This window comes from Saimiri boliviensis, chromosome 10 (assembly GCF_048565385.1).
Source record: "Saimiri boliviensis isolate mSaiBol1 chromosome 10, mSaiBol1.pri, whole genome shotgun sequence".
Lineage (NCBI taxonomy): Eukaryota > Metazoa > Chordata > Mammalia > Primates > Cebidae > Saimiri > Saimiri boliviensis.
The window spans coordinates 16,932,539-17,176,426 of NC_133458.1; the positions used below are offsets into that span (position 1 = coordinate 16,932,539).

Here is a 243,888-nt window from a genome sequence, read left to right on the forward strand (position 1 = left end):
GAACCCGGGAGGCGGAGGTTGCGGTGAGCCGAGATCGCGCCATTGCACTCCAGCCTGGGTAACAAGAGTGAAACTCTGTCTCAAAAAAAAAAAAAATACAAAAATTAACCAGGTATAGTGGCAGGCACCTGTAGTCTCAACTACTTGAGAGACTGAGACAGGAGAATTGCTTGAACCCAGGAGGTGGAGGTTGCAATGAGCTGAGATTGTACTCCAGCGTGGGTGACAGAGTAAGACTCAGAAAAGAAAATAACTCCGTTAACTCCATTCTCATTCTTGACCAAGCCACTTTAATTTATAACTTTAATGTACAATATGAAGTCAATAATCCTTGAAATCTTCACCTGGATCCTGCAGGAAAACAAAAGTAGAAAGCTTTAAGTACTTTTATATTCACTAATTGATATCCATAATTATTCAAGTATTTCTTGAGCACTGATCATGTGATAGCCTTCCAGAGGAGAGAAGCATCACTGTTCCTCTCAAGGGTTTACAGTCCAGTCGTTAAAACAAATTTGCGGGCCGGGCCCAGTGGCTCATGCCTGTAATCCCAGCACTTTGGGAGGCCGAGGCGGGTGGATCACGAGGTCAAGAGATCGAAACCATCCTGGTCAACATGGTGAAAGCCCGTCTCTACTAAAAACACAAAAAATTAGCTGGGCATGGTGGCGCGTGCCTGTAATCCCGGCTACTCAGGAGGCTGAGGCAGGAGAATTGCCTGAACCCAGGAGGCGGAGGTTGCGGTGAGCCGAGATCGCGCCGTTGCACTCCAGCCTGGGTAACAAGAGCGAAACTCTGTCTCAAAAAAAAAAAAAAACAAATTTGCAGCTGGACCCGTGGTGGCTCAGGCCTGTAATCCCAGCACTTTGGGAAGCCAAGACGGGCAGATCATAAGGTCATGAGTTTAGGCCGGGCGCGGTGGCTCAAGCCTGTAATCCCAGCACTTTGGGAGGCCAAGGCGGGTGGGTCACGAGGTCAAGAGATCGTCCTGGTCAACATGGTGAAACCCTGTCTCTACTAAAAATACAAAAAATTAGCTGGGCGTGGTGGCGCGTGCCTGTAATCCCAGCTACTCAGGAGGCTGAGGCAGGAGAATTGCCTGAACCCAGGAGGCGGAGGTTGCGGTGAGCCGATATGGCGCCATTGCACTCCAGCCTGGGTAACAAGAGCGAAACTCTGTCTCAAAAAAAAAAAAAAATGTCATGAGTTTGAGACCATCCTGGCCAACACAGTGAAACCGTCTCTACTAAAAATACAAAAAATTAGCCAGGCATGGTAGCCAGCACCTGTAATCCCAGCTACCCAGGAGGCTGAGGCAGGAGAATCGCTTGAACCTAGGAGGCGGTGGTTGCAGTGAGCCGAGATCCAGCCATTGCACTCCAGCCTGGACTACAGTGCAAGACTCCAACTCAAAAAAAAAAAAAGAAAAAGAAAAAGATTTGTTTGCCAGGTGCAGTGTCTCACATCTGTAATCTCAACACTTTGGGAAGCCAAGGCACGTGGATCGCTTGAGTCCAGGGATCAGCCTGGGCAACATGGTGAAACCTCATCTCTACAAAATATAAAAAATTAGCCAGGCCTGGTCATCCCAACTGCTGGCAAGGCTGAGGTGAGAGAATCACTTGAGCCCAGGAGGTTGAAGTTACAGTGAACCACTCCTGCCTGGGCTACTGAATGGGACCCTGTCTCAAAATAGAATAAAATAATTAAATTAAATTAAAAGCATGTTAAATAAGGACATTTTAACCCCTAGGGATTTGAGGGGAAAGGGAACCTTCTTACTACCTCCCTTTTTAAAGAAGCAAAACTCTTCACTTCCTGACCTGGAAAATGAAAAAGCCGTAACCCTTTACTGTTTAAAGAGTTAATTTTCATACAGTTCTATATAGTAATGTTCCCACACGCTGGATATATTTAAATGCTGAGAGCAGGACCCTATTTATTGCAGCTACATACTGTAAGCTCCATCTGTCCTGTTAACCACTCTATGCCTGTGCTTGGCACAGAACTGGTCTTAATACATCTTTGATCAGTGAATTGATAAATTAAACCCTAAAACTGTAACCTAACTTAGGAAAAAATCCATTTTTTAAATATACAATGGGTCAGATTCGATAGCACATGCCTGTAATCCCAGAACTTTGAGAGGCCAAGGCGGGAGAATCATTTGAGCCCAGGAATTTGAGACCAGCCTGGGCAACATAGTGACACCCTGTCTCTACAAAATAAAAAATGTTTAAAAAAAAAAAATACAATGAAAAGAAGAAGACACCAAAGCCAATGTGAAAACTTAAAGACAGAATCAGATACATGGCCGGGCACAGTGGCTCACACCTGTAATCCCAGCACTTTGGGAGGCTGAGGCAGGCAGATCACTTGAGGTCAGGAGTTCGAGACCAGCCTGGCCAACATGGCGGAACTCTGTCTCTAATAAAAATACAAATATGGCCGGGCGCGGTGGCTCAAGTCTGTAATCCCAGTACTTTGGGAGGCCGAGGCGGGTAGATCACAAGGTCGAGAGTTCGAGACCATCCTGGTCGACATGGTGAAACCCCGTCTCCACTAAAAATACAAAAAATCAGCTGGGCATGGTGGCATGTGCCTGTAATCCCAGTTACTCAGGAGGCTGAGGCAGGAGAATTGCCTGAACCCAGGAGGCGGAGGTTGCGGTGAGCCGAGATCGCACCATTGCACTCCAGCCTGGGTAACAAGAGCGAAACTCTGTCTCAAAAAAAAAAAAAAAATACAAATATTAGCCAGACGTGGTGGCATGTGCCTGTAATCGCAGCTATTCAGAAGGCTGAGGCAGAAGAATCACTTGAACCTGGAAGGCAGAGGTTGCCCTGAGCCAAGACTGTGCCACTGTACCCAGGCCTGGGCGACAGAGTGAGACTCCATCTCGACATGGTTAACTCAGCTTCATGCTATTAGAATATGCAGTTTCTTCAAGTCCATCATAGGCACAAAGTAAAAATTAAGGTTTATGAAAAAAGGGAAATATGACTTAAAGGAGTCTGGGGAACCCACTTGTCAAGAGTGAGTCTCAGTCTACACCTTCAGTCTTCGTCGTCAGGAGGGATACCCAACTCTTCATCTGTCCACTGGGAAGGATCAGGATACGGAAAGTGACCCTGGGGACAACCATTTAAAAGAAAGGAAAGTCAAGAATTTACATTCCATGCAACTATTAAATTTTTAAATAAATCTTGGAAAGAAGAAAACACAATATGGCTAACTGCCATCTACAGAGCGCCTCCCACAGGAACACATCCTGGCAAAGCCTGGCAAAACATGTTTCAAACTCTCCTAACATTACTGCTACGGGATCGAGACGCCTCAGGTGGACTTCCTCATCTTCAGTCCTGACCTAAGGGCTTCTCTGGCTGCATCAGCATCATCTCAGGCCTAACAGCTGTGTATACTACGCGCACTCTGAACAGCTGACCTACAGTGAGGTAGAGGCATCTCAAATAGCAAAGGTGCTGCCGGTTTACAGACACTAAGCGGCTCCTTGCTGAAGGACAGTGGCACGGAGAAGTTCCAAGAGAAATGGGGTATGAGGCAACCCAATGCTTCGAACACCTGCATATTGCTTAAGATTTTCCTCCTATCCTGGAAACAGACCCAAATTTACTAAAATTCAAAGTATTCTAGACCAACAAGCACAGATTTCGATGTCTTAAAGGTGTAATTTTCTAGAGGACAGTCTGCAAATGTGATAAAACCTCAGTTGACACTAAGGATATGTTAGAAAATCACTAATTTCCCTTCTAAAGACAAATTAACTCACACCCATCCCACCCAAACCTGGCTGCCCTGGGCCTCTGGACAGACTTGAAAACATTTGTCATTTAAAGGAATTTCAGTGTGAAACTTAACCCACCAATGAACAGCTAGTTCAGAAGGTAAAAGAATTCGTTTCTAGAAAATAAATAAATAAATAAGGGGAAAAAAAAGATTTTGTTTCTGGCTAGGCATGGTAACTCATGCCTGTAAATCCCAGCATTTTGGGAGGCTGAGGTAGGCAGATCACTTGAGGTCTGGAGTTCGAGACCAACACGGCCAACATGATGAAACCCCATCTCTACTAATAATAAAATTAGCCGTGTGTGGTTGTGCACACCTGTGGTCCCAGCTACTGAAGGGGCTGAGGCACCATAGTCACTTGAACCCAAGAGGCAGAGGTTATAGCACGCCGAGATGGCACCACTGCACTCCAGCCTGGTGACAGAGTGAAACTGTGTCTCAAAAAAAAAAAAAAAAAATTTAGTTTCTAGCCTCCCTTTCTAAGATGGCAACCTAACAGAAACCATAAGAAACGGACCACCTAAATATACATCCTTGTATAAAAAAAGGTCAGAAGATAACATGTTTCATTAAATAACATGATTCTTGTACAGACATCTGGATAACATGGTGGCAAAGGGATATGTCCAGACAGAACAATGGTCTACAACAGAAAAATAAACCAGCTAAGCTATTACTACATCCTCTTCCCGCTACCCACACTTACCAGCACGGCTTCTGAGTCATGCCAAAAGCGCCACAGAATCCAGAACCACATGGTTGCACTTAAGGTCTCACCCCAGATCACCAGGGATCTGGGCGGCTCAGGGAACTCTCTGTATCGGGGCTCAGTGTGCATACCACCACCAGCACTGCAAGACAGAATGAAATGGCAGGCAGCATGCTACATTCTCAAAGTGTTACGTCATCCAAAACTTTGAGTTACATCCTAAAACCAAAGCTAACATTTCTCATCTTCTCCACTGAAATTCAGACAGAACAGAGGTTCACAATCCCTTGAAATACTCATTTTTCACTAAGCTTGCTTCATGTGTAGCAGCAAATACTGACGCGAACTGACAAGAGGCTAATTTCGGTTTTCAATTAGTGAATATTCATAATTTTGCACTAGAAATTCAAATGTGTTGATTATAGGGTGCTAGTCACAAAGGTTTTAACGGATTGTGAACTTGTTAGGAGGTCACTAACTTACTCAGAAGAATACTTATTTTGTTCTGTTCAGCTATCTATTTCAGAGGCAAATTACGTCCTCTGCCTACTATAATCTTGTTAAATGCAACCATATGGAAAACAGGACTCTCCTATTAAACACACTAATGGCTCTGAACAAAGAACTTTAAAACAGTAAGTTTGAATATGTTTTTCTTTCATGTAGACACTTGACAAGTTGTAGCACACAGCCTATAAGAGCTACAGTCGGGCCAGGCGCAGTGGCTCAAGCCTGTAATCCCAGCACTTTGGGAGGCCGAGGCGGGTGGATCACCAGGTCAAGAGATCAAGACCATCCTGGTCAACAGGGGGAAACCCCGTCTCTACTAAAAATACAAAAAATTAGCTGGGCATGGTGGCGCATGCCTGTAATCCCAGCTACTCAGGAGGCTGAGGCAGGAGAATTGCCTGAACCCAGGAGGCAGAGGTTGCAGTGAGCCGAGATGGCGCCATTGCACTCCAGCCTGGGTAACAAGAGCAAAACTCCATCTCAAAAAAAAAAAAGAGCTACAGTCAATATACTCAGTTGGGAGTATAATTATCACACATTGCATCTAACTTAACTTATTTGCACCTACTGGGGCAATGCCTAAAACCTATTCAGCAGCTATACATATACTAATACACAGAAGTGGATAAAAATATTTTAAGAAAATTCCTATGTATGTTTACGAATTTCATCTAGGTAACAATCGGCTTATAAAACATATTCTCTGTTGTGCAGCACAGAAATTAGTACCTGTATGAAAAGTGCATTAAAATTTCTTATCTTCATAATGTGCAGATTCAAGAACAGTACTATGGCAATGATTCTTGATACATGCTAGCTAGGATTGTTTGTTTTGTTTGAGAGTCTCACTCTGTCACCCAGGCTGGAGTGCAATGGTGCAATCTTGGCTCACTGCAACCTCCGCCTCCCAGGTTCATGCACCACCATGCCCAGCTAATTTTTGCATTTTTTTAGTAGAGACGGGGCTTCACCATGTTGGCAAGACTGGTCTCAAACTCCCAACCTCAGGTGATCCACCGACCTCGGCCTCCCAAAGTGCTGGGATTACAGGCATGAGCCACCATGCCCGGCCAATAAGAGCCTTCTTTGACAGCTTTTTGATACAATCTAAGTATAAGTGCCCAGAAGTAAAATTCATTAAAACAACATCTGAGTAATGCTGATGCCAGCATTATAGTTCAAACCCATCTTAGCAGCTCCCCACACTTCGTTTATTGCCAAAGTGACATGTTTTAATTATGACCTGAAGTAGGGACTGCAAGGTAGAAATCCTTTGGAACCAGGATATGAAACAGCAAAGGAACAGATGACGATTGCCATGATTAAGGACTGCAAAGACCTAATTCGCAATGTTATGTTCCAAACTAGGTTGTGAACTGCACTGTGGCAGACCAGATGCCCTGAACAAGTCTCCAAATTAAACAACTCTGATACCAGATGAGATTTTTAAGATTTTTACAAACATCACTGACCAGGCACAAAAGGAAGGAATCCACCAAGGGCAAAATCCAAGTGAAAACACGGCCTGGAAACTAAGCAATCACTAATGCTGCATTCATTCACCGGCAGTCCCTGACCCTCCACCGGGATAGCCACAGGAGGTGTGGGGACAAGAGACGAAGCCTGGGGCCCACCCAAGGTGGGAGGTCTAATTAAGAGATCTCTGATTACAGCTGCAGCCCCAGGGTAAAAGGGAGAAGAAATAAACCTGCCACGGAAAAGGGAACAAGTATTTGTTATCAGAACCCAGTCCTCAGGTAGGTTTGCACCCAAATCCACACTACCTGCGTTGGACTTGTGTGGACCAAAAACCCCAAGCCAAGAACTTAAAGTGAGCTTGAATTGGTGGTGCCCTCAAGAGACTAAGAGAAGGAAGATCTCAAAGAAGTTCTGGGGAAAACAAGCTCAAGATCAAAAAATGTAAGCAAACAAGACACTATGAGCAAGTCCTGTAAGAAAGAAAGAGAATGGGGAATAAACATCTGAGGAAATAATGGCTGTTCCAACTTAAAATGCTTGAGAGTCAAGTTTAAAAACAAAAATGCACCGTAACTCTGTTAAAATTACATTTTTATTTTTATTTTTTTGAGACAGAATCTCACTCTGTAGCCCAGGCTGGAGTGCAGTGGCAAGATCTCGGCTCACTATAACCTTGGCCTCCTGGGCTCAAACGATTCTTGTGCCTCGGCCTCCCCAGTAGCTGGGATTATAGGTGCACACCACCACGCCCAGCTAATTTTCTTTTTTTCTTTTTTTTTTTTTTTTTTGACGGAGTTTCGCTCTTGTTACCCAGGCTGGAGTGCAATGGCGCCATCTCGGCTCACCACAACCTCCGCCTCCTGGGTTCAAGCAATTCTCCTGCCTCAGCCTCCTGAGTAGCTGGCATTACAGGCACGTGCCACCATGCCCAGCTAATTTTTTGTATTTTTTAGTAGAGATGGTGTTTCACCATGTTGACTAGGATGGTCTCGATCTCTTGACCTCGTGATCCACCCGCCTCGACCTCCCAAAGTGCTGGGATTACAGGCTTGAGCCACCGTGCCTGGCTAATTTTCATATTTTCAGTAGAAACAGGGTTTCACTGTATTGGCCAGGCTGGTCTCGAACTCCTGACCTCAGGTGACCCGCCTGCCTCAGCCTCCAAAAGTGCTAGGATGACAGGTGTGAGCCACTGCACCTGGCCAAAGTTACATTTTTAAAACATAAATTGCTGGGCACGGTGGCTCACGCCTGTCATCCCAACACTTTGGGAGGCCAAGGTGGGCGGATCATGAGGTCAAGAGATAGAGACCATCCTGGCCCTGGTAAAACCCCATCTCTACTAAAAATACAAAAATTAGCTGGGCGTGGTGGCACACACCTGTGGTCCCAGCTACGCGGGAGGCTGAGGCAGAAGAATTGCTTGAACCCAGGAGGTGGAGGTTGCAGTGAGCCGAGACTGCACCACTGCACTCCAGCCTGGGCAAGAGAGCAAGACTCCATCTCAAAAAAAAAAAAAGAAAAAGAAAACATAAATCAGACCACATTACTTTCCTGCTTTAAAACTCCAATGGCTCCCCATGATTCTTAGAATAAAATCCAGAGTCCTCCAAAGTCCTCTCTAATCCAGCCTTGTCCCTGTGACCTGGACTCTCCCACTCTTCCCTTGGCTCCACTCCAGCCTGGCCTCCTGCCAACCCTGCCCTTTTATGTCCACCAGCCTCTTCCCTTGAGGTCTCTACACGTCTGACTTCTCATCCTCAGGTCCAGGTTCAAATTACACTCCCAGGCATTCCCCCACCATCCCCAAATACAATATCCTTTCTATTCCCACCCACGCACTCACCATATTAATCCTCGGCTATATTCTCTTCACAACTCTTAATAGTACCTTAAAAAGGTCTTTCCTTTCTACTTGTGTCTCTTCTCCCCAGAATGTACGCTTCATTCTCTCTCTTGTATTCTGCTATATCCTCAGCACCTTGAAAGGAGCAGGCATAGAGAAAATGCTCCATAAACACTTATGCACTTAATTATCACACACTCTGAAATAAGTGTGTTATGAACACGCCAATACCTCAGGGAAGAGCAGCATTCCCCCATCTCAGCCAGGATCAAGGGCTATCACTCGTGGCTCCCTCACTGTCTTTGCCCAAGTCACACAGGGCTTTGCCTTCTGCTCAACCCACACCTGCCCCAGCTCCAAATTCTTAGTCCACGTGGGACTTCAGGCAAGTCACTCCTTTCATTTCCTGAGCCTCAGTTCCTTAATAACAGTTAAATACTACTTGTATGGTCCTTAGCAGGCACCAGCAACCGTTTTAAACACCTTAGAGAGGCCAGGTGCAGTGGCTCACTCCTGTTCTCCCAACACTTGGGGAGGCCGAGGCTGGAGGATCACTTCAGCCCAGAAATGAGAGGCTGCAGTGAGCTAGGGATCGCACCACTGCACTCCAGCCGGAGCAACAGAGTTAGACTCCATCTCTTAAAACACACACACAAACACCACGCCTTCGAGAACAGTAACTCATTTAGTTCCTTGCAAATGGACGCTAAACGGGTGAGGAAACTGAGGCATGAAGAGAATAAGAAACTTTTCCAAGGACCCACAGCTGGAGTGTGGCAGAGGGGGGAACTGAACCCAGCCACACTGGGGCCAGAATCCCGCTTGAAATCACGACCCCATACTGCCTCTTGGTAAACTGTCGCTGATGATCTAAGGGACCTGGAACATCATCTGGAATCATCCACTACTCTTTTGCAGTCCAGCTCTTACCGAATCTGCACACCGCTAACGGCTTCGGCAGCTGCTCCCTGCCTTGGCGCCTCGGCGCCCGGCGCCCTCCGCCCTCCGATCTGCGTCTCCTGCCACCTCGCCGGCGGCTCTGCCTGTCACTCTCCTAAACCCCGCCGCTGCCCAAGAGTTGGCTTCCGGCTGTCTTCCCCTCCCACCCTCCGGCGTTCTCTGTGGGCGATCGCCTCCACTCCCTGCAGCCGAAGTGATTTTTCAGCATTAAAAAGTGGCCACGTGACGTCTCTAATTAAAGCCTGCCGAACTGACTCTACCCTAAATTTCGCAGCCAGGCACCGGGACCCTGGACCCTCCCTCGGCCTCACCGCCGCCGCTCCACTCCTCGCTCCAGTCGCGTCCACACCCGGCCGCAAGCTGCTTTCTCCGCCTGGATCGCCCGCACCGGCGCCGACCCACTCAAACGGCTCTGAATTCACGCGTGAGACTCCCGACGGCAGGCGGTCCCTACGACCAAGACGGCCCCGCACACGGTGTCCCAACTGCCCAACGAAGTCTCTTCCTCGCTCCCTCCGCCCCGCGGGGTCCCTCTCCTCTAGCCACAGCGTCGGGGGACGGGCGGACTACAGGTCCCAGCATGCCTCGGGGCGCGGCCTCTCCAGGCGCCCCAGTAAAGGTGAAGGCGTCCCGGAGACCCGCGCCGTCTGCTACAGGCCGGTGAGGCCCCCATCCCCAGCCTGACACTCACTGACGGACGCCACCGTCTCCAGCAGCCCGTGCGCGGCCACTTCTGAAAAGGCGGCCACCAACAGCAGCGAAAGACGCCAGCCGAGTTAGAGCCGACATGCCCGCCTGCGACCGCCCAGTCGTCCCCGGCCACACCGCCCTGCATACGTCACTTCCCCCGCGTCCCGCCCCGCGCCTCCCGTGACGTCGCGGAGTTGCCCGTCTCCCGGACTGGGGGAGCCGGCAGGCGCGCCCGACCTAAATTAGCCGTGGGTCCCTTCGCTGCAGGAAACCTCTTTCCCGAGAGCAAAGCCCACGCGTAGCTTATGGTTGCTGAGCTGCCCCGTGGCCTCTGAAACAGCTGTTTCAGATCCTGAAGGACTCTCCCCCTGTTCTCCAGCCCCTCCTAAAACTGAGGTGTATAATGTATTTATTTTAGGGTGTTTTTTTTTTGGTTTTTGTTTTTTGAGACAAGGTCTTGCTCTGTCGCCCAGGCTGGAGTGCAATGGCACGATTTCGGCTCATTGCAACCTCTGCCTCCCAGGCTTAAGCGATTCTCCTACCTCAGCTTCTCGAGTAGCTGAAACTACAGGCGTGCGCCACTGCGCCCAGCTAATTTTTGTATTTTTAGTAGAATCGAGAGTTTCACCATGTTGGCCAGGCTGGTCTCGAACTCATGAACTTAGCTGATCTGCCCGTCTCGGCCTCCCAAAGTGCTGGGATTACAGGCGTGAGCCACCATGCCCGGCATAAATGGTGTATAAATTAGGGGAGAGCATCCGCTATTTTCTGCCTGAAAGTTGACTTTCCAGTTGACATGCAATAGTGTGGCTCTAACACTGAAGCATATGTATTTGTTTTCCAGATACTCGCTAAGAACTCCAAGGACAAATACCCCTTACTGCGTTTTGCAGGCTGCCTCGTGGCCCTCTTTTGTTTATCAGATGAACACCCTATTTGAACGGACATATTTCAGATGAGGGAAGGGATGCCAAGCCCTAGCACTGAGCACTCAGCTTCTAAATGCAAATCAGATTCCCATTTAAATTTTAAGAAACTGTGAGGACAGACTCTAGGTGACCTAACATACAGCATCTAAGCCCAAATCAAAAAGCTACTCTAGGCTGGGCGCGGTGGCTCAAGCCTGTAATCCCAGCACTTTGGGAGGCCGAGGCGGGTGGATCACGAGGTCGAGAGATCGAGACCATCCTGGTCAACATGGTGAAACCCCGTCTCTACTAAAAATACAAAAAATTAGCTGGGCATGGTGGCGCGTGCCTGTAATCCCAGCTACTCAGGAGGCTGAGGCAGGAGAATTGCTTGAACCCAGGAGGTGGAGGTTGCGGTGAGCCGAGATCGCGCCATTGCACTCCAGCCTGGGTAACAAGAGTGAAACTCCGTCTCAAAAAAAAAAAAAAAAAAAAAAAAAGCTACTCTAGAGCTGGAAGTAGAAAACAGAGGTGAGGAAAAAAAAAAAAAAAAGTTCACAAAATTTTGTGTTGACTTAATTCCCTACTCTGAAAACCTCGATTTCCCCCACCCTATAAGTTTGTTTCGTTTCATTTTGTTTTGTTGAGACAGAGTCTCACTCACTCTCTTACCCAGGCTGGAGTGTAGTGGTGTGATCTGGGCTCGCTGTGATCTCCATCTCCCATGTTCAAGCGATTCTCCTGCCTCAGCCTCCTGAGTAGCTGGGATGACAGGCATGCACCACCACGCCCGGTTAATTTTTGTATTTTTAGTAGAGACAGGGTTTCGCCATGTTGGCCAGGCTGGTCTCAAACTCCTGACATCAAGTGATCTGCCTGCCTCTGCCTCCCAAAGTGCTGGAATGACAGGTGTGAGCCACGGTGCTGGCCCATGTGTCCCTTTTCTATTGCTGCTCCTAGGAACTGAGGCCCCGGGCCCAACACCCCCCAAGCTCACCTGGCATCAGATCCACCCCAGTGAAGCCTGGAGAGCCTGCAGCCTTAGGAAACGCCCTGAGCTGGACGAGCCAGCCTAGCTGCACCCAGATTTCTGATCCACAGAAATTGAGAGATGATAAATGCTACTGTTTTAGGCCACTCTGTTTTGGGATGGTCGTACCCAGCAACAGACAATACAGGCCACAAATGGCTTGATTCGATCCACTGGCTTTAAGGAAAGGCCCAGCTGTGTTGGCATAGGTTCAGGAGCGTGCCATCTTTTTGTCCCTCTCCTGCCTCCACACTGTACCTGAATGTGTGCTGGCACAAGTGGCTGTGTGACCAGCTGGGGTGCCTCCTCCCAGCCAACCGGAACCATCCCAACCCCTCTCTGCCTGCTCTGATGCCTCCTCAAGATGTGGGAAGGAAATAATAACAACACCTCCCTGGAAAAAACTGCACCAAAGGAATCCCTGTGCACCTAAACCACACTGCTCCCTAAGAGACAGGAATGAGCAACTTTATCCTGGAGAAGGGAAGAATGGAAGAAACTAGTCCTGTGGTCAGGGCAGGACTTTCAGAGAGCACAAGGACCTGACTCCATTCTCTGCCTAGTGATCTCTAAGACGAGCGACATAATCTATGAGGGTGTAGAGATAAAATGCGATTTTACCTAAAAAAAAAAAAAAAAAGAGAGAGAGAGAAATTAAGCTTTACAAATGTCCCCCTCCAGGCTGACCCCAGGACCCTCCTGGTCTGCAGCCCAGCCACATCAGCTCAGCTCTGAAAGAAAGCCTGGGGTTGGGCCTGGCAGAGAGGGGCGGGCGGTGGTCACTGCAAGTGTGTCACCAGGTGCTGCCGTGGAGAAGAGGACGTACTGGTTATATTAACTCTGTTCATATTCAAAATTAATGCTTGCACATGGACAGGCGCAGACACTGTGGCAGAGAAGCTGCAGTTCGAGATTAGCATGTGAGCCCAGGACAACATTAAGGAAGTGGCCAAGCCATTCTGCCCATGTCCCCACTGTGTCAGCCACGTTCATCAGTTTTGTTTTACCTTGTAGTAAGTTAGCAAGGAGTTGTCAAAAACTATTAAAAATTACCAAGAAGATAATTTGAAGTATAATGAAATTTGCCCTAAGTGTATATTGTGCTGGCAGGGAGCACTTGCATGAAGTTTATACATAAATTGTGTATGTGTGTGGGGAGGGGGAGGTTACCATGGTCAGTAGGACTTGATAGCATTTTCTAACCTGAATATCAAAGTCTGGGAACTACCAGCAGGACCCACCTGACCAGGGAGTATAGCAGGTCAAGAAAAAAGAAAAACAGGAAAACAAAATAAATTTATTCATCCTCCTCTGCAGAACATTTTCCCTGAACGACAGTGTCCCTAGTACCTGGCCCAGCTTCCAAAATGGAATGGATAGGCCCCTTCCCTTTTACTCCCTAATTGGCCCAAAGCTTTTGAACACACCCTCAAACCAAGCAGAGGAGAAACCACGGTGTGCCTTCCACTGCTGGAGGGCCACATTTGGAATTGGTGTCCCACTTTTAAAACATCCCAGCTGCCACAGGAGAGGCTCTTGGGAGCGGCCTCCAGCTCTTGACAAGGGCCCACAGAGGCCCACTGCCCCATCACAGGGGACACGCTGGGCCTGTGAGGAGGAAGGGCCTTGCTGCCTCCAGGATGTCCAGTTTGGGGTCCAGTGAGCGGCCAAGCCCCTCCAGCACCATGATGGCAAACACAATGGAGGCAAAGTTGCTCTCAAGCTTTACCTGGAACAGAAAACAGAACAGTTCATCTCAGAACCTGCCGATACAGGGACGTGTATCCTGGATAAGCACCATGCTGTCCACTCTCAGCCTCCCTCAGACCTGCCCATGGGATGTTTACCATCTACCTGACATTCTCTTCTCTGCCATATCATCTCCCCAACCATCGCTACTTGCCCAACCTCCCATCTGCGAGATACACTTAAGGAAAAATCTAGGGGTGCGGCACATACTTTTCTAGGTTTGTGTCCGTGTGTGTATGAACGAAGACCAAATACATCTTTCATACTCATCCCAGAAACCATACATTTAAATACAGGTTATTCTTCAAAATCTACAGTAACCTTTATGTATATACTTATATTTTAGAGACAAGGTCTAACTGTCACCTAGGCTGGAGTGCAATGGCAAGATCATAGCTCACTGCAGCCTGGAACTCCTGGGACTTATGGGATCCTTCTGCATCAGCCTCCTGAGACTTGGACTCTTTTTTTTGTAGACAGAGGGTCTTGCAATGCTGATGAGGCTAATCTCGAACTCCTGGGCCCAAGCAATCCTTCCACCTTTGCCCCACCAAGTGCTGGGATTACAGGCAGGAGCCATGTCAGCTGGCCTACAATAGCCTTTTTAAGAGACAACACACAACTGACTGCTCAAAAAGGGCACAGCTACCCCTTCAGAGCCAGATTAGTAGTAATAGCAATTGACATGGATTATTCAACTATTCTTCAAAAGTATCAGCATTATCCATGTTCTATAGAGAAGGAAGCTATGGCTCAGAGAGGTTCAATGACTTGCTTAAGGCCACTGGATGATGAGGAATAGAGGCAAATTTAAACCTAGAACAGGAATCTGCTCTTTAAGTGGACAGAAGGTCAAGAAATGGAAGGTTGACTGATGGGAAAATATTCTTTGTTAGAAATTAAAGAGTGTTTGTCTCCACTAAGGGCTGGAAGGTTGTCGGGGGTCAGGCTGATCTGGGAGAAAAGCAGCATGCTCCCATGAGCAGCTGTGGAGTTCCAGCCTGGCTCCTGGGCCACACAGGCTCTGGTCCAGGTGGGAACCCAGGGCTCCAGCACCTCTGGGAATGCTTTCATTCTGAAGCTGGGTGGTGAGTTCTTGGTGTGGATTATTAGATTCTTTTACCTCTATGTTACTGTCAAATACTTTATTTTAAAAAAATTAAGTGCTACCTGAATAGAGATTTCTTCTAAGGAAGACATACAAATGGCCAGCTAGCATATGAGAAGATGTTCAGCATCATGAACCAGTAGAGAAATGCAATGAAACCACAGTGAGACAGCGCCTCACACCCATTAGGATGGCTGCTACCAACAAAACAGAAAAGGACAAGTGTTGGTGAGGATGAGAGAAACAACCCCTTGTGTACTGTTGGTGGGCATGGAAAATGGTACAGCTCTTATGGGAAGTTCCTCAAAAACTAAAAACATCCCATATGATCCAGAAAACCCACTTCGGGGCATATGTTCAAAAACTGGAGGCCAGGCGGCCAGGCACAGTGCTCATGACTGTAATCCCAGCACTTTGGGAGGCCGAGATTGGTGGGTCACCTGAGGTTAGGAGTTCGAGACCAGCTTGACCAACATGGAGAAACCCCATCTCTACTAAAAATACAAAATATGCTGGATCTGGTGGTGCGTGCCTGTAATCCCAGCTACTAGGGAGGCTGAGGCAGGAGAATCGCTTGAACCCAGGAGGCGGAGGTTGCGGTGAGCCAAGATCGCACCACTGCACTCCAGCCTGGGCAACAAGAGCGAGACTCCGTCTCAAAAAAAAAAAAAAAAAAAAGAGTATGTTTTCAAACTTAAGTGCCTAGTGAAGTGCTCAGAATGCAGTAGCTGCCCTAGGGCCTCTGTCTGCTCTTCCATCCTGGGAACAGCAGCAACAGCAGCAAACACTCAAGGCCCCTCACTCGCCGTGCCTCAAACTGTGTGAGGAGATGTTGAGAGTGAGCCACTGAGGCAGGAGGAGCCAGCAGCAGGCAGGGGCTTGGGCCACGTGGGCACAGGCGAGCTGCTCAGCCTCTCGGCTTTGGTGCCTGCCTCTTGGAACACTGAGGGGATAAACCGGACACTGATCAATGTCACGTAGCTAAGTGAGGTGCCATAGGGCAGGCAGAGGGAGCGACAGCACAGCCCTGTAAGTGCAATCACCATGCCCTCTGTGGGCTGGGAGGCCCTTGAGGAGGCCCCGTGGACTGGGAACAGCTGGCACAGGTCAGCGCTGCTGGGCAAAGGGGCTGATGCGAGCCTCTGCCGCCTGCTCCGGGCCCTGTGCTCTCAGCGACCAAGAGTGCACGCGATCATTCCTGTTCCTCTCTGAGCTGCTCGCTAGCAATGGTGGGGGCTTTCCCCTAAGACAAAGGCAACACTTAAGCTGTTTATACAACAGAACTTTGTCAAAAGTTTTGGAAAGAACAAAAAAGTTTTTCACCAAAAACTAAAAACAAACAAAAAACCCCACCAAAAAAGCCAACCCAAGCTCTGGAGTGACAGAAACAGGGGTCTAGACCGTGGCTTCCCCATGCACAGGACATGGGTAGTTATTTAACCTCCATCCTCCATCTCCTGCTGGGGGCAAAACAGTGGGGCTCCTACCAGCCTGTGGCACTGTCCTGAGATTGAGCTGAGGTGTGTGTGTGGAAAGCACCTGGCCTCTCCCAGATGGTGAGCTTCACACACGCGCCTGTGGCAGCCCTAACTGCTCCCAACGCTCCTGGGGCCCTAACTGCTCCTTTCTGGCCCTTACTTCTATGTTATGATTCTTGCCAAATGCTGCCACTTCCATGAAACGTTTCTTTCTTAGACTGTAAAGCCTCAAGAGATACGATGGAAAAGGCCATCTTTGAAAGAAGTCCTCCTTTCTCCACCCTCAACACTGCTTGCCCTTGGCCAGCAGCCTTAGTTTAAAGAGTGCCCAAGACGAGGCTCCATGACAAGGCGACAGAGCTGGGGCACAGGCTAACATGAACCATGAGGTCGGCTCCCTCTAACGGATGGCAGCAGCCAGGCAGGGGAAACAGTCCCACCAGGGCCTCTGAAAGCACCAGGACACAAGGCATGACCCTCTCAAGTGGCCCCTGGACCCCAGGACTTCATTCTACCAGGAAAGAGCTAAGCATGACTTACATTAACACAAGCATCATGAATGTGAACCAAGGAGGGAAGGACATGGAAAGCCAGAGGTAAGATATTTCTACTTTTTTAAATACGCTTTTCTACATTTAGATGTCACAGATACTTAGACTGCACTGACTTGACAGATACACAGACTAACTGTGCCACAAAGCACTTGTTGCAAATGACTTGTTACTAAAAATGCTTTCAAAACATATAGTAGGCCAGGCGCAGTGGCTCACATCTGTAATCCCAGCACTTTGGGAGGCCGAGGAGGGTGGATCACCTGAGGTCAGGAGTTCGAGACCAGTCTGGCCAATATGGTGAAACCCCATCTCTATTAGAAATACAAAAATTAGCTGGGTGTGGTGGCATCTGCCTGCAATCCCAGTTATTCAGGAGGCTGAGGCAGGAGAATCACTGGAACCCGGGAGGCAGAGGCTGCAGTGAGCCGAGGTTGTGCCACTGCACTCCAGCCTGGGGGACAGGGCAAGACTCTGTCTCAAAAAAATATATGTATGTATATAATAGAAGCACCTCCCACTGCCCCATGTCCACCCATCCCATCCTGCCCTGTCCCAGCTTCCCCAGAGACCCCTCCCTCTGACTGGCCCTCACCTTGTGAGTCATCAGCAACTTAAAGACACTGGAGAGAAGGCTGGACACATGAAGCTGGAAAAACAAAATAAAGGTTAATGCAGACCACAGAGCCTTCCAAAACTGCTGCTTTCCTGCCACTCACACACTCTCATCCCCGGCATCCCACCCTACTCTCCCGCCAGGGCAGACATACATCAGTGAACGCAAAAGGGACCATCTGAGAAACTAGGAAAGGACTACTCCAGCACAAGCCCAACTCTCACCTTAGGACTCAATCACAGAGGCCTTCAGAGGACAAAGCTTTGAGCCCTGTCCACCCCAACCAGCAGCAACCACAAAAAATCACACCTGCCTTTAATCCTGGCACTTTGGGAGGTAGAGGCAGGCGGACTACCTGAGGTCAGGAGTTTGGCCAGCCTGGCCAACATGGTGAAACCCCGTCTCTACTGAAACTACAAAAATTTGCCAGGCTGGTGGCAGGCACCTGTAATCCCAGCTACTCAGGAGACTGAGGCAGGAGAATCACTTAAACCCAGGAGGTGAAGGTTGCAGTGAGCCAAGATCTCACCACTACACTCCAATCTGGGTGACAGAGCAAGACTCCATCTCAAAAATATTTTTAAAAAGGGCAGGCGCGGTGGCTCACGCCTGTAATCCCAGCACTTTGAGAGGCCGAAGCGGGCAGATCATGGAGTCAAGAGATTAAGACCACCCTGGCCAACATGGTGAAACCCCATCTCTACTAAAAAATACAAAAATTAGCTGGGTGTGGTGGTGCACGCCTGTAGTCCCAGCTACTGAAGAGGCTGAGATAGGAGAATCACTTGAACCCAGGAAGCGGAGGTTGCAGTAAGCCAATATCGCACCGCTGCACTCCAGCCTGGGGACAGAGCAAGATTCCATCAAACTAATTAATTTTAAAAATAAATTAAAAAGGCCGGGCGCGGTGGCTCAAGCCTGTAATCCCAGCACTTTGGGAGGCCGAGGCGGGTGGATCACGAGGTCGAGAGATCGAGACCATCCTGGTCAACATGGTGAAACCCCGTCTCTACTAAAAATACAAAAAATTAGCTGGGCATGGTGGCACGTGCCTGTAATCCCAGCTACTCAGGAGGCTGAGGCAGGAGAATTGCCTGAACCCAGGAGGCGGAGGTTGCGGTGAGCCGAGATCACGCCATTGCACTCCAGCCTGGGTAACAAGAGCGGAACTCCATCTCAAAAAAAAAAATAAAATAAATAAATAAATAAATTAAAAAAAAAACCACACCTGGATAGACTAGATCAGCAGGGCCAGTGTACCAGTGGCCATTCTTTGTCTGACTCATTCCTGCTACTGTGGCCACGAACTTGAGGAGAAAACAGTCACGTTTGCTAGAACTGTGTGTAAAATACAAAGCAGGCTCTGGCTTGGGTTTAAATAAGGGACATGCACATTGGGCACATCATTTGGCTGCTTGAAGACCACAGTCCTCACTCTCTGTGTGCTTGGCTGTCCCCAAATGAACAGCTACCTCTGGATGAGGAAGGAGTTACAGCCCCATAAACGTCACTGGACAAGGAGGCACCCTTGAGCGCCAGGAACTTCACTGTGCCTCCTCATGCCTGGAAGATGTGAGGTGTTCTTTTTCTGCTTTAAAACTCACACCCTGCATAAAGAGGTCTCCCTTAGACCCAGGATTTGCTCTGCCCCAGGGCCAGGCATGGACACCCCAGCCCCTGTCCACAAGTGATCTGCCCACCTTTTCCAGGGTGATGGTGTTCTTCCTGGCCTGGGTCACCAGCTTGGCCATCTCGGTTTTGAACCCCTCCACATCCCTGCACTCACTTGCCCGGGCATGATGCAGGATGAGCTCAGCCACTCTCTGGCCCTGGAAGATGCAACGAAAACGGTCTTGGAGTGAAGCAAGCATAAACCTAAATGCACTGCCCAAGTGTCTTCTCATCTCAGCACACTTTACCCTGACTTTTCTGCCATCTTGCTTTCGGCTCTTCCTCCTCAGACTATGACTTTTTCCTTTTGCCCAAACCTATACAGAGGAATGCCCCCACCCCCACCGCACTGCTCCTCAGTGTTTAACCTTGGCCTAGGGGACATTTTCAAACCAGCTTAAGGCCCCAGCTTTGCATTTGCCTTCTTGGAGGTAGAGACTGCCCTGCATTTTGCTATTTTATTTTATTTCTGAGACAGAGTTTCACTCTGTCTCCCAGGCTGGAGTGCAGTGGTGTGATCTCTGTCTCCGGGGTTCAAACAATTCTCTGCCTCAGCCTCCTGAGTAGCTGGGATTACAGGTGCCCGCTACCACACCTGGCTAATTTTTACAATTTTAGTAGAGATGAGGTTTCACCATGTTGGCCAGGCTGGTCTTGAACTCCTGACCTCAAGTGATCTGCCTGCCTCAGCCTCCCAAAGTGCTGGGATTACAGGTGTGAGCCACCGCATCTGGCTGCATTTTGCCGTTAAAAAAAAAAAAAAAAAAAGGGCAAGGAAACACGCTCTTTCTCCCAGGTTGGAGTGAAGTGCAACCTCCAGCCCCGTGGGATTCGAGCGATTCTCCTGCCTCAGCCTCCCAAGTAGCTGGGATTACAGGCACATGCCACCATGCCCAGCTAATTTTTGTTTTGTTTTGTTTGAGACAGTTTCACTCTCATTACCTAGGCTGGAGTGCAATGGCTCGATCTCAGCTCACCACAACCTCCACCTCCTGGGTTCAAGCAATTCTCCTGCCTCAGCCTCCCAAGTAGTTGGGACCACAGGCGTGCACCACCATGCCCAGCTAATTTTTGTATTTTTAGTAGAGACAGGGTTTCACCATGTTGACCAGGATGGTCTCGATCCCTTGACCTCAAGTGATCCACCCATCTCGGCCTCCCAAAGTGCTGGTTACAGATGTGAGCCACTGCACCCAGCCTATTTTCTTATTTTTTTATAAAGACAGGGTCTCCCTATGTTGCTCAAGCTGGCCTTGAACTCCTGGGCTCAAGCAATCCTCCTGCCTCAGGCTTCCAACGTGCTGAGATTACAGGTGTGAACCACCATGCCTGGCCCTTTTTTTTTTTTTTTTTTTTTAAATAAGAGACGAGGTCTCACTATGTTGCCCAGGCTGGAGTGCAGTGGCTATTCACAGGTGCAATCCCACTACTGATCAGCATGGGAGTTTTGACCTGCTTTGTTTCCCACCTGGGCAAGTTTACCCCTTCTTAGGCAACCTGGTGGTCCCCTGTTCCCAGGAGGTCATCTTAGTGCGGACACCCAATCGGCATAGCGCACTACAGCCCAGAACTCCTGGGCTCAAGTGATCCTCCCACCTCAGCCTCCTGAGTAGCTGGGACTACAGGTACGTGCCATGTGCCCAGCCCATTTTTTTAATTAAAGGAAAATTCATGCCAACTTCTGTGGTCCCAGTGAGTCTCACCTGCCCCATCACCACAGCCATGAAAACTGCCCGGAAATTCCTCAGGTCAGGGGCCTGCAGCTCTGCCACAATGCCAGCATCCAGCAGCACCAGTCGCAGTGGGCACAGGGCAGATGGCATGGCCACCACCAGACTGTCACAGACGTCTGCCTGCTGCAGCTGCGCTTCTTGACTCAAGAACAGGCCGTCAGCACCCTGGACCAGGATGTTTCCAGGGTGAAGGTCTGCGTGCACAAAGTTATCCACAAATATCTGGAAGGAGATCACACTGCTCATGACTGAGTCACTCCCACAGTACCACCAAGCCACACAGAAAGAAAGTTGCCAGGGTGACAATAATCTCCCAGTAATCTATCACAGCTGCAAAGAGGTACATGACCTATAGACCCTCTTGTTTAGATGTCAGCTCAGAATTTGTACAAAGACAAACTAAGTTAAAAGTTTTCAAAAGAAAAATTATTTCAAAGTAAAAAGCATTTTTAAAATTTTGAGATGGAATTTCACTCTTGTTGCCCAGGCTAGAGTGCAATGGTGTGACCTCAGCTCACTGCAACCTCCACCTTTCAGGTTCAAGTGATTCTCCTGCCTTACCCTCCCAAGTAGCTGGGACTACAGGTGTGCGCCACCACACCTGGCTTATTTTTTGTATTTTTAGTAGAGATGGGGTTTCACCATGTTGATCAGGCTGGTCTCGAACTCCTGACCTCAGGTGATCCGCCGCCTTGGCCTCCCAAAGTGCTGGGATTACAGGCGTGAGCCACCATGCCTTGCCTGGTATACTTTTAAAAATTCACTGAGCATAATTTAAGATCTATGCACTTTATTGAATGTTGTTATAATTCAATTTTTTAAGTTAAAGTTCTGAATCTTCTGGAACCTTGCCCTCAGTCCTACCTAGGGTCTCATGCCGGGATCCTGACCCCCGAGCTGGAGGCCCCTCACCCTCTCTCCACTCCTGGTGCTGCTTCATGCTGCTTCTCCCCTGGCTACTTCCCCCTTGTCCCCCTTGGAGCCCTGTTCCTTCGGACAAAGTCCTTTCCCACTGAGTTCTCACTGCAGTTACTTAAATGAAACCTGGATGTGCCCCAACAATCCCACTTCTCCAGGAGCCAGCAGGGTGGGAGCTGCTGACTCCCCATCCCACAGGCCCTGGGGTTGGAGTAGAGTTACCTGAGTCCACCCCCAGCACAGCTCTCAGCCTTGGGTGCATGTGCCTGCCTACTGTCAGCCTGCAGGATGCCACCTGCTCTGAGCACCCTTGCTGTGGGGACTCCAGACGTGCCTCCACCCACAGCTCTATCTCTGAGTCCTGATTCTTTCTCCAGCTCTCACCACATACCTGGGTCCTCCCTACCTCAATTCCTTGCCTCTGAGATCTGGTTATTCTTCCTCCCTATCTGCCTCAGCTCTCTTACCCATTCCTGTTATCTGTGCCTTCAACCACTGTCCTCTGTCCCAACCACCAGGAAGACCAGACCCCCAACAATCTAAGATCTTCCTTTGCTCCTACCTGGGAGCTGCTAACAATGCTGGGTCACGATTACTACCAACCATGGCCACCACAACCAGTGTGGCTTAGGGCTCGATTGTGGCTTCTTAGGAATTTCCACTCATTTACCATCAGGGTGACCCTATGAGGAAGTCACTTCTTATCCTCTTTTGAAAGATAAGAAGCCTGAGGACAAAGGTTAAGTAGCTTACCCCAGACACTGCTCTCTGCCCTCAACTAGTAAACTGGAAGCTGAGATTTGAACCCAGACAAATCCTGCTCTGGGCTCCTAACCCCCAGGCTACACTGCAGATAGGCAAAATACCCCTCTGAGTCTCCAACACCAAGATGGCTTGATGCCTCCTGACAACCATTCACATTTCCAGAGTAGCTCTTTTTTTGTTGTTGTTTAAATAGAGACAGAGGTTTCTCCATGCTGGGCAGGTTGGTCTCGAACTCCCAACTTCAGGTTATCCACCTGCCTCGGCCTCCCAAAGTGCTGGGATTACAGGCATGATCCACCACGCCCGGCCCCGAGTAGCTCTTTCTAGTACCAAGGCAGCAATTTCAAACCTCTCTGTTCTCTTTAAACCTCATGTCCTGGCCGGGCGTAGTGGCTCACACCTGTAATCCAAGCACTCTGGAGGCCAAGGCGGGCGGATCACCTGAGGTCAGGAGTTCAAGACCAGCCTGACCAACATGGTGAAACCCCAACTTTTTTTAATTAAAAAATAATAATAATAATTAAAACAAGGCCGGGCGCGGTGGCTCAAGCCTGTAATCCCAGCACTTTGGGAGGCCGAGGCGGGTGGATCACAAGGTCAAGAGATCGAGACCATCCTGGTCAACATGGTGAAACCCCGTCTCTACTAAAAATACAAAAAATTAGCTGGGCATGGTGGCGCGTGCCTGTAATCCCAGCTACTCAGGAGGCTGAGGCAGGAGAATTGCCTGAACCCAGGAGGCAGAGGTTGCGGTGAGCCGAGATCGCGCCATTGCACTCCAGCCTGGGTAACAAGAGCGAAACTCCGTCTCAAAAAAAAAAAAATAAATAAAAATAAAAAAAAAAATAATAATTAAAACAACAACAACAACAACAGCAACAAAAAACTCATGTCCCACGACCCTCTGCATCCTACTCCCAGCAGAAAACAATGGCCCCTCTTAGTTCACAAGGAAATAGAAGGTTTCCCACGGAAGCACCACCAAATCCTGTCCCTGTATCTGTAAGTTTCTCTATCCCTCCAGCCCACGGTTTCTCAGTCTATTGCTGGGTGTGAGAATGGCCGTCTCTGCACTCTGGGGTGGTAAGCTCCTGGCCTCTTCCCAACAGGTGACAGTAGCACCCCCGACCCCCAACTATAACAACCAAAAATGTCTCCAGACATTGGCTAGGTATGGTGGCTCATGCCTGTAATCCAAGCACTTTGGAGGAAAAAGCGGGTGGATCACCTGAGGTCAGGAGCTCAAAATGGTGAAACCCCATCTTGAAAAAAAAAGAAAAAAAGAATGTCTCCAGACATCACCAGGTGTTCCCAGTAGACAAAACCTCCCTGTGGTAAACCACAGCTCTGGCCTTTGTGAAGAAAGAATTCCCTCCAGATGTGGCCAGGCTCCTCTTCAGCTAGGGAGGCCTGCAGAATCCTCACTGGTAGATACAGGAAAGACAAAACCTACTAAGAGTTCTTAGGAGGTGGGGACACTTGAACAGGTTTAAATGTCCAAGAATCAGATCTACCTTTTGGCTCCCCTGCCTCTCTTCTCACCCTCCCCCTCCAACTCCACAGCGGACAGGAGGTTGTGACAGCCCTCCTAATTAGGGGATTCATCAGCCTAAAACTCTCCTATGTCCTTTTTTTTGTTTTTTGTTTTTTTGTTTTTTGTGTTTTTGAGACAAGGTCTCACTGTGTCTCTGAGGCTGGAGTGCACTGGCATGATTCTGGCTCACTGCAACCTCCACCTCCTGGGCTCAGGTGATCCCACTTCAGCCTCCCAGGTAGCTGGGACAAAAGGCATGCTGCCACCACACCCTAATTTTTGTTTTTTTTTTTTTTTTGTAGTGACAGGGTTTCGCCATGTTGCCCAGGCTGGTCTCAAACCCCTGGGCTCAAGCTATATCCCCACCTCAGCCTCCTGAAGTGCTGGGATTATAGGCACGAGCCACTGTGCCCGGCCAAAACTCTCCTATGTCTTAATCTGGGCACTGGGATGCTTTTTAAAAATTCACTAAGCATCATTTAAGATCTGAACATTTTATATTTAAATATTATTGGATTTCAAAAGTTAAGGCAAAAAGCTTCAAAATAAACTTATCTGCCCTTGGGTTAAAGTCTAAACTCTTTCACAGACTGATAGATCCTTCATGATCAGGCCCCTCTCACCTCCTCAGCCTCAGCAATCATTGCCCCTTCTTTCAAACTCTCTTCCAGACCATACTAAGTGCTTTCGTCTCTCCAAGGGCACCATGCAGTAGCTCACCCCAGGCCTCAGCACAGGCTGTTCTCTCTGGACAACTCCCTGCCGCCTCTCCTTATGCAGTGACACCTAGACCTTCATACTGCCCTGAGTGAATCCTGGGTTGGCACAGACCCCTCCTAAATGACCCTTTGGCACCCTGGACTTACTCCCATAAATCATATACTTTGTTGTCACCTGTCTTCCCAATGAACAGTATGTCATGAGCATTGTAATTGTGTCTGTTTTGCTCACTACTGTAACCCCAGACCTTAATTTAGTGCCAGGCACCTGGTAGGTGCTCAATAAACATTTGCTGAGCAAATGAGCAAAGCAGCATTTAAAATATGATATTGTCTCAGCTGTTTGCTAAACAGAACTGGGTCATGGTTACCCTTCTTCCCACAGCACACAGAGCCTGAGCCACTGACAAAGTACTTAAGAGGCTGGGAGCAATGGCTCATGCCCATAATCCCAACACTTTGGGAGGCCAAGGTGGGAGGATCGCTTAAGCCCAGGAGTTCGAGACTGCCCTGGACAACATACTGAGACCCTGTCCCTACAAAACAATTTTTAAAATTAGCCAGGCTTGGTGGCTCATGTCTATAGTCCCAGCTACCCAGGAAGCTGAGGAGTGAGGCAGGAGAATCACCTGAGCCCAAGAGGTTGAGGCTGTAGTGAGCTGAGAGTTTGCCACTGCATTGCAGCCTGGGCAACAGAGTGAGACTCTATCTCAAAAAAAGAAAAAAACAGTACTTAACAGATACTGTGGACATATGGACATTTATGGAAGGCTCCACTCTTTCTAGAACAGACTTTCTCAACCTGGCAGCTTGCTGCTTGGCTCTCCTTCCCACCCAGATAGCCAGAGTCCCAGACCACTCCCCATCTGCAAGCTGCCCACGTGCTGGGCCTAAGCCTGCTCCGGCCACAAGCTCACCATCTTCAGGAGCATGTTGATCCCCAGCCGCGCAATCTTCCTCTTCAAGTCCACAGGAATTCCTGCCTGCTGGTAACTGGACACAGGCACACTCTCCTTCAGAAAGACCAGGGAGAGAACGGCTTAATCCTAGCCAGCCTGTGATGCTGGCTCCTCTTCCCACGTGGCACCACAGCACTGCCTTCCCCCTGACTGAGAAGTAACCTGAAGAGTTTCTCCTTTCCTAGAACCCCTTATAAATCTGTGATTCAGCCATGTGCAGTGGCTCACACCTATAATCCTAGCATCTTGGGAAGCCAAGGCAAGCGGATCACATGAGCCCAGGAGTTCAAGACCAGCCTGGACAACATGGTAAAACAAAAATTAGCCATGTGTGGTGGTGTACAACTGTGGTCCCAGCTACTCAAGAGGCTGAGGTGGAAGAACCACCTGAGCTCGGGAATTCAAGGCTTCAGTGAGCTGAGAGTGTGCCACTGCACTCTAGCCTGAGTAACAGAGACTCTGTCTCAAAACAAAACAAAAATCTGTCATCCATGCATTGATTTGAACTTATTTACATTCCCTTCTATAACAGCTATCAGAAGGATGACAAGTCACATAGGTTTATTGGAAAGGAAACCTATCAACTCTGCTACTGATACTGAGATGTGATGTCCTAAAAAGATAGGGATGGGCACCAGAGAGCCAGTTTCTGGGCAAGAATCAGCCAATAGGAGTCTGGGCAATGTAAGGAGACCCCCATCTCTAAAAAAAAAAAAAAAAAAAAAAATTAGCCAGGTGTTGTGGCTCACACCTATAATCCTAGCACCTTCGGAGACCAAGACAGGAGGATCCATTGAGCTCAGGAATTTGAGAGCAGCCTGGGCAATAGGCAAAACTTAGGCTTTACAAAATAATACAAAAATTAGTTGGACATGGTGGCTCATGCCTATGGTACCAGTTACTCAGGAGGCTGAGGTAGAAGGATCACTTGAGCCCAGGAGGTGAAGGCTGCAGTGAGCTGGGATCATGCCACTGAACCCCAGCCTGGGCAATAGAGCAAGACCCTGTCTCAAAAAAAAAAAAAAAAAAAAAAAAAAAATTGTCAAAGAAACCCATGGAGATAGACCTTATTATCCCTAATTAACAAATAAAAGAACCAAAGCCCAGAGAGGTTAAGTAACTTGCTCAAGGCCGGGCACGGTGGCTCAAGCCTGTAATCCCAGCACTTTGGGAGGCCGAGGTGGGTGGAACACGAGGTCAAGAGATCAAGACCATCCTGGTCAACATGGTGAAACCCCGCCTCTACTAAAAATACAAAAAATTAGCTGGGCATGGTAGCATGTTCCTGTAATCCCAGCTACTCAGGAGGCTGAGGCAGGAGAATTGCCTGAACCCAGGAGGCGGAGGTTGCGGTGAGCCGAGATCGTGCCATTGCACTCCAGCCTGGGCAACAAAGCGAGACTCTGCCTCAAAAAAAAAAAAAAAAAAAAAGTAACTTGCTCAAGGTTAAGTTTGCTAAAGAGGTTAAGTAACACAGCTAGGAACACCAGGCAGTTCATGTCACTTCCCTGAATCTCATATCACCAACTGCAAAGAGGAGGCTGGGTTGGGTGCAGTGGCTCATGACTGTAATCCCAGTACATTGGGAGGTCAAGGCGGGCAGATCACTTGAGCTCAGGAGATCCAGACCAGCCTGGCCAACATGCCAAAACCCCATCTCTACTAAAAATACAAAAATTAGCCATCTGGTGTGGTGAGACGCACCTGTAATCCCAGCTACTTGGTAGGCTGAGGCATGATTGCAGTGAGCTGAGATGGTGCCACTACACTCCAGCCTGGGCAACAGAGTGAGACTCAGTCTCAAAAAAAAAAAAAAAAAGGAAGGCCAAATGCTGAACTAGAGTAGAGAGGATAGCTAGGGCAAGAGACATAACACAAGGTTGTTGAGCGCTTTCTCTGTGCCCAACTCCTCCTTTTGCATTCAATGTGTCATTTCCTCCTGAGACAATCCTCTAAGGCAGGAACTACTGCCTGTTTTCTAGGTCACCAGCTAATAAAATGGCAGAGCAGATTTTCAAATCTAGGGGGTCGGGCCACACCCTGTGCTCTCAGCCACTTCACTACAACAGTACCTCCCCCGAGGTCCCAGCTCCTCACAGCTTTATAGACATAAATCCCATCCTCTCTCCAGACTGAAGCCTTTCTGTGGGCTGGAGATAGGCCCACTGCGATGACAAGTGAAAGGCATGGCCAGGCAAAGCCACCACTCTTACTTCGTATGTTTCTACCAAGACTTCCCTGGTGACAAAGGGGCGCAGAGGGGTGGGGAACTTGACGGCTTTCACATTCCGGAAGTTGACCTGGAAGTGTTCTAGATTCTCAGCTTCATAACGCAGGTCGATCTAGAGAAATGGACAGAAAGGATGAGGGCTAGTCTGGGCACGGGCACAGTGACATCTGAAATGCCAAGGAGCTGGCAAGTCATGAGATCCACCCCACCTTCCCCACCAGCTTGCCCCGCAGGACACGCCCAGAAACTCAGGAGGCAACATCCGTGGGCTACACCCTGCCCCAGCAATCCCAGATCTGTGTGAACTCCTAGAGGGTGCAGATAGCAGGTGTCCTGGTGGGCTTTGGGCTGCACTGCTTCTTTGCTACTCTCTCCCTTGCTGCTCACCTGCCTCACAACAGCCCATTGGTCCCTTCCCCATCTCTCTGGGGTCTGGCTTCTCCAGGCCCAGCCCCCAGCCCTCTCCTTCCATTGGGGCCAGCGCACTGTGGTCACTTCCACACAGGACTGCCCTTCCATGTCACGGCCAGCTCTGCACCTACCGCATTGACACTGCCACCACTACCCTCTCCAACCACCATTCGCCAGACACAAAGGACCAATTCCAGGTTTACCATCAACCTCTGTGGGCATCCAGGGCTGGTGCCACTGCTGACTCGGTTCTTTGTGATGGCTCTTCCCCTGGCACCTGCCCTTCAGTCTCCTGGAGCCCCTGCTGCCTCTCAGTGTCCTGTCTTGGATAGGTCTCCTGTGCTCCCAGGAGCTGATGCCCTTGCTCCTGACCACAGCCAGCACGTGTGCCCCCTTGACATCCACTAAGCCCTTAGCCAGTGCCTACTCTCACAGCAATTTGATCCCCATGCCAGACCTCCATGCCAGCCTCCAGAGTGACATATCCAACAACAACTGGATGTGGCCCAGTGGGAGCCCAGAGACCCTGAAGCTCTATGTCTAAATGGAATTTCCCTTCACCATCCCCACACACTCAGTCACCTTTGAGTCCTCAGATCACGCCTTCTCTTTTCCCCTCCGCACACAGCAACGGCCCAGTGCCGTCAGCTCTGCAGCCGTCATCGCCCTCAGATCAGTCCCTCTCCCCCAGTGCCACTCCCAAGGCACTTACCCTCATGTCCAGTCAGCTGAGCACAAACAGAGGTGCCCAGGCTGTGCTCCTTACTTGACCCATCCTCCCTCTCCTATCCCTCAGCTGCATGGTAAAGTCTGCACTCCTTAGAATGGCATCCAGGTGAGTTATGCTTTGGCCCCTACTTCTCTGTCCAGGTCCATCTCTCATGGCACCTTCCCCTTCCTCTACCATCTAAGATCTGGCCTCACCCAACTCCATATAGTGCTCAACATTCCAGACTGGCTAACACTCCCCTGGGTTCAAGCGATTCTCCTGCCTCAGCCTCTCGAGTAGCTAGGATTACAAGTGTGCACCATACCTGATTAATTTTTATATTTTTAGTAGACACAGGGTTTCGCCATGTTGACTAGGCTGGTCTCGAACTCCTGACCTCAAGTGATCCACCTGCCTCTGCCTCCCAAAGTGCTTGAATTACAGGTGTGAGCCACTCACCCAGTCCTGACTGTCTTTCTTTCTTGTTTTCTTTGTTTACCAGCTTCTCACAGAGGTTTTTTTCTTGAGATGGGGTCTCACTCTGTCACCGATGCTGGAGTATGGTGGCATGATCATGGTTCACCGCAAACTCTGCCTCCTGGGTTCAAGCGATTCTCCCACCTCAGCCTCCTGAGTAGCTAGGACTACAGGCCAGCATCACCATGGCTGGCTAATGTTTTATGTTTTTGGTATAGAGATAAGGTTTCACCATGTTGCCCAAACTGGTCTCAAACTCCTAACCTCAAGCAATCCAACCCACCTCAACCTCCCAAAGTGTTGGGATTATAGGCATGAACCACCATTCCCAGCCCTAACAGCCAGCCTGCCTGCCTTTCTTTCTTCGTTCCTTCTTTATTTTTTGAGACATAGTTTTTCCTCCTGTTGCCCAGGCTGGAGTGCAATGGTGCAATCTCGGCTCAACGCAACCTCTACCTCCCCAGTTCAAGCGAGGGCTGTTTTAGTCACTGTTACATAAATTTATAAATGAACAGAGAGACACTCATATACTACACCCAGACCCACAGCTTTAAGGTTTCCAGCCTAGGAACTTGATAGGACTACTGAGAGAGGAAGAGAGGCTTAGTAGGAAGAGCTGATTTTTAAGGCAAATGGGGTGTGATTCAGAGATGTCAGTTTGAATGATGGAACCACACCATGTCTGCCAGACTTCTGCAAGGAGAACTGAAACTCAGATGAGTGGCAGGACTGAGAGGAATAAATGCAGAGATGGTTGTTGGAATTGATGCTATTTTTTCTGTTTTAATTTGCTTTTATTATCAAATTGCACTGCTCTGTAGCTATGGTCTGAATGTTTGAGACCAGCTAAGGTCTGAATTTTTGAGACCATATGTCCCCCCAAATTTTTTGAGACCATTATGTCCCCCCAAAATTCCTGTGTTGAAATGCTAAGCCCTGGCTGGGCGTGATGGCTCACACTTGTAAACCCAGCGCTTTGGGAGGCCAAGGCGGGTGGATCATGAGGTCAGGAGTTGGAGACCAGCCTGGCCAACAGGGTGAAACCCAGTCTCAACTAATAATACAAAAGATTAGCCAGGCGTGGTGGCAGGTGCCTGTGATCCCAGCTACTCGGGAGGCTAAGGCAGGAGAATTGCTTGAACCTGGGAGGCAGAGGTTGCAGTGAGCCGAGACCACACCACAGCACTCCAGCCTGGGCAACAGACAGAGACTATGTCTCAGAAAAGAAAAAAAAGAAAGAAATGCTAAGCCCTAAGGTGACGGTATTAGGAGACAGGGTCTTTAGCAGCTGATGAGGTCTTGAGAGCAGAGCCTACATGGATGGATTAGCGGCTTTAAAAACATGGGACCCAAGACAGAGCCCTTGCCCTTTCCACCACGTGATGACACAGAAGGCGCCAATTCTGAACTGGAAAGTGGGGCCTCACCAGACACAGAATCTGCCGATGCCTTGATCTGGAATTTTCAGCCTCCAGAACCTCAAGAAATACATTTCTGTTGTTTGTAAGCTACTTAGTTTATGGGATTCTGTTTGAACAGACTAAGAGACTTTCTAAACATTAGAATGAATCCCTAGGACTTAAAATCTTAAATCAGAGGCTCTAAACAAAGACTTAGTAGGTTGCTTCTGAAAACAACCCACCAAGGAGCCAACAGGTACCGACATGGAGCCCCGACTCCCCCAGTGCGTTTGCTAAGTCTGGCCCCTTATACAAATGTCCCCAGGGCCCTGAGCATGAAGGAGGTCCTTGTTGACTCAATTTGCCCTGGAATCTAAGCAAAACAAAGGCACAGTGTATGACTTTGCTAATTATTTTCTCACTCTGGAGTCACTGATTATGGCAGAAATAATGCTAGACATTCTCCACCAGAATCATTTCCTTTTCCTCCCCAGCACAAAGGAAGATGGTGTTTCCCAAGTTCCCCATTACACTGGGCCCATGTGGTTAAAGCTCTGATCAGTGGGCAGGGAAGAAGTGATGTTTGCCACTTCCAGACCTAGCCACAAAATCTCTTAAGTGACCCTCCCTGGCCTCTCCGTCCAATCCACCTTGACCTCAGATAACACGTATTGAAGAAGGCAATGCCAAACTTGGGAAGAAATTGAGTTCCCTGAAACTAGGGAGTAGAGCTCCCTCTCTTGACCACGTGCAGTGGCCTAGGTCTGTCATCCCAGCACTTGGGAAGGCTGAGGAGGGAGAATAACTTAAGCCCAGGAGTTCAAGGCCAACCTGGACAACATGGCGAGACTCTGTCTCTATTTTTAAAATAATAAAACAAAGAGCTCCCTTTCTCTGCCTCAGTTCACCTACATAGAACTTTGTTTTTCGTTTCTGTTTTGCTTTTGAGATGGAGTCCTGCTCTGTCGCCCAGGCTGGAGTGCAGTGGCATAATCTCAGCTCACTGCAACCTCCACCTCCCAGGTTCAAGCAATTCTCAGTCTCCTAAGTAGCTGGGATTACAGGCATGCACTACAATGCTGGGCCAATTTTTGTATTTTTAGTAGAGACAGGGTTCCACCATGTTGGCCAGGCTAATCTAGAACTTCTGGCCTCAAGTGTTCCACCCACCTCAGCCTCCCAAAGTGCTAGGATTACACGCATGAGCCACCGTGCCCGCCAGAACTTTGATCTAAGCAAGAAATGACCTCATTCCATGAAGCCACTGAGGTTTCAGTGTTGTTTTACCAGCTAGTGTTACCTACTCTAACATACTACGCGACCTATGACATACCGCAAAATTATTCAACATTTACTAAGCAGCAGCTAATGGCAAGAATGATGTTAGGTGCTATTTACAGCTGAAGGAAGGAGAACTCACCTGTTGGACCATCAGCTTCTCAAATTCTTCCACAATCTCAGGCAAGCTAAGCCACTTGATGCCTGGCAAAAGTGCGAGGACTCGGCTGCCAGTCTTCATCAGCAGCAGGTCCATATGCACCTGAGAGAGCAGGCCAGGGTGCAACACCTGTCGGAAAGAGGAACCGTGCGACAGGAAGAATCCACTGGACACATTTTACCCAGCCGGGGCTGGGTCCCACCATCCAAGGAAGAGCCAGGTGACTTCTCATTAAAGGAAGATGTGGTCCCGACACCCAAGCAGTTAGTTCACTCCAGACCCTCTTCATTTTCCTCTATCAGACTATTCACACCTCCACTTCAAGCCAAGAAATGAAACAGCTTGCTTGAAATAAGCACTCAGAGCTGGGCATGGTGGCTCACACCTGTAATCCCAGCACTTTGGGAGGCTGAGGTGGGTGAATCAGCTGAGGTCAGGAGTTCGAGCCCAGCCTGGCCAACATAATGAAACCTCATCTCTACTAGAAGTACAAAAAATTAGCTGGGTTTGGTGACAGGTGCCCGTAATCCCAGCTACTAGTGAGGCTGAGGCAGGAGAATCCCTTGAACTGGGAGGGGGAGGTTGCAGTGAGCTGAGATCGCGCTATTGCACTCCACCCTGGGAAACAAGAGTAAAACTCCATCTCAAAAAGAAAGAAAAGAAAAGAAAGAAAGAAACAAGCACTCAGATATTGGTCAGGCAAATAGAAATAAACATAGGGGCGATTTGCATGGCCTGTGCTTCTGATCTGGGAAAGCTCAGTGGATAGGTGAGCTGCTAGCTCCCAGAGCACTTACTTTCACTGCCACGGGGATGAGGTGACCTGGCTCTGGGTGGTAGCCAGGGACGGGAGCCTGAGACGCCCCTGCATTTGATCCAACCAGGTCAGCATTAGGGAGGAGCAGCCTTTCTAGAAACGACTGGTCTGCGAGATTTCCTGGAGGTTTCCGGCCATTTCCAAGGTATCCGAAGAGCTCTCTCAGCCCCTCGACTGCCCCAGCTTCCGAGGAGGGCTGCAGACAGGAGGCCCTGCCAAGTCTCTGGACGCTGTCAATCTCCAGGAACGCAGGGTTGGCGTACGCTTTGTACACCTGGGCCACACAGCCTGAGCCAACAGGTTCCCGGTTCTCAAAAGAGAGGATGTCCCCCCATTCCTCCCCGAAAGCCTCCCGAAGGAAGCGCTCAGTGTGAGTCCACGGGTGGGGGGTGACTCGGACATGCAGCTTGGAAAACTGGGCACAGAAAGCCTCGGAAAACAGATCGCGCCGGGTGCTGGCCCACTGGCCCAGTTTGATGTAGGTTGGGCCTGAGGTCTCGGTGGCTTTCAGAAGCAGGTGGAGCCAGAGCGTGGAGACGCTGGGAGCCAGGTAGGTGAGGGGGTAGAGGAGAAGGAGCGGGAAGAATTTCACCAGCAGAGCGCCTGCACGAAGCCAGAGGCGGAGATGCAGGAAGACGCCGCCCAGCGGTCCCGCTCGCGGGAGGCTCTCCGCGGGCCCCGCGCCGGCCGCGCCGCTCCGGCGGACCCTTTGCCGACCCAGGACGTCAGGGGCCCCCTCACCCACGTCCCCGCAGGTGGAGACGAGCTTGGGCAAAGTGCCCAGCAGAAGCCAGCAGAGCCTGGCATCGCGAGCGCACTCGGAGGGCCTCAGGAGGCCGAGTCCCTGTCTGAGCTCGAAACACCTCAGGTGCGACAGGAAAACCCTGACGGAGACGCGCCAGGGCGCCACCATCCTCCAGAGGCCCGTGGCCCAGGAGGCCCGCCCTCCGCTTCAGGAGCGCCCGCTCAGGCTAGGCTGGCGCGAGGCCGAAGCCCGGCCCTGCCCCCGCGGACCGAGCTACCCATCCGCGCCGGCTCCGGCCCCGATGGCGCCCACACCTCGCCGGGCCTCAGGCCGGAAGCGCCCGCCCGACACCCGCCGCGCTGCGCCTAAGGGGCTGTCAGGCGGCACCGACTGCGGAACGGGAGGAGCCAGGACCCACGCGAAGCCAGGCCCCGGGCGCGCGCGACGACCGAGGGGACCGCGCGGGAGGAGGCAGAGGCCGGGCAGTCGCAGGGTCACCGCGCGCCCAGGGGCCAGTGCAAGATCCCGGGGTGGCAGGCAGGCGGGGACCGGGGGGGGGGCGGAGCGTTGGGGCGGGGCGTTGGGGCGGGGCGTTGGGGGCGGGGCGGGGGCGGGGCGTAGGGGCGAGCGATGGGGTGCAGGTGCAGGGAACCCAGGCACCGAGGGCTGTGGTGGAGGGGAGGAGCACGGGAGATGGGTGGGACGGGGTCAGCCACCGGGTTGAAATCGCCATGGCAAAATTATAACGGAGACAGTGAAAGAGATCTGACCTAACCAACTCCATCTTGCTTCTAGCCTCCAAGCTGTCCTTGTTTATTCCTGGGCGTAATCTGAACTAACTTTGGGAGGAACTTAGTTTATACTTTATACTTTAAAACAAAGACAATATCAATGATAACGGCCCTTTTTTTGTTGTTATTTTTTTGAGACGGAGTCTTACTCTGTCGCCCAGGGTGGAGTGCAGCGGCGCGATCTCGCTTCTCTGTAAACTCTGCCGCCTGGGTTCAAGGGATTCTCCTGCCTCAGGCTCCCCAGTACCTGGGATTAAGGCGCTTGCCACCGCGTCCGGCCACTTTTTGTAGTTTTTAGTAGAGACCGGGTTTCACCATCTTGGCCAGGCTGGTCTTGTACTCATGACCTCTGATCCACCTGCCCCAGCCTCCCAAAGTGCTGGGAATACAGGTGTGAGCCACCGTGCGCAGCCCATAACAGTCCTTTCCTAAACCTCCTTCTTGCTCAGGGGAATCGATTGCCTTTGCAGGACTAACAAAGCCACAAGATTAGAAAGTATGATTTAGGAGTCAGGCGGCTGGAGGCTACAGGATTCTGACCCTCCCTAAACTATTCCTAAGATCAGTGCTCAAGATATTTTGCAGACCCTGTATTTGATGGATCAGCTGGCACCAACCAGATGGATAAACTGGCTCAATCTGATCTTGTGGCCCTCCACTCGGGAACTAACTCAGTGCAAGAAGACAGCTTCAATTTCCTAGGATTTTATCTCTGACACAACCAATCAGCACTCTCCACTCACTGGCCTTCCCCCACCCACCAAGTCGTCCTTAAAAACTCTGCTCCCCACAGAGGTGCAGGCGCAGTGGCTCACACCCGGCTGTAATCCCAGCACTTGGGAGGCCCAGGTGGGCAGATCATGAGGTCAGGAGTTTGAGACCAGCCAGACCAACACGGTGAAACTCTGTCTCTACTAAAAATATTACGAAAAAATACGAAAAAAATATTAGCCAGGTGTAGTGGCACAGGCCTGTAATTTCAGCTACTCAGGAGGCTGAGGCAGGAGAATCGCTTGAACTCAGGAGGCGGAGGTTGCAGTGAGCTGAGTGAGCTGAGGCCACTGCAATCCAGCCTGGGCGACAGAGCGAAGACTCCATCTCAACAACAACAACAAAAAACTTTGCTCCTCAAATGCTTGGGGAGACCGACTTGAGTAATAATAAAACTCCGGTCTCCCGCACAGCCGTGTCTGTGTGAATTACTCCTCTATTGCAATTCTCCTGTCTTGATAAATTGGCTCTGTCTAAGCAGAGGGCAAGGTGAACCCGCTGGGTTGTTTCAGGGTGGCCGGTGGAGGCAGAGGGCTGGGCACTGAGTGGTGAGGCTCCCAGGGAGCAGAGGGTCAGTGGCAGAGGCCTGGGCAGCGAGGATCTTCGGGGAGCGCCCCGGACCTGTCCCTTAAAGAGGACAGCGACCCCAGGCCAAGACGGCCCTGCTCTTGAGTCCTGGGTCCTGGGTAACAAAATGCAAAGGCACCCTCCATATCCCCCTCTCCACGTCTATATCCCCACTGACTTCTTCATATCTTTCATTATTCCAGATAGCATGGATGAAAAGTGTGTGAGCTGAAGGCAAGTTCTGAACACAGGTCCACTTTTCAGCAAGGGTAAGGATGGCGGGTGGAAGGAGGGGCCTGGGCTGGGGGTAGGAGTTGGCGGATGCTATGTCCTCAGCTGCAATAATTCAGCGATTGTGTTGGGCCTTGGGGAGAGGCTCCGGAAAGGCCACGTTTATTCAATAATACTTATTGAGCCCAATAAATACGAGTCCAATCTCATATTTATTGAGCCTCAATAATATCTACTGATCAAGCTAGGTCATGTGCTGGACCCTGGGGAAGTAGACACAAACATCTTACCCTTACTGGTTGAATACTAATAAAGGGGACCTAACTAGGAACATATAAATCCTGAATGTCAACCTTTTTAAAAACACCCTTGATAAGAAATCAAAATGTGCAGTTTTAAAGTGTGGCAAAGCCATGAAAGAAATGACAGGGTGGGGTGGCTCACACCTGTCTCGAACGCCTGACCTCAGGTGATCCCCTGCCTCTCGAAGTGCTGGGATTACAGGTGTGAGCCACCTCGCCCAGCCTAGACAGGCTTTATCTCCATGTGAGTGAGAGGCTTCCACAGAAATCTGCCCAAGGGGCCAGGCACGGTGGCTCACGCCTATAATCCCAGCACTTTGGGAGGCTAAGGCAGGCGGATCACAAGGTCAGGAGATCGAGACCATCTCTGCCAACATGGTGAAACCCTGTCTCTACTAAAAATACAAAAATTAAGCCAGGCGTGGTGGCGCTTGCCTGCAATCCAAGCTACTCGGGAGGCTGAGGCAGGAGAATGGCTTGAACCAGGGAGTCAGCGGTTGCAGTGAGCCAAGATCATGCTATTGTACTCTAGCCTGGCAACAAGAGTAAAACTCTAAAAAAAAAAAAAACTACAAGTTCTCTAGATGTGCATTTATGATTTGGGGAATACATTTAACAGTAGTTAAGAACGCAAATTATGGTACTAAATAGGTGTGGCCTCAAATCCTAGTTACTTAACCTCTCTGAGCCTCATTTCCCATCTGTAACCACTGGAGGTGTGGTAAGGAGTAAGCAGGTGTCTGTGATGTGCTTAGCCCCATGATTCGATAAATGGTAGCAAATGTTGTCATTTATATTACCTAGACAAAGGTTGTTCTGTTTCTCTCATTACTTCATAAGACAGGCAAATCCCAAATTTGGAGGATATATTGTGGAAGGTCTGACTTAAAATAAGGCCCTTGTGAGGCCAGGCGTGGTGGCTCACACCTGTAATCCCAACACTTTGGGAGGCCGAGGCAGGCGGATTACAAGGTCATGAGATCGAGATCATCCTGGCTAACACGCTGAAACGCCAACTCTACTAAAAATACAAAAACATAGCTGGGAATGGTGGCATGCAGTTACTTGGGAGGTTGAGGCAGAAGAATTGCTTGAATCCAGGAGGTGGAAGTTGGAGTGAGCCAACATCATGCCACTGTACTCCAGTCTTGGTGACAGAGCAAGACTCTGTCTCAAAAAAAAAGAAAAGAAAAAGAAAAAAGGCCCTTGTGGGACCTTATTTATCTAAGAATTTTATCCTAGACATTTTATCCTAGAAATGGTGGTTCTCAAACTTTAGCATCCATTAGAATTACCTGGAGGGCTGGCCCCACCCCATTGCTGATTTTTGTTGGTCTAGGGTGGTGCCCATAATTTGCATTTCTGACAGTTACTATGTGAGGCCGCTGCTGCTGGTCTGGGGAAAACATTTTGAGAACCATTGACCTTGTAAACAGTGGTAGTGGTAAATATGGTGGTGGTGGTGGAGATGGTGACAGTGGGGGTCATGATGAAGACGGTGTTGGTGGTGGTGAAGGTAACGGTGGTGGGTAGTAACAGTGGTGGTGGTGGTGGTGATGGTGGTGACAGTGGCAATGGTAATGGCATTGATATTGGTAATGGCAGTTGTGGTGTTGGTGGTGGTGATGGTGACAGTGCTGATGGCGATCATGATGATAGCGGTGGTGGAAATGGTGACAGTGGCAGTGATGACCCACAATCTCTGCAGCAACAGGCCCACCATGACCATCACCAACATCATTACCATCACTGTTACCACCCACCACCGTTAACTTCACCACCATCACCACCACCAAATGACTAGTGATAGTGGTGGTGTCGGTGAAGGTATAGCATTGTAAAGAGCTAGAGTCAGCTCCCACGCAGGTGAAGTTGAGGGATTGTTACTGAGGCCCGTGTCAATTAGGAGAATTATATCATACATATGAAGGCACCCTGGGCAGTAAAAAACAGTTCTATCACATATGAGCCCTAAATCAAAGTCTATAAGGGCAGCCACAGAAAATCACAGATGCTGGTTTGGAGTCAATCTGCTGCTTAGATGGGTAACTTTATGCAGTCCGCTTCAGGATTAGTAACAGGAGGGATAGATATATTTAGAATGTTTAATGAATTAAGAGACCGAATATGCAAATGAACAATGGCCATATATAACACTCTACATTTCTAGGTCTAGTGTCATATATGGTCACTGTCCCTTTGCATATTCAGAGGCTGTGATCCACAACCTCTGCAGCAATAGGGCCAGGAAGCCAAGCCACAGCTTCTATGGCAAGAGGCCCAGAACGTCAGGATCTGCTCAATGCCTGCCTGCTGCCCTAATTTTCACCTACACTTCCAACTCAGAACCAAGCCAAGAAAGCCAAACATCCTCTCCAAACCCATCACACGAGATGCTGCTGCCTGCACCTTCCCCCTACCATCTTCCAATTACAGCCCACCTAAAATCTTTTCTTTTTTCCTATAGAAACCTTTCTCTCTAGGATTTGAGTCTCCAGTTATATCTGACTCTCTGCCAAATGCAAGTGATGATGGCTGACTGTCTGGCTATAGAAAGCGCTAAATAGCCTCTGCTTTCCTCATTTGGGTGGTCTTCGTTGATTCCCATAGAATCTTATCAACAGCGGAAAGCCAGCTAATGTTTTAAGTTTCCAGGTGTATGCAATGCTCCTGCTGGTGTTGTTAGCTCTATTCCCACTAGGTGGCACCATTCACTCGGGAAGTGCAACACACGCTTCCCGGCGGCGTGGTTCCCAGACTCAGCCGGGAGACAAGGGAAGAAGGGCAGCTCTGCAAAGGCCCATCTGGCTGTGCTTCTCTTTCCACGTGAACCACATGACTGGTTTCAGCAGCTCGCATGTAACATTGCTACCCACCAGATGTGATGCGGGGCAAGTACTAGCGCAAGAGGAAGCGGGTGGCGGTGGGAAACGGGCTGGCTCTGGGCTTCCTGGCCTCTGCATCTTCGGCATTCCGGAGAGGATTCTTCGTTGTGTGTGGAGGGGGAGGCTGTCCTGTGCATTGTAGGATGTTTGGCAGCATGTGCGACCTCTACCCACTTAATGCCAGAAACATTCCCTGTCTTAGTTCGTTGGAGCTGCTATATAACAAAATACCGGCCAGGTGCAGTGGCTCATGCCTCTAATCCCAGCACTGTGGGAGGCTGAGGCGGGTGGATCACAAGGTCAGGAGTTTGAGACCAGCCTGGCCAAGATGGTGAAACCCCATCTCTACTAAAAATACAAAATTAACCAGCCGGGTGCCTATGGGCACCTGGTTACAATCAGGAGGCTGAGGCAGGAGAATCACTTGAACCTGGGAAGCAGAGGTTACAGTGAGCTGAGATCGCACCACTGAACTCTAGCCTGGGAGACAGAACAAGACTCCACCTCAAAAAAAAAAAAAAAAAAAAAATCACCATGAACAGTGTGGCTTAGAAACAGCAAATCTTTATTTCTCACAGTGCTGGAGGCTGGGAAATCAGGATCCAGGCGCAGCATGGATGGGTTCCGGCGAAGGCCTGCTTCTGGGCTGCAGACTGCCACCTTCTCACCGTGTCCGTTCTGGAAAGAGGGTGAGAGCTTTCTCTGGGGCATCTTTGATGAGGACACTAAACCCATTCATGAAGGCTCCACTCACCTCCCATCATTTTGGGGGTTAGAATTTCAACATAGGAATTTCGGAGGGGGGCACGTTCAGCCCATAGCACTCCCCTTTCCCAATTATGATGACAAAACGTCTTCAAACATTGCCAAATGTCAGCTAGGCAGGGTGGCTCATGCCTGTATTCTCAGCACATCGGGAGACCAAAGTGAGAGGATTGTTTGAGCACAGGACTTTCAGACCAGCCTAGGTAATATAGCAAGACTCTGTCTCTACAAAAAAAAAAAAAAAAAAAAAAAAAAAAAATTACTGGGCTGGGCATGGCAATGAAGCACACCCATCATCCTAGCTACTCAGGAGGCTGAGGTCGGGGGATGGCTTGAGACCAGATATTTGAGGCTGCAGTGAGCTATGATTATGCCACTGCACTCCAGCCTGGGGGACACAGTAAGACCTGTCTCTTTAAAAAAAAAAGAAAAGAAAGAAAAATAAAAGAAAAATTGCCAAATATCCCCTGGAAAAGCAAAGAGGCAAAGTCGTCCCTGCTTGAGAATCACTGGTCTGAGGTCCTTGTGGAGGACAGTTCTCTCCTGAGACCCTTTCAGCACCTCCTGGCCTCCTTACCCCTCTTCCAACCCTCCACTCCCCACTTTCTTAGCACAGAATATAATAGAAGGGAACTTCCTACACTTACCTGCTGCAGCTTCAACTTCTGTGTCTCCCCTTGAGCAGGCTCTAAACCAGTGTGTCTCTGGTGGGGACTTGAGCCACCTCCACCCAAAACACCTGGGTGGCTGGGCACAGCGGCTCACACATCTGTAATCCTAGAACCTTGGGAGGCCAGAGCAGGAGGATCTCTCAAAACTAGGAGTTCGAGATCAGCCTGGGCAACAGAGTAAGACTCCGTCTCTATAAGCACACACACACGTGGGATGCTTGTAAAACTGCACGTTCCCGGGGCCCATCCCAGACCCCTTGAATCAGGATCAGTCCAGGAAGGCCAGGATCTGTCCTTTCCTTTTCTTCCCCCCCTCCCCACCCCCCGTAGCTCCAATGGGATTATCAGGCAGCTAAGAAGTGTGAGAAAGGCCGAAGGTGGTGACTCACACCTGTAATCCCAGCACTTCGGAAGGGTGAGGCAGGTGGATCACCTGAGGTCAGGAGTTAGAACCAGCCTGGCCAACATAGTGAAATTCTGTCTCTGCTAAAAATATAAAAAATTAGCCAGGGGTGGTGGTGGGAGCCTGTAATCCCAGCTACTCGTGAGGCTGAGGCAAGAGAATCACTTGAACCCGGGGGTGGCGGGGGGGTGGAGGTTGCAGTGAGCCGAGATCATGCCTTTGCTCTCCAGCTGGGGCAACAAGAGCGAAACTCTTGTCTCAAAAAAAAAAAGAAAAGAAAAGAAAAGGGGTCCTCGGTGGCGTTCGAGGCCAGCCTGGGCAACATAAAAGCCTCTCATTCATTAAAAAAAAAAAAAAAAAAAAAAAGTATGAGAAGGCCTGGCCCTGCCCCTCCCCCCAGGTCCTGCTTGGTATCTCTGGCCTGCAATTCCTTCCCAAGAGAATCTGGTGCCAGCGTGTAGATTTTGGCCCAGGGCCACCCATATCTACTCACCAAGCTGGCAGAGGAGAAAACATCAGAAATAATACTGAAAGAAGCAGGGAAGGAAGGAGGCTGTTGCGTGCCTGTGCCTGCGGCAATGAGCCACCCCTTTCCCAGGAGACCAGACCAGGGCCTTCTCCCCGTCTCTTTTTCACTCTTCAGTTGAATTGTCTCCATCACTCCTCATCCAAAGAATTTCTCCTCCTCTAGTTCCTGCCTTCTGGTTTTCTAGGTGGCTTGCTCCAGACGCCCTTCTCCCGGTGCCACGGAACTGGCACTGCTCACATGCAGCACCTGTGCGGACCCTGTGTGGCCCAAGCAAGTCCCCTCCCCTCCTCCTGCCTGGAGGCCTGGCTTGCTGCCCTCTGAGGCCATTCCCCACTCTGACACGGTATGCCCCTAGGCCCTATTCACTTTTTTTTTTTTTTTTTGAGATGGAGTCTTGCTCTATCACACAGGCTGGAGTGCAGTGGCATGGTCTCACTGCAACCTTCACCTTCTGATTCAAGCGATTCTCCTGTCACAGCCTCCTGAGTAGCTGGGATTACAGGCATGTACCACCACGTTCAGCTTAGTTTTGGTAGAGATGGGGTTTCGCTATGTTGGCCAAGCTGGTCTCAAACTCCTGTCCCCAGGTGATCCACCCCCTTCGGTCTCCCAAAATGCTGGGATTACAGACCTGAGCCACCGTGCCCCGCTGAGCCCTGTTAACTTCTCTGTTCTAAAGCCTGTCCTGGCCACAAAGCTGGTGCCCTGGGGTCAGTCTTCCTGGGCCCGTCTCAACCCTGGTACTCCCTTGCAGTGGCCTTGGGCAAGACAGCCGACCGCTCTTTGGTTGCTTCTTCATCTCTAGAGGAGGCTAATATGAGAACCTTCCTACTAGGTAATCTCTGTGATGTATTAACACTGCCCAGGGTGGGGAGGTGGGAAGAGATAGCATGGGGAGAAATGACAGATACAGGTGAGGGGACGGAAGGCAGCAAACCACACTGCCATGTGTGTACCTATGCAACAATCTTGCATGTTCATCACATGTACCCCAAAACCTAAAATGCAATAAAAAAAAAAAAAAACACTGCCCAGCACATATTCAGGAAAGTGAGAACAGACCACTGTTCTTGTGCTCTTTTGCCTATGTGAGAAGACTGGTGCTGGGAGGGACCTGACAGTCCCTATGCACCTATGATCTCATCTCCGCAGGAATCTGACACCCAGAGAGGGAAGTTGACTCACCCAAAGTCACACTGCCAGCAAGAGCAGTAGTATATATCACCTGGCTTGCCTTTGGCCGATTTTTTTTTTTTTTTTTTTTTTTTTTTTTTGAGACAGAGTCTCACTCTGTTGCCCAGGCTGGAATGCAGTGGCAGGATCTCAGCTCATTGCAACCTCTGTCCCCAGGTTCAAGCGATTCCCCTGCCTCAGCCTCCTAAATAGCTGGGACTACAGGCATGTGGACCAAGCCTGGCTAATTTTTTGTATTTTAGTAGACACAGGGTTTCACCATGTTAGCCAGGCTGGTCTCAATCTCCTGACTTCATGATCCCCCTGCCCTGGCCTCCCAAAGTGCTGGGATTACAGGCATGAGCCACGGTACCCAGCCTGGCCAATATTTTTTATTTTGATTTGATTTAATCTGAGAGATGTAGGAAGTGGATAGATATTAGAGCTTACAAAAGTATGTTCCCTCAAGCAAGGTGTGGCCTCTGAGAGGCAGTACTGTGCTGTTCCGCCATTTGGAAGTCTGAAGGCTGACCTTGGGCCTGGGTAGATTTTGAGAGAGAGAGGGTGATCTGGCAATGAGGATGCAACTGTAATCTCTACCTCATAACCTGGTGTGATTAAAATATTTTCTTTTTTTTTTTTTGAGACGGAGTTTCGCTCTTGTTACCCAGGCTGGAGTGCAATGGCACGATCTCGGCTCACCGCAACCTCCGCCTCCAGGGTTCAGGCAATTCTCCTGCCTCAGCCTCCTGAGTAGCTGGGATTACAGGCACGTGCCACCATGCCCAGCTAATTTTTTGTATTTTTTTAGTAGAGACGGGGTTTCACCATGTTGACCAGGTTGGTCTCGATCTCTCGACCTTGTGATCCACCCGCCTCGGCCTCCCAAAGTGCTGGGATTACAGGCTTGAGCCACCGCGCCCGGCCAAAATATTTTCTTCTTTTGGCTGGGCACAGTGGCTCACGCCTGCAATCCCAGCATTTTGGGAGGCCGAGCTGAGCAGATCACCTGAGGTCAAGAGTTTGAGACCAGCCTGGCCAACATGGTGAAATCCCATCTCTACCAAACCCCATCTCTACTAAAAATGCAAAGATTCTCCAGGCTTGGTGGCCAGCACCTGTAATCCAGCTACTAGGGAGGCTGAGGAAGGAGAATTGCCTGAACCTGAACTCGGAGGTTGCAGTGAACCAAGATCGCGCCATTGTACTCCAAACTGGGTGACAGAGTGAGGCTCTGTCTAAAATAAAATATTTTCTTTTTTCTCGTTGTAGTTTTTGTTTGTTTTTTGAGAGAGGTGAGACAGGGTCCTGTTACATTGCCTAGGCTGGAGTGCAGTGCTGAGATCACGGCTCACTGTGGCCTTGACCTCCCTAGTGTGTGCCACCACACCCAGTTAATTTTTTATTTTTTGTAGAGATGGGGGGGGTGTCTCACTGTGTTGCCCTTTCTGGTCTTGAACTTCTGGCACACACTTGTGATCAAGCACAGACACGTGATCAAGTGATCATGCTGCCTCAGCCTCCCAAAGTGCTGGGATTGCAGGTATGAGCCACTGATTAAAATTGGCCTAAAATCTTTTTTATTTTTTTGAGACAGAGTCTTGCTTTGTTACCCAGGCGGGAGTACAGTGGCACGATCTTGGCTCACTGCAACCTCCACCTCCCAGGTTCAAGCAATTCTTCTGCCTCAGCCTCCTGAGTAGCTGGGATTACAGGCACGTGCCACCATGCCCAGCTAAGTTTTGTTTTAGTAGAGACGGGGTTTCACCATGTTGGTCAGGCTGGTCTCGATCTCCTGACCTCGTGATCTGCCCACCTCGGCCTCCCAAAGTGCTGGGATTACAGGCATGAGCCACCGCACTGAGCCTGAAATCTTTAATGAAGAGTATTACCTCACCCCTCCCGAGTCTGAAGATACTGCCTCATCGGACCAGAAAATAGGCAAGGAAGGCTCTCAAAAGCAGGAGGTACGTGCCTTGCATCCTGTGCACAGAAGTCTACGCAGAGGAGCTGGACGCACTGGCCTGACTGTCCTCCTGTGTTCTGAAATCACAGTGACCACAAAGAGTCACAACAGCTTAAACACAGAAAGCCATGCCTCTAAGAAGTATCCAAATCACCACATTCTTGTTCCTTTTTTTTTTTTTTTTTTTTTTTTTTTTACTATTCAACTACATCATCCAAAAGGAACAGAAAGAATATAAGTATAGCAGGTACTTGGCATGGCAGGCCTCATCTTTGAGACTTTGCCTAATGGTGAATGACCTGGAAAGTTCACACCTTTGTTCTTTGCTTTTTATCGTAAACTCTCCAGTCTTTATAAAAGTTACAAACACTTTAATTCTTTGTGTGGAAAAAAAAGACACTCCAAAATAAATTAGGGTTATGAAATGAAACACAAGTTATTCTTACCACAAAAATGATATGTTGAGGTGCTATCTGCCAAAGCAGAGATTCTCCAGGATTCCTTGCGGTAAGCCAGCAAATGTCAGCCGTCCGTGGTAATAAACGAAGACCATTTGCCCCACAGCACCCCCTAGCCGGCTTCAACAGCTGCCCATCTTATAGTCCCAGTGAAAGTGGCAGAAGGCTTGAGAGTGTCCCGGGAGGACAGAGGGCACAGAGGCATCTCTGCCAGAGACCAGCCCTTCGCAGCCAGGGAAGATGAAAGAGCCCTGGGTTTTCAGTCTGGGCTCTGCACACTCCTGGGTGGCCTCCGCTCCTCCACCCCTCCCACTCCCATCCCACACCTGGATTGCATCTGATTGGGATGAAGAACAAACCGAGCCTGGTTTTGAGGTTTGGGTGGGATGCTTGGCTTGGTTTTGTTTCCTCAGAGAGAGGCAGCCAGGTGGGACTGGAAAGAACTGGCACCCAGCTGTGTCTAGATGGGAGAATGGGCTGAGGATGGGGTTAGAGGCAGAATGAGAGAGGCAGGAGGGAGGTGGCCTTCCGTGGAGGGAAGGCATCCATGTGACATCCTCTGACTTAGAAGGCATCCTCTGACTTACAGCCTCTCTCAGCTGGCTTAGTGGGCCCTGAGCCTGCACAGCCTTGGTCTCTGGATGGGAGGGATGTGGGGGAGTCTTGGCCAAGTCTGTGTCAGAGTGAGGCTGTAGACTTTTCCCTGCCCTTAAGTTCTCTCCTTGCTCTACCTCACCTAAACTTGTCTAAGCACAGACATGTGATTCTTCTCCCCACACCAGCTCTTCAGACGATCAATCAATCAATGAACTTCTTGTCCATCATCTACTGTGTATATAGATTCTTTTCTTTCTTTTTATTTTTTTTTAAGAGACAGGCTTTCACCACGTTGGCCGGGCTGGTCTCGAACTCCTGATCTCAGGTGATCCGCCTGCCTTGGCCTCCCAAAGTGCTGGGATTACAGGCGTGAGGCACCACGCCCGGCCTCTTTCTTTTTAAATATAATTTAATTATTTCCTTTTTTTTTTTTTTTTTTTTTGAGACAAGGTCTCACTCTTGCCCAGGCTGGAGTGCAGTGGCACTATCTCAGCTGGCTGCAACCTCTGTCTCCCAGGTTCAAGCAATTCGAGAGCCTCCGCCTCCTGAGTAGCTGAGATTATAGGTGTGCACTACCACCTCTGGCTAATTTTTTGTATTTTTAGTAGAGACAGGATTTCACCATGTTGCCAGGCTGGTCTCAAACTTCTGGGCTCAAGTGATTCACCTGCCTCAGCCTCCCAAAGTGCTGAAATTACAGGCATGAGCCATCGCATCCAGGCTGGTTTATTTATTTTTATCTTTATTGGAGGGCAGTCAGAGCCTGGAAGAGAGGGTCTGTTCCATCCAAACACTGTCAGAGCAAGAGCAGGCCCACTGAATGCACCACTACCTTGGCTAACAGCTGAGATAAAGCCAGCTCCAAGATGGTCCTGGGCCTGTAAGTGGTGGGGAGAGAGAGGGAGTTGAGCACTGACGGGGAAGAAGAAAAATTGCCTCCTCCTGTTCTTCAACCTTGACGCTCTGTGTTGCTGGGGAGAAAAAAGAAAAAGGAGATTAGGAAAAGAATAACTAACAGGAGGCACCCATGAGTCCTCCTCATAGGCCAGGCACCCTCACAACAGCCCTCTTAGGAAGTCAGAGCCATTGCCGTTTCCACCCTACAGGTGAAGGGTTTACAAACTGGGATTGAGAGGCTGAGCAACTTGCTGCAGCGCGGAATGTGCTCCTCCAATCAAAGCCTGCACTCCTCAGCAGGATGCTGGAGGAAGACAAGGGAGAGGAAGGAAGAAATGTTCTGCAGGGGCCGGGTGCAGTGGCTCACGCCTGTAATCCCAGCACTTTGGGAGGCCGAGGCAGGTGGATCACGAGGTCAAGAGATTGAGACCATCCTGGTCAATATGGTGAAACCCCGTCTCTACCAAAAATACAAAAAATTAGCTGGGCATGGTGGCGCGTGCCTGTAATCCCAGCTACTCAGGAGGCTGAGACAGGAGAATTGCCTGAACCCAGGAGGCGGAGGTTGTGGTGAGCCGAGATCGCGCCATTGCACTCCAGCCTGGGTAACAAGAGCAAAACTCCGTCTCAAAAAACAAAACAAAACAAAACAAAAAAACCGAAATGTTCTGCAGGGGCCCAAGGCTGCTCTGTGTGGAATAAACAGGATTACTACTTGGGAGGCTGAGGTGGGGAGTTGGAGGCCAGCCTGGGCAACATAGCAAGACACTATCTCAAAATAAATAAACTTAAGATTCATTGTTTTGTGGCTCACGCCCGTAATCCCAACACTTTAGGAGGCTGAGGCAGGCGGATCACCTGAGGTTAGGAGTTCGAGACCAGCCTGCCCAATATGGTGAAACCCTGTCTTTAAAAAAAAATTAAAATAGGCTTGCGCTGGAACGTGGTTTTGCTTGTAAGGGTCATAAGATGGAAACGCTCATGGAACGTAGAACTATCCCGCCGTGGGTGAAATTTCCTGAAGACCTGAAAGATCCAGAAGTGTTCCAGGTCCAGATGTAGCTGCTGGAAGCCATGTTCGGCCGGGATGGATGTCGAATCCCTTACATCGAGCAGGTGAGCAAGGCCATGCTCGAGCTGAAGGCTCTGGAGTCTACAGACTTCACCGAGATCATGGTCTACAGCTCCTATATATACAAGCTCCGGGCCAAATGGATGCTCCAGTCTATGGCTGAGTGACACCGCCAGCGCCAGGAGCAAGGGATGCTCAAACTTGAGGAAGTCATGAGTGCCCTCGAACTAAGCTCTTAGATGAAGTGAACCAGCTTCCAAACAGGATGAAGACCAGGATGTAGAGATTAGTTTGTCGTCAGCATTGGAGTGATGTCTCCAGCTTGGTTTAAAATCTGTTCCAGCCTGAGGAGTTGAGGGAAAATCATCTATTTAGGCGTCTCTACCTTGGGTCTGAGTCTTTTTGTGAATATCTTTGATGGTTGCCAATACAAGTTTTTCTTCCCCATTTTAAAAATGAACAATAAAGTTTTAAATCAGTAAAAATAACTAAATAAAAAATTAAAATTAATTTTTTTTTTTTTTTGAGATGGAGTCTCATTCTGTTGTCCAGGCTGGAGTGCAGTGTTGCAATCTTAGCTCACTGCAACCTCTGCCTCCTGGGTTCAAGCGATTCTCATGCCTCAGCCTCCTGAGTAGCTGGGACTACAGGCACATGCCACCATGCCTGGCTAGTTTTTTGTATTTTTAGTAGAGACAGGGTTTCACCATGTTAGCCAGGATGGTCTCTATCTGCTGACCTCATGATCCACCTATCTCAGCCTCCCAAAGTGCTGGGATTACAGGCATGAGCCACCTCACCCAGCCTAAAATAAATTTTAAAATAAAATTTAAAAGGCTGGGCACAATGGCTCATGCTTATAATCCCAGCACTTTGGGAGGCCGAGGTGGGTGGATCATCTGAGGTCAGGAGTTGAGACCAGCCTGACCAACATGATAAAACCCCATCTCTATGAAAAATACAAAAATTAGCCAGGTATAGTGGTGCACACCTGTAATCCCAACTACTCAGGAGGCCGAGTCATGAGAATGCTTGAACCCAGGAGGTGGAGGTTGCAGTGAGCCGAGATTGTGCCACTGCACTCCACCCTGGGTGACAGAGCAAGACTCTGTCTTAAATAAATAGGCTGGGTGCGGTGGCTCATGCCTGTAATTCCAGCACTTTTGGAAGCCGAGATGGGTAGATCACCTGAGGTCAGGAGTTCAAGACCAGCCTGGCCAACATGGTGAAACCATGTCTCTACTAAAAATACAAAACTTAGCTGGGCTCAGTGGTGGACTGCTGTAATCTCAGCTACATGGGAGGCTGAGGTAGGAGAAATCACTTGAACTTGGGAGGCAGAGGCTTCAGGGAGCTGAGACCACTCCACTGTATTCCAGCCTAGGTGACAGAGCAAGAATCTGTCTCAAAAAAAAAAAAGAATAAAAAAGATGAGGGAGTGGAAGAAAGAGTGGCAGCCTGTGGTTCAGGAGTTGTCACTAATGGGCTCCCCAGCTTCCTTTCTATCATGTCCACCTAAGATGCGACTAGAAATTTCAAAGCCACAAAATCCAAAGCTACTGAGCCATTTCTGCCTGGGGTTGGGGAAGGCAGCCAGCTGGGCTCTCTGCTCAACTGTTCTCCCTTGCATTTTGCCAGTTTGTTTTTTCTCTCTCTCTTTCTCTTTTTTTTTTCTTTTTTTGAGATGGAGTTTTGCTCTTGTTGCCCAGGCTGGAGTGCAAATGGCAAAATCTCAGCTCACTGCAACCTCCACCTCCTAGGTTTAAGTGATTCTCCTGCCTTAGCCTGGCAAGTAGCTGACATTACAGGCACGCACCACCATGCCTGGCTAATTTTTTATGTTTTTAGTAGAGACAGGGTTTCTTCATGTTGGTCAGGGTGGTTTTGAAATCCCAACCTCAGGTGACCCGCCTGCCTTGGCCTTCCAAAGTGGTGGGATTACAGGCATGAGCCACCATGCCCAGCAGTTTGCTTTCTTATATGTTGTAGCCCTGGAAATAATTAACCCTCAAGAAGTTAAGTCTTGGCCAGGCATGGTGGCTCACACCTATAATCCCAACACTTTGGGAGGCTAAGTCAGGAGGATCACTTGAGGCCAGAAGTTCAAGACTAGCCTGGGCAACATAGCAAGACCTACAAAATATAAAAAAGTTAGCTGACCATGATGGCACACAACTATAGTCCTCCCTACTTAGAAGGCTGAGGTGGGAGATTGCTTGAGCCCAGAAGTTGGAGGCTGCAGTGAGCTATGATTGCACCACTGCACTCCATTGTGGTGACGGACTGAGACTCTGCCTCAAAAAAAAAAGCAGGAGCCAAGCCTCTGATCTTTATTTAGAAAGGGAAAATTTCACTGGCAATAAAAAAAAGAGAAAGAAAGTGAAAACTTATTGAATAATGTTTCAGCAAACAAAATAATTTAAATGCTTACACTTAAAAAAAAAAAGCTTGCACTTTGCAAATGTGTGTTCTAAAAGTTGACTAGGCTTAGTTAAAATGGGTATGTCGTGAGGAGTTTAAAGAACAAGCCCTAGAAGAACCTCAAAGAGCTCCCAGAATGCGTAAACCTCAGCTGAGGAGAAAACAGCTTTTTTTCCTGTGACTTTGAACCCGTCCCTCAAATTTCAGGTGCCCAGTCTACAGGCATTGCCTGGGCAGTATTACGTCATTATACCCAATCTTGGATTTGTCACTGTCTCCCTCCTGCCTTTCCCTCTCTTGCCCTCTCCTGTGGATTTGTAAGGCTAAGCTTCTCCTCTCTTTCTCTCCCCTTTGCCTGAACTTTAGGCCTCTTTGCCGTTCCGCAGACCGTGGCTCCCAGCCCTTCTGGAAGTCCCTGAGCTAAAGACGAGGATGGCCTTCCTCTGGTGTAGAGACGGACCTGAAGCTTGCTCCCAAGCCAGCAGATCACCCCGCCAGGCCGCCCTCCAGTCATCAGGGCACTGCTCTGCTCAAAAACTTAACGTCTCCCCCTTGAAATCCGGCCAAGCCTACCCATCAGAACTGATTCACCACTTGGTCCTCACTCAGCTGTTTCTGAAATGCATGGCCTCTGCTGGTGCCTTTCCCTCCACTCAGAACCCTTTCTTTTCCCCCACTTTCCCCCACCTATGTAGATCTGTTCAGCGTTCCTGGCCCGGTCAAAGTTCCAGGGAGCTTCGTCGAATGCCCCAGGCCGTATTCCAGAGCGCCTTCCCCGCAGGACTTCCGCTGGGCACCCCGCATCGTGCAGTCTGCGTTCCTTGACAGTGTCCTGCGTGAGTGGGGACAGCGGGTCTATGGAGTCACTTCTCTTGGAAGCTTTTCCTGACCACCTCCCTCCCCACCCGGTCTGGGAGCCCTTCTGCAGGACGCTGGGCCCTGGGCCCTCCCCGACCCCCATCACCCTCACCGCCCGTCTCAGGACTGTCATTACCCCGGCCCGACGGCAAGCTGCCTGGGGCAACGGCGGCGCCCGCCTCGCTGTCCGGCGTGCCCCGGCCCGGGCCCAGGGCCGAGAGGGTGTTCACCGCCTGGAGTGAGCGGGGCCGGGCGTGTGGCAGCCACTACCAGTCCAGGTCTCAACCCCGGGCCGGGCGCACCTCGCGAATCCGCCGGGCCTGGGTGGAAAGGAGCCGGCGCGCGGCGGGCGTCCTCCCTGGAAGGGTTAAGCCACCTCTCCCCAACCCGGGGAGGCGAGGGGGCGAGTCCGGCAGAAGGTCCTGTTTACCGCGGCTCCGCGCGGGGCAGGGCCCTGGGAGAGGGGTTGCCGTGGCAACCGGCCGGGCGCCCGCCAGCTGCGGATTAGCTCACTGGGCCGGGCGGGATGGGTCGGGAGGAGGGGGCGTGCGTCGCGCAGATCGTCGCGGAGCCGCGGCAGGAGGAGGAGGCAGGGGCCGCGGGCTAGCCTGCGCTGGGCCGGGCGAGAGAAGCGCGCCGCCGGGGCTGGGGGCGGCGGGGACCCCACGGGAGCGCGCGCGCGCGCGGCGGGGACCCCAGGGGCTTGCGGGCGGCAGGGGGAGGCTCGGCGGACAAAGGGGCGGAGGGCGGAGGGCGATGGCGTCCCCGGCCCCCGCCGCCGCCCGCCCCCGCGCCGCGCCGCCCGCCGTCCCGGCCCGCCCCAGCGTCCCCGAGATGCGCCCCGGAGCCCGCGGAACCGCCGCTCGTGGGGAGGTAGGGCCGGCTGGGCCGGGCAGGGGGGTGCGGGGTCGAGCTGGGGAGGGAAAGGGGACGAAGGAGGGAACGCGCGCGGAGGGAGGAAACGGCTGGAGCGGTCCGAGCCCTGACTGGGGAAGCGGCTCTGCGAACGGGAGCCCGAGTTCCCGCGTGCGGCCGGGGAGCCGGGGGCCGTCCCGCCTGGTCTCCGGACTTGTGCAAAGCGCGGTCCAGACGTCCCTCCCGGGCTCGGTCTGACTCCCGGGGCTGAGCCCGGACGCCGCCTTCCCGCGTCTCCGGGACCTGCAGAAACTTGGCAGACCCCCGCCCTGCGCTGTGCTGGGTCCCCCGGGGCGCGAGTGTGAGTGTGTGCGTGTGCGCGCGCGTGTGTGCCTGCGTGTCTGTGTGTGTGTGTGCGCTCACGCGTGTATCTGCGAGTGCCTGTGTGGGTGTGGGTGTGTGAGTGTGTGCGCGCGTGCAAGCGAGGGGAATCGGCGGCTGAGCACCCGATCCCCCCTCTCGGCCCTCAGCATTTGCAGTCTTGAGAAAGCAAGAAGGTGAAGATGACTGACTGAATGGTCTTCTTCCACTTTGTCCCCAAGGGTGGAGTTGGGAGAAGATGGAGCCCAGGGGAAGTCCCTTATCAACACAGGACACAATCGTATTAGGAGAGTCACAGAGAGCTGGGTGAGACCACGCAGTAGAGCCAGACCTCAGCCGTGGAATCTTGTCCTGGGGGGCCTGGGACAGGAAGCAGGAGGGCTCTCCAGGGGCGTAGATTGGGCAAGGGAAGTGCAGTGACCCTGGCTTAACCAGCTGGTGCTGACTTGCAGCTGTTGTTCAGATGCGATTCAGGGATGTGACTTCCTCAAGGTTCCAAATGACATGGGGGGTAACAGTGTTATAATAGGCGTGCTACAATAATCTTGTTAGTAAATTCTTACATCCTCTGTGGTTACCTCATAAAAGAAGAGAAAGAAATTCCTTCTCTTTACATCATCAAATACCAGATACCAAAAGAGCGGAGTAGACAGTCTTTGGGTGGGCAGCGTGGGATGGAGCAGAGCTCCAAGAGGAAGTGTGTGAGTGTGCAAATGTCTGTGTGTGAGTGTGTGGGTCAGAGACCATTTGTGAGGCCCGGTTATGAAAATGCTGGCGGGAGGCTGGCTTCCAGTCCTTTTTTGGTTTTTTTATTTTTATTTTTTGAGACGGAGTCTTGCTCTGTCACCCAAGCTGGAGTGTGGTGGCTCAATCTCGGCTCCCTGCAACCTCCACCCCCGGGGTTCAAACGATTCTCCTGCCTCAGCCTCCCGAGTAGCTGGGATTACAGGCATCCGCCACCATGCCCAGCTAATTTTTGTATTTTTGGTAGAGACAGGGTTTCACCATATTGACCAGGCTGGTCTCAAACTACTGACCTCAGGTGATCTGCCCCTTGGCCTCCCAAAGTGCTGGGATTACAAGCGTGAGCCACTGTGCCTGGCCTCCCTTTATTCTGGAAGATTAATAAAATCCTGTGTCATATATTCTATTCGCCTTAAACAGCTCTGTGTGCTAGGCGTGTGTGCTAGACATCAGTGGCACAGAGAGGAAGGAGACGTCCTCTATCCTTCCAGGAACACCATCCTAGCTGAGTAGTCAGACAAAAAAGTAAAACCAGTCCTGGCCCGGCCTGGCTGTGAGGGCCACATAGCATAGAGCTAGGGCAGCCCAGAGAGGAGCTGGTGTAGGGAAGCCCCACAGAGTAGGCGATGCTTGAGCTAAGCCCTGAAAACTGCCTCACCAAAGAAACAGCAGGAAAGGTTCTTTCAGGCTGAAAGAACAGCACATGCAAAGTCACCAAGAGGGTCTAGCGGAGGCCAGCGAGTGAGTGGCTGCAGGTTGCCGGATGCTAGTGCATCCTGGGTAGAAGTGAGGCGGGGGCTGTCAGGGCAGAGGCATAGGGAAGGAAGGACTCCTTCTGCTTGTGGGGTGGGGAGGCCTGGAGGAGGAGGAGGAGACCAAGGCTTTTTGCAACACCCAGGCCAAATTACTGAGGAGCAGGAGAGGCTGAAAGGATGCCAGAGATCAAGAGGCAGGACCTGGTGACTAGTTTGGGCACAGAGTGTGATAACTTAGACTAAAACCAAGTCAGAAATGCTCAGGAGAAAACAAAGCGGAGTGAAAGGAATGCGGACCTTTTGAGCAGCCTGCGTGTAGCAGATTACAACACTTGGACAACGCATTTGGCTGTAAGTTTTCTGGCAGCTTAGGGACAAACAAAAATACACTGGGTTGCATGGTTTGGGATTTTGGAAAACAGAAAGCATAGAAATTAATTCTCAGAACAAAATTGTTCCTGGAATTGAACTCATCTGGGAATTTATCATGTGGAACTTTATGTAAAGACTTAAGAGTGACAGAGAAAAAAAAATCCTCATTGCTGGTGTTGCAAAAGATGGGAAGATAAAACTCCCCTCACTGTCTTCCTCTACCATCTGTGATGTCTGGGGGACTGAACTGCACTTCCATGAGGGCTGAGTGTTATCTTAGGGTATGGGGTCAGGGGAATTCTATACAGAGGAAACAGTGGTCCCTCGAGTGCAGGAAGAGCTGACACCCATCTCCATGAATGTAGAGAGCAAGGCATCCGGGGTGCTCAGCCATGGAGAAGAAGGCTCATCATAGTATAGCCCAGAGAGGGGTGGGCTGAGACTCTGGTCTGGAGAAGGGGACAGGTAGGGAATAACACGTTTGGAAGGGCCAACATCCAGGAATCCTGACCCCCAGGGAAACAGGCAGGGAGAATGGGCACAGCATTGTAGGAGTCCATTCATATGGGCAAGTCCACTCTCCAGGGTGGTCCTGGTCTTTCTGCCTCCAGATTTGATGTAGCGCCTCCATCTAAAGGCGTAGGTAAAGGATGGGACTCAGGAGACCAGAGATCCTCTTCAGGAGACCAGTTTGCTGCAACATGAGGAATTTGCAGAGGAACCAGGTGTGGGAGCTGAGAACTCGGGGGTCCTGCAGACTTAGGCGCAGATCTCTTGGCCAGGCCCTTCCCTTTGGTTTCTGCAGAAGGCAGAGAACCTAAAGAATCTATGTCCATACACTGCTAATGTGTTTTAACTCTCAACTTTAAACTACTTCTTGCCAATTATAGCTGTCTTAAATTAACATTCAGTAGGTGTGAGATTCTACCCCTCCAATCACATTTCTTAACGTTTTTATCTTGGGGTGCACATTAAAATATACATTTAAATGCTGGGGAGAAGAGTTTGAGGCCAGCCTGGGCAACATAGCGAGACACCAAGACACCATCTCTACAAAAAAATAAAAGAGATTGGCCAAGCACAGTGGCTCATGCCTATAATCTCAACACTTTGGGAGGCCGAGGCGGGCAGATCACTTGAGGTCACGAGTTTGAGACCAGCCTGGCCAACCCATCTCTACTAAAAATACAAAAATTAGCCAGGCATGGTGGTGCGTGCCTACAATCCCAGCTACTTGGGAGGCTGAGGCAGGAGAATTGCTTGAACCTACGAGGCAGAGGTTGCAGTGAGCCAAGATTGCATCACTTCATTCCAGCCTGGGTGACAGAGCAAGATTCCATCTCAAAAAATAAATGAATAAAAGAAATTAACCGCACAGTGGCACATGCCTGTAGTCCCAGCTACTCGGGAGACTGAGGCGGGAGGATCACTTGAGCACAAGGAGGTTGAGGCTGCAGTGAGCTATGATTGTGCCACTGCACTCCAGCTTGGGCGACAGTGAGACCCTATGTCAAACAAACAAAAACGCCGGGTGCGGTGGCTCAAGCCTGTAATCCCAGCACTTTGGGAGGCCGAGGCGGGTGGATCACGAGGTCAAGAGATCGAGACCATCCTGGTCAACATGGTGAAACCCCGTCTCTACTAAAAATACAAAAAATTAGCTGGGCATGGTGGCACGTGCCTGTAATCCCAGCTCCTCAGGAGGCTGAGGCAGGAGAATTGCCTGAACCCAGGAGGCGGAGGTTGCAGTGAGCCGAGATCGCGCCATTGCACTCCAGCCTGGGTAACAAGAGTGAAACTCCGTCTCAAAACAAACAAACAAACAAACAAACAAAAACAAAAAACAAACAAACTAAAAATGCTGGGGAGGAAGATTTAAAAACAACTGATGCCCTAGGTCAATTAAATCAAAATCTCTAAGAGTGGGCCCTGGCATCAATATTCTTTTAAGGTCCCCAGATTGATTTTAAGGTACAGCTGAGGTTGAGATTGGCTGCTCTAACAGTCACCTATAAAGAACCCATCACAGTGGCGGGGACAGAAACCCAGATTCCAAAAGCTCCCGGATGGGGCACATGGGATGCCTCACAGGTCCTCAGAAATGGACAAGGCTGGCCTGCTTGTGCCTGGTGTTCCACACAGTCTATTGGGCTCCTAGTCTGGCTGCTTATCCCCTGAGGTCTTTGCCGGCCCTCCTCTGTTCCTTCTGGCAGTCACCTTGCTGAAGACTGGGGGTTAGGAGTTGCTTCCCTGGAGCTGCCCTGGATTGCTCTTTCTTGGAGAGATTCTAGTGAAACTGCTTTTCCATGGGTTCGTTGTTCAGCCCCTTTCAGGCCGTGACCTCTCACTGTCCTCACCACTGCCTCTCTGCCCACACACATTGTTGCTCTGTGACCCCAGGAGCCTGGCCCTGGGCGCTGAGGCCCTTCTGCCACCTGAACCAGACCGCCTCTACTTGTATCCCCGGCTCTCTTGAAATTCCCTTTGCTGGTTACTCAGGGAGAAGAATGCCAGGCCCCACTGCCCCCTTTAATGATAGGAGGCAAGCACTGCCTGGAAGTAGGGCAAGCCGTGAGCGAAGTTCTCTACTTTCGATGTGCAAAAGACAGCAACGTGCTGGGAAGGCAGCGTCAGACTCTCCTGTACCCTCACCTTAAAATCAGTGTCTGATGTGGGCAAAAGTTCACTCCATCAGCCCTCATTTTGCCGGAAGTTAAGCTCTTTGCCAGCTAGGCACATAATTGCTACTCTGTCTTCAGCTTCTCTTTGGCACGTTTGTCACTAGCTTGCAGTTCAGAGGGGCTAAAAGACAGATAAGCCCAAGACCCACTTTTCCAACTGGCTGTACTATGGGAAACCAAGTGATTGGTTTTTTTCCCTGGCCTTGAGGGAAGGAAGGGGTGGTCACCCTTGTAGCAAGCTTAGGGAAGAGGTTAGCTTCCCTCAGTGGCAGGGAACCAGGAGGTTATAGGCACTCCTTCAGAAGGAAATGAAAGCAGGGATCATTAGCTGGAGAGTGGGACCAGGACAGTGAGCCGTGACCTTGGCTGTGACCCCTCCTCCCGGGATCCCCAGGCCTTCCATACACTGCACATCTTATCTGAAGGACTTGTCAGACCCCTTCAAGTGGAGTGCCAAAAGCGTTTCTTTTTGTGGTTTTGTCTTCTAAAAAAGTACACTTAAAAATTGTAGGTGTACTTATAAACTTTATATGTAATCTATGAAAGTTATATTTGTCATTAAACATTTATTTATTTATTTAGACAGGGTCTTGCTCTGTTGCCCAGGCTGGAGTTCGTGGTATAATCATGGCTTACTGCAGCTTCCACCTCCTGGGCTCAAGTGATCCTCGTGCCTCAGCCTCTTGAGTAGCTGGGACTATAGGCATGCACCACCGTACCCAGCTAATTTTTGTATTTTTAGGAGAGACAGATTTTCCCCATGTTGTCCAGGCTGGTCTCAAACTCCTGGGCTTAAGCAGTTCACCTGGCTTGGCCTTCTAAAGTGCTGGGACTACAGGCATGAGCCACTGCACCTGGCCAAAAAAAAAAATTTATTTTTTTGAGGTGGAGTCTTGCTCTGTCACCCAGGCTGGAGTGTAGTGGTGTGATCTTGACTCACTACAACTCCTGCCTCCTGGGTTCAAGCAATTCTTCTGCCTCACCCTTTCAAGTAGCTGGGACTATAGGTGCCCACCACCTTGCCTGGCTAGTTTTTGTATTTTTTAGTAGAGATGGAGTTTCACCACATTGGCCAGGTTGGTTTGGAACTGCTGACGTTAAATGATCTGCCCGCCTCGGCCTCTCACAGTGCTGGGATTACAGGTGTGAGCCACCATGCGTGGCCAAAACTTTTAAATTTCTAATTTTAATATGTTTTCTTCTAAAAGTTAACAAAACTTAAAATATAATACATTGCCTCTGTGCATGTGCCACAGTATGAATTTTAATGGTCATATTAACTTAAATAGAAATTCATAAACTATTCAGGGCAAAACCAGTATGGATACAATTGGGTTAAGGAACAGAGAGGTACTGTATCTTTTTTTTTTTTTTTTTTTTTGAAACGGAGTTTCGCTCTTGTTACCCAGGCTGGAGTGCAATGGCATGATCTCGGCTCACCGCAACCTCCGCCTCCTGGGTTCAGGCAATTCTCCTGCCTCAGCCTCCTGAGTAGCTGGGATTACAGGCACACACCACCATGCCCAGCTAATTTTTTGTATTTTTAGTAGAGACGGGGTTTCACCATGTTGACCAGGATGGTCTTGATCTCTTGACCTTGTGATCCACCCGCCTTGGCCTCCCAAAGTGCTGGGATTACAGGCTTGAGCCACCGTGCCTGGCGGTACTGTATCTTATTATTGTTTTAAGAGTGAGTATTAGAATCTCATTTTCAAAATAACCATCACTTGGCACAAATAGATTCAATAAGCATGTGGCTTTGAAATCTATTTTAATCTAGCAATTCCACTTTTTGGAATTTATCTTAAAAAAATATTGGAACAAGTGCTAGAGAGTATTTGTGGCAGTATTGTTGGTAGTAGCAGAGGTTGGAGGCTGAAGTGGGAGGATCACTTGAGCCTGGGGGCAGAGATTGCAGTGAGCCAAGATCACGCCACTGCACTCCAGTCTGGGCCACAGAGGCTCCATGTTGTCCCAATTTTGTCTCTTGCTGTTGGTTTCATGTTTCCATAACCTTGGTCACACATCACCGTGATTCCACATGTTGTGTAGAAAAGAGCCAACCCAGCAAAGCAATCTCAGGGCTTCTCTTTCTCTCCCTTAAACTTCCCCACTTCTCAGAAGAGAAGATGCAGTAATAGTCAAACTTGATTTGATTTGATTTTTTGCAAGTTTATGGTAGGTAATAGATAGGGTAACCATATACATACAGTGGGACAGTAGCGAAAGTAAGAAGGGAGCACTAGGCCTGACACAGTGGCTCACGACTGTAATCCCAGCGCTTTGGGAGGCCGAGGCGGGCAGATCACCTGAGGTCAGAAGTTCGAGACCAGCCTGGCCAATGAAACACCATCTCTACTAAAAATACAAAAATTAGCTGAGTGTGGAGACGGGCACCTGTAGTCCCAGCTACTCGGGAGGCTAAGGCAGGAGAATCGCTCGAATCCAGGAGGTGGAGATTGCAGTGAGCCGAGATCGCGCCACTGCACTCCATCCTGGGCGACAAGAGCAGTGAAACATCTCCTCAAAAAAAGAGAGAGCACTAAAAGTAAGTTTTAGTTGATGTACAATAGGCCTGACCTGGACTGTCCCTCCGAACTGCACCTTGTGGCCACGCTGGTAAAGGCTGAGAGTTGGATATGCTCATTCATTCTCTTTGCTGGGACAGGTGTGTTGACCAAGCCAGAGGTGATTGGGGACCCTCCCTCTGTCTATCCCACGCCACCTTTCTTATCCACATCTAGAGTTGAGGCTTGAGTTTAGGGAAAGGAAGGGGGCCGGGTTGGTAACCTAAGGTTGCATGTGAACTTCCTTCTTGATCCCATTCATTGAATCAGAGGAGACAGATAATACTTTCACTACCTCTCCTAGCTTACCATGGAAATTTAATAACTGCCTGTCTTCTTCCAGCAAACTTTAAAGCGTTAAAACAGGAGGCTTCTATAATTTTATTTGGGCATTTCATGAGCGTGGGAAATACAGACTAAACCTCCCCAGACGACCAGGCAGCAGCATTTGTAAGGGATCACACAGCAAATTACTGTGCATGGTCCAGAGTGAAGTTGGTTGGGGGAGAAGCCACATGCTCTGGTTTGGTTACTAGATAGAAATGATGGAACACCCTAAGACATAGAACTGGTGTCCCCTGAGTTTGGAGTGAGACTAGTCTCTCATCCGCAGACTTGTTGGTGACTGTGAAGATGGAAAGGAACTTCCCGAAGCAGCTTGCCTCGTGCTCTGGAATCTTCAGCCAGGGCAATGTCTCCAACACCCTGGAGACTCAGAGGGATTCTCTACTTAATATTCTGAGCTGCAGATGAGATTTGCTGAGATTTGTCAGGAAGTGTGTGGTCATCCAACCCCAAATGTAACTCCCTGGCATCTTGTGGTGACTGTCATCTGTCATCTGGTCCATTTCATCATCTGTATTTGTGACAATCAACAAACATACACAACCTTCCAGGATATCAGAAGGCGACCAGTGCCCTCTGTTTACCCTCCAGCTGACTGATGCGTCTAACGGGGTGGAAAAACGTCAGAGAAGAGAGAGCTTCTTAATGCCTCTCCAAACAATCAGACTGGAAGATTCCAGCACTGCAGAGAGCCAAGAGAGCTTCTTATGCCAGGCTCGTCTTTAACTGGAACATAGGACAGGCAAGATTCCTGGTCTGGGATGGAGCTGAGAGAGATGGGGATAGGGGCTAAGAGGCTGGTTCTAGGTACACACACAACCCCAAGGTTCAGTCTGCCAATTTATCAGAGAAATCGAGAAAGAGAATGCTCCTTTTGGGACGAAGAGAGAAGCAGAACAGATGCAAGAGTCCCATGAGGCAGATCCACGTGTTCCTTCCCCACACCCCTGAAATCTGGCTTCTATTCCTAACCATCTGCTGAAACCATGTCTCAGGTTACTAATGGTTCGTCCATGGCCAATTCCCTGTTCTTACGCTTCTTCATCTCACTAATGCACGTGACACACCCCTGATCCTTCCTTCTTGAAACCCAAGTCAAGGTGGATGTAAAATGGGTGCAGCGATATATCTGCACCACTTGTCAAAATATGGAAATGCATCTATTCTGGTGGGTGAATAGGGTGCCCCACACTCCCAGGACCACCAACTCTCCCCCCGCCAAGATCTGGCCATTAAAGGGTTAACAATAAGGCCATTCTGATTGTTGGGCTCCTGCACGCCTTTGTCATAATTCTCTTTTTGTTTTTTGTTTTATGTTTTTTTTTTTTTTTTTTTTTTTTAAGACGGAATCTCACTCGGTCACCCAGGCTGGAGTGCAGTGGCGCCATCTTGGCTCGCTGCAACCTCTGCGTCCTGGGTTCAAGTGATTCTCCTGCCTTAGCCTCCCGAGTAGCTGAGATTACAGGTGTGCATCACCACGCCTGGCTATTTTTTTTTTTTTTTTTTTTTTTTTTTTTTTTTTTTTAGTAGAGGCAGGGTTTCACCATGTTGGTCAGGCTGGTCTCAAACTCCTGACCTCATGATCCGCCTGCCTCAGCCTCCCAGACTCCTGGGATTATAGGCATGAGCCACTGCGCCCAGCCCCCTCTCCTTCTTCACTATCTCCCTCAGCTCATCATGCTCAAGTTTCATCACTCCTTCCCAAACTGGACCTCTGAGTTGTTCTTTGTACAGACCGTTAGCTCATTACCTCTCACTGCCTCTCGAATGTACCACTCTCACCTTAGTGTGTCCAAAAGAGAACGTATTTTCCTTACATTCCATGGCCTCCTTATTTCCCTGGGTTAGCAAACCTTCAGTCCTCCTTCTTATTTCAGAACATCCCAACATCTAGCCTGCTGCTGGGTCCGCTTCCCACTGGCTCCAACGTGAGTCCCGGGGCTCCCATTCTACCAGGCTGTCTTCATGCTGCTCAGGGCTTTGCCTTCTTCTTTACTCCATGTGTTGGCTTCCTCGGGAGCATTTTCCCTTTCCCAACTCTTGGAATCCAGTGGAGTCTTTCTTAGCCACCAGACTCTACCACTTTGAAGCAGTCCCTGGCTCCCCTTTCATTGCCCTCCTCTAAATTTCTCCAGTTTATATTCGTTTCATAATGTTTGCTGCCGTAGTTCAAATGTATTCCTCCCCTCCAATCTCTGTTGTTGCTGCTACATACCTCTGTGGTTAATTTTGAATACTGCCTTTCACCCTAGACACGATTCTGTTTTGATTGTCCTGATTGTCTTTTGAGAAATAGATTTTCACAGATTCCCCTTTGGAGTTTTCTGTGAGTTTTATTAAGGATGTGTCAGGCATTCCCTGGACCAACCTTGTCTTTCTATTTTGAGCAACTGCAATCTTTTATTGCCATTTGGTTGATAGGGTTTATATCTTTTATCTCTAGCTTTTTTATACTTGTGTATTATCAACAGCACCTCACAGAGGTCTGTCTTTAGCTTGCTGATTAATTGTATTGATTAATTGTAAATGGATCAATGCTGGCTAAGATTAACTAAGTGAAATTACAGACCACGTGCGATGGCTCACACCTGTAAGCCCGGTACTTTGGGAGGCCGAGGTGGGCAGATCATTTGAGGTCAGCAGTTCGAGACCAGCCTGACCAACATGGTAAAATCCCGTCTCTACTAGAAATACAAAAAAAAATTAGCTGGGCATGGTGGCACGTGCCTGTAGTTCCACCTACTCAGGAGGCTGAGGCAGGAGACTTGCTTGAACCTGGGAGGCAGAGGTTGCAGTGAGCTGAGATCGCACCATTGCACTCCAGCTTGGGTGGCAGAGAGAGACTCTGCCTCAACAACATTAAAAAAAAAAATCCAGCTGGGCGCGGTGGCTCACGCCTATAATCCCAGCACTTTGGGAGGCCGAGGTGGGTGGATCACAAGGTCAAAAGATCGAGACCATCCTGGTCAACATGGTGAAACCCCCTCTCTACTAAAAATACAAAAATTAGCTGGGCATGGTGGCGTGCACCTGTAGTCCCAGCTACTTGGGAGGCTGAGGCAGGAGAATTGCTTGAACCCAGTAGGCAGAGGTTGCGGTGAGTGGAGATCACGCCATTGCACTCCAGCCTGGGTAACAAGAGTGGAACTCCATCTCAAAAAAAAAAAAAAGAAAAAAAAAAACCCTTATAGGCAAAAGGGGATTTCCCATATCTTGAAAGTTAGCTAAATAAAAGTGAACACATTTCCAGGCATTGCACAACTTCTGAGTACAAAACACCAGGCACAGATGGGAAGCAAGCAGAAGTAGGGTCTCAGGTCAGGCAGAGCAGGCTGCACTGGTCTGAGGGTGACCTCCGCCTTACTTTCACAGTCGGCACCATAGCCAGTGCAACCGAGGACTGACAGGTCACTGTGCACCCTGGATTCTGCTGCAAAGGGATGAGGATCAGGTCATCTTCTAGTTCCAAAACCAGCTTTTACAGATTATAACAGCACTTATATGTTGGAGAGTAGTTTAGAGCTTATCCACAGTTGTAAACAAGCTAGGCTGCGTAAGCAGCCCGGCAGGTGAGTTGAGGGCATGGTATTGTTACTAATTCATTAAGAATTAATGTATGCTGGCTGGGTGCAGCGGCTCACACCTGCAATCCTAGCACTTTGGGAGGCCGAAACTGGCAGATCACTTGAGGTCAGGAGTTTGAGACAAGCCAGGCCAACTTCGTGAAACCCCATCTCTGCTAAAAATATAAAAATTAGTTGGGCCTGGTGGTGCACTCCTGTAGTCCCAGCTACTTGTTTGGAGGTTGAGGCAGGAGAATCGCTTGAACCCAGGAGACAGAGGTTGCTGTGAGCTGAGATCATGCCATTGCACTCCAGCCTGGGGGATAAGAGCAAAAGTCTGTCTTTAAAAAAAAAAAAAGGGCCGGGCGCGGTGGCTCACACCTATAATCCCAACACTTTGGGAGGCCGAGGTGGGTGGATCACGAGGTCAAGAGATCGAGACCATCCTGGTCAACATGGTGAAACCCCGTCTCTACTAAAAATAAAAAAAAATTAGCTGGGCATGGTGGTACGTGCCTGTAATCCCAGCTACTCAGGAGGCTGAGGCAGGAGAATTGCTTGAACCCAGGAGGTGGAGGTTGCAGTGAGCCGAGATCACATCATTGCACTCCAGCCTGGGTAACAAGAGCAAAACTCCGTCTCAAAAAAAAAAAAAAAAATTAATGTATGCTGGGCATGGTGGTTCACACCAGTAGTCCCAGCAATTTGGGAGGCTGAGGTGGGACGACTGTATGAGCCCAGGAGTTTGAGTCCAGCCTGGCCAACAAATCAAGACCCTGTTTCTATGTCTCTACAAAAAAAAAAAAAAAAAGCCAGTTGTGGCGGTGCACGCCTGTGGTCCCAGCTAATTGGGAGGCTGAGGCGGGAGGACTGCTTGAGCCCGGGAGTTTGAGGCTGCAGTGAACTGTGATTGCGCCACTGCACTCATCCTGGGTGACAGAGTAAGACCCCATCTCAAAAAAGAAAAAAAATAATTAAAAATAAAAATAGGGTCATGCAAATTCATGAAGCGTTCCATATTAAAAATAATAATAAAAAATAAATAAAAATAGGCCAGGTGCAGTGGCTCACACCTGGAATCCCAGCACTTTCGGAGGCCAAGGCAGGCAGATCACTTGAGGCCAGGAGTTCAAGACCAGCCTGGCCAACATGGTGAAACTCCATCTCTACCAAAAATACAAAAAATAATAATAATAATTAGCCAGGCGTGGTGGTGCAGGCCTGTAGTCCCAGCTACTCGGGAGGCTGAGGCACAAGAATTGCTTGAACCCTGGAGGCGGAGGTTGCAGTGAGCTGGGATTGCACCACTGCACTCCAAGCTGGGTGACAGAGCAAGACTCCATCTCAAAAAACTAAACTAAAAATAAATATATATAAATTTAAAATAATAGAGCATTATTACTTATTAGTATTATTTGGCAGGGTTAAGTTCAGAATAATGGGAAACATTTGCTGAGCACTCTTTCTGGGCTGTGCACCATGCCAAATGCTTTATAGGTGCAATCTCATCTAATCCTTACCAGTCTTTGAAAGTAGGTGCTACCATTATCACCATTTTACAGAGGCGAGAACTAAGGCTTAGAAAAGTAACTTGATCAAGGTCCTGAAGCTCTCCAAGTTCACTGGAATTTAAACCTGGGTCTGTCTGATTCCAAACCCTAATGATATACCCTTTCTCAAGCTTTTTCTCAGAACCCAGGAGCAGCTGCAGGAGTGGCCTCAGCTCCATTCTCTTGTGCTGGCCCCAAGCAAGGGGATGGGAGATGACGTCTCCCTCTAAGATTGCTGCCTTTTGTCCAAATGTGCTGGCAGGGAGCCAGGCCTGGAAACTCTGCTCATGGAAAGAAAGAACAGAAGCCAGCAAAAGAGGGTGGGAAGAGGCTGAGGGGAGGAACGGAAGAGGAGGACAGGAAGGCAACGGAGAAAGGAGGTGGGAAGGGGAGGGCTCTGCGGGCAGCACAGCTGGAGAGGGAGCTGCTGTGCCAGGAAGCAAGCGAACGTGACCTCCGCATGCATTCCATCCAAGTGGGCTGTTCGGTGGTGCGGCACGAGCCTCCGGCCCTGGGAGGCTCAGGCCCTGGGCTTGTCCAGGTGCTCAGAGACCAGGACAGATCACACCGGCTGGTCCTTCCTCCCGTTCTCAGGATTACTGTCCAGTGAGGTCAGATCAAAACCACCAGCAGGAAAGCCTTCAGAGGGAAAAACACCACACAATGGCAGCCTCAGGGCTGCCTCTGGAGGTGGGGGAGCTGGCCCGGCAGGGCCCAGGTGTCACAGCGTGTAGAGTGTGCAGGGGAGGGAGGGGGGGAAGGGAGGAGACGGGGTGCTAGGTACTGTGAGTCAGATCAAATCTTAACAATTTCTCGAGTTCCTACTCTGGAGTGAGGCGTGGAACGCCTGCACCCTGCCCCCAAGGTTCACACGTAGGCGTTAGGCACCTGGATGCTGGAGTCAGACAACTGGGAGTCACTCAGCATCCAAGCAGCCCTGGGAAAAGCTAATCCCTCCCGGCCTAAACTGCCACAGCTGAGAAGGGGAGACAGTAGGAAGCTTCCTGTGAGCATAAAGCTAAATGACTTGTGTAGAATCTTGCTTAGGGAGTAGTAACTGCGCAGTCGGTATCAGCTGTTCAATCGTCATTGCAGCTTAATCTGAGGTGTCAAAACATAAATATGTGAAACCTTCAATAAAAAATGTATGAATAGCCGGGCGCGGTGGCTCAAGCCTGTAATCCCAGCACTTTGGGAGGCCGAGGCGGGTGGATCACGAGGTCAAGAGATCGAGACCATCCCGGTCAACATAGTGAAACCCCGTCTCTACTAAAAATACAAAAAATTAGCTGGGCATGGTGGCACGTGCCTGTAATCCCAGCTACTCAGGAGGCTGAGGCAGGAGAATTGCCTGAACCCAGGAGGCGGAGGTTGCGATGAGCCGAGATCGCGCCATTGCACTCCAGCCTGGGTAACAAGAGCAAAACTCTGTCTCAAAAAAAAAAAAAAAAAAAAAAATGTATGAATAACACGGGAAGCCAACCATAGAAGACATAACACAAGGTTATAGACATTCAGTTAGAAAAAACTTTTTCTTCTTACAACTTTTTCTTTTCTTTTCTTTTCGTAAGAAGAAAAAGCATTCAGTAGGAGCCCATTGCTAATATTTTTTGTTTTTGTTTTTGTTGAGGTAGAGTCTCACTCTGTTGCCCGGTCCCCTGAGTCCCCTGGAGTACAGTAGCGCAGTCTTGGCTCACTGCTACCTCTGCCTCCCGGGTTCAAGTGATTCTCCTGCTTCAGTGTCCAGAATAGCTGGGATTACAGGTGCATGCCACCACGCCCATCTGTTTTTTAAATTTTTTTCTCTTTTTTTTTTTTCTTTTTAGTTGGCAAACAGGATGGAAAGTCAACAGATTTTTGTGTGTGTGTATTTTTAATAGAGACAGGGTTTCACTATATTGGTGAGGCTGGTCTCGAACTCCTGATCTCAGGTGATCCGCCTGCCTCAGCCTCTCAAAATGTGGCTCAATCTCAACTCACTGCAACCTCTGCATCCCGGGCTCAAGGCATTCTCCTGCCTGAACCTGCTGAGTAGCTTGGATTACAGGCACATCCTGCCACACCAAGCTGATTTTTGTATTTTTAGTAGAGACGGGGTTTCACCATGTTAGCCAGGCTGGTCTCCAACTCCTGACTTCAGGTGATCCACTTGGCTCAGCCTCTGAAAGTGCTGGGATTACAGGTATGAGCCACTGTGCCCAGCCTCATGGCTAATGTTATCTGGTAGCTATATGGCAAATGTGTTTTGTTTGGTTGGGTTTTTTTGAAAATCCCCAGGCTGGGCGTGGTGGTACACACCTGTTATTCCAGCTACTTGGGAGGCAGAAGCAGGAAGGTCGAAGCGGTATTCACACCACCACACTCCAGCCTCGGCAACAGAGACGCTGTCTCAAAAAGCAAAAAAAAAAAAAGAAAAAAAAATTAAAATCTCAGCATCCTAATAATAACAAAGAACATTTCTCCCTTCTAAACACACACACACACACACACACACACACACACACACACCCCTCTCTGGGTTTCTGAAGAAGCGAGCTCTTCAACTAACAAAAAAAGAAAGAAACGCTTTCAAGAACATGTAACTGGCAGATCCAGGTTCTCCTGTGACAGCTTCTCAGTGGAAACCTGAGTCCCCCGAGGCAATGGAAAGGAGGGTGAGGAGGAGAATGAGCCCTAGGCAGGGTAACAGGAGCCCTGGGTTCTGCTTCTGCCTCTGTCACCACGTGGCCAGGTGACGGGCTAGGTGACCCACAAAACCCCTGGGCCACAATGTTGTCACGTGCAGCCCTGGTGTCCTCCCTGTCCCCTCCCTGTGTCGGTGTTCAGGAGCATCTCCATGCCAGGGGCTTTTCCAGCATCATTACGTACCATTTTTTTTTCCTTTCTTCCTTGAATTTCCTCACTAGACTGGGACCTCTGGAGAGCACTGTCATTTACAGGCTGGGTTCCCAGTGACACACACTGGGTCACAAGGGGAGAGCTGCTGAGGCCAGGAGGAGGATGTGGAAGGCTGGGTCAGCCAGTGCAGGCGTCACTCCCAACAGGGTCCTGGGAGAAGGGACTCAGCATTTCCTGAAGGCAGATGACTCCATAAATAGACCAGACGATGGGAAAAGGATTTGATCCTCCCTTTCCTCCTGTCAGATCCGGACTCCGCAGCCCCTCGTAAACGTTTTTGACTCACATAGGCCCTGCCAGGGCGTTAGGGGTGGAAGTGGGGACATGAGATGGACTTTCTCCTGTCTTGTAGATCCAAACAAGAACTGAAGAAGGTGTACATGCCTTTTCTTTATTCGTTTACCCACAGAAACGTCTTTGTCCATCTCGGTATAAGGCCAGAGGTTTTTCAGTGGGGTTTTATTGGAAGGAAGCAAGTAAGGAAGAAAATTGTACGCTTTCTGATGCGGTTGCCTGTTTAACTTCAAAGGTTCAGGCAGATCTTCCTATTGTAACGCTTTCTGTATGCTCTTCAGGTCCTCAGAAAGGTTAGGTCTCCTGACATCAGCCTTACTAAGACTTCAGGTGTTCCTACACTTTCAGTGTCGTGAGAGTCTCCTCTGGGAGGGAAAGGGACTTTTTTTTTTGAGACAGTCTTTGTCACCCAAGCTGGAGTGCAGTGGCACGATCTTGGCTCACTGCAATCTTGGCCTCCCAGGATTAAGCAGTTCTGCATCAACCTCCCAAGTAGCTGGGATTATAGGCACCCACCACCACACCCGGCTAATTTTTGTATTTTTAGTAGAAGACAGGGTTTTGCCATCTTGGCCAGGCTGGTCTAGAACTCCTAAGCTTAGATAATCTGCCTGCTTTGGCCTCCCAAAGTGCTGGGATTACAGGCATGAGCCTCCACACCCGGCCAGAAAGGGACTTCTCGAGGGCTGCTCTTATGGCCTCCATAATGCAGAGAGTGATCAGTTCACTCCCAACTTCCTGGGCCAGGCTGGAGGCAAACCTAACAGGGGCTTTCGTTTCCTTAGCAGCCAGAGTTTACTCAGCTCCAGCCATATGGTTACAGATCCATGTTTAAAACAATTATAGGGGCCTGGGGCAGTGGCTCACACCTGTAGTCCCAGCACTTTGGAAGGCCATGGTGGGCGGGTGCCTTGAGCCCAAAAGTTCTTTTTTTTTTTTTTTTTTTTTTTTTTTTAACTGAGATGGGGTTTCACCATGTTGGCAAGGATGGTCTTGATCTCCTGACCTCACCTTGGCTTCCCAAAGTGCTGGGATTACAGGCGTGAGCCACTGGGTCCAGCAGAGCCCAGAAGTTCTAAACTAACCTGGGCAACATGGTGAAACCCCATCTCCACAAATAAGAAGAAGAAAAAAGTATTCAGTGACCTCCTGAAGGGCTGGTGGAGGGTTGGTGGATGGTTGGGGCTGGGATGGGGTTGAATTGTCTCTCGGACCTGGGCATGCTTACTTCACTACACTGGTTTCCTAAAATTCTGTGTTCTTTTATATTCATGAGCACTAAAGGCTCCTAATGGCTGGATAGCTCTCATTTACACTGAGCCTCCAAAAGAGCATTTTAACAGTCTGAGGGGGAGGGGATGTGAAAACTTGGTGAATTTGGATAAAGAGTATATAAATTTTCTGTAAACTTGAAATTATTGCAAAATTACTATTTTTTTTAGATGGAGTCTTGCTCTGTCACCCAGGCTGGAGTGCAGTGGTGTGATCTTGGCACACTGCGCCCTTTGCTCCCCAGGTTCAAGAGATTCTCCTGCCTCGGCCTCCCAAGTAGCTGGGATTACAGTTGCCTGCTACCATGCCTGGCTAATTTTTGTATTTTTAGTAGAGATGGGGTTTCACCATCTTGGCCAGGTTGGTGGTCTTGAACTCCTGACTTCGAAGTGAGCCACCTGCCTTGGCCTCCCAAAGTGCTGGGATTACAGGCGTGAGCCACCGTACCCAGCTTATATTAAGTATTATAAGTAATCTAGAAATTATTCAAAGTACGTAGAAGGGCCAGGCCTGGTGGCGGCTCACATCTGTAATCCTAGCACTTTGGAAGGCTGAGGTGGGAGGATTGCTTGAGGCCAGGAGTTCAAGACCAGTCTGGGCAACATAGCAAGACCCTGTTTTTTCAAAATTTTTTTAAAAATTAGCTGAGCCTAGTGGCTCACACCTGTAGTCCCAGCTACTGAGGAGGCTGAGGTGGGAGGATCACTTGAGCCTAGGAGGTTGAGGCTGCAGTGAGCTGCGACGGCATCACTGTACTCCAGCCTGGTGACAGAGGGAGACCTTGTCTCTTAAAAAAAATTTTTTTTAAATTAAATATATGGGAGGATGTGCATAGATTATATCCAAATACTATGCCATTTTTATGAGACTTGAGCATCCATGAATGTTGGTATCTGGGTAGCATCCTGGAACCAATCCCCGAGGATACCAAGGGATGACTTTATTTCCCGCTAACCGTTGGTTTCCATATAATCACTCTTTGGACCCATTGAAACATTGGTACGGGGATGTGGTTACTATAGACCAGGATCTAAATCTTGGTGGTCTCTAAGGGAAAGGAACAATGAGAATAAAGTATCACTTAGCCTCCCTTCAGGAGATGTGATGGCAAAGCAAAACAGGTGCAGAGTGATGAACTCAGCTGGGCCGGATGCCCTGCAGCTGTAGGCTTGCTGGGCACCTCGGGGCAGACCCAGACACCAACAGACCACAGCAGAGGGGGTTTATATTCCCCCTCTCCCCCACTGTATTTGTTTTTTGTTTGTTTGTTTTGTTTTTTTTTGAGACGGAGTTTCGCTCTTGTTACCCAGGCTGGAGTGCAATGGCGCGATCTCGGCTCACCGCAACCTCCGCCTCCTGGGTTCAAGCAATTCTCCTGCCTCAGCCTCCTGAGTAGCTGGGATTACAGGCACGTGCCACCATGCCCAGCTAATTTTTTTGTATCTTTAGTAGAGACGGGGTTTCACCATGTTGACCAGGATGGTCTCGATCTCTTGACCTCGTGATCCACCCGCCTCAGCCTCCCAAAGTGCTGGGATTACAGGCTTGAGCCACCGCGCCCGGCTTGTATTTGTAATAGCAATATTAATACATGCTTATTATAGAAAATTTGGAAATCTGGGTGGGAGTTTTGTTGTTAAAAATATAGATGTTAGAGAATGGAAAAAAAAAAAAATCAAAGCTTCTTACCCAATGGCAACTACTGTTACTCCTTCATTACATTTACTTCCAGTCATTTTCTTCTGTGTACAGTTTTGAATAGTAATAAATTCCTCCTCCCCCGCCCCTTTTAAACATTGTTTCATTCATTTTGGACACAAGCTTTTGGATTCTATTTCTTTTGGCTAACATTACAACATGAACATTTTTTCCATTTAATAATAGTCTTCTTTTTTCTTTTTAGCTTGAGTTTAAGATTTTTTTTTTTTTTTTTTTTTTTTTTTTGAGACAGAGTCTTGTTCTGTTGCTCAGGCTGGAGTGCAGTGGCGCAATCTTGGCTCAATGTGACCTCCACCTCCTGGGTTCAAGCAATTCTCCTGCCTCAGCCTCCTGAGTAACTGGGACTACGGACTCCTGCCACCACGCCCACCTAATTTTTTTGGTATTTTTAGTAGAGACAGCGTTCACTGTGTTGGCAAGCTGGTTTTGAACTCCTACCTCAGGTGATCCACCTGCCTTGGCCCTGCTGGGATTATCAGTGTAATCCTGCTGGGATTACCAGTGTGAGTCTCTGCACCCAGCCTAAAATTTTCTTTTTAAATAATAGCTTGATTGAGATACTTGATTGAGATGTAATTCACATGCCATATAATTCACTCATTTAAAGTGTATAGTTTAATGTGTACACATTTAAAATGTACCATTTTGGCCAGAGGCAGTGGCTCACACCAGTAATCCTAGCACTTTGGGAGGCCGGGGCAGGCGGATCACTTGAGGTCAGAAGTTCAAGACCAGCATGGCCAAGATGGCGAAACCCCATCTCTACTAAAAATACAAAAATTAGCCTGGTGTGGTGGTGCACATTAGCAATCCCAGCTAGTCAGGCGGTTGAGGCGGGAAAATCGCTCGAACCCAGGAGGCGGAGGTGGCTGGCAGTGAGCCAAGACTGCGCCACTGCACTCCAGCCTGAGTAACAGAGTCAGTGAGACTCCATCTTTAAAAAAAAAAAAAAAAAGTGCATAGTTTTTAGTGTATTCATGGAGTTATGCAACCCATCACCATCAGTTTTAGAAGACTTTCATCACACCAGAAAGAAATGCAAACCTGTTAGGAGTCACTCCTATTCCTCCCACCCACCCACTCCTAACCCCAGCAACCGCCAGTCTACTTTCTGCGTCTCTATAGAATCATAGTCTTCTTAAACATAGTTTAATTTACTTTGTAATATTCCATTGAATAGCTGTATTCCACTAAATAGCTAAATTATGTTTACATTACCATCATATTGCTTAATTTTTGAGCTTTTAATTTTTCAGTATAAGTAAAAGCTCTGAATACTTATGCAAACACATTTTACACCTGTGGGATTGTGTTAGGATATATTCCCAAAGTATAGAAATATATAATCATATAACTGTAAAAAGACAGATCCAAACACACCAAAAAAGTTCCTCCCGTCCCACTTGATTAACAGATGTTTCCGAAGTGTGGCATGGTGTAGAAATACAAAACAGTTGCTGATCTTGAGGAGCTGAGCAAGACAGACATTTGTGATAATGAGCTAGAGTCTAGTTCTAGTCTAGATGAGATAATGTGAGACCACGAAGGTAATTGTCAAAGGAGCACTAGACTTGGATTCCAAACATAGATCCGTTACTTTTGAGTTACTGTATGAACTTAAACATGTGACCTAACCCCCGAGATTCAGTTTCCTCATCAGAAAAAAATGGTAGGAACATTAACATTGATTTCTGTAGAGATCAGAAACAAAAAGGTTTCTCAGCTGGGGTTTCCGGCCTACCTGAGAATAGAGAGAAGGAAGAGCACATTTAAATATTTGGAAGTTGAGGTAAGTTGGAACCTGACTCCTAGTTTGCTGATCTGTAATACACAAAAGAAACAAAAGGAAGTGTACTTTTTAATTCAAAAAATACATTTATCTGAATTCAGACTGTTAAAACATATTTTAGCTGTATTAGCATATTTCATAACTTTGTAACTCATGCTTTAATGATGTGTAGCAAACTCATGCTAGCCTTTATCAGAGAGGTGACCCTGGCAGTTCTCAAGCATTAACTCTGGAGGACTGACACCACTAAAACTTTCTACACACTGTAATTTAGTGTTCCTATGCAAGATGGCCACGAAATTGCACTTCCTCTGTTTCTACCCTCTAGAGAATGGTAAAAAGGCATGATCGCAAATACCATCAAGTCCAAAGTGTGTTTCTATCCTACTAAGGTAGCCAAATGCATCTCCGTATGCTAGAATGTTCTGAAGATGTGCAAAAGCCCTTCCTGGGTTTATGAAAGTGAGAATGATATGCCTCTTTTGCTGCCTCTGGCATCCGGCACATCACAGAGTGTGGTCAGACCAGTCTGCAGTCTGACTGCCTGAGCCACAGATTCCCAGTGGCTTCATTGGTCAAACAAACTGACAGGTGTCAGGAAAATACTGATCAAGTTGTTAAAGTATTATTGTCAATCACTGAGTATTTATAATGACAGAAATTCCTGAAATTACTCCGGTGATGCTCCTGGTCCTGAGGCCTCTAGAGTACAGGGGAGCTTTGATATTGAAGGCAGTGGAGGGAAGAATCAGCAGGGCAGAATCTCCAAGCATCAGCATCTGGGTTTAAGGAAAAGGTGCATGCATTTTGTGCTGGTAACACCTGCGTCAGATTCCCAAGATGCTCTGAAATATACTGGAGTAAAATACTGCCTTACAGGCCAGGCATAGTGGCTCACACTTGTAATCCCAGCATTTCAGGAGGCCAAGGCAGGCAGATCTCCTGAGGTTGGGAGTTCGAGACCAGCCTGGCCAACATGGTGAAACCGCATCTCAACTAAAACTAAAACTACAAAAATTAGTCAGGCATGGTAGCACGCACCAGGAGTCCCAGCTACTTGGGAGGCTGAAGCACGAGAATCGCTTGAACCAGATGGCAGAGGTTTCAGTGAGCTGATATGGTACCACCACACTCCAGCCTGGGTGACAGAGTGAGACTCTGTCTCAAAAAAATTAATTAATTAATTAATTTTTTTTTTTTTTTTTTGAGACGGAGTTTCACTCTTGTTACCCAGGCTGGAGTGCAATGGCGCGATCTCGGCTCACCGCAACCTCCGCCTCCTGGGTTCAAGCAATTCTCCTGCCTCAGCCCCCTGAGTAGCTGGGATTACAGGCACGTGCCCCCATGCCCAGCTAATTTTTTGTATTTTTAGTAGAGACGGGGTTTCACCATGTTGACCAGGATGGTCTCGATCTCTCGACCTCGTGATCCACCCGCCTCGGCCTCCCAAAGTGCTGGGATTACAGGCTTGAGCCACCGCGCCCGGCCTAATTTTTTTTTTTTTTTAAAGACAGGGTTTCACCATGTTGGTCAGGCTTGTCTTGAACTCCCGACCTCAGGTGATCTGCCCACCTTGGCCTCCAAAGTGCTTAGATTACAGGCGTGAGCCACCGCGCCCGACCAAATTAATTAATTTAACGAAAATACTACTTTACAAAGGAGAAGGCAAAATAGTATTTCTGATGCTGACTGACAATGCAAGTGACATGAAAATAAACCCCATGATTCAACTCTAGACCAGCAACTCTGTTGCAATGCTCGTGAACTCCCTGGGAAACTTAGAAATGCAAATTCCTACATCCTACTCTGGCAGTCTGCTTCGGTTTGGTCTAGGGTGGATCCAGGACTCCTCACTTTTGGTAATTGTCCCTGCTGATTCTTCTTTTTTTTTTTAAATAATGGCTTTATTGGGATATAATTCACATACTATGAAATTCCCTCTCTTAAACCATACAATTTAGTGGTTTCTAGTATACTTACTGTGTTGTACAACAATCACCACTCTCTAATTTTAGAACATTTCCATCATCCTGCCCCCCAAAATCCATACCTATTAGCAATCACTTCTCACTTCCCCCTCACTCAGACTCTGGCAACCACTAATCTTTTTGTCTCTGTGGATTGGCCTGTTCTTTTAGTGTGTGTGTGTGAGATGGAGTCTTGCTCTGTCGCTCAGGCTAGAGTGCAATGGTGCAATCTCGGCTCACTGCAACCTCGGCCTCCCAGGTTCAAGTGATTCTCTCCTGCCTCAACCTCCCAAATAGCTGGGGTTACAGGCATGTGCCACAACACCCAGCTAATTTTTTGTATTTTTAGTAGAGACAGGGTTTCACCATGTTGGTCAGGCTTGTCTTGACCTCCTGACCTCAGGTAATCTACCCGCCTCTGCCTCCCAAAGTGCTGGGATTACAGGTGTGAGCCACTGTGCCCAGCCAACATTCACCATCTTACACTGTACAGTTCAATGGCTTGTGGTGTATTCACCTTATTGGGCCACTATCTCCACTATGAAATTTTAGGACATTTTCTATCATTCCAAAAGAAGCTCTCACCTATTCATAGCAGTGAGGCACAATTTCTCCCTCCTCTCCACCCTTGGCAACCACTAATCTACTGTCCATCTCTGTGAATTTGCCTGTTCTAAACATTTTATATAAATGGAAGCATATAATATGTGGCCTTTTGTGTCTGGCTTCTTTCACGTAGCAGGTTTCTCTGGTTCACCAATGTTGTAGCATGTAATAGTGTGCTTCATTCCTTAATATGGCTGAATTCCATTGTACAGATAGACCACTTTTTAAAATCCATTCATCAATTGACCAACACTTCCACATTTCATTTTATATTTATGTATGTATTTATTTTGAGTCAGGGTCTTGCTCTGTTGTGTAGGCTGGAGTGCAGTGGTACAATCAAGGCTCACTGCAGCTTCAACCTCCTGGGCTCAAATGGTCCTCCCCCTCAGCCTCCTTCCTAGCTGGGACTACAGACGTGCACCACCACACCTGGCTAATTTTTTTATTTTTTATTTTTTGTAGAGGTGGGTTATTGCTATGTTGTCTAGGCTGGTCTTGAACTCCTGGGCTCAAGTCATCCTCCTGCTTCAGCCTCCCAAAGTGCTGAGGTTACAGGTGTGGGCCACTGTAACCAGCCCATTTTATATTTAAATCACTTCTTGCTTTAAGATTTAAGGAGAAACCGGGCGCGGTGGCTCACACCTGTAATCCCAGCAATTTGGAGGCCTACGGGGGTGGCGGATCACCTGAGTTCAGGAGTTCGAGACCAGCCTGACCAACGTGGAAAAACCCCATCTCTACTAAATATACAAAATTAGCCGGGCATCATGGCACATGCCTGTAATCCCAGCTACTTAGGAGGCTGAAGCAGAGGAATCGATTGAACCCGGGAGGTAGAGGTTGCAGTGAGTCCAGATTGCACCATTGAACTTCAGCCTGGGCAACAAGAGTGAAACTCTGTCTCAAAAAAAATTTAAGGAGAATCAGGTTGTTAAATTTTTTCCCCCTGGGGCTTAAGCCTGTCTAGATTTCTTTTTTCCAGCAGTCTCTAAAGCAGTAATATCCAAACTTCTTTTTTTGGGTGACTTTAACAGCAAAGTTTTTGTGGACTATGTATCATCTCCCATGTTGCCACCATAAAAACCCCACCAGGCCAGGCACAATGGTTCACACCTGTAATCCTAGCACTTTGGGAGGCTGGCGGGGGGAGGATCACTTGAGCCCAAGAGTGCAAGACTAGCCTGGGAACATGGTGAGACCCTCATCTCTACAAAAACTAAAAAAGCAGTTAGCTGGGCATGGCAGTGCGCTCTTGTAGTCCCAGCTACTTGGGAGGCGGAGGTGGGAGAATTACTTGAGCCCAGGAATTAGAAGCTGCAGTGAGCCATGATCACAACATGGCACTCCAGCCTGGGTGACTCCGCAATATGCTATCTAAAAACAACAACAACAACAACAACAACAAAAACCTATCAGAGTTAATAGAAAAAATGTTACTACTACTGTTGATGAGATCTCAATGGCACTTTTTAAATTGTCTAATATCATAAACACGTAATTAATGTTCAGAATAAGATATGAACAGTGCGGCCAGGCGCAGTAGCTCACACCTGTAATCCCAGCACTTTGGGATGCCGAGGCAGGCAAGTCACCTGAGATTGGGAGTTTGAGACTAGCTGGACCAACATGGAGAAACCCCATCTCTACTAAAAATACAAAATTAGCCCAGCATAGTGGCACATGCCTGTAATCCCAGCTACTCAGGAGGCTGAGGCAGGAGAATCGCTTGAACCCGGGAGGCGGAGGTTGCGGTGAGCCGAGATCGCACCACACTACACTCCAGCCGCCTGGCCAACAAGAGCGAAACTCCAGCTCAAAAAATAAAAATAAAAATATATGAACAGTGCTTTGTTATCAAAAGCAGCGGTCTGAGAGGCCAGGCCTCAGACCACTAGGCATTGTCTTGCTTTTAAGGTCTAGCCCTTAAGGTTGAGCTGGCTTCACCAGGCTGGTGTTTCCGGATTGCCTTTGCGGGATTCCCAAAAATGGCAGCAGAAGAAAGAGAGCAGTGGGCAGGCAGGCTGAGCAGGATTCTAAAGGAGCTGCCAGGTCCCCTGAGGGCTCCTCTCCCCTCAGGCACAGCCCGCTTCTCCTGGTCCTTCTCCAAATGCCACAGGTCCGCAGCTGCTCCTGTGAGAATTGCCCTTGGGACCTGATCTTGCTTACATCCTCTTCCTGCTTGTGGGAAAACACTTTATATCTGTTTTAAATTCTTGACCCTTTTTCTGAGAGCTATTTGTTGTGTAATTAATGATTTGACATTTTAGAATTCTAAGCCCCTTTAAAAAACAAAAAATAGTGTGTTCAGAGATAAGGCTGGAAGGAACTGTAATATTCTGTATGCATAACATCTAGCAGTGTTAGTCTGGAGCAACTAAGTTTTCTGTGGGCTTTTGAGACTGATCAGATGGATCTCACTATGAGATCTCTTGATCGATCTCTCAAAATTAAAGGTAATTCAGAGATGTGATTGGGAGTAAGAATATCTCTCAGCAACGGATGGCCAAGAGAGTAAACCACAGTTCCTAACAGGATTAAAAACTCAGGGAGCCCAGCATGGTGGCTCCCACCTGTAATCCCAGAAATTTGGGAGGCTGAGGCAGGCGGATCACGAGGTCAGGAGTTAGAGATCAGCCTGGCCAATATGGTGAAACCCCGTCTCTACTAAAAATACAGAAAAAAAATTAGCCAGGTGTGATCTGTAATCCCAGCTACTGTAATCGCAGCTACTCAGGAGGCTGAGGCAGGAGAATTGCTTGAACCTGGTGGGTAGAGTTTGCAGTGAGCTGAGATCACGCCACTGCACTCCAGCCTGGGCAACGGAGCAAGACTCTGTCTCAAAAAAAAAAAAAAAAAAAAAAACTGAGGGAGACTCTCCCACCTGGCTTTTTTTCTTAAGATAAGTTAAGCAAGGCTGAGCACAATTGCTCATGCCTGTAATCCTAACACTTTGGGAGGCCAAGGTAGGAGGATTGCTTGAGCTCAGGAGTTCAAGACTAGCCTAGGTAACATAGTGAAACCCCATCTCTACTAAAAGAAATTTTTTTAAATTAGCCACTCATGGTGGTGCATGCCTGGTGTCCCAGCTACTCAGGAGGCTGAAGCGGGAGGATTGCATAAGCCCAGCAGATTGAAGCTGCAGTGAGCCATCATCGTGCCACTGCACTCCAGCCTGGGTGACAGGGCGAGACCCTATCTCAAAAAAAAAAAAAAAGTAATTGAAAAAGCCCCACAAAGACACTAGTCAAATGCAGTAGTGAGAAGCCGGGCCCGGAAGAGTAGAATAAGGAGTCGGATACATAACTGACTGTGAACAATCAATTGAGTTAATGAACAGCCTTCAGACCAGTCCCACCCAGTTTCTTAACTTCTGAACCCTCAGGCAACATCAGCATGATGTCAGTGCCCAAACAAAATTCTTGAGCCAAGAAAAGATTTTGCAGCATTCACTTTAGCAAGAACAACAGGGTTAGATTATGAACTGGGTTGATAAGCATAAATCTGCTAGAGATGTTAGAATTTTAAAAATTTTTTTCTTCAGTTTGTAGGACTTAGTTTCTAAAACTTGTGTTCAAGCCTACAAAAAAAAAAAAAACTATATGAACTCTTGTGTACTCATCAGCTAGCTTCAAAATTTGTATGATGTTTTTAGTCTAATTAATTTTAAAAAGAGTCAGCTCTGTTGCCCAGGCTGGAGTGCCGTGGGGCGATCTCAGCTCACTGCAACCTCCATTTTCTGTATTCAAGCGATTCTCCTGCCTCAACTGGGTTTACAAATGCCTGACACCACACCCACGTAATTTTTGTATTTTTACTAGAGACAGGGTTTCAGTTACACCATGTTGGCCAGGCTGTTCTCAAACTCCAGACCTCAAGTGACCCTCCCTCCTTGGCCTCTCAAAGTGCTGGGATTACAGGCAGGAGCCACCACACCCATACAGGCTAATTAAAATTTTTAGTAATAAGCCCATCTGTTTAATGGGAAGTTCTGTTTTTATAGAAAGCAGTTGAGTGGGAAAATGTGTTATTACATCAACGATTCCATTATCTCTCTTGGAATATAGTCTACTTGAATCACAAGACCAAATTGCCTAAAAAGAAATAAGGAACCTTGGGTTGTATAAAAACTCAAGCTGTCTTAAAGCCCAGTCCTTGGGTTTCTTGGGAGGGAGAGCTGCTCAGGCCAGGACATTGGCATCTAAGGCCTTTGATTTACCATATTTAAATGCAGATTCCGGAGCAGGCCTCAGACACTTGGTTTTGGTACCTCTCGGTACTCGGAGAGGCGCCCAGGAATCTGCATGTCTGATAGGCTCCCCAAGTTGACTGGAACAGATCCCCTGTTGACCACACTTTGGAAAATAGTTCTATCTCACAATCCCAGACCTGTAAAGTGATAATGAAGTTAATCATGGTAATTTAAGTTACAGAGCACTCCCAACTAGCAAATTCAGCTGAGTTCGTTACTTAATGATTTTTTTTTTTTTTTTTTTTGAGACAGGAATCTCACTCTGTCACCTGGGCTGGAGTGCAGTGGTACAATCTTGGCTCGCTGCAACCTCCATCTGCCGGGCTCAAGCGATCCTCCCACCTCAGCCTCACAAGTAGCTGGGACTGCAGGTGTGCACCACCACACCCGGCTAAATCTTGTATTTTTTGTAGAGACAGTGTTTTGCCATGTTGCCCAGGCTGGTTTTGATTCCCTGAGCTCATGTGATCAGCCTACCCTGGCCTCCGAAAGTGCTGGAATTACAGGCATGAGCTGCCATGCCTGGCCAGTTAACAATTGCTAATCACCAGAGACAAAAAGGGAAAAGTCAATTTTTTTTTTTTTTTTTTTTTTTTTTTTGAGACAGAGTTTCACTCCTGTTGCCCAGGCTGGAGTACAATGGCACGATCTTGGCTCACCACAACCTCCGCCTCCCGGGTTCAAGCGATTCTCCTGCCTCAGCCTCCTGAGTAGCTGGGATTATAGGCATGTGCCACCATGCCTGGCTAATTTTGTATTTTTAGTAGAGACGAGGTTTCTCCATGTTGGTCAGGCTGGTCTTGAACTCCTGACCTCAGGTGATCCACCCGCCTTGGCCTCGCAAAGAGCTGGGATTACAGACCTGAGTCACCACACCTGGCTGCTGAGTGCCTTTTATGCAAGGAATTGTGTTTCTTTGGGTCTTAATATCTTATTTCTAAAACAGGCCTAATTTTTGTATTTTTAGTAAACACAGGGTTTCACCATGTTAGTCAGGCTGGTCTCGATCTCCTGCCCTCAGGTGATCCACCCGTCTCGGCCTCCCAAGGTGCTGGGATGACAGGCATGAGCCACAATGCCTGGCCTTGTAGCAGCATTTTTAATATCTTTGTGTATTCAGAAATGCTGGTGGGCTGATTGCTGAGTGTGCAGGGGTATTCTGTGCCCCCCTCAATGCCAGCCTCTGAAGCCCTGGCACTTGCTTCTCAGTATATGGCATCAGCCGTTCCTCTAGAGATGGTGGTTTTCGTGCTGGAAGTTATTACTTCTGATGGGAAGTGAGTTCACTTAAGTACTGTGTTGTTTAAGTGCTTCTTGTGATCTTTGACCTCCAAGTTCATACATGCATCTCTGTGCATTAGACGCAGTGGGGTTTTTCCCCTTTGGAAAAGCTGTCCTTCCTGAGAGCTAGAGGGAAACTGTTTTCTTGAGGGCATGGGGGGAGGTACAGGGTGGATTGTGACCCAGGTACAGTCCTGGTGATCTCGATGATGGCAGAGACTGTGTCTTACACACCTTTGAGTCCCCCAGTGCATCCTGCACATGGTCTGGCACCTTGTCGTAGTGCCAGTGAAGAGATGCCAGCATGGAAGAGAGCTGCTAGCTCATATGGAACAAGGTTGGATTCTTGTGGGTTTGGTCTGCGTGGAGGGTGGTGGTGGGGGTGGGGAGGGGCTGTTCTCCCTGACGTCCACTGAGGCCCTCTGCCAGATGCTGGACAGAAAGTAGTGTCTGTGGGCCTAGCCAAGTGGAGGGATTCCAGGAGCTTTCAGCTCTGCGGAACTTTCTGAGAGGGACAATGAGTTCCTTCCTGTCTCTGAAAGGCCTTTCAGGGCTACCCTGCAAAATAGGATGGGCAAGCCCTGGGGCCTGGCTTCTTTAAAGAGGCAGGCTTGATTACAACACAGATCTAGCCCCACAATGTGTGCTTCTGAGTTTCTGGGTAGGGGAGCAGCTGAGCTCCGTGGACAGGCCGGAGCTCCATGCCCCTGTCCACCCACACACACACAGTTGGCAGACCTGTCTGTCCCCTTCCTTGTTCCTTCTGCTCATGGCTCCCCAGCCCCGCTCTTGTTCATTTGTTGCCCATGTGCACTTTCCTCTTCTTTTTCTCCTTCTCTCTGGCATTCCTCCCTTCTCTGCTTGTTCCTAAGAGCTATCTTCATGTCTTGAAGTTCTGCCCTTTGATTTCTTGGTAGGGAGAGGATGCCCAGGCCAGGACATCAGGCAGCCATCCTGGGAAATAGGGTAGGAATCTTGGAAACTGGAGAAGGAGTTGGGAGAGGGCTTCCCTGGAAAAGTAACATAAATACCCAGTGTCTTGATATGCCTTGAGCTCTAGTCAAGGAGGTGACTCCTTTCCACTAAGGAGGACCGGCCATCTGGTGTTTGTGCCTTGCAGAAGAACCGCGTGGCGCATCGTGTCGGCCTTCTCCGATGGGCCTCATCTTGCCGGCACCTCCGCCTGAGCAATGTCCGTTTGTGCTCGTGTGGAGAGACACTTCTTCCCACAGAGTTCTGAAGGACTTGCTATGAAGTAATAAAGTTTAATCAGTTACTTCAGTTCATGTCGGGGCCAGTCACCAGTCTTTAACTGCTATTTCCAAGCTGAGATTGTGGCCTTGGTATCCACACAGGCCTTGCTATTGGGGAGGGTTCAAGGAACTCAGTGGGATTCCTAGGTTTGCCAAGACCATCTCCTGGTGTTCTTAGACCAGACAGATGACCTTGTGACTGGGTGTTTCTTCCTCCTGGTTTGGAGCAGCTGGGAGAGGCTCCCATGGGGGGCTCTGCGGACAAGGGTTTACACCCAGCATCAGGGCTTGCAGAAGGGTAGAGTATCCCTGTGAAGACAACTCCACTCTGGTGTGTGGTTTATGACTTGTGTCAAATAAAGGGGCAACTACTTTATTCTTTGGGGACTCCTAGCTCATCGCAGTGGTTCTCAGAGAACCTCAAAAAGCACTGGGTCTCATTGTTATTTATGTTTTGCTTTCTAAGTTTGTATGCTTTCTTAAAATTGTTGGTGACCTTAGCTAAAAGATATAAACAGTCTAGGACATCCTTGAAAGAAAAATAAAAAATAAAGAGGACCAGGCACAGTGTCTCATGCCTGTAATCCCAGCATTTTGGGAGGCTGAGGCGGTCAGATTACTTGAGACCAGGAGTTCGAGACCAGCCTGGCCAACAGGTGAAAACCCATTTTTACTAAAAATGCAAAAATTAGCCAGGTGTGGTGGTGCATCCCTGTAAACTCAGCTGCTGGAGAAGCTGAGACACAAGAATTACTTGAGTCCAGGAGGCGGAGGTTGCGGTGAGCCAAGATCACACCCCACTGCATTCCAGTCTGGGAGACAGAGCCAGACCCTGTCTCAAAAAAACAAACAAACGAACAGAAAATATATATACAAAGAGGTTGGCATGAGTTTTAAATCCGGGTGGACCTCAGGATTGCACCCTTGCCCCACCTGCTGGGCCGGGGATTCTGAATAGTATGTTCTTTCTACCCCCTGCCCCCCACCCCACTCCTGGGTTGAATCTATCAGGAATTAATAGCTTGGGGTGTGAGCCCTAGATTTGCTCCCCTTCAAGGGAGGCCCAGCTGTCATGGCTCACTGGGTGTGCATCTTTGTCCCCGCAGGTGACCTGGAGCTCCCCTCGGTGCTGACATGATGACAGTGTGCAGGCCGGCCAAGGGCAGCCGCAGCCAGACTGAAAACCTGAGCTACACATTGGCTGACAAGTAAGAATGCTTCTCCCGTAAGAGTGTAGACACTGGCCCAGCTTCTTACTCTCCTACGCCTTTCCTTCTTCACTGATCCTACTTCCTTGAGCTAAGGAGCCCTTTTTCAGGTCATTCTAATGAGCTTCCTGCAGACCACCTCCATGCATGGCACTCATGTAAGGCTACAGGCTAAAGGGGTCAAGAGAGACTCTGATTAGTTCCCGGTGTATGGAAAGGATGATCCCCTGGCGACTTTAGCCCTATCCTCATGACGCATTCCAATCCCGGGTTTATTCTTCTAACTACTAGGATGTTCAGGTATTTTACTTATGTTTGAGCCCCAAGTCTTTTCAGCTGTACCTGTCCACAGTCAGTTTTCCCATCTAATGTCAGTGTGGTTGTTTCCTTCTCCCGAGATGGAGCCCCATCTCTGATCCTCTCACATTTCACAAAGCAGTTGGCAGACACTGAGGGGTTCTCAGCTCTGCACCCCAGAACCTTATGGGGCGAGAGAATCCTTATGGCCTTCATGGGGCAGGAGAATCCTGGAAATAGGAACTCTAGAAACTAGCAACCACGTGGAGCAGGAACTCTGTCCTTGGGGACTCGTAGAATGGTGGCGGCATCCTTGCCTCTGTTGCTTGAGTTTTGTAAATCCAGTGTGAGCTTTCAGCAAGCCATCCTTTGTTCCATCCGAGTTTTCAGACAGAGCTTCCACAATTGCAAAGTCACTCCATGTGTTTAGGCTCTTAGACAACAACTGAGATACTTAGAATAACAATGGTTACCATTTATTGATACCAAGATTTATAATGTATGCTGTACTTTGGGCATATTACATATGTTAACTCATGAATTCATTCATTCATTGAATATTCGTTGACTAGCTGCTATGCACCAGGCATAGCGAACAACATAAATGTGGCCTCTGACTCATGAAGTTTCAGTCTACAGAAGACAGATGAAAAACTCAGGATTCAAGTCTCAAGTCCCTCAGTTCCAAATCCCATGTGTTTAGCCACTAGGCAATAGTGCTTTACAGCACACATTACATTAATAACCATGTTGTAGATCATCAGTCATCCCCATGCAGGCACTAACCTGGATTGTTGTGTTTTTATTATTTATTTATTTACATACATTTTTTGAGACGGAGTCGCACTCTGTCACCAGGCTGGAGTGTGTGATCTTAGCTCACTGCAACCTCTACCTCCTGGGTTCAAGCAATTCTGCCTCAGTCTCCCAAGCAACTGGGACTACAGACGAGTGCCACCACGCCCAGCTAATTTTTTGTATTTTTAGTAGAGATGAGGTTTCACCATATTGGCCAGGCTGGTCTTGAACTCCTGACCTCGTGATCCACCTGCCTTGGCCTCCCAAAGTGCTGGAGTTACAGATGTGAGCCACCACACCCAGCCTTGTTATGTTTTTAATGTGTGTGTCTGTCCTCTCTCTTCATCTTGCCTCTAGTACTGTGAGAGCAAGGACTGTCACTTCCGCCTTTTGAACCCTCAATGAAATAACAAACTGATTCTGATTCTGACTAAAATCCGAATTCATGCTAATGTCCCCAGTGGTGACGGAACAATTTAAAAATATTTTCTCTTTTGTAAACACACTGTTATGAATCCTAATTGCTTATTTAAATAAGTAATTCTGCCTTGATAGCCATCTTTAAAATAGGAAAATGTGTTTGCCAAAAAACTGTGTTTGCATTTTCTCAAATTTCTAATTTATGCTGTACAACTAACAACAGTGGAATAATTTATGTGCTAATGTCTCCATTGAGGAAGAAGTCTTTACACAAACAACCTTTGGAATAGAAAGCTAACTAGTAATAGGATGCATGAAATTGCTAATTATTCATCCCTCATGGTGAACCTTAACTGGAGTTTCAGAATTTCCATGCAGTCAGATCTATACATTCAGAAAATGGACACCGTGAGGTATCAGCTAATGTTCGCACATCTGAAGTCACTGTGCTCAGTCATAACCTTTGCTGGTGGAAGAATGTTCGCATTTGAAAATGCAGATACTCTCATTCATGTTAGACTAATTTTAAAATGTTTTTCTTTCAAAATACATATATATTTTTTATTTTTATTTTTTATTTTATTTATTTATTTATTTTTTTTTTTTTGAGACGGAGTTTCGCTCTTGTTACCCAGGCTGGAGTGCAATGGCGCGATCTCGGCTCACCGCAACCTCCGCCTCCTGGGTTCAGGCAATTCTCCTGCCTCAGCCTCCTGAGTAGCTGGGATTACAGGCACACACCACCATGTCCAGCTATTTTTTTTGTATTTTTAGTAGAGACGGGGTTTCACCATGTTGACCAGGATGGTCTCGATCTCTTGACCTTGTGATCCACCCGCCTCGGCCTCCCAAAGTGCTGGGATTACAGGCTTGAGCCACCGCGCCCGGCCTATTTTTATTTTTATTTTTGAGACGCAGTCTAACTCTGTCGCCAGGTTGGAGTGCAGTGGCGCGATCTCGGCTCACTGCAACCTCTGCCTCCTGGGTTCAAGTGATTCTCCTGCCTCAGCCTCCTGAGTAGCTGGGACTACAGGCACTCACCACTACACCCAGCTAATTTTTGTATTTTTAGTAGAGACGGGGTTTCACCATGTTGGCTAAGATGGTCTCAATCTTTTGACCTCATGATTCACCCACCTCAGCCTCCCAAAGTGCTGGGATTACAGGTGTAAGCCACCATTCCTGGCCTCAAAATAATTTTTAATATCTTCATGGCACTACCTAATCTCCTCAGATTACATTTGGAAGCATGTATCATTACATATATATTCTAGGCCAGAACTTTCCTCAGTGATAACAATATTATTCTCCATCCAGTATAGTCGCCATTAGCCACATAGCGCTTCTGAATCCTTGACCGGTGACAGGTCCACCTGAGGAACTGAAACTTGAATTTCACTGGATTTAAGGTTAAATAGTAACGTGTGACTGGTGGCTACTCTATTAGTGCATTTCTAGGCCAAGTGTGAAACCTGAATCTGACTCTTTATTCACACATTCATTCATGTAGCAGATATTTATTGACTACCAACTCTCTCAGGCATTGTTCTGGGTGCTAGGGGTACAGCCTTGGCCACAACAGGCCAAAATAACAGAACAATCCCTGTGCTGGTGACAAGGCTCATAGAGAGCTCACTGTAGTGAGGCTCCATTCCAGAGGAGGTTCTGTTCAGATGCACCACTGCGGCTTTGCCCACTCGAATCAGACAATTTGTCAAGTTCAGACGTGGCACAAACCTCATGACTTGTGATGTTGTTTTAGGTTTTAATTAGTCATTGCAAAGAACTTCCTGCAGATAAGAAAAGCAGGAAAGGCTGGGGGCGGTGGCTCACACCTGTAATCCCAGCACTTTGGGAGGCCAAGGTGGGCAGATCACCTGAGATCAGGAGTTCGAGACCCGCCCAGCCAACATGAAGAAACCCTGTCTCTTCTAAAAACACAAAAACACTTAGCCAGGCGTTGTGGTGGCCACCTGCAATCCCAGCTACTCGGGAGGCTAAGGCAAAAGAATTGCTTAAACCCAGCAGTTGGAGGTTGCAGTGAGCCAAGATTATGCCATTACATTTCAGCCTAGGCCAGAGAGTGGGACTTCGTCTCAAGAAAAAAAAAAAAAAAGGGCCGGGCATGGTGGCTCAAGCCTGTAATCCCAGAACTTTGGGAGGCTGAGGCGGGCGGATCACGAGGTCAAGAGATCGAGACCATCTTGGTCAACAAGGTGAAACCCCGTCTCTACTAAAAATACAAAAAATTAGCTGGGCATGGTGGCGCGTGCCTGTAATCCCAGCTACTCACGAGGCTGAGGCAGGAGAATTGCCTGAACCCAGGAGGTGGAGGTTGCGGTGAGCCGAGATCGTGTCATTGCACTCCAGCCTGGGTAACAAGAGTGAAACTCCGTCTCAAAAAAAAAAAAAAAAAAAAGGGAAGAAAAACAACCTATGTAATTTTTACTTCATGAAATTACTTCTATTTTCTTTTTTTCTTTTCTTTTTTGAGACAGTCTCCCTGTGTCGCCTAGGCTGGAGTGCAGTGGCTCAATCTCAGCTCACTGCAATAGTAGAGATGGGTTTCACCATGTTAGCCAGGGTGGTCTCAAATTCCTGACCTCAAGCAATTTGCCCACCTTGGCCTCCCAAAGTGCTGGGATTTCAGGCATGAGCCACCGCATCTGCCTCCTATTTCATCAAAGAAAAAAAATTTATAACAATGATAGCCACCATTTATTGTATACTCATAAGATACTGAATATTTTATGTGGGCTGGCTCCTTAAATATTTATAGTCACCCTATTAGATGCTTATTATTATTATTATTACTAGAGATGGAGTCTTGCTCTGTTGCCCAGGTTGGAGTGCAGTGGCATGATCTCTGTTCACTGCAAACTCCGCCTCCCAGGTTCAAGCAATTCTCCTGCCAAAGCCTCCTGAGTAGCTGGGACTACAGGTTTGCGCCACCACGCCAAGCTAATTTTTGGGTTTTTGTTTTTGGTTTTTTTTTAGTAGAGACAGGGTTTCAGGCCAGTCGCAGTGGCTCACGCCTGTAATCCCAGCGCTTTGGGAGGGTGAGGCAGGCAGATCACCTGAGATTGGGAGTTCAAGACAAATAGAGATGGGATTTCACTGTACTGACCAGGCTGGACTCAAACTAAACTTGTGATCTGTGGGGAACGTTCCCTTGTGAGACTCCCAAAAGGCGTGGGTCTCACTATATGGTGAGCTTGATCCCAAACACAGTTTCCTGTTGGAGGCAGTCGAGCTATTGGAAAGAAGGAACTGAAAGATGACTGATCAGTTTCTAATATCAACCACGATATTGTTTGGGCCTAAACTATGCAGTGCTGCTAGACTGAGTGACTCCATACCAACAACTAGTTTCTGCTTTTAACTTTTATGACTCTTTCTTTAAGAATAGCTTTAACCTTTTCTTTACTTGCATGACTGCCTTGTACCCTAGATAATGGTTTAACGACTTAGCTTGTGACTTTCTGATACTGTTATCTGAACAGAGACCCCTTCTGGAGAAATAGATAAAGTACACCACCTGATCACTTTTATGAGCTGTGATCACAAACCCCCTGCACAACAAAATGTACTTGTGACTTTCTGATTTTGTAACTTTCTGTTCCCTTTTATTGTTCTTCGCATACTGTGGGGATGACGTCATTTACTTTGATCTTAAAATATATAATGAGACCCTGGACAAGAATAAACTCGCTGTTTAGGCACTGCCTTCTCGGCCCTCCAGACCCCTGCTTCCTGTCTCCCTTTATTTCTGTAAGCGCACGCTCTCTTCCAGGTTTTGGGACCCTCTTGCAAGTCGAGAGATCCCTGGCAGACGTGCCGTCCCGACCGTCCCCGACAGTGATCCACCCACCTTGGCTTCCCAAAGTGCTAGGATTACAGGCATGAGCCACCATGTCTGGCCCATATTATTGTCTCCATTTTACAGAGATGGAAACTGAGGTTTAGAGGATTTAATTTGGCTAAGGTCATGTGGCAGAATTGGGATTTAAACCCAAGCCTATCAGATTCCAAAACTCAATTGCTCCTTTCATTTCACCATCCTGTCTCTCCAAGAAAAATACAAAATGGATTTGTAATTTTTTTTGTAGAGATGGGGTCTTGTTATGTTGCCCAGGCTGGTTTTGAACTCCTGGCCTAAAGTGATCCTCCCACCTCAACCTCCCAAAGTGCTGAGATTACAGGCATGAGCCACCATACCCTGTTCACAAAGTGATTTTTTTAAAAATAGGGGTTTCAGTGTTTGTGGTTTGTAAGATTTGCATGTAACATTTATATCTAAATTCTGGCAAATCTCTATGACCAGCCAAGAACAATAAGAATCACTCACCTGCTGTTTGTCCTTCTTGTGCAGGGTCAAGGTGGAAGGTCTAAGGACTAAGAAAGACCCTCGAAGGCATCCACTTCAGTTCTCCATTCCTTTCCTAGAGACTGATCAGGAGTCAAGCTTCAGAAAGCGCCCCCTGGAAGGTCTTCACAGCCTCCCGCTAGAGTCGAGAATGGACATGTTCAGCTTGGATATGATCATCAGTGACCCAGCTGCAGAAGCCAGCAGGGCTGGGAAGAAGCAGCTCAGAGGCGTTCAGAACCCCTGCCCATCTGCCAGAGCCGGACCCCGGCACAAGCCCCTCAACATAAAGGACAAGATATCAGAATGGGAGGGGAAGAAAGAGGTGCCCACTCCTGCACCCAGCAGGAGAGCAGACGGACAGGAGGATTATCTGCCGTCCTGTATGGTGGAGAGGAGGAGAAGTAGTGATGGGGTGAGAACTCAGGTCACAGAGACTAAGAATGGAATGAAGCCAGAAACAGAGAGCACAGAGAAGGAGAGGAATAAAGGAGCAGTGAAAGTCAGGGGACAGGACCCAGAGCCCGGGCAAGACCTGCGCCAGCCAGACCGGGATGTGGATTCTAGCTGGGGCCGAGGCCGAGAGCCAAGACTTGGCAAGCTTCGCTTTCAGAATGATCACCTCTCAGTGCTGAAGCAGGTCAAGAAACTCGAGCAGGCTTTGAAGGATGGGTCGGCAGGGCTGGATCCCCAGCTGCCAGGGACCTGTTATTCCCCACACTGCCCACCTGACAAGGCAGAGGCGGGGCCCAGCCTTCCTGAGAACCTGGTAGGCGGGAATGGCTCAGAAGTCAGCCGGAGGGTCCACTCCTCGGACCTGGAAGGCAGGGAGCCTGCCTCCGAGGCTGTGGAGGACAGGAGAGGTTCATGCAGAAAGCCCTGGGACCGGAGCCTTGAGAATGTGTACAGGGGCTGGGAGGGCTCCCTCACAAAGCCCTTCATCAGCCCCCCGCCCAAACCCCGGAGAACGTTCAAACATGCTGGAGAAGGGGACAAAGAGGGGAAGCCTGGCATCGGCTTCAGGAAAGAGAAAAGAAACCTGCCTCCTCTGCCCTCTCTACCTCCCCCGCCTCTGCCCTCCTCTCCCCCGCCTTCCTCTGTGAACAGAAGACTGTGGACCGGGAGACAGAAATCCAGTGCAGACCACAGGTAGGTGCTGGTGTGGCCGGGCAGAGCATCACCACCTGACACTCTTAGTGCTTTATGTCCCATCATAACTGTCTGTTCTCAGCTGAATTATTTGTTTCATTAAACTGATGGATCCTGTAGTCCAGAGGGTTCATAGCTTAGGTACTTTGTTAATTAACCTGGAAACTTGGTAACTGTTGCATGTATTTTGTGTTTGTTCTCAGTCCTCAAAAAAGACTATTTGCTTTTAAAAAAATTAGCCTTTAAAGGCTGGGTGCAGTGGCTCACACCTGTAATCCCAGCACTTTGGGAGGCCGAGTTGGGCAGATGACAAGGTCAAGAGATAAGATCATCCTGGCCAACATGGTGAAACCCTGTCTCTACTAAACATACAAAAATTAGCTGGACGTGGTGGTGTGCACCTGTAGGCCCACCTACTCGGGAGCGTGAGGCAGGAACCTGGGAGGCAGAGGTTGCCGTGAGCCGAGATCACGCCACTGCTTTCCAGCCTGGTGACTGAGCGAGATTGTCAAAAAAAAAAAACAAACAAAAAAAAACCCTTTAGATGTAATAAGGACTTAGAATTGGGGACAGTAACCAAGAGTTAAATGAAGGACTCATGTTAACCCTGGCAGTCTACAACCTGCTAGTCCCTGCTAACTACCAGTGCTTGAATTTTTCTTGGTATGGGCTTTAGAAACACATTGCCTGGTGTCTACTCTGGCCCTGTCATTGTCTATCTATGTAACCTTTTTTTTTTTTTTTTTTTTTTTTGAGACGGAGTTTCACTCTTGTTACCCAGGCTGGAGTGCAATGGCACAATCTCGGCTCACCGCAACCTCTGCCTCCTGGGTTCAGGCAATTCTCCTGCCTCAGCCTCCTGAGTAGCTGGGATTACAGGCACACGCCACCATGCCCAGCTAATTTTTTTATTTTTAGTAGAGACGGGGTTTCACCATGTTGACCAGGACGGTCTCGATCTCTTGACCTCGTGATCCACCCGCCTCGGCCTCCCAAAGTGCTGGGATTACAGGCTTGAGCCACCGTGCCCGGCTATCTTAAACAAGTTATTGAACCTCTTAAAGCCTCAGCTTTCTTCTTTATACATGTGGATGCATGCACTGTGAATATTTTATAACATTAAAATAACACATTAAGTAATAAAGCATGTTAATGCTTAAAAATAAAATCAGAGCTAGGGGTGGTGGCTCATGCCTGTAATCCCAGCACTTTGGGAGGCCAAGGCAGGCGAATCACAAGTCAGGAGTTTGAGACCAGCCTGACCAACAAGGTGAAATCCCGTCTCTACTAAAAATACAAAAAAATTAGCTGGGCATGGTGGTGCACGCCTGTAATGCCAGCTACTCAGGAAGCTGAGGCAGGAGAATCGCTTGAACCCAGAGGTGGAGGTTGCAGTGAGCTGAGATCGCACCACTGCACTCCATCCTGGGTGACAGAGCGAGACCCCACCTCAAAAAAATATAAATAAATAAATAAATAATAAAGCAAAATAAAATCTGGGCTTTGAAAACAATTTTTCTATTTTGCAACTTAATCTCTAGTCCATTTCTGTAACATGCTAGTTGGTTCGATACCCACTAATCTAAGAAACCAGCTTTAGAACAAAACTCCTCACAACAGTTGTACTTTCTTTCATCACTTCACCTCCTATTTTCTCTTGACCCACCCCATTAAGCTTTGGGAACCTCCTCCTAAAACTACCCTGGCCCAAGGCCACCAGGAACCTCCATCTGCCAAATTCAGTTGCCAGTTCTCCATTCTTTTCTTAATTGGCCTCTCTCAGTATTTGAGGAACACGTGTTGACTCGCTTCATCTTGAAATACTTTCTTCATTTGGCTTCTGGGTCACCCATATCCCTGGAAGTCCTGCTTCCCTGGGTCCTCTGAGTTCCATCCTTTTCTCCTTCCATCTGTCAGAGCACACCCCGAACCCATCCTCACCTCAGCCCAGGGCCAGACCTGAGACTTTTCTTCTCCATCTATACTCACTCCCTAAATGATCTCATCCAGCCCCATGGCCTTAAATGTTAAGGTCATGCTTATAACTCCCAAATTTAGGCGTCCAGCCCCAACTCCCTCCCCCAGTTTAAGATTTGTGTGGTTGGCCGGGCGCGGTGGCTCACGCCTGTAATCCCAGCACTTTGGGAGGCCGAGGCAGGTGGATCACGAGGTCAAGAGATCGAGACCATCCTGGCCAACATGGTGAAACCCCGTCTCTAAAAAAAAAAAAAAAAAAAAAAAAAAAAACTAAAAGTGGGTTGTGGGTTTTCATTTTAGGCCGGTCGCAGCTGTAATCCCAGCACTCTGGGAGGCTGAGGTGGGCGGATCACCTGAGGTCAGGAGTTTGAGACCAGCCTGACCAATATGGTGAAACCCTATCTTAAAAAAAAAAAAAAAAAAAAAGATTTGTGTGGTCATCTCCTGCTTGGATCTCCATTTGGTTGTCTGACCGTTTGTACCTAACATGTCCAAACCTAAATTCTCCTTCCAGGCCACCAGTAACCACCACCTCCACCTAAAATAATTGTCATCCTACTAAACAGCATCCCCCTTTGTTTAGTTGCTTTAGGCCACAAACCTAAAAAGTCATCTCCGATTCCTCTCGTTTTGCCATACCCCTTCCTAACTCAACACCAAGTCCTCTGGTTCTAGTTTCAGAACTTTATCCCAAATCTGCCCACATCTCCTCCACTGCTACCATCTTAATCATCTTGGATTCACCTCCCACCCCCAGAACATTCCTCCCTCAGCAGCCAGAGGAGTCTTCTAAAAATAGAAATTAAATTATAAATTCAGTCTTGTCACTCCGCACTCAACATGGTTTGTCATGTAGGATGATTCTTTTGGCTGTAAATTGCATAATTTCTTTTTTTTCCACTTCCCCCTGCCCACAAATAGCATGATTTCTTATGTTCTCTTCAAGGGGAAAAAAAGTTTGCATATTCTAGAATTTATTTTTGTATATATGTATATATATGTACATATATATAAGTTTTTCCCAGTTTACAAATCATGCATATGATAAAGAGCATATAGCACTACTAGTCTTGCTGCTTACTAGCTGTATGACATTGGACAAGCCACTGAATTTACGTTGGCCTCATTTTACTTATCGGTAAAATGTTGATAATTATAGTAACCACTTCACAGAGTTGTTGTAAGATTAAATGAGTTAGTATGTGTAAACATAAACTTAGTACAGAGCCTGTACTATGTTATATGTGTTAGGTGTTTTTTTCCTCTGGCTCCATTCTGTTTAATTAATTAGGCGATTTCTTTTTCAGTATCAAACTTTATTTTAACTTCATAATGTATTATTATGATTATTATTTTGAGACAGAGTCTCTCTGTGTCGCCCAGGCTGGAGTGTGGTGGCACGATCACGGCTCACTGCATCCTCCACCTCCCATCTCAGCCTCCCAAGTACCTGAGATTACAGGTGTGCACCACTGCCCGGCTACTTTTTTGTATTTTTAGTAGGGACAGGTTTCACCATGTTGTCCAGGCTGGTCTTGAACCCTTGACCGAAAGTAATCCACCCACCTCGGCCTCCCAAAGTGCTGGGATGATAGGTGTGAGCCCTAATCCCAGCCCATAGTATTTTAATGTCTAGTAGGGCTTCTAGAAATTTCTTAATGTTACTAATAGTCAGTTGATCCTCTTGGACTTCCTGTATATACGATCATGTCGTATGCAAAAAAACAAACAAAAAAAACTTTGTCTCTCTCCTTTTTAGTAATTGTAAACCTCTTATTTGTTTATTTACTTATTATTTATCCTTTCCAAAAATGTCTTGAGTGTTTCTGCCTGTTTTTCTTAACGTTCTATGTATTACTGTCAAATTTCAGATACACAACATATGTGGGGGTTTTTGCAATTAATATGGAATTATTTGGCATGCTACGTATTTGCTGTGTTTATTTCTAAGTCTTTTCTCTTTTTGATGCAATTGTTAATGTAGTCTTTTTCTCATATGGTCTTTATATTTAAGAAAACTACTTTGTGTGTGTGTGTGTGTGTGTGTGTGTGTGTGTATTTTAAGACATCCTAAAGAATTTCTTACTATTTCTAATAGTCTGTCAGTTGATTCTCTTGGGCTTTCTATGAATATAACCATATTGTCTGCAAAAAATCCTCATTTTACCTTTTTCTTTTTAATTTTTACCTAATTCTTTTACCACATTGCACTGGCCGAGACTCCAGAACAGTGTTAAATCATAGTGCTGAAAGCAGTATGCAGCCTACCTCAACCCTAACTTTAATGGTAATGCATCTAGGGTTTCACTCGAAGGCACTCTTATTTGAGATGTGTTTTTATGCTATCAAGTCATGTCCATTTATATTTTTTTTCACTTAAAGATTTGATTTTTGCCGGGCACGGTGGCTCACACCTGTAATCCCAGCACTTTGGGAGGCTGAGGTGGGTGGATCACGAGGTCAAGAGATCGAGACCATCCTGGTCAACATGGTGAAACCCCGTCTCTACTAAAAATACAAAAAATTAGCTGGGCGTGGTGGCGCGTGCCTGTAATCCCAGCTACTCAGGAGGCTGAGGCAGGAGAATTGCCTGAACCCAGGAAGCGGAGGTTGCGGTGAGCCGAGATCGCGCCATTGCACTCCAGCCTGGGTAACAAGAGCGAAACTCTGTCTCAAAAAAAAAAAAAAAAGCCGGGCGCGGTGGCTCAAGCCTGTAATCCCAGCACTTTGGGAGGCGGAGGCGGGTGGATCACGAGGTCAAGAGATCGAGACCATCCTGGTCAACATGGTGAAACCCCGTCTCTACTAAAAATACAAAAAAATTAGCTGGGCATGGTGGCACATGCCTGTAATCCCAGCTACTCAGGAGGCTGAGGCAGGAGAATTGCCTGAACCCAGGAGGCGGAGGTTGCGGTGAGCCGAGATCGCGCCATTGCACTCCAGCCTGGGTAACAAGAGCAAAACTCTGTCTCAAAAAAAAAAAAACAAAAACAAAAACAAAAACAAAAAAAAAAAGATTTGATTTTTGTTAAAGTACTTTTCAGAAACTCCAGATGATCATGATTCTTCTCCTTTAGTCCATTCATAGTGAAGTTATATCTTAATATTAACCCATCCTTAAATTTGGGGTATGAACTCCCATTTGGGCCTGGTTTATTATTCTGTTAATGTATTACTGAATTTTATTTGCTAATATTTTAAGATTTTGTGTCAGTAAATAAATGAGACTGGTCTATACTTGGCTTTTATTGCACTATTTTTTTTTTTTTTTTTTACAGAATGCATACAGGATGATTGCACTATCTTTACCAAGTCTGGTTATCAGTGTTATGTGAGGTCTGTAGAAGAGCTTAGATGCTTCTTTCTTTATGTTCTGAGAAAGTCTGAATCCATCCAATAGTAAACCCTTTCTCCAATTAGTGCCAGAGCCCGGGTCCCAAGTACTCCCAGACTTCCCTGCTCCTGCCCAGAGCATCCCACAGCAGCCTTTCCACACCCCTTCTGGCCGTTCCTCCAAGGAGGCCCACACCCCCAGGGGCAGGTTGGTTCTGGGAAACTGGAATCCTTCATCTGTGTCATCACTGGGCAGGCCAGTCAACCTGGGGAACAGTTATTCCCATTATCTTTTCTCTCTTAACTACCATCTGCGCTTTTCAGTCTTTCAGCGTTTTCTTTATAACCAGCTAAAGTTACTTATTTCAGTCCAAAGATGAAATTTTTCTTGGCCAGTTTGAACATGGTTGCATCAGCTGTGTTTTAACAATTTTGGCTTTGGGTTTTTCATTTTGTTTAAAGTAGTACAATGGAGGTGATTAGGGCAAGATGTTCACTTTCTACTCTTAAAAAAATAAAGTCTGCTCTTTATTGTGGTCCTATCTCTTAAAAATAAAATAAAAAGTACTCTCCCATGAATTTGGCAGACTCACCACCCTCTCTGAGGCAGGAAAGCCAAACCAAGGTTGAAGAAAGAAATGATTAAGGATTTGGAGGTTATGAGGGTCTAGAATTTCATGGCCAGGCTGTGTGTGCCTTAGAGAATGTATTCAGCTTGTTTTCATAGGCCAATTAGTTCACCTCCTTAAGAGCCAAACCAGTGGACTCAGATCCTCGGTTTAAAAAGGCTACTTTTCTTTTTCTCTTCCTATTTCTCTCTCTTCTATTTTTCTTTTCTCCTCTTCTCTTTCCTTCTTTTTCTCTCTCCTTTTCTATTTGCTGTCTTCTCTCTTCTTTCTTCATTTCTTTAAAGCCTCAGGAAATTAAATGCAAGGACTTCTGCCTTCAATCCTAAAATGGAAAATTAGAAACCCTCAAATGTCAGGAAATTCCAAAGATAAGGTTCCTACAGCAACATTCACTTGGTTCTATGTGTTTTATGGCATATATCAAATAGCTTTGGCAGGAATGTAACAAGAAAAGTTTATTACTTTTAAGTGTGAGCAACATCCTGAAACCACATGTATCTACATACTCAAAATGTCTTAACTGGAATTCAGATTTTAAAAATTTAATTTGGTCATGTGACAGCTTGTAGATCTTTATGAAACCAAATAACTGCATTGACCAAAATTTCAACTTTTCAGCTGATTGTTTTGGCATCATATACATTTGGCCTTTCGTTGGGGTGTTCATATGAGACTTTCAGAACTTCTTGAGGACGTGAAACCTTAGTCATTATATAGCTACCAGATCACACTGTGGTATTACTGATTCCATAATTTCCATCTTCTGTGGGACTGATACAGATCCCCACAGCTCTGGCTGGGCAGCAACCCTCAGCTCTCATAGGTTTAACAGTTCAAGTTAACTTACCAGCCAAGCTGTGGTCTGTCTCACTCAGCAAGACATCCCTGAGACAACTCGGAATTACCACGTCTAAAAATGGAATGTTTCAAATCTTCAAAGGAGCACATTGTTTGATTAAGTTGATGTTTACAGCAAAAGCTACTCTGGAAGCTTCTGAGAAACTTGATGTAGTAAAGCCTTTTATTTCAGTATTAGTTGCATTGGAAAACAGAGAGACGGTGTTTGCTCTTCTAAAGTTACTGTTGTCCATTACAAGAGTGATTTTCATGTCAATTCTCATTGAAAGGTGGAAATGGTTGGATATTAGTGACAATGAGGGACAGAAATAGTTTTTCCTTCTTACATTTCCGGTTTGGATCCAGGATAGAGAAAAGCAGAAACCCTATGAGTGGCCCTAGTATACAGTGGAGGAGCTGCCTGATAACAGAATGCAAGCTGAGAGCTCATGGAAGCCTCCTCCTGCCTAGCCGCCTGCCCTCAGCACGTGGTGGTAGAAATGCCCTTCCTGGGGTGTGGTGGGCCATGGGGAAGATCTGTCCGTGGCCACTCAGGATGGACAGCCAGAAAGACTCTGGCAGCTGGAGGATGATGGATGTCAGCGTGTGTCATCCTTGACCCAGCTGGATGATGTTTTTGTTTTGTTTTTTGTTTTTTGTTTTTTGTTTTTTTGAGATGGAGTCTTGTTCTGTTGCTAGGCTGGAGTGCAGTGGCGTGATCTTGGCTTACTACAACCTCTGACTCCTTGGTTGAAGCAATTCTCCTACCTCAGCCTCCCGAGTAGCTGGGAGCACCACCACGCCCAGCTAATTTTTGTATTTTTAGTAGAGATGGGGTTTCACCATGTTGGCCAGGATGGTCTCAATCTCCTGACCTCATGATCCGCCTACCTAGGCCTCCCAGAGTGCTGGGATTACAGGCATGAGCCACCGCGCCCGGCCCTGGATAATGTTTTAAATGGTTGCTAGGTGCCAGGCTAGCCAAGGGTTTTTTTGTTTTGTTTTGTTTTGATTTTAAAGACAGGGTCTTGCTCTGTCGTCCAGGCTGGAGTGCAGACTTGCAATCTTGACTCACTGCAACCTCTGCCTCCTGGGCTAAGCGATTCTCCTGCCTCTTCCTCCCAAGTAGTTGCAACCACAGGCACATGCCACGACACCCAGCTAATTTTTGTATTTTTGTAGAGGCAGGGTTTTGCTATGTTGCCCAGGCTGGTCTTGAACTCCTGGATTCAAGCCATCTGCCTGCCTCAGCCTTCGAAAGTGCTGAAATTACACGTGTGAGCCACGCCGCCTGGCCTGTAGCCAAACTTTTTAAATCTATAGATGAAAATGATCCTTTGAGTTTTCTTTGCATGTATCATTTTTGTTTTATATTTTGGGAGGGGAAACATTTTCCATTAAGGAAAGTTGTTGCCAGTGGATTTGACTCCAAGGGACTGGAGTGTCATGGTGAGGGTGGAGGGGATGCAGGGTGATCATTGGCTACGGAGCCTCCACAAAGAGCACGTGGCGCCTCTGCCTGTGGAAGGATATTTTGCTCTCTTGTTAGTTTTGCAGGCAACCCTGGATTCGCTGTTGAGTTGCTGTTAAGAAATGGAGACCAGTGTTGTTTCTGCCTCTTGTTGGTTAGGTTTTCTGAGTTTTATAGTCTCTTATTAGATCTTACTAGATCACATCTCTTTACCCAGAACAAATGCTTCACTATCTTCTGACTGGCAGTACTCCTGTGGCTCTGTGCCTTGCCTCATTTTATTTTCTTCAGCCTTGAAGGCCCCTTCCCACATGCGCTGACATCCACTTGTATACCCGGCCCCTGAAGCCTCCCAGCACCTGTTCTGTTGCATCCCCAAGGCATGGGACTTTGATCTCTTCTGCTGCCCTTGCTAGGTTCTCCCTGGTGGGTTAGAGCTTGTATCAGTCTCTCTGCCCCTCACAATTGTAATTGTGGATTCTTACCTACTCTAATTCAATGATGCTAATGAGAATTAGACATTATTCCCCTTACATATATAGGGACCATATAGTCTTTATCTTTTTGTTGTGTCTATATATGGTATCTAGCAAATGGATCTGTGATTACCAGCCTGACACCAACAAATCCCCTCAGTTAGGACGTGTAGATTAAACAAAGCTTTGAAAAGCTCATATGCTATGACCACAAGGTTGTTAACCTGATCATCTCGTGGTAATTAGAAACTCTGGTTGGCAGCTTTATATTTCTTGATTAAAAACCTAAATAAATTGATTAGGTTTCAGGTATTCTTTCAAAGATGTTCTTGATTAAAAGATTGAGAACAGGGCCGGGCGCGGTGGCTCAAGCCTGTAATCCCAGCACTTTGGGAGGCCGAGGCGGGTGGATCACGAGGTCAAGAGATCGAGACCAGCCTGGTCAACATGGTGAAACCCCGTCTCTACTAAAAATTAGCTGGGCATGGTGGCACGTGCCTGTAATCCCAGCTACTCAGGAGGCTGAGGCAGGAGAATTGCCTGAACCCAGGAGGCGGAGGTTGCGGTGAGCCAAGATTGCGCCATTGCACTCCAGCCTGGGTAACGAGCAAAAACTCCGTCTCAAAGAAAAAAAAAAAAAAAGATTGAGAACTATCCTGTTTTGTGCTTAGTGGAAAGATTTTGAATTGCTGTATGTAACCGTTATTGCCATTTCTTTATTAAATTCAGAAGCTTTTTTGCCAAATAATTTTTCAAAAAAAAATGATCCTTGGGGAAATGGATTCAAAACAATTTACTAAAAATTAACTCAAGAATAAAGCTGCTTTTTAAAATCCTGAAGTAGGGATAAATTATAAACAGTAAATGTGGCACTTAAAACCAGCTTTTTAAAATATTCATTCACTGGGCCGGGCTCAGTGGCTCACGCCTGTAATCCCAGCACTTTGGGAGGCTGAGGCAGGCAGATTGCTTGAGGTCAGGAGTTCGAGACCATCCTGTCCAACATGGGGGAACCCCGTCTCTACTAAAACAAAAATTAGCTGGGCATGGTGGCACACGCCTGTAATCCCAGCTACTCAGGAGGCTGAGGCAGGAGAATCGCAGAAACCTGGAAAGTAGAAGTTGCAGTAAGCCAAGATCGCACCACTGCACTCCAGCCTGGGCGCAGAGCGAGACTCCATCTCAAAAAAAATAAAATAAAATATTCACTCACTTATTCAACCAATAAATATTTGCTGTGCACCTATTGAGTGTTAGACATAGGAATGTAGTGATGAGCAAGATAAACGGAGACTCTTCTTACGGAATTTGCAGAATAGTAATAGTTAGAAGGACACAGCTGGTTAAGTGATCATAACTGCTGTCAGCGCTGTGAGGAATCCTGGTGCCCTGGGAACATTCAACAGGGGTGTGTAGCCTATCATGGAAGCCAGGCGGGATCAAGAGGAAGTGATGCTCAGGCTAATGGGAGGGTGGGGACTGGGTATTCAGTTTTGGTTTTTGTGTTTTTTTGAGACAGTCTTGCCCTGTCACCCAGGCTGGAGTGCAATGTCGAGATCTTGGCTCACTGCAACCTCTGCCTCCTGGGTTCAAGTGATCCTCCTGCCTCCACCTCCTGAGTAGTTGGCATTACAGGCATGTACCACCACACCCATCTAATTTTTTGTATCTTTAATAGAGATGGAGCTTCACCGAGTTGGCCAGGCTGGTCTCGAACTCCTGACCTTGTGATCCGCCTGCCTCGGCCTCCCAAAGTGTGGGTCTTACAGGCATGAGCCTGGCCATGGGTGTTCAGTTTGAGGGAACAAATAGGTGAAAGCCCTGTGGCAGGAAAGACTGCATCCTGTCAGAGGAACTGCAAGGCAGGAGTGTGGCCCGAGGGGCCAGGAAGGGTCTGGGGTGAGACCCAAAGGTCTTTTGGACCTGTACATAAGGTATGGATTTGGGTTTATTACCTAAGGGAAATGGAAAACAGGAACGTTTTTAAGAAGGGGAGAGAGATTATCAGATTTGCATGTTTAAGGCTCACGCCTATAATCCCAGCACTTTGGGAGGTTGGGGGGGGTGGATCACCTGAGGTCAAAAGTTCGAGACCAGCCTGGCCTACATGGTGAAACCCGGTCTCTAGTAAATATACAAAAAATTAACCAAGCATGGTGGCGTGCGCCTGTAATCCCAGCTACTTGGGAGGCTGAGGCAGGAGAATCGCTTGAACCCAGGAGACAGAGGTTGCAGTGAGCCAAGACCTCCAGCCTAGGCAACAAGAGCAAAACTCTGTCCCAGGGAAAGAAAAAAAAGATTTTCATGTTAAAGAGACCATCCTCGCAGCAGCCTGGAGACTGGGTAGGCACCAGTGGGCAGGTGGGGAGAGGCGACAGGGAGGAACAGCAAGGTCTTGTGGTTACCCTGTGGTGTAGCTGCCGTGGGGACTGAGAGAAGTGGGTGGGTTCAAGGGATGCTTTGGAGGTAAAACTTCGGTTAAGTGGTTGGAAGTAGGCGGTAAGAGGGAGGGAGGTCGGGAGCCTGCTGATTTCCAGGTTTAAGACCTAAACCTGGCTGGGTGCAGTGGCTCAAGCCTGTAATCCCAGCACTTTGGGAGGCTGAGGCGGGTGGATCACGAGGTCAAGAGATCGAGACCATCCTGGTCAACATGGTGAAACCCCGTCTCTACTAAAAATACAAAAAAATTAGCTGGGCATGGTGGCGCGTGCCTGTAATCCCAGCTACTCAGGAGGCTGAGGCAGGAGAATTGCCTGAACCCAGGAGGCGGAGGTTGCGGTGAGCCGAGATCGCGCCATTGCACTCCAACCTGGTAACAAGAGCAAAACTCCGTCTCAAAAAAGAAAAGAAAAGAAAAAAAAAAAAAAGACCTAAACCTTTGGATGGCAGCACTGGGCAAGGAGCTGGTTCTCATCAGGGAGAGGCAATAGGATGACGAGTTCAGTTTCGAGATTCTTGTGCATTGTCCAAATGGGAGGAACTCTCAGGTAGCATTTCATTTATAAAAATGTGGAGAAGTCATGAAGAACATTTAAAACACGACTCAAAATCACAGTGTTTGGCATTGGCTGTTGAAATTTGGCTGTCACATAGGTGACATGCCCCTCAGCAAAGTTCTTTGGAACAACCAGCTCATTCTAACATCTCTGAAACTCAGAAGTACAAAATACAAACTATCGTGGAGGGCCTGGAAAGTAAACTCAGGCTGAGTGGAGGTTACAGCCCTTCCCAGACTGTGGGCTCCCCAAAGGCAAGGTCTTCTCCCTTTGCATCGCACACTTTAATCACAGTGTTTACTTATTAAACATGCAGGCGGGATGTGGAATGAATGTTGATGATGTTTAAATTAGAGAGAAGCCTATTTGGATGTGGTTATCATTCATGAACCTTTCACCGTTTCCTTTCTCTCAAAGTTAATGTGTAAATGAAGGTACTAAAACTTTCAAGTTCAAAAAATATTTGTAGAGAACAAAATTCGCTTAATGGCTGGAGGATTAGTGTGATCACATTTCTCCTCCTCGGGGACCTAATCATCTACCTGAACCTCAGAAGGAGAGGACTGTTGTCCCTGGCTATGGAAATAATGTTAGAATGTCCCAGCACAGTGGCTCACACCTGTCATCCCAGCACTTTGGGTGGCCAAGGTGGGTGGATCACTTGAGCCCAAGAGTTCAAGACCAGCCTAGCTAACATGGTGAAACCCTGTCTCTACTAAATAACAAAAATTAGTCAAGTATGGTGGTGCACGCCTGTAATCCCAGCACTTTGGGAGGCCAAGGCAGGTGGACCACCTGAGGTCAGGAGTTCAAAACCAGCTTGGCCAACATGGTGAAAGTTTGTCTTTATTAAAAATACAAAAACTAGCCAGGCATGCTAGTGCATGCCTGTAGTTCCAGGTATTCGGGAGTAGAGGCACAAGAATTCCTTGAACCCAGGAAGCGGAGGTTGTGGTGAGCCAAGATCCCACCACTGCACTCCAGCCTGGGCGACAGAGCGAGACTCTGTCTCAAAAAAAGAAAAGAAGGTGATTTCAGTAACAATTTTTCTAAGAAAAAGAAAATTTGGGAAAGGGGATATATTAATATATTCTCTGAACCAGCCTAATTTGATTCAAATTCTTTGCTTTTTTCCTCCCATCTTGCACAACCCAGAAAGTCCTATGAGTTTGAAGACTTACTGCAGTCTTCCTCCGAGAGCAGCAGGGTGGACTGGTATGCGCAGACTAAGCTGGGGCTGACACGCACTTTATCGGAGGAGAATGTCTATGAAGACATTCTAGGTAAGAGGCCACACCGTCTGTTTGTGGGTCTGAGTCTGGGAGAAAGGGGAGGGGAAATGGGGCTGGCTGCTGAAAACACATGTGCGCACACACACACACACACACACACACACTCAAAGATGCCTGTGTAGTCAGATGAGAGAGCAGGCTGGGGGAGAGTGGGAGAGTGAGCCAAGCCTCACGGGATACGTGAGAGACCCTGGGGCTGGAGGGGGAAGCCTGGCTGGTGATGCCTGGCCAAGGAGCCAATGTGGCAGAGTGGCATAGTGAGAAAGAAGTGTGGGACCTGGAATCTGAAGATCCAGAACCACATCTAGGCTCTGCTGCTTATTGGCCCAGGACATTGAGCTGGTGACTTCCCATCTCTGAATGTCAGTTCTCCCATCTGTATAATGAGGATGCAGCTAGCTCCCTTGCAAGGTTAAGGACTGGAGAGAATAGTATGTCAACTACCTGGCTTATGACGGATGCTCAGTCGTCTGCAGAGATTACTGAATGAAAGAAAACGCTACACACCAGAGCCTCCTTCAGAAACTGTCGGAGTGTGGCACTAACAGGGCATCAGAATGCAAACTAAATGCATGGCTGGTATTTAAAAAGTAGCTTTGGCTCTAACGCATCCTCTGAGATTTCAGAGTGGGTCTCAGATTCAGAGTTTGCTGAGTTCAGTCATCTTCAGGGAGGTTGATGGTTTTAGTGAAGTGTGAGCTCCAACTGCTCTCTGCTTGTTGGAAATAGATGCTCAGTGCTGCAAAGAAAAATAAGCACTGAGACAAAGGATCTTTCAGCAATGCAATTTTTACTTCCTGAACTGCAGGAAGGGTAACTCTCACTAGCCATCATGCCACGAGAGTACAATGAACAAAGGAAAACAGACAAATTCATCCCCTATGCATTTGGGGTCATCCTTACTGCTGTGTCTGATCTCCGTTGGCTGGAGCCAGACCTCATAATCTGAACTAAAACCTGATTGGCTAACAACTTAAAACTTTTCTAAACAGGTGAAAGCAGTGGAGAGCTGGGACATGCCTGTGAGCACATCCAGCACAGATAAAGTACAAGGACATAGAATGTACTATGTGCCTGTAAGCATGGTATTTCTAACATGCTTATGGTGGGGGTAGGGGAAGACATAAGCTGATAAGAGGTAGAAACGCATATGTGTGTGGAGGTGAGGGACAGGTATGGTGGATATATATAGACATGTGTGCATGTAATTGTCAATATAGAAAACACAGGAGGAGGAAATAGAAGACTTCAGGAAGGGCAGATATTTAGCTAAGCAATTGGAATTGCACCTGTGTCCAGGATACTGGAGATGGGCTCCTGCCAAAGCAGCTGGATTCCCAGATCTAAAATGGGAGAGAGATCTGGACTTCTTTTAGCAGTGACTGCCCAAGAGGATGCTTTCAGTTATAAGGAGCAGAAAACCAAACCATCAGCTTGTATGACCAGAATTGGTGGCTTTTCTTTCTTTTATTTCTTTTTCTTTTTCTTTTTTTTTTTTTAAGACAGGAATCACAATCTCAGGTCACTGCTTCCTCCACCTCCCAGGTTCATGTGAATCTACTGCCTCAGCCTCCTGAGTAGCTGGGATTACAGACACCTGCCACCACGCCCAGCTAATTTTTGTAGGTTTTTTTAAGGAGAAACAGGATTTTGCCACATTGCCTAGGCTAGTCTCAAACTCCTGGGCTCAGGTGATCCACCCGCTTCAGCCTCCCAAAATCCTGAAATTACAGGTGTGAGCCCCTGCACCCAGCCTCCTTCCTCCGTTTCCTACCTCTCAAGTTAGCTTTATTCTCAGCAGGCTTCCTAGGGCCCCACAATGGCTGCCATCAGCTCCCTGGAATCCAAATCTTCCTGGTGGAGAGAAGAGCTTTTCTCCTGCAAGTCCCAGCAGAGATCCTGAGGTTCACCCTCGCTAGACCAGTCAAGGCCCCTTGTTCACCTTTGGAGCCCAGGAGTGCCAGGCTGTGATATCTTCTTAGGCTGTGATATGAACCCTCCCCTGAACTGATCACTGAGGCAGGTATTGGGATCCTTAGACTAGCTAAAGCACTGAAACTGAGAATGGAGCTGATCTCCTGTGGCCACAAATGAGGAGATGGAGAGGTAAGCCAGTGAAATCAGGGGCTGCTACAAGAGGAGGGGCGCACGGATGGCAAAACAGCAGCTCTCACTACAAGGACAGACACAGGAGGCACCAAGATGCTGACCTCAGTGTTCCGAAAAGGAAACTGTTCTCAGTGTTCCTAGGTTCCTGACTCATTGCCTTTAAACACAGACCCGCCAATGAAGGAGAACCCTTATGAGGACATCGAGTTACATGGTCGCTGCCTGGGAAAGAAGTGTGTCTTGAACTTTCCTGCTTCTCCCACCTCTTCCATCCCTGACACAACCACCAAGGTAAGAGTCACCTGGGATTGGTGGCAGGAGAGGGGGCCCCAGCACAGTGGCCTTGAGCACACTGGAGTTCTGACTGGCAATGGAATTCTAGGCCACCCCTGCCCACCCTGCCAGGCTCCTGGATTTGTGTATCATTAGCTGACTGGTTTTCCTGCCTCTAGTTTTCTTGGAGCCCCTATACTCAAAAAAGCTTCCATATATATATATTTTGTACTTTAGGTTCTGGGGTACACGTGCACATCATGCAGGATTGTTACACAGGTACATACATGGCATTGTGGTTTGCTGCCTCCATCCTCCTGTCACCTAGATCTGGCATATCTCCCCCATGTTATGCCTCCCCAACTCCCTACCCCACTGCTGTCCCCCCTTAGTCCCCCACAACAGACCCCAGTGTGTGATATTCCCCTCCCTGTGTCCATGTGTTCTTATTGTTCAACACCCGCCTATGAGTGAGAACATGCGGTATTTAATTTTCCTTTTTTTTTTTTTTTTTTTTGAGACGGAGTTTCGCTCTTGTTACCCAGGCTGAAATGCAATGGCACGATCTCGGCTCACCGCAACCTCCGCCTCCTGGGTTCAGGCAATTCTCCTGCCTCAGCCTCCTGAGTAGCTGGGATTACAGGCACGCGCCACCATGCCCAGCTAATTTTTAGTATTTTTAGTAGAGACAGAGTTTCACCTTGTTGACCAGGATGGTCTCGATCTCCTGACCTCGTGATCCACCTGCCTCAGCCTCCCAAAGTGCTGGGATTACAGGCTTGAGCCACCACGCCCGGCTTGATTTTCTGTTCTTGTGTCAGTTTGCTGAGAATGATGATTTCCAGATTCATCCATGTCCCTACAAAGAATACGAACTCCTCGTTTTTTATGGCTGCATAGTATTCCATGGTGTCTATGTGCCATATTTTCCTTGTCCAGTCTATCATTGATGGGCATTTGGGTTGGTTCCAGGTCTTTGTTATTGTAAATAGTGCCACAATGAACATACGTGTGCATTTGTCTTTATAATAGAACAATTTATAATTTTTCAGATATATACCCAGTAATGGGATTGCTGGGTCAAATGGAATTTCTGTTTCTGGTCCTTGAGGAATTGCCACACTGTCTTCCACATGGTTGAACTAATTTACACTCCCACCAACAGCGTAAAAGCATTTCTATTTCTCCACATACTCTCCAGCATCTGTTGTTTCCAGATTTTGTAATGATTGCCATTCTAACTGACATGAGATGATATCTCAATGTGGTTTTGATTTGCATTTCACTAATGACCAGTGACGATGAGCATTTTTTCATGTTTGTTGGCCTCATATATGTCTTCTTTTGAAAAATGTCTGTTCATGTCCTTCGCCCACTTTTGAATGGGTTTGTTTGTTTGTTTCTTGTAAATCTGTTTTAGTTCTTTGTAGATTCTGGATAAAGCATCCTAAAATACCATTGAGCTTCTGGCTCAGAAACCTCTTCAAACTGGGTAAATAAAAGATGGTCCATACGCCTCATACGACTGTTAAGAATGTCCTAACATAGAGCAAACTCTAAGATAGGAGACTGAAAGGCATGATGTAGAGCAGTAGTTTTAAAGTAATTTACCATTTGTGGGTTTTTGTTGTTGTTTTAATTGAGGCCAGGTGTTGTCGCTCTATCACCCAGGCTGTAGTGCAGTGGTGTAATCGTGCCTCACTGCAGCCTCAAACTCCCAGACTCAACCAATCCTCCCACCTCAGCCTTCTAATTACCTGGGATTACAGGCACATGCCACCAGCCCAGCTAATTTTTTTTTTTTTAGAGACTGGGTTTCGCCATGTTGTCCAGGCTGGTCTCAAACTCCCGACCTTAAGTGATTCGCCTACCTCAGCCTTCCAAAGTGTTAGGGTTACAGGCATGAGCCACTGTGCCCAACCTGGATGCTAAAATTTGAATTTTTTATAATTGTCACTTGTCATGAAGTATTATTTATTTTTCCAGCCATTTAAAAATGTAAAAGTTCTTCTTAAGTCATGGCTTGTACAAAAACAGGTGGTGGGCCAGATGTGGCCCACAGGCCAAAATTTGCCGGCATCTGTGCTGGGTCATTTTTACCTCTGCCCTTGGCTCTCGCCAGGACCTCTCCCCTTCCTCTGAGGCCCAGTTCAATCATGCATCCTTGAAGAAGCTTCTCCAGCCTTCCCAGTCCCTGGGGCTTCTTCCTCTCTGAGCATCTTTAACACTCAGTGGGTTAAACCATTTCACACCAAATTGTATACTGCATTATGACATCTCTTATGTTGAGTTGAGTTGTGGCTTGTTTTCTAATATCTCTCTTTTTCTTGTTTTGTTTTGTTTTTTGAGACGGTGTCTCACTCTGTCACCAGGCTGGAGTGCAGTGGTGCAATCTTGGCTCACTGCAACCTTCACCTTCCGGTTCAAGGGATTCTTCACCTTAGCCTCCTGTGTAGCTGGGATTACAGGCAGGTGCCACTATGCCCAGCTACTTTTTGTATTTTTTGGTAGATTTGGGGGTTTCACCGTGTTGGCCAAGGTGATCTTGAACTCCTAACCTCAAGTGATCCACTCACCTCGGCCTCCCAAAGTGCTGGAATTACAGGCGTGAGCTATCGTGCCCAGCCTTAATATATCTTAAAAACATCTTCCCAACTAGATCATAAATTCTTGAAGACCAAAGGGAATGTATTCTAGATCTAAGAAGAGAGAAAGAAAGAAAAGGAAGGAAAGGAGGGAGGGAGGGAGGGAGGGAAAGGAAGGAAAAGAAAGAAAGAGAGAGAGAGAGAGAGAGAGAGAGAAAGAGGTATATATTCTATTTCTTTGGTTTTCAAAAGGTATATATTCTAGATCTAAAAAGAAAGAAAAAGTGAGAAAGAAAGAAGAAAGAAAGGAAGAAAGGAAGATATATATATTTTTATTTCTTTGGTTTTCCCATAAGGCCTAGCATATATTCTAGATCAAGAAAGAGAGACACAGAGAGAGAGAGAGAGAGAAAAGAAAGAAAGAAAGAGAGAAAGAAAGAGAAGAAAGAAAGAGGTACATATTCTATTTCTTTGGTAGTTTTACAATACTTGGTAGAAGAACTTAAATTAAGGAAGACCAAGTACTGGCTGCAAAGGTCAAGTTAAATCTCCTTGCAAGGCTCTGTTTCCAGCCTAAGAAAAGCAGTTGTCTTCCTGTCCCGGCCCCACAGGGTCAGCATCAATGGCAGGGGGTGCTGTCTCCACCTGAGCCTGTCTTCTGTGCTTGATGGCCATAAAGGATGCTTCCTGCCACCAGCCTTCTGGAAAAGGTGAAGGAACAACCTCTCCCAAAGGATGGATTTTACAGACCCAGATAAATCACTCCAATACCTGCCTGCACCTTAACAGTTAACTGCCATTTCTCTTCACATATGGAAGAGGGTGTCATCATGAATAATCCATGGCAACTGACAATTAGCAAATACTTTCTGCTTGCCTTGGAAATGTGCTGTTCGTGTTTTCATTGGAATAGAGATGTCTTCAACATTTAGGAAATCCTTCATTTCCCATGGCAGAGAAGCCTGACTTAGAGGAAGAAAGCAAGCTGTCACACCTGGTCTGTCCCCTTCAGGTCCTACCTGGCTCCCCACTTCATGCAGGGAGTGAACTGCATCACCCCTGAGGAACAGTGAAAAACATCTGCCCAGGCCAAGCGAAGTGGCTCACGCCTGTAATCCTAGCACTTTGGGAGGCCAAGGCAGGTGTTTCATCTGAGGTCAGGAGTTCGAGATCAGCCTGGCCAACATGGTGAAACCTGGTCTCTACTAAAAATACAAAAATTAGCTGGGCATGGTAGCAGGAACCCATAGTCCTAGCTACTCAGGATGCTGAGGCAGGAGAGTCACTTGAACTTGAGGTGAGGAGGTTGCAGTCAGCCAAGATCACGCCACCTCACTCCAACCTGGGTGAAAGAGCGAAACTCCGTCTCAAAAAACAAAAGCAAAAGGATTTGCCTAAGGCAGCTCTGCATTCCCGGCACTCCTCCCTGATGCCAGGAAATAAAGGCTTACCAACCCTTTTCTTTCTATCCCTGCTGGGCTGGAAAAAAACTAGAGCATCTGCCACCAAAGCAGCTAAGCCCAGGAGGTGAGAATGTCAGCAAAAACTTAACATCCGGCTCTATCTGTATCTGTAGCTGTCCTGAAAACAGAGGATCCAGTTGTCCAAAGCCCATGTCTGATTGCCAGTGATCCTTGCAGGCCCTCAGCGGGACACCGTGTCCATGCTCATTACTCTGCTCGTCCACATCTGGGTGTCTGCTGTGTGCCCCGTTCTGGGGGACAGCCACAGACTTCATCACTTCCTCCATTAGCTCATCAGATATTCATGGAGCATCTGCCACATCTGGGCTGCATCTGGGACCCTAGAACTTGCAGGAGCAGTCCCTCCACGTGACCTACCCTACCAGCTGCGGAGAGATCCTAAGCCATCTCCGAGATGTTCGTTTCATTAGGCCACGCCTAGTTATTCCAGTCACTCAAATTTCCATTTGAAAGGGAAGAGCTGGTTGGATAGACTCTACTTAGAAAGGACCAAGTGTGCAGCTGGAGACAAATACTACTGCTGCTAGACGCAAAGTGCAAGCTCCTGAAAGGGACTGTTTTCTTTTCTTGCTACTCATCACCCACCATTTCTTTTCTTTTGAGACAGTCTCCCTCTGTTGCCCAGGCTGAAGTACAGTGGCGTGATCTCAGCTCACTGCAACCTCCGCCTCCCAGGTTTAAGTGATTCCCATGCCTCAGCCTCTGAGTAGCTGGGATTATAGGCACAGGCCACCATCAGCTAATTTTTTTGTATTTTTAGTAGAGACAGGGTTTGACCTTGTTGGCCAGGCTGATCTCGAACTCCTGACCTCAAGTGATATCTGCCTGCCTCAGCCTCCCAAAGTGCTGGGATTACAGATATGAGCCACTGCACCCAGCCTAGATTTTTCAATATATGTTCTTTTTAAAAATAACGGCTGGGTGCGGGCGTCCATGCCTGTAATCCTAGCACTGTGGGAAGCCAAGGTTGGAGGATTCCTTGAGGCCAGGCATTCAAGACCAGCCTGGTCAACATAGTAAGACCCCATCTCTACAAAAAAAATGAAAAATTAGACAGGCATGGTGCTGCACACCTGTAGTCTTAGCTACTCGGGAGGCTGACATGGGAGATTCACTCTAACCCCAGAGTTCAAGGCTACAGTGGGCTATTTTTGTGCCACAGCTCTCCAGAGTGAGAGCCTGTCTCCAAAATTAAATAAATAAATAAATAAATAGGGCCGGGCACGGTGGCTCAAGCCTGTAATCCCAACACCTTGGGAAGGCCGAGGCTGGTGGATCACGAGGTCAAGAGATCGAGACCATCCTGGTCAACATCGTGAAACCCTGTCTCTACTAAAAATACAAAACATAAGCTGGGCATGGTGGCACATGCCTGTAATCCCAGCTACTCAGGAGGCTGAGGCAGGAGAATTGCCTGAACCCAGGAGGCAGAGGTTGCGGTGAGCCGAGATCATGCCATTGCACTCCAGCCTGGGTAAGAGTGAAACTCTGTCTCAAAAAATAATAATAATAAATAAATAAAAATAATCTTTCTTTTTTCTGAAAACATTCTAATTATAAAAGTTTTTCTAGTTACATGATACAGAATAAATGTTTCAATTACTGAAAAGTGTAATGAAGAAAATATAACTCATCCACAATTGGGGAATTTTACTTTTCTTTGTGCCTATATTTTCTAAATTTTTACATTTTTTTTTGATTCACATTTTTTTCTTGAGACAGAGTTTCACTCTTGTTCCCCAGGCTGGAGTGCAGTGGTGCGATCTCCGCTCACTGCAACCTCTGCCTCTCAGATGTAAGCAATTCTTGGGCCTCAGTCTCCCAAGTAGCTGGGATTATAGGTGCCCGCCACCACACCCAGCTAATTTTTTTGTAATTTTGGTAGAGACAGGTTTCACCATGTTGACCAGTCTGGTCTCGAACTCCTGACCTCACCACACCTGGCTAATTTTTGTATTTTTAGCAGAGACAAGGTTTCATCATATTTGTCAGGCTGGTCTGGAACTCCTGACCTCAAATGATCCACCCACCTCAGCCTCCTAAAGTACTGGAATTACAGACATGAGCCACCGTGCCCAGCAAGTACATTAAGATTTTTTAAATAATTGGATAGTATTCCCCTGTGTGGGTATATCATAATTTGTTTGACCAGCCTTTATTGATGGATATCTAGGTTATTTCCAGTATTTCGTGATGAAAAACCATGTTGCAATGTACAATATCCTTTGCACAATATGTTTTCTTGTAAAACAATAACGTTGCACAAATAAGAGCATATCAACAGGGTAAATTCCTAGAGGTGGAATTGCGGGGTCTGAACTACATGCATCATAATTTTGTTAACTCAGATTAGACTGCCCTCCATAGCACTGTGCCGTGTGATATTCCCACCAACCATGTATGACAATGTGGAAGTGACTTTTTTCCCTCACTTTCACCAACAGAGTGATCTATCCAATTTTCTTATCTTATCTCTGAGCAAAAAATGTTTCTTTAATGGAGTTTTAATTTTCTTTTCTCTTGGGAGTGAAGCTAAGAATCTTTTTATATGTCTTAAGAATCATTGAGCCGGGCGCGGTGGCTCAAGCCTGTAATCCCAGCACTTTGGGAGGCCGAGGTGGGTGGATCATGAGATCGAGAGATCGAGACCATCCCGGTCAACATGGTGAAACCCCGTCTCTACTAAAAATACAAAAAATCAGCTGGGCATGGTGGCACGTGCCTGTAATCCCAGCTACTCAGGAGGCTGAGGCAGGAGAATTGCCTGAACCCAGGAGGCGGAGGTTGCGGTGAGCCGAGATCACGCCATTGCACTCCAGCCTGGGTAACAAGAGCGAAACTCCGTCTCAAAAAAAAAAAAAGAAAAAGAAAAAGAATCATTGTATTTCTTGGCTGGGCGTGGTGGCTCAAGCCTGTAATCCCAGCACTTTGGGAGGCCGAGGCGGGTGGATCACGAGGTCAAGAGATGGAGACCATCCTGGTCAACATGGTGAAACCCCGTCTCTACTAAAAATACAAAAAATTAGCTGGGCATGGTGGCGCGTGCCTGTAATCCCAGCTACTCAGGAGGCTGAGGCAGGAGAATTGCCTGAACCCAGAAGGCGGAGGTTGTGGTGAGCCGAGATTGTGCCATTGCACTCCAGCCTGGGTAACAAGAGCGAAACTCCATCTCAAAAAAAAAAAAAAATCATTGTATTTCTTTTTCTCTACATTTTCCATGGTTATGCCTGTTTTTCTTTTGAGTCGTTAGTCTTTTTCTCATTAATTTGCAGTATATTTAGGAAAATGAGTTGATTTCTGCAGGTTGTTTTCTATGGGTTGTAAGTTTTGTTAGCAAGTGTTTTGTTTGCCCTTTGACTTTGTTTTTTGTTTTGTTTTGTTTTGAGACAGAGTCTCACTCCATCACCCAGGCTGTAGTGCAGTGGCCCAGTCTCAGCAATCTCCACCTCCCAGGTTCAAGCAATTCTCCTGCCTCAGCCTCCCAAGTAGGTGGGATTACATGCAAGCACCACCACATCCAGCTAAATTTGTATTTTTTTTTTTTTTTTTTTTTGAGACGGAGTTTCGCTCTTGTTACCCAGGCTGGAGTGCAATGGCGCGATCTCGGCTCACCGCAACCTCCGCCTCCTGGGTTCAGGCAATTCTCCTGCCTCAGCCTCCTGAGTAGCTGGGATTACAGGCACGCGCCACCATGCCCAGCTAATTTTTTGTATTTTTAGTAGAGACGGGGTTTCACCATGTTGACCAGGATGGTCTCGATCTCCTGACCTCGTGATCCACCCACCTCGGCCTCCCAAAGTGCTGGGATTACAGGCTTGAGCCACCCCGCCCGGCTAAATTTGTATTTTTAGTAGAGATGGGGTTTCACCATGTTGGCCAGGTTGGTCTCAAACTCCTGACCTCAGGTAATCTGCCTTGGCCTCCCAAAGTGCTGGGATTATGGCATAAGCCACCACACCTGGCCAGCCTTTTAACTTTGAAGAGGCCTGTTTTAGAAATAAGATATTAAGACCCAAAGAAACACAATTCCTTGTATAAAAGGCACTCAGCAGCCAGGCGTGCTGACTCACATCTGTAATCCCAGCTCTTTGGGAGGCCAAGGCAGGCGGATCTCCTGTGGTCAGGAGTTTGAGACCAGCCTGAACAACATGGAGAAACCCTGTCTCTACTAAAAAATACATAAAATTAACCAGGCATGGCGGTGCATGCCTGTAATCCCAGCTACTCGGGAGGCCGAGGCAGGAGAACCGCTTTAACCCAGGAGGCAGAGATTGCAGTGAGCTGAGATCACGCCATTGTACTCCAGCCTGGGCAGCAAGAGCAAAACTCACTCTCTCTCAAAAAAAAAAAAAGCTCTCAGCAAGCCTGCGGCAAGGCCAAAATGAGGCTTAGGCCTTGTAACTCCCAGTCCACGTGTCTTGGGTTGTCAGAAAGCCTCAGCTGTGACATCTAGGGATTAAGGCAGGTGACCTCACACTTGTCTAAAACAGAAACTGGATTAGATTTACATCTCTCTTCACCACACCCATTTTCTGTAATTTGATGATGCATGAACTCACTGAACACTTACTGGCATAGCCAAACTCCATCTGCCCTGGGAACACAGACTGGTTCCCTTCTCAATTTCCTTGTCTGGTCCCTGGCACCACCAGCTATCCCCTGGTTAGTTTCCTTTGAACTCATTTACTCTTCTTTTCTCCTTTTCCCTCACAGCAGTCATTGTCCAAATCTGCTTTTTTCCGACAAAACTCAGAGAGGAGGAACTTCAAGCTGCTGGACGCTAGGAAGCTGAGTCGGGACGGAACCGGGTCCCCTTCCAAAATCAGTCCCCCCTCCACTCCCAGCAGCCCTGATGACACTTTCTTTAACCTTGGAGACCCCCAGAACGGCAGGAAGAAGAGAAAGATACCTAAGGTAATGCTGGCAACAAGCTTCATGCTCCGATATGCGTGACCCCTTCTCTGTGAAAAAAGACTGCAGAGGGGTCTGGGTGGAGAGTATGTCACTGGGCCTCTGCCACCTGTGATGCCAGTGAAGCCAGCGGGCTGGAATATCTGGACCTTCGTCCTGATAATTTCTGTGGTCCTGTATGTTCCTCTTAGCCACTCTCCTCCCAATCTTAGCTGCTTGTCTGATCCCAGACAAGGTTTTAATGCCCAGGCTCAAAAGCCACAGCTCCTTCCTTCATCGCCTCAAAAAACGGAACTCCATCTACCATGCTCTGACCTGAGACTTGGCCAACACCCGCTACAGAGGCAGGTCCCAGTCTGTGCTCTGAGACAGCCCTTCTCAACAATACCTCTTGTGGCTCCTTGCAGCCAAAAAGGTAAAACATGGCCGGGTGCGGTGGCTTAAGCCTGTAATCCCAGCACTTTGGGAGGCCAACGTGGGTGGATTGCCTGAGGTCAGGAATTTGAGACTAGCATGACCAATATGGTGAAACCCTGTCTCTACTGAAAATACAAAAATTAGCCGGGCGCGGTGGCTCAAGCCTGTAATCCCAGCACTTTGGGAGGCCGAGGCAGGTGGATCACGAGGTCAAGAGATCGAGACCATCCTGGTCAACATGGTGAAACCCCGTCTCTACTAAAAATACAAAAAAATTAGCTGGGCATGGTGGCACGTGCCTGTAATCCCAGCTACTCAGGAGGCTGAGGCAGGAGAATTGCCTGAACCCAGGAGGCGGAGGTTGCGGTGAGCCGAGATCGCGCCATTGCACTCCAGCCGGGGTAACAAGAGCTAAACTCCGTCTCAAAAAAAAAAAAAAAAAAAAAAAAGAAAGAAAATACAAAAATTAGCCGGGCATGGTGGTATGTTGTCCTAGCTACTTGGGAGGTTGAGGCAGGAGAATTGCTTAAACCCTGGAGGCAGAGGTTACAGTGAGCGAAGATCAAGCCACTGCACTCCAGCCTGGGCAACAGAGTGATACTGCATATCCAAAAAAAAAAAAAAAAGGTAAAACATCCCCAGGGGCTTGGGTATATACATCTTTATGCATCTGTTGTTGGTTACATTTCCTTTTGCTCCGTTTCAATGCTATAGTGCTGGTCTCTCTTCATTGACCAATTTGGTACTGTAGGGTAGACAAAATTTCTCCTTTACCCTCTTAGGGTCTCCAGCTGAGCCTTAGATTTAAACTGACATAAAACAGATTAACAGGAGAAATGCATACTAATTTTATTTACAAGAATTTGGGAGCCCTCAAAAGAAAAATGTAAGACCCAACGGAAATGACTGAGTCTATGTGTTTATATACTAGGTTGAACAAAGAGTGGCCATTGTGGAAAAGCAACCAGGAAGATAAGGGTTAAACAAGGTTTGTTTGATTAGATTTCTCTTGGCCTCAGCTGCCCATTGCTGGTGATAATGTTTCTTCCCTCCTGTTAAAAGGAGGGCCTCTTTTACATGGGAGTTTCATCTCCTGTTTTCAAGAAGAAAAGAGAAGGTCAGAGCGCCCTTTCTGCACCTGCTGTTTTTCAAGTGTCTTTAGTTAAAAATAATTAACACACCAAAATGGCATATTTTTAGGTGCCATATCCTGAACTACTTCAAGATCAACTTCTTACAGGAACTTTTAAATTAGAGATTCAGAGTTCATGGATGGGCTTTAGGAGGTCATGAAACTCATAAAAATGTAAAATGTTATGCAGACAAGTTTTGGTGTGGGACATTGTAGGTTTCATGGATTTGTTTCTTTGTTTGTTTGAGACAGAGTTTCGCTCTTGTTGCCCAGGCTGCAGTGCAATGGCACAATCTTAGCTCACTGCAACTTCCAGCTCCCAGGTTCAAGCAATTCTCCTGCCTCAGCCTCCCAAATAGCTGGGATTACAGGCACGCACCACCACGCCCGGCTACTTTTGTATTTTTAGTAGAGACAGGATTTCACCATGTTGATCAGGCTAATCTCAAACTCCTGATCTCAGGTGATCCACCAGCCTTGGCCTCCCAAAGTGCTAGGGTTACAGGCATGAGCCACCATGCCCGGCCAGTTTTCTGGGATTTCTCAGAGTGACCCACTGACCCGAAAGAAAGTCAAGGGAGGCCAGGCGTAGTGGTTCACACCTGTAATCCCAGCACTTTGGGAGGCCAAGATAGGAGGATCACTTGAGCCCAGGAGTTCAAGACCAGCCTGGGCAACGTGGTGAAACCTCATCTCTACAAAAAATTTTAAAATTAGCCAGGCATAGGGGTGCACACTTGTAATCCCAGCTACTTGGGAGGCTGAGGTAAGAGAAAATTGCTTGAACCCAGGAGTTAGAGGCTGCAGTAAGCTATGATCATGCCGCTGCACTCCAACCTAGGTGTCAGAGCGAGATGCTGCCTCTAAAAAGAGAGAGAAAGAGAGAGAGGGAGAGAGAGAGGGGGTTCTGCTGAAGTCCACGGAGGGAATATGCCTTTAAGTAGTGGTGCCTGTTGAGTGACTCACCTTGGCAGCACTAGAAGAGGTTATGAAAGGACTTGGCAGGTCTGAGGACAGCTAAGAACTTTTATCCTAGAAACCAGAAAGGTGTTGGAGGTACCTCACGTAAGTGGAGTCATACAGTATGGTCCTTTTGTGACTGACATTTCACTTCGTGTAGTGTCTTCAAGGGTTAAGCGTGTGTCAGCATTTTCTGCCTTTTAACAGACTAAATGGTATTTAACTGTATGTATATACCACATTTTGTATATCCATCTATCTGTCCGTGGACATTTGGCTGTTAGAAAGTTGGAGTATTTCAATAGAAGTGACTGTTGAAACATGCCAGCCCCTTCGTTTTTCAGTTAAGGACATTTTGAGCCCATAGAGGCCAACGAGTGGTCCAGAGACACCCAGCCAGAGGCAAAGCAGGCCAGACAATTTTTAAATATTGAAAGTAAGAATTAAAATATTCAAGCCAGCGCGGAGGCTCACACCTGTAATCCCAGCACTTTGGGAGGCTGAGGTGGGCAGATCACTTGAGGTCTGGAGTTCAAGACAGCCTGGCCAACATAGTGAAACCCTGTCTCTACTAAAAATACAAAAAAAAAAAGCTGGGCATGGTGGTACACACCTGTAATTCCAGCTACTCGGGAGGCTGAGGCATGAGAATCACTTGAACCCGGGACACAGAGGTTGTAGTGAGCCAAGATCGCACCGCTACACTCCAAACTGGGCGACAGAGCAAGACTCTGTCTCAAAATAAATAGATAAATAAAATAAAATATTCATAGAACGTGGAAATTGGTTACCATCCTATATTTTTGTTTACTGACATATACAGATAAAAGCGTTATATAACATTTAACATGTAGCTACGAGATAAGATTAATTTTGTAAGAACACGAAACAACTAATTTTAGAATTCCTCCATGTGTGGGATTCTAAATCACATGTGCCGTGAATGTGTGTGCTTTTTGATGGCAAGCCCCAGGGGACCCAGCAAAGCAAAATGTGTAAATCCGCACTCACCAGCTTCTCACGCAACAGGAGGGAAAACAGACACATAGGAAACACCAGACTTTTTTGGTCTGAAATACGAAAAACATTTTCTGTGGATGCAGGTCTCCTTGAAAATGCATCAGACAACTAGGCTGGCCTGGGTGGTGGGGAGGGGGCCGGGCACAGGGCATCTGGCAGTGGTGATGGGGGAGACCCATCTGGGCTGAGTGGCATTGTTGGAGGCTTGGGATGTGTCCCACACCAGGATATCCATGTGCACTTGCACACTGCGTGTGTGTGTTCTGTGAACACATGGAGGGTCCATGACGTCTGGGGTGCGGGTCCCTCTACAGATGGGGCAGCACGCTTGGGTGCCACTCCCCACAATCCCAAGCAAGGGCTCGGGAGCCGTTCTAATCCTGGTTCCCACCCGACTCAGGCTGCTCTGACATTCTTTGGAATGGTTCCCATGAAGGGAGCCCTGCCTGGGAACTTCTTTTTTCCGTCTCTTTCTTTTCGTGTTTTGTTTTGGGAGGAAAAGCTCCTTCCCAAGCCGCAGTGACATCATAGCTTCAGAGGGAGAGCAGCCATCGCACTGTGAGCAATGGGCTGTCTCTCCATGGGTCTCTGCTGCTCATGAGCAGATGCAGACGACAGCCGCCCAGAGGGCAGTGAGGCTGGCAGCCTCCTTTAGTTTCATTGACAGTCACAGTCCTGTGTGGTAGAAAAAAAATGACTGGGCTGGGCATGGTGGCTCACGCCTGTGGTCCCAGCACTTTGGGAGACCAAGGTGGGGGATCACCTGAGATCAGGAGGGGGAGAACAGCCTGGCCAGCATGGCAAAACCCAGTCTCTACTAAAAATATAAAAATTAGCTGGTTGTAGCAGTAGGTGCCTGTAATCCCAGCTACTCAGGAGGCTGAGGCAGAATAATCTTTTGAACCCAGGAGTTAGAGGCTGTGGTGAGCTGAGATTGCGTCACTGCTGCACCCCAGTCTCTGGTCCACAAGAGCAAAACTCCATCTCAAAAAAAATGAATGAAAGACAACCCTGAGCCCATGGGAGGTGTGTCCCACACCCCCTGGCCCTGGTCCTCCATCGTCCTCGGAGAGGGGCAGTGAGGGAAGCCCAGCCGCCGCAGAGAGCAGGCTGCTAACACTGGCTGTTCTTCTCCTGGTGTCTGGCAGCTGGTGTTGCGAATCAACGCCATTTATGAGGCCCGGAGAGGAAAGAAACGGGTGAAGAGGCTGTCCCAGTCAATGGAGAGCAACTCAGGAAAAGGTAGAACCCCCACCACCAGCCTTCCTCCCACGAGAATCAGAAAAGTGGCTTCCTGCTTTTTCTGATTGGCTCACCAAGGAGAACAAGCTGATGCCTGCACTGTCTTTGGAACAGTGGCGAAGCCAGGAGCTCAGCCTGGGCAGCATGCCCCCTTCCTCCCCGTCCTTGTCCTTGTCCTCATCCCCCACCAAGTCAACCCAGCACTGCAGGCCCTGGCCTGACTATGGGAGCAGCCTTCCTTGCTTAGCCTGCACAAAAGGGGCCAAGACCTTCTGCTGTATTATCTCATACAGGTACCATCTAGTACCATCTGAACTAGAGCCAAATTAATTTGGCAGTACATTGAGTTAGATGAGACGTGGTTTGTGCGGTACATTGAAAGAGACAATAGAGGCCGGGGGCCGTGGCTCACACCTATAATCCCAGCACTTTGGGAATCTGAGACAGGCAGATCACCTGGGGTCAGGAGTTCAAGACCAACATGGTGAAACTCTGTCTCTACTAAAAATATAAAAATTAGCTTGAGGTGGCTGGGCGCGGTGGCTCACGCCTGTAATCCCAGCACTTTGGGAGGCTGAGGTGAGCAGATCATGAGGTAAAGAGATGGAGACCATCCTGGCCAACGTGGTGAAACCCCGTCTCTACTAAAAATACAAAAGTTAGCTGGGCATGGTGGTGCATGCCTATAATCCCAGCTACTTGAGAGGCTGAGGCAGAAGAATCTCTGGAACCTGGAAGGCAGAGGTTGCAGTGAGCCGAGATTTCGCCGCTGCACTCCAGCCTGAGTGACAGAGCGAGACTCCGTCTCAAAAAAAGAGAGGGACAGCAGAACACCCGCTCTGAATTAGAAAGCGTTTCCTACACGAGAAGAATTCACGTTTGCAACTTTCTTCCTTGTTCTTTTCTTCTAGTGACAGATGAGAACAGTGAGTCTGACAGTGACACAGAGGAGAAACTGAAAGGTGAGGAGAGCCATTGCTGAGCAGGACGCAGGCAGGTGACTTGGAAGCTGCAAAGGGGGCCCCTCCTCCTCAGTATAAGGGACAGAAGCGTCCTGCTCGAGCTTGCTTGGCAAGACATGGTGGGGGGTGGGGGGCATTGGGGCCACAGAGTGCTCCGGGCCAGTCAGTCAAGGGTATGATCAAAATGGCACCGCAGTCGCTGAGAGCCAGGGTGGCTACAGTTACGGCAGTGACCCCTGCTCCCATGCCTCTCCCTATGTCCTGAGTGTTTTCACACTTTGAGGCTTGACACTGCAGCCCCAAGGCTCCAGAGACCTGGAGCTCCTGCCCTACTTCTGTTCAAATTACTATGTGATCCGGAGGAAATCACTTAAGATTTAGGGCCGCTAGTTCCTCATCTGTCTGATGAAGTTGAAATAATTGGTCCCTGTGGGTCTAAAATTAGATGGCCCAGGCCTAGGCTTTAGTGACTTTTCTGCAATTTGTATTTTTAGACCCCAGGGAGAAGCCAAAGGAAGCAAGTGCAGGTTGCTGAACAAGGTGACAGGGACTTGTCCGCTCAGTGACCCTGCCGCATTCGCCTCTGACACCCAGCTGCTCCCAGACCCACCTCTAGAATGAAGCAAGGCCATTTCATTGCAGAGTTAGTGGCAGGAGGGGAGGTGGACAGGAGTTCCTGAGTTAGTGGGGTCTCTGCCAGTTGAGTCACACAGGATGTTTACAAAGCTCCCAACTCCAAAAGCCCTATGGTCTGGATTCTGTCACATCACACAAACCGAAAGACAAGGGAAATGGGTGAGGGGAGGAGTCACTGTCCCCACCCCATCAGACAGATGAAGGCAAGGACATCAGCCACTGCCCAGAGTCCAGACAGCAAAACCATGACAGAGCAGAGCCACAGTTCCAGGCTCCAGCACCCTGATTGGTCCGGTGGCCAATCGAATGTTACTTCTCCCAGAACTTTGGCAGAGACCCCAAATAAAGAGTTTCCTACTAATTTGTTAGACACAGAAACGCTTTGGGGATTAGAGAAAAGTACTTGAGCTGAGAATTACATAACCCATCATCGGTTCAGTTCCACATGGGCTCATGGTCATTTCAGTCTCCTGTGCGCTCGCACGCTCTCTCTCTCTCTCTCTCTTTCTCTCTTTCTTTCTCTCTCTCCCCTTCCCTTACCCAGCTCACAGCCAGCGCCTGGTCAATGTGAAGTCCCGTCTGAAGCAGGCACCTCGGTACCCATCACTTGCCCGGGAGCTCATCGAGTACCAGGAGAGGCAGCTCTTCGAGTACTTTGTGGTTGTGTCTTTGCACAAGAAGCAGGCTGGGGCTGCCTACGTGCCAGAACTCACCCAACAGTTCCCTTTGAAGGTACGGAGAGGCCAGGGCCCTGTGGCCTGCCAGGTTCTAACCATCACCTTGTTGGGACTCATGAATTCAGGGAGGCGTGGGAGTCTGAGGAACACCTAGCATCTAGAATCTTGAAAATGGATCCTAATCAGATGGAAAAAAAACTGCTGCTGCTAGAGAATTTGGGAGGTCCCAGAAAGGAGAGATTCAGGGACTCAAAAAGTATGGCCAGACAAATGCCAACATTAGCCAGGCATGGTGGCACGCGTCTGTAGTCCTAGCTACTCAGGCTGAGACAGGAGAATTGCTTGAACACGGGAGGCGGGTGGCAGTGAGCTGAGATTAGGCCAGTGTACCCCAGCCCGGGCAACAGAGCAAGACTCTGTCTCAAAAAAAAAAAATAAGCCGGGCGCGGTGGCTCAAGCCTGTAATCCCAGCACTTTGGGAGGCCAAGGCGGGTGGATCACGAGGTCAAGAGATCGAGACCATCCTGGTCAACATGGTGAAACCCCGTCTCTACTAAAAATACAAAAAATTAGCTGGGCATGGTGGCGTGTGCCTGTAATCCCAGCTACTCAGGAGGCTGAGGCAGGAGAATTGCCTGAACCCAGGAGGCGGAGGTTGCGGTGAGCCGAGATCGCGCCATTGCACTCCAGCCTGGTAACAAGAGCGAAAATCTGTCTCAAAAACAAAAAAATATATATATTTAAATATATATATATATAAATATATATATATATTTAAATATATATATATATAAATATATATATATATATTTAAATATATATATATATAAATATATATATATATAATATATATATATATATATATATAAATATGTGGCCAGAAATGCTTTCTCATTTCTTGTGGTCCCTGTGCTGGCCATGCCATGCCCTTTGTCCTCCCCTTCCACCTCCTTACACAGCCAGCCACATCTCTTCCTAACCTAGCCCGAAGACTCTTTCCCTCGCAGCCCCAGCATGTCGCCCTAAGTGGCATCATGCTTGTGTCCGTGCTGAACGTCTGCTTCACTTGTGCTCTGTGCATCTCTGTGTATGTGCAGGAGAGTCCTTTTGTTACTGGAAGGGAATCTCAATCCATACCCCTAGAGAGGGTTCTTGGATCTCACACACACACACACACACACACACACACACACACACACACAAAATCAGGCCCAGTCAGCAGAGTAAAGTGAAAGCAAATTTACTTAGAAAATAAAGGAGGCCGGGTGCGGTGGCTCACACCTGTAATCCCAGTACTTTGGCAGGCCAAGGTGGGCAGATCCCTTGAGGTCAGGAGTTCGAGACCAGCCTGGCTAACATGGTGAAACCCCATCTCTACTAAAAATAAAAAAATTAGGCCGGGCGCGGTGGCTCAAGCCTGTAATCCCAGCACTTTGGGAGGCCGAGGCGGGTGGATCACAAGGTCAAGAGATCGAGACCATCCTGGTCAACATGGTGAAACCCCGTCTCTACTAAAAATACAAAAAAATAGCTGGGCATGGTGGTGCGTGCCTGTAATCCCAGCTACTCAGGAGGCTGAGGCAGGAGAATTGCCTGAACCCAGGAGGCGGAGGTTGCGGTGAGCCGAGATCGCGCCATTGCACTCCAGCCTGGGTAACAAGAGCGAAACTCCGTCTCAAAAAAAAAAAAAAAAAAAAAAAAAAAAAATTAGCTGGGCGTGGTGGCAGGCACCTGTGGTCCCAGCTACTTGGGAGGCTATGCTGGAGAATCGCTTGAACTCGGAAGGCAGAGCTAGCAAAAAGTAAAGGATCAAAAGAATGGCTACTCCATAAACAGCAACCCTGAGGGCTGCTGGTTGCCCATTTTTATGGTTATTTCTTGATTATATACTAAACAACAGGTGGGTTATTCATGCCTCCCTTTTTAGATCATAAACTGTCACAGTGCTGGTGAGAGTGTAGCAGTGAGGATGGCCAGAAGCACTCTCATCACCATCTTGGTTTTGGTGGGTTTTAGTCAGCTTCTTTACTGAAACCTGTTTTATCAGTGAGGTCTTTATGACCTGTGTCTTGTGCTGACCGCCTGTCTCATCCTGTGACTTAGAATGCTTTAACCATCTGGAAATGCAGCCCAGTAGGTTTCAGCCTCATTTTACCCAGCCCCTACTCAAGATGCAGTCGCTGTGGTTCGAACGCCTCTGACACTTTTATGTCATGGACCATGGTTCAGCTTTACCATACGTTAAATCATGGCACCTAAAGTAAAATAAATAAAATGGCACTTAATATAACCTGAAGCAACATGGCCAATAATTTATAAATTATTCTTAGGCTTTGGCATCGGTATTAAAGTGGTTTTTTACCATATTCTAATTCAATTCAATCAGAATTTACTAAGAATATATTACATTCAAGCAATTTTCTGCTTGGCCCTGGGGGAGTGACAGTGATGAACAAAATGTGTCTCCTGTCCTCAAGTTTAAACTCTGCCAGGAGAACATAAAATAACCATCTTCCCCCACCCTCAGAAAAACATGCAAAGATTCACCAGGTAGAATCTGATGGTCTCTGGACAGATGCATGCCTCAGGAAGGGCAGAAAGGAGGGAGCGTCTGTCCTTGCCCACTCAGGGCCTCCCCTTGCCATCACCACCCAGGCATAACCCCAGCATCTTCCAAGGCCCAGATCCCGCGCTGTTCCCTGGCCTCGGCTCCTTTCCCAGGCCAACCTTCCTTCCATACTCCCCACTGTGGTCCAACACCACAATCAAGCCCTATTTTTGGAGTTAAGGGTAGCAATTATGTAGACTGAAGGAAACCATAGGTGCTGGCCTTCCAAAGGTGACACTTATTTCCTCTAGCTGTCACACCTCTAAGGAATGAGCCCCTGACACCCCACTGCCACAGGTATGCCCAGATTTTTTTTTTGGTGGAGGCGCTGCCCCGTGGATAAGAGAGGCCACTGGGTATGCTCACGCTGACTTACAATGGAGAGCACCGAGGCATGAAGGGCTGTCTATTACCCTGTTCATTGCCTCGGGGCCCAGCACAATGCTGTTCACATGGCAATGCTTGATCAGTGTTCCAGGAATCAAGTTAATTAATGACTCACCATAGGATCAAATGATGATGGTTTCCAGCCTGGAGTCACCCACATTAACTTTTTTTTTGTTTCTAGAGCAAAGTTGCACAGTTACTGTTGAAAAGGGAACTGGGGGCCGGGCGCGGTGGCTCAAGCCTGTAATCCCAGCACTTTGGGAGGCCGAGGCGGGTGGATCACGAGGTCGAGAGATCGAGACCATCCTGGTCAACATGGTGAAACCCCGTCTCTACTAAAAACACAAAAAAGTAGCTGGGCATGGTGGCGCTTGCCTGTAATCCGAGCTAGTCAGGAGGCTGAGGCAGGCTGAGGCAGGAGAATTGCTTGAACCCAGGAGGCGGAGGTTGCGGTGAGCCGAGATCGCGCCATTGCACTCCAGCCTGGGTAACAAGAGCGAAACTCCGTCTCAAAAAGAAAAAAAAATATAAAAAATTAAAGAAAAGGGAACTGGGCTGGGCGAGGCGGCTCACACCTGTAATCCCAGCACTTTGGGAGGCTGATTCGGGAGAATCACAAGGTCAAGAGATCGAGACCATCCTGGCCACATGGTGAAACCCCGTCTCTACCAAAAATACACAAAATTAGTGGTGGCGCATGCCTGTAATCCCAACTACTTGGGAGGGTGAGGCAGAAGAATCGCTTGAACCCAGGAGGCAGAGGTTGTAGTGAGCCGAGATCACACCACTGCACTCCAACCTGGGTGACAGAGTGAGACTCCATTTCAAAAAAAAGAACAAAAAGGGAACTGACCAGAAATGTATTAGGAAAGAAATCACTAGTAATCCCACCACACAGAGACCGTCACTGTTAACATTTTCTTTCTCTTCCAGTCTTTTCTCGTGGTGTAATTTTCTTACAAAACTGGAATCATACACTGCAGAATTTTTGAATCATGTTGCATGTACTCTTTTGTAAACCTCTCGTTATTTATAAGCATATTTAATAAAAATTCTAAAGCATCATTTTTCAAGTTATATATAATGCTCCAATATATGAGTATTTCCTAGTCTATTTATCTATTTAACCAGTCCCCTTCTTTTGAAAATGTATCTGGCTATCAGTGTTTTTTTGTTTGTTTGTTTTGTTTTTTTTTGAGACAGTCTCACTCTGTTGCCTAAGCTGGAGTGCAGTGGCACAGTCTTGGCTCACTGCAGCCTCTACCTCCCACATACAAGCAATTCTCCTGCATCAGCCTCCCGAGTAGCTGGAGTTACAGGCATGCACCACCATGACCAACTAATTTTTATATTTTTTGTAGAAATGGGGTTTCACCATAATGGCCAAGCTGGTCTCAAACTCTTGACCTCAAATGATCCGCCTGCCTCAGCCTCCCAAAGTGCTGGGATTACAGGCATGAGCCACCATGCCCAGCCTGTGTGTGTATTTTTGAGACAGGATCTCACTCTCCCTCTTGTCATCCAGGATGGCATACAGTGGCACAATCACAGCTCATTGCATCCTCAACCTCCTGGGTTCAAATGATACTTCCCGCCTCATCTTCCTGAGTACCTGGGACTGCAGGCACATGCCACCATGCCCAGCTTATTTATTTTTTGTAGAGATGAGATCTTCCTCTGTTCCCCAGGCTGGCCTCCAACTCCTGGGCTCAAATGATCCACCTACCTCGGCCACCCAAAGTGCTGGGATCCACCGTGCCTTGACTTTTTTTTTTTTTTTTTTTGAGACGGAGTTTCGCTCTTGTTACCAAGGCTGGAGTGCAATGGCGTGATCTCGGCTCACCGCAACCTCCGCCTCCTGGGTTCAGGCAATTCTCCTGCCTCAGCCTCCTGTGTAGCTGGGATTACAGGCACGTGCCACCATGCCCAGCTTTTTTTTTTTTTTTTTTTTTTTTTAATGCATGATGAGGCCTGGCATGGTGGCTCATGCCTGTAATCCCAGCATTTTGAGAGGCCGAGGTGGGTGGTTCATGAGGTCAGGAGATCAAGACCATCCTGGCTAACACGGTGAAACCCCATCTCTACTAAAAATACAAAAAAATAGCCAGGCGTGGTGGCACGCCCCTGTAGTCCCAGCTACTCAGGAGGCTGAGGCAGGAGAATCGCTTGAACCCGGGAGGAGGAGGTTGCAGTAAGCCAAGATCGAACACTGCACTCCAGCCTGGGTGACAGAGCGAGACTGAGTCTAGAGAAAAAAATGCAGTGGTGATCATCCTTGTACATGCATTTTTTTTTTCTTGAGATGGAGTCTTGCTCTTTCTGCAGGCTGGAATGCAGTGGCACAATGTCGGCTCACTGCAACCTACATCTCCCAGATTCAAGCGATTCTCCTGCCCCAGCCTCCTGAGTAGCTGAGACTACAGGCACGCGCCACCACACCTGGCTAATTTTTTGTATTTTAGTAGAGATGGAGTTTCACCATGGCCAAGATGGTCTCGATCTCCTGACCTCATGATCCACCCACCTTGGCCTCCCAAAATGCCGGGATTACAGGTGTGAGCCACTGCCCCCCAGCCTATACATGCATTTTTACATGTCAGCCTGTTTTATATCTCCTTGCCTTTCCTCCCTTGCTCCCTCTGTAGGAAGGACCTTTTCCTCCCTCTCTCCTTTTTTTTGAGACGGAGTTTCCCTCTTGTTACCCAGGCTGGAGTGCAATGGCGCCATCTTGGCTCACCGCAACCTCCGCCTCCTGGGTTCAGGCAATTCTCCTGCCTCAGCCTCCTGAGTAGCTGGGATTACAGGCATGCGCCACCATGCCCAGCTAATTTTTTGTATTTTTAGTAGAGACGGGGTTTCACCATGTTGACCAGGATGGTCTCGATCTCTTGACCTCGTGATCCACCTACCTCGGCCTCCCAAAGTGCTGGGATTACAGGCTTGAGCCACCGCGCCCGGCCCTCTCTCTTCTCTTTTTAACCTTTTTATTTTGTGAGTTTCAGCCCTCACTTGTGTCAAGTCACCTGAATCAAGGCACAGTCCCTATTTGCATGCTAATGTTCCATTAAAATGTTTCCTATAGCATATTTGTCTTTGACAGTTCAAGGAGCCTGGGCTGTTTTCCAGCCATCTGTGATTGGCTGTATTTGTGGGAGATTTCTTTGTGCAGCTTTCTGTAACTGTGTTCCTGTGCATCTATGATCCTGTGTGCGTATGCACTGATACCTCGTAGGTTGATGAGAGTGTGGGTAGGCACTTGTGCACCTGTATTTGTGTGTGTCATATGTGTGATCTGGGGTGGGTGCATGCAAGTGGTGACTGGGCTGTTGAAAAGGGCTAGAGCTTGTTTTCCCACAAGATCTTCTCTTTGGTCGTGAATGATGTTTCCTTTGTGGAGAAACTCCTTTGGTATTCTTCCCCCCTTTGGTATTCTTCCCTTTGGTATTCTTCCCCCCTTTGGTATTCTTCCTCCCTTTGGTATTCTTCCTCCCTTTGGTATTCTTCCCCCCTTTGGTATTCTTCCTCCCTTTGGTATTCTTCCCCCCTTTGGTATTCTTCCTCCCTTTGGTATTCTTCCTCCCTTTGGTATTCTTCCTCCCTTTGATATTCTTCCCCCCTTTGGTATTCTTCCCCCCTTTGGAGTTCTTCCTCCCTTTGGTGTTCTTCCTCCCTCTGGAGTTCTTCCTCTCTCTGGTATTCTTCCTCCCTCTGGAATTCTTCCTCTCTCTGGTATTCTTCTTCCCTCTGGTATTCTTCTTCCCTTTGGAATTCTTCCTCCCTTTGGTATTCTTCCTCCCTCTGGAATTCTTCCTCCCTCTGGTATTCTTCCTCCCTCTGGTATTCCTCTTCCCTCTGGTATTCCTCTTCCCTTTGGTATTCTTCTTCCCTTTGGTATTCTTCCTCCCTTTGGTATTCTTCTTCCCTTTGGAATTCTTCCTCCCTTTGGTATTCTTCCTCCCTCTGGAATTCTTCCTCCCTCTGGAATTCTTCCTTCCTCTGGTATTCTTCCTCCCTCTGGTATTCTTCCCTTTGGTATTCTTCCCTCTGGTATTCTTCCTCACTTTGGTATTCTTCTTCCCTTGGAATTCTTCCTCCCTTTGGTATTCTTCCTCCCTTTGAAATTCTTGGCTGATCCTTTCTTTGGTATCCTTTATAATTTAAGTCATTCACTCTGTGGTGATTAATGACTCCTTCCTATAATTACACACAGCTGGTATTTGCTTCTTTGCATGACTGTGCAAGAACAGTGAAAATTACTGTTTAGAGGACAGTCTGGGCTTGTGAATTACCAACTCAAAGACTGTTCCTGGGCCAGCTGGGTTCCTCTGTGTCATGGATGGAAGAGAGAACTGTTATATAGAAAAGAAATAGTGACTATTCTGAAGAAGAACAACTAAAGGACAACTAAGTCTATTAATGGTGACTGTGTTTTACTGATTGATTGCTGTCTCAACCACGAGTGTTAGTGGCACCCCATGTCTTCAATTAAATTTGGCCTAGCCTGAAGGGAATCATATTGGAAGCAGTTTTTAAAGTCGGAAACAATCAGTCTGGTGCTGCTCTGTGCCTTTGGATACTCTCCTTCAGAGACCTCCTCTCTCTCTGACACAGGATAACCTTGGGAAGGCTTGTTGATGCTCAGGAGCAGTGAACAAGACTGCTGGCCTGCCAACTTCAGAAACTGTCTGCAAGGGTGTTTTAAAGTGGAGCTCAGGCTGGGCATGATGGCTCATGCCTGTAATCCCAGCACTTTGGGAGGCTGAGGCAGGTGGATCAGTTGAGATCAGGAGCTCTAGACCAGCCTGGCCAACATGGTGAAACCCCATCTCTATTAAAATACAAAAATTAGGCGGGACACGTTGTCTCATGCCTATAATTCCAGCACTTTGGGAGGCCGAGGCAGGCAGATCACCTGAGGTTGGGAGTTCAAGACTAGCCTGACCGGCATGGTGAAACCCCATCTCTACTAAAAATACAAAAATTAGCTGGGCTTGGTGGTGCATGCCTGTAATCCCAGCTACTCAGGAGGCTGAGGCAGGAGAAGCACTTGAACCTGGAAGGCAGAGGTTGCAGTGAGCAGAGGTCATGCCATTACACGTCAGTCTGGGCAAGAGGGTGAGACTCCATCTCAAAAAGAAAAAAAAAAAATACAAAAATTATCCAGCCGTGGTGGCAGGCACCTGTAATAGCAGCTACTCAGGAGGCTTGAATCGCTCGAACCCAGGAGGTAGATGTTACAGTGAGCCAAGGTTGCAGCATTGCACTCCAGCCTGGGTGACAGAGCAAGACTCCATCTCAAAAGAATAAATAGAAAGTGGAGCTCACTAGCAAGCTATTGGAAACAAAGAAATTGATGCAAATTACTACAGAAAAATTTAGGTTAATGCTGAGTGCAGTGGCTCACGCCTGTAATCCCAAAACTTTGAGAGGCCAAGGTGAGCAGATCACTTGAGGCCAGGAGTTCAAGACCAGCCTGGCCAACATGGTGAAACCCTGTCTCTACTGAAAATAGATTTTAAAAAAGCGGAAAACAGGTGTGATGGTGCCTACCTGTAATCACAGCTACTCAGGAGGCTGAGGCAGGAGAATCACTTGAACCCAGGAGGCAGAGGCTACAGTGAGCTGAGATCACGCTACTGCACTCCAGCCTAGGCAACAGAGTGAGATTCTGTCTCAAAAAAAAAAAAGAGAAAAAAAATGTAGGTTAGACGTTGTATTTAGGTTAGATGTTATAAACTCCTAACCTCAGATATTCAGATGTGTGGTATTTCAAATAACTGTAGATAACTTTAGCATGATGTATTTTCTTTAACTTTTTTATTTTTTATTTTATTTTATTTTTTTTTTTTTTTGAGACGGAGTTTTCGCTCTTGTTACCCAGGCTGGAGTGCAATGGCACGATCTCAGCTCACCGCAACCTCCACCTCCTGGGTTCAAGCAATTCTCCTGCCTCAGCCTCCTGAGTAGCTGGGATTACAGGCACGTGCCACCATGCCCAGCTAATGTTTTTTTGTATTTTTAGTAGAGACAGGGTTTCACCATGTTGACCAGGATGGTCTCGATCTCTTGACCTCGTGATCCACCCGCCTGGGCCTCCCAAAGTGCTGGGATTACAGGCTTGAGCCACCGCGCCCGGCTATTTTTTATTTTTAAAAATGTGGTTTCACCATGATGGCCAGGCTGGTCTTGAACTCCTGACCTCAGGTGATCCACCCACCTTGGCCTCCCAAAGTGCTAGGAATACAGGCGTGAGCCACCATGCCTGGCCCTCTTTAACTTTTTATGAAGGAAATTTAACAAGTATAAACCTATTAACAGCAACAAAGCCTACAATTCTCCTCACATGAAAAAGTACCCATTTATAAGCAAATATGAATAATAGATAATTAGAAATTATTCTTTTGTGTTTCCCTCACTTGTATCTGGGGTGCTTTTTAAAAGTAGATTTATGGCCGGGCGCGGTGGCTCAAGCCTGTAATCCCAGCACTTTGGGAGGCCGAGGCGGGTGGATCACGAGGTCAAGAGATCGAGACCATCCTGGTCAACATGGTGAAACCCCGTCTCTACTAAAAATACAAAAAATTAGCTGGGCATGGTGGTGCGTGCCTGCAATCCCAGCTACTCAGGAGGCTGAGGCAGGAGAATTGCCTGAACCCAGGAGGCAGAGGTTGCGGTGAGCCGAGATCGCGCCATTGCACTCCAGCCTGGGTAACAAGAACGAAACTCCGTCTCAAAAAAAAAAAAAAAAAAGTAGATTTATGGCTAGGTGCAATGATATGCACTTGTAATTCCAGCTACTTAGGAGGCTGAACAGGAGGATTGCTTGAGCTCAGGAGTTCGAGTCCAGACTGGGCAACATAGCAAGACTTTGGCTGTAAATATATATATATATATATGCATAGAGAGATGAAAAAATCACAAATTTCTGTTCATAAGGAAAACAAACTCATGACTTTTTTTTTTTTTTTTTTGAGACGGAGTTTCGCTCTTGTTACCCAGGCTGGAGTGCAATGGCACGATCTCGGCTCACTGCAACCTCCGCCTCTTGGGTTCAGGCAATTCTCCTGCCTCAGCCTCCTGAGTAGCTGAGATTACAAGCACGCGCCACCATGCCCAGCTAATGTTGTGTTTTTAGTAGAGACGGGGTTTCACCATGTTGACCAGGATGGTCTCGATCTCTTGACCTCATGATCCACCCGCCTTGGCCTCCCAAAGTGCTGGGATTACAGGCTTGAGCCACCGCGCCCGGCCACATGACTTTAAATATAATCTCTAAATCAGACTTTATGAATTCGTCCTGTTCTTTTTCTTTTTCTCAGACAGCATCTTGTTCTGTCACCCAGGCTGGAGTGCAGTGACGTGATCTTGGCTCCCTGCAAGCTTCACCTCCTGGGTTCAAGCAATTCTTGTGCCTTAGCCTCTCGACCACCTGGGACTACAGGTGCCCACCACCATGCCCAGCTAATTTTTTTTGTATTTTTAGTACAGATGGGTTTTTGCCGTGTTGGCCAGGCTGACCTCAGGTGATTCACCCACCTCAGCCTCCCAAAGTTCTGGGATTACAGATGTGAGCCACCATGCCCAGCTCCTGTTCTTTTTTTTTTTTTTTTTTCTTTCCCATAGAGATGGGGTCTCGCTATGTTGCCCTGGCTGGTTTTGAACTCCTAGCCTCAAGCGATCCTCCTGCCTTGGCCTCCCAAAGTGCGCATCCTGTTTTTAAATAAGATAACATTTATCTAGTCTTTGATATGTCAGACACTGCACGATGTGCTAGAATATCAGAGAGAAAAAAAGATTAAGATCACTTTTCTTCCTAGTTTGAACATTAACTCATATGACTGGGAAACACGACTTCACATCTCAGAGCTTATTTCCTTCTCTCTGAAATGAGAATGTCAGGCTAGATGGTGTCATGCTCCTTTGCAGTTCCAACGCTCAATGACTGTCTGAAGTTAGTTGAATTTCCCAGCATAATACGGTTTTACTGGATTTATTCACTGAGAGTGTTGTAACAGTCTGCCTGGACTGTGAAGGGACAGCTTTGCCTGGGCCCAGAGATAGAAAGGCCTGGTTGGAGGCTCTGCGTTCCAGATTCCTGAGCCTCCTATTTGGAAAGGATTGCTGGCAGTTTTTTCTTATTCATAGTTACAGTCTAGAATGTCAAGCATCGAGAACGTTTCTCTAAAGCATACTATTTTTTCCTCCTGACTTCTCTCAGAAGTCTATAGTTTGAAGTGCCCAGGGGGGGATCTCCCCAGCAGACGGGGCTGCAAGCCTTTCCCAAGGGAAGAGGTTAAGATGGCAGTCACAAGTGCTGAAAGGTGGCAAAGGCCATCTTTGCCATCATCTACCTCACTCTCCCACATTGGGGTTTGTTCTCGAACCTTCTCTCACCTTTCTCCCTGCAGTTGGAAAGGTCTTTCAAGTTCATGAGAGAGGCTGAGGACCAATTGAAAGCCATTCCCCAGTTCTGTTTCCCCGACGCCAAGGATTGGGTTCCTGTCCAGCAGTTCACCAGGTATGAGCTGGCGTCTCCCCTTCCCAACCCCAAAGACTAAGGAGAGACGTAGAGATGGGGTCACAGGTGGTAGACCCCATGAGTCGGTGCTACCATTAAGCGGTCCCAGTGGGCCCTGGCCTAGAGCTTTCCCCCAGTGGTGTGTTTAAAGCTTCCCTGATAGTGGGAGTCACCTGCCCAGCGTGTAGGCCTCCCAGGCCTCCCACTCAATCTGAGAATGTGTTTGTTTCAGTAGCCCCCCCGGGGAAGGTAACTTTTCTTAGGCTGGGAAAAGTTAGGGAAACATTGCCCTTCCCTGTCCTCATCCTGAAACGTCTCTTCAGTAGCCTATCCAGCTGTTTCTTGGATTGGGATCCGTTTACATTTCTGCTTCATCCCATGTTATTAGACACCAGTGTTTTTATTACCAGATGTTTCAGCATTTGGCCAGACTCGGCCGGCTGCGGGTCCTGTGTTTTAAGGGGTACCACGTTCCTTGAGGGTGGCTCAGCAGTCTTTAAGGACTGTCCAAGCCTCGAGGCTGCTGTGTCCAGACCATGCCCTGAGAGAGCTGCCCTGGAACACTTCCAAGAGGGGCAGAGAACTGTCCCACTCCAGCTGCTCTCGCTGAGTCACATCCCTAGATGAGCAGACGCCACTCACACATGCTCAGCTCCCTGAGGGCAGCACCCAGGCTCTGCCCTGCTTCAGCCACCAGAGTGAATGACAATTGTGTTTTGTACAATGGGGCAGCTCAGGTGATGGAATGACAGACAGCCCAGGGTGGAAACAAAGCACTGCATTTCCTTTCAGGCCACAGCTATACTTTGGTCTCAGTCTCACTGACTTTTTTTTTTTTTTTTTTTTTTTTTTTTTGAGGCATGTCTTGCTTCTCCACCCAGGCTGCAGTGCAGTAGTGAGATCTTGGCTCACTGCAACCTCCACCTCCCGGTTTCAAGCAATTCTCCTGCCTCAGCATCCCCAGTAGCTGGTATTACAGGCATGTGCCACCATGCCTGGCTAATTTTTGTGTTTTTAGTAGAGACGGGATTTCACCCTGTTGGCCAGGCTGGTCTCAAACTCCTGACCTCAAGTGATCCACCTGCCTCAGCCTTCCAAAGTGTTGGAATTACAGGTGTGAGCCACCGGGCCCGGCCCAGTCTCGCTGACATTTACTATGAAGATATGGGTGACCAGTGTCTCAGCACAGACATGGACAAGAGAGATGGGGAGTGACCTTTCCTGTAGCTTCCTGCAATGTGTCCGCCTGGCTGCTCACTGCCACCCCTTGCTGCAGAGTGATGAGGTGTCTGGTTTTATTTTGCTTTGTGATGCATTTGTGTTTTTCCAACCACAGTGAAACATTCTCATTTGTCTTAACTGGAGAAGATGGGAGCAGAAGATTCGGTTATTGCCGAAGACTACTGGTGAGTACATTCTGCTTTCAGCTGGCAACAGCCCGGCGGACAGCCAGATCTGGCTTCCTAGTCCCATGAGACTGAGATTCCCCGATGGGCCACAGGAGGAGAAGGAGCAGAGGGAGTGGCAGGTTAATCAGCATAGTTAAAATCACAGAGAAAAGCCAGCATGGTGGCTCATGCCTATAATCCCAGCACTTTATGGGGCTGAGGGAGGCAGATCACTTGAGCCCAGGAGTTCAAGACCAGCCTGGGCAGCAAAATGAGGCCTCATCTCTGTTTAATATATATATAAAATATATAAAAAACAGGAATGGGGGGAATCACCTGAGTCTTAGTGGGAATGTCCGTTTCCATCAGAAAGACTTTTATTTGAGCCAGGGTCTCACTCTGCTGCCTGGGCTGGAGTGCAGCAGATCATGGTTCACTGCAGCCTCAACTTCCCCAGCTCAGAAGATCCTCCTGCCTCAGCCTCCTGAGTACCTGGGACCACAGGCATGTACCACCACCACACATGGCTAACTTTTAAATTATTTGTAGAGACAGGATCTTGCAGTGTTGCCCAGACTGGTCTAGAACTCTTGGGCTCAAGCAATCCTCCCACCTTGGCCTCCCAGTGTGCTGGGATTAACACCGCACCTGGACAAAAATACTTTCTCCATTATTTTTCCTGCCAACTAAAAGGCCTTTCTCTCTAAGAGAAATATTTTTTCTTTTTTTTTTTTTTAAGACAGGGTTTCACCATGTTGGTCAGGCTGGTCTTGAACGCCCAACCTCAGGTGATTCACCCACCTTGGCCTCCAAAGTGCTTGGATTCCAGGCGTGAGCCACCACGCCCGGCTGGCAAAATATTTTTTCTAATAAGACATGCCAAACAGACCCTGATCACTTAGAGAGAACATTTAGAATGGATGCTAAGGAGAGAAGACTCAATTCAAGAATGTCCCCTTGAGGATAGTCACCTTTAAAAGTCAGAAGCTTATTTCAGTGCAATGATCACAGTAAAGCATTTTGGAACTTGTCATTTTGAGGCCCGCTCTTTTGAAAGTCTTCTGTAGTGGTGACTCTTTTTTCACTGAGAATATATTTGAGTCTGAAATAAGCTGAAAAACTTAAGAGTCAAGTGTAACGCATGACACATAGTAGGTGTTCAAGAAAGATTTTTTAAATTAGTAAAGTAAAAAGCATGGATAATTGAAAAAGTTCAATTGAGATAATCATTTTGTTGCCCAAATTACTTTAAGGTTAAAGTATTGAGATTGAGGTCGGGTACAGTGGCTCACGCCAGTAATCCTAGCACTTTGGGAGGCCGAGGTGGGCAGACTGCCTGAGCTCAGGAGTTCAAGACCATCCGGGCCAACATGGTGAAACCCTATCTCTACTAAAAATACAAAAAAGTAGCTGGGTGTGTGGCACACGCCTGTAATCCCTGCTACTTGGGAGGCTGAGTCATAAGAATTGCTTGAACTCGGGAGGCAGAGGCTGCAGTAAGCTGAGATCACATAACTGCCCTCCAGTTTGAACAACAGAGCAAGACTCTGTCTCCAAAAATAAATAAATAAAAATTTTAAAACGTATTGAGACTGGGCAGGGTGCAGTGGCTCACGTCTGTAATCCCAGCACTTTGGGAGGCTGAGGCAGACAGATCACAAGATCAGGAGTTCGAGACCAGCCTGACCAATATAGTGAAACCAGTCTCTACTAAAAATACAAAAAATTAGCCAGCGTGGTAGCGTGCATCTGTAGTCCCAGCTACTTGGGAGGCTGAGACAGGAGAATTGCTTGAACCCAGGAAGAGGAGGTTTCAGTGAGCCCACATCACGCCACTGTACTCCAGCCTAGGCAGCAGAGTGAGACTCCATCTCAAAAAAAAAAATTATTGAGATTTGATTTTTTCTTTTTTTGGTTTGAAAATTAGCTTAAAACTGAGTTTTCAAGCCGAGCGCGGTGGCTCAAGCCTGTAATCCCAGCACTTTGGGAGGCCAAGGCGGGTGGATCACAAGGTCGAAAGATCGAGACCAACCTGGTCAACATGGTGAAACCCCGTCTCTACTAAAAATACAAAAAATTAGCTGGGCATGGTGGCACGTGCCTATAATCCCAGCTACTCAGGAGGCTGAGGCAGGAGAATTGCCTGAACCCAGGAGGCGGAGGTTGCGGTGAGCCGAGATCGCGCCATTGCACTCCAGCCTGGGTAACAAGAGCGAAACTCCGTCTCAAAAAAAAAAAAAAAACTGAGTTTTCAGAAAGGTCTTCAGAAATGATTTCTCACTGGAAATTATCATTATAATAAACATATAGGAATAAACATGTAGGGATAACAAACAATTATAACAGACATTATAACAAGCCACAATGGGATAACGACTTACCTTATTGGGTTTTCCAGAGCTACGATATGTGGAAGCATCTGACACATGATAGCCTCATAAAAAGCATGTGGGTTCTTTTCTTCCCTGAGGTTGTCAACACCCGTAATTCCCTTGTGTTTCTCTCCAAAAAGCCTGGAGGCAAAGGCAAGCGCCTTCCTGAAGTTTACTGCATCGTCAGCCGCCTGGGATGCTTCAGCCTCTTTTCAAAGGTGAGAACTTGGACCTCAGAGAAAGAGGAAGGGTCGGAACCGGGGGGGGGCGCGGGGGATCTAGAGGGGTCCAGGGAATACCCCCATCTCCTGGGCCTTCCATCATCTTATTCTTTACCTCTACTTCCCTTCCCATTTCTTCACTTCTCTGCTTATCACTCCTCTATTTTCTCACCGTTGGTTTAGGAAATGAGAGTTGAAACAAACAAACAAACAAACAAAAAGAAAACAAAACAAAACAAAAAAACAGAAAAATAGAAGAGAGTTGATAGGCCAGACACGGTGGCACGTGCCTGCAATCCCAGCACTTTGGGAGTCTGAGGCGGGTGGATCACTTGAGGTCAGGAGTTCGAGATGAGCCTGGTTAACATGGTGAAACTCCGTCTCTACTAAAATTTTTTTTTTTAATTATCCAGGCATAGTGGCATGCGCCTATAATCCCAGCTACTTGGGAGGCTGAGGCAGGAGAATCTTTTGAACCCAGGAGGCAGAGGTTACAGTGAGCCAAGTTTGTGCCATTGCACTCTACCCTGGTGACAGAGACTCCTCTGTCTCAAAAAAAAAAAAAGAGTTGATGAAGGGCCAGGTTCAGAAAGTGTGTGTGGTACAGAGAGGGCAAGATAATTGAGGTTGAGGAATGGAAGGACTCGATCTCGGCTCACTGCAACCTGCACCTCCCAGGTTCAGGCAGTTCTCCTGCCTCAGCCTCCCGAGTAGCTGGGACTACAGACATGTGTCATCACGCCCAGCTAATTTTTTGTATTTTTAGTAGAGACGGGGTTTCACCGTGTTAGCCAGGATGGTCTCGATCTCCTGACCTCGTGATCCACCCGCCTCGATCTCCCAAAGTGTTGGGATTATAGATGTGAGCCACCATGCCAGCCCTTGTTTTTTATTTTTTAGTTAGAGACAGGATGTCACTAGTTTTCCCAGGCTGGAGTACAGTGATGCAATCACAGCTCACCACAGCCTCAAACTCTTGGCAAGTGATCCACCAGCCTCAGTCTCCTGACCAGGCATTAATTCTTTCAGACTTGCAGAGAAGTACAAGTTCTAACATAGAAAGGGAACACACTATATCTGTATAATTCAGGCTTCCTCTGAGTTCAGGTGGAGGGTGGGCAGGAGGAAGACTTTTGCTTAGAAATGCTTTTAGGAAGTACCACTTTAATATCTGTGGACCTCAGGTGCAGGAACTCCAATTCCCCAAAAGAAAGCTCGGACGGATCTATATACTCAAGAAAGATTGAAAACAGGCTGGGCGTGTTGACTCCTGCCTACAATCCCAGCACTTCGGGAAGCTGAGGCAGATGGATCACCTGAGGTCAGGATTTCAAAACTAGCTTGGTCAACATGGTGAAACCCCGTCTCTACTAAAAATACAAAAATTAGCCAGGTGCAGTGGCACAGACCTGTAGTCCCAACTACTTGGGAGGCTGAGGCAGGAGAATCACTTGACCCTGGGAGGTAGAGGTTGCAGTGAGCCAAGATCACGCCACTACACTCCAGCCTGGGCAACAGAGTGAGACTCTGTCTCAAAAAATAAAAAATAAAAGAAGGCCAGGCGCCGTAGCTCACACCTGTAAATCCTCGTAACTTTGGGAGGCCAAGGCAGGTGGATCACTTGAGCCCATGAGTTCAAGACCAGACTAGGCAACATGATGAAACCCTGTCTCTACAAAAAATACAAAAAAAATTAGCCAGGCATGATAGGGTGCCCCTGTAGTTCCAGCTGCTTGGGAGACAGAGCTGGGAGGATTGCTTGAGCCTAGGAGTCTGAGGCTGCAGTGAGCCATGTTCACACCAGTGCACTCCAGCCGTGGCAACAGAGTGAGACCCTGTCTAAGAAAGAAAAAAAGAAGGAAGGAAGGGAGGGAGAGAGGAAAGGAGGGAGGGAGGGAGGGAGGGAAAGAAACAAAAGGAGAGAGGGAGGGAGGAAGGCAGAGGAGGAGGGAAAGGAAAGAAAGGAAAAAGAGAGAGAAAGAAAGAAAATGAATGCTATCAGTGTCATCGGAGCCATGGTCTCCCCTCCCCTCCAGCAGAAGTGGTCATCATTTTGTGCTGGGGGTTGGCCACTGGCGAGGTCTAGCAGGCTAGGCATTGCTGCTCAGGCCAGTCTTTCATGTGATTTGTTTAAATGTGAAAATAAGGTTACAGGTCGTAGCCTTCGTTGTTGTCAGAATGCTTACGAACACGAAGTAAAACAGCTCATGGAGTCCGGCCCGCTTCCAAGTGGAGGCTTTGAAGTTCACATAAGCTTCATTGCTATGGCATGGACGGGACATGGAGCAGGAAAATGTGCTATCATCCTTCTGTGATGCACAGTCCTTTGTCTTCATGTGTTTTCTGCCCAGTGATATTTTAGGAGTGTAGTGGGATGACTTGGCAAAGACCACACAGCAGATATTCAGGACAGAACCAGAACCAGAGCTTTGGCTAACTGATCCCAGGAACTCCAGCTATTTCTAGGTGTGAGGCAAGGGTAGCCACAATGGCATATTGTCCTCTAGAACAGAAAGGAGTCATGGAGAAGAGCAGCGCTCAGAATTTCTGAAGAAAATAATACCAGTTACCTACTGCTATAGCAATGCTGTCTAATGAACCACAGAGGCTTCCAGATTCAGCCTCTCCCAGCTGTGAGGTCAGCTGGGGTTTGGGCTCAGCACGTATTGTGAAGAGGCTGGGTTGGCTGATCTACCTGCCCTAGAGGCTGCAAGTCTGAGCATAGGCCTGGTCCACATGTGTCCCGTGCTCCTTAGTGGGATGGCCCACATGTGCTCTTCTCGTGGCAATGGCAGAGGCACGAGAGGGCATGCAAAACACAAAGGCAGGCCTCCTAAGGCCTGGACGGAGAACCCCATGGCAACACTTCTACACTGTCCAGTGTCCCACAAGCTTTTATTCGTTTTTGTTGTTGTTGTTGCCCAGCCTGGAATGCAGTGGCATGATCATAGCTCATTGCAGCCTCAAATTCCTGGGCTCAAGCAATTCTCCTGCCTCAGCCTCCCAAGTAGCTGGGATTACAGGTGTGTGCCACTTCACCCAGCTTCATAAATGGCATTTTAATTTAGACTCTTTGTTTTACAATTAGACTGTGGAGAGTGTAGATTTTTCAGTTGTTTAGTAGTAGCTCTATTGAGATATAATTCACATGCCATACAATTCACTCATTTAAAGTGCACAGTTTGCTGAGCACAGTGGCAAGTGCCTGTAGTCTCAGCTACTCAGGAGGCTGATTTAGGAGGACACTTGAGCCCAGAAGTTGAAGGCAAGCCTGGGCAACCTAGCAAGACCCCCATGTCTAAAAGAATAAAAATAAAAAATATACATAGTCCAATGGCTGTTAGTATATTCACAGAGTTAGACAACCATCACTACAATTTTACTTTTTTTTTTTTCTTTTTTTGAGACAGAGTCTTGCTCTGTCACCGAGGCTGGAGTAGAGTGGCACGATCTCGGCTCACTGCAAACTCCGCCTCCCAGGTTCAAGCTATTCTTCTGCCTCAGCCTCCTGAGTAGCTGGGATTACAGGCATGTGCCACCATGCCCGGCTAATTTTTGTATTTTTAATAGAGATGGGGTTTCACCATGTTGGTCAGGCTGGTCTCGAACTCCTGACCTCATGATCCACCTGCCTCAGCCTCCTAAAGTGCTGGGATTACTTTGGGAGGCTGAGGCGGGTAGATGGTGAGGTCGCTGCACCCAGCCAATCACTACAATTTTAGAACATTTTGTCACCCTAACAAAAAAACCCTATACCTACTAGCAGTCACTCCCCAACTCTAGCAATCTCCAGTCCACTTTCTGTTTCTCTGGATTTTTCTATTTTGGACATTTCACCTAAATGGAATCTTTTTTTTTTTTTTTTTTTTTTTTTTTTTTTTTTTTGAGACAGTCTCACTCTGTCGCCAGGCTGGAGTACAGTGGCACAATTTCAGCTCACCACAACCTCTGCCCCCTGGGATCAAGCAATTCTCCTGCCTCAGCCTCCCAAGTAGCTGGGACTACAGGCGCACGCCACCACACCCAGTGTATTTTCAGTAGAGATGGGGTTTCACCATCTTGGCCAGGATGGTCTTGATCTCTTGACCTGGTGATCCACCCACCTCCCAAGTGCTGGGATTACAGGCTTGAGCCAGTGCACCTGGCCCTAAATGGAGTCTTATACACTAGATGGCCTTTTACGACTGGCTTCTTTCACTTAGCACAATGTTTTCAAGAGTCATCCAAGTTATAGCATGTATCAGCGCTTTGATGGTTAAATAATATTCCATTATATGGATATAGCGCATTTCATTTATCACTTCATGAGTTAATGGACATTTAAGTTTTTTCTGTGTTTTGGCTATGATGTATAATGCCACTACAAACAATCATGTACAAATTTTTATCTGAACATATATGTTTTCATTTCTTTTGGGTAGGTACCTAGGAGTGCTATGTGCTAGGTCATATGGTAACTCTATGTTTAACCTTTTGAGGAACTACCAGACTGTTCTCGAGAGTAGCTTCACTATTTTATGTTCCCAACAGCAGTGTATGAGAGTTCTAATTTCTCCTTGTCCTTGCCAACACTTGTTATTATCTGTCTTTTTATTAGAGTCATCCTAATGGGTGTGAAGTGGTATCTCATGGTGCTTTTGATTTGTATTTTACTGATGGCTATCCCTTCCCATGACATTTTAATTTCATAAGTAAACTGTGTATCTGTTTATGCACTATGACCCCTTGGAGGGCTACAAACCATTATAATAATATTTTTCATTCCTCCTAAAAACCAGTTCTTAGGCCGGGCGCGGTGGCTCAAGCCTGTAATCCCAGCACTTTGGGAGGCCGAGGCGGGTGGATCACAAGGTCGAGAGATCGAGACCAACCTGGTCAACATGGTGAAACCCCGTCTCTACTAAAAATACAAAAAATTAGCTGGGCATGGTGGCACGTGCCTGTAATCCCAGCTACTCAGGAGGCTGAGGCAGGAGAATTGCCTGAACCCAGGAGGCGGAGGTTGCGGTGAGCCGAGATCGCGCCATTGCACTCCAGCCTGGGTAACAAGAGCGAAACTCCGTCAAAAAAAAAAAAAAAAAAAAAAAAAACAGTTCTTACCCTCTTAGGGTGATATTACCCCCTACAATTTTAGAACATTGTGTCACCCAACAAAAAACCCTATACCTACTAACCCTATTACCCCCATTGGGAATGGATGTATTAGCACAACCAGTCACATGACCAAACCCTAAGTGAAAGGGGCAAGGAACGAGACTTCACTCCTTGAGTAGAAGGAGCTGCAACGCTGCATGGCAAAGGGTGTGGACACAGCAGGGAGAACTGGGGACAATCATGCGTAGGGTCAGAGGGCCTGCCATGTAAGTTTTGACCTCATGGGGAAAGCAGAGCTTCTTGATTCACCATGGCGGGCCCACTTCTAGAACTGAGCTACACCTTGGTGCCCTGGCTTCAGAATAGCTGAGCTGCCTTTCTGACCCTTGCAGATCTTAGATGAGGTGGAGAAAAGACGAGGAATCTCTCCTGCCCTGGTTCAGCCACTCATGAGAAGTATCATGGAAGCCCCTTTCCCAGCCCTGGGCAAAACCATCCTTGTCAAGAACTTCCTGCCAGGTTCAGGAACTGAGGTAAGTTGTCAGACTCCTTCCATCTCCCTGCGGAGGCAGTAGTTGAGGTAGCCAAGTCCCTGTGCTCAGAGGGGCTGCCTTTCAGTGAGCAGTCTAATTCTGGGGTGTCCTCTCCCCACCCCTCAGGCTGGCCCAGATCGCTCATCCTAAGTTCCACCCTTAATCGATCCAGCCTGGGACTCTGCCCAAGATGGCAAGCCCAAAACTGTGCCATGGCAGCTGCGGTGTTCCTTTGCAGGACGTTGGCCTCAGGTTAGGGACCTGCATTGAACATGCTAGTTTCTTTTAATAGCCCATTTTCATTCATACGTTTTATTGAAATCTGTTTACATTTCAAGGCTGTATTGCCTCTATAACTTTATTTTTTGTTTTTGTTTTTGTTTTTGTTTTTGAGCTGGAGTCTTGCACTGTCGCAGGCTGGAGTGCAGTGGTTCCATCTTGGCTTACTGCAACCTCTGCCTCTCAGGTTCAAGCTATTCTCCTGCCTCAACCTCCCCCTCCCAAGAAGCTGGGACTACAGGTGCCTGCCACCACACCTGGCTAATTTTTGTATTTTTAGTAGAGACGGGGTTTCACCATGTTGGCCAGACTGGTCTGGAAACTCCGACCTCAAGTGATCCACCTGCCTCGGCCTCCCAAAGTGCTAGGATTAAAGGTGTGAGCTACCGCACCTGGCACATTGCCTCTATAAGTTTATAATGTAAGGCAGATTCCCAGGGAAGACAAGCTCCGGCACTGCTTATTATTCATCTTAGACTTTGAAGCCTATCCTTTCCACACCTGTAATCCCAGCACTCTGGGAGGCCGAGGCGGGCGGATCATGAAGTCAAGAGATTGAGACCACCCTGGCCAACATGGTGAAACCCCATCTCTACCAAAAATACAAAAATTAGCCAGGCATGGTGGTGTGTGCCTGTAGTCCCAGCTACTCAGGAGGCTGAGGTGGAGAATCACTTGAACTCAGGAGGCGGAAGTTGCAGTGAGCCAGGATTGTGCCACTGCACTCCAGCCTGGCAACAGAGTGAGGGCGAGATCGAGATCCGTCTCAAAAAACAAACAAACCGGCCGGGCACGGTGGCTCACGCCTATAATCCCAGCACTTTGGGAGGCAGAGGCGGGTGGATCAGGAGGTCAAGAGATCAAGACCATCCTGGTCAACATGGTGAAACCCTGTCTCTACTAAAAATACAAAAATTAGCTGGGCATGGTGGTGTGCGCCTGTAGTCCCAGCCAGGAGAACTGCATGAACTCAGGAGGCGGAGGTTACGGTGAGCCGAGATCGCACCATTGCATTCCAGCCTGGGTAACAAGAGTGAAACTCTGTCTCAAAAAAAAAAAAAAAAAAAAAAAAAAACCACCTTCTTGAGGTGGCATTGAGTCTCCAAAGTGCTGCTCAGGCCTGCTGGGCATTCCACACTAGCCTGGGATTTCCTGATCACGTGAAGTCAGGAGTTCAAGACCAGCCTGGCCAACATGGTAACAGTCCTTCAAGAGACAGAGATGCTCTCTGCTGGGTCTCCCAGGGACAGAACAGTTTTCAAAAGTTTCAGAACAAACTCTTCATGGAGAGTATAGACATGCTGTTGCCAGGGACAGCCCCCCAACCATCTGGGGCCAAAAACCATTGATTTTGCCATCCTCTCTCCTCCCCTTCATCCACACTGTCCTCAGTCTCTTAGCTGAGTGTGAGACACTTGCTTCCCTACCTCCTACCCCATCTTCTGGCATCTTTCTTTTCCCCCAATCCTTTTGCTTTGCTTTTTTTTCTTTCCCTTTTCCCCCGCCAGTGGGTCACCCCTGCGGAGGACCTCAGAGCCCCGGGACTGCGGTGCCCTGAGAGGCCTGGCTGCCTAGGGCCTCTCCTTCATGGCTGCTCCTGTTCCCTGGCAGGTGATTGAACTGTGCCGCCCGCTGGACTCCCGGCTCGAGCACGTGGACTTTGAGTCTCTCTTCTCCTCTCTCAGCGTCCGCCACCTGGTCTGTGTTTTTGCCTCCCTGCTTCTGGAGAGGAGGGTCATCTTCATTGCAGACAAGCTCAGGTAATCCCTTGGCTACTTCTGCTAAAGCGTTTGAATGACAAGTTGGTCTTGCAGCCTAGTCTGTAGAGCAAGTGACTGCCTAGTATTGGAGAGTAAGCCCTTCTAAGGATGGAATCAGGCCGGGTGCGGTGGCTCATGCCTGTTACCCCAACACTTTGAGAGGCTAAGATGGGCAGATGACTTGAGGCCAGGAGTTCGAGACCAGCCTGTCCAACATGGTGAAACCCCATCTCTACTAAAAATACAAAAATTGGCTGGGCGCGGTGGCTCAAGCCTGTAATCCCAGCCCTTTGGGAGGCTGAGGCGGGTGGATCACGAGATCAAGAGGTCGAGACCATCCTGGTCAACATGGTGAAACCCCATCTCTACTAAAAAATACAGAAAATTAGCTGGGCATGGTGGCATGTGCCTGTAATCCCAGCTACTCAGGAGGCTGAGGCAGGAGAATTGCCTGAACCCAGGAGGCGGAGGTTGCGGTGAGCCGAGACCGCGCCATTGCACTCCAGCCTGGGTAACAAGAGCGAAACTCCACCTCAAAAAACAAAAAACAAAAAACAAAAATTAGCTGGGCATGGTGGCCCATACTATTATCCCAGCTACTTGGGAGGCTGAGGCATGGGAATCAATTAAGCCTGGGAGACGAACATTGCAGTGAGCTGAGATCTCACCATGGCACTCCAGCCTGGGCAACAGAGGGAGACCTTCCCCTTCCCCTTCCCCTGTCCCCTCCAAAAAAACTGATGGCCAGGCGTGGTGGCTCATACCTATAATCCCAGCACTTTGGGAGGCCGAGGCTGGCAGATAATCTGAGATCAGTAGTTCAAAACCAGCCTGGCCAACAGGGTGAAACCCTGTCTCCACTGAAAATACAAAAATTAGCCAGGCATGGTGGCTCACGCCTATAATACTAGCTACTCAGGAGGCTGAGGCACGAGAATCACTTGAACCCAGGAGGTGGAGGCTGCAATGAGCTGAGATTGGACCATTGCACTCCAGCCTGGGTGACAGAGCAACATTCCATCTCAAAAATAAAAATAAATTTGAAAAAGAATGGAATCAGTAGGCAGCTGATACTGGAGATCTGGGAGGCACACCACTGTGCACTGCTATGTGCGACTTTTCTGGCATTGGGGGGCCTTCCACTCATTCTGCCATGTGTCAGACACTCTGCTATGTGGTAGGAAAACAGAGAAAAGACACAGGCTGTCGTGGTTGTTCACGCCTGTAATCACAGCACTTTAGGAGGCTGACATGGGAGGATTGCTTGAGTGAAGGAGTTCAAGACCAGCCTGGGCAACACAGTAAGACCCCCATCTCTACAAAAAATGCAACAACAGAAAAAAAATTAGCCAGGTACGGTGGCTTGAGTCTGTTGTCTTTGCTACTCGGGAGGCTGAGGAAGGAAGATCATTTGAGCCCAGAAGTTCAAGGTTCTAGTGAGCTATGATCATGCTACTACTGCACTCCAGCCTGGGCAACAGAATGAGACCTCGTCTCAAAAAAAAAAAGACAGAGACTTGTCTTAGTGCAGTAGGGTAACAGAGACATGAGCAGACTATCCAGGACCACATGAGAGGCAGGTGGAGGCAGTGAGTTCTGGAGACCGAGGGAGGGCACTCACCCCCAGGGAGGCGAGTTCTGAGCACCAACACTCAGAGCAAATAGCACTTTGCAGGCAAAAGAAGCCGTCCTGCAGAGATATGGGGACCGGGACGGGGAAGCCTAACCGTCACCTTCAGAACTACAAAGTAGGCCGGGCATGGTGGCTCACAACTGTAATCTCAGCACTTTGGGAGGCCAAGGCTGGTGGATCACTTGAGGTCAGAAGTTTGAGAACAGCCTGACCAACATGGTGAAACTCTGTCTCTACTAAAAATACAAAAAAAAAAAAAAATTAGCTGGGTGTGGTGGTGCACACCTATAATCGCAGCTACTCAGGAGGCTGAGGCAGAAGAATCCCTTGAACTCGGGAGGCAGAGGTTGCAGTGAGCCATGATTGTGCCACTGCACTCCAACTTGGGCAACAAGAGCAAAACTCAAAAAAAAAAAAAGAAAAAAAAAGAACTGCTAAGTAGTTCACTAGAGCTGGCGCAGAGAGAAGAAGGTGAGGGACAGAGAGATGAGCCAGTAGTGGTGGACAGAGGCCAGCTCAGAGGAGCTGCAGGGCCATGCTCCAGAGGACAGACACATCCTGAAGCCATCCCTTCCTCACCATTAAAGTAAATCCCCCCCCCATCGCACACACAAACTCAGTGCCCCATAGGATGCAACCCTTGTCCCAGGCACATTCAGTGATTTGCAAAGGCCACATCACAAATCAAAGACGATCCAGAAGGAAATGCAGACAGGGATTTGTGTTCGTTCTGATCTTCTACAAAGAGAATTCCTTACATTTTCATCATTTTTGAAACACTGAATCAGAGCCCTCTTTGCTTTGAAACGGAGGGGGAGGGGGGGAGGTTGTGGGCACAGAAGCGTGACGGGTGGCTGTGGCCCCAGGAAGGGCTGAGATCCGGGACCAGCCAACTGAGTGGTGCAGATGAGGCCACCTGAGAAGTCCATCTGGAAAGAAGCATTATTACCAAAACCAAAAAAACCGAAGCACTGTGGTTTGGAGGAAAGCTGACTCTGAACTATGGAGAACAAAAGGGGAGAGGGAAAAAAAGCCGAAGAAGAATGGAAGGGACAAGGTCGGTCGCCATCACGGGATTCCTCAGGAAGTGGGGTGCAAAGCGGCCCCACCTCTCCCCTTATGCAGCGCATCTGGTCACCTTTCTGATGCACCTCTTTGGACAGCAGCCATCTGGCTGTTCCCAGCCTGCTCCCACCCTGTGTTTCAGCTGGCTATTCACTTGTAAATGTCAGGGTGATTGCACTCCCGGTGCACTTTTGTCAGCCCTGGAAGCGAGCCCTGTCTATAAGCCGGCAGCTGGTGCTGGCCGCTGGGGAGCTCTCCAGGCTTCCAGGCACTGGGGGCACTGGGGAATTCAGCCGAGGGAGTTCTCAAGGTTGGGGCCCTGGAAGCCAGGATGAGTAATAACCCTTCAGTGGCCAGGATCAGATTTCACCAGCACCATAGTAACTGCCTTTATCCTCCTCATCCCCCGCTCCCTCCATCCCCTAGAGGTGGAATTCTCAGGCTGGGATTTGCGGGAGGGGGAAAAATGATGGATTTCAGAAATGCCTGGGCTGCAAGAGGAAACACAGCGCCCCTCAGGAGTGGTGGCGGGGGGAACAGAGTCCCCAGGGAGTGTGCCTGCGTGGTGGAGATGCTAGACTTGGGGAGGACCCAGCCTGAGATGTCGGGGAAAGGCACAGCCGGACAGGAGCCTCGGCCCGCCTCACACGCCCCAGCCTCCCCAAGACTCCCTCCAGGAAGAAGAAAACCAAGCATCAACGATTTTTCTGGTCAAAGTACAGTGAGACACCACTGCACTCCAGTCCTGGTGACAGAGCAAGACTGTCTCTAAAAATGAAGAAAAAAAAAGTGCAGGGCGAGAAAAGTTGGGAACAGAAAAGGGAAGGGGCCTTGAGTGAGAGAAAAACACATCCCTGAAGGCAGTGCAGGACAGGTCAGAAGGCTCAGGCACAAAGAACCCTGGAAACACCTGTCCCGGGGATGTCTGGGACAGGACTGGACGCCTCCACCTTTTCACTTGGACAGATTTCTTGGGGGACAGGTTGGACGCTGAGCCAGCCCTTCCCACAGAGCTGCTGTCGTGAGAGGCAGACGGAAATGAACAAAGCCCACCGGCCAAGAGTGGACCCCGCCCGGATCCCTGGGCCTTGGCTGTTCCCTGGCCACCCTCCCTGCCCTGCTCTCGGCACCACCCCCGACCCCAATGGAGGAGACAGTCGCCAGCATGGTCCACAGGAGAGGCATTGGCGTTTCTCTCCCCACCCAGCCTTCCACAGTGCCTGGCATTCTGCCCTTGGAGATTTATTCTTTTCAAACGACACATGCCATGAGCGGGTCAGACGCCAGCTGTGGCCGCCAAAGCAGGTCTCCCCACAGGCACGTCGTGCCCATCAGGGATTTTCTTCTGCAGCAGCTGCCAGATGTCAGGCGCTGTGAAAATGGGGTTTCTGTGGCAGAAGAGAAGGCAACAGGAACATTGATAATTTTGGTGCCCTCAGAGCCGGAGCCAGGCAATGGTACAGTCACGGTGTGCGTGTGTGAGAGAGACTGTCATGGGTCTTTAGACCCTTTATAGCTTTCAGAGGTACACATCCCTTCCCCATCACTCAAGGAGGCTTCCCAGAGTAGGGGGGACACCTGAGCATCCTTAGCTGGTGGCCCTGGGTCTCCTCGTTCAGGAGCCGCAGCCCCGCAGGGCTCTGACTTTCCGGGACTCCGCTGTCTTGTTTTCTCTGAAAGCAGCCCTCGCTTTTCCTGTTACAAACGGCTCCACGTAAATCATCCTTCCATCCTACACGGGTTCCATTGCAGACCTGAAGAGATGGAAATATGCATGAATAAAGGCCAAAGAGCTCTGAGGCAGGAAGAAGGGAAAATAAAGGGTGAGCGAAGCTGATGAGAATGACACAGCAGCCTCCGTGCCCACACCTTCTGCGGGTCTGACCTGTGTCATTTCACGCCCCCAGCCCCAGCCTGTCTCATGGGTAACTAACAGGTGCGCAGAGGATCGTCATTCTGCTCAAGGAAGCGGGCAGTGGGAGAGCTGCTGGGCTTTGGAGAGGAAGGAGGGAAACCAGCCAGGCCACAGGGTCCAGGGGTGGGTGAAGAGCAGTGTCTGGGGCCCTGTCTGTCTACAGAAACGTGTAAGGAAAGTCTCCCTAACACAGGCCCTCTGGCCCCGCTTCGTGCTGCGCAGTCAGGCAAACACGGTCATGGAGAAGTCTGTGCTTTTCTCCTCAGGATCTCCCCGCTTCCCTTAGAGCCTTTGGCCTTCCAGCAGGGTTCCGGTGAGAGAGGTGTGATTCTGTGACCTCCCCTAGCTTTGAAACTCTGACTCCATGGGCCGGGTGGAGGAATCCGTACCCACCCCCATCTGTCTGGTTTATGGGAAAGTAGCCTTAAGGAATTAAAGTGTTCTTTGGCCAGGCCCTGACAAACAAGGGTTTGGGACCAATGGTTGGCTGCAAGTTGCCTATCCTGGAAAATTCTGGAAAGTCTTCAGGCCAGGCGAAGTTGCTCACTTTGGGAGGCCAAGATGGGTGGATTGCTCGAGGCCAGGAGTTCTAGACTGGCCTGGCCAACATGATGAAATCCTGTCTCTACTAAAAAGACAAAAATTAGCCAGGCATGGTGGCAGGTGTGTGTAATCCCAGCTACTCAGGAGGCTGAGGCAGGAGAATCACTTGAATTCAGGAGGCGGAGGTTGCAGTAAGCTGAGATCATGCCACTGCACTCCAACCTGGGCAACAGAGTGAGACTCCGTCTCAAAAGAAAAGAGGCCAGGCACGGTTGCTCATGCCTATAATTCCAGCACTTTGGAAGGCTGAAGCAGGTGGATCACCTGAGGTCAGGAGTTCAAGACCAGCCTGGCCAACATGGTAAAACTCCGTCTCTACTAAAAATACAAAAATTAACCACCTGTGGTGGTGGGTGCCTGTAATCCCACCTACTTAGGAGGCTGAGGTAGGAGAATTGCTTGAACCTGGGAGGCAGAGGTTGCAGTGAGCTAAGATCAAACTACTGCACTCCAGCCTGGGCAACAGAGTGAGACTCTGTCTCAAAAAAAAAAAAAAAAGAAAAGAAAAGAAAAAAGAAAATCTTCAGGTTAAGTTACAGCTGGTACCCTCATCCCCCATACTCCTGGGGGGCCGCACACGCACGGATGAGCCCTGCTCCGCTAATGTGGAAGAAAGCATCCTTATTCTGATTTCTGGCTGTAGCCGCTAACTTAGTGAGGGCACAGAACAGGGCATGAGAACAGGACATGTCACAGGCTCAGTGCATGGCCCTGTGACATCCCAGAGGGGACCTTCGCCCACTCTAGATTGGTAGCCACCCCTGCATCACCCTCCCCCACAAACACCATTCATTCTCTCATCATCGCTTCGAGCCTCCCACTGCAAGAGGAAGCTTCAGGGAGTTATGGCAAATATTGTATGAGTTATAAAATGGTTTTAAGTTGAGCCAAAAATCCGTCAAATTTAGAATAACATTTTTGCTCTGTTTCATCTTTAGGGTGGACACTGAGTGTTCCAATGGCTCTGTCAAGCCGGAGTTTGACAGATGGAAAGGAAAGAATGCTGTTGTCATGGCTTTTCTGCGGTCATAGCAACACAGATAAATATTTCTGTACACCCTTGTCTTCATTTTTCTGATGATAAACATTTTGTTTTTTAGTTTACTGATTTCAGTACCCCATAGTTTTTGCGAAACCTACAGACCAGGCTGAATGATAAAGCTTGCCCATAAACAAATTTGTCCAAAAGTTTTAGAGGGAGGCTGGGCACGCCCATAATCCTTGCACTTTAGGAGGCCAAAGCAGAGGACTGCTTGAGCCCAGGAGTTTGAGACCAGCTTGGGCAATATAGCAAGACCCCGTCTCAAAACAAACAAATAAAAAACTTTATGGGGGATAGTTTTTAATATTCAAGAAATTTATGAGCTGGGCACAGAGGTATATGCCTGTAGTCCCAGCTGAGGAGGAAGGATCATGTGAGCCCAGGAGTCTGAGGCTGCAGTGAGCTATGACTGCATGACTGCTGTCCAGCCAGGGTGGACCCTGTCTTTAAAAAGTAAATTAAAGGGCCGGGCACAGTGGCTCAAGCCTGTAATCCCAGCACTTTGGGAGGCCGAGACAGGTGGATCACAAGGTCAAGAGATCGAGACCATCCTGGTCAACATGGTGAAACCCCGTCTCTACTAAAAATACAAAAAATTAGCTGGGCATGGTGGCGCGTGCCTGTAATCCCAGCTACTCGGGAGGCTGAGGCAGGAGAATTGCCTGAACCCGGGTGGCAGAGGTTGCGGTGAGCCGAGATCGCGCCATTGCACTCCAGCCTGGGTAACAAGAGTGAAACTCCGTCTCAAAAATAAAATAAAATAAAATAAGAAATTTACTTATATTTTTGTAGTGCATTAAACCGTAAGCTAAATGACAGACTTCTGGCTAATGATAAGTAGAATTAGGTGGGCAAATCTTGACACATATAGGAGTTTGAACCTTCTCTTCGACATATGGGTAACTACACAAATAAGTTTATATGTAGCTGTGCATCAGCATCCCCTTATTTGTTGGTTTTGGTTCATTTTTCATCAGTTTACACAAGCTGAAATGAGAATCCCATGTCCTCTCTAGAATCGGGTGCACCCAGCAACATCTGCCATTTCAGGAGGTTGGGCTTCTCACCACACCCTCTCTAGGGAGATGAGGCTGTCGCCAGGCTGGAGTGCAGTGGCTCACGCCTATAATCCCAACACTTTGGGAGGCCAAGGTGGGTGGATCACCTGAAGTCAGGAGTTGGAGACTAGCCTGACCAACATGGTGAAACCATACGTCTACTAAAAATACAAAAATTAGCTGCACATGGTGGCACATGCCTGTAATGCCTGTAATGTACTTGGAAGGCTGAGACAGGAGAATCGCTTGAACCGAGGAGGCGGAGGTTGCAGTGAGCTGAGACCATACCACTCCACTCCAGCTGGGACAACAGGAGCGAAACTTAATTAAAAAAAAAAAAAAGCGGGCCGGGCGCAGTGGCTCAAGCCTGTAATCCCAGCACTTTGGAAGGCCGAGGCGGGTGGATCACGAGGTTGAGAGATCAAGACCATCCTGGTCAACATGGTGAAACCCCATCTCTACTAAAAATACAAAAAATTAGCTGGGCATGGTGGCACGTGCCTGTAGTTCCAGCTACTCAGGAGGCTGAGGCAGGAGAATTGCCTGAACCCAGGAGGCGGAGGTTGCGGTGAGCCGAGATCGCACCATTGCACTCCAGCCTGGGTAACAAGAGTGAAACTCCATCTCAAAAAAAAAAAAAAAAAAAAAAAAAAAATCTGGCCAGGCGCAGTGGCTCATGCCTGTAATCCCAGCACTTTGGGAGGCCAAGGTGGGTGGATCACAAGGTCAAGAGGTCGAGACCAGCCTGGCCAAGATGTTGAAACCCCATCTCTACTAAAATACAAAAATTAGCTGGGCATGGTGGCACATGCCTGTAATCCCAGCTACTCAGGAGGCTGAGGCAGGAGAATCGCTTGAACCTGGGAGGTGGAGGTCGGAGTGAGCTGAGATTACGCCATTGCACTCCAGCCTGGGTGACAAAGTAAGACTCGATCTCAAAAAAAAAAAAAACTGGAAGGACATCCGCAATGATCTAGTGATGATCTAGTCTCCGTTAGTTATTTCACAAGTGAAGAATCTGAGGCCTGGAGCAGTTAAGGGCTTTACCTGAGATCACACAGAGAGTAACAGAACTAGTTGTCTTAAAGCCCAGCCCGTGTTCATTTTCAGCTCTGTGGCGCATAACCTCAGGGTTTGTAAGTACAGGGATGGAAATCATGCAGCCACTGCATGGCGACTCCCACCTCCTGGTAGGTTTCATCAGGCACCAGACCCCACCTGAGTACCTTTCACTCATGTTCCTGGGAGTGATGCGCCAATAGGAGAGCTACTTTGCTTGGGATGCTGAGGGATATTCATCGAATCAGGCGTCCAGTTCCTGGGGCGTTCCTCTAATTCGGGAAACTCTTCATTTACTTTTTTGGTAGCATCTTAGAGGAAGCTCTGTGCTGGATCCTTACTTGTTTATAGAGAGTTGGAAGCCTGCTGAGCATAGGAACACCAAGTATGGAGCAGAGGCTTGGTAGCAACCAGAACTGAAGAGTCGGCTCCAGGAAAACTTTGGCATTCCTTACAAGTGCGTCCTGATGTTCTGGAATACTGCTCCAACCCTCGGGAACCACCACCCAACAGCAAAACATCCTTGGACCCAGCCCTTCTCACCCATGCCCAAACTTTTAACCCTGCAGCCCAGCCAACCTCCCACTGGGGCCTTCTCTTCCCTGCCCCACTTTTGTACAATTGATCACAGCTGTGAGTGCTGGCGTGCCTTTCCTCCACACCACTGTAACGCAAGCCAGCTGCGAGCGAGGACTCTCCTTCTCGGGCTGCCTTCAGAAACACTGCCTCTCCTCCAGCCCCTCCACCTCCACGCTCTGCAGCCCTCTTGACCAGTCATCCTTAGCATCCCCAGAACCACTGCCTATCAGCATGTTCCTAAGAGACCACCAGTCCCAGCAGTACCCACCTCCCCTCCCCCTCCACGAGGGCTCCTCTGGCCTTCACAAGTCAGGGACTAAAATCTCATTACCCCTTGCATCAGGGATTGAGAAAAAGAAGCTCCATTCAAAATAATCCTTTCATCCTCTATCATTTATTTTGAGGGAAAAGCTGCCACTCATGGAATTATGCGCAGAATTTGACCTTTCCTTTTAGTGTTTAGGATTATAACTGTTTTTAGAATATTGGTGTGGGCCGGGTGCGGTGGCTCACATCTGTAATCCCAGCACTTTGGGAGGCCAAGATGGGCAGATCACGAGGTTAGGAGTTTGAGATCAGCCCGGCCAACATGGTGAAACCCCATCTGTACTAAAAATACAAAAACTAGCTGGTCATGATGGCATGCGCCTGTAATCCCAGCTACTCGGGAGACTGAGGCAGGAGAATCGCCTGAACCCGGGAGGCAGAGGTTCCAGTGAGCTGAGATAGTGCCATTGCACTCCAGCCTGGATGACAGAGCAAGACTCTGTCTTGAAAAAAAAAAATTAGCCAGGCATTGGTAGCACATGCCTGTAATCCCAGCTACTCGGGAGGCTGAGGCAGGGGAATCGCTTGAACCCAGGAGGTGGAGCTCTCAATGAGCCATTGGATTCCAGTCTGGGCGACAGAGCAAGACTCCGTCTCAAAAACAACAACAACAAAGAAAAACCATTAATGTGTGCTAGAGAGCAAGAGGAATGAGACCCCTTCAAGAAACTGCCTGCTTGTTGCCATTTTGTCTCCAGCACCTGTGCTCCATGGGCTCCGGCTAACGAGGTGTTCATGATACGCGGGTGCGGAAACCTTCACTGCAGCTACAACAGTGGGCTCGGACTACTCAAAACAACAGTTGCTACAGGAGACAGTCAACAAACAGTGGCAGCCCCTCCCACGTGGCCAGTTGGTTCCCCAGCCGAATCATCATCATTTGCTCCATCAAGTCTGAACGCTGCTGTCCTAGAGCGCCATGCGCCCAGTTCACTGAGTGGACTCTGGCTTGCTTTCTGTCACATTCTCCACCACCCTCTGCATCTAGCACCAGCATGCCTGGTCATCTTTCCTGACCTTGCTCCCACAACCTTCTCCAGATGGTTCACACTCACTGCAGCTGAACCACGGCCTCCCACCACTGCAGGCAATACAAGGCTTTAACTAGGCGTCCCTAGGGCAGTGCAGCAAGAAGGGAGCAGCCCCTTGTACTTCCTCCTTCTAGGAATGAGACCACAGGATCAAAAGGCAGGCAGCCTTTTCTTTGACTTGGGAAAAAAAGTTAAACGTGTGTTTGTTTTTCTATTGCAATGATTGCAAAAAACAAAACCCACATAGGCTATCCTCCCTGTGCCTTCTTTTTATATACAGGTAATTTTTGTGTCCGAGATGGGGATCTAACTCTGTTGCTCAGGCTGGACTCCAGGGCTCAGGAGACCCTCCCACCTCACCCTCTGGGACTTAGTAGCTGGGACTACAGGCACATGCCACTGTGCCTGGTTCGTAGGGTGTCTTCTAACACCTGCATTCCTCTGGGCAGCAACCCTGCCTCCTCCAGTCTGCAGGACCCTTCTCTTCCTACTCTGCCCCATCCTACATTCAGAGGTTACTTTAGCCCCATTTAGCCTCACTTTTCCTGCCTTTAAAATCTGAAAGAGGCCAGGCACAGTGGCTCACGCCTGTAATCCCAGCACTTTGGGAGGCTGAGGCAGGTAGATCACCTGAAGTCAGTAGTTTGAGACCAGCCTGGCCAACGTGGTGAAACCCCGTCTCTACTAAAAATACAAAAATTAACTGGGTGTGGTGGTGCATGCCTGTAATCCCAGCTACACGGGAGGCTGAGGCAGGAAAATCGCTTGAATACGGAAGGTGGAGGTTGCAGTGAGTTGAGATCATACCAATGCACCTAGCCTGAGCCACAGAATGAGACCCTGTCTCAAAAAAAGAAAAAGAGCCGGGAGCGGTGGCTCAAGCTTGTAATCCCAGCACTTTGGGAGGCCGAGGCGGGTGGATCACGAGGTCGAGAGATCGAGACCATCCTGGTCAACATGGTGAAACCCCGTCTCTACTAAAAATACAAAAAATTAGCCGGGCATGGTGCTGCATGCCTGTAATCCCAGCTACTCAGGAGGCTGAGGCAGGAGAATTGCCTGAACCCAGGAGGCGGAGGTTGCGGTGAGCCGAGATCGCGCCATTGCACTCCAGCCTGGGTAACAAGAGTGAAACTCCGTCTCAAAAAAAAAAAAAAGGAAAAGAAAGACATAGAAGTCACTTCACCCTAAGCTCTGGCTGAATTATTGATATTACTCTCCTTAATGTAAGTCTTAACATCATTATTCTCTCTTTTTTTTCTTGGTATCTTCCAACTGCAATGTCTTACTCTTACCCAACTAATAAAGAAGGCAGTATAATGATAAGAATGAAATCTTGGGACAGCGTTTCACTCATTTGGGGGTGATCATTTGAAAGAAAAGACAGTGACCAAATGTCAGTGCAATACATGGATGCCATGCTACTAAGAGGTATTTCATGACTCCAGTGTATATCAGGAGAATGATTATTTGCAAAGACAGGAAACAGGAAGGTTAAGAGACTTAGGTGATAAATGAACAAGATTCAATACTACCGTTATTAGTTCAGGGGCCTCCAAATTGGGGAATGAAAAAGGCTATGTGTACATATATTTTTTATTTTTAATTATTTGTAATTGTCATATAAAAATAGCATGTATTTGCCCGGCGTGGTGGCTCATGCTTGTAATCTTAGCACTTTGGGAGGCTAAAGCAGGTGCATCACAAGGTCAGGAGATCGAGACCATCCTGGCCAACATGGTGAAAACCCATCTCTACTAAAAATACAAAAATTAGCTGGGCGTGGTGCTAATATTTGTATTTTTACACCTACAAAAATTTGTGTATGTAAAAATACAAAATTTACAAATTTACAAATATGTGTGCCTGTAGTCCCAGCTACTCGGGAGGCTGAGGCAGGAGAATTGCTTGAACCTGAGAGGCAGAGGTTGCAGTGAGCTGAGATCGTGCCATTGCACTCCAGCCTGGGTGATAGAGCGAGACTCCATTTCCAAAAAAAGCTGCATATATTTATCACATACAATGATGATTTTTTTGTTGTTGAAACAGGGTCTCCCTCTGTCACCATGCTGGAGTGCAGTGACACGATCACAGCTTACTGCAGCCTCAATCTCACAGATTCAGGTGATCTTCCCACTTCAGCTTCCTGAGTAGCTGGGACCACGGGCACCTCCACCTCCCAGGCTCAAGCGATTCTCCTGCCTCAGCCTCCCAGATAGCTGGGACTACAGGCATCCAGCACCACACCCAGCTAATTTTTGTATTTTTAGTAGAGATGGAGTTCCACCATGTTGGCCAGGCTGGTCTCGAACTCCTGACCTGCCAATATCTTTTAATTCACATATTTTCTCCTCAAGTAAGCCAGAGCTAATTGATTTTGTTTTTAGGGGTCAGGAGACTTTTATGACAATGAGATTATAGGCGCCTGATGTAAGGGGTATCTGCTTAGATTCATCTTCATTGTTCATAAACTTTCTCTTTTTTTTTTTTTTGAGACAGAATCTCAGGTCTCTGTCGCCAGGCTGGAGTGTAGTGACGCAGTCTCGGCTCACTGCAACCTCCACCTCCTGGGTTCAAGTGATTCTCCTGCCTCAGCCTCCTGAGTAGCTGGGATTACAGGCATGTGCCACCACACCCAGTTAGGTTTTTGTTATTTTTTTTTTAGTAGAGACAGGTTTTCACCATGTTGGCCAGGATGGTCTCGATCTCTTGACCTCATGATTGCACTCCAGCCTGGGCAACAGAGGGAGACTTCTCTCAAAAAAAAAATAAAATAAATAAATAAAAACCTTACAAGAGTATAGCTCACAAAAAGGTGGGCTGGTGGGGAGGGTTCGGGGAGTATAGCTCACAGGTGAAAGCACACTTGTAAACATTATCCAGGACATTAAACTACATTAAACTCGTCCCTGTAGCTATGCCTCCAAGCAGCTCGCATAACTCTAAGTGCCTGGCCTGGCCTGTGCTGAGATTGTCATGTGCTCTACCCGATCCACGTGTGTCCCGAATCATCCTGCCTCTGGGAAGAGCCTTCTCCCCTGGGGGCTCCCCTGGGCCCTCGCTGAGCCAGCCTCTCTCCCTGTTCTCTCCCTGGCTGCAGCACCCTGTCCAAATGCTGCCACGCGATGGTGGCGCTGATCTACCCCTTCACCTGGCAGCACACCTACATCCCGGTGCTGCCACCCGCCATGGTGGACATCGTGTGCTCGCCGACACCCTTCCTCATCGGGCTGCTCTCCAGCTCGCTGCCGCTGCTCAGGGAGCTGCCACTAGAAGAGGTGAGCTCCCGCTCGGGCTGATCCCCCTCCCTGCAGGGTGCAGAGGACAGAGCATGGTGCGGGTCCTGCAGGCGTTGTGGAGTGGTTCTCAGGGCCCGCAGTGTCGGGGAGCAGGGCGTGGGGGCCACCAGGGCTTGTGTGCCTTGAGTACGCCCAGAGGCGTACTCACTCAGACCCTCAGGGACTGCAAACAGTTTTCCCTTCCAAGTGGAATGCCCGGTATGAGCACCCCTTGAGAAGGGCAGCAAAGAGCAATTTAGCCAGACGTCAAAACTCTCAAGTCATTCATAGCCCTCTCCCCTCCCCCACCTCCCACCCACTCCTCCACACTGGGGAGCTAGCAAGATCCCTTCCTTTGTCATATCCATTAATAATGTTTTTAATCCCCAAGTTCTGGCTGTCCAGTTCGGCATCGAAGTGGGGAACGTCCTGCTTGGCACTTCTGGAGGTATTTAGCCCAGCCCCTTCCTCTAAATGGTTTCCAACTGAGGACTGGAGGCTTCCAGCCCTCAGAGAGGGAAGCTTAAATAATGCTACTCAGTCCTGAAGCACCAGGAGGAACGCCTGTCCCTCTGTCCTGCAGTTCTGCCTGGGTCCCTCGAAGCTGCTCCTCTCATTGCTCAGATAGTCCTAACACCCCGTTAAACATCGCCCACCAGCCTTAGGGCTTTCAGTGCAGATGTGAAGACCGCCAGGAGTGCGTCTGGTGCCCTGTGCGGTGGGTCGTTCAACCCTCAAGAGTATGAGTGGCAAGGAAGGAGAGGCAGCCCTCCGCTCCTGGGCAGGTCTCTGGGATATGGGAGAACCCACGCGTTTCCAGCTGTTGTTATGGTGACCATCCAGGCACCTGGCTCCTCCCCCATTATGGCCAGTGGCCTTGGCTGTCGTCTGAGTGAGGGTCTCGGTCTCGTCTCAGTGAAGGTCTGGTGCCTGTGACCTTTGCTCCCCAGGCACGTCACCTGCCCCACCCTGGTCCTGGCCCCATTTCTCGCTCTCACTCTGAGGAGTGTGGCGCCGTGCCAGGCAGGTGCTTTATCCCAAAAGCCTTCAGCAATGAAAACCCAAAGCTTAACCCAGTCTCCAGGTGAGTTTCTCTCCTCCTCTCCCCTGGAGAGAAATGACACGGCTAAGTGGGGAGCTGGGGGAAGGACGAGGCAGGGGCCCTCGGGTGGGAACCACGGAGGCCTGCAGTGTCTTTTGCACACCTCAGTAGCCCACACCCCAAAAGCAGCCTGAGAAGCTCTGCCTCAGCCAGGCTGAGAGCCAGCCAGGGAGTCCCACCCGCAGCACACATGCGTCCCAGGCTGCGGTGTCAGCGTTGAAAGCATTCAGTGGCCAGGAACAGTGGCTCATGCCAGATCACGAGGTCAGGAGTTCAAGACCAGCCTGGCCAATATGGTGAAACCCCGTCTCTACTAATAATACAAAAATCAGCCGGGTGTAGTGGCACGTGCCTGTTGTCCCAGCTACTCAGGAGGCTGAGGCAGGAGAATAGCTTGATCCCGGGAGGCAGAGGTTGCAGTGAGCTGAAGTCGCACCACTGCACTCCAGCCTGGGTGGCAGAGCAAGACCCCATCTCAAAAAAAGAAAAAAGAAAAAAAAAGAAAGCATGTAGTTCAGAAAAGACCCTCCCCAGTCCCTCTCCATCATCTGTGGCTACGGTGGCAATATCAGGAAACCACAAATGGCTCAACCCCAGCCCCGCCCCAGCTGCCTCTCTGGGTGCCAAGAAGGAAGATGGCTAAGAGTCCATCCCCATCCCAGAAGCCCAAGCCCTGGAGACAATAACAGCCCCTTTCCTCTCATCTCACAGGTCCTTGTGGTTGACCTCGTCAATAGCCGGTTCCTCAGACAGGTGAGTGAAAAGGCCAATGGCGGCCTCCTGCTCCCTTTGTCTTTACCTATTTGTTGTTTGGGGCTCATCGCTCCAGCCTTGGAAAGGCTCCATGGCATTGCAGAGCAGGGTGGCAGAGCTGTGTGATCCCAGGACTGAGCTAGGCTGAGGACAAGCCAGAAGGCAAGGGGCAAAGAGGAACGGTTTGGGCAAAGGATTGATGTCCACGTGTTCTGACACAAAATGGTTTTCTAACAATTAGAAAAAGAATCTTTGTAATCTTATAACTATTGGCACCTTGATTTTTCAATATGCTTTTTAATTTTTTAAAAAGCTGGGCACAGTGGCTCACGCCTGTAATCCCATCACTTTGGGAGGCTGAGACGAGTGGATCACTTGAGGTCAGGAGTTCAAGACCAGCCTGATCAATGTGGTGAAACCCTGTCTCTACTAAAAATACAAAAGTTAGCCAGGCGTGGTGGCGGGGGCCTGTAGTCCTAGCTACTCGGGATGCTGAGGGGAATCGCTTGAACCCAGGAGGCAGAAATTGCAGTGAGCTGAGATCACATGCACTCCAGACTGAGTGACAGAATGAGACTCCATCCCAAAAAAAAAAAAAAAGAGAAATGGGATCTCACTATGTTGCCCATGCTGGTCTCAAACTCCTGGCCTCAAGTGATCTTCCCACCTCAGCCTCCTGAGTGGCTGGAGGCGTACACGACCATGCCCAGCTTCAACATGCATTTAAATAATATTTGGCCCAGCCTGGTGTCTCACACCTATAATCCCCACATCTCCAGAGGCTGAGGCAGGAGGATCACTTGAGCCCAGGAGTTAAAGACCTGCCTGGAACAACATGGTGAGACCCTTGTCTCTACAAAAATCTTGTAACATTGGCCGGGCGCGATGGCTCATGCCTCTAATCCCAGCACTTTGGGAGGCTGAGGCCAGTGGATCACCTGAGGTGAGGAGTTCGAGACCAGCCTGGCCAACATGACAAAACCCTGTCTCCACTAAAAATACGAAAAAGCTGGGCATGGTGGCATGCACCTGTAGTCCCAGTTACTCGAGGGACTGAGGCAGGAGAATCGCTTAAACCTAGGAGGCAGAGGTTGCAGTGAGCCAAGATCATGCCATTGCCCTCCAGCCTGGGAGACAAAGGAACTCTATCTAAAAAATATGTAAATAAATAAATTTAAATATAAAAATAAAAAATAGCCAGGCACAGTGGCTCACACCTGTATCTCAGCACTTTGGGAGGCCGAGGCAGGCAGATCACCAGAGGTTGGCAGTTCAAGACCAGCCTGATCAACATGGAGAAACCCTATCTCTACTAAAAATACAAAATTAACCAGGCATGGTGGCACATCCCTGTAATCCCAGCTACTCAGGAGGCCGAGGCAGGAAAATCGCTTGAACTCAAGAGGCAGAGGTTGCAGTGAGCCGAGATCACACCATTGCACTCCACCCTGGACAACAAGAGCAAAATTCCATCTCAAAAAAATATATATATACATAAAATAATTACCCAGGCTTGCTGGTGTGCACCTGTAGTCCCAGCAGCTACTTAGGAGGCTGGGGCAGGAGGATTGCTTAAGCCTGGGAAGTCAAGGCTGCAGTGAATTGAGATCATGCTACTGTATTTCAGCCAGAGTGATAGAGTGAAACCCCTTCCTGAAGAAAAAAAAGGAGAGAAAAAGAGACAGGGAAAAAAATATGTGTGTGTGTGTGTGTGTGTGTGTGTGTGTGTGTGCGCATGCGCATGCACATATCTTAAAAGGACTGAAAGGAAAACTCACTAAAACATTAATGCTTCTTGTCTTAGGGAGGGAGACGGTAAGGAGACAGATTATGAGTGATTTTAAATTGTTTTAGTACATTCATATATTTTGATAATCATCAGTTAGTTCCATTAGCAGAGGAAGTAAGTAACACACATGTATTTTCTCTTTTTTTTTTTTTTTTTTTTTTTTCTGAGAGAGTCTCACCCTGTCACCCAGGCTGGAGTGCAGTGGCACAATCTTGGCTCACTACAACCTCCAACTCCCAGGTTCAAGCTATTCTCCTGCCTCAGCCTGGGACTACAGGCACGTGCCACCATGCCCAGCTAATGTTTTATATCTTTTTTTTTTTTTTTTTTTTTTTTTTTTTTTTGAGACGGAGTTTCGCTCTTGTTACCCAGGCTGGAGTGCAATGGCGCGATCTCGGCTCACCGCAACCTCCGCCTCCTGGGTTCAGGCAATTCTCCTGCCTCAGCCTCCTGAGTAGCTGGGATTACAGGCACGCGCCACCACGCCCAGCTAATTTTTTGTATTTTTAGTAGAGACGGGGTTTCACCATGTTGACCAGGATGGTCTCGATCTCTTGACCTCGTGATCCACCCGCCTCGGCCTCCCAAAGTGCTGGGATTACAGGCTTGAGCCACCGCGCCCGGCTATGTTTTATATCTTTAATAGAGACAGGGTTTCACCATGTTGGCCAGGCTGATCTTGAACTCCTAACCTTGTGATCTGCCCGAATCAGCCTCCCAAAGTGCTGGGATTACAGGCATGAGCCACGGTGCCTGGCCCACACACATCTATTTTCTTTTTATCATTTGCTAGAAAGGCCTAACAACTTCTTATTTATTTGTTTGTTTGAGACGGAGTCTTGCCCTGTTGCCCAGGCTGGAGTGCAGTGGCACAATCTGGGCTCACTGCAACCTCCGCCTCCCGGGTTCAAGTGATTCTTTTGCCTCAACCTCCTAAATAGCTGGGATTACAGGCATGTGCCACCACACCCAGCTAAATTTGTATTTTTAGTAGAGACACGGTTGCACCATGTTGGTCAGGTGGGTCTTGAACTCCTGACCTCAGGTGATCCGGCCACCTCGGCCTCCCAAACTGCTGGTATTACAGGTGTGAGCCACCGCACCTGGCCCAAGAGGCGTAACTTCTATCAGATCTTGCAAGAAGTAATTAAAGTAATTACAGAAAATTTCTCTGGACATTCTGATGGATTACTTCTAAATGTTGCCACATTGCTGAGAAGTTTAGTAGCATGAACACTGGTTTGTGTTTTGTTTGTTTGTTTTTTTTGCTGCCGTGCAGTGGTGCAACCTCAGCTCACTTCAACCTCCACCTCTCAGATTCAAGTGATTCTCCTGCCTCAGCCTCCCAAGTAGCTGGGGTTATAAGCATGCGCCACCACGCCCAGCTAATTTTGTGTGTGTGTATTTTTGTATCTTTAGTAGAGACGGGGTTTGATCCCAAGCCAGCCTTGGGTCATGCAGGCTGTCTGCCCTGGCTAGAATCCCCTGGTTAGCACTGGCTACCCTACAGGATGGGGAAGTGGAAATTATGTATTGAATATCCTCTCAGTGCCAAGCCCTTTCACAGGGTAATTGTACTGCATTTTAGCTTCACAACAAGGTACAGATTGATTGGTTGTCCATTTTACAAGTCGGGAAAATGAGCCTCCCCGTTGCTTGTAAAAAGTAGGGTCAGCCTGGCAAAGTGGCTCGCGCCTATAATCCTAGCACTTTGGGAGGCCAAGGCAGGCGGATCACTTGAGGTCAGGAGTTTGAGACTAGCCTGGCTAACATGGTGAAACCCTGTCTCTACTAAAAATACAAGAAAATTAGCCAGGCGTGATGGCACGTGCCTGTAGTTCCAGCTACTCTAGGGCTTAAGGCAGGAGAATTACTTAAACCTGAGAGGTAGAGGTTGCAGTGAGTTAAGATTGCACCGTTGCAGTCCAGCCTAGACTACAAGAGTGAAACTCTTGTCTACAAATTAAAAAAAAAAAAAAAAAGGCCGGGCGCAGTGGCTCAAGCCTGTAATCCCAGCAGTTTGGGAGGCTGAGGTGGGTGGATCACGAGGTCAAGAAATCGAGACCATCCTGGTCAACATGGTGAAACCCCGTGTCTACTAAAAATACAAAAAATTAGCTGGGCATGGTGGCATGTGCCTGTAATCCCAGCTACTCAAGAGGCTGAGGCAGAATTGCCTGAACCCAGGAGGCGAAGGTTGCGGTGAGCCGAGATCACGCCATTGCACTCCAGCCTGGGTAACGAGCGAAACTCCGTCTAAAAAAAAAAAGTAGGCCGGGCACAGTGGCTCACGCCTATAATCCCAGCACTTTGGGAGGCCAAGGTGGGCAGATCACCTGAGGTTAGGAGTTTGAGACCAGCCTGGCCAACATGGTGAAACCCCATCTCTACTAAAAATACAAAAAAATTAGCCCGCTGTGGTGGTATGCACCTGTAGTTCCAGCTACTCGGGAGGTTAAAGCAGAATTGCTTGAACCTGGGAGGCGGAGGTTACAGTGAACCAAGATCACGCCATTGCACTCCAGCCTAGGCTGCAAGAGCGAAACTCCATCTCAAAAAAAAAAAAAAAAAAAAAAAGTAGGCTCAAGATTGAAACCTCAGACCTCTGGCTCTCGGTTGTGTTCCTTCCATGAAACTGGGGACTGAGCCAGGCCTGCTCTGCCAGTGTGACCTGCGGCCTGGACGCAGCCACCATCCACAAGCCCACCTGCTGCTTCTGCTTTCCAGATGGATGACGAGGACTCCATCCTGCCCCGGAAGCTTCAGGTGGCCCTGGAACGCATACTGGAACAGAGGAATGAGCTGGCCTGTGAGCAGGACGAAGGGCCCCTGGAAGGCAGGCATGGTAAGCGTTCAGCCACCTCCCATGCGTCCCTCCCTTCCACTCTCAGGGTCAGGGGACAAATGGGCAGTGCCCTCCCTTCCTCTTGGTCCTGGGCCAAGTAGGAACATGGGCGACGGAGACATAAGGAGAGAAACCCCGGCCTCATTTTCTTTGTCTGGATTTCATTCTCACTATGAATTGTGGGAAAGATTTTCCCACCTCCCCATTTTGGCCCTAAAGTATCTGTTTAAAGGGGGTGTGTGGAAATTATCTGGGCATGGTGGCACATGCCTGTGGTCCCAGCTACTTGGGAGGCTGAGGCAGGAGGATCCCTTGAGCCCAGGAGGTTGAGGCTGCCATGAGCCACACCACTGCACTCCAGCCTGGGCAACAGAGTGAGACCCCATCTCAAAAAAATCAAAAATTAAAAACTGTTGCTAGGCGTGGTGGCTCATGCCTATAATCCTAGCACGCTGAGGGACCAAGGCAAGTGGATCACCTGAAGTCAGGAGTTCAAGACCAGCCTGGCCAACATGGTGAAACCACGTGTCTACTGAAAATATAAAAATTAGTTGGAAGTAGTGACAAATGCCTGTAATCCTAGCTACTTGGGAGGCTGAGGCAGGAGAATCACTTGATCAGGAAGAAGAGGTTGCAGTGGGTGAGATCATACCACTGCACTCCAGCCTGCATGACAGTGCAAGACTCCATCTCAAAAAATATATAAAAGTCCAGGCGCAGTGACTCACGCCTGTAATCCCAGCACTTTGGGAAGCCAAGGTGGGTGGATCACTTGAGGTCAAGAGTTCGAGACCAGCCTGGCCAACATGGTGAAACGCCATCTCTACTAAAAATACAAAAATTAGGCCGGCGCGGTGGCTCAAGCCTGTAATCCCAGCACTTTGGGAGGCCGAGGCGGATGGATCACAAGGTCGAGAGGTCGAGACCATCCTGGTCAACAAGGTGAAACCCCGTCTCTACTAAAAATACAAAAAATTAGCTGGGCATGGTGGTGCGTGCCTGTAATCCCGGCTACTCAGGAGACTGAGGCAGGAGAATTGCTTGAACCCAGAAGGCGGAGGTTGCAGTGAGCCGAGATCGCGCCATTGCACTCCAGCCTGGGTAACAAGAGCGAAACTCCGTCTCAAAAAATAAATAAATAGGCCGGGCGCGGTGGCTCAGCCTGTAATCCCAGCACTTTGGGAGGCCGAGGCGGGTGGATCACGAGGTCGAGAGATCGAGACCATCCTGGTCAACATGGTGAAACCCCGTCTCTACTAAAAATACAAAAAAAAAACTAGCTGGGCGTGGTGGTGCGTGCCTGTAATCCCAGCTACTTAGGAGGCTGAGGCAGGAGAATTGCCTGAGCCCAGGAGGCGGAGGTTGCGGTGAGCCGAGATCGCGCCATTGCACTCCAGCCTGGGTAACGAGAGCGAAACTCCGTCTCAAAAAAAAAAAAAGGCCGGGCGCAGTGGCTCAAGCCTGTAATCCCAGCACTTTGGGAGGCCGAGGCGGGTGGATCACGAGGTCAAGAGATCGAGACCATCCTGGTCAACATGGTGAAACCCCGTCTCTACTAAAAATACAAAAAATTAGCTGGGCATGGTGGTGCGTGCCTATAATCCCAGCTACTCAGGAGGCTGAGGCAGGAGAATTGCCCGAACCCAGGAGGCGGAGGTTGCGGTGAGCCGAGATCGTGCCATTGCACTCCAGCCTGGATAACAAGAGCGAAACTCCGTCTCAAAAAATAAATAAATAAAAATAAAATAAAATAAATAAATAAATAAATAAATTAGTTGGGTGTGCCGGGCCCTGTGGCTCACGCCTGTAATCCCAGCTCTTAGAGAGGCAGAGGCAGGAGGATATCTTGAGCCCAGGAGTTCGAGCCCTATGTGGGCAATATAGTGAGAACCCCCCCATTCTCCACAAAAATGAAAAAGATAAAAAGACAAAAATTAGGCCGGGCACGGTGGCTCAAGCCTGTAATCCCAGCACTTTGGGAGGCCGAGGCGGGTGGATCACAAGGTCGAGATATCGAGACCATCCCGGTCAACATGGTGAAACCCCGTCTCTACTAAAGATACAAAAAAAATAGCTGGGCATGGTGGTGCGTGCCTGTAATCCCAGCACTCAGGAGGCTGAGGCAGGAGAATTGCCTGAACCCAGGAGGCGGAGGTTGCGGTGAGCCGAGATCGCGCCATTGCACTCCAGCCTGGGTAACAAGAGCGAAACTCCGTCTCAAAAAAAAAAAAAAAAAAAAAAAAAATTAGCTGGGCATGGTGGCACGTGCCTGTAATCCCAGCTACTCAGGAGGCTGAGACAGGAGAATTGCCTGAACCCAGGAGGCGGAGGTTGCGGTGAGCCGAGATCGCGCCATTGCACTCCAGCCTGGGTAACAAGAGCGAAACTCCGTCTCAAAAAAAAACAATAAATAAATAAAATTAAAAAAAAAAAAAAAAAAAAGACAAAAATTAGCTGGGTGTGGTGGTATACGCCCATAATCGCAGCTATTTGGGAGGCTGAGGCAGAGGAATTGCTTGACCCAGGAGGCAGAGGTTGCAGTGAGCCAGGATTGTCTCAGCCTGGGCGACAGAGTGAGACTCCATCTCAAAAATAAATAAATAAATAACTTTTAAAAAAATTTTAAATTAGACCAGGCAAGGTGGCTCATGTCTGTAATCCCAGCACTTTGGGAGGCTGAGGTGGGCAGATCACAAGGTCAGGAGATCGAGACCATCCTGGCAAACATGGTGAAATCCCATCTCTACTAAAAATACAAAAAAATTAGCTGAGTATGGTGGCGCACACCTGTAGTCCCAGCTACTTGGGAGGCTGAGGCAGGAGAATTGCTTGAACCCAGGAGGTGGAGATTGCCGTGAGCTGAGATCATGCCACTGCACTGCAGTCTGGGCGACAGAGCAAGACTCCATCTCAAAAAAAAAAAAAAAAGTTTTTTAATTGAAAAAATTTAGTGGAGACCGGGCGTGGTGAGAGGCCAAGGCAGGAGGATCACCTGAGGTCGAGAGTTCCAGACCAGTATGGCCAACATGAAGAAACCCCATCTCTAAAAAATTAAGTGGGGAAAGAAATGTCTTAATAACCTAGGGTAATCTTCCTCCTGGATAATCACAGTTTCCATCGAGGGAACTAGCAGTTACTGTATTTTGATTATTAATTGGCTTGTCTTAAGGGCTGTGGCCCGGCCTGTCTGCCCTCACCGTTCCTGGGCCTTCCTCGCCTTACTCAGGCCCAGAGTCCAGCCCCTTGAATGAGGTGGTGTCTGAAGCCTTTGTCCGCTTCTTCGTGGAGATTGTGGGACACTACTCCTTGTTCCTGACATTGGGCGAGCGCGAGGAGAGAACCCTGCAGCGGGATGCCTTCCGCAAAGCCGTCTCCTCCAAAAGTCTCCGCCGCTTCCTAGAGGTCTTCATGGAGACTCAGATGTTTCGAGGCTTCATCCAGGAGCGGGAGCTGCGTCGGCAGGATGCCAAAGGTTAGGGGCGTCTTCTCTGTTGGCACCGAGTCAGCTAGAGGTGCCCATTATTCCAGGTGGCTGATGAGCAGGGAGAAAGATCACAGGGCAAGGGCACAGACCGGACAGTGTCCCCATCCCCCCGGAGAGCTTGCAGGCATGCCCTGACTGAGCTGGTGGAAAGGCTCCCTCCCCTGCCTTCTCTGTTTCCTCTGCTGGCCTCTCCCAGAACCACATGCCAGTGTCTATGGCAAGGTCTCCTTCTATCAAATTCTTTCCAAACTGGTGAAATTCTCAGGCTGGGTGCAGTGGGTGACTCACACCTGTAATCCCAGCACTTTGGGAGGCCGAGGCATGTGGATCACTGAGGTCAGGAGTTTGACACCAGCTTGGACAACATGGCACAACCCCTTATCTACAAAAAATATTTTAAAAAATTAGACCAGCATGGTGGTGTGCACCTGTGGTCCCAGCTACTCGGAGGCTGAGGCGGGAGGATCACTTGAGCCTGGGAGGTAGAGGTTTCAATAAGCTGAGATCATGTCACTGCACTAGAAAAACTGATTGGAGAGTATGAGTTACAGGAGGCACCTGCCAAAGGAGTGTTTTAAATATTAATAGATCTCCAGGATACATTTAAATATCTCTTTACTGATCACTTGGTAAGAGAGATGGGAGACACACAAGCTTAAAAACTACCTGGAGGCCGGACATGGTGGCTCACACCTGTAATCCCAGCACTTTAGGAAGGCCAAGGTGGGCAGGTCACGAGGTTAGGAGTTCGAGACCAGCCTGACCAACATGGTGAAACCCCATCTCTACTAAAAATACAAAAATTAGCTGGGCGTGGTGGCACACGCCTACAATTCTAGCTACTCAGGAGGTTGAGGCAGGAGAATCACTTGAACCCAGGAGGCGGAGGTTGCAGTGAGCCAAGATTGTGCCGTTGCATTCCAGCCTGGGCAACAAGAGTGAAGCTCCATCTCAGGAAAAAAAAAAAAAAAAAAACACCCTACCTGGAAAAGGCCAGGTGCAGTGGCGTGTGCCTGTAATCCCAGCACTTCGGGAGGCCTAGGCAGGCAGATCATCTCAGGACAGGAGTTCGAGACCAACCTGGCCAACTTGGTAAAACCCTGTCTCTACTAAAAATACAAAAATGCCACGTCTGGTGGCACACGCCCGTAATCCCAGCTACTCAGGAGGCTGAGGCAGGAGAATCGCTTGAATCCGGGAGGCAGAGCTTGCAGAGAGTCACGATCCAGCCATTACACTTCAGCCTGGGCAGCACAGCTAAACTGTGTCTCCAAAAAAAAGGCCGGCGCAGTGGCTCATGCCTGTAATCTCAGCACTTTGGGAAACTGAGGCGAGTGGATCACGTGAAGTCAGGAGTTTAAGAACAGCCTGACCAACATGATAAAACTCTGTCTCTACTAAAACTACAAAAAAAGTTAGCTGGGCATTGTGGCAGGTAACTGTAATCCCAGCTATTCAGGAGGCTGAGGCAGGAGAATCGCTTGAACCCAGGAGATGGAGGTTGCACATCTCCTGGGTGACAAGAGCAAAACTAAAAAAAAAAAAAAAAAAAAAAAATCCTGGAAAGAACCCTCTGTCCATGAAAGATCAGTCAGCAGTGAAGACAGAGTGCCTGAACCTCAGACCCTAGGAGTCTGAGAAGCTGCCTAGGAGATGGCCTGTCAGCCTCTGTGGAGGGACTCCGGGAAAACTAAGCCGTCTCGGCCGGGCGCGGTGGCTCAAGCCTGTAATCCCAGCACTTTGGGAGGCCGAGGCGGGTGGATCACAAGGTCGAGAGATCGAGACCAACCTGGTCAACATGGTGAAACCCCGTCTCTACTAAAAATACAAAAAAAATTAGCTGGGCATGGTGGCGCGTGCCTGTAATCCCAGCTAATCAGGAGGCTGAGGCGAGAGAATTGCCTGAACCCAGGAGGCAGAGGTTGCAGTGAGCCGAGATCGCGCCATTGCACTCCAGCCTGGGTGACAAGAGCGAAACTCCGTCTCAAAAAAAAAAAAAAAAAAAAAAAAAAACTAAGCCGTCTGACCAAGGCACTCTTACGGGAGAATACAGGGAAATGGGAGTGCATGGGCACTCCTCCCAAGCCAGATCAGTCTGGTTCATCTTTAAAACCGCCTGCCACGGCCAGTCGTGGTGGCTCACGCCTGTAATCCAAGCACTTTGGAGGCCAAGGCGGGCGGATCACCTGAGGTCAGGAGTTCAGGACCAGCCTGACCAACATGGTGAAACCCCATCTTTCAAAAAAAAAAAAATTGGCCGGGCGCGGTGGCTCAAGCCTGTAATCCCAGCACTTTGGGAGGCCGAGGCGGGTGGATCACGAGGTCAAGAGATCGAGACCATCCTGGTCAACATGGTGAAAACCCGTCTCTACTAAAAATACAAAAAAATTAGCTGGGCATGGTGGCGCGTGCCTGTAATCCCAGCTCCTCAGGAGGCTGAGGCAGGAGAATTGCCTGAACCCAGGAGGCAGAGGTTGCAGTGAGCCGAGATCGCGCCATTGCACTCCAGCCTGGGAAACAAGACCGAAACTCCGTCTCAAAAAAAAAAAAAAAAATTTAAAAAAAAAAAAACCGCCTGCCTGACACAGTGCAGATGCTTGGCAGGCGTTTGTTGAATAAAAATAGGATTTTATCTAGGAGGTGACTTTACAGCCTTCCAAAGACAGTTACTGCACAGGTGGGGCAACGATAAGGGCAGTAAAACCCTTATACATCTCCTGATTCACAGCGTGTCTATGGGAGCAGCTTACCCTCAGGAAGAAGTTTCTGTTTTCTCTGGTAGGGAGGAAATGGACACGTTTAGACATGCAAAGACCAAGACCTACAATGGCTGGGATTTCTCTGGTTAACAGGTCTGTTTGAGGTCCGAGCCCAAGAGTATCTGGAAACCCTCCCCAGTGGAGAGCACAGCGGCGTCAATAAGTTCCTGAAGGGACTAGGTAAGGCCCTGGGCTCCAGGTCCCCAGCCTGCGTGCCTCTGAGCTGTCTGTCACAGAGTCCCCGCCAGTCCCCTCCACTGGAGCCAGCGCCCTGAATAACAAGAGCCCTACGGCCTGCCCTGGGCAGATGCTACGGTTCTCATTTTAACTACCGGTTCTCTTCTGTCCCCAAAGAGGAAACAAAGGAAGCAGTGCCCCCAGCACCCCCTTTTTCTGGGCCCCTGGGCTTTCTTGCTATCTTCTTTCTCCATGATCTACACTCTAAAACCTCAGGGGAACTGAGCCGAGGGAGCATGGCAGGAACCCGACAAGGGTATCTGGCAACAAAGACTCGCACTGGTGTCCAAAATTCCCCTGGAAAGTAGAAATGTGAGACCTACAAGGACTGCAGTTTAATTAGTAAGAGGCCCTGACAGGGAAAGGGAGGATAAAGAAGACAACAGGAAAACAGGACAGAGGCCCCAGTAGGGAAGCGTCTGCGGCAGTGAGGCCCTCCCACAGAGCCTGCAAGGGGTGTCATGTCTGTGCCTCCTGCAGGACGGAGGGCTGCCTGGAAGAGGAGTGTTTTAAATATACACACATTGACCGGGCGCGGTGGCTCAAGCCTGTAATCCCAGCACTTTGGGAGGCCGAGGCGGGTGGATCACGAGGTCGAGAGATCGAGACCAACCTGGTCAACATGGTGAAACCCCGTCTCTACTAAAAATACAAAAAATTAGCTGGGCATGGTGGCGTGTGCCTATAATCCCAGCTACTCAGGAGGCTGAGGCAGGAGAATTGCCTGAACCCAGGAGGCGGAGGTTGCGGTGAGCCGAGATCGCGCCATTGCACTCCAGCCTGGGTAACAAGAGCGAAACTCCGTCTCAAAAAAAAAAAAAAAAATATATACACACATTACATTGCTGTGTACTTTCTCTTCCCTTGGCTCCTGAGGGATGTGTTGATTCGGTGCTTCCTTTACTACCACAGCAGAAGCCAGCCCTCCTAAACAGCTCTGATGGTCTTCGTTTCAAACCCCCCAAGTCTGAGGAAGACCCCAGGGGAATCTCTGGAAAGAACAACCCCCCTCGGTTTCTCCAGAGCAAGGGATGAGGCTTCCCTAGTTGGCGTGGGGGCCCCGTTACCCACAACACTTCGGGGTGAAAAGGGCAAGACTGATGTCACCGTCCTTTGCCTTGTGAAATGTTCTCATTTTCTTTCTTTTAGGCAATAAAATGAAATTTCTCCACAAGAAATAACTCTCAGCTCAACCTCAAGGGAAAACTTCCTCCTTGTGCTGCCACATGCTTTAAAAACAGTTCCTGGTGGCCTTTCTGCAAGGCTGGGTCCCAGGTAGTCTCGGTGCCGAACTGGAGGCCATGGTGGCTTCCGTCCGAGGATGGGCTCTCCCCGGGATGAGGGCCTGGGAGCCGCCGGGAGGACAGCCCTGGAAAGGGAGCCTGAGACCAGGCGTGTCGCTGACATGCAAATGGATTGTTTTGGTGGTTGGGTTTTTTTATCTTAGATATTAAAAGTAAGGAAAATGTGTGGATTTTCTGTTTATTACACCAAGGCCAGGAGGAGCCTGTCCTGCCGTGTGTTCCTCTCCTTCGTCCCATCGCCGCTCAGCAGTAAAGCCAAGAGGAGTGGTGATGGGCAACAGAAATGAGGTGCTCCGACTAGGTGCGGTGGCTCATGCCTGTAATCCTGGCACTTTGGGAGGCCAAGGCAGGTGGATCACCTGAGGTCAGGAGTTTGAGACCAGCCTGGCTAACATGGCAAAACCCCATCTCTATGAAAAATACAAAATCAGCCAGGCGTGGTAGCACATGCCTGCAATCCCTACTCGGGAGGCTGAGGCAAGAGAATCACCTGAAGCCTGGAGGTGGAGGTTGTGGTGAGCTGAGATTGTGCCATTTCACTCCGGCCTGGACAAGAGTGAAACTCCGTCTCAGGGAAAAAAAAAAAAAAAAAAAAGAGCCGGGCGCGGTGGCTCAAGCCTGTAATCCCAGCACTTTGGGAGGCCCAGGCGGGTGGATCACGAGGTCCAGAGATCGAGACCATCCTGCTCATCATGGTGAAACCCCGTCTCTACTAAAAATACAAAAAATTAGCTGGGCATGGTAGCACGTGCCTGTAATCCCAGCTACTCAGGAGGCTGAGGCAGGAGAATTGCCTGAACCCAGGAGGCGGAGGTTACGGTGAGCCGAGATCGCGCCATTGCACTCCAGCCTGGGTAACGAGCGAAACTCCGTCTCAAAAAAAAAAAAAAAAAAAAAAAAAAGAAATGAGGTGCTTCTCCGGGCAGGACTGAGGACACACAAGGACTAAGAGGGGAGCAGGTGGGGCCGGTGCCTCGGGTTCAGGGCACCAGGCCTGCTGGTGAAAGGCTGGGCCCTGGTCCTGGACTGGAAGCTAGGGAGGAATGGTAGGGGATGGGGCTGTAAACGGATATGACTTCCCAGACACACTGCTCCTCCAGAAGGGTCAGTGATGCCACCTGGTGGCCGAGGCCATGGACCTCTCTCCCCAAATGGACCTAACTCTTCCTGACTGCCTTTTTCTCTTAGAAGCTATGAAACTGTCCACTGCCTGAGTAGACCCTGGCTTTTAGAGGCACACACAAAAAGAGGAAGTCTGGGCCTGGCGTTATCCCACACTTTGGGAGGCCAAGGCGGGTGGATCATGGGGTCAGGAGTTCGAGATCAGCCTGGCCAACATGGTGAAACCCCATCTTTTTAAAAAAGAAAAAATTTTTTAAAAATACAAAAATTAGCCAGACTTGGTGGTGGGTGCCTGTAGTCCCAGCTGCTCGGGAGGCTGAGGCGGAAGAATTGCTTGAACCCAGGAGGCGGAGGTTTCAATGAGCCTAGATTGGGCCACGGCACTCCAGCCTGGGCAACAGAGCCAGACTCCATCTAAAAAAAAAAAAAAAAAATGTCTGTTAGTCAACTGTTCTTGGGGTCCTCAAGTTTATGATACTGCCTACAGCCCACCTTCCAACACATCGCCACGACTCCAACCCCATTCCCGTCTCATTCCAGGGCCCAGGGCAGCGTTCATGATGCACTGCGTGCACATGTGGGGGACTTCTGCGGCTGATGATAACAAGACAGAGGGTGAGAACACTGGGGCAGCATCATTAGCCTTGTGCAGCCAGAGGCAGCTTGTGTCCTCTGGACCAGGAGCAGGGAGAGTGCAGAGAAGGCTGAAACCTCAGGGCGACCCAAGAGCTGTCCTGCAGCGGGGACGATGGGGGGCAGGAAGAGCCCGCATGCAGCATAGGCAGGTTCTCAGAGCAGGTGTCAGGGCCACCACCCTGCCGACTACTGCCCACAGCCCTCAGCAGTGACCCGCACAGAAACACAAAAGGAAGGGGCACCAACCTCAACAAGGACCTGGGGGGAGCCCCGTTGTGCCTAGCAAGGGGTCTCAACCTTTAGGGAACGGGAGGAAGGGGCCTTCAGAGAATAAACAGAAACAAGAGGAAATGAGGGGAGGTGACCTCTCATCCTTCCTCTTAGCTGGAGTTATGGATCACTCCTCCTCTCCAAGTTCTACCCAGGCTTTGGTGTGTCCATAGGGTTTTCAGGGGCAAGGATCCACAGTTTACATCAAATTCTCAAAGATGCCCCCAGGCTGTGCATAAAAATTAACCTGGCTGGCAGGGCGCAGTGGCTCACCTGTAATCCCAGCACTTTGGGAGGCCAAGGTGGGTGGATCACCTGAGGTCAGGAGTTCAAGACCAGCCTGGCCAACATGGCAAAACCCCAACTCTACTAAAAATAAAAAAATAAAAAAATTAGGCGAGTGTGGTGGTGCACGCCTGTAATCCCAGCTACTTGGAAGGCTAAGGCAGAAGAATCACTCGAACTTGGGAGGCAAAGGTTGCATTGAGCCGAGATCATACCACTGCCCTTCAGCCTGGACAACAGAGCAAGAGTCCTTCTGAAAAAAAAAATAAAAGCAAAAACCTGGCTGGATGTGTGTGGATGGGGACTGGGGCATGTCTGAATGAGAATCCCTGAATCCTTGAGTGTGGGGGTTTAGAAATATGTATAGAACAAGCTCCTCACACTAGTCAGCTATATTAATAGTCTGCATATTTTTGTATTGCCCAGAAAGGATCACTTTTTGGAATAACTTTCTTTTTTTAACTTATTTCACATTATACTGTTTACTTAGTAACTTCAAGTGAATAAATACACATCCTTTCTTTTTTTTTGAGACGGAGTTTCCCTCTTGTTACCCAGGCTGGAGTGCAATGGCGCGATCTCGGCTCACCGCAACCTCCGCCTCCAGGGTTCAGGCAATTCTCCTGCCTCAGCCTCCTGAGTAGCTGGGATTACAGGCACGCGCCACCATGCCCAGCTAATTTTTTGTATTTTTAGTAGAGACAGGGTTTCACCATGTTGACCAGGATGGTCTCGATCTCTTGACCTCATGATCCACCTGCCTCGGCCTCCCAAAGTGCTGGGATTACAGGCTTGAGCCAGTGAGCCCGGCCTAAATACACATCTTTATCAATATTCCTAATGACTGTATAACATTCCATTTTGTGGGGATACAAAAAGCTATGAGTTCATCAGTCTTTGGGTCCTTAGGCATACAGGACGTTTCCCATTTTTAACATCATAACATTGAAAAAAGCATCTCTGTACAAGTATCTTAACACACTTCCCCCATCTTCATTTTCATGTCTGCTTAAAGTAAAATATACGTACTTTTAAAATACACATACAGGGCCAGGAGCAGTGGCTCACACCTGTAATCCCAGCACTTTGGGAGGCAGAGGCTGACAGATCACGAGGTCAAAAGATCGAGACCAGCCTGGCCAACATGGTGAAACCCTGTCTCTACTAAAAATACAAAAATTAGCTGGGCATGGTGGCAGGCGCCTATAATCCCAACAACTTGGGAGGCTGAGGCAGGAGAATTGCTTGAACCCAGGAGGCAGAGGTTACAGTGAGCCGAGATCACACCACTGCACTCATGCCTGGCGACAGAGCGAGACTCTGTCACAAAAAATTTTTAAAAATTAGGCCGGGCGCGGTGGCTCAAGCCTGTAATCCCAGCACTTTGGGAGGCTGAGGCGGGTGGATCACGAAGTCGAGAGATCGAGACCATCCTGGTCAACATGGTGAAACCCCGTCTCTACTAAAAATACAAAAAATTAGCTGGGCATGGTGGCGCGTGCCTGTAATCCCAGCTACTCAGGAGGCTGAGACAGGAGAATTGCCTGAGCCCAGGAGGCGGAGGTTGCGGTGAGCCGAGGTCGCGCCATTGCACTCCAGCCTGGGTAACAAGAGCGAAACTCCGTCTCAAAAAAAAAAAAAAAAAAAAAAAATTAAAAAAAATTTAAATTTTTACAGGCCGGGAGCGGTGGCTCAAGCCTGTAATCCCAGCACTTTGGGAGGCCGAGGCGGGTGGATCACGAGGTCAAGAGATTGAGACCATCCTGGTCAACATGGTGAAACCCCGTCTCTACTAAAAATACAAAAAATTATCTGGGCATGGTGGCTCATGCCTGTAATCCCAGCTACTCAGGAGGCTGAGGCAGGAGAATTGTTTGAACCCAGGAGGCAGAGGTTGCGGTGAGCCAATATTGCGCCATTGCACTCCAGCTTGGGGAACAAGAGCGAAACTCTGTCTCAAAAAAAAAAAAAAATTAAATTTTTACAAAGACATATAGTACAGCCTAACAAACATTCACAAATGGCCAGAATCAAAATGGAGACACACACAAAAAAAATACTTGTGTGAGAACATCTGCCCAGCAACTGCCTGTCCAGCCTCAGACTGGTGCCAGCCTCATTATGGATCCTTATAGCCAAGGATAAAGATCTCAGAACAATTATATAATCCTATCTACTTTTCCTTTAAAAATCCTGTCTTAGGCCGGGTGCCGTGGCTCAAGCCTGTAATCCCAGCACTTTGGGAGGCCGAGGCGGGTGGATCACGACGTCAAGAGATCGAGACCATCCTGGTCAACATGGTGAAATCCCGTCTCTACTAAAAATACAAAAAAATTAGCTGGGCATGGTGACACGTGCCTGTAATCCCAGCTACTCAGGAGGCTGAGGCAGGAGAATTGCCTGAACCCAGGAGGTGGAGGTTGCGGTGAGCCGAGATCGCGCCATTGCACTCCAGCCTGGTTAACGAGAGCGAAACTCCGTCTCAAAAATAAATAAATAAATAAATAAAAATAAAATTAAATAAATAAATAAATAAATAAAAACCCTGTCTTGGTCCGGCACGGTGGCTCACACCTATAATCCTAGCACTTTGGGAGGCCGAGGCGGGCGGATCATGAGATCGAGAGATCAAGACCATCCTGGCCAACATGGTGAAACCCCGTCTCTAAAAAATAAAAATAAAAATACATTTTAAAAAATTAAAAAATAATGAAAAAAAATAACCCTGTCTTCCTTTACCTCCCTGAATACGCAGCATATAGTTTACTATGTTCCGTGTATTCCAATTGCAATGGCTATTCTCAGATAAACATGGTTTTCTCTTAGGAAAAAGAAGGTGGGCACAGTGGTTCCTGCTTATGATCCTAACACTTTGGAAGTCTAAGGTGGGAGGATCACTTGAGACCAGCCTGGGCAACATAGTGAGTCCACCCCATCTCTACAAAAAAATTTAAAATTAGTGAGGCTAATTTTAGCCTAACACTTTGGGAGATCAAAGCAGGTGGATCACCTGAGGTCAGGAGTTCAAGACCAGCCTTGCTGACATGGTGAAACTCTATCTCTACTAAAAATTACAAAAATCAGCCGGACATGGTGGTGCATGCCTATAATCCCAGCTACTCAGGAGGCTGAGGCAGGAGAATTGCTTGAACCTGGGAGGTAGAGATTGCAGTGAGCCAAGACTGCACCATTGCACTCCATCCTGGGCAACAAGAGCAAAACTCCGTCTCAAAAATTAAAATTAAAATTAACCTTTTATTTTTTGAGACAGTGTCACACTCTGTCACCTAGACTGGAGTGCAATGGGGCAATAGTTCCCCCAAATGCCTGTATTTACAGTACGTCTTAGGTAGCTCATTTCCTCAGGTGACCGATAGCCTCTCTTATAGGCAAATTCTCCCTTAAGTTTCACTGACAGAGAGTGATCTCAGAGTTAAGTTTTGGAAACAACTCTTCAGTCCTCCATGTCCTAAATTCAGCATTACCTAAGAGCTTCTAAAGTGCTTCGAAGAATAAAAACATCAAGCCTGTAAGGCCGAGGTGGGTGGATCCCCTGAAGTCAGGAGTTCAAGAACAGCCTGGCCAACATGGAGAAATCCCATCTCTACTAAAAATACAAAAATTAGCTGGGCGTGGTGGCAGATGCCTGTAATCCCGGCTACTCGGGAGGCTGAGACAGGAGAATTGCTTAAACACAGGAGGTGGAAGTTGCAGCGAGCCAAGATCGCACCATTGAACTCCAGCCTCAGCAACAGAGCAAGACTCCATCTCAAAAAGAAAAAAAAAGAAAACCAAATACCACGTTTCTGCTTATCAGTGGGAGCTAAATGATGGGAACACCAAATACTGGTGCCTACTTGAAACTAGAGGGGTGGAAGAAGAGAGAAGATTGGAAAAAAAAATCACTATTGGGTACTAAGCTTAGTACCTGGATGATGAAATGATCTGTACTATGAATCCCTGTAACACCAGTTTACTTTTTTTTTTTTTTTTTTTGAGACAGAGTTTCACTCTGTTGTCCACGCTGGAGTGCAGTGGAGTAACCTCGGCTCACTGCAACCTCCACCTCCCGGGTTCAAGAGATTCTCCTGCCTCAGCCTCCCCAGTAGCTGGGACCACAGACGCCTGCCATCACACCCCAGCTAAGTTTTGTATTTTTAGTAGGGATGGGGTTTCACCATGTTGGCCAGGCTGGTCTCAAACTCCTGACCTCAGGTGATCTGCCCACCTCAGCCTCCCAAAGTGCTGGGATTTCAGGCATAAGCCACCTCGCCCAGCCATGAGTTAACTTATATAACAAACCTGCACATGTATCCCGAACCTAAAATCAAAAAAAAAAAAAAAAAAAGCAAATGGCAAGTGAGCAGGCCATGTACCTGCTGGCACCTATTCAGGCCAATTAGCTTCAGTCCATGCTCGTACAGCGACCACACCCGGCCCTCACCCAGCACCAAGCTGGAGTTCAGCAGCCCGACCTCTGACTGCTTTCTGGCGTTAACAGATGCTGGCAGCAGGCCAGAGAGCAAACCGTCTGACCTTTGATCAGCCCTGGGCTCCGTACCCGTCCCTCTTGCTCTCCTCGTCTTCTGCCCATCCCTGCTTCCTGGCCCAGGATAATCCTAAAAGACCACACAGTTAAGGTCCAATACTGGAACCTCACAACAGGTTGTCCCTCCTGCTATAGAACTAATTCCAGTACCCCTCACCCTGCCACCACCCCTGACCCTTGCCCCAGGGGAATGTGGACCAGGTGTGAAACAGCTATCCAATGGCGCTGTGGGTGAGCGAAGAGGACTCCCCGCAGGTTGAGGCTGCAGTGAGCCCTGATTGCACCACTGCACTCTAGCCTGGGCAACAGCCTCCATCTCAAAAAAAAAAAAAAAAGAATTAAAAGAGATGGGGCTAGGAGAGTGAAGGGTGAAGCCACAGATACCCCATATCTGGAGATGAGGGCCATTTGCCCTCTGAGGAAGAAGGCGAGATGAGGGTCTGCCACACAAAGCAGAGGCTTCACCGTCTGCACTTCCTGGCCTTACCAAATTAAAAGCAAAAAGCAGAGCTGAGCTCAATGGCTCAGGCATGTAATCCTACAGCATTTTGAGAGGCCCAGCTGGTGAATCATTTGAGGCCACAAGTTTCCAGACCAGCATGGGCAAAATAACAACACCAAGTCTTAAAAAAAAAAAAAAAAAAAAAAAAAAAGGCCAGGCGCAGTGCCTCACGCCCATATTCCCAACACTTTGGGAGGCTGAGGCAGGCAGATGACTTGAGGTCAGGAGTGCAAGACCAGCCTGGCCAACATGGTGAAACCCCATCTCTAATAAAAATACAAACACTAGGCCTGGTATGGTGGCTCACGCCTGTAATCCCATCACTTTGGGTGGCCGAGGTGGGCGGATCACCTAAGGTCAGGAGTTCGAGACCAGCCTTACCAAACATGGAGAAACCTCGTCTCTACTAAAAATAAAAAATTAGGCCGGGCGCGGTGGCTCAAGCCTGTAATCCCAGCACTTTGGGAGGCCGAGGCGGGTGGATCACGAGGTCGAGAGATCGAGACCATCCTGGTCAACATGGTGAAACCCCGTCTCTACTAAAAGTGCAAAAAATTAGCTGGGCATGGTTGCACGTGCCTGTAATCCCAGCTACTCAGGAGGCTGAGGCAGGAGAATTGCCTGAGCCCAGGAGGCGGAGGTTGCGGTGAGCCGAGGTCGCGCCATTGCACTCCAGCCTGGGTAACAAGAGCGAAACTCCGTCTCAAAAAAAATAAATAAATAAATAAATAAATAAATAAAAAAAATAAAAAATTAGCTGGGCGTGGTGGCACATGCCTGTAATCCCAGCTATTGGGAGGCTGAGGCAGGAGAACTGCTTGAATTCAGGAGGTGAAGGATGCAGTGAGCCGAGATTGCACCATTGCACTCCAGCCTGGCAACAAGAGCAAAACTCTGTCTCAAAAAGAAAAAAAAAAAAAAAAAAAAAAAAAATATATATATATATATATATATATATATATACACACACACAAAAAAAAAAAAAAAAAAATAGCTGTGTGTGGTGGCGAAAGCCTGTAGTCCCAGCTACTCTGGAGACTGAGCAGGAGGTGAAGGCTGCAGTGAGCCAGGATTGCACAACTGCACTCCAGCCTGGGTGACAGAGCGAGACTCTGCCTCAAAAGAAAAAAAAGAAGAAGAAAGTTTAGCCGGGCGCGGTGGCTCAAGCCTGTAATCCCAGCACTTTGGGAGGCCGAGGCGGGTGGATCACGAGGTCGAGAGATCGAGACCATCCTGGTCAACATGGTGAAACCCCGTCTCTACTAAAAATACAAAAAACTAGCTGGGCGTGGTGGCGCGTGCCTGTAATCCCAGCTACTCAGGAGGCTGAGGCAGGAGAATTGCCTGAGCCCAGGAGGCGGAGGTTGCGGTGAGCCAAGATCGCGCCATTGCACTCCAGCTTGGGTAACAAGAGCGAAACTCCGTCTCAAAAAAAAAAAAAAAAAGAAAGTTTAAATTTAAATTATTTTATTTCATTGAGATAGAGTCTCACTCTGTTACCCTGACTAGAATGCAGTGGCACAATATCAGCTCACTGCAACTTCCGCTTCCAGGGTCCAAGTGATTCTCCTGCCTCAGCCTCCCAGGTAGCTGGGATTACAGGTGTGCACCACCACACCCAGCTAATTTTTGTATTTTTAGTAGAGACAAGGTTTCACCATGTTGGCGAGGCTGGTCTTGAACTCCTGAACTCAAGTGATTCACCTGCCTCAGCCTCCCAAAGTGCTGGCATTACAGGTATGAGCCACTATGCCTGGCCACAAAAAAAAAAAAAAAAAAAAAAAAAAATTTTTTTTTGAGACAGAGTCTCCCTCTGTTGCTAGGCTGGAGTGCAGTGGCACAATCTCGACTCACTGCAACCTCTGCCTCACAGGTTCAAGCGATTGTTCCGCATCAGCCTCCCGAGTAGCTGGGACTACAGGCGTGTGCCAAACACCAGGCTAATTTTTGTATTTTTCATAGAGACAGGTTTTCACCATGTTAGCCAACATGGTCTCAATCTCTTGACCTGGTGATCCACCAACCTCGGCCTCCCAAAGTTCTGGGATTACAGGCATAAACTACCGTGTCCAGTCGATGATAGAACTCTTTATCTTGGTTTATGGTTACATTGTGGGTGTACGTGATTGTCAAAACTCACTGAACAGGCTGGGCAGAGTGGCTCACACATGTAAGCCCAACAGTTTGAGAGGCCAAGGTGGGTGGATTACTAGAGTTTAGGAGCTTGAGGCCAGCCTGGCCAACATGGTGAAACCCTGTCTGTAAAAAAAAATACAAAAATTAGCTTGGCAAGGTAGCACACACCTGTAATCCCAGCTACTTGGAGGTGGAGGCTAAAGTGGGAGGATTGCTTGAGGCTGGGAGGTCAAGGCTGCAGTGAGCCTTCAGTTCACCACTGCATTCCAGCCTGTGTAACAGAACCAGATCCTGTCTAAAAAAAAACAGAAAGAAAGAACATCACTGAACATGTAAGATCTGTGCATGTTATTGCATGTAAATTATTATTATATATTTTTTGAGACAGAGTCTCATTTTGTCACCCAGACTGGAGTGCAATGGTGCAATCTTGGCTTACTGCAACCTCCACCTCCCGGGATTAAGCAATGTTCCTGCCTCAGCCTCCTGAGTAGCTAGGATTACTGGTGGCGGCCACCATGCCTGGCTAATTTTTGTATTTTTAGTAGAGACGAGGTTTCGCCATATTGACCAGGCTAGTCTTGAACTCCTGACCTCAAGTGATCTGCCCACCTCGGCCTTCCAAAGTGCTGGGATTACAGGAGTGAGCCACTGAGCCCCGACACCCTGATTTTTTTTTTTTTCTGCAGATACATTGGCTGAAAGTGTAAATTATTTCTCAATTTGAGAAATGTAATTGAAAAACATACTGGGGGAAAAAATCACCCCATCAAAAAATATCATTAGGAGAGTGAAAATATACGTCATACACTGGAGAAAGATATTTGTAACACATATACCCAACAAAGGATTAGTATCTTTTTTTTTTAAAGACAGGGTTTCACCATGTTGGTCAGGCTGGTCTTGAACTCCTGACCTCAAATGATCCGCCCGCCTGGGCCTTCCAGAGTGCTAGGCTTACAGGTGTGAACCACTGTGCCCAGCCAGGATTAGTATCTTTTTTTATTTCTTTTCTTTTTGTTTTGTTTTGTTTTGTTTTGTTTTTTTTGTTTTTTTTTTTTTCCTTTTTTTTTTTTGTTTTTTTTTTTTTTTTTTTTTTTTTGAGACGGAGTTTCACTCTTGTTACCCAGGCTGGAGTGCAGTGGCGCGATCTCGGCTCACCGCAACCTCCGCCTCCTGGGCTCAGGCAATTCTCCTGCCTCAGCCTCCTAAGTAGCTGGGATTACAGGCACGCGCCACCACGCCCAGCTAATTTTTTGTATTTTTAGTAGAGACGGGGTTTCACCATGTTGACCAGGATGGTCTCGATCTCTCGACCTCGTGATCCACCCGCCTCGGCCTCCCAAAGTGCTGGGATTACAGGCTTGAGCCACCGTGCCCGGCTTGTTTTGTTTTGTTTTGTTTTAAAGATGGCGTTTCACCAAGTTGGTCAGGCTGGTCTTGAACTCCCAACCTCAGGTGATCCGCCCACCTTGGCCTCCAAAGGACTTGGATTAAAGGCGTGAGCCACCATGCCCGACCATCTTTTTTCTTTCTTTTTTTTTTTTTTTGAGATGGAATTTCACTCTTGTTACCCAGGCTGGAGTGCAACGGCGCGATCTCAGCTCACCGAAACCTCCGCCTCCTGGGTTCAGGCAATTCTCCTGCCTCAGCCTCCTGAGTAGCTGGGATTACAGGCATGCGCCACTATGCCCAGCTAATTTTTTATATTTTTAGTAGAGACGGGGTTTCACCATGTTGACCAGGATGGTCTCGATCTCTTGACCTCGTGATCCACCTGCCTTCGCCTCCCAAAGTGCTGGGATTATAGGCCTGAGCCACTGTGCCTGGCCCATCTTTTTTATTTCTTAAGACAGGATCTGGCTCTGTCGCCCAGGCTGGAGTGTAACAGCACCATCACAGCTCACTGCAGCTTGGACCTCCTGGGCTCCACTCCACCTCAGCCTCCCAAATAGCTACAAGCACACACTACCATATCTGGCTAATTTTATGTATTTTTCTTTCCTTTCTTTCTTTTTTTCTTTTCTTTTTTTTCTTTTTCTTTTTTTTTTTTTTTTTTTTTTAATGTTTGTTTTTTTCAGATGGAGTCTCACTCTGTTGCCCAGGCTGGAATGCAATGGCTCGATCTTGGCTCACTGCAACCTCTGTCTCCCGGGTTCAAGTGATTCTCCTGCCTCAGCTTCCCAAGTAGCTGGGATTACAGGCACCTGCCACCACGACTTGCTAATTTTTATATTTTTGATAGAGATGGGGTTTCACCTTGCTGGCCAGGCTGGTCTGAAACTCTCAACCTCAGGCAATCCACCTGCCTTGAGGCGTAGAGCCATGGTGCCCGGCCAGCATAAATTTTTAATTAATATTTATGTTCACAGGAATTCACAGAAAATTGAAACTCAAAGAAGGTCACTTAGAGGCTTATATACCATTTTAACAAAAGAAAGTGGGTTTGGGCTTCAAGGGTTGATTGATTTCTTGGGGGATAGTGACTAGGAATACAGGAGAGACTAATAGCAGACAAGGGTTATTTTCGTCAGGCTTGTTTATGCAGACTCATCCTGCTGCCAGCTGTCTGTCTCTGGTGATGAGAGCTGCTCTCCTCTTTCTGGTACGTGCAGCGGGGGGCACCTTCACAGGGGAAATTCACGCCTCCTTCACTGAGGGAAATTTCTGTTCTGCTCTTAGTTGGCTAAGAAGAGGGCAGAGAACCTTCTTGCATCTGTCGAGCCTCAATTCCCTTCAGCTCAAAATAATTCTATACCAAAGTGCATCTCTTGGGGGTGGCACAACCCAATCTCCTTCCATTCAAACTGTGCACAATGCTTAGAAAAAGCCATCACCAGCCGGGTGCAGTGGCTCACGCCTGTAATCCCAACACTTTGGGAGGCTGAGGCAGGCGGATCACAAGGTCAGGAGTTCGAGGCCAGCCTGACCAACATGGTGAAACTCCGTCTCTATTAAAAATACAGGCCGGGCACAGTGGCTTACACCTGTAATCCCAGCACTTTGGAAGGCCGAGTCGGGCGGATCACCTGAGGTCTACAGTTCAAGACTAGCCCGACCAACATGGTGAAACCCCGTCTCACTAAAAATACAAAATATTAGCCGGGCATGTTGGTGCATGCCTGTAATCCCAGCTACTTGGGAGGCAGAGGCAGAAGAATCACTTGAACCCGGGAGGCAGAGGTTGCAGTGAGCCAAGGTTGCGCCACTGCACTCCAGCCTGGGCAACAAGAACAAAACTCTGTCTCAAAGAAATAAATAAATAAAACAAAAGTAAAAAAACTAGCCGGGCGTGGTGGCATTCATCTATAATCCCAGTTACTCTGGAAGCTGAGGCAGGAAAATTGCTTGAACCTGGGAGGCAGAGGTTACAGTGAGCCATCATCTTCAAAGAAAAGAAAAAGCCATTATCTTAAAAAAAAAAAAAAAAAGTCATCATCCCCCTTCCATCCTATGTCAAGCCCAGCCAACTAGCATCTTTTTTTTCCTTTTTTTTTTTTGAGATGGAGTTTCGCTCTGTCAACCAGGCTGGCATGCAATGGTGCAATCTCGTCTCACTGCAGCCTCTGCCTCCCGGGTTAAAATGATTCTCATGCCTTAGCTTCCCGAGTAGCTGGAATGACAGGTGCATGTCACCATGCCTGGTTACCTTTTTTGTATGTTTAGTAGAGACAGGGTTTCACCATGTTGACCAGGCTGGTCTGGAACTTTTGACCTCAGGTGATCTGCCTGCCTGGGCCTGCCTGGGCCTCCCGAAGTGCTGGGATTACCAGTGTGAGCCACCGTGCTCAGCCCCAGCTGGCATCTCAAAGGCAAACCGATTATCTTGGCCTTTCCTGGGGAGTGGAGGAGACTTATGCCAGCCATTACTCCAGACTCTTACCTTCCCTCTGGAGGCCAGGGCACCAAAGGGCTGAGGGGCACAGGAGAGAGTGAGGCACAGAGCAGCTGCATCAGCACTGCCACCTGCTTACGGTGGAACCTGGGATGTGACTCCTCCCCTCCCGGCCTCCCACTGCCCCATCTGTACAACAAAACAGGTCTCTCCTGTCCCCAGCCTTGTCTGACGCCTGACACACCTCTGGCCATACCCAAGATGGGTGACCTGGAAGCCCGGTCCAGGGCCTTTAGTGACGGTGACATTGTCAGATTCAGGAGACAGGGAGGAACTGGCACCCTGTGCAAAACAAGTGGGTGCTTGAGGAGGGAGGAGGCAAGAGTTAGCTGTTGCCCCCATGTCTGCCAGGCAGCTAACAGCTGAGCTGACCTGAAAGTCAGGGCATGCCTCAGCCTGTCTTAACAGCTATTTATAGCTCCAGTGCCTCCTTATTTGGTAGCTGACTGCGCTGCAGGCTGTGGGCCTTTCTCCACAGGGGAGCCTGCCTTCCTGACAAGCAGCCGGGCTCCTGATGCAGCTCTGTCTCCTGCAGGCATCACACAGAACAGGCTCGCAGCCGTGCGAGCCTTACCTATTCCAAATGCCCTTTCAAGCCATTTACACATCTGTTACATGTTTAATTATATTAAAATACACATAACAGGGCCGGGCGCGGTGGCTCAAGCCTGTAATCCCAGCACTTTGGGAGGCCGAGGCGGGTGGATCACGAGGTCAAGAGATCGAGACCATCCTGGTCAACATGGTGAAACCCCGTCTCTACTAAAAATAATAAAAATTAGCTGGGCATGGTGGTGCGTGCCTGTAATCCCAGCTACTCAGGAGGCTGAGGCAGGAGAATTGCCTGAACCCAGGAGGCGGAGGTTGCGGTGAGCCGAGATCGCGCCATTGCACTCCAGCCTGGGTAACAAGAGCGAAACTCTGTCTCAAAAAAAAAAAAAAAAAAAGAAATTTGGACACAGACACACTTAGAGAGAAAACCGTGTGAGGATATGGGAAGGCGGCCATCTACAAGCCAAGGAGAGAGGCCTCAAAAGAAACCAACCCTGCCATTCAATACCTTGATCGCAGACTTCCAGCTTCCGGAACTGGGGGAGGACGGGTTTCTCTGAATTAAGCCACACAGTTTGCGGAACTTTGTAATGGCAGTCCTAGCAGACGCTTATGCCTCCCCTCTGTTCTCTGATCTCACCAAGAATATCCTGAGTTGGATTCCTCTTCAAATTTGATTTTTGGGGCAAAGAAAGGTTCAAATGTCAAAGCGTTGGCTTGGCTTTTGAGGCTCACCCTCCTCAGTCCTCCACAGCACAGACTCACAGACTCAGCAGGATTGCCGGGACATCTGGACAGACACCTCTTCCCATAGGCTCCTGCTGGTTTCTCAAAGAGCCATTGCCACAGCCACCCTCTCCCAGCTCTGACAGCCTTCCAACTCGCCCACCTCACAGGGCCCCACCTCACACCAAGCTTCCCAGATCTCATTTTAGCCATGAGGATCTCCCCAGTGGAGGCTGTGACCAGTGAGGCAGCATTTAACATAGACACATTTAGCATAGACCATGAACCAAGACACTGCTCCACAGGCCTGAGTCCTTCCACCCCTCCAACTCACAGACCACTGCTAAAAGAAATATTCATTTAGATTCCACTCCACACACGCTCCTTTAGTATCTTCTATGGGCTGGAGACTCCAGCAAGCGAATGGCACAAGATAAATGAGCCATTCCGGCCGGGTGTGGTGGTTCACGCCTGTAATCCAAGCACTTTAGAGGCCAAGGTGGATGGATCACTTGAGGTCGGGAGTTCAAGACCTGCCTGACCAACATGGTGAAACCCCATCTTAAAAAAAAAAAAGGTAAATGAGCCATTCCTTGTCCTCTGGAGACATCCCACCTAATGGGGAAATTTTTTTTTTTTTTTTTTTGAGACAGAGTTTTACTCTTGTTGCCCAAACTGGAGTGCAATGGCGCCATCTCAGCTCACTGCAACCTCTGCTTCCTGGGTTCAAGTGATTCTCCTGCCTCAGCCTCCAAAGTAGCTGGGATTACAGGCATGTACCACCACACCTAGCTAATTTTTGTATTATTAGTAGAGATGGAGTTTGCCATGTAGGCCAGGATGGGTCTTGGGTTGGACAAGCTTGTTCTAGGTTCTGCTGTTCTCTGCACAGAAAGACAATGACTGAGGCTACAAGCATTGCCAAGAAGGTTTTAGTCAGGGTTGGGGTACTGGTAAGGGGTAGGAGGGGTCCTGCAAGCCAGGAGATGGGAGCTCAGTGTCAAATCCATCTCTCTGATGGACTAAAACCAGGGGTAAATATAGCAGGGAAGAAATGTAACAATGTGTCAAAAAACAGGAACTAGGGAGGAGCAAGGAAGCAATCATGATGAATGAAGGATCAGGCACCTCAGTGATCTGGTGAGTTTCAGTTCTTTGATACTTTGTTTTTTCTTTTTCTTTCTTTTTTTTGAGACAGAGTCTTGCTCTGTGGCCCAGGCTGGAGTGCAGTGGTGTGATCTCAGCTCACTGCAACCTCTGCTTTGCAGGTTCAAGCGATTCTCCTACCTCAACCTCCCAAGCAGCTGGGATTACAGGCAGGCCTCACCACACCTGGCTAATTTTTGTATTTTTTTCTTTTTTTGTTAATTTTTGTATTTTTATTAGAGATAGGGTTTCACCATGTTGGTCAGGCTGGTGTGGAACTCCTGGCCTCAAGTGATCTGCAACGCCTCAGCTTCCCAAAGTGCTGGGATTACAGGCATGAGCCACCGCTCCTGGCCCGATTCTCTCTCTCTCTTTTTTTGTTTTTTTTTTTGTTTGTTTTTTTTTTTTTTTTGAGACGGAGTTTCACTCTTGTTACCCAGGCTGGAGTGCAATGGCACGATCTCGGCTCACCGCAACCTCCGCCTCCTGGGTTCAGGCAATTCTCCTGCCTGAGTAGCTGGGATTACAGGCACGTGCCACCATGCCCAGCTAATTTTTTGTACTTTTAGTAGAGACAGGGTTTCACCATGTTGACCAGGATGGTCTCGATCTCTTGACCTCATGATCTGCCCCCCTCGGCCTCCCAAAGTGCTGGGATTACAGGCTTGAGCCACTGTGCCTAGCCTCTCTCTCTCTCTCTTTCTCTCTGCTGGTCAGCCAGGTGGACTGGCTCACACCTGTAATGCCAGCATTTACGGAGACTGAGGTGGGCGATCACCTGAGGTCCACAGTTCAAGACCAACTTGACCAACATGGAGAAACCCCGTCTCTACTAAAAATACAAAAATTAGCCAGGTGTGGTGGCCCATGCCTATAATCCCATGCCTGTAATACCACCTGAGGTCACGAGTTTGAGATCAGCCTGGCCACCATGGTGATACCCCATCTCTACTAAAAAATACAAAAAATTGGCCGGGCACGGTGGCTCAAGCCTGTAATCCCAGCACTTTGGGAGGCCGAGGCGGGTGGATCACGAGGTCGAGAGATCGAGACCATCCTGTGTCGTGGACCGTCCGGACGGGTAGGCACGTCTGCCCGGGGGTCTCTCGACCTGCAAGAGGGTCCCAATACCTGGAAGAGGGAGTGCGCCTGGAAAAATAATAAAGACAGAGAGAGGCCGGGCGCGGTGGCTCAAGCCTGTAATCCTAGCACTTTGGGAGGCCGAGGCAGGTGGATCACAAGGTCAAGAGATCGAGACCATCCTGGTCAACATGGTGAAGCCCCGTCTCTACTAAAAATACAAAAAAAAAAAACCTAGCTGGGCGTGGTGGCGTGTGCCTGTAATCCCAGCTACTCAGGAGGCTGAGGCAGGAGAATTTCCTGAACCCAGGAGACGGAGGTTGCGGTGAGCTGAGATCGCGCCATTGCACTCCAGCCTGGGTAACAAGAGCAAAACTCCGTCTCAAAAAAAAAAAAAAAAAAAAAAGACAGAGAGAGAGAAAGTGAGGCGTCTGGAGGGCTGATAGGCTGTGCCTAAACAGCAAATTTTATTTTTCAAAGGCCAGGAATAAATACACTTTCTTGGCTTTGGTTTACGTCATAGTAAGAGGAATGCAAATGTATGCCTCACATGGCCTATACAATAGAGAAATCAGATACACAATGGTTGCAAGAGGAAATGCAAATGTATACCTTACATGGCCTATACAATAGAGAAGTCAGATATGCAATCAGTGGTTGTAAAAAGTAACAGAATTTCCTGTAATCACAAAGCTTGTTTACATCCAAACATTATTCCTCCTGGCTGCAGGTATCTCTGGTTTGATCTTGTTTTAGAACTGAGATGTGAAAAGGTTTTCTGGTTTTGCTCATCGGAATGTCTTTTAACCGGATTCTCCTTTGTCTACTCCTAGCTCAACTTAACTCAACTTCCCCATTCAGGAATCTCTGAGTCAGGAATCAAAGCCATCCCTTATGGTGGCATTTGCTTTGCAAATATCGACAGTTAAACCATTAGGCAGTCAGGTAAGTAAAGAAAAGGTTAAAACTTATTCCTTTTTTTTTTTTTTTTTTTTTTTGAGACGGAGTTTCACTCTTGTTACCCAGGCTGGAGTGCAATGGCGCGATCTCGGCTCACCACAACCTCCGCCTCCTGGGTTCAGGCAATTCTCCTGCCTCAGCCTCCCGAGTAGCTGGGATTACAGGCACGCGCCACCACACCCAGCTAGTTTTTTTTTTTTTTTTGTATTTTTAGTAGAGACGGGGTTTCACCGTGTTGACCAGGATGGTCTTGATCTCTCGACCTCATGATCCACCCGCCTTGGCCTCCCAAAGTGCTGGGATTACAGGCTTGAGCCACCGCGCCCAGCCAAAACTTATTCTTAAAGAGAGTCATAAAAAGGTTAAAAGCAGGAACCGGTTGCCGGCAGGGGGTCACTCGGTCTAGCAGCAACGCATAGTTTTAGGCCCAAACGATATTGTGGTTGATATTAGAAACTGATCATTCATCTTTCAGTTCCTATATTTCCGGATAGCTCGACTGCCTTCAGTAGGAAACTGTGTTTGGGATCAAACTCACCATATAGTGAGACTCACGCCTTTTAGGGGTCTCACACGGGAATGTTCCCCACAATCCTGGTCAACGTGGTGAAACCCCGTCTCTACTAAAAATACAAAAAATTAGCTGGGCATGGTGGCGCGTGCCTATAGTTCCAGCTACTCAGGAGGCTGAGGCAGGAGAATTGCCTGAACCCAGGAAGCGGAGGTTGCGGTGAGCCGAGATCGTGCCATTGCACTCCAGCCTGGGTAACAAGAGCGACACTCTGTCTCAAAAAAAATAAATAAATAAAATAAAATTAAAAATAAAAATTAAAAAAATAAAATAAAATAAATTAAAAAAATTAGCCAGGTGTGGTCATGTGCCTGTAGTCCCAGCTACTCCAAAGGCTGCGGCAGGAGAATTGCTTGAACCCTGGAGGCAGAGGTTGCAGTGGACCAAGATTGAACCACTGCACTCTAGCCTGGGAGACAGAGCAAGCCTCTGTCTCAAAAAAAAAAAAAAAAGAAAATATAGCAAAAACTGCAATAACTTTTGTACCAACCTAATACAACAGTCACTATCCATCTCCAGAATTTTTTCATCTTCCCAAATTCTTTACCCATTAAACAACTCCCCATTTGCCCTTTCCCCAACCCCAGGCAACCACCATTCTACTTTTTGTCTCTATTAATTTGACTATATTTTTTCTTATTTTATTTTGTTTTGAGACAGAGTCTCACTCTGTCGCCCATACTGCGTGGAGTGCAGTGGTGAGATCATACCTTCCTGCAGTATCGACTTCCTGGGCTTAGGTGATCCTCCCAGTTCAGCCTCCGTAGTACCTGGGACTGCTGCGCCACCATGCCTGGCTAATTTTTTGGTTTTGTTTTTTTTTTTTGTGGAGACAAAGTCTCACCGTATTGCCCTGGCTGGTCTTGAACTGCTGGGCTCAAGCGATTCTCCCACCTCGGCCTCATAAAATGTTGGAATTACAGGCATGAGCCACCACACTCAGCTCACATGTGCACTTTAAAGATGCCCAGCATTTTGATACAGCTTGGCATAGCGAAACTACAAGGCTGGCACCAAGGTCTCCCCATTAAATGGTCAGGGCTTGTTTACTTGACTCAGTTAACAGGGTTGATTGGTTTTTCAGAACAGTTTGTGTGTAGAAACCTTGAGTAGAACTTGGAAATATCCCACTTAGAAGGGTAGATAACACCAGCAGAGCTGGCAGCTGCAGGGCTCAGAGCTACCTTTCTTCCACAGCTAGAATGTAATGTAACCATGCCAGTCCTCTCCCGAAACCAGCCAGGGGCTCCCCGTGGCCTGCAAGACTCAGTCCAGCCACCAGTCGGATGCAAGTTGCCCTGACCGCCTTGGCCTTTATGCTCCAACAATAAATGCACAGCTCAGGCTGGGCGTGGTGGCTCATGCCTGCAGTCTCAGCACTTCGGAAGGCCGAGGTGGGCGGATCACCTGAGGTCAGGAGTTTGAGACCAACCTGGCCAACATGGTGAAACCCTGCCTCTACTAAAAATACAAAAATTAGCCGGGCGTGCTGTTGGGCACCTGTAATCCCAGCTACTCAGGAGGCTGAGGCAGGAGAATCTCTTGAACCCAGGAGGCAGAGGTTGCAGTGAACTGAGATCGGGCCACTGTAGTCCAGCCTAGATGACAGAGCAAGACTCAGTCTGAAAAAAAAAAAAAAGATTGAGCGCCATGGCTCACGCCTCTAATCCCAACACTTTGGGAGGCCAAGGTGAGTGAATCACGAGGTCAGGAGATAGAGACCATCCAACATGGTGAAACTCCGACTCTACTAAAAATACAGAAAAATTAGCCGGACGTGGTGGTGCATGCCTGTGCTCCCAGCTACTTGGGAAACTGAGGCAGGAGACTTACTTGAACCCAGGAGGCGGAGATTGCAGTGAGCTGAGATCGCGCCACTGCACTACAGCCTGGGTGACAGTGTGAGATTCCATCACACACACACACACACACACACACACACACACACACACAGTTAAGTCAGATCTCTTTCACTGTAATAATTGTGTCAGTTATAATTTTGGCTAAGGTAGTTTTATTGGCAGGGCCAGTGTCCCATAACACCTCTTTGCTTGGCTTGCAGAGGGGTCTTCTGTGTCCTCACATGGCCTTCCCTTTATGGGTATCTATGTCTTAATCTCTTCTTCTAAGGAGTCATGTTGGATTAGGGCCCATCCTAATAAGCTCATTTTAATGTAATTACCTCTTTAAAGACTCTTGTCTCCAAATACAGTCCCATTCTGAGATTCTGGGGGTGACGACTCTGACACATGAATTTGGGAGTGACGGATACAGTTTAGCCCATAACAGTGTCAAATTTTATAATGCTCTGTAGATCATGCTAAGGATTTTAATTTTAACTTTAAAATCAATCAGAGGCTGAGCGTGGTGGCTCACACCTGTTATCACAACACTTTGGGAAGCTCAGGCAGGAGGATCACTTGAACCCAGGAGTTTGAGACCAACCTGGCCAACATAAGGAGACCCTGTCCCTATGAAACAAAACAAAAAATTAACCAGGCATGGTGGCACGTGGCATATTCCCAGCTGCTCGGGAGGCTGAGACAGGAATGTTGCTTGAATCTAGGAAGTCAAGGTTGCGCTGAGCCATGATTTTGCCACACTACACTTCAGCCTGGGCAGCAGAGAGAGACTATTTTATTTATTTGTTTGTTTGTTTGTTTGTTTGTTTGTATCTTTTTTTTTTTTTTTTTTTTTGAGACAGAATCTCGCTCTGTTGCCCAGGCTGGAGTGCACTGGCAGGATCTTGGCTCACTGCAACTTCTGCCTCCAGAATTCAAGCAATTCTCCTCCCTCAGCCTCCCAAGTAGCTGGGACTACAGGCGCCTGCTGCAATGCCTGGCTAATTTTTTATTTTTTTATTTTTTGTATTTTAGTAGAAATGGGGTTTCACATTGTCGCCCAGGCTGTTGTCAAACTCCTGAACTCAGGCAATCCACCCATCTCAGCCTCCCAAAGTGCTGGCATTACAGGCATGAGCCTCCGTGCCTGGCCTATTTATTTATTTATTTATTTAAAGACGGAGTTTCACTCTTGTCACCCAGGCTGGAGTGCAATGGCACAATGTCAGCTCACTGTAACCTCCACCTCCTAGGTTCAAGTGATTCTCCTGCCTCAGCCTTCCGAGTAGATGGGACTACAGGCGTATGCCACCTACTTGGCTAATTTTTTGTATTTTAGTAGAGACAGGGTTTCTTTCTTTCTTTCTTTCTTTCTACCCAGGCTGGAGTGCAATGGTGTGGATCTTGGCTCACCACAACCTCTGCCTCCTGGGTTCAAGCAATTCTTCTACCTCAGCCTCCCGAGTAGCTGGGACTACAGGCCGCACCATCATGCCCAGCTAATTTTTGTATTCTTAGTAGAGACGGGGTTCACCATGTTGACCAGGATGATCTCGATCTCTTTTTTTTTTTTTTCTGTTATTGTCATATATATATACATATATATATATATATATATGTATATGTATATATATATATATATATATTTTTTTTTTTTGAGACGGACTTTCGCTCTTGTTACCCAGGCTGGAGTGCAATGGCGCGATCTCGGCTCACCACAACCTCCGCCTCCTGGGTTCAGGCAATTCTCCTGCCTCAGCCTCCTGAGTAGCTGGGATTACAGGCACGAGCCACCATGCCCAGCTAATTTTTTTTTTGTATTTTTAGTAGAGACGGGGTTTCACCATGTTGACCAGGATGGTCTCGAACTCTCGACCTCGTGATCCACCAGCCTCGGCCTCCCAAAGTGCTGGGATTACAGGCTTGAGCCACCGCGCCTGGCATATATATATTTTTTTATTGCATTTTTGGTTTTGGGGTACATGTGAAGAACATGCAAGATTGTTAGGTACACACATGGCAGTGTGGTTTGCTGCCTTCCGTCCCCTCACCTGTATCTGTCATTTCTCCCCATGCTATCTCTTCCCACCTCCTCACCCCCCGATCTCGATCTCTTGACTTCGTGATCCACCTGCTTCGGCCTCCCAAAGTGCTGGGATTATAGGCGTGAGCCACCGTGCCCGGCCTAGAGACAGGGTTTCACTGTGTTAGCCAGGATGGTCTTCACCTTTTTTTTTTTTTTTTGAGACAGAGTTTCGCTCTTGTTACCCAGGCTGGAGTGCAATGGCGCGATCTGGGCTCACCGCAACCTCCGCTTCCTGGGTTCAGGCAATTCTCCTGCCTCAGCCTCCTGAGTAGCTGGGATTACAGGCACGTGCCACCATGCCCAGCTAATTTTTTGTATTTTTAGAAGAGGCGGGGTTTCACCATGTTGACCAGGATGGTCTCGATCTGCTGACCTCCCAAAGTGCTGGGATTACAGGTGTGAGCTACCACACCCAGTCAAGAGTTTTTTTTTTTTTTTTTTTTTTGAGACGGAGTTTCGCTCTTGTTACCCAGGCTGGAGTGCAATGGCGCGATCTCGGCTCACCGCAACCTCCGCCTCCTGGGCTCAGGCAATTCTCCTGCCTCAGCTTCCTAAGTAGCTGGGATTACAGGCACGCGCCACCACGCCCAGCTAGTTTTTTGTATTTTTAGTAGAGACGGGGTTTCACCACGTTGACCAGGATGGTCTCGATCTCTCGACCTCGTGATCCACCCGCCTCGGCCTCCCAAAGTGCTGGGATTACAGGCTTGAGCCACCGTGCCCGGCAAGAGTTTTTTTTTTTTTTAATTTTTTTCTTTTTTTTTAAAGACGGGATTTCACCATGTTGGTCAGGTTGGTCTTGAACTCCCGACCTCAGGTGATCCGCCCGCCTTGGCCTCGAAAGTGCTTGGAATTACAGGCGTGAGCCACTACGCCCGGCCAAGAATTTTTTTTTTTTTTTTTTAATGAATAAACAAAGAACAAGAACTAGCACTATGGGCATGTGCCACCACACCCAGTTAATTTTTTTTTAATTTTACAATGTTGCCCAGGCTGGTCTTGAACTCCTGGGCTCAAGTGATCCTCCTCCCTCCTCAGCCTCCCAAAGTGCTGGGATTAAAGACCTGAGCAACTGAGCCCAACCCCTAGAATTTGGCTCTTTTTATCAACACGTTTTGGCCATCAATTACACGTGCAATTTTATGTTTTGGACAGGAGGCACACGACACTAAGCTCTATGTTAGCTAATTACCAAATCCAGAATGAACTGCTGCAGTCCCTCAGACTGGAGCCCCCAGACAAATATGAGGCCAGGACCAGTAGCAGCCATGAGGCCAGAGAGACACTGCGCACCTGGGATTATTCAAGTGTGGAAAATGCTCTCCCTCTCTGCCACTGTTTAGAACATTCCTACCCTCGCCCTGGGAGTCTGCTGCAGTCTCACTGGGTCTGATAACTTCTGTATGGCTGGTTGAGAAACACCCAAAGATACCCTAAAGCACGGTGTGAACTGGGGAGGAATCTGCTCAGTAGGAACACTAGCTCTCACTGCGTCTCTGTGCCTTTGAAAAATTATGACACTAGGTTGAGTGTGGTGGCTCATGCCTGTAATCTCAGCACTTTGGGAGGCCAAGGTGGGCAGATCACAAGGTCAGGAGTTCAAGACCAGCCTGGTTAATAAAGTGAAACCCCATCACTATTAAAAATACAAAAATTAGCTGGGTGTGGTGGGGGGTACCTGTAGTCTCAGCTGCTCAGGAGATTGAGGCAGGAGAATTGCCTGAACCCTGGAGGCAGAGGTTGCAGTGAGCTGAGATCATGCCACTGCACTCCAGCCTAGGCAAAAGAGCAAGACTCCATTTCAAAAAAAAAAAAAGAAAAGAAAAGGAAAAAAAAAAAAAAAAAAAAATATATATATATATATATATATATATAAAATGACACCAAGAGAAATCTGACATTGTTGCCTCTATCTTGCTTCTAATCTCCAAACTGTCCTTGGTCATTCCTGGGAGTAGGCCTAACTAGCTTTGGGAGAAATTTAGTTTATAGTTTAACCTTAGATCTAGGCTGGGTACAATGGCTCATGCCTGTAATCCCAGCACTTTGGGAGGCCGATACAGGTGGATCACGATGTCAAGAGTTTGAGACCAGCCTGGACAACATGACAAAACCTTGTCTCTACTGAAAATACAAAATTAGCCAGGTGTGGTGTCACATGCCTGTAACCCCAGCTACTCAGGAGGCTGAGGCAGGAGAATCGCTTGAACACAGGACGTAGAGGTTTCGGTGAGCCAAGATTGTACCATTGTACTCCAGCCTGGGCAACAAGAGTGAAACTGTCTCAAAAAAAAAATTAGCAAATTTTTGAATTTTTGTATTTTTAGTAGAGATGGGGTTTCACCCTGTTGGCCAGGCTGGTCTTCACCTCCTGACCTCAGGTGATCCGCCTGCCTTGGCCTCCCAAAGTGCTGGGATTACAGGGGTGAGCCAGCGCACCCCGTCGTATTTTTTAATTTTTAGCTAAGGCAGTGGAAGAGGTGATATATTGTATGGTTGCTACACTTGGCCACAAGTAGACACAGAAATAATCCAGAATGTCACAGGTCCAGGGCAAAAAAAACAACATGGACAGTTTTGGTTATGAGCAAGGTAGGTCTCAGAGGTGGTCTTGGCCATAAAGTTCTAGATGGCGATAAAGTTCTAGATCCATTGAGAAAGCTCTGCGATAGTAGCATGCAGTCCAACAGTTTGTACCAGCATCCCCAGCCTCTGGCATTCCGTGTTTCTGCTTCTGTGGCCTCCACGGGTGTAACAAGCTAGTGGTTTACTTGGAACTCTGCCTCACGTTTCTTTTGTTCTTCGGCTTCCTCATTTGCTGCTTCCTCCACTTGGCTTTCGTGGCACAGAGGTTTCCAAGAATATAGCGCTAAGCCCAAGAACTCATTTTTGTATTTTTGGTAGAGACGGGGTTTCACTATGTTGGCCAGGCTGGTCTTGAACCCCTGACCTCGAGTAACCCACCCGCTCCGACCTCACAAAGTGCTGGGATTACAGGAATGAAATGGGGTTTTGCCGTGTTTCCCAGACTGGTCCTGAACTCCTGGCCTCAAGCAATCATCCCACCTTGGCCTCCCAAAGTGCTGGGATTACAGGCACGAGCTACTGTTCCTGGCTTCAGTTAATTTTCTGGCTGGGCATGGTGGCTCACACTTGTAATCCCAGCACTTTGGGAGGCCAAGGTGAGTGAACTACTGAGGTCAGGAGTTCGAGACCAGCCTGGCCAACATGGTGAAACCCCATCCCTACTAAAAATACAAAAATTAGCTGGGCATGGTGGTGTATGCCTGTAATCCTAGCTACTCAAGAGGCTGAGGCAGGATAATTGCTTGAACCTGGGAGGTGGAGGCTGCAGTGAGCCAAGATTGCACCACTGCACTCCAGCCTGGGTGACATGATCGAAATTCTGGGGTTTCACCATGTTGGTCAGGCTGGTCTTGAATTCCCGACCTCAGGTGATCCGCCCGCCTCGGCTGCCAAAGTGCTTGGATTACAGGCGTGAGCCACCCTGCCTGGCGTCACTTATGGGCTATGTGATTACGGGCAACATTTGTGCGTGACTCTACAACCTCGTTTTCCCGGCTTTAAAGTTGCAAAGTACTCTGTACTTATCCTACGTCTAAAGGACATTGTGGGACTCAAACTAGATAATGTAGGTGAAAGGCCTCTGAAAATCATCAAGTATGGTCTTTTTTGTTTGTTTGTTTGAGACGGATTTTTACTCTTGTTGCCCATGCTGGAGTGTAATGGCATGATCCCAGCTCACTGCAACCTCTGCCTCCCAGGTTCAAGCGATTCTCCTGCCTCAGCCTTCTGAGTAGCTGGGATTACAGGCATGCGCCACCACACCTGGTTAATTTTTGTATTTTTAGTAGAAGCAGGGTTTCTCCAAGTTGGCCAGGCTGGTCTCAAACTCCTGACCTCAGGTGATCCGCCCGCCTCGGTCTCCCACAGTGCTGGGATTATAGGCATAAGCCATTTACTCAGCCTCAGAAGGTTCTTTTTTTTTTTTTTTTTGTGGCGGAGTTTCATTCTTGTTACCCAGGCTGGGCGGATCACCTGAGGTCGGGCGTTCACCATGCCCAGCTAATTTTTTGTATTTTTGGTAGAGACGGGGTTTCACCTTGTTGACCAGGATGGTCTCGATCTCTTGACCTTGTGATCCACCCGCCTCGGCCTCCCAAAGTGCTGGGATTACAGGCTTGAGCCACCGCGCCCGGCCTCTCAGAAGGTTCTTGATGACATGTGTCTAAGGTGTCAGAGCACAGCTTGCTTTTATACGTAATACGGAAACATAAACCATCAATCCATATATGCAAGATGACATTGGTTCAGTCTGGAAAGTTAGCACAATTTGAAACAAAAAAATGGGAAGACCCCAAGCAGGGAGGAGTTTTCCAGGTCATAGGTAGATAAGAGACAAATGGTTGCATTCTTTTGAGTTTCTGATTAGCCTCTCCAAAGGAGGCAATCAGATATGCATCTATCTCAGAGCAGTGGGGTGACTTTGAATAGAAGGGGAGATAGGTTGGCCCTAAGCAGTTCCCAGCTTGAATTTTCCCATTAGCTTAGTGATTTAGGGGCCCCAAGATTCCTTTTCCTTTAACACTAGTTATGTATATACACATATATATATATATACCACTTTGCCACTTTAAAGCCCGGAAAATTATATACATATATACACATATATACACACATATATACCTATATACACATATATATGCACACATATATACACACACATATATATGCCCACATACATATACATATATAGGCACACATATGTATATACACATATATATGCACACACACACACACACACACACACACATATATATATATATATATATATATATATAGTTGGTTTTTTTCTGAGACGGAGGCTTGCTGTGTTGCCCAGTCTGGAGTGCAGTGGCACGATCTTGGCTCAGTGCAACCTCCACCTCCCAGGTTCAAGTGATTCTGGTGCCTCAGCCTCCTGAGTAGCTGGGATTACAGCATGCACCACCAGCAGGCCTGGCTAAGTTTTTTGTATTTTTAGTAGAAATGGGGTTTCACCATGTTTGGCCAGGCTGGTCTCAAATTCCTGACCTCAGGTGTTCCACCCACCTTGGTCTCCCAAAGTGCTGAGATTACAGGTATGAGCCACCTCACAAGGCCAACACACTAATTATATTTTAATTTCACTTTTTAAAATCCTCCCCCTCCTCCTCCTATATTTTAATTTCAGATAAACGATAATTTTAAAGTATATCCCATGTAGTATTTGGAACATATATATATGAAACACTGATTATTTAGCTGAAACTCAAATTTAATTTGGCATCTTGATTTTTTTTTAATTTAATTTTTATTTTATAGAGATAGAGGTCTCACTATGTTGCCCAGGCTGGTCTAGAACTCTTGGCCTCAAGTGATCCTTTTGCCTCAAAGGGCTGGGATTACAGGCATGAGCCACCATGCCCGGCCTGACAACCCCATTCTAATGTCATATAACGACAGCAGTGAAAACAATAGCAAACCCGTATCTAGCAATTATTAAATGAGGTGAATGTCCTTTGAGTTTTGCAGCCATTAACTCCTTTAATATTTACAAGGAAGGTGTTTGTGTGTATGTTTGCGTGTGGCTTTTTGTTTGTTTGTTTTTGGCTTTCTTTCTTTTTTTTTTTTTTAAGACGGGGTTTCACCATGTTGGTCTGGCTGGTCTTGAACTCCCAACCTCAGGTGATCCACCCGCCTTGGCCTCCAAAGTGGGCTTTATTTCTACACTTGATCTTAGCCAAAAGGCCAAGAAGGAATTTTTGGCTTTATTTCTTTTCTTTTCTTTTTTCTTTTTTTCAGAGATGGAGTCTTGCTCTGTTGCGCAGGCTAAAGTGAAATAGTGTGATCTCCGATCACTAGCTGAGATTACAGGCATGCACCATCACACCCTGCTAATTTTTGTATTTTCAGTAGAGACAGGGTTTCACCATGTTGGCCAGGCTGGTCTCGAAGTCCTGACCTTAAGTCAGAACTGACTGAAACCGCCTTTGCCAAATTGTGACTGAGACAGTGGAAGAGATCTAATGTAACTGACTCCATCTTGCTTCTAACCTCCAAGCTGTCTTTGTTCATTCCTGGGTGTAACCTGAACTAACTTTGGAAGAAACTTAAGTTTACAGAGTTTAAATAAAGACCATAGGAGCCCTTTCCCAAAGCAGACCTCCTTCTTGTTTGGGGACTAGATTGCCTTTATAGGACTAACAAATTAGCCACAAGATTAGAAATTATGGTTTATATGGACTGTATCCTCATTTCTTGATCTTAGTTTAAAAAAAAAAAAAGAAAGAAAGAAATTATGGTTTAGGAGTCTGGGCGCGGTGGCTCAAGCCTGTAATCCCAGCACTTTGGGAGGCCGAGGCAGGTGGATCACGAGGTCAAAAGATCGAGACCATCCTGGTCAACATGGTGAAACCCCATCTCTACTAAAAATACAAAAAATGAGCTGGGCATGGTGGCGCGTGCCTGTAATCCCAGCTACTCAGGAAGCTGAGGCAGGAGAATTGCCTGAGCCCAGGAGGCGGAGGTTGCAGTGAGCCGAGATCGTGCCATTGCACTCCAGCCTGGGTAACAAGAGCGAAACTCCGTCTCAGAAGAAAAAAAAAAAATTTATATGGGCATGGTGGCGCGTGCCTGTAATCCCAGCTACTCAGGAGGCTGAGGCAGGAGAATTGCCTGAACCCAGGAGGCGGAGGTTGCGGTGAGCCGAGATCGTGCTATTGCACTCCAGCCTGGGTAACAAGAGCGAAATTCTGTCTCAAAAAAAAAAAAACAAAAAAGAAATTATGGTTTAGGAGTCAGGCAGCTGGAGTCTACTAGATTCTGACCCACCCTAAACTGCTCCTAAGACAAGTGCCCAACGCTTTGAGAGTGGGCGGATACTTGAGGTCAGGAGTTCAAGACCAACATGGCCAACATGGCAAAACCGTGTCTCTACTAAAAATACAAAAATTAGTCAGGTGTGGTGGTGGACATCTGTAATCCCAGCTACTCTGGAGACTGAGCCCGAAAATTGCTTGAACCCGGGGGTAGGGCGGAGCGCGGAGGTTGCAGTGAAGCGAGATCACACCATTGCACTCCAGCCTGGGCGATAGAGGAAGACTCAGTCTCAAAAATGCAAAGAAAAAAAAAAATCAGTGCTTGAGATATTTTGCAGGCCCTGCACTTGATAGATCAGCTGGCACCGCCCGCACCAATAAACTGGCTCATCTGATCTTGTGGCCCCCGCCCAGGAACTAACTCAGCACAAGAAGACAGCTCCGACTGTACATGATTTCATCTCTGACCAATCAGCACTCCTGGCTCACTGGCTTCCTCCCAACCCACCAAGTTATCCTTAAAAACTCTGCTCCCTATATGCTCTGGGAGACTGATTTAGGAAATAATAAAAGTCTGGTCTCCCGCATAGCCAGCTCTGCATGAATTACTCTTTCTCTATTGCAATTCCTGTCTTGATGAAGCCGCTCTGTCTAGGTAATGGGCGAGGTGAATTACTTGGGCGGCTACATGACTGGTTTAGCCTCCCAAAGTACTGGGATTACAGGCATAAGCCATCACGCCTGGCCTGTTTTTGGGTTTATTTCATCAACAAGGAAACTGAGGTGGTAACTTGCCCAATGTCACACAGTCACTATGTGCAAAACAAAAGTGCCCATGTGACTCCTAGATAGCTCAGATTTTCTGCACAGTCCTGATTTTAAGTTTTCTGTTATCCTGACAGGTTCCACTGCACACTCCTTGCCAAGCCATGTAACATTTCGTTCTAATAAATATGATCACCACACTCAGAAAATGACTAGTTTCACGCAAAGTTGTGAAGGAGATACCCACTACCACCTCTGTTAATCCTCCTTTCTCTACCAAGTGTCCCTGCTGAAAAATGACACACGCAGATGAATGGAGAAAACGCATACATTTATTAGCATGCACAGGGTATGGGTGGGGTGAATCACACAGTAATTATCCAATATCCCAGTGGGGCCCAGATAGTTGGGAGGGAGAGATTAGAAACATGGTAATTCTGTTAAGGGTAATAAATGATTATGAGGCAAAATGAAGGGATAAGCAACAGAGACTAACTTGTAAATGGTTCTCTTTGGAAACCAAATGAGCCTGAAAGACAGACATTGTCTTGTAAAAGAACCTGTTCTGGTGTGGTTACATTCTTGGTCTTCTTTCCTGCAAGAGTTCGTAAGATAATAGGCCGGGGGAGGAGAAACAATTGTTCTTGGAGGGTCTTGGGATCTTCATGTAGATTGAGGAAGTGTCTTATAACCTGTTGTTGACCTCTAGGGCATTTATTTATTTATTTATTTATTTATTTATTTTTTGAGACGGAGTTTTGCTCTTGTTACCCAGGCTGGAGTGCAATGGCGCAATCTCGGCTCACCGCAACCTCTGCCTCCTGGGTTCAGGCAATTCTCCTGCCTCAGCCTCCTGAGTAGCTGGGATTACAGGCACGCGCCACCATGCCCAGCTAATTTTTTCTATTTTTAGTAGAGATGGGGTTTCACCATGTTGACCAGGATGGTCTCGATCTCTTGACCTCGTGATCCACCTGCCTCGGCCTCCCAAAGTGCTGGGATTACAGGTTTGAGCCACCGCGCCCGGCCTATTTTGTTTCTTTCAATACAACACATTGTTATTTTTGTTTGGTATGGATGGGGAGTCAAGGCATAGTGTTGCTGGGTAATTTTGATAACATCAGAGATTGAGCACCTACTATATGCCAGGCAGAAAGGCACTTGGGATACATCCCTGCAAAGATCCCAGTCCTCCAAGAGCCTGTAATCCTAGTACTATGGGAGGTCGAGGCAAGAGGATTGCTTGAGCCCAGGAGTTCCAAACCTGCCAGGACATCATGGCAATACCCTGTCTCTACCAAAAATAACAAAAATTAGCTGGATGTAGGGGTGTGTGCCTGTGGTCTCAGCCACATGGCTGAGGCAGGAGGATCACTTGAGACTGGGAGGTGGTGATTGCAGTGAGCTGAGATGGCAGTGCTGCACTCCGGCCTGCACAACGGAGGGAGACCCTGTCTCAAAACAAAACAAATAAACAAACAAAAACCCTGGCAGATTAACTGGTGAAAAGGCTTACACATTTATTTTTATTTTTATTTTATTGGTTTTTTAGGGATGGGGGTCTCTCCATGTTGGCCAGGCTGGTCTCGAACTCCTGACCTCAGGTGATCCACCCACCTTGGCCTCCCAGAGTGCTGGGTAAGGTGTGAGCCACCATACCCGGCTGGCTTACACATTTATTAATGTGCATAGGGAGAACAGCGTGATGATCCCAATCCCTCAATGGGGTAGGGAAGCTTACATTCCTTCTTGAGGTTACTGAAAGAATAGGGAACATTCCCGAAAACAGGATATAAGGGTAAATCATATGTTGGCAACACAGGTTATGGGATGGAGAGAAACGGAGGCCTAGCTAGCCACAATGGTCTTGTTAGGTAGTTGAAACCATACAGATAGCAGCTTTCAGAAACACAATAGGTGATAAACGTTTCTTTCAGGCTTTTAAAGTTGTCAGACTCAACTAATCTTTCTTAGATCTGGGGCAGGAAGGGCTCCAAAGAAAGCCTGGCTGTGTCCGAGCAGCTTTTCTCTACAGATGCAAATCTTTTCCACAAAAGACAGCTTTCCTTCTATTCTTGTACTTCCAACCCTTCTGAAGAAGTATATTACTTGTTTTTTTCTTTTTCTTTTTTAGCATGGAGAGGTATCTTAAAATATGTCAAAGAAGTTTGTTTAATTAGTCAATTTATTTTTGAGACAGAGTCGCACTCCGTTGCCCAGGCTGGAGTGCAATGGCGCGATCTCGGCTCACTGCAACCTCTGCCTCCCGGGTTCAAGTGATTCTCCTGCCTCAGTCTCCAGAGTAGGGATTACAGGCACACGCCACCACGCTGAGGTAACTTTTGTGTATATATATATACTTTTGGAGACGGAGTTTTGCTCTTGCTGCCCAGTGGAGTACAATGGTGGAATCTTGGTTCACTGCAACCTCCACCTCCCTGGTTCAAGTGACTCTCCTGCCTCAGCCTCCCAAGTAGCTGGGATTACAGGCATGCGCCACCACCCCCAGCTAATTCTGTATTTTTAGTAAAGATGGGTTTCTCCATGTTTGTCAGGCCGGTCTCAAACTCCTGACCTCAGGTGATCTGCCCACCTCGGCCTCCCAAAGTGCTGGGATTACAGGTGTGAGCCACCACGCCCGGCCAATTTTTGTATTTTTAGTAGACACAGTGGTTTTGCTATCTTGCCCAGGCTGGTCTCAAACTCCTGACCTCATGTGATCCGCCTACCTCTGCCTCCCAAAGTGCTGGGATTATAGGCGTGAGCCACCTACGCCTAGCCAGAAGTGTATATTTTGAGGCAAAGTGAAATATCATAGTTATCTTGCTGTGGTGTGGCCTTGGGAGATGCATTCTTTTCTCTCATTTTTGCCACCGTCCTTGTTTGCATGCGTTGGGTACATCGTGGTCTGATGATCAAGAGGCTGATTTTCACTTCCTCAAAGTAGAGACTACTGAAAAGTTAAACTTAAGGGCTTATGGAAAACTGCCTATGGAAGCTCAGGGTTTAACATGCAGCATCTGAGTGGACAGTAGGCCTTAATGGGGAAATATAATTTGGTATACTCTAAGGCAGGCGTTCCCAAATTACGGCCTTCGGGCTGCATGCGGCCCCCTGAGGCCATTTATCCGGCCCCCCCGCCGCACTTCAGGAAGGGGCATCTCTTTCATTGGTGGTCAGTGAGAGGAGCACAGGATGCGGCAGCCCTCCAACGGTCTGAGGGACAGTGAACTGGCCCCCTGTGTAAAAAGTTTGGGGACGCCTGCTCTAAGGCCTGGCGTGGTAGCTCATGCCTATAATCCCAGCACTTTGGGAGGCCAAAGCAGGAGCATCACTTGAGCACAGGTGCTGGAGACCAGCGTGGGCAATACAGTGAGATCCCATCTCTAAATAAAATAAAAAATTAAGTACAGTTTACTTTTCATAGTTTCAGAAGTAATCCTCAGAAGCTAGGATATTCCTTAATTCTCAGCCTTAAAATAGAAGGCTCTATTTAAAAGAGAATTCTGGGCTGGGCGCGGTGGCTCAAGCCTGTAATCCCAGCACTTTGGGAGGCCGAGGCAGGTGGATCACGAGGTCAAGAGATCGAGACCATCCTGGTCAACATGGTGAAACCCCATCTCTACTAAAAATACAAAAAATTAGCTGGACATGGTGGCACGTGCCTGTAATCCCAGCTACTCAGGAGGCTGAGGCAGGAGAATTGCCTGAACCCAGGAGGCGGAGGTTGCAGTGAGCCGAGATCGCGCCATTGCACTCCAGCCTGGGTAACAAGAGCAAAACTCCGTCTCAAAAAAATAAAAAATAAATAAAAATAAAAGAGACTTCTGGCCGGGTGCGGTGGCTCATGCTTGTAATCCCAGCTACTCGGGTGGCTGAGGCAAGAGAATCGATTGAACCCAGGAGGCGGAGGTTGCAGTGAGCTAAGATCCTGCTACTGCACTCCAGCCAGGGGTCTCAAAAAAAAAAAAGGGCCTTCTTTGGGACCCTCCCTTCCCCAGATCTAGGAGAGATTAACTGAGAATGTGACAACTTTAAAAGTCTGAGCCGGGTGCGGTGGCTCAAGCCTGTAATGCCAGCACTTTGGGAGGCTGAGGTGGGTGGATCATGAGGTCAAAAGATCGAGACCATCCTGGTCAACACGGTGAAACCCCGTCTCTACTAAAAATACAAAAAGTTGGGCCGGGCACGGTGGCTCAAGCCTGTAATCCCAGCACTTTGGGAGGCCGAGGCGGGTGGATCACGAGGTCAAGAGATCAAGACCATCCTGGTCAACATGGTGAAACCCCGTCTCTACTAAAAATACAAAAAAATTAGCTGGGCATGGTGGCACGTGCCTGTAATCCCAGCTACTCAGGAGGCTGAGGCAGGAGAATTGCCTGAACCCAGGAGGCGGAGGTTGCAGTGAGCCGAGGATCGCGCCATTGCACTCCAGCCTGGGTAACAAGAGTGAAACTCTGTCTAAAAAAAAAAAAAAAAAAAAAAAAAAAAATAGATAATATTATATACTAGAAAATTGCTAAGAGTAGAGCTTGGGTTTTTACCACAAACATGTACATAAATTATTCCTGCGATGTGGTATGCTAAATCTGCTTGACTGTGATAATCACTTCACTATGCATATGTATATTAAAACAATATTTACACCTTAAATATATACAATTGTAAAGACATATTTTTTAAAAGCTAGGATATTCCAGACATCTTTTGTTATTCATTATGTATTCACTGCAGTGTGAAGCACAATGCAAAGGGTTTTAAATGGATTCTCATTTAATTTTCACAGCCATCTCTGGAGTAGGTAATATTATCTATTATTATTTTTTCTCCTCCTCCTCGTCCCATTATTATTTTTTATTTTATTTTATTTTATTTTTTTTGAGACGGAGTATCGCTCTTGTTACCCAGGCTGGAGTGCAATGGCGCGATCCTCGGCTCACTGCAACCTCCGCCTCCTGGGTTCAGGCAATTCTCCTGCCTCAGCCTCCTGAGTAGCTGGGATTACAGGCACGTGCCACCACGCCCAGCTAATTTTTTGTATTTTTAGTAGAGACGGGGTTTCGCCATGTTGACCAGGATGGTCTCGATCCTCGACCTCGTGATCCACCCGCCTCGGCCTCCCAAAGTGCTGGGATTACAAGCTTGAGCCACCGCGCCCGGCCAGCTCAGTGATTTTTAAGGATATCATGTAATCCTTACATCAACCCAGTGCGGCGGGGTCTGTGCCATCCGTATTTGAGAGGATGAAACTCAGGCTGAGAGAACAGGTACCTAGCTCAAGATCTTACTAAAAAATGGGAAAGTGCAGATTCAAACCCAGGTCTTCCGTCTGCAGGTCCCTAGTCCCCAGCTCCCGCTCCACTATATCAAGCTCTGCTAGGAAGAAACCCTCTGAATGACCGGACTTTCGTCGCCGGGGTCTCCATGGGACACACCTGTACAGACCCTGCTAGCCCCGCCCCTTTCGGGAGGACACGTCCCTCCACCAATCAGCGGCGCCGTGGGCGTGCCGCGGGCGTGCACGCTCGGGGCCCTCAGTTCAAGAAGCGAGAGCGCTCGGAGACGCAACGCGGAGCAGGCCGGTACCGAGCGGGTACCTCTGTGTCCTTCCCCTCCCCTCGCCTGGCCTCGCCGTCCTTTACGCGCAGCCGGACCGGAACTATGTGATCCCGGAAGTTCCGGGGCCTTTGCTGTGTGGGATAAACAGTAATGGCGGAGGCTGCAGCTCCCGGAACAACAGCCACAACATCAGGAGCAGGAGCGGCAGCGGCGGCGGCGACAGCGGCCTCCCCCACCCCGATCCCCACAGTCACCGCCCCGTCCCCGGGGGCGGGCGGAGGGGGCGGCGGCAGCGACGGCAGCGGCGGCAGCGGCGGCGGCTGGACTAAACAGGTCACCTGCAGGTAGGACGTTGCGCGGCGGAGCGCCAGGCGCGGGGAGGGGGCGGCGGGCCGAGCCCGCGGCGCGGGAGGGAGGAGGGCTGCCGGCCGGCGGCTAGCGGCGCGGGAAGGCGGGGACCGGCGTTGTCTCAACCCCGCAGCCCTCGCTGTTGCCGCCACCGCCGCGTCCGCCGAGTCACTGCGTCAACCCCTGCTGGGCCGCGGATGCCTCAGCACTGTCCGCGGAGGCCTGGCGGTGCGCGGTCGCTGCGGGGCCGCGGGGCTGCACGGCTGCACCTCCGCCTCCCCTCTTCTCAGCGCAGCCTGCGCTGGCTGCGAGCGCATCGGGGAGAGGTGGGCTGGCTCCTGCCCTGCCGCTGGAAGGATGCGCCGGCCGCTGCCTCCGCCTCCCGGGGCTCGAGAGGTGGTCGCTTCCAGCGGGTCTCCTAGCCATCGTCTCCGGGCCTAGACTCCCGGCCAAGGGCCCCAGCGAGCTGGCCTGGCTCCTAGCCCTCTCCTCCCTCCGTGTCATCCGTTTGTAACGTCTTTTCACGTCCCTCCGCCCCCCGGTCCTCCACCCAACCGTGAGAAGACGCTTTTGTATGTCTTTGTATGTTTGTCGAGGTTGGCGGTGCTGAGCTTTGTCTTAGAAACAGGCAAAAGGGGGCCGGGGTCCTCCAATCCACCAGCGGTTTTTTGATCGGCGATTATTACCCTCCCCCAGCGCTATGTTCCTCTTTTGAAATTTACGCATCTTCTGAAGGGAGTGCAAGGGCTCTTTGCTCCCGGAAGAGAGGTTTGGTTTTGGTTTGGTATGGGAGACGAAAATTTTAGAGAAATTAAGGGATGGCGGTTGTACGGATGTGTACGCTTGTAAAAAAAACTAGCTGTACGAAGAAGAGGGCATTTAATTGTATGTTTTTTTATATTCCGGTTTCTAAATAGTGATCAGTAGCGACTGTAAGCTTATCTTTTTCTATCAGTTGAAGAAATCAACTGAACTGCCGCTTTTCGTCTGGGTGGTATTATTGATATGCAAATATATAAAAATAATTCCTAATTCCTAATAAGAACTTGTAGTATTAAGGATGCAATTTGAAACCTTCCCAGTCTTTGTGATACATTTCTCCTGGCAACGATGAAGCTCTCTCAGTTTTCAATAGGATACATTTAAGGTGTGAAGGATAAGCTTAATTATTTTATATAACGGGATAAGGCACAAACGCAATTTCAGGTCACTTGTCTTATTTATCGGTGGATTGTAAAAGTGGAATATCACAAGGAATGATGATTTCAAAGTTTTTACTCATTGAGAGAGTTATTTGAATGTCTGTTTTCCTTTTACATTGTTACACTTGATCTATATGTGCCAGTTAGAGCTTTTAAAAATTAAAACTGACCAGTTGGCGTGGCTAGGCCGGCGCGATGGCTCATGCCTGCAGTTCCAGCATTTTGGGAGACTGAGGCGGGCGGACTGTCTGATGTCAGGAGTTTGAGAGCATCGTGGCCAACACGGTGAAACCCTGTCTCTACTAAAAATACAAATATTAGCTGGGTGTGATGGTGGGCACCTGTAATCCCAACTACTTGGGAGGCTGAGGCAGAAAAATCACTTAAACCCTGGAGGCAGAGGTTTCGATGAATTGAGACCTGGTCACTCCAGCCTGGGAGAAAGAGTATAAAACTCCATCCAAAAAAAAAAAAAAGAAAAGAAAAGAAAGAGGAAGGCTTAGATTTTACTAGTTTTTGGTTTTTTGAATGAGGCAGTTTTTGTTGTTCTGCCGATTCCTTGATAGGTTTTGAGTTTTAGTGTTTGACATTGTTTTCGGTTGTTCAGGCGTTAACATGATCTCTTAAAATAGTTTTCTCCTTTAGATAAAGGAATGTCAGGTATAATTTTTCTTTTTCTGTTTTTTTTTTTTTTTTGAGGCGGAGTTTCGCTCTTGCTAACCAGGCTGGAGTGCAGTGGTGCCACCTCTACTTACTGCAACCTCTGCCTCCCAGGTTGAAGCGACTCTCCTGCCTCAGCCTCTCCAAGTACCTGGGATTACAGGCATGCACCACCGGGCCCCGCTAATTTAGTATTTTTAGTAGAGATGGGGTTGCTCCGTGTTGGTCAGGCTAGTCTCAACTCCTGACCTCAGGTGATCCACCCACCTCAGCCACCCAAAGTGTTGGGATTACAGGTGTGAGCCATGGCGCCCGGCCTAACTATGGTCTTCATTTTATACTTTGAGCTCTCCAAGAAGAGTAGGGCCCTAGTTTATCTGCAGGGCTTTCCTCAGTTCCTGGCATAGAGCAGATAGTAAATGCTTGAATGATGTTGATAAAGTCATACCTAGAATTACCCACTTGAGTGGGAACTTCGTAATATTCCTCTGCTTTTATTAAAAAAACACACACACACTTGTAAATTCAAGGACGAAGTGCTTGACAGAGCACATGTATATTTTTCCTTCTTTCTTTCTTTCTTTTTTTTTTTTTTGAGACGAAATCTCACTCTGTTGCCCAGGCTGGAGTGCAGTAGTTCGATCTCTGCTCACTGCAACCTCTGCCTCCCGGGTTCAAGTGACTCTCCTGTCTCAGCTTCCCTAGTAGCTGGGATTATACCAGACCACACGTACGCCAGCCATAACTACCTTATTCAGTCATTCAGTAAGTAAACATGGCATGCCTGCAATGGGAGAAACCATATTAGGTGTGCATGAGAGAGTGCAGATGTATATACTGTATTATAAATAAACATTTTCAATGTTTGCTAGGTAAACATCCTTTAAAGAGAATCAGGTACACGTGTGTTTTAGCGTTTGTGGTGATTTCTCCTAAAGCACATTACTCCTGTATCTAGGAATTTGACTAAGGCTGTTTTCTTCACTTAGGGGGTAATCCTCTTAAGTTAGAAGTTTTGATAAGAATGTTTTTAATTCTTAGAATCACCTGTATTTTCTTTTCTTTTTTTTTTTTTTTGAGACGGAGTTTCGCTCTCGTTACCCAAGCTGGAGTGCAATGGCACGATCTCGGCTCACCGCAACCTCTGCCTCCTGGGTTCAGGCAATTCTCCTGCCTCAGCCTCCTGAGTAGCTGGGATTACAGGCACGTGCCACCATGCCCAGCTAATTTTTTTGTGTTTTTAGTAGAGACGGGGTTTCACCATGTTGACCAGGATGGTCTCGATCTCTTGACCTTGTGATCCACCCGCCTCAGCCTCCCAAAGTGCTGGGATTACAGGTTTGAGCAACCGCGCCCGGCCCATTTTCTTAAGTTACATTTTTCCTAATGTTTCTCCTGAGGTTTTCATTGTGTTATTTCTGCAGCTTAAGTAAAACCTAAGAATACCTTTCCTAAGAAACTGTTATGCTGCCACCATCAGGCTGTTTTTCATATTTTTTGTTAGAGGAATATTAAGAAATAGAAATGCTCATTGCATCTGCTACTAGTTCCCTAGTGAGATTAGAACAGTTAATATTTAAAGAGAAGTTATAATTTGAATTTAGAGCCTGCTTTATCAGAGTGCTTCTATAATGGTAGATGAATGTTCTGGTAGTTGAAATAATACACAAAAACCATTTTTTGAGATGGAGTCTCGCTCTGTTGCCCAGCCTGGAATGCAGTCGCATGTTCTTGGCAACCTCTGCTTCCAGGGTTCAAGCAATTCCCGAGTAGCTGGGATTACAGACTCCTGACACATTCTAAGTAGAGAAGGGATTTCACCATGTTGGTCAGGCCAGGCTGGTTTCGAACTCCTGACCTCAGATGATCTACCCTCCCAGCAGCCCAAAGTGCTGGGATTATAGAGGTGAGCCACCACACCTGGCCTTTTCTTCTTTATTTTTATTTACTTATTTTATTGAGATAGGGTCTCATTCTGTCTCCTACACTGGAGTGCAGTGGCAGTGTCTTGGCTCACTGCAGCCTCCACTTTAGGCTCAAGCAACCCTCCCGCCTCAAACTCCTCAGTAGCTGGAACTACAGGCACATGCCACCATGCCCGGCTAGTATTTTTTGCATTAAAATGTTAGAGGCAGAGTCTCACCCTGTTGCCTAGGCTGGTCTTGAACTCCTAAGCTCAAGCATTTTAGCCGCCTCAGCCTCCCAAATTTCTGGGATTACAGGTGTGTGGCACCATTCTTGTCCTCAAAAGCATTGTTTTGAGACTGAGTCCCTCCTCCTGTTGCCCAGACTGAAGTGCAGTGGCGCGATAATCAGCTCATTGAAATCTCTGCCTCTTGGGTTGATTCTCATACCTCAGTCTGCCTAGGTATTGGGATTACAGGTGCTCGCCATCAGGCCTGGCAAATTTTTTTTTTGTATTTTTAGTAGAGATGGAGTTTCACCATTGCCCAGGCTGGTCTTGAACTCCTGACATCAGGTGATCCACTTGCTTCAGTCTCCCAAAGTCCTGGGATTACACACATGGACCACCCTACCCAGCCTCAAAAGTTTTTTTTTTTTTTTTTTTTTTTTTTGGAGACGGAGTTTCGCACTTGCTACCCAGGCTGGAGTGCAATGGCGCACCGCGACCTCCGCCTCCTGGGTTCAGGCAATTCTCCTGCCTCAGCCTCCTGAGTAGCTGGGATTACAGGCACACGCCACCATGCCCAGCTAATTTTTTGCACTTTTAGTAGAGACGGGGTTTCACCGTGTTGACCAGGATGGTCTCGATCTCTCGACCTCGTGATCCACCCGCCTCGGCCTCCCAAAGTGCTGGGATTACAGGCTTGAGCCACCGCGCCGGGCCATTTTATTTTTATTTTTATTTATTTATTTATTTATTTTTTGCTACAGGGTCTCACTCTTGGTCAGGCTGGAGTGCAGTGGCATGATCTCAGCTCACTGCAACCTCCGCCTCTGGGCTCAATTAATTCTCCTGCCACAGCCTCTCAAGTAGCTGGGATTACAGGCACTCACCACCACGCCTAGATAATTTTTGTATTTTTAGTAGAGATGAAGTTTTACCATGTTGGTGAGGCCGATCTTGAGCTCCTAACCTTGTGATCCACCTGCTTCAGCCTCCCAAAGTGCTGGAATTACAGGTATGAGCCACCACGTGGGGCCAAAAGTTTTTAAAATGTGGTTAATGTAATTTAAGGAAGGAAGTTACCTGAGCATGGCCACAACGCCTGACCTGCTGCTCCTCTTTTTTTTTTTTTTTTCTTTTTGAAACGGAGTTTCACTCTTGTTACCCAGGCTGGAGTGCAATGGCGCGATCTTGGCTCATCACAACCTCTGCCTCCTGGGTTCAGGCAATTCTCCTGCCTCAGTCTCCTGAGTAGCTGGGATGACCTGCTGCTCCTCCAACACCCTTGGGCTTCCCAGCGTCCTCTCATCCAGCAGTCTGTCTCAGTCCCCCCTTTCCCTGCTCTACTCTTTTTCTTTTAAGACGGAGTTTCGCTCTTGTTGCCCAGGCTGGAGTGTGATGGCACCATCTTGACTCACTGCAAACTCCACCTCTCTGCTTCAGCCTCTCGAGTAGCTTGGCTAATTTTGTATTTTTAGTGGAGATGGGGTTTCACTGTGTTGGTCAGGCTGGTCTTGAACCTTGGCCTTAGCCTTCCAAAGTGCTGGGGTTAGAGGCATGAACCACCACGCCCAGCCTTCTACCTTTTCTAAACAAGTACATATTATGTACACAGATAAAAAGGGTAATAAAACAGTCTTTACCCATCAGGAATTTACCATCTAGCTTAAGAAACAGTATACTCATTCATTAAAAGTTAAATATCAAAGTAGGAAATGTCACAGCAGATGACATTTGATTAAATGCCATATCTATTTTATAATTTCTAGAAATTCCTAAAGAGGTTGTTAAGATGCCTAGAGATACTCTGAGGGAACAGTTTGGTTCTCTTGTACCCTTGCAGGCTAACTTGCAGTTTCCTGTTCTCGATCTGGTGACACTATTAGGTTTCTAAGAGGCACAGCCATAGGCGGATTCTAGTAAACTTTATTTGTCTTTATTACCGGACAGAGACTGAATAGTGGAGGGAACTTTAGAAATGAAATGTGGCCCAGGGCTTCCACTTAAGGCAAGCTGAACTTGGGCAGTGACATTAAGGTGAATTTGGATGATGGGTTTTGGGTTTTTTTGTTTGTTTGTTTGTTTTTGGTGGCAGCATGTAGAAACAAAACACATATTTATGTTCATAGGTTTTGTTTGGAGAGAAATTCTTAGATACAGACTATCTTTTTTTGAGACCAAGTCTCGCTCTGTCATCCAGGCTGGAGTTCAATGGCACAATCTCACTGTAACCTCTGCCTCCTGGGTTCAAATGATTCTCCTGTCTAAGCCTCCTGAGTAGCTGGGATTACAGGCCCACACCACCATGCCCAGCAAATTTTTGTATTTTTAGTAGACACAGGGTTTCACCATGTTAGTCAGGCTGGTCTCGATCTCCTGACCTCAGGTGATCCACCTGCCTCGGCCTCCCCAAAGTATTGGGGTTACAGGCTTGAGCCACTGCACCCGGCCCGTACAAACTCTTCCCAAGCCAAACTGACTAGCTTGTTAAGGATAATTTTCATAAACAGTCAAAAAAATTGATAGGGAACTCAACCAGCTTTAAAGCTTACAGAAAATAATAATTTATTTATTTATTGAGATGGAGTTTTGCTCTGTTATCCAGGCTGGAGTGCAGTGGTGCGATCTAGGCTCACTGCAACCTCCTCCATCCACCTTGCAGGTTCAAGCAGTTCTCCCACCTCAGTCTCCTGAATGGCTGGGATTACAGGCACCTGCCATCATGCCTAGTTAATTTTTGTATTTTTGTAGAGACAGGATTTCACCATGTTGCCCAGGCAGGGCTTGAGCACCTGACTTCAGGTGATCTACCCACCTCGTCCTTATAAAATGCTGGGATTACAGGCATAAGCCATGGTGCCCGGCCAAAGCTTACAGAAAGTATTAATAGCTTTGCAATTGGGCAAAAGTTCAGACCTGAGTTGCATTAAGTTAACCCTAGTAACAGTTGAAAGTTAGGCTAATTATACCTATAATTTGACTTCCTACAATTTTTTTCTTTTACTTTTTTTTTTTTTTTGAGACGGAGTTTTGCTCTTGTTACCCAGGCTGGAGTGCAATGGCGCGATCTCGGCTCACCGCAACCTCCGCCTCCTGGGTTCAGGTAATTCTCCTGCCTCAGCCTCCTGAGTAGCTGGGATTACAGGCACGTGCCACCATGCCCAGCTAATTTTTTGTATTTTTAGTAGAGACGGGGTTTCACCATGTTGACCAGGATGGTCTCGATCTCTTGACCTTGTGATCCACCCACCTCGGCCTCCCAAGGTGCTGGGATTACAGGCTTGAGCCACCGAGCCTGGCCTCTTTTACTTTTTTTTGAGATGGAGAGTCACTCCTGTCGCTCAGGCTGGGATACAATGGCTTGATCTCAGCTCCTGGGTTCAAGTGAATTCTTCTGCCTCAGCCTCCCGAGTATTTGGGATTACAGGCATGTGCCACTGTGCCTGGCTAATTTTTTTGTATTTTTAGTAGAGACGGGGTTTCTCCATGTTGGTCAGGCTGGTCTTGAATTCCTGACTTCAGGTGATCTGCCCGCCTCCCAAAGAGCCCAGGGATGTCAAGGCTACAGTGAGCCATAATTGCACCACTACTCTCCAGCCTGGGTGATAGAACAAGATTCTGCCTCAGAACAAAGCCAAACCAGCGGGCTCATGCCTGTAATCCCAGCACTTGGGGAGGCCTAGGCGGGCAGGCAGATCATGAGGTCAGGAGATTTGAGACCATCCTGGCTAACAAGATGAAACCCTGTCTCTACCAAAAACAAAAAAAATTAGCTGGGTATGGTAGCACAAGCCTGTAGTCCCAGCTGCTCCAGAGGCTGAAGCAAGAGAATCGCTTGAACCCGGGAGGCAGAGGTTGTAGTGAGCTGAGATCGTGCCATTGCATTCCAGCCTGGGTGACAGAGCAATACTCTTAAAACAAACAAAAAATCTGTTTTTTGTAGAGAGGTTCTCACTATGTTGCCCAGGGTGGTTGTTAACTCCTGGCCTCCGGTGATCCTCCCACCTTGGCCCCCCTTAGGTGTGAGCCATAGTACTCTGCCTTAAAAATGCTTTCTCGCTCTGTTGCCCAGACTGGTGTATGGTACGATCTTTGATCACTGCAACCTCTGCCTCCTGGGTTCAAGCGATTCTCTTGCCTCAGCCTTCCAAATAGCTGGGATTACAGGCATTTACCACCAAATTTAGCTAATTTTTGATTTTTAGTAGAGATGAGGTTTCACCATGTTGGCCAGGATGGCTGGGTCTCCTGACCTTGTGATCCGCCTGCCTTGGCCTTCCAAAGTGCTAGGATTACAGGCGTGAGCCACTGCCCCCGGCCAAAAAGGTTTTCTTGAGGAAGTGAAACATACACAGTAGCTTGACCCTTTCCAGCATACATTGTTTCTTGACTCTTTGTCTTTGATTGTTTTTGACAGATAGAGCTGCCATTGTGGCTAAAGTTAGTGGAAAACAAGATGCCACCGCCCTAGGACTGTAAAATGACATCAGTGGTCAGACTTAATCTGCAGTAACAAGATGAATGTTTGGAATTTAAATTGATGCCTGGATCTGTGAGCAGCCTTCCTGTAGTACCCAAATGGATTATTCTTTTTTTTTTGGAGACGGAGTTTCGCTCTTGTTACCCAGGCTGGAGTGCAATGGCGCGATCTTGGCTCACCGCAACCTCCGCCTCCTGGGTTCAAGCAATTCTCCTGCCTCAGCCTCCTGAGTAGCTGGGATTACAGGCACACACCACCATGCCCAGCTAATTTTTTGTATTTTTAGTAGAGACGGGGTTTCACCTTGTTGACCAGGATGGTCTCGATCTCTCGACCTCGTGAGCCACCGCGCCCGGCCCCCAAATGGATTATTCTATGATCACAGTCTAGTTCCACTTTTTTTATGTTTATTTTTATTTTTATTTATTTTTTTGTTTTCAAGATGGAGTCTTGCTCAGTCGCCCTGGCTTGAGTGCAGTGGTGCAGTCTCGACTTACTACAGCCTCCGCCTCCCGGGTTCATGCGATTCTCCAACTTTAGTCTCCAGAGTAGCTAGGATTATAGATGCTTGATACCACTTCAGGCTAATTTTTGTATATTTAGTAATGATGGGGTTTCCCCGTGTCGGCCAGGCCTGTCTCCCAACCCAACTTCTGACCTCAGGTGATCCGCCCACCTCAGCCTCCCAAAGTGCCAGGATTATAGATAGGCATGAGCTACTGCGCCTGGCCCTTTCTTTGTGTTTATTTCATATGTTTATGTATTTGCTGGTTGAATATATTAGTTATGAATACTAATTAGTTTAAACCTTTTAAGGATTGGTTTTAATCCAGTTTTGTGGTCCTTTGTTTCACAGGTATTTTATGCATGGGGTTTGTAAGGAAGGAGATAACTGTCGCTACTCTCATGACCTCTCTGACAGTCCGTATAGTGTAGTGTGCAAGTATTTTCAGCGAGGGTACTGTATTTATGGAGACCGCTGCAGGTAAGAATTTGCTTATAAATTTGTTCAGGGGTGGGTTGGAGGAAGAATGTCAAAGTAGAAGACATAATTCTGGGCCGGGCGCGGTGGCTCAAGCCTGTAATCCCAGCACTTTGGGAGGCCGAGGCGGGTGGATCACAAGGTGGAGAGATTGAGACCAACCTGGTCAACATGGTGAAACCCCGTCTCTACTAAAAAAATACCAAAAATTAGCTGGGCATGGTGGCGCGTGCCTGTAATCCCAGCTACTCAGGAGGCTGAGGCAGGAGAATTGCCTGAACCCAGGAGGCGGAGGTTGCGGTGAGCCGAGATCGCGCCATTGCACTCCAGCCTGGGTAACAAGAGCGAAACTCCGTCTCAAAAAAAAAAAAAAAAAAAGAAGACGTAATTCTGATCACTTTATATGTAATTGATTAAAAATAATGCTTTGAAAACAACTCATGGCTGGGTGCGGTAGCTCATGCCTATAATCCCAGCACTTTGGAAGGCTGAGGTAGGAGGATTGCTTGAGCCTGGGAATTCAAGACCAGCCTGGGTAACATAGTGAAGACCGCGTGTCTACAAAATATATAAAAATCTCAGCCGGGCGTGGTGGTGTGTGTTTGTAGTCCCAGCTACTCGGAAGTCTGAGGCAGGAGAATTGCATGAACCCAGGAGATGGAGGTTGCAGTGAGCTGAGATGGTGCCACTGCACTCCAGCCTGAGTGACAGAGCGAGACTCCATTTCAAGAAAAGAAAAAAAAGATGGAAGTGCAGTAGCTTCCAAGTGCAGCCTGCATTCCAGGCTGGAGTGCAGTAGCACAATCTCGACACACCGCAACCTCCACCTCCCAGGTTCATGCAATTCTCCTGCCTTAGCCTCCTTAGTAGCTGGGGTTACAGGTGTGTGGTACCACACCTGGCTAATCTTTTATATTTTTGGTGGAGACAGGGTTTCATCATGTTGGCCATGCTGGTCTCGAACTCCTAACCTCAAATAATCTGCCTGCCTTGGCCTCCCAAAGTGCTGGGATTACAGGTGTGAGCCCTGGCGCCCGGCCACCAGGATTGTTAAGTGTGCTCACTCTTAATGGCTATTGACATGAGACGTTAGTTTCTCACCATGTGGGCCTTTTTTTTTTTTTTTTTTTTTTTTTTTGTGATGGAGTTTTGCTCTTGCTGCTCAGACTGGAGTATAATGGCATGATCTTGGCTCATCGCCACTTCCACCTCCTGAGTTCAAGTGATTCTCCAGCCTCGGCCTCCTGAGTAGCAGAGATTACAAGTGTGCACCACCATACCCGGCTAATTTTTGTATTTTTTGTAAAGTTGGGATTTCACCATGTTGGCCAGGCTAGTCTCAAACTCCTGAGCTCAGGCAATCTGCCTGCCTTGGCCTCCCAAGTGCTGGGATTACAGGTGTGATCCACTACACCTGGCCCACGTGGGCCTTTTCATAGTGAAGCTTTAGTGTCCTTAAAGCTTGGCAGCTAGCTTTCGAAACCCAGAGCAAGCAGTTCAACAGAGAAGGCAAGGACAAGCCACAGTGCCTTTATGACCTAGTGTCAGAAGTCATGTACTGTCACTTCCACTGATTCTGGACTAAGTTACTAAGTTCAGCCCACATGTAAAGGGAGAAGAATTGGGCTCCACCTTTTGAAGGGAGGCACGTCAGAGAGTTTTGGATGTACTTTAAACCACTACCCTCGGTGAGACTTTTGACAGTACGACATCGTAGTCAGTTTTAATGTCATTATCAGAAAATGTGTGAGCCACTGGGTTCAAGTGATAATAGAGTTCAGAAGAACCTGAAATTATTGGTGGGGTGGGATGTTAATGTTAAGTCATTGCGCATCTGTTTATTAGAGACTCCAGTAAGCATGGAGGGGAAAAGAGAAGATCTTTTTCAAGTGACTCTGTAGGAGCTCAGAAGTTGATCCTGGCTGGTTGTGGTGGCTCACGCCTGTAATCCAAGCACTTTGGAGGCCAAGGTGGGCGGATCACCTGAAGTCGGGCGTTCAAGACCAGCCTGACCAAAATGGTGAAACCCTGTATTAAAAAATAAAAAAAATAAGTAAAAAAGTTGATCCCATGAAAACTTTTAGTTGTTATTCATTTGCCTTTTGCAAATTTTTCATTGCAGTATTGCTGAAAAGGAAAAAAAAAAATGACACGATGACATTCTTCTCAAAAAAACTCTTTGCCAGGCATGTCTTTTGCAGTCCCAATATAAAAGGCAGAAAAAGTTGTGAGAACTTTTCCTACAATGATGAATGGGCGATTCTTTGTAGTGGTACAGTCTTGCAGGTGTTAAGGCTAATTTGTAGGGGAGCTGTGTCCTTGAACTGGGTTCCAGTCTTTTGAGAGTTACTGCCAACTGTGACTAGGGCAGGAGGAGTTGAATATTGATGAGAGTGAGGAATCCAAGCTCTCAAGCAGAGGGATGAGAATAGACTTTGAGATAGAATTGGAAAGTTACAGTAAATTAGCAGTTGGTCCTTATTTCAGAAGTGCTCTTCTGAATGGACTATGTAGATGGTGTGAATGGAAAAATTGAAGGTTAAATTGAAGAAATCTGTGCTAAGCCCTAGGCTCTGCATATTTTTTTTTTTTTTTGGAGACGGAGTTTCGCTCTTGTTACCCAGGCTGGAGTGCAATGGCGCGATCTCGGCTCACCGCAACCTCTGCCTCCTGGGTTCAGGCAATTCTCCTGCCTCAGCCTCCTGAGTAGCTGGGATTACAGGCACGCGCCACCATGCCCAGCTAATTTTTTGTATTTTTAGTAGAGACGGGGTTTCACCATGTTGACCAGGATGGTCTCGATCTCTTGACCTCATGATCCACCCACCTCGGCCTCTCAAAAAAAAAAAAAATAAATAAATAAGGCCAGAAGCAGTGGCTCAAGCCTGTAATCCTAGCACTTTGGGAGGCTGAAGTGTGCAAATCGCAAGATCAGGAGTAGAGACCAGTCTGGCCTGACCAACATGGTGAAACCCCATCTCTACTAAAAATAGAAAAATTAGCTGGGCATGGTGGCACATGCCTGTACTCCCAGCTACTCAGGAGGCTGAGGTTGCCGTGAGCCGAGATCACGCCATTGCACTCCAGCCTGGGTAACAAGAGTGAAACTCCGTTTCAAAAAAAAAAAAAAAAAAGCTGGATGTGGTGGTATATGCCTGTAAACCCAGCTACTTGAGAGGCTAAAGCAGGAAAATGGCTTGAACCAGGGAGTCAGAGGTTGTAGTTAGTGAGATCGTGCCATTGCACTCCAGCTTGGCGACAGAGTGAGACTGTCTCTAAATAAATAAATAAATAAATAAGATTTTAAAAAGGTTGGGCATGGTGGCTCATGCCTGTAATCCCACTGTAGCTGCCACATCTAGCTAATTTTTTGATTTTATTTGTAGAGACAAGGTCTCCCTATGTCACTCAGGTTGTTCTCAAACTAGTTTTCTTTTTAATAAGGATGTAGCTGCCTCTTTTCTTTAGAGAATGAGCCAGAATTAAGCTGGGTTTAGATCTCTTAGCACAAAGTGAAAGGGATTAGGGGAACTATAGTAGTCTACTTGAAAGTTTGGTGATAATTACTGAGGACAGGCTGATACAGGTGATTATTAAAAGCTTGATTATGGACTAGCTAAAGAAGGAATCTTAAATCGAGGCTTGTTCTATGACTTACTGTTTTCCTGTTAAAATTGTACCTAGGAGGCCAGGTGTGGTGTCTCATTCCTGTAATTCCAGCACTTCATTTGGGAGGCCCAGGTGGGTGGATCATGAGGTCAGGAAATCCAGACCAGCCTGGCCAAACAAGGTACAACCCAGCCTCTACTAAAAATACAAAAAATTATCTGGGTATGGTGATGGCGCGCCTGTAATCCCAGCTACTTGGGAGGCTGAGGCCAGAGAATAGCTTGAAGCCAGGAGGCGGAGGTTGCAGTGAACTGAAATCATACCACTTCACTCCATTTGGGTGACAGAGCAAGACTCTGTCTCAAAAAAAAAAAACAGAACAAAAAATGAAAAGTGAGATTTCTAAGGATACTTGCTGCTCTAACGTTTCAGAATACTGCCATCCAGTAGAACTTTGTGCAATACTGGAAATGTTCGGGTTTTTTTTGTTTTTTTTTTTTTTGAGACAGAGTTTCACTCTTGTTACCCAGGCTGGAGTGCAATGGCGCAATCTCGGCTCACCGCAACCTCCGTCTCCTGGGTTCAAGCAATTCTCCTGCCTCAGCCTCCTGAGTAGCTGGGATGACAGGCACGTGCCACCATGCCCAGCTAATTTTTTGTATTTTTAGTAGAGACGGGGTTTCACCATGTTAACCAGGATGGTCTCGATCTCTTGACCTTGTGATCCACCCGCCTCAGCCTCCCAAAGTGCTGGGATTACAGGCGTGAGCCACTGCGCCCGGCCTGAAATGTTCTTTATGTTGCTTTCTGATGGTAGCCTTCTAGCTCCATGTAGCTTTTGAATAGTCGCAGATACAGCTGAGGAAGGACTGAGGAAGTGAGTTTTCAATTTTATTTAAGGCTAAAGAGCTAAATGTGGCCGGTGATTGCTGTACTGTATAGAGCAGCTTTAGAGTCCCATTAGACCTAGAACTATCGCTTAAGTGGACCATGAGGTCATCATCTCTCCTGATAGAATAGTTCCCCACAGTTTTTGAGTGAAGTGAGATGATACAAGTGAAAGAGCATATTCATGATAGTTTCTTCTCCTCATCCTTCAGTGTACAGGATTCCATTCCATAGAACAACGCATTGAGCTTTTGTAGATGATAGCAGGATACTCGGCTTACTTTTGCTGCAAGGCCTGGTGGTTTACCTAAGGCTTACGAGGGGGAATATAATGTCTTTGGAGAAGGGTTTCACCATGTTGGGCAGGCTGGTCTGACTCCTGACCTCAAGTCTCATCAGCCTGCCTTGGCCTCCCAAACTGCTGGGATTACAGGCGTGAGATGCACCGCGCCTGGCCTTTTTTGTTTTTGAGATGGCGTCTAACTCTGTTGCCCAGGCTGGAGTGCAGTGGCGTGTTCTCGGCTCACTGCAACTTCTGCCTCATGGGTTCAAGTAATTCTTGTGCCTCAGCCTCCTGAGTAGGTGGGATTACAGGCACCCACCGCAACCCCTGGCGAATTTTTAAATTTCTACTAAAGTAGAGATGGAGTTTTGCCATGTTGGCCAGGCTTGTCTCGAATTCCTGAGCTTGGGCAATCCATCTACCTCGGCCCCCCAAAAGTGCTAGAATATGAATGTTTGAGGGAATATTGCAATGATTAAAAGCCAGCTCAGTAAAATGTTTGCCATAAGCTGGAGTGTAGAGCCTTTAGATTTTACTTTATTTTTAGATGTAAACAATAGGTACCTATAACACAGGTTACCCATGGTTAGTACTGTTTCATAAGAACCACTTGATACAAACTGTATATTACAGCATGGTTAAATTTACTACATACATAATTAATACATTGTCTGAATAAAATTCTCTGTGCTGGGCATGGTGGCTTATGCCTAGCACTTTGGGAGGCTAAGGCAGGAGTATTGCTTGAGCCCAGGAGTTGGAGACCAGTCAGGACAACATAGGGAAACCTAGTCTCTACAAAAAATAAAAAAAAAGTTAGTCAAGCATGTGGCACACTCAGGAGACTAAGGCAAGAGGATTGCTTGAGCCCAAGAGGTTGAGGCTGCAGTGAGCTGAGGTCACATTACTACATTACAACCTAGAAGATAGAGTGAGACCTTGTTAATCAGGCAGTTTCTTAGTGTAAAATGCTGAAAGAATTGTGAGAATTTTCTCAGGCAGAAAGGTGCTACCTTTCTGTTTTGTTTTTTTGAGACAGAGTTTTGCTCTGTTGCCCAGGCTGGAGTGCAGTGTCCTTATCTTGGCTCACTGCAACCTCTGCTTCCCAGGTTCAAACAATTCTCATGCCTCTATCTCCCCTGAGTAGCTAGGATCACATGTATGTGGCACCATGCCCAGCTAATTTTTTTATTTATTTTTTATTTTTTATTTATTTTATTTTTTTTTTGAGATGGAGTTTCGCTCTTGTTACCCAGGCTGGAGTGCAGTGGCACGATCTCTGCACCACAACCTCTGCCTCCTGGGTTCAGGCAATTCTCCTGCCTCAGCCTCCTGAGTAGCTGGGATTACAGGCACACACCACCATGCCCAGCTAATTTTTTGTATTTTCAGTAGAGACGGGGTTTCACCATGTTGGCCAGGATGGTCTCGATCTCTTGACCTCGTGATCCACCCACCTTGGCCTCCCAAAGTGCTGGGATTACGGGCATGAGCCACCGTGCCTGGCCCATATTGTGTGTTTTGTAAATATTGTCTGTACCTTTTAATATTGACAGCATTTTAACCGATGTGTTAGTAAAATATTCTATGTGTCTGCTTGTTGACTTTGTGTTAACCTTGCTTTGAAATCAGTCCATTTTGCCTTCAGGGTTTCTGGTAGAGTTAGCATGAGAACTATAGATTGTCAAACTGTGTGAAACTCCTGATTAGAGTGGAATTTGAGGTAATAAGTGGTATATAGCAGGAGTATGTGGCCTACAGGCCAAATCTGGCCAAAGGCCGTTGTCATAAATCAAGTTGTATTGGAACAGTTACCATATATTCATTTAAATAATGCCTACGCCTGTTTTTGGACTGCAGTTGCAGAGGTCAATAGTTGTGATGTTGACGGTATGATCTACAAAGCCTAATGTTTGATCTGCCTCCGCCTCCTGGGTTCAGGCAATTCTCCTGCCTCAGCCTCCTGAGTAGCTGGGATTACAGGCACGTGCCACCATGCTCAGCTAATTTTTTGTATTTTTAGTAGAGACGGGGTTTCACCATGTTGACCAGGTTGGTCTCGATATCTCGACCTTGTGATCCACCCGCCTCAGCCTCCCAAAGTGCTGGGATTACAGGCTTGAGCCACCGCGCCCGGCTTCTTTTTTTTTTTGAGACAGAGTCTCACTCTCTTGCCCAGGCTGGCGTGCAATGGCTTGATCTCTGGCTCATCCAACCTCCATCTCCTGGGTTCTAGCAATTCTTCTACCTTAGCTTCCCGAGTAGCTGGGATTACAGGCACCCACCACCACACCCAGCTAATCTTTGCAGGCTGGTCTTGAACTGCTGACCTCAGGTGACCTGCCTGCCTCACCCTTCCAAAGTACTGGATTACAGGGGTGAGCCACCACACCTGGCCGGCTGCTTACTTTACGTTTTTTTCTTAGGTATGAACATAGCAAGCCATTGAAACAGGAAGAAGCATCTGCTACAGAGCTAACTACAAAGTCGTCACTTGCCACTTCCTCAAGTCTCTCATCAATAGTTGGACCACTTGTTGAAATGAATACAAGCGAAGCTGAGTCAAGAAATTCAAACTTTGCAACTGTAGGAGCAGGTTCAGAGGACTGGGTGAATGCTATTGAGTTTGTTCCTGGGCAACCCTACTGTGGCCGTAGTAAGTATTCTGAAGAAGAAAATAGTTAGAGGGCTAGATAGCGGTTCATCCATTTGCTCAGCTTTGACAACTTTCCCCTTTCTCCTTCCATTCCTTTTTTAATTTAATCTAAAATTAAAATTGGATTACCTGAGATTTACAGATGGGGTGAAGGAAACTTTGAATACCAGTAAAATGAATTCAGAATGTTTTGAAAAACTGAATCCTCTCTTTAATTAGTACTTTTTGAAATTAAATTTCAATGACACAAAACATATATAAAGAAGCAGTGTTTTTTTAATAAGCCTAATCTTGGAAATGCCAGCATTAGAAATAATTCCTTTCTTTCACATGAATAAATTAGTTCAGTAGACTGTTTTGGTATTTAATTGCAGTTTTATTTTTATTTTTTGCTGTTAGGTTCTCAGTTCCCTTATAGTTCATGTATCTGCCTTATCTGTTTGGACCTTTACCACCCTCTTACACATTTTCAGCTGCGCCTTCCTGCACTGAAGCACCCCTGCAGGGCTCAGTGACCAAGGAAGAATCAGAGAAAGAACAAACCGCCGTGGAAACAAAGAAGCAGCTGTGCCCCTATGCTGCAGTGGGAGAGTGCCGATACGGGGAGAACTGTGTGTATCTCCACGGAGATTCATGTGACATGTGTGGGCTGCAGGTCCTGCATCCGATGGATGCTGCCCAGAGATCAGAGCATATAAAAGTAAGTCTTCAGTGAGATGCATGTGTTATTAGGTGTGAGAATCAGTATTTGCCCTTTCACAGCATTGTGGGTTTATTTCACAGAAATGTTGGATGAATTGAATAGTTACCAGTGAGTAGGGAATTGCTTCTTCCTTGGGCTTCTTGGATGCTTATCAAGAAGTCATTTCCAGTAAACAAAATTAACTGGGCATGAAGGTGCGTGCCTGTAGTCCCAGCTACTTGGGCCTGAGATGGATCGCTTGAGCCCAGGAGGTTGAGGCAAAAGAAAAAAAGAAAAGTCATCCTTCAGAACCTCAGACTATGGACTTAACATTTTTTTTCCCTCTTTTACAAAGTAATGTTTCTGAGATTGACATTCAATATACTTAACCCTTGGAAACACACATTTCATTGCTTTTTATTATATTTACAGAGTTGTGCAGCTGTTACCATTTTACTAACTTTAGGACACTTTTAAAAATTATTTTTTATTTCTATTTTTAAGAGACGGGGTTTCACCATCTTGGCCAGGCTGGTCTTGAACTCCTGACCTCGTGATCCACCCACCTCGCCCTCCCAAAGTGCTGGGATTACAGGCGTGAGCCACTGCACCCAGCCGGGACACTTTCTGCATCCCATACCCTTTAGTCACTCTTGATTCTGTCCTTCCTCTAGTTCCTGGCAATAACAAATCTGGTTTGTCTCTGGATTAGACTATTCTGGACATTTCATTTAAGTGTAATCCTGTAATGTGGTTCTTTGTGATCGGCTTCTTTCACTTAGCATACTGCTTTCAAGGTTTTCCATGTCATTGTGTGTAGCAGTTCTTCATTTTGATGACTGAATTGTGGTATGGCTAAGCCACATGAGTTGATGGACACTTAGGTCACTTCCAGTTTTTGGCTGCTATTAAGAATAAGGCTGCTGTGAACATTTGTATATAGATTTTTGTATGAAGATATGTTTTCAGTTCTCTTGGGTATATATTAAAATTTGGTTGTAGGGGGCGAGGCATGGTATAAGGTAGACATAATTTGATCCCTAACTTCAGCATACTTCTGTGAATTTAGGCAGGTTGAACTATATGTTATATATCTGCATATTGAGATATTAAAACCTACCTCTGAATATATATATATATTTTTTCTTTTAAAGATTTAGGAAAAGACATGTTTAGTGAATATGCAAGATTATGGATGACATTGCTTTTTTTTTTTGAAACGAGTCTTGCTCTGTCGCCTAGGCTGGAGTGTAGTGACACAATCTCAGCTTACTGCAGCCTCCACCTCCCTGGTTCAGGTGATTCTCCTGCCTCAGTGTCCTGAGTAGCTGGGACTCTAAGCGTATACCACCATGCCAGGCTAATTTTCGTATTTTTAGTAGAGATGGGGTTTCGTCGTGTTGGCCAGGCTGGTCTGGAACTCCAGGAGTCATGCGATCCACCCATCCTCGGACTTCCAAAGTGCTGGGAGTTTTCTGCATTTTTATATTTCCTATAATCATGTTAAAATGATGTCCACACAAAAATTGGTACATAAATGTTCTTAGCAGCATTATTTATAATAGCCCCAAGTGGGCTAATCTAACCTAACCCAAATGAACATCAATCTGTCAAGCTGAGTAGTTGAAAAATCTCAATGAAAAAATAAAAGACAAAAAAAGAAGGGCCGGGCGCAGTGGCTCAAGCCTGTAATCCCAGCACTTTGGGAGGCCGAGGCGGGTGGATCACGAGATCAAGAGATCGAGACCATCCTGGTCAACATAGTAAAACCCCGTCTCTACTAAAAATACAAAAAATTAGCTGGGCATGGTGGCGCGTGCCTGTAATCCCAGCTACTCAGGAGGCTGAGGCAGGAGAATTGCCTGAACCCAGGAGGCGGAGGTTGCGGTGAGCAGAGATCGCGCCATTGCACTCCAGCCTGGGTAACAAGAGCGAAACTCCGTTTCAAAAAAAAAAAAAAAAGAAGAAAATAATAATCTCAATGAAGAAGCTTTTTTTCCTTAAAGGCATAAAAGAGTTACGTGCCTGTTGCCCTTATTTTCTGACAGATTTTAACTAGGGCCTTAACTTAATATAGAAGCCAGAAATAACAACAGCAAACAGTATGGAAACTGTCTTTAATATAGTTGAGCTCCAAGTTTAGGGCAGAGAAAATAGGGAAATTTTTCAGTTCCTGAAGTTGAGTCCTCAGAGTTTGATTTTCTAGTACTGTAAAGTACCATCGCCAAAAACAAAAAACCCCACTCCACCTGTGTTCACTTGTAAGCAAAGCTAATTTACATGTCAGCTTGGGAACGTTTTTGTTTCAGTTGACTATTTGATCCTCTGAACGTGAATCATTGACTGTTGCTCAAGTTTTTCAGGATTCAATGACTCGATTCCACTTGTTCTCTCTCACCTTCTCTAGTCGTGCATTGAGGCCCATGAGAAGGACATGGAGCTCTCATTTGCTGTGCAGCGCAGCAAGGACATGGTGTGTGGCATCTGCATGGAGGTGGTCTATGAGAAAGCCAACCCCAGCGAGCGCCGCTTCGGGATCCTCTCCAACTGCAACCACACCTACTGTCTCAAGTGCATTCGCAAGTGGAGGAGTGCTAAGCAATTTGAGAGCAAGATCATAAAGTGAGGCTCCTCCCCAGTCTTCATTTGTGCTTTCTCTTTTGGGGAAGAATTTAGTAACTTGTGCCAACTTTCAACCAGATGGACCGCATTTAAATGCATGCATTTTATCTTGAAACTGGGATATTCTAATGGGGATTTCTTCTTTGTATTTCAGCTAGCTTCTAGGTTAGTTGGTCTATCTACTTTTATTTGAATGAGGAAACCCTGTGTATCAGTTAGTAGAATCTTCGTGCTTTTTCTGAGGAGATTGTGTTTAATGGATTATTAGCCAGTTTAGGCTCAGTGAACAAACTGATCTAGCTCTGAATGTATGTTTCCTGACGTTTTACATTTTCCACTTTCCTATTCCATCCATTAAGCTAGCCAATAATCCACCATCCTTTAAAGATTGTTCTCATAACTGAACAAAAACTACATAATCTAAACAGAGCAAAGCTACAAGAAATAAATTTATTTAAACGAAAGAAAAAGGAGTCTGTGTGAAATGTCTTCTTTTGTTTTTGTTTTTTACCTAAGTTATTTAAAAAAAAGAAAAATGAACTGGCTAGCCCTTGAGTTGGATTTATAAAGGAGGTTGTCTTGCTTGAAAGAAATGGAATGGTCAGTTGTGTGACAATATGTGGAACCCTTTCAGGAAATGCCCACGTGCCTTTCAGTTAAGTCTTTAAATCTGGAGGCGGCACACCAGGGTGTGTCCTTGAATAGTGGGCCTGTAAAGGGGAATTTGCATTGCAGCCTGTTCATTGTTTCCCAGGTCCTGCCCAGAATGCCGGATCACATCTAACTTTGTCATTCCAAGTGAGTACTGGGTGGAGGAGAAAGAAGAGAAGCAGAAACTCATTCTGAAATACAAGGAGGCAATGAGGTATGAGCACTGCAGCCTTTTCTCAAGCGAAGAGCCCAGCAGAGCTTGGGTTCACTTTGAAAAGAATGGTGCTGCATTATACACTCCTACCTCCTTCCTACCCTTCTTTTACTTCCCAGGACAGTTTATTTTGTCACCCTGGTAGCACTTACCCAGTATGTATCTTGCTGTAACACAGTACATGCCGAGGGACTGTGTTATAAAGAAGTCTCTACTGCTGACGAGTAAGGCCCCACGAGTGGGGTTCTACCTTATTCTGAATCCATGTCATAGCTGGTCCTATATTCTTGTGTGTTAGCTTTCTAGAAGATTTTCTCTCTATGGCACCTGCTTGTGCTAGAGCTATTAATCAGCATAGACTTGAACAGAGTTACCGGTTTCTAGTGTTTCATGCATTGGCGCACACACATATTTATAAGAACACACCTTGGGGAGGGCTATAAGCTGACATGCTGGTTCTATCCCTACCTGTTTAAAGAAACCCCGGATGATAGTCAAATACAGACCTGAAATCCACTGTGAATAAGGGTTGCGATATTTTCCTTTCCAGCAACAAGGCGTGCAGGTATTTTGATGAAGGACGTGGGAGCTGCCCATTTGGAGGGAACTGTTTTTACAAGCATGCGTACCCTGATGGCCGTAGAGAGGAGCCACAGAGACAGAAAGTGGGAACATCAAGCAGATACCGGGTAACTCTCACTGTTTTTTTAAAAAAGAGGGGAAATACCAAGATACCAGTTGAGTCCTGCACATACTGGGGCAGGGGAAGGAGAAGGTTAACACTCAGGTCTGGGAGTGAAATTGTAGCGTATTAAGGAAACAAACCTCAGAAAACTGGGAGGGCTAGGAAAGGAAAAAATGTGCGTTAAAGCTGTAGCCTAAACTGTTTCCGTCAAGTAACCGTAGGGGAGGAAGCGGTAAAATGGAAACCCTGACTAAGAAGTCTGGTTCGTCATGCCCTCTGGTGTGCTGGACGTTTTGCCTTTTAAACAACAGGATAGAAGATACTGCTCGACAGTGCCATCCCTATCACGGCCTTGTTTTTTACAGGCCCAACGAAGGAACCACTTCTGGGAACTCATTGAGGAAAGAGAGAACAGCAACCCCTTTGACAACGATGAAGAAGAGGTTGTCACCTTTGAGCTGGGCGAGATGTTGCTTATGCTTTTGGCTGCAGGTGGGGACGACGAGCTGACAGACTCTGAAGATGAGTGGGACTTGTTTCACGACGAGCTGGAAGATTTTTATGACTTGGATCTATAGCAACCTTGCGTGGTGTGTGAACTGGTCTGCTGACCCCAGACAGCAGCTGTCCCCTGTGGTGGTGTGACAGTGCCTGTGTTCTCTCCTAGGCAGGCCTTTCAACTCCAGGTGCTGTCGTAAGAATTTTTAGCCAGGGCCTGTCTTCTCAGCCCCTCACCTTTTCCCCAGGAGTGTGTTTTCCCTATTGAAAAAGTTACAAAAATAAATCTTAAAGTTAGTTTTTTGTAACACAAATTTAACTGTCACACAGTTAGTGTAGGTGTGTTGCGTCATCTGTTTTCCACCAGATTGCGTTTATGGACTTTTCACACACTTCATTTTGAGGACCCCAGGTTCAAAAGTAAAACCAGTGGCCCTGCTTTGGGGTCCAAAAATAGGAGTGATGAGTGAAGGGACCTAAGCTGGCCTACAGCCTTCTGCTGCAGACACGGGATGTGGCTCCTTGAGGTTTCTGGTGAAATCTGCACATCTGTGTTTTTATATCTGTTTCCTACCCTGTAATCCCTACCATGTGCACTCGTTCTGTGGTTTTGGTCTCTTGTTTAATTGCACACAAATAATACTACTACTGGGTAACCAGAACCAGGTGCGAATGTGTTGCGATTTCTACTGTTTTGCATGATAGGAAAGTTGTGAAAGAATACACATAAAAGATACAGAGGCGTAACATCAATGCAGAGTTGGAAGTGGACTTCCAAGGGCTGACATGGTGTGTATGAGTGTGGGTGTGTGATAAACTTCTCATCCCTGCATAGATGCAGTATTCTTAGCCTTAGAAAAACTTGGTTTAGTGGTTTAAGCCTTGTGTGGCAGATAGATCTTAAAGGACAAAGCAGTATATTGTTAGTTGTCAATATAGCAGTGCTTGCTCTGTCTTTATAAATAGAGAAATGGGGTTAGCCATAGAGGATAAAACTACCTGGTTATCCCATATATTAACACAAACTGGGTCTCGGATGCACAGTTGTATTTAATGTTTTACGATCTAGCCTTTCCAGTACAGGCACTTTCTAAGAAACCTTTGTCCTCATTTGGGGCATTTCGTTGTCGGGTTTTTGTGTTTGTTTTTGTGGATATTTGCCTCATTCCACCCCTGAGCTTTCAGGTAGACAGATGCGATTCAAAACTCTGTTCTAAGGTGTTTATTGTAATGGAGTAATGGGTTTGCAGTAATAAGTCATACTTTTCCACCGAAGGGGAGGAGGGCTGGGAATCCCTGAGACTAGCTGAAGTTAAGTTGTTGGAAGAATTCCTTGACTGGTGATTTTACTTGTGTGTTTTATTGCTCTGTTTACTGAAAATGACTCCGGGATGCTCCTGGTTTGTCCATCTACCGCTTTGATTCCTTGGATCCCACCCATTCTTTCACTTTAAGAAAAAAAAAAAAAAAACAAATAATTGTTGCAGAGGTCTCTGTATTTTGCAGCTGCCCTTTTGTAAGAAGCACTTTTCCCAAATAAAACAATTTAAAAAAACAAGTCGGCTGGTCTCTGTAATGAGCTATTTTGAAATGTGCCGATGTTGAAGAATAATAATTTTCTTTCAGCCGGGCGCGGTGGCTCAAGCCTGTAATCCCAGCACTTTGGGAGGCCGAGGCGGGTGGATCACAAGGTCGAGAGATCGAGACCAACCTGGTCAACATGGTGAAACCCCGTCTCTACTAAAAATACAAAAAATTAGCTGGGCATGGTGGCACGTGCCTGTAATCCCAGCTACTCAGGAGGCTGAGGCAGGAGAATTGCCTGAACCCAGGAGGCGGAGGTTGCGGTGAGCCAGGATGGTGCCATTGCACTCCAGCCTGGGTAACAAGAGCGAAACTCCGTCTCAAAAAAAAAAAAAAAAAAAAAAATTTTTCTTTCAGTCACTCTTCAATCGGTCCCTGTCAGATGTTTGTGGGGATAGGTACTTTGAGAAATGTGTGAGAGAGAGAAAGGAAACCTTAACCAGCCTGGATCATCAAACAGTTCTATGCTTGAAAGTGTTGAAGACTGGGCCACCTGATCAGCAAAAGGCACCAGCAGTGTTCTGCTACCATGCACTTGTGGTTGAACTTGCTTCATGCCCTCAGATAACGGGGAAGGTCATAACATAACTGCATTTTGAAAGTTTATTCTGCATAATTATTTTGTGAATTTTTAAGGAATTTTCGTTACTGTGAATTTTTTGTGAATAAGAACCATTCTGCCACTCCCATGGAAGACCTTCAGGTGACCTTTTTCCCACATTTATTTGTAAAAATAACTGCTGTTATAATATTTACATTAAGAATTTATGGCTGGGCACAGTGGCTCATACCTGTAATCTCAGCCCTTTGTGAGGCCGAGGTGGGCGGATCATGAGGTCAGGAGTTAAAGACCAGCCTGGCCAAGATGGTGAAACCCCGTCTCTACTAAAAATACAAAAATTAGCTGAGCATGATGGTGTGCTCCTGTCATCCCAGCTACTCAGGAGGCTGAGGCAGGAGAATCACTTGAATCTGGGAGGTGGAGGTTGCAGTGAGCAGAGATTGCACATTGCACTCCAACCTGGGCAATAGAGAGACTGCCTCAAAAACAAAAACAAAAAAACAAAAAAACAGTGTATGCTATCCATGTTTCCACATGTAGGCATCATTTCTGAGTATGTTTAGCATAACAACTGGAGATCCACTAGTAGTCTGTTCCTGTAAGCTTACAGACCAGCAACTCCCTCTCTGGGGAGTTAAGTCCACCCTCAGCTGCTGACCCCCAGAGGGATGCCAGAGAGAGAGGCCGGGCACGGTGGCTCAGCCTGTAATCCCAGCACTTTGGGAGGCCGAGGCGGGTGGATCACGAGGTCAAGAGATCGAGACCATCCCGGTCAACATGGTGAAACCCTGTCTCTACTAAAAATACAAAAAATTAGCTGGGCATGGTGGCGTGTGCCTGTGATCCCAGCTACTCAGGAGGCTGAGGCAGGAGAATTGCCTGAACCCAGGAGGCGGAGGTTGCGGTGAGATGTGTTGGGAATGCCGGAGCTAGGAGGCAGAGAGAGCCTTGAGCACTTCTGGAAAGTAAGAAGCAGCACCCTGTTTGCATATCTGAATCTTCAACAGGGAGAGGGGTTATAGCAAGGTCCAGGGAGTGGCAATTGGTCACTTCAGGAGTGAAGAGAAGTCTATTTTGGAGCAACTCTTGTATCTTGGAAAAGGCAGTGGAAGGATCTGTCCTAATCTTGAGTTATCTGTAATGTGGATTGTTAACCTCACCGTCTGCATTGAGAATGAGTTCTCTTCTTTCTCCAAGTGCAATTGCCTGTTGCGAAAGAAGCTGAGGTGTAAACACTGCTGGATGGAACATCTCACTTTGTTACTTGCACAAAACTGTAACCTCTTTCCTGCCACCATACACAATAAGTGATTTCCTAAATGTCCACGATGTGACAGTGAATACTGCCAGCGATTTGGGGGAGGGAAAAGGCTTGTCAATAAAAATATTCCTAGTCAAAGTACTGTCAAGAGATTTCCAACCCTGCAAGTGTTCATGGTTCAATTGCAGGGCCCGTCTGACTTTTTAAGGCTGAAATGTGAGCAGAAGTGTCATTTCTACTCACGTTTTTTTTTTTTTTTTTTTTTTTTGAGACAGAGTTTTGCTCTTGTTACCCAGGCTGGAGTGCAATGGCGCGATCTCGGCTCATCGCAACCTCCGCCTCCTGGGTTCAGGCAATTCTCCTGCCTCAGCCTCCTGAGTAGCTGGGATTACAGGCACGTGCCACCATGCCCAGCTAATTTTTTGTATTTTTAGTAGAGACGGGGTTTCACTATGTTGACCGGGATGGTCTCGATCTCTTGACCTCGTGATCCACCCGCCTCGGCCTCCCAAAGTGCTGGGATTACAGGCTTGAGCCACCGCGCCCGGCTCTACTCACGTTTTAAGAGCCCACAGGTGATCCTCTTTCCATGGCAATTAGTAAATTTTGAGAAGGTGGCTGTTGTACCAGCCTGGGTCACCATGTCAGGCCACCCAGCTGGAACACTCAGCTGACCCATGAGGGACATGGCATGTGAGCAGCTGATAAACCTTTGGGGTGAGAAGCCACTGAGCCAAACAGCCTGCCCTGTATTGAAATCTTGTTTAAGCAAAATACTTTTTTTTTCTTGGAGACCGAGTCTGTTGCCACTCTGGAGTGCAGTGGCAGGATTTCAGCTCAGTGCAACCTCCGCTTCCCGGGTTCAAGCAATTCTGCCTCAGCCTCCTGAGTAGCTGGGACTACAGGCGCGTGCCGTCATGCCCAGCTAATTCTTGTATTTTTAGTAGGGATGGGATTTCACCATGTTGACCAGGATGGTTTCCATCTCTTGACCTCGTGATCTGCCCACCTCAGCCTCCCAAAGTGCTTGGATTACATGTGTGAGCCACCACACCCAGCCAAAAATTTTTTAAAAACAGCCCAGATACTGACATACTTGTTCATCTCAAGTGGTTAATCCAAACTCACTCACAGGCAGTAGCTGTGTTTTATTTTCAGTGTCCAGGACTTCACAAACCTTTAAACAAGTTTACATTGTTGATAAATGGAGTGCTGTGTCATAAATTGTCTTCACAAGACAGAACTGATTTCTTTGTACTGAATGACAGGAAGAGATCCGTTGCTGATAACAGAACATGCCTCAGATCTTAGTTTACCAGAACTAGCCTGGGCTTATTGTTTAGGTCACTAGGTCTTTATCTCAGCCCCCTCATCAGTGCACAAAAGAAATAACACCACATAGTACCTGAGCAAATAAAAGCATTCTTAGATACTAGTGATTTGCCCCCTTTTTTTTTTTGAGACAGCCTTGCCCTATCGCCCAGACTGGAGTGTGATAGCACGATCTCTGCACACTGCAACCTTCTCCTGGATTTAAACTATTCTCTGCCTCCTAGGTTCAAACTAGTCTCCTGCCTCAGCTTCCCAAGTAGCTCGGATTACAGGTGGCCACCACCATGCTTGTCTAATTTTTGTATTTTTAGTAGAGGCGGGGTTTTCTCATGTAGGCCAGGCTGGTCTGGAATTCTTGACCTCAGGTGATTTGCCTCCCAGAGTGCTGAGATTACAGGCGTGAGCCATTATGCCCGGCCTAAAATCGTTAATGGATGACATTTTTAGTAAAATGAAGGTACCCACGTATTTTACAGATACTTGGGTTTTTGTGCGTGTGGGCACTGTACTAGTGCTGGAGATGCTGTGAGCAGAGCAAAGGTGGCAGAAACTGCTCATCAAACTAGCCCAGGCGCTCCCCTCCACTTACCAGGCCCTTTGCAGTTTGGTTGGTGCTGTGTGGCTAACTCACATCAAGTGCCGTATGCCTTCCTTGTCCCTCTGTTTCATGGAGGTATTGGAAGCCATGTGTTAAAGTGGCAGTCACAAGACAGGGAAGATCTGGATCTCTGTGTCATGGATAGAGGGAGAGCTCCCAACCCAAATAGCAGTTTGCATAAACGAGATAAATTGAGATTTGGGAGGTTTTTGTTTTGTTTTACCAGTAGCCTAGCGTGAAATACCCTCATATGGAAGTTGTGATCCTTCATAAAACTGATGACTGCTATAAATGTGTGAAATGAAATGACAGCTTTTGATAGGGGCCTGGGCTAGTCCCTAAATTGAGATCCAGATGGGAGAAAAGGTACCCTACAGGCAGAAGACATAGTGTGTCAAAGCCCTGAGACAGGCTAAGGCAGACACCCAACAGCTCTTCCTGGACATTACCATTAATGACACTCGGCGGCCTGCAGGACACATTCAATTTCCTGTGTTAGGTATAACTTTTACTTTCAGAAAAGTATGTACATGCAAGTCAATAACATAACAATGTCAGTAACATTTATAGGAATAATGCTGGATTGCCTTAAAATATCAAAAACAGTCTTCCGGCCCAGCGCGGTGGCTCACACCTTGTAATCCCAGCACTTTGGGAGGCCAAGGCAGGCAGATCACAAGGTCAGGAGTTTGAAACCAGCCTGGCCAACATGATGAAACCCCGTCTATATTAAAAACAGAAAAAGTAGCTGGGTGCGGTGGCATGCGCCTGTAGTCTCACCTACTCCGGAGGCTGAGGCAGGAGAATCGCTTGATGAACCTGGGAGGCAGAGGTTGCAATGAGCTGGATCGTACCACTGTACTCCAGCCTGGGCCACAGAGTGACATTTTGTCACACAAAAAAAGAATTTTTCCTACAATCTAGTGTTTCGATAAACTGTAACACACCCAACTGATCATGACCTGCTGCAGTTGGAACCAGTCTCTAGAGCAGGGCCTCTCAGTCTTTAATATGAATGGGGGAGGTTCTTGTTAAAATGTAGATTCTGATTCAGTAGGTCTGGAATAGGCACAAGACATTTATTTTTATTTTTTGAGGCTGGGTTACTCTCACCCAGGCTGGAGTGTAGTGGCACCATTGTGGCTTGCTGAGGCCTCGACCTCCTGGGCTCAAGGGATCCTGCTGCCTCAGCCTCCTGAGTAGCTGGGACCACAGGCACATGCCACCATGCTCAGCTAATTAATTTTTTTTTTTTTTTTTTTTTTTGAGAAGTCTTGCTCTGTTGCCCAGGCTGAAGTGCAGTGGCTTGATCTCAGCTCACTGCAACCTCTGCCTCAGCCTCAGGAGTAGCTGGGACTACAGGCACACACCACAACACCCAGCTAATGTTTTGTATTTTTAGCAGAGACAGGGTTTCACCATATTGGCCAGGCTGGTCTCGGACTCCTGACCTTGTTATTCACAAAATGCTGGGAATATAGGCGTGAGCCACAGTGCCCGGCCAAATTCACTCTTTTAAAGGGTACAATTTTAAAATTGTTTTAGTGTTTTAAAAAAATACAATGTTGTGGCTGGGCACGGTGGTTCATGCCTATAATCCCAGCACTTTGGGAGACTGAAGCAGGCAGATCATCTGAGGTCGGGAGTTCGAGACCAGCCTGACCAACATGGAGAAACCCCGTCTCTACTAAAAATAAAAAAATTACTCAGGCATGGTGGCACATGCCTGTAATCCCAGCTACTCAGGAGGCTGAGGCAGGAGAATTGCTTGAACCCGGGAGACGGAGGTTGCGGTGGCTTGAGATCGCACCATCGCACTCCAGCCTGGGCAACAAGTGCAAAACTCTGTCTCAAAAAAAAAAATAAATAATAATAATAAAAAATACAGTGTTGGCTGGTACAGTGGCTCATGCCGGTGATTCCCAGCACTTTGGGAGGCTGAGGCAGGCAGATCACCTGAGTTCAAGTTTGAGACCGGTCTGGCCAACACGGTGAAACCCCAACTCTACTAAAAATATACAAAAATGAGCCAGGTATGGTGGCACGTGCCTGTAGTTCCAGCTACTCAGGAGGCTGAGGCAGGAGAATTGCTTGAACCCAGGAGGCGGAGGTTGCGGTGAACTGAGATTGCACCACTGCATTCCAGCCAGGATGACAGAGTGAGAATCTGTCTCAAAAAACAGTATGCTTGGGAGGCCGAGGCAGGTGGATCACAAGGTCAAGAGATCGAGACCATTCTGGTCAACATGGTGAAAGCCCGTCTCTACTAAAAATATGAAAAATTAGCTGGGCATGGTGGCGCATGCCTGTAGTCCCAGCTACTCAGGAGGCTGAGGCAGGAGAATTGCCTGAACCCAGGAGGCGGAGGTTGCGGTGAGCCGAGATCGCGCCATTGCACTCCAGCCTGGTTAACAAGAGCGAAACTCCATCTCAAAAACAAATAAATAAAACAGTATGCAATCCTCACTACTAATTCCAGAACCTTTTTATCACCACCCCCAATCCCACCAAGAAACCTCTATATCCATTAGCAGTCACTCCCCATTACTCCCTTTCCCTAGCCCCTGGCAACCACTAACCCATGCTACTACTACATAGAGACAGGATTTCTGTCTATGGATTTGCCTATCCTGGACATTTCATATAGATGGAGTTCTATGTGGCTTTTTGTGGCTGGTTTATTTGACTTAGCATAATGTTTTCAAGTTTCATCTGTGCTGTAGCATTTATCAGTACCTCATTTCTTTTCATAGCTGGCCAGTGTATTATTTCAGGGGTTCCCAACCCCCGGGCCGTGTACCTGTACCAGTACCAGTACCAATCGGTGGCCTGTTAGGAACCGGGCCTCACAGTAGGAGGTGAGCGGCAAGCAAGCATTACTGCTGGAGCTCTGTCTTCAGTCAGATGAGCATTAGATTCTCATACTGTGAACCCTCTTGTGAACTGTGCGTGCGAGGGATCTCGGTTGCGTGCTGCTTATGGGAGTCTAATTAATGCCTAATGATCTGAGATGGAACAGTTTCATCCTGAAACCATCTCTGCCACCTGCTGTCCATGGAAAAAATTGTCTTCCAGGAAACCAGTCCCTGGTGCCAAAAAGTCTGGGGATTGCTGTTGTATTGCATGGATAGACTACATTTTGTTTATTGATTCATGGCTTGATGGACACTGAAGTCATTTCCACTTTTTGGCTGTTAGGAATAATGCTGCTTTGGAACATTTGTTGTTTACAGGTTTTTGTGTGAAGATATGTTTTCAGATTCTTTGGAGTGTATACCTAGTAGTAGAATTGCTGGGTTGTATGGTAACTGTTTTTCTTTTTTTCTTTCCTTTTTTTTTTTTTTTTTGAGACAGAGTTTCGCTCTTGTTACCGAGGCTGGAGTGTAATGGCGCGATCTCGGCTCACCGCAACCTCCGCCTCCTGAGTTCAGGCAATTCTCCTGCCTCAGCCTCCTGAGTAGCTGGGATTACAGGCACGCGCCACCATGCCCAGCTGATTTTTTGTATTTTCAGTAGAGACGGGGTTTCACCATGTTAACCAGGATGGTCTTAATCTCTTTTTTTTTTTTTTTTTTTTTTTTTTTTAGACGGAGTTTCGCTCTTGTTACCCAGGCTGGAGTGCAATGGCGCGATCTCGGCTCACCGCAACCTCCGCCTCCTGGGCTCAGGCAATTCTCCTGCCTCAGCCTCCTGAGTAGCTGGGATTACAGGCACGTGCCACCATGCCCAGCTAATTTTTTGCACTTTTAGTAGAGACGGGGTTTCACCATGTTGACCAGGATGGTCTCGATCTCTCGACCTCGTGATCCACCCGCCTCAGCCTCCCAAAGTGCTGGGATTACAGGCTTGAGCCACCGCGCCCGGCCATGGTAACTGTTGTAACATTTTGAGGAACTGCCAAACTGTTTTCCAAAGCGGCTCTACCACGTTTCATTCCTGCCTACAATGTGTGAGGGTTCTAATTTCTCCACAGTCTTTTTTTTTTTTTTTTTTTTTTTTTTGAGACAGTTTCACTCTTGCCCAGGCTGGAGCACAACAGCGCCATCTCGGCTCACTGCAACCTCTGTCTCCCTGGTTCAGGCGATTCTCCTGCCTCAGACTCCCGAGTAGCTGGGATTAAGGTGCGTGCCACCATGTCCAGCTAATTTTTTTATTTTTAGTAGAGATGGGTTTTTACCATGTTGGCCAGGTTGGTCTCTATCTCCTGACCTCAGGTGATCTACCCGCCTCAACCTCCCAAAGTGCTGGGATTACAGGTGTGAGCCACCAGGCCCAACTTGCATTTTTTTTTATGCAGATGAAGTTTTACCATGTTGGCAAGGCTGGTCTTGAACTCTGGACCTCAAGTGATCCACCCACCTCAGCCTTCCAAAATGCTGGGATTACAAGCATGAGTCACCAGGCCTGGCTTTACACTACTGTCTTCAAATGAGAATTTGCATGGTGTTTTATAAATTATTTTCACGGCTGTCTTATTTGATTCTCGAACATCTGTAAAGAAGTTAAGACTGTATTGGTCTTATTATGCAAATGAAGAAACTAAGGTTTAGAAGAAGTTAAACAACTAAACCTAGTTAGTTTAAACAACTAACCCTGTCTAACAGCTAGTGTGTAAGTGCTACAGCTTTGGACTCCAAATCTATGTTTCTGTACATAGATCTGCTACTTTTGGCTGCCTTTGTGGACCTGTCTCATGTTTCTGGGTGACGTCTGTATATTTACATTATTCCTCACTGTACTATGCCCGTTATCAGTTGCCAATGGCTTATCTGTTTTCTTTTGACCCTGTGGAGTCCTAGACCTCAATATTTCAGGGGATGGGCAGGCACAGTGGCCTGTAATCTCAGCTACATGGGAGGCTGAGGTGGGAGGATAACTTGAGCCCAGGAGATTGAGGCCACAGTGTCCTATGATCACACCTGTGAATAGCCACTACACTTCAGCCTTGGCAACATAGTGAGACCCTGTCTCTTTAAAAGAAAAATGTTGTGTGTGTGTGTGTTGGGGGGGGGGTGCTGATCTGTTCTATTTGTTTTTGTTTGTTTTGAGACGGAGTCTCACTCTGTCACCCAGGCTAGAGTGCAGTGGCACGATCTTGGCGCACTATAACCTCTGCCTCCCAGATTCAAGCAGTTCTCCTGCCTCAGCCTCCAAAGTAGCTGAGACTACAGGTGTGCTCCATCATGCCTGGCTGATTTTGTATTTTTGGTAGAGATGGGGTTGCACCATGTTGGCCAGGCTGGTCTTGACCTCTTGACCTCAGGTGATCGGCTCGCCTCGGTCTCCCAAAGTACTGAGATTACAGGCATGAGCCATCGCACACGGCCTCACCAAAGAAACATTTTAAGCAACTTCTGTATATAAGGCACAATGGTAGGGACACAAAGCTAATGACAACAGAATACTTACCTTAAAGGAGGAGCTCGAGGCAGATACACAAATAGCTGTGTCCAGTGCTGTTTTCACTGAAACAGTAATAATCATCTGCAGTCTCATGACTTCATGTTTTTCCTCAGTCCTGGCCTTCTATCTCTAATTTTGTTTTTATTTATTTATTTATTTTTTGAAATGAAGCCTGGCTCTGTCACCCAGGCTGGAATGCAGTGGTGTGATCTCGGCTCACTGCAACCTCTCTGCCTCCCAGGTTCAAGCGATTCTCCTGCCTCAATGTCTCTTTTTTTTTTTTTTTTTTTTTGAGACAGATTCTTGCTCTGTTGCCCTGGCTGGAGTGCAGTGGTACAGTCTCAGCTCACTGCAGCCTCTTCCCCCCAGGTTTCAGCGATTCTCCTGCCTCAGCCTACTGGGTAGCTGGGATTACAGGCACCCGCCATCACACTTGGCTAATTTTTGCATTTTTAGTAGAGATGGGGTTTTGCCATGTTGGCCAGGCTGGTTTCAAACTCCTGACCTCAGGTGATACCCCCGCTTTGACCTCCCAAAGTGCTGGGATTACAAGCATGAGCCACCATGCCCAGCCACAACCTCTAATATTAATTGCTTGCTATTAATATTAATAGCATTAATATTAATACAGAGATCTGTGATACCCCGAGATCACCTCATCATTAGTTTCTGCAACTGGAAACCATCCTCATCTCAGATTTGGCCCCACTCCTTGCCTTCATGTATTTCTGTTTTTTGTGTGTTGTTTATTTTTTTTGAGATGGAGTTTCGCTCTTGTTACCCAGGCTGGAAGGCAATGGCATGATCTCGGCTCACCGCAACCTCCACCTCCTGGGTTCAGGCAATTCTCCTGCCTCAGCCTCCTGAGTAGCTGGGATTACAGGCACACGCCACCATGCCCAGCTAATTTTTTGTATTTTTTTTTTTTTTTTTTTCTTGAGACGGAGTTTCGCTCTCGTTACCCAGGCTGGAGTGCAATGGCGCGATCTCGGCTCACCACAACCTCCGCCTCCCGGGTTCAGGCAATTCTCCTGCCTCAGCCTCCTGAGTAGCTGGGATTACAGGCACACGCCACCATGCCCAGCTAATTTTTTTTTGTATTTTTAGTAGAGACGGGGTTTCACCATGTTGACCAGGATGGCCTCAATCTCTTGACCTCGTGATCCACCCACCTCGGCCTCCCAAAGTGCTGGGATTACAGGCTTGAGCCACTGCGCCCGGCCAATTTTTTGTATTTTTAGTAGAGACGGGGTTTCGCCATGTTGACCAGGATGGTCTCGATCTCTTGACCTCATGATCCACCCGCCTCGGCCTCCCAAAGTGCTGGGATTACAGGCTTGAGCCACCACACCCGGCCCCATGTATTTCTGTTAATAGCATCGTATAATTCCCTTCCTTCAAATCCTTGGACACTTTGTGCTGCCTGCAGGACTAAGATCAGATCCATGGGCCTCTTCATTCTGCTTTCTCAGAAAGGTCCAGCCCAGTGCATTCCAGCAGCAGCCCTTCCTCACCTGGAGCACTGGGCTGTGTCCTCCTCCTCTTCACCTTCATGTTCATACCTCAGGCATTTCGTCAGCCTTCGTAGTCCTTTCTGTCATAGGACCCCTTGGGGTCCCAGTTTCTCGAAGACATTTTCCCAGACTCTGCTGCCAGCGCTGGGGGTTTTTCCCTACCCTAAACTGCCCTGTGACTCCATGTTGGCCACTAACCAGGTCACATTTCCCCTTCTGGGTATGTCAGCTTCCTTCCTGCTAAACGCTGAGAGTTCTTTTAGGTCAGGAAACTCCTTGATAACTTTCTCTCTCACATCTCCCAGGACAAAATATATAGTAAGGCTTAACTTGAGCAGAAGGTACACATTCTTTGAT

The 243,888-nt window shown here is 47.9% G+C and overlaps 4 protein-coding genes, 1 long non-coding RNA gene and 1 pseudogene across 13 annotated transcripts; 3 read left to right on the forward strand and 3 right to left on the reverse strand.

The window, feature by feature from the left end:
• Positions 1–267: 267 nt before the first annotated feature.
• NDUFB2 (NADH:ubiquinone oxidoreductase subunit B2) lies at positions 268–10,146 on the reverse strand. Of its 2 annotated transcripts, XM_003929763.3 has the most exons (4): positions 10,003–10,146; positions 4,514–4,658; positions 3,028–3,131; positions 268–351 (listed from the first exon to the last, which is right to left on the reverse strand). In XM_003929763.3, the coding sequence occupies exons 1-3, from the start codon at positions 10,098–10,100 to the stop codon at positions 3,057–3,059; spliced, it is 318 nt and encodes a 105-aa protein (XP_003929812.1). In that variant the 5' UTR covers positions 10,101–10,146; the 3' UTR covers positions 268–351; positions 3,028–3,056. The 2 variants fall into 2 exon arrangements, with proteins under 2 accessions (XP_003929812.1, XP_010338690.1); XM_010340388.2 differs by lacking the exons at positions 268–351; positions 3,028–3,131 and adding an exon at positions 9,623–9,761 and having other exon boundaries at positions 4,568–4,658.
• Positions 10,147–13,216: 3,070 nt separating this feature from the next.
• ADCK2 (aarF domain containing kinase 2) lies at positions 13,217–34,505 on the reverse strand. Of its 2 annotated transcripts, XM_003929762.4 has the most exons (8): positions 33,203–34,505; positions 32,388–32,534; positions 27,954–28,082; positions 25,699–25,794; positions 20,816–21,067; positions 19,142–19,270; positions 17,421–17,474; positions 13,217–13,668 (listed from the first exon to the last, which is right to left on the reverse strand). In XM_003929762.4, exons 1-8 carry the CDS (start codon positions 34,133–34,135, stop codon positions 13,528–13,530), a joined length of 1,881 nt encoding a protein of 626 aa, XP_003929811.2. In that variant the 5' UTR covers positions 34,136–34,505; the 3' UTR covers positions 13,217–13,527. The 2 variants fall into 2 exon arrangements, with proteins under 2 accessions (XP_003929811.2, XP_010338689.2); XM_010340387.3 differs by lacking the exon at positions 20,816–21,067 and having other exon boundaries at positions 13,443–13,668.
• Positions 34,506–46,791: 12,286 nt separating this feature from the next.
• LOC141580029 (uncharacterized) lies at positions 46,792–51,833 on the reverse strand. Its single transcript, XR_012512009.1, has 3 exons — positions 51,461–51,833; positions 51,154–51,298; positions 46,792–47,047 (listed from the first exon to the last, which is right to left on the reverse strand). It is a non-coding gene; the product is annotated as an uncharacterized LOC141580029 (long non-coding RNA).
• On the forward strand, positions 47,740–48,284 carry LOC101052481 (developmental pluripotency-associated 5 protein-like; annotated as a pseudogene).
• Positions 51,834–51,878: 45 nt separating the features above from the next.
• DENND2A (DENN domain containing 2A) lies at positions 51,879–173,314 on the forward strand. 4 transcript variants are annotated; one of them, XM_039472550.2, is made up of 20 exons: positions 51,879–52,197; positions 83,575–83,676; positions 89,564–90,706; positions 103,581–103,708; positions 105,996–106,117; positions 114,882–115,082; positions 119,757–119,850; positions 120,762–120,812; positions 121,993–122,180; positions 133,529–133,638; positions 134,975–135,044; positions 137,539–137,616; positions 143,106–143,246; positions 145,137–145,285; positions 158,698–158,875; positions 160,689–160,730; positions 165,247–165,364; positions 168,591–168,836; positions 171,701–171,787; positions 172,994–173,314. In XM_039472550.2, exons 2-20 carry the CDS (start codon positions 83,603–83,605, stop codon positions 173,023–173,025), a joined length of 3,252 nt encoding a protein of 1,083 aa, XP_039328484.1. In that variant the 5' UTR covers positions 51,879–52,197; positions 83,575–83,602; the 3' UTR covers positions 173,026–173,314. The 4 variants fall into 4 exon arrangements, with proteins under 4 accessions (XP_039328484.1, XP_039328481.1, XP_039328483.1 ...); XM_039472547.2 differs by having other exon boundaries at positions 52,102–52,197; positions 168,534–168,836; XM_039472549.2 differs by having other exon boundaries at positions 52,102–52,197; positions 114,885–115,082; positions 168,534–168,836.
• Positions 173,315–208,662: 35,348 nt separating this feature from the next.
• Positions 208,663–231,643, forward strand: MKRN1 (makorin ring finger protein 1). Of its 4 annotated transcripts, none has more exons than XM_039473107.2 (8): positions 208,664–209,033; positions 218,364–218,492; positions 225,696–225,925; positions 226,399–226,625; positions 229,015–229,229; positions 229,984–230,094; positions 230,645–230,783; positions 231,145–231,643. In XM_039473107.2, exons 1-8 carry the CDS (start codon positions 208,840–208,842, stop codon positions 231,355–231,357), a joined length of 1,458 nt encoding a protein of 485 aa, XP_039329041.1. In that variant the 5' UTR covers positions 208,664–208,839; the 3' UTR covers positions 231,358–231,643. The 4 variants fall into 4 exon arrangements, with proteins under 4 accessions (XP_039329042.1, XP_039329041.1, XP_074235102.1 ...); XM_074379001.1 differs by lacking the exon at positions 208,664–209,033 and adding an exon at positions 209,102–209,609; XM_039473109.2 differs by lacking the exon at positions 208,664–209,033 and adding an exon at positions 209,102–209,593.
• Positions 231,644–243,888: the final 12,245 nt, after the last annotated feature.

Bases quoted from the DNA above. Each gene is read 5' to 3' on its own strand.
- DENND2A (XM_039472547.2), top strand. From the start codon at position 83,603: ATGATGACAGTGTGCAGGCCGGCCAAGGGCAGCCGCAGCCAGACTGAA. The intron at 90,707-103,580 runs GTAGGTGCTGGT...TGCACAACCCAG, and splicing joins AAATCCAGTGCAGACCACAG to AAAGTCCTATGAGTTTGAAG. The intron at 133,639-134,974 runs GTATGAGCTGGC...TTCCAACCACAG, and splicing joins CCTGTCCAGCAGTTCACCAG to TGAAACATTCTCATTTGTCT.
- NDUFB2 (XM_003929763.3), bottom strand. From the start codon at position 10,100: ATGTCGGCTCTAACTCGGCTGGCGTCTTTCGCTGCTGTTGGTGGCCGC. The intron at 4,659-10,002 runs GTGAGTGTCAGG...TCTGTCTTGCAG, and splicing joins GGAGACGGTGGCGTCCGTCA to TGCTGGTGGTGGTATGCACA. The intron at 3,132-4,513 runs GTAAGTGTGGGT...GGTTGTCCCCAG, and splicing joins ATGACTCAGAAGCCGTGCTG to GGTCACTTTCCGTATCCTGA.
- MKRN1 (XM_039473107.2), top strand. From the start codon at position 208,840: ATGGCGGAGGCTGCAGCTCCCGGAACAACAGCCACAACATCAGGAGCA. The intron at 225,926-226,398 runs GTAAGTATTCTG...ACACATTTTCAG, and splicing joins GCAACCCTACTGTGGCCGTA to CTGCGCCTTCCTGCACTGAA. The intron at 230,784-231,144 runs GTAACTCTCACT...TGTTTTTTACAG, and splicing joins GAACATCAAGCAGATACCGG to GCCCAACGAAGGAACCACTT.
- ADCK2 (XM_003929762.4), bottom strand. From the start codon at position 34,135: ATGGTGGCGCCCTGGCGCGTCTCCGTCAGGGTTTTCCTGTCGCACCTG. The intron at 17,475-19,141 runs GTGGGCAGATCA...TTGTTTTTCCAG, and splicing joins ACACCATCACCCTGGAAAAG to CTTCATGTGTCCAGCCTTCT. The intron at 13,669-17,420 runs GTGAGGGCCAGT...TTTCTGTTCCAG, and splicing joins AGTTGCTGATGACTCACAAG to GTAAAGCTTGAGAGCAACTT.